This window comes from Carassius auratus, chromosome 9 (genome assembly GCF_003368295.1).
Source record: "Carassius auratus strain Wakin chromosome 9, ASM336829v1, whole genome shotgun sequence".
Taxonomy (NCBI): Eukaryota; Metazoa; Chordata; class Actinopteri; order Cypriniformes; family Cyprinidae; genus Carassius; species Carassius auratus.
In genome coordinates this window covers 9,313,430-9,601,787 of record NC_039251.1, presented here as the reverse complement: position 1 = coordinate 9,601,787, position 288,358 = coordinate 9,313,430, and the positions used below count along the sequence as shown (strand labels likewise).

The following is a 288,358-nucleotide window of genomic DNA, read 5'->3' as shown; positions in this document are numbered from 1 at the left end:
TTTAACCGGTTCTTCTTAGTGAACCGGTTGAACCAGTTCACCAAATCGAACTGAATCGTTTGAAACGGTTCACGTCTCCAATAAGCATAAATCCACAAATTACTTAAGCTGTTAACTTTTTTAACGTGACTGACACTCCCTCTGAGTCAGAATAAACCAATATCCCGGGGTAATCCATTTACTCAAACAGTACACTGACTGGACTGCTGTGAAGACCGAACTGAAGATGAACACCGAGCCGAGCCAGATAATGAACGAACACGCCCACTGCTGGAGCAGTTCTCGTTCTCGAGTCAAGAACCGGTTGCTTCGGTTTTCGGATCACCAGTACACTCAACCGAGAATCGTTTCTGTCGGACGCGTCCGAATTGAGAACCGATGAACTGATGATACTAAGTATTTTGTTAAACATCAGAAAGTGTGATTAAAATAACTATTTTTTATTTTGATTTTTTTAATTATTATTTTTTTTAGATTAATGTTTCCAATCTGTATATTGTATATAATGTATAGGCCAAATGGGTTTTCAGGGAAGTTGGACAATAATTAAGACTCTAAAGACTCTTATGTTTAATAGGAATAATGGATGATTTATGAGATATCTGTACTGTATTTATAGTTAATGATGACACATTCACAAATTGAGTTTGTAGTAAACAGAACATGAACACAAGTAGAGCAGCTGATCTGCAGCACGTGCCGGTTAGAGCGATTCTCGTTCTCGAGTCAAGAACCGGTTGCATCGGTTTTCGAATCACCAGTACACTCAACCGAGAATCGTTTCTGTTGAACGCGTCCGAATTGAGAACCGATGAACTGATGATATTGCGCATGCGCGATTCAGCGTGAAGCCAACTGACTCACAGTATGTCTGAACCGAAGGGATTCTTTTGGTGATTGATTCTGACTCTGTACTAGTAATGTTATGAGCGCGGGTATTTCGAGGGCTTGGATGAAGGGCAATCTGGCGAAACGTAAGTTCATTTAATAACAAATACATAATGGATTATGTTTAGTAAGTGGATCATGGTTTCTGCGCTGATGACACCTAATTTATTTACTTTATATCTTCGAGACTTCCTCATATGCACATTATTGCTGTTACTGTATTTAGGTGTTGTTGCAAAACTCAAATGTAAACTTGTCATGATTATGAGGTTTTAACTGACTAAAGTTATGATTACTGACTTTATATATTTGAATGTTTGATAGACGTGACGCCATTACGTCATCGCTAATGACGTCATTACGTTGAGCGTGAAAGAACCGATGAACCGGTTTTTTCAACCGGTTTATTGAATCGAACCGTCCGAAAGAACCGGTTCGCGGAAAAGAATCGAACTTCCCATCACTACTCAGCAGCCTCGGGTTCTCAGGTTAAGTGAAGCGCTGTCTTCTTCTTTTGAACTGAATTAGGAGAGCTGTAATACAGTCTGCGCTACAGCACCAAACTGGTCAAACCACATTATTGCAGGCTCTCACATTCGGTAGATAGCGAGATCAAACATACAGAAGTTCTAAGCGGCCATGCATTATAATTTTTTTCCTTCTTGTTTTCTCGTTATAACGACGTAATTTTCTCTAAGAAGTTACAAAACTGCGCCAGCAGGTGGCACTATAGACCTGAATATGACTGATGGGGTGTTGTACATCCACTTTACTGTACGCGGACCTTCCTCGTGATCGCTATAATGTGTGCAGTCTGTTGTGTTCTTGTATTACTGATTCACCAGAAGAGGGCACTATGGGTTACTAGTTGGTACCTATAAAAGGTGTAGAAGAACAATTCCATGTGAGCAACCATGTGGCATGCAGGCTGTGTTTGTTCTTGGCCTAATAAATCTTTTAATATCTAACTTTTGAAATCTGACTCTTCATGCTTACCTGAACTTGAAACACTATAAAATTGACGATGAGGATTTTACCTTTATGAATGAAAGATGGCTGCAGTTGCTTCATTTCCTACGCCATTTCTGCCATGTCCTGGTGAGCCTTCAATATCCTTTGATGTTTGGCCAAAGATGTTCCGGAATTGTTTATTGGTCGTTAATGCATCTTGAGATGAATGGCCCGTTGCGCGAAAAAAAGCTCTATTTCTTCATTGTTTTTGGCACAGAAGGTCTGAGATTATTTTATGCTTTGCCATATCAAGGAAAGACAATGGAGGAAACTATTGAGGTTTTACAAGTATACTTTGTTCCTCAACGGAATGTAATTGCAGAACGGCATGCTTTTAGAAAACGAGCTCAAGTACCTGGCGAAACAGTCCTACAATACGTAACCTCACTTTCCGAGATTTAGCAGCCACATGTGAGTTTGGATCAAATCTTGATGAAATGTCAAAATCTGTGTACGAGACCTACTTTAAGAAAGATGCCTTGCTGCCCCCTTCTGTTAAATTGGTGACTTATTCCCGTGATCCAATACCAGTGCTTGGATGCTTACCTGTTACTGTTACCAAGAATGATGTTAACTGTGAGACTTCAATTTTTATAGTTGAGTCCGGCACTGCTCTTCTCGGAATGGATTTAATTAATGGTCTGTATCTTCACTTTGGAGGATTTTCTGCTCCGATAAAATCTGCTCAACCTCCAGCACATGTGATGGGCCTTTCTGCTTCAGTGCCTGTGGATAAATTGGGATGTGCAAAAGGTTTCCTGCATAAGGTAAAGATCTTTGCTTTGGCATTATTTGATCCTAATTTGCCAGTTGTGGTTTCAACTGATGCATCAAACTATGGACTAGGTGCTGTACTGGCTCAAATTCATGAAGATAGAACTGAACGCATTGTTGCATTTGCTTCAAGAACTTTGTCAACTGCTGAACTCAAGTATTCAACAATTGAAAAAGAAGCTTTAGCATGTGTCTGGGCTGTTGAAAAATGCAGAATCTATCTTTGGGGTCAGAAATTTTTCTTGTGTACCGATCTTCAAGCTTTAACAGTGCTGCTTTCTCCCAAAGGTACAGATCATGCTGGAATGAGAATTACATGTTGGGCAGCTATGAAGTAGTTTACCGTTCTGTTTCTCAAAATCGTACTGCTGACTGTCTGTCTCGATTGCCTCTGCAAGCTTCTGAAGAGGATTTTTTTTGATGCAGAACCTGAATTTGTTGCATTTTTGTCTTTTGAGATGTCTGCTATAACCTCAACTGAGTTTGCTTCTGCATCATGTCCAGAATTGACTTTGTTACATGCACAAATTGATTGCAGATGGCCTTCTTCATCAATGACTGTTAATAAAGATCTACGCCCCTATTTCCAAATAAGTGTGTTCAATAAGAGTGTTCAAAATATCTATGTATTCAGAGGAGCACGTCCTCTTGTTCCTGTTTCACTACGACACATCTTGGTGAATTTGGCACAAAATGGCCATCAAGGAATTGTGCGTACAAAGCAGCGTCTTTGGGAACTCTTTTGGTGGCCAGGTATTGATTCTTTGGTAGAGGAAAAGGTCAAGAACTATCAAGTTTGTGTCTCTTCTGACAAAACCGCTATTGTTTCTGCTGCACTTTTGCAACCTGTACCTTATCCATCTGGCCCATGGGAAAAAGTAGTTTTTGACACAGTGGGCCCGTTTGAAACTGCTACTTGGGATTATTGTTATGATAACTCCGATTGAATACCATAGTAAGTGGCCTGAAGTGGCATTTACTTCTTCGATTACAACTCAAAATGGTATTAAGTTTTTGACATCTGTTTTTGGTCAATTTGGAAATCCACAGTACCTTGTGTCTGACAATGGAGGTCAATTCCGTTCAGTGGATTTTGCACTTTCTGAAGAGGAGAGATATTCAGCATACATGTACATCAGTCTATCATCCAGCTGCAAATGGTGCCACTGAGAGATTTCATTGTGTGCTCAAGAGCTGTATTCAATCTGCTATTGTGTCTGGCAAGCAATGGAATCCAATAGTAACACAATTTCTTCAGGTTTACCGTGCTACTCCGTATTCTGTTACTGGACTATCTTCATTTGAGTTATTCTGTGGCAGGAGAATGCGTACTTGTTTGAATATCCTTCCTCCTCCTGTAACTGGCAATTGTGTTGTGAGTCAGAAAGTATCCCTATCACAAAAGAAAATGAAAGCATATACAGAATCCAGACAAAGAGCTCATACTCCTTACTTCAAACAAGGAGATTGGGTGCATATACAGAGTCCAGTTCATGTTCCAAAAGGGCATCCAAAATTCTCAAAACCTTGCAAATTACTTGTCAGATTGGTTCATGTACTTAACAGTTGTCAGATGGGAAAAAGTGGCATGTGTCTCAATTATCTCCTACCCTAGCACCTATAGAATGTTCCAGTAAAAATGAACTTGTGGCCCTGCCCCTTCATTCAGGTTCCTCATCTACCTCTGGAGTGTTGGTTAAAAATGAACTGTCCAACTCACCCATTCAAGTTCCTCTTCCTGCAGATCCTTCAACTGCTCCTGAAAGAGTTCCAGCACGTGTAAGGCGACCTCCACGTTGGCTGAAGGATTATGTTACTTAGTTTTAAAGTAACTAGTATAAGTGGCGCATCCATCAGCCTTTATTTATGTACAGTATACAGACATTATTACCTAGGCAAAGCAAAATTTGCTTAAATATAGGCTACAGTAAGAGTGCCTCCTTACTGTAAAATTGTCATGTTATAACGAGAAAATTAATTTCATTATGTCGAGATAATGAGAAAATTAAGTTGTTATAATGAGAAAACAAGAAGGAAAAAAATTATAATGCATGGCCGCTTAGAACTTCCATACAAACCACTACCCAAAAACATTTGCCAACAACTTGTTTTATCATCGACGTTGTCGAAAATATCGACTAATTGTAGCCCAAGTATGTATATGTATATGTGTATATTTCTATGTATATGTATGTGTGTATATATATATATATATATATATATATATATATATATATATATGTGTGTGTGTGTGTGTATATGTATGTATATACATGTATGTATATATATATATATGTATATATATACCACAGTCAATACGTTACAGAGAGTAATGCGCTTTCACATCTCCCAACTGCTCAAAATCACCTATTAACGGCACAATAAACCGATTACACAATACTAGAATGCAAAACAAAAGCACCCCAAAACTCAAAGAAACTCAAAGAGAAATTAAATACTTTAACTTAACACAAGGAAAACTTTAGATTTTCTTACCTGACTGGTACTTCTTGCTCTGACTGATGCCATTATGTGGCATATATATGCATATATGCAACATTACCATATATGTGCATATATGCTGCATATATGTAGCATATATGTGCATATAAACTGCATATAGGTTTCATATATCCTCACATAGGTTTTTTCCATGTGGGCAAGGGTTGCTATTCGGTGGAAAACCAAGTCTATTACAGCCTTGGAAACCAGCAAACAAACTGGGTTGGTGATTGCAGATTCTACCGACCCTAAAACACCTGGGCTTTCGGCCAAAAGGCTCTATGACAAGAGGATAATTAAAATAGATCAACTCACAGTGTAAGGACTGTTGCCTTCCATTGTCAGCTGTGTTTGAGTCTGGGATGGAGGGGGAAGGAAAAATAAATGCATGCACAACCTTTCCACTGCCCTGTTATTTTGGAATCGTTAGATTTTTCAGACATGCTCGCTTTGCGTGTCATGCTTCAATTGATTTGCTTGATCCCCTAATTGCTGCTTGAACCTATATTATGGTTAGGAAGTATATTATATTGTCAGTTCAATTACTGAATTCCTAGGAGACCATTTAAAATTAACATTCAGTTTCTTCATAAGCGGTACTCAAGCTCAGTGCACATTTGCAATTAAAGTGGACAAACACAACACAGTCCACTACCTCCACTGAGAATATTGTGTTCATTTAAACATGGCCTTTAAATATTAGTTTGTCTAGTTTATCTTGGGTTTGTGTGGCTTGTGTAGATTTGTTTGCAGTTTTAGCCAATACACAGATTTAAATCCATCAGATTTATCTATTTAACCACCTTCAAATCTCAATCCACTTCATGTACATGTATAGCCTTACTGTTTCTTTCACTATTGCAGTCTAAGATTCATTTCAGTCGCATAGTCGCATAAAAAAGACAAATTGACCCATTTCTTACTGTAGGATAAGCAGCCTGCCACTAGGCGCAACAGTGTGGAAAGCTGTTTGAATTCTACTCATAATATAGACCATGTGTTTTTGTTTTCATGTTCTGCTTTCTAATCTGAGGATCAGATATAGCTTTGTATCTGTCACAGTTCTCTTGTTTTTGATTACAGAGATCCTTTTTCCATCTCCTCTAATTTGATCCATGTCTTAGCAGATATTAGCTCACCATAGTGTTCCACACCAGTGTTGTTATTGTTAACTAAAACTGCTAAAATATATTTCCTATACCATTATTTGAAATAAAGGTACAGCAAAATATTCATATTTAATGAAAAACCTCAACTTAAAAACTAAGAATTAGAAATAAGTCTAAATTGAAGTACTAAAATAACTAAAACTGAAATAAATCTAAATATATTAACTAAATTTAAAAAAAGTTAAATATATTTAATAAAAAAATATGTATTTATAATTTTAAAAAATGACAATCACAGCAAATTCACTAAAAAAAATGTAATTAAAAAAGGCTTGTTTGTGCTGGAAACAGGGTACTACTGTACTACTCTCATGATTTCTGTGAAATATAGTAAAAGTAGAATATAAGAATTATAGACTCTAGCTTATGGAACTGTTGTAAGCAATTCAGATCAAATCATTTTCTTGCTCTGTAGTTATAAGAATGAACTTTTCCTTAATAACATTCTCATTATCTTCTCTTGACTCCAGGACTCTCATTTTATGCAAGGCCGTCCTGCTTGTACTTATGACAGACAGTTTTTGAAGAGAGGAAAATTGACAGGGAAAATGACAAGTGGCTTCAAGCTAGAGGATGCAGGTCTGTAAATAGAGAACTATCATTTTTCGCAGCATGCCGTGGGACAGACGCTCAGTGAGCGGAGGAAACATGATCAAGGCGAACACCGGCCCACCTGCGATCTGGATTGGGTTCTGTGCTCTCCACTGGTATGATAACAGCTTCCTCCTGATCGCTATCACTCCTGCTCTCCTCTGTAATGGTGGTACAACAGATTTGTTGTCTGTGCTGCGGTGTTATAGATAACAAACGGATGCAGTCTGCTTGTTGGTGGTCCAGGTGTTTCTTAACTGGTCAATTGGTGCATGCCTCTCTCCGCCGTCCTGATAGTGGCAGAAAAATCAACCTACATTTAGATAAAAAAATCGAAAAAGCATGTAGTAGCCTGAAATTACATGACTAAAATATGGCACATGGTCAGTGTCGATGTTATATTTGAGCCTGGACTATAGTGTTTTCTTTGTCCTTTTAGTAGACTGGCAATAAAAATGCCATCCCCAGTTGAAAAAAGCTACTCAAGTTCTTCATTCTCCTCTTGGCAAATAATATGGGATCGGAACAATATGGGGATAAGTAAATGTCACAAACTTTCTTTTCGGTTAAACTATTCCTTTAAAAACTATTTGGAGAAATATTTTTACATGATTTCTATTCAGCAAAGACTTTTGAGAAAATGCATCGCTGTTTTCACATATTAAGCAACACAACCAATTAACATTCATAACATTAATCACACAAAAAAAGAAGCATAATTTAGTTCAAGGATCAAGTTATTTTGCACAATATTTACACCCTGTGATGCCTTCTTTGCAGACTAACTATGATTCCACAGACTGCTTCTAAACCTGGCATGATGTGCACTATAAAAATGCAGAAATTTGATTTGATAAAAATTTGACTTGCTTATTGAATCCAAAGCAATGTGAATTACTTAGACAAACCAACACTAAGACAAAACACATTCCCTACCATGTATCCCAAAGTAGTCGCCTGGACTATTGAGCAATTCAGAGGATTTGTTAAGAGTCTTAGAGCCCCCGACATACATTGCAGCATGAATCAATTATGCTGTTTCTGTTATAAGATTATTATTTAGATTGTTAGTTTGCAGTTGTATAATCAAAAGCTAACTTTTTTACTACTACAATGTTCACTTTTTCAAGTTGTGGTCACTTCATGTGTTGCTAATTGATGATTTATTCTGATTTGATCTTTAATCTACTGGCTAAATTAGACTTTTTGCCTTTAGTAAATAATCAGCCTAGAGTTCCTGAGGACAGTTATTGAAAAATCTCCTCAACTGGTTTTTTACAAAATAATTAATGTTTTGATGCAGAAGTGAGCCGAAAGTCTTTATGAAGCTGCTATAAAGCACAGCAAAGGTTATTTATCAAACTGATGAACTTGTGTTCACAAATAGCACATAGTCCAAGAGTCCTCCGATGCTCTCCATGACATTTACATGTTTTCTTAGCTGGAGTCCCATCTGGGCTCTGACTTGCACCTGTCTGCAGAGGCGGCAGCTTGACAAGGTCACAGCTAAGAAGAGGCCTAACGGAGCTCTGCTCCATGTCCAAACACTGTCTGCCCCTGCACATTCATTATTCAGGAGCCTCAGCCACGCTCCGACAGCTCAACTAGACTGATTGCCCCGGCTCCTCAACTGGACTATTAATTTGAAAAACCTCCATGAGGAATTCCTGTTAGCTTTATTGAAATCTGTCAGCACAGCTACTTCCTTGCAATCTCCGCTGTTAACCGTTAGCCTCTCCCTCCGGGGCAGTAAGTGGCTCTCTAGACCCATATTGGATTCTTATTCCAGGTCGACGGAGTATGAACCCAACGTATTTTATTCCCAGTGAATTTAAAAGTGTTATCCGTGAGCATGATCATCTTTAATATGCATGATGAGATCAAATTTCCTTTTCACAGCATGATGCTTATTTGTTAATATTGTCTTTTGCTTTAGCATCAGTTCAGTTTCTCTAGGGTTGTATTTTTCCTGTAAACAGTGTCTAAAAGCCTCTAGGTGCATGTGTTTCAGTTTATTTGTCACTTAAAAAAAGAATCATTACCACAATTTCATAACACTGCATGGGAGCGCCGCTCAGAAAATATTGCTAAATGCAGTCTCTCTTGTACCAATAATAAAAGCAAAGTGCATTTTTATAAATTGCAAAACATAAATACAAAAATAAAATATACATGAAAAAACTCATAGGTGAATCTCATAAAATGTCACATTTCATCCCTAAATCTAAGGATTATGATAAAAATACTAAAAAGTTTTTGTAGGACTATTTTGCATTTTGAAATTAATGTGGCCTGGACATGTTCTTGACATGAAGAAAAATGTAATTAGCTCTCTCTTTTTTTCTGTTAAACCCATGTATCCCTCTCTTTTTATCCCCAGTGTTAAAACAGGCCCACAGAACAAGCTATTGATTGAAATGACCTCTAAACATAATGAGAGCTCATATGCTAATGGTGCTTATCATTTCTGTCAGTACCCTGCAGACAGTTACAATTAAGTACACAGTCAATGCTGTTTCCATTACAGAGAATGTTTCTGCTCCGCATAGTTATATAAACATTATGTAAAACCACATATCGTCATACAGTTTGTCTTCCTTGCATGAATTTCAGTCTGGGCTTCCATAATTGCTGTGTTTATTTTGAAGATATAAGCAACTGATGTTGAGTTTATTTTACAAAATAAAATGAATTTCTGGACAATTTCAAATGTAAAGCTACTTGAGGAATCAACATTAGTTATTAACCCCTCTTAAGCACCCAAAATGAAATGCCTGCAGCTCCTTTGGTCTTCAGGGACAATTCTGATCTCTTTTGATTTTGTTGTAATTACTAAAAAAAACATCTAATAACAGACAATAACTGATATGGTACCAATATGTTGTGAATACCTAAGCATTATCATTGCATTCAATCATTTCAATGCCTTTTTGCTTTAATCTCACGTTTCATTCAGGATAAAATTGGGGTTGTTATATGTCCAGTAGGTTTGACCCATAAGTTGAAAGACCCCTTTGATGCCTGGTCCTCCTCCCTTCCTCTTCACTGTGTTTATCTTTATGCTCTTGTCTTTTCCACACTCTTTATCTGTTATTTAATATGTTTTCTAATCAGTCCTTGAGGATGTAATATTCTGTTCTGTGCCTCAGTGTGAAGATTGAATTGCATTATGATTTGATTGTTTTTTCTTCTAAGTAGACAGGATTTTGTTATTTAATAACCCTTATGCCAGCATATCAGTGGAACGGAGAAAGATTATACTGAAATTGTGTTATTTCACACTCTACCTCTGACTGTTTATATCTCTCTATTTGTTCCATCTATTTTAGTGTGCATGGGCTTTCCCCAAAAGGATAACTTGGAAACTTTGAGGTCCATTGAGCGGCCAGTGTTAGATAATCAGTCAATGCAATCCGCGTCCCCCAAATGAGTGCTCTGATGTCACTGATGTGGAACGACATGGACTGAATTCACCATTGAGATTTCAGGGAGAAATTAGGTCATCTTCACTGGTGCTCTTGCATTCGAGAACACAGCAATCCATAATCACACCAGGATATTTTGCTTAATACATAACAACCGGATATTAACCAGACTCATACAACTCCCTTAAAGCGATAAAGATTCCCATAAAGGGATGCGGTTATGCACCACTTATATTATGCCCAGACGTAATCTGCTGACTTTTATCACATGTATCACACTGATTTTAGGGGGAAATGTTAAAACTTGTCAAACAGAGCTGAGAGTGCTATAGGCTTACTGAGAGCTGAAACCATTATCAAAGTATTGAATAATACTTCATAAACACAACGGATGTGAAGTGAAAATCCACAGGGCAAGTTTCATCTCAATATCAATGTATTTGTTAATTTACACTTGTGGATTGAAAATAAGATCCAGATATCTATATTATTTCTTGTACACAAGTACAGCAGCATAGGCTTTCAGGAGAATCGCTTTGTTTCTGGTTTGAATGTTTTCTTTCCCCATCCTGGCTTTTGAATATTTGTCTGTGCAAGACAGCTGGTCGTTCGGCTGGTGTCAATTACTGTCTGAGTATCAGTGAAAATGGTATTTGTATTGACTGCAAAAGAGAATATGGTGACTCAGTGTGTGTGTGTGTGTGTGGTGGTGGTGGGGGGGGGGGTTTGATGAAAATCATTTGACGAACCGAGTACATGTTCCTCTTGCTTTAGAGTTTCATTGTAGTTGAAATGCATGCTGAGTAAACAATAATTTTCAGGTTAATTTATCTTACATCCCAGTGTTTTGAAATATTCAGCTGTGCACATAACAGACAGGAAACCACAATCCACATTTGTTTCATAACAGATTCAGACAGATTTTAGTCAGTGTTGCCATGTCCTCTTATTATAAGCTACTTTAAGTTTGTTTTCTCACAGAGTTGATTATATCTTATATCTTATGTCTTATATCTTCCCAGCTTTGCACAATGAAGTGAGCTAAATACATCTGTCAAATCTTCCCTCTTGATATATTATGTTATAATTAATAGCTTTTCCTTCCACATTTCTACCAAGAACACACAATGCACTTTCCTTATAGATGTGTGCACATATTTACTCTTACAGGGATAGTTAACACACACACACACACACACAAAGAAAATTCTGTTGTCGTTTACTCTTTTTTTTTTTTTTTTTTTTTTTTATCAGCTGTTTGGACTCTCATTCTGACGGCACCCATTCACTGCAGAGGATCCATTGGTGAGCAAGTGATGTAATGTTTCATTTCTCCAAATATGTTTCCATTACCCTAAAGTTGTCCAAAACCTGTATGAATTTCTTTCTAAGAATATAGGTAACCAAACAATTGATGGCTCCCATTGACTTACACAGTATTTTTTCTTAAACTTTGAATTCTCATTTTTGGATGAACTATCCATTTAGGATGTATTAACTGATTTCACGAGTTCACACTTACATATAATTAGCTGAAGTATTATAGTGCATATTTGGCGTGCTGTCCGGGGAAGGGCTCCAAGCACAGGAATAGCCCGAACCTAGAGTAACCTCTCCCCCCATATATAAAAGTGTAAAATAAACTCTAAGTGGAATAGATGGGGTGGAGGGGGGATGCTGATAAACCGTCCATGGAGACAGGTAAGTCAGCTGTACTTATACCCTAGTGTTGATTATCTTGAGTGTGCTCCACCTGTGCTAATTAGACTAAGTATCTGACGTGCTCCTCCCGAATCTTGTTAATGAAACTTCATTTAGATAGCAGGACTTACAGTATACATGCAACATTAAATTTGTAAAAGGATATCATTATTTCTTTTAAAATTGTTAGCAATTTAGAATGAGTTGCTTTAGTTTTTAGTTGCTTTTTAAAATTATATTTCAAAAGGGAGTTTTTGCAGCGATGCCAGAACCTTTTTAAAAGAACAATTATCTTCTCAGTGTTAAAACATATTATTAAAAAGGAATAGAACAGTAAAGGTCAGAGGTCGACCGATATATCGGTCCGGCTGATATTTGTCTTTTTTTTTTAGTTGCACCAATTTAAAGTCAGGCATGTCGGCGGGCAGCCCCGTGCTATTGGTGCAGTGGAAAGTGCTGCTGTGAAGGACCCCAATTCTAAAAAAATTTGAAGATTCAACAACAGTCCTGGGAGATAAAGGTATTCAGAGAATTCCACTCTGTAAATGGGGTGGAGAAGTGGGCAGCTCTCAAAAACACTGCAGTGGGATTGAGGGCTACATATATATTTTACCTGTTTTATATATTTAATACTTGGTCAGTTTATTGATTTGTTTGGTTAACTTTGGATACATTTTTTATTTTAATACCGTGCAGTGCACAAAATTAAGATTCGAGAGATGGTTCAAGTCAGTGCTCAATAAATGATAAGTTTAGAAATGTTGTGCATCCACTTATTATTAGTGTGACATTTTAACATGCAAATGAAAGGGAAAACCTCAAGATATCGGCCCTAAAAATACGCAGGACATATCGGCCATCGACTGACCCTGACCTCTAATCATCGGCATCGGCTATAGAAAAACCCATATCGGTCGATCTCTAGTAAAGGTTCTTAATGGAACCATAGATGCCAATAAAGAACCTTTATTTTTAAGCGTTTAGACCTTTTTAATGCATATTTATATCACAAATACATTTAATGCCTTTTATTTTTTTTATGAGTGAATCAGAATTAATAAAATCAAATTTTCAATAATTCAACACCTAACAGACTTATTTAAAACTTTTTTTTTTTTTTTTGGACCAGGTTGTTCATTTTTCTTTCAAGATCTGGCAGTTTTAGAGGCTGTGAAGGAGAGACAATGCAGAAGTCGTGTCCTGTCCCCGCGAGGGACATGTTTATGCTGCCTCTGCATCCCATAAGAGTTCCCTGCTCTGAATTATTGAGAGGAAGACCTAGGCAATCCATCACAAGAGAGGAGACATGCAGACGCCCGTCATAGCCGGTGGAAGGGGGTGGGGGATGTGTGAAGAGTCACCTCATGGCTCATCAACACGTTATTGAGAAACATCTTCATTCCCTTCTTTCGGCAGGGCCAGGAACCATCAAAATCGACCCCTTCTGATTGAAATGACTCGATCTATTCATAGACTCTCTATTGCTGGACTTTTTCACTAAGCTTAGAAAGCGACATAAATTAGAGTACTCCAGTGCTTCTTTTGAGAAGTAATTAGCCACACTACAAGCTACTAACAAAAAGTATTCAATGACAATGAAGCTATTTAAAAAGGACAATTCATAATTAGCGTGTTGTGCTGGCTAGAAAAAAAGGTGCTTTTGAATAAATGAATCTTGGTTTGGGTGACAGCAATGTTTTTGAATAAGTATTGTAGTGTGAAAATAAATTTGCACAGGGGCCACCCAAACATACTCACTCTCAGGACTTCCAAGATGTAGATGAGTTTGTTTCTTAATCCAAACAGATTTTGGAGAAATTTAGCATCATGGCTCAACAATGGATCCATTGCAGTGAATGGGTGCCATCAGAATGAGAGTCCAAACAGCAGATAAAAACATCACAATAATCTGAGCTGTTTTGTTTTTTTAATTTCATAACATTGCTTCTGACTGAAATACAAGTATTTCTCTATCCATAATATTCACTACAGAGGATCCAGTGGTGAGCAAGTGATGCTAAATTTTTCCAAATCTGTTTCCATTAAAAAACAAACTCATCTACATCTTGGATGGTCTGAGGGTGAGTACATTTCCACCAAATTTTCATTATAAACCATCCCTTGCAGGCACAAAATTTAGTGTTTTTGTCACACCACACTGCTACTTGTTTGAAAAAAACAGATTGCAGATGGAAATAGTTTAGCTTTAATGGCAAAATCTGAACTATTTTTACAATACTGGAAACTGTACCTAAAATGATTTGCTGCTTTTGAGTTTTTCTCCAGCACTGGGCAGCTCATTGTTTGCAAGCATTTGCATAACTGAAGGTTGTGTTTGATTTTTATTTTAAGGCAGATGAATCTGTAAACTCAAATCAGACTTTCCATGGAAAAGATGTACTCACCCTTTCTGAAATTCTTGTTTTCATACTTCCTAATCTTTTCCAGATGATATTTTCTGGGAATTGAGGATGAAGATTAACCTCAGCGTTTTGTTTATTTGTGGATTGCATGCATCATTCGATTGCACTCATCCGTCTTGGCAGAGCCAGCTCTGGACACACTAATGGAAAAGGTGCCTTATGGAAGAGTACATTTTTGGCACAGCTTTGTAAAATCATGGACAGTACATAAAATTAACGTATATCATAAATAATCTGCCCATTTATTAATTTGTAGTCTTTCCATGTCTGCTTCTTCCATAAGCTTTCAATATAAAATAAAATGGGATGCAGGATCTAGAGCCATCAGTGTTACATTATGGCACCAACCAGTCCATCATCCCATTATTGGTCCATTATGCCATCAAACAGTATAATAAATAATAAAAATCTGCATACACATTACTTCTGCTGGTGTATGGTGGACAGATACCACAGTGTTGAACACAGTTAAATACAAACTCTTGTTTTGCTACTTTCTGCATATGCAGCTTCCTTCTAAAGTGATTAAGAACATTTTGAATATAGAAAACAGCATCCTACTTCATATAAAATATGGCTCTGAATGTGAAATGCAATTACCATTTATGTAATAGAGATTAGTGTTTACATAAATATATAGACACGACATGCAAATATTTGTTTAATTTTTTAGATCTAGCTAGATTTAATTCACACATTTGAAAGAAGTCTCTTCTGCTCAGCAAGGCTGCATTCATTTGATTAACATAGTAAAAAGAGTAATATTGTGTAATATTATTACAATGTAAAATAACTGCTTTCTATATTAATATATTTAAAAAATTTATTTATTCTTGTGATGCTATGCTGGATTTTCAGTATTATTGCTCCAATCTTCATTGTCATGTGATTTTTCTAAAATTATTCTAATATGCTGATTTGCTGCTCAAGAAGCATTTCTTAGCATTATCTATGTTAAAACCAGTTGTGCTGCTTCATATTTTTGTGGAAACCTTTTTATTTCAAGATTCTTTGATGAATCAAAAGTATTTATTAATTTTTCTTTTTTATTAAAAGGGTCTATAAATGTCTATATATATATATATATATATATATATATATATATATATATATATATATATATATATATATATATATATATATATATTTCACTTTTTATCAATTTCATGCATCCTTGCTGTATAATAGAATTAAAGTAAAAATCTTTCAGAATTTTGACCACAACATTTTTTAAACAATGAATATTTTAAAGTCTCTCTTGCTTCTTATGCTATTTTACTGATCTTTTATCAATGCCGTCTACAGCTGTCTTTTCCGCAAAAGACACATGCCTACACAATATTCTCACCATTGATGTTTTTTTTTTTTCTTCTCAATCTTTTGTCCTGCTGCAAATGAACTATGCAGACATAATGGGAGTAGTTGAAATGTGCAAATCAGTATGACACTGCACCTTGGCCTTATTTGTCCCAATTACCCTAGGCTAATTCACAGTGTCTTGCTTTAAATGGTTTCCAAATGAAGTCCTGGAGGAATTTTGTGGCGCTAACAATATGCTGGAGATAGAGGGTCCATGGTGAATTACCTCACTGCCTGCTGCTTCAGATTGCTGCTGTGAGATAAAACTGCTCCTTAATTGCTGGTTTAGGATCAGCTTCTTGTACACAAACTCAAATCTAATATGTGCTTTAAGTGGCTATCTAAACTACTTAATTAGACAGTATTTCCTTCCAAAAATATGTTAGCTGGTTCTGTCAAAAATTAAGGCTGCCGAAGGTTTTTATTTTTTATTTTTTGGCAGCAACAGAAGAACAATTTTTGATTACCAAAGTAAACTTCTCAAAAGAACCTCTTTTTTTCTAAGAGTGACGAATATTATAATAATCTAAGGAACCATTTGCCACTATAAAAACCTTTTGTGCAACTGAAACACATTCTATAGATGTTAAAGCTTCATGGAACCATTGATACAAAAAATTACCTTTATTTTTAAGATTGTTGAAAAGATAGGATTAGAGGTTCCACACTTAAAAATAAAGGTTCATTGTTGGCATTAATGGTTCTATGAAGAACCTTTAACATCCATGGAACCTTTCCATTGCACAAACGGTTCTTTATAATGGAAAAGTTTATTTAGATCACTCAATGTTCTTCACAATAAGAACATTTTTCTTTTATTCACTGAAGGGGTCTTTGAGAAACAAAAAAATGGTTCTTCTACTGCATTATTTTAAAAAAAGAAAAAAAATGTTTTGGAACATTTTAAGATGGTAAAGATTGTTCATCGAACAGTAGATGGCAATAAAGAATATGTATTTTTTAGCAAACAATGTTATCTTTATATTTCAATGTCAATCGAACAAACCCAACAGGGTGTTTTTGAAAAGCAGAAAATCCAACAAGTACACTTTTTGCCCTCCAGTAGATCATCATCTGATTCAGCTCTGCATCATCGTCAGCCTTGTTGCTAACTGCACAGATTAACATCTGCTCATATGTGAGCCAGTGCTGGTGTAATGTATAAGAGATGTTGCTGGCAATGCCATTGAAAGCTAATGACTAGCCAAGAGTATCTTCTCATTTTGAAGTCATAATTAGGCTTTGAATGTGAAGGAGGCTGAGCCCACTTGGAGGTGCTGGCATGCTAGTGTCCACACAGCTTGCTTTCTCTACAGCACACGGAGCCAGACGTCCTGCTTTGCCCTCGCTACGCCAAAGGACAGATTGTGGCAAGTGACGACAGATGCCTCTCAGTATGTGTGTGATAGAGTTAGAGCGCTTACACAAGAGGAAGACTATGTTATACTTGTGTAAATGGTCAGGGAAAACAAAGTCATTTTATGTAATGTTCAGACTGGAAAACTACTATTTGCTGAATGAGTTGGAGCACCTAAGGGGAAAAAATATGAAATGGAAGGACAAATGATATTTGAATGCTTTTGAATTCTCTCGCAAAAGTATTGCATTCCCCAAGAAACTTAACATTCTCTCTGAAAACATTAGTATACTCTCGCAAAAGTATTGCATTTCCCGAGAGACATTGTGTTCACTTGCAAACTTGCACTGAGATATAGCCCCCACCCCCGCCCCCACCCCCCCTTCACTCAGCTCATATTATTTCACATATCACTAAAGTTTACTGGTTAAAGAAAGTTGCTTGTTGAAAATTATTCAGTTTTTTTAAAAAAACTTTTGAGTTACAGACCATTAAATGAGATTAACTGGAAAAAAAAGAAAGCATAACTGAAAATACATGATTTTAAACACTCTATATAATTAAATAACAAGGTGGCTTAGCAGAATAATAAAAATTCACATTTCAAAGCTGATCGAGGGTTCAGCACAAGTGAATGCTGGTGAGATTCAGTCTAGTACAGACAATAAAACATGTCCACTCACATATAGCTTAAAAGGGTTCCAAGCTTTATTGAACCATTTGGAAGAGCCCCTTAAAGCCTATTTTCTGAAATCTACTGTGTAATAGTTAGACACCTAGGATCCCTCCACCTCAAAATCAATGGTTTGGCTAAGGTAATAATAAAATCAATACAGTTTAAAAAATGAATTATAGTTATATGAATCATGAATGACTCAAAATATAGCCATCAACACAGTGGGAATGTGGAAAATAGCTTATAGCCCATAATCGGTGATTTACATATGAAAAGGACAATGAAAAAAAACAAAAAACTTTTAATATTCAGATCACATTGTGTCAGACAGAACAGCAATGATGTCATATCCTCAGATGTTGGGTCCCTTTTCATCACATGGCATTAGTATTCCTGCAGCAGCGAGCTGTGATTGTGATCTCTGTCGGGGTATTTCTGTTCGTCTCAATAAGAGAGTAGCACAGCGAAAGTGACTTCACCGAATGAGAGCAGAGAAGGATGAAAATGCCATAAGAAACCTTGAGCGTGACTCTCAGCCACCCACACTGCCAGGCGTGGGAGGCAGAGGTAATTCTCCTGTGCCAGACACACGCAGAGAGCCGTGCTGATGGCAGTAATGCTGCAGAACACCAAATACCACTGCTTTCATTGTTTGGATGTTCGCTGTATTTATTATTGCATTTTTGGAGATAATATGCCCCTTGATGCGAGTATTCTCTGGTTTCTTTTTGCTTGTGTTTCCGCTACCTGCCAGCTTTGTGTTTTCATAATGCAGCTCTTGACTAAAGCGTTAAACCTTTAGAGAAAACTATAATGGTTTAGTAAAACTTACACTCATTTCCTGAGGGAAATAATGATGTTTAATCACAGCCTTATGCGATTTGTTTTCCAAGAATCTATTATATTGTTAAATAAACAGGTCACTCAGGTGCTTCGCTTTACGAAATGTTGAATTAATTGAACCAATTGCTTCACAAAATTATTCCGTTTGAAGGCTAGTGATGTCAGAATGGTGTAAATGCAATTAAAACTCATTCTGTATAAATACGTGATATTTGTAATTCAATTGTAGGATGGGCTTTGTTTGTTTATGGAGACCTTAATCAGGCAAATAATAGATAATTAACTTCAAAACTTTTGTCCTAGAAATGTGTCATAACATTTTTGGCAAATGCACAATAATGACGTAAAAAGAAACTGGACTGGTTAAAAAGACACCTAACCATTGAATTTTCAGTGCTGACATTAGACATAACAATGAGAAAACGGTGTAAACTGTAACCTGGCAAGGTTAGGCAAATATATCCAACTAGTTTAGATATCGGCGCTGCAAATGTGATGCAGTGCAAACTATGTTGATTCGTGTTTTATTACAGTTATTGTCACTTTCCTTTTGCTCTCAAACTCTTTTTGGTTCAAGGTTCAGTTATACTTTTATTGCATGTGGTGGTGGCCTGACCATCTTTCCTTTATTTACGGATATAACGTAAACATGCACTAATGACAGATTAACGTATACATATCTTCTGGAATAACTCTAAACTAAGAATAATTTGAGGCTTACTGCTTTTTGGAATGAAAAATATGACATGAAAAGACATGAGACGGAGTGGGTCTCATTCACTAACAGTGCGTTCAAATGCATTCATATTTGTAACAATTTTAAACATAAATCATCAATATGTGCTATTATTCCAAATGATTTATAGATTGAGCTAATATATATATATATATATATATATATATATATATATATATATATATATATATATATATATATATATATATATATATATATTATATATGTTGTAAGTATATGGTAACCCATATTCGGAATTGGTGCTCTGCATTTAACCCATGCAAGTGCACACACACAGCAGTGAGTAGGAAACACACACACCTGGAGCAGTGGGCAGCTATTTTTTTCCAGCACACGGGGAGCAATTGGGCATTCAGTCCCTTGCTCAAGAGCACTTCAGCCATGGGTACTGAGGGTGGAACAGAGCCATGTTCATATATATAAAAGCATTGGGTGGAGAGAGGGGAACAGGACCACAAGATGGGAATCGGACTCGAGGCTATCGCGTCGACAATATTATTGAATTGTTAACACGATAAAGCATATAATATTTCTGTAACTCAATCTAGGATTGTTTCAGCATAGAAAATGCAACCCATCATGAGTAATCTATGGCTATGTAAAATTTTTGTTTTGTGAATGGCACATTTAGCTTTAATCCAAAATCTTGTCCCTCATTTTAAGAGAGCATACTTTTGAATAGTGACTATTGCTGCGTTTTAGTCTGAGGGGCTCATCCCTATGTTCTAATCCCTTTGAAGGGTTTACCCTCCAGAAGGAGAGCTTCGAAGGGATGAAGGGAGTAGGGGACCAGAACACACATCTGTGTCATCTTCTCCAGCCAATTAAGGAGGTGCCGTCTTTGCACAATTAAACCTGCACAAAAAAATCATAGGAGCTACATGTCCATCTGTTGTACCCTTCAGATTCCGAAGGGCCCTTTGAAGTGCCCAGCTTTGAGCACTTAAGTTTGAAACGACCCTTTAGTATGGCCACCACAATTGTTCTCTCTCTGAAAAGCTCTTTTCGAGGTGGATTAATCCCATCTAGCATAGTATAACTTTATTAGACAGGCCCTTATATGGAGAGGGTTTGGGTGTGTTTCATGCTAATTATTAACGGCAGGCTAATTTATGTACAGACACACCTGTTGTGAATCAGGTGGAAGTTTTGCATGAGTGGTAAAGAGGAACGTGTGTAGCTCTGTGCAGAAAGTAATTGTTGTTTAGATTGTCTTGTTCCATTAACAAGCCAATGAATATCAACATGATGGCTGAATACTCTTTTTCCCCTTATTATGTGTCATTGTTTAATACTCCACTGACTTTCACATGACACAAACATAAATCACTATAATCATTCCTGGATATAGCTCATAGTTAATCTAAAAAGGCAATTTGGTAATTTATTCAGGCGTATCACTCTGTCAGACCAGCCTCAGCATTAGGTCAATATTCACATGACAAATATCATCTTCATTATGCAGCCTTAATTTACGCCTTCTTTCACTTTGTATGAACATTTTCTTTGGTGTTCTGCTGGTCTGTTGAGGAGAACAAATTCTGGCCCTACCGATGCTGGATGGGACGCGGGATAGATATTACCGTGTGTGTCACAATCTGTAATTACTCGTGGACAGGATCTGAATTGATCCGCTGGTTTAATTCCCGAGGGCTGTGACCGCTGTGTCGCTCAGATGGGGTTCAATTCTATCTCTCAGAAATTCACTGGCTTTTGTCTAGATGTGAGTGTTCCAGTGAGAATGAAAAGGGCAGAGGATGAGTAAAAGAAAATCTGATTCACTCGTTTATTAAACCGTTTTCTACAAATCCACAGGGGAAAATGAGGAAAGAAGAGGAAGTGAAAAACATGGGGAGGGGCTAATCTGAGTACACTAAAAGAGCAGACAGATGCTCTAATCCCATTCACGTGGAAAGATGACTTTGATAAACTCTTATAGTCTGTGGTGATCCTTTGAAATGAGGAGGCAAATCTCGTTTGGGTTTGGCTTTTATTTATTCCAGTGTTTCAATTTCATTGGTGGTTTTTGGGATTAAAAGCATTTGAAATACCATTTTACCTTATAATATGTGGTCTGTTTCATAATTTCATAATGTTTTTTCATAATGTTTTTATTTCATGCACTAATACAAAAAGCATAATCTTTCTGATTATTATGTTTCTAATTAAGACAGTTGCTGAGATATTACCATTTCAGTGGGCTATAAGACTTTTCTTTTCACCTTCGTGCAAAAGAGTCAAAGTGACTCGAAATCATGGAGCAAGTCACATCTATCAATAAGTACTATTTCATTTGGTCGCCTACTACTGGCTAAATGTTTCAACCTACTGGACAGATTATAAATCTTCCTTTCCCACATTCTTTGGTTGACATCAAACTGTGTTTGCTAGTTTAGACCAGAGGAGAACTGGTTTCTTTCAAGGTTTTTTTGCTTTATATGTGTCACTTGATGTAGTTTGGGTTTCCTGCCACTGTCATCGGGATTGCTTCGCTGGGGTTTAAAAGACACTTAATGTTCAGTAATGTCATCGACTGCACCGACACCATCATCTGAGAACAAAATTTGAACTGAATTAAGCTGAATAATGCTACTGTTGTCTTCTGTTGAGCATGCAGCTTTATAGCTGAATCACATCTTGTGGCATCAACAGATATCCAACTGAACTGAATCAACATTGAACTGACTCAAGCTGAATTATGACATTGCTGTCTTCTGTAAAACTGCTTATGAGCTGAACTTGTTCTAAAGAAGATGAACTTCTTTTGGAGCTGCTTTACGGCAGAATCTGAATTGTCTCAATAGTTCAATTTGCATAATTGATTTTGCTGTTTTCATGTTTAGTACTGTGAAGCAGTGATTAAAACAATGCTTAAAAGCATTAACGAGCATATTTTGTGCATCTTATACACTTTCTCACTAAATTAATCTTAATAATTTGCATTCAAACTATCCTGAAATGAAATATTTATCCTAAGCACCATCTGTATATGGAGGTTTTTCAGTCTGCAGCACTCTACTGTGTCTTCAAACTTAAACCTACCAATCTCATAGCACTTTTCAGGCCTAATATCTTTGATATCAGTCACTTGGAATACCTTCTCTTCCTTGATGTTATGTTCTTTGCTACCTTGTCTGTTAAAAATAGCATTTGCATCAATTATACATTGTGTAGGCTAGCATCTCTCCATTACATCCATCAGTTTGTTGCTTTCCAGCTTTTATCTGTGGCATCTTCTGATAAAAACACTTTTCGTTTTATCTTCTGGTGCACCCCTTTGAAAGCCCCATGTGGTGCTATTTTTGAGGGATTTGGGAAAAGTAGAGTGTGGGTTTAAGTGCTTTCTTCTTTGCAAATGCAAAATCTGTTGTTATACAACATGTTCTCAAACAGCTAGTGAAAAGTAATATCCAGAGACATCCTGACTCTATTTATAACCACTTTCGCTGTGTCATCATGGACAGAATGTGTGTATCATGGCATTTTGCAGCACTGATTGAATTCACATAGGCTCCATTACAAAATCAAGAAAAGCTTTTGATCAATTCTTCCTCTAAAAGAGCTCATTGTGGCAGTAGGGAATATTGTAAAAAGAAAAGAAAACAAAACAAAAAAACTTTGTTTCCAGACAGACAAGTAACCCTTTGGCCTGTGATGAAGTGTGTCTGACATTGAATATTTCCTTGTTTGTTTGAAACAGCTGTTGTTGTTGTTATTTAATCGCTCACCCATGGAGTCAGTCTAGGTCTGTTAATTGTAATAATTACAGCCACTGTTCATTTGTCTGTGTGATTACATGTGCTATGGGGTTTCTGGTCCTTTAGTCCTGTAATTTGTGAATCAGTTGTAGCCTTCAATGGAGCAGGATTTCAGCATTTTTATACTTAAGTGAATTTCATTAGAATATATGTCACATTTTAACTTAGGTTTGTAAAATGTAATAAATAAAATACCACTGTATAATAGTAATGATAATAATAGTAATAATATCTTCACAAATGTATTTAAATATGTGTTTTTTTTGGCACAAATATGTGGATTTGTATTTTTTTTATTTTTCCCAATTTCATTTTCAAAAGCAAAAAAAAAAAAAAAAAAAAAAAGACATTTGCATAAAGGAAATCATTTGGAACATTTGATTTATTTATCAAATCCTCATTACTGTAATGCAATCAGTTGTTTTTGTTTTAGTCTTTATGAGTGCACTCATTCTATCAATGGATTCATTTAAAAACACTGATTCATTCAGTATTCACTCAGTACAGTGATCAAATGAGTCATTGAATCATTCACTCATCCGATTCATTCAAAAACACAGATTCTGAAAAAAAAAACATCTGAGTTACTGTCTTAATATGGAAGAAATAGTAAGAGTAGTATATGCTATTTCGAATTCATGGGTATTTAGACAACACCATTTTTAACTAAATGGAAGAAATAAATATGCGTTTTGGCCGTTCATTTATACGACAACTGTATTTTTGTTGCCAATGCAAACTATTGACAGGTTTCAAAATGCAATTTTTTGAAAGTGATAATGTTATCATCTCAGTTTAAACTATGAAAATGCAAATGTGTAAAAACGGTGATGTAATGCACATATGTATTACATGTTAATTCTATAGGAATGTGTATAATTGCGCAGTCAAAATGACATTGCCAACCACTGGCCTGGCATGCATAATGCACTGTTTTTTTTTTTTTTTTTTTTTGCTAATCTGTGTAAATGGAGATTGTTTTGACAATGTTAAAAAAGCAAATCATTTTTTTTTTCATTTCTTTACTTTGAAAATCCTGCCTATTTAGTTTTTCAGTGATTCACTCAACCAATTCAATCAATCTGTTGATTAGAGATGCAACAGATGCTGTCAATTTTAAACCAGTTATCAATGATAATCTCATTCTCATCCTCCCTGAAAGATCACTTCTAGCCCAAAAATCTGCTTTAATATCATTATGGTCATCCCCACCTGAAAGGAAAGGGCAGACACTTTCAGAAATTACACGAAGATTAATAACTTAGCTTCATTATTAATTATTTTTTTCAGTCTTTCAGTAAGTTATAATGCTAACGAGATTCCATTATCATTTCATAATTTAGCCAGAGGTCTTGAAGACTCTGAAGTAGGCAGTTCCACTTTAAACTACTTCTTAATTACCGACAGTGTTTTCCCCGGTAAATGCCTGAACGCTCAAACACTGCCGATAGCAGGTTCTTCACAACGACTCTAAATAGAATTTTCACACCGATGTGTGGAAATTGCATTAACACGTTACAGAAGATGGTATGTTAGTATATTTAGAGAGTGTGATAGTATGGTTCATGGGGAGGATGTGTGCACAGGGACTAGAGTTTCCAAAGCTGTGAGTATGACTTTGACACATTCTGTGAATCTCATTAAACAGGCTGGTTAGGGTTTAAGGGGCATGTTACTCCATCCTGTAATGCAGCTGAGCTTCCTCTACCTCACTGTTTCCCAGCACAGATGCCTACCTGGGGCTAAGGGCGCTATTACAGCCCATTACATAAATCAAAGTTGCCTGGATTATGGCATGTAATTAAAGCTGCTCGTTCGAGTCAACCCTTCCTCTGCCTCTCCAGATCTCTTTGATTTCTGGGTCCGAAGCACAGTATGTTTTTGCATCATTAATGCAGAACTACCATGCACACTACGTACTACATAAAGAAACATAAAGAAAAAAGTTTGAAAAAGTTTCAATGTCTTATTCAGGCATTTATACTTAACATTTTTATATTCACAGATGGTGAACTAGCCAATCTAAGCAGCTCGTAATTACAGTATTAAATAATTTCACTACATAAAAATAACCTAAAATGTTGTGCAGTTAGCTGTGGGAAATTAATTGAGTTATGCAATGGGAGGTAATTATGGCTTTTTAGCTCACAATTCAGTCTTTTTTTCTCATGATTCTGAGTGTATATTCTACAATTCAGACTTTTTTTTTTTTTACAAAATCACAAAAATCACATTTAATTAAACATGAAATTTAGAATTTTGAAAAATAAATTATAATAAGTTATAATATTGTTGGGAAGTACATTCAGATTTATTAGCAATAGACAGACAGACAGACAGACAGACAGATACCGCCTCAGTTGACTTACTAGTGCACATTAGTTTTCACACCAAATAACTGAACTGAACAGACCAAAAGCCCTAGTGTGATGGCTGCAGACCGAAGCAGCTGGTAGGCATACTTTACTAAAAAACTGATGCCATGAGCACAGGGAAAGATGTGTTGAATTAAAAAAAAAAAATTCAAAATAAAAATAAAAAAGGTCTTCACAGTCCCTGAGGATGAGCAGAGTGCAGTAATTAAAAAAAGAAGAATTAAGGGAGTGCAGTTGCTGTTCTAATTGCTTCACTGTTTTATCCATGACAGGAGGAGAGTTGGCACCAAACGACCAGTCAGTATTCATTACTTCAGTGGTTTGATAGTTTGCCCACCATCTTAGTGGACCCCAGGGGCTTGCATAAGACCTGCACCTGGTCTACTTGATCTCATTAAAAGGATTTACTCTAATATCTCATTTCATGCTGGTAAACTGATTGTGGTAAAGCTAATTTCATCCCAATAGTTCCATGGCTTACCACATCTAGACTTGCATATGATTTCTTCATATGGTTTATCTTTTAGATTACCATCACCTCTATAATGGCAATATGCCTTCATGTCTAATTGCTGAAATTTCACGATACTTCCCAGTTTGAGCTCCACCATGCCACCACTTCCAGAGTCCGGCTTGTTTTTGTTTGGTATGGGTTTGTTGTGCTTGGTTTCTGTCCAGCTCACTGGTGGCATCTGCCCAGCCCATCCGCTGCGTTGCACAGAGCCAGATGGTACACCCATCTGGTGTCCTCGCTCAGCCCTTCTTTCACGGGTCATCCAACCGTGACCTAGGAAATACAGTAGAAAACTTAACCATAATGGCCTTCCTGCGTTGCACACAATGCTTTTAGAGAGGATTGTGTAGCTTTGTTGTATTTATTATAATGTTATGTTTTAATATGATTCATATATTTATATATATATATATATATATATATATATATATATATATATATATATATGTGTGTGTGTGTGTGTGTGTGTGGGTGGGTGTGTTTCTTTTTATGAATGTTGGTTTATACAGTAGGCTGTTATTGAATGAATGAATTGAATACATTAATATTATAATATAATAAATCACAATCCTATGATATTTTTAGTGAACATATCTAGTATAATGTTTGTTAATTTAGCCATACTGATGGGGCACAGCAAAAGGTTTTGAAAATCCTGCTCCAAGGTCTTCACAGTTGAGCTTGTCAACATGAAAGAGGTTTACAAGTCTTTGGCCATGATGTTGAACCAACAAACTTTTTTTCCAATTGCATTTCAGTGAATTTCACTTATTCAGCTTCTGAATTGAAGAGGCACCCATTCTTTTTCTGAATTCCCCCCAACCCCATTCTTAGCACAGTCTAGAAAAGCGCCAACAGGGAAAACAGACCTGTTCCTCTAAATGAAAGATTTCCCCACCTGGAAAACAGACAGAAAATCTTCCCAGCGTGAAGCTGCTTCCATGTGTGTTGCTGTACTCCTGCAGCGCAGAGTGTGTGTGTTTGACTAGTATACCTCCCATAACCTCACACTTCCCTGTTTGCCCTCAGGTTTAACAGCTCAATGAGAAAGCAATGAGCAGCAAAACATGCCTGGAGGAAATACCGCAGTATATGCAGTCAAACCAGGCCGTTATGCTGAATACAGGACCATGGAGTAGTAGGAGAAGTGACCAGAGAAGGTCAGTGTTTTTTTTTTTTTTTTTTTGTAATTAGTTGGAGCATGACCTCAGAGTAAACCTCATGAGCTGAAGGCTTTAATGAACACTATTCATCACTGGCATCCATGCTTCATGGTACAGGTGGCAGCAGGTGGCAGGACTGAGATGAGTCTCATCCTTCATATGTTTTGTGGGAGGAACAGTGGACTATTTCTGTGTCAACTGACATTCTGTTACATAACACTTATAAAGTGACTACCACCCCAAAAGCAGACAATATTTACATGCTGCTGTCTGAGTTGTTGAAAGACTGTCATTTCAGACTGAGCGTTTCCTGGCGGCTTCATTATAATGAGTTGCGTTCATCTGAAGCCTCAGAAATGATGACTGAATTATCAACAAGCACATCTGAATTTACACATAAGTCCGTCTAAATAAACACTGTCCATCATGTTGACCGGCATTTATGTATTATTAAGCATATTTAGCACACATATTATCAGACATGGAACTTAACATCATTTTCTTAAACCTGCATAATTAGTGTGTGCCCTATTCATTGTATTAAGGTCATACTACAGATCAGACATGTTTTTTTAAGAGCCGTTTACACATTATGTAAAAATGTTTTTAATAAATACCAATAGACAGAGCAAACTGGAACATTATAAAAGCAGTTTTAAAAATAGAGTGAAACTAATACATTTAAAAAAAAAAGATTTTAAAATGTACTTAAATATTGACTTAGAGTAAAACTTTTGTGTTTAAAATATTAAAGGTTAAATTGACTTGATCTTCAAAAAAAAAAAAAAAAAACATTTTAAGAATTTGCTGTTTCATGGATCAATGTTGTTTCAATTTAATTTTCTGAAAATGTTTAAATAAATTATCATTTTTGTTGGTTTTTAGAGATCTCTTATGTTCATCAAGGCTCCATTTTTTATTAAAAATTTAGATAAATGGTAATACTGTAAAATACCCTTTGAATGTATATAAAATGAATTTTATTAGCTGAATTTTTAGCAGCCATTTTTCCAATCTTCATTGTCAATCTTCAAATTGTCAGAAATCATTGTATGGTATTATTTTTCTTCCATCCTTTCTTTCTTTCTTTCTTTCTTTCTTTCTTTCTTTCTTTCTTTCTTTCTTTCTTTTTTCTTATTAATCAAATAATATCAGATTTGGAAAGCATAAGAGACTTCCTTCAAAAAAAAAATCTGTTTTTTAACAAATGTGCAATGTTTATACTTTTCATAAAACAAAATGAACACAAACACAACTAGAAGCAAATCAAGTGCACAACTAAACTCAAATGTTCTTTGGAGTCTTTACACTTGGCATCAGATCCATGCTCTGGCCTTTCTGGTGTGACTTCCACTGTCCCCATCTGCGTATCCCATGAAAGATGTCCTGGAGGTGCCACTGAATTCAGCAGCACACTCCTCAGGACACTGTGTATGAGACCAGACCCTTCAGATGCAGCAGGCTGCCGGTAAGTAGAGAGCAGATTGCTAACCAGTGGGATGACATTTAGATCAGCTCTCTGAGTCTCATTAGTGGAGGTGGAGGGAGGGTTGTCTTCTATCTGCATACCAAAGACATTTATTATAACCAGTTTGCAGACCGCAAGTATAGTATATGATGTAATGCCATGAATGGAAAGTCATTTGCTGATCAATACTCCATAGTACTTTAATGTATTTCATTATTTATCACTAAGTCACTGTTAGTTACTAGTTATGTAGCTGCACCAGTAGGTGGCTGTCTTTATGAGTGAGAAATTCGAATCATCACTCAACTGATTTGTCCACAGGAATGGAAGTCACTGAATCATTTGCTCAACCATTTTGTTCAACAATTATTTGTGCAAAATCTCTCAATATGAACTTTTTGTTTATTGATCATGTATAAAAGTAATATAATACTTTTAATGTGATTCATCACAGAATGTGCAAAGCACATATCCCTTGTTTAACTTTTTATATAGTTTAAATATTGTACAATACAGGTCAAAAGTTTGAAATAATTACATAAAAAAAATGTCTTGTGGTCACCAAGGCTCCATTGACTTGATCCAAAATGCAGTAAGAACAGAAATATTGTGAATATTATTACAATTTAAAAGGGTGTTTTCTATTTTAATATACTTTAAAATTATTTTCATTACTTTTATTTTTCAAAAAATGTATTCCTGTGATGCAAAGCTGAATTTTTTAGTCTTCAGTGTCGCATGATCTTTCAGAAATCAAAATATTCTGATTCTGAAGAAACATTTCTTATAATTCTCAATATTGAAAAAAAAAAAAACATGTGGAAATCGTAATGCATCATTCCAAGCTTTGTGGTAAGAGTTTAAAAAAAGAAGGAAAAACTAAACTTTTTTTCAGCAATTAACTTGATCTAGACATTTCTCTGTTCATCAAAGAATGCTGAAATAACTTAATTTATTCATTTATTTAATTTTGAATCAAACATGTTTTTTTTTGTTTTTTTTAAGTTTGCAAAATTAGAAGTTTTTCTAAATGTTATTTCGACTGGTTTGGTCCTCCACTGACGAATCAGGGAAAGCCTGTGAGCGGCACACACCCTCTGTGGCTTCAAGCTGAGCCCCAAGAAATGTTTCGGACCGAAATAGTCCCATTCTGCCTGACTGTAATGATATGCTTCAAAAACCAGCACACTACAGCCATCCAAAACCCCAAATAAACACCAGACTTCCCCAAACTCGGGCCAAGACGCATAAAAGGATTCTTATTAGACTCAATATTTTATATTAGTTTAGGAAAATAACCGGAGGCCATGGCATTTTCTGAGGTTCACCGTGAAGATACGACCAGTAATTACCATCAGGTGGTAAACTTATCTGTCATATTATCTGTAATATACTGCATTTTCCAGACATTCCTGGATATGTGGGTAGATTGTGTGGAACCTTGATCCCATTTGGTGCTTGCACCACATCAACAAACCGATTCACATATCCAGTCTTTTCTTTCCAACTTACAAACTGGAAATACTAAAAGCTTTTCTGGATTTTCAATGGCTCCTTCGGTTTCTTCTTCTCAGGTTGTATTTTTATTTTAAAGTGAAGTGAGTGGCTGAAAATTTAAATAAAGTCTGTATGATTTGATTTATGTGATGCTGTCCGATATTGACTGCAGTAATACAGTCATAATATAATATTATGATCATGCTAACTAGCCAAACTTTGATTTGACGAGCCTGACTGGGTCAATCTTTGGCTCATCCAACGTCATTAATTTTAGTGGTACACTAAAAAGTACACACTTCATATTAACCATTATCACCATTTATATTATTTTTTAGATGAATGCACTGAATGCAATCTAAATCTTGTTTTTTTGTGTGTGTTTTAGCAGCCTATTTTTTTTAACATGATTTACTAAGAAACAGTATATGGATAAGCAAGTAACCTAAGTTGATTCCTAAGCTTTTTTCTAGTAAATGTTGGTCTTAAAATATTATTTACATATTACTAAATATTACTAAACATCAATAAAGATTTCATAGGAAAAAGACACACCTGAAGGTGGATACTTAGCCGTATACAAAAAAAAGTTGATAATTTAGAGACAATATCTAATATATATGATGCTGTATGCTTTATGGGGTTAAATACATACATTATTTAAAACAAAACTATCATGTTGAGATACTGATGTCTTAAATGTAAAAAGGTAAACGTAATAAATAATATTGTGCATATATTTAACAATGTAAAATGATTTTACAGATGCATTTTTTTCTGCATAGACTGCATTACTTTTCTATTTATTTCTGTATTTATTTTACAAATTCTAATTATATGTCTTTTTTTCATCATCATTTGAAACAGAAGATCCATTTGTTGCAAAATCGCTCAATCTGCTTTGAGGTTGAAAACCAAACTCTGCTGGAAACATTTTGTGGTGGTAAAACTGTGATTGTTGTTGATGTATTAAAATTCACAGCGCTGAGCATTTTAGATGCTGGTGCATAATCAGAATTCCTGCTGTGCGAATGGGAAAACATTCTTCCGAGTTTGTTTTTCAGATGATTCTTTCTACTTTCTTCTGTGGGTCTTCTGGCTCTCCTCCACTTCAGTGTGACCTCAGGCCTAAAATCACACTTAAGCTGAAGCACATTGTCATGCATCACATACAGAATACCATGCCTGCATCAACAGAAAAACACACTGAAAACATCACACAAGGTGGTCCTCCATAAAACACCTCATGAAACATCTTTAGATTTGATCTAAACCTTATGTCAGAGCAGGGAGATCATGCCGAGAGAGGCTTGTTAAATCGCAAGCATTAAGACATATCTTTTGTAGCTGTGTTGATCCCTGCTCAAGCCTGAACAGTTGCAAAGAGGAAGTATCACTTCATCTCTCAGTCATTTGAGACCTGAGGATTTTTGGCTAGACAGATGTGTGGAGGAGACTTGGACTAATTGAAGGGGTAGAATGCAGGGCAGAGGATTCGGCGTCTGATCTGTCAGTTAAGCACAGTGAAACAGACAGCGATTTGAGAATCTAGCATGAAGCTTCTGGTATTTCCTACTTCGCAAAGGGAGATTTCAGCTCCGTCAGATCATTTGTTGACATCTGGAGCAATTTTGGCCAGAAATATAAATGTAAGAGTGTGCTTGGTTAGGGCACTGCAAGTCTGTATTTCTTTTGAACATGCACTTAAATGCATTCTTGAATTACTGCAACAGTAACAGACCTCAGTACTCAAATGGGCAATAGAGTTACCCTCACTTTTCTGTTATTTAGCCAGATATGTTGTTGTTCATGTAGCTTGTTTAGTTAAATTACTCTCCTCGGTCTGTTGCTTCACCATCATTGTTCTCTAATGAACAAGAGAATGCTCTGAGATATTTCAATACATCTCTAAATAACACATTTTTATAGTGCTTTTTGTAGGAAGATTTGAATAATTAACTTGCAAAATAACTTTGCAAGTTAAAGCGTTAGATCACCCAAAAATTTTAATTCTGTCATCAATTACTCACCCAAATTTTGTTCCAAACCCATAAGACCCACATTAATCTTCAAAACACAAATGAATATATTTTTGATGAAATCCGAGAGCTTTCTGGCCCTGCATAGACAGCAATGCTACTACAACATTCAGAAACATAGTAATGACATGTATTATAAAATAACCTAAAAAAAAAACTTTCAAATGAAAATGTAATACTTTTGCAATAGAAAGCAAACGTTTTGTGACAGATCTCTATTATTTTGTGAATTTAATGTTTCAAAAGCAGAATTTCAAACTTTTATGCATGCATTAAACTATTACAAATCCATTGCTCCAAGACAGCAGGTTTAAGTTATGAAGCTTGTTAATACTAGCATTGAAATGTTACCATGTTATTATTCAGCACAATGTGCTCAAAAAAGCATCCGCCTCTACAATATGTGCAGATAACCTTTCTCTTTAATTATATCTGCATGCACCGGACTAGATGTATAAGAATGATATGTTCCAACCTTGGAGGGAGCATTCACAAATTTATTGTTTTTAATCTTTTTTGCACACAACCATGAGTGAAAATGAGTCCCCCACTGAAGCCATCAATCAATGTAATGGATACGAGGCAGGACACCTCTAGAGATGCGGCAGTGAAACTCTGCCCCTTATTCCATCACCGTCGCTCTGAACAGCAGCCTAGGGAGACCAGGAGTAGGACAAAACCAGCCTTTCACTTGAGCAAGGTGAATACTAACAGACCTTTTGGTAAAACAGGCTTTTGATAAAACGAAGAGTTGACTGCTCTTAGCTGCTTGTTTTTTCAACAGAGAAGAGACATGGGGGAACAGGGTTTCGTCCTTCAGCTGATGAATACCCAGACGTAGATGTCAAGGACACTGGCATTGCTAATTACAAAAGCTATCCCGTCAACGTCCCAAAATAGGCTCACTGGAGCCCTGACACTTCATTTTGCAAAGTCATGGAAATGCTGAACTATTGATTCCAGTTGTCTTCCTCAAGCCAAACGCGGACAGGCCAATGATAGCTCCGGTAGGATTCTCTAAATCAGTCACTTTTAGCACATTTTTATTATTAATTTACTGTTTTCAGGTTGAAAATGATTGAGCATGTAGTGAATACTTTATAAAAATGATTTTTCACAAAACTATGTTGCATGCGTGAGCAGAGAGCTGACAAGACGTTTGACAACAATAGTGTTTTACTTAAAATAGTGCTAAACTTTTTTTACTTTATTTATGCTGCGAGCAATTATTTTGAAATAGAACCCATAAAATGTCCACAGCACCTGAAAGATGTCACTTCAGCATGTGTCCTGGGAAGTCACATCAGTCTCTGACAGCCCTAGGCTCTGTAAAACAGCAAAAAAAAAAAAAAAAAAAAAAAACTCTTTATTTGCACGACTTGTGGTTGAAATTAGCAAAATTGCAGAAGTTAGCAAACCTTTTTAGAACCGTCTTTCATTTCATACATGACTGAAATACTGGTTATATTATACAGGTGAAAACAAATGGGTATAGTTTATGCTGTAAGGCCTCCAGCTCACAAAAAAAATGGAGGAAAATTTAAATAACTAATAAAAAATTGATGACACTAATTATCGGAAAACATTATACAAGTTTATATGATGCATGTCAGGAGACTGTTGAACATGAATTAATAACATGCTTCACATATGAATGGAAAAACTAGAATTACAGGCTTTAGAATGTATACTGTATATTTCACAAAACCCACCATATAAATATTTGACCAGGAGCACGTAAGTTTATAAAAGCAAAATGTGTTTTCTAAGATATTTTATTTTGTTTATGCAACCTGTAAACAAAATAAAGATATGCATATTCATAACATTGATAGATATAGACATTGATTTTGTTGCTTGTATCTGTAATGCATGTTTCTGAGGTAGAAATAGTGAGAGGTGTAATTAGTTCTAATTAGCTGAATTCAGAAAAGCATACTTCTCTTACTATTTTTATCATATCTTTATAATTACATTTTAAATTCAAATAGAAAAGACTTTTTAGGTTTGTAGGTTTTTTCGCCACACTCCTCCTTACTTCCGAGATGCTATACAAACGAAATGAGGATCTGATATTCATATTTCCAGGACAGTCTATAATCTTGTATATGCTGAAGATGTCCCAATATGTTTTCAACAACTACAAATGATTGATGAGCTGTAAAGAAATGAATCTGAATGAGAGATATAAGATACATACCATTGGGAATGGGAATATCCTACTGAACTTTGATCAAGGGTAACGCCACTTTTCTTCTCTGCTTTCCTGTGTGAGAGGTGTCATCCTGCCTAGAATCAAGATCAATAAAAGGATCAAGATCAAGAGCTGTAGATTGGGGTTTCTGGCTTTAGAGAGAGTGCGCACAGTGTAACAGGAATGAAACCTTTAGTCCCAGCCCGGTCCTGGTCATGTGTGACTCAGTCCGTGTTCACACTGTGAATGAGTCATGCATAACCTTTGTGTCAGACGGTTGGTTATGAATTTTTCAGGTCTTAATCATAGTGTTAAAGCAGCATTTCATCTTTTACTTATCCTCATGCCATTCCATACCTGTATGCATTTGCATTTTTTCTTCAGATGAAGACAGAAGGTTTTTTTATTAATCAGAAATGTTGTTTTGGATAAAAGTGAAAATTGTCTGTGCCACTATGAATATTTCACTTTGAAAGTATTTTGAAATGTTCTTGAAAAAAAATGCAATCTAATTTAGCAGAAATGCCATCACTTGCATATACTTATAATGAGCCTGGATTGCAAATAAAACGTTTTTTCACTGCTGTGCCTGTGAAACTCTCCCTTTGCACATGAGCAATGAGCAACAGCATTGAATGTTTTCTCCAATTTTACTCACACGTGTTTGCTGTGGTGTCGGATATAGTTAGTTAACCGAGCCATTCTTCAAAATCAGTCTCTTTGTATACCTTGTATTGTGACAGATTCACAAAACAATCTGGGGCACACTGTGGAACATGATAAAGTCTTCCTGTTGCTCTGGGCAAGAAGTTTTGAGTTCTGTAAGTTACACTGTGTTTTCATGGCACATAAAGCTCTTTTATCTTGAAAGATCAAGGGCAATTTGTCATGATATGACCCTCTGTAACTAGCCAATCCGTCAATAACATGCTTTTTTTTTTAAAGCCTATATTACATTGTGATGGGATCACATCGGGATCTGTGCTGAAATGTGCCACCCAGACTGCGAAGGTCAGCCTGAAACGATCAGGGCCCTTGTTAAAATAAAGGATAACTGCCTAGCTAAATGTATAACTTTCCTCTGACAAGATCTTCCCACAGAGTCTGGGGATAGAAACACAGATTGCAGATGTTTTTTTGTTGTTGTTGTTTTTTTTGTATACTTCAAAATATATGGCAAAAGTTAGCAAGTCAACAGTTTCATATGTTAATATTACTTCAACTGCAGGCACTTCAAATACTAGTGGGTTGAGTTTTAAAATGTAAAAAAAGTCTTGGAAACTACTTTTGATTTTTTTTGAAATGCTTTTAAATCTTAATAAGGATTTTTGTTTTGTTTATTTATTAATTTATTCTAATTATGTAAACAAAGACTGAAATAATCATGCACCATTTAAATGTCCAGTATTGAATATTAATAATAGTCCTTATGAGCATTATATGCTAAAGTGCCTATAGCTATAGAAACACCAGTATAGGCTTTTTCTCAAAAGTATGTTGCTTAAATAGTAAGATCAATATTTGTGAGTTTTGTTTCGTTAAACATATGTTTTTTTTCTCTCTCTAAAAATGCTTGGGAAATATATTGGCTGAAATACAGCATTCATACACGCTGTTTGATCATAAACTGTGAGAGACTAGCATGTGGCCCTGATAACTGTATACTATCTATCATATGAATGGATTCTACATTCCTAAACATACCGCTCTCACACTGGCATCTCATGTTCCCAGCTGTGTCTGTGCTCCTCTTTTCAACAGATTTTTCTGCCCGAGGAATTATCTAAAATAAAAGTATTAAATAAATAAACATAGCGATGGGGGATGCACTTTCTCTCAGGGTTAAATCTGCTTGTTTGCCTGTGAAAGTGCTGTTCTCAAGACACACTGGCTTCTCTGTGGCAGTGTAGTTAATAAGGAACTTGAATCAAGATCCTATATGTTTTTTATTGGTTTATTCATTTATGGTAAAAGCACTCTGATTCTTTTCATAATATTTGTAATGCCATTCATGTATAATTCAGTAGTGCTTTATTTCTTTGAAAATCCTTCTCCACTTATGACCTCCTGGCACCCAGGAAAAAAGTACTTTTCGGAATTTAGTTTTTCTTTGTGTGAGCTTATTAAGTTTGATATGTTCATATGTTGATATGTGTTGATATGTATGTATATTTTTGTATATTTTATCATATATTGTAATGCATTTGTTTAATGTTTTCTTGTATTTATTAGCTGTTTCTAATGTTTAAAAAAATGGTATGTAAAACATGTAATATATAAAAATGTATTATTCAATAATAATAGTTAAAAAATAAATGATCAGTGCTTTACATGTATATTTTCTATATTTTAGAATATATATTGCTATATATATTTATAGTCTTCCAATATATTTACAGATTTTTATTTTTGCTTTTCTTAAACACGTTTTTTTTTTATTATTAAGAAAATTTACATTGTGGAAAAAAACTATAAGAACATGTATAAAATACAATATTATATTTTTATAAATTATATATTATTTATTTATTTATTTTTGTATTACAATAATAATAGTGTGGGGGATGTGCTTATTTGTCTTATAATAACGTACTGTATATATGTATGTAATAAACAAATCTCCATATTCATCGGGAAGAAGGAGGCGGGAACCAGCGCACAATCAAAAAGCACTTTAATATCCAAAATAAATACAAAACGGCGCACCAGCCCCTCACGGCCGACTGGTGCGCATAAATAAAAAGCACACACATTAAAATAATGTCCCAGGCCTGGTCCTCTCTCGTCCTTCACGGTCGTCACTCCACTTTTATATCCTTCCATCCCCTACGTGGGACTCGATACTAGCGGTGGGGCTCAGGTGTAGCTCATCTCCAATCACTACACCTGGCCTCACTCCTCGTTCCCACGCCTCTCGGCCCCGCCCCACTCGCCACATACCCCCATCGCCCCTCGCAGGCCGGGGGGTACCCTCGAGACTGCGCTCTACTCCCCCCCCCCCCTTCCCTCCGGGGGGGACCGCTCACGGGGACCTGCAGGAACCTGGGGGTAGGACAGACGAGGCGAGAGAAAAGGAGATGGAAGGAGGAGCGACAGGGACGAGAGAGGGGAGAGAGGAAAAAAAAAAAAAAAAAAAAAATCCGGTTCCCAGACGCACTGCTGCTCGGCCCTCCACCGGCTGGGTGATCTCCTCCGCGGTGCCCGGCGGTGGCACTGGACGGCCCTCGGCGGACGGCACGACACTCCTCCGCCGCCCGGTGGACGGCGACGGCTCCTCCGATTTTGGGCAGCGGCAGGAGTCCCCCGTTCCCTGCCCCTCCGGATTCCGTCACGGAGGCGGCAGGCTCCGGCCCCCTGGCGAACGGCGCCGACTCCTCCGCTCCCTCACGGACGGCAGCCGCCCCTCCTTGTCGTGGGCGGTCGGCAGCGACCTCGCCCGTCCCCGGCAACTCGCTCCAGCCCACCGCCTCGAGCGTCAATGGCGGCACGTACCTCGCCAGCTCGAGGGCACCGCGGATTCACCACAGCGGCGAGGGATCTTCAGCAGCGCGTCCCTCCTTCTCCCGGGCTTCGGCACCACTGTAATAAACAAATCTCCATATTCATCGGGAAGAAGGAGGCGGGAACCGGCGCACAATCAAAAAGCACTTTAATATCCAAAATAAATACAAAACGGCGCACCAGCCCCTCACGGCCGACTGGTGCGCATAAATAAAAAGCGCACACACATTAAAATAATGTCCCAGGCCTGGTCCTCTCTCGTCCTTCACGGTCGTCACTCCACTTTTATATCCTTCCATCCCCTACGTGGGACTCGATACTAGCGGTGGGGCTCAGGTGTAGCTCATCTCCAATCACTACACCTGGCCTCACTCCTCGTTCCCACGCCTCTCGGCCCCGCCCCACTCGCCACAATGTAATATAATAAATAATAATAATAATAATAATAATAATATTATATATATATATATATATATATATATATATATATATATATATATGTTTCTTGATTTGCTATATATTCCTATATATGTTATATATGTTTTCTTATGCTTAAAATATAATGATATATTGTATGAAAAACCGTGTAAAGGAAGGTTGTTCGTGACTCTTTTCTGTGGTTGTGTGCTTTTTTCAGCTCTTCATTTTCATGTCAGACATTCAAAACAAAACATTTGAAGTTATCCTTGCCAAACCTTTTCCAACTACACCAGGACTCTGGCAAATGTGTGAAAAAAAAAAAAGCCTTCTACTAGAAGACAAAATTGAATTGCTGTCCCAAGAGGTTATCAAATGTCATAACAAGATGATCTACATGACATTAATATATAGCCATACTGCCGTTTCTCCATCCCCAACCTCATATTGAACATGTAAAGTTTTATGAGTCTCATTTGCACCTGTTATAAGGCTGCGTTTCTATTCAACCAGCATCTGGTTTGAATATTTCTTTCTGGCTTTGATCACTGCATTTATTCAAAGCCTTGATTTAAAGCCCAGCTCAACTTCTTGAAGCCTGCAGCAGTTAATAACCATGTGTTGACAACTGAGTGGCTGTAGTTTAAACTTGTTAGACGGAATTGCTATTCTTCAGGAAAAGAATGTAATCAAAGACAAACTTGAGGGCTCTAATGGTCTCCGAAGCTACACCAGCAAGCTGTAGCTGTCTCGTTCAGTTACCAACAGGTGCATTCAAACTCAAAGCAGATATGAAACAGACGATATTAGACAGGGCTCTCCACCACAGCAGGACAAATTAACTACTAATATTTCATTATGTTGTAGTAGATGTTTTAACAGTGCCCTCTTAAAAGTGTAGAATGGACTTTGATGCAGGATAGCTGCTCGACAGGACTGTTTATGTTCTTGTGGTTCCATTCACCAATCAGCAATGTCAACAGCAGGTCCAGAGATTAGTCACAGGACATTTACGACCGCCCATGATGCAACAACCAGGTCCAGGTGCTGGCCGAGTAACTGCCATTGAGATGAATAGGAATGGTAATGGTTGTTTTCTCCTGCCATTAGACCTACTCAAAACAAAATGATTTGCATGCAGAGAATTTTTCTCATAGTTACCGAGTGACTAAAGTGCTCAGGTTGACTTAGCTGTCTATATAGTTAGGTCTATTCCAAAAATAGTTACTTAATGCTGGATGAATTCTAAAGCAGCATTGCATGCACTCTTTTGTGAGAATGTAATCCCATAATGCATTGTAAAAAAAAAAAAAAAAAAAAAACTTGATTAAAAACTCCATATAAGATGTCTGGCAGCAAGAAATTCTAAATTAATAACAAAACAAATATAAAAGTTTTATCATAGTAATTGTATATATATATATATATATATATATATATATATATATATATATATATATATATATATGTATGTATGTATGTATGTATGTATGTATGTATGTGTGTATGTGTGTGTATATATCTGTGTATATTTACTAATATTTTATCACAATTTATTTTTATATTTTATTTTAATTATTAGTTATTTATAGATACATATTTAATAATCTACTATTTCTGTTTCTATTTTCTATTAAGTTTATTTTGTTATATGTATTTTTCATTTGTATTAGTTTTTTAACATCTATATTTAACTTTAATAAAACAATTGATTTCTTTTCTTTTTTATTAATTTTAGCACATATATATACTTTTATATATACTTTTAGCACTTATATATTTTAGCATATATATATAAACTTTTTTCAGTTTTTAATGATTTTAGTCTTAGTTAATAACAACTGAATATGTCATATATTACATCCAATTTATTTATTTTTATGCTCATTGGAGTATTGCATCATTAGCTTAGCAATATACCTGTATATGTAGATTTCCAAATCGCCCACTTAGGAAGTGAATTATTATGCTGAGCATGCAGGAAGGTGGCTCACTAGGTTTTGGGACAAATCCAGAGCGCCAGGACAGGTGTGATTTCCTCAGGACAATTATTTCAGTGATAGGTCAAATTTAATTTCATACCAGCGCTAGTGGAAAGAAAAAAAGCAGCAAGCATAAATCACTCAGGGACCTGTCATCATCCTCTTCTCCTGAATATCAGCTGAAAACAGAAGGTCGTGCCATAGAGGGATTTAAGCGAAACCATCTGTCTTCCGCTGTATTCATACTCGTTTGTTGCCATGCTCATTAAGAGTATCTTTTGTCACAATGTTTGTTTTGTATAAAATGAATGCAGATTTGTTAGAAAGGATGCATCTTTTGTCCGTCCTTCTCTGGAACCTTCTCCTGCATGCTGTAGTCCTTGGCGCTTGACATGTTTTTTCTCCTTACTGCAGCTGAAGTGTTGCAGGAACAACTGGAGCAGTCAACTGTGGGTGCCGCCGAGGATTCTGGGCCCTGAATTAGTGACTGTATTTACATTTGGCCTGTGTACGCTGTTAGCATTCTCATGTTCTTGGGAGCTCTGGGATCTAATAATTCTTTCCCGGTAAACTTTTCACGGTGGCTGAAAGAACGGCACACAATATTTCAAATCCGCAGGCCCTTTTCGGCTGCCAAGGAAACTCTCCACGGAATGCATCGTTCTCTCGCGTCAATTTTAAAGAGGTGCAAATAAATTGCGAATATTTGCTAGCGAGACTTGAAGTTTTAATAAAGGCGAACTGCATTTACAGATGTAGATCATGTGTTTCTTTCACAAGAGCAAGCCTCGCTCTATTTCTAGCATGCGTTTGGTCCCTGCGAGTCAACTTAGCGTAGCCTGACAGATGTACCAGCTGCACTTTTAATTATGATGCAGGCCCGAACCCAAACTCATTAAAACATCTTGAATAACAAAGGCTGGATTGTCTGAGATCATTTGTCCCGCAGACAACAAAATGCTGTATTCCAGATGAGCCGATAATTCGGTGTAATAAATGGAAAGCTGGCTGCCTCACGCGTGGTAGATTTATCTGTGTTCAGTTCGGTGGTCATTGTTCTTACTCATCGGCTGTAAATTGATCGGTCGTTGCAGAGTTGTAAGAGCCAGATTTTCTGCCCTAGGTCCCATTGAACAGAGCAGATAGAGCACACTAGCCACATAGCTTTTACTCCGGTGGTGCTCATAATGAATTTCACACATTCTCTGCTTCAGACCATTAATGAGCTTTAAAGGTGATGTGTGCAATGCTAAAATACTTCTTCCTATCATCTTAACATGCAGAGGCATCAATTAGTAATGTTGCTGTGTCATCCTCACCACACTAAAACTGATCTGAGTTGTAATTGAACCAAGATTATTGTAGCACGTTTTACAAGGGAAAAGTCTTTCTATTTCAGAATTTCACAACATTAGCTCAGCCCGTGGAATAAGTTTGAGCCAAAATGTGTCTTATTTTTGCAATTCAGTTTTATGATGAAACCTCTAAAAAATACATTAGGCTACTTGAGCATGCAACAGGTTTTGTGTGCTCTTATCAGTGTAGCTCGACATAACATTAGCTCATGATTTTTTTTTACGTATGTCATCTCTAAAAATTGTTTTTTTGTTTTTTTTTTAAGCATGCAACAGGTTTTGTGTGCTCAATTAACTTTCATTGTCAGTTTTTGTTTGTATGATTTTGTCTTTAAATGCCTCTTGGGTTGTGTTTGGAATAGTATACTATACTGTGCTCACAATTTCTGCATTATGCAGTGTGCATACTGTGCAATTTCGTTCAGCAAGGGCACATTAAATTGTTCAAAAGTGAAAGTAAAGAGAGTACAAATTTGTATTTTTCATTTAAATAAATGCTGTTCTTGTTCTGTTCGTCAAAGTAACCTGAAAAAAAAGAAGCATAATGGTTTGCACAATAATATTAGGCAGTACAACTGTTGTCAATGTTGATAACATTAAGAAATGTTTCTTGAGCAGCAAATCAGCATATTCGAATGATTTCTGAAAGATCATGTGACACTGAAGACTGGAGTAATGATGGGCTGCGTTCAGCCCCGACAAAACATTGCACAACGTTTTTTAAACATCAACGGTGATGCGTTGAACACACTGTTCTGATGACGCAAGAGTTGCAACTTTGGAAGCTGAGAAGGCCATTCTTTGTGTTCTTTGTGAAGAATTTTCAGAGACATCTAATTAGCATTACATACTGACTTTATTTGTAGTTCATACGGTTTTATTACCCTGTATTTTCTTTCTCCTTTTTAGGAAAAGCACTTAATTACCATTGTTTATTTCTATACCAAATGTCATACACTTGCAATGAAGCTAAAAATATAAACAACTACATCATTATGTTGATTTCCTATATTTTTACAATAAAACTAATATCCTCAGTTGTTGCGTATACCGAGCTGCAACGAACACATTTGTACATTATTTTCCTTGAAGCCATTGTGAGAGTTCACTTTAATACTGCGTGCTTTATATACATGTTGCTGCTGATTGGACTGCAGTTCTGACACACCCACCAAACAAGAGAAAACGCATCTCAAACCCTGTTGCACACCGGTGCACGCCGTTTCCAGGAAACATGACGTTCAATCCGCAAACCGTAGCAAAACGTTGCACACCGTTTTGAACTTGAACATGCCCATGCTCAAAATGCAGCAATGCATCATGGGTATAAGTTCAATTTTAAAATATATTCAAATAGAAAACAGTTATTTTAAATGTTAATAACATTTTACAGTATTACTGTTTTGATAACAAAAAATGCAGTCTCGTTGAGAATAACAGACTCACAGTGTTTCAGAAACATTATTTGAGAATCTATCCATACATCCATCCATCCTTTTCCCCAGTGTCCTTTACAGTTGTATTTATAATTTGTTTCCATTTAATTAATTGTAGCATGCTTTTCTCAAGAGGATGCACAGTTTGCAATCACTGCATTAAACAAAAGTGTTCGGCCTCAGCACCCTTAAATTCCCAGACAAACCTTTTCCCATGAGCTTCCCCATATGTTAGCTGTCTGACTTACTGTGTTTACCATGTCTTGGTTGGGCTCACATATCAGGGTGTCATGAGTCACTATGGTCGGTTGAATTTTTTATTGGCTTGTGCATGTCTGTGAATGTTTATTAAAAGGGCCGAGTAGAATAGCTCTGTGCTTCTATAATTCATTATGCTGGAGTCCTCAGTGAGCTGGTCCAGATGAAACAAGTGCGTGGAGGGAAGGACTAGATCTCTGCTCATGTGTCCTATTCCTCTCGCTCTCATGCAATCACATAAGCCATGCTTTTACAAGCAGTTGTACAGAATACCCACAGATCCCTGTGCTCAGGATATCCGTGATAAGAGGTATGACAGGAAGGATAATGAGGAGGGAGCGATGGAACTGACAAGCAGATGATAGGAGATGGTAAAGGGAAAAGCGCATAGAGAACAAGGATGGAAGATTATACGTTTTCTCTTCTCTCTCGGCTCTCTTTCAGTGCATGATGTGAATCAAATCATCTGTGGACTGTAGGATGTTGAGACAGGATTTCAGTTCATGAATCAGTTCAACATGATCACAACTGATAACGTTTATGGAAATGGTCACAGTAAGGATAACACGTTTATGAAAATTACTTAAATATACTATTAGTATATAAGTAAACATTTAACAAAATGTATAGAAATTATATTAAAAGCTGCACTTATACATTTCTTTGAGCAATGTGATTGTTTGTTTTTGTTGGTTTATTTAGTGATTTCCAGATCTGGAGTCATGCAAATGAATAAAATCCCAGAAATCATTGAAATTTCACTGCTGAATACATTTTTCTAAAGGCATTATTGTTTTATGTACATTTTTACAAACTGGCCTGAATAACTCACTTGCAAACTGTTTTGATATGTATTTATTAATTTACTGAAATGTATCTTCCACCTTTGTTAACAATAACATATTTATGAAAGATTCATACTTAAAATAGCTAACACTTTGGGAGCAATTCTCCCTTTTAACTAGCTCCATATTCTCATTCATATTACTAGCATATTTGCTGTTTGTAAGTGCTTGTAAAGAACATAATTTATGCCTTATTCGACATGACCACATTTTAGATCTCTTAAACCTACCCATTCCTAAACTTAACAACCAGATTACTTACTATTAATTAATAGCAAATTAGGAGTTTAACACTGAGAATTGGTCTCCAAACAGATGTGCGAGCTAAAAATATATATTAATATAATGTCAAATGTATTTCAAAACTCAATTTTCAGCAGCACTCAAGCATTCAATCTTAATTCTGCTTTGCTATTCTGCATCCTGTTTGCTGCTTCAGTTGAAATCCATTCCACCGAAGAAAGAAAGTCATATGGATTTGGAACGGCGTGAGGGTGAGTAAATCTTACCAGAATTTGCTCAGAACTATCCCTTTAATTCTCAGGTAATTTACTCTTGATCCCAGCTGCAGAAAGCCTCTGTAATTGAATGCCTAAACGCCCAGGCATATCTCACTTACCAAGCCATGACTCATGCTGTATAAACGGCACGCTGTCCCAGCATCCTCCTCTAATTTTCTATATCTAAACTTTCAGCGACTGAACAAACTAACTTTGCTAACAAACTGTCCACAGTTAGTGATTAGATTTCTGGAAACTTCTGAGACCGCCAACAGCAATAATCCATCAAATCAGTGTGGAAGTTCTGGGACAGCTGCCTTCTGAGTGCTGTTTGCATTTTCTTACATCATTACCTGTCTGTGACACACACACACACACACACACAAGCAGTCATGACTGACTGTGTCCCTCTTTCATCTTTATTTCTGGAAAATATTTTATCTGGCATTTAAGCAGTAGTTCACCCAAAAAATGAAAATTCTGTCATCATTTACTCGCCCTCATGTCGTGTGAAAACCTGTATGCCTTTTTTCTTCCTCAAAACACAAAAGGAAAAGGTTTAAATAATGCACTGGCCATTCTTTTTCCTTTTAATTATATTGTATGTGCACTGGAGATCTGACATTTCAAAAAGACTTAGTACTCTGTCCTCTAGTCATACACACACACACACACACGCACACACACAGACACACACATACATGTACAGTACATATATATTTACCCTATAAACATTTTTTTTTTACTGTAGCATTTTTACCATCTTTTACCATTAAAATTGTGATCATATTTACAGTGCAGAAATCATTGAGTCAAGTGACATGAATTGTACTGATTTGTGAACTGAATAGAAATATAATCGATGTCAAGTTTTTCAGTGAGTCACGACTTCAATTTTACATTAAGTTAAATATTTTATATATATATATGTAATGATACTTTTTGTACTGTACTTTTTTGTTGTCATTTTGTAGAGGCAGCTCCAGTCTTTATTTACTTTCGTTATGTTGAAAAGTGTGTCCAGGATCTTCTTGAAAAACGTTTGTTTCACCAAAGAAAGAAAGTCATACAAGTTTGAATCGACCTGATGGTAAATAAATGATGACATTTTTCATTATTCCCTCAGCTAATACACAGCCTCAAGTAAAGGAGGCGTAAAATAAAGAAATACGATGAGTGGGTGGCAAGAAGGTGTCTGTGTATGACTAAGTTGACATGCACTTATACACAATCATAACAGCATGCAGATTAATGCCACACAGCATCACATTGCCTTTCAGTCCTTTGCTGTAGCATCGTTGCGTGTGCCTAATTAAAAACAACATGGCAACATGGAACAGACTCAGCTTTGTAAAGAAAAGGGATCGTATTGTCAGAGTCTCTCAGGGAATAGCGAACAAATTAGCAGATGGCATGCAGAAATAGCTGTAGTGATGCGCCTGGGAGGACTGACAGAGAAGGTGGAGAGCCCGAAGACAAAACTGCCAGCATATGCCGTATATATAGAGCTCAGACACAGCGAGGCTGTCAAAACAGCGTGATGTGTGCGAGAAATGCCGATTCCTCGTGATGGTGAAGTACTGTTAGCTTACGAAAGACAAAAGGCTTTACATCTCATCTGAACCTGTAATGTACAGTTGCTGCGGGTGATCCCTCAAGAAAGATTTCATGTCAATGACAGTCAAATGCTTTAATCCAGAGTCAGAGTGAAGACAGAGTCCTGTGTTTTTAGACACAATATTCACTGTAAAAAAAAAAAAAAAAAAATCATATTTCTTTAAACAAAATTCGACTTTCATTTTAATGGTTCATTGAACGGAATGTAGAAAATAGGCCGTTAAGAAACAGATTGTGTTCAGTAGGTAATTGCTTTATAGACTTGCATAACCATTTACAAACTACACTGAAAAAATGATTGGTGTAGAAACCATTTTCTCTTAGAAAGTGCTAGTAAAGAAATGGCAAGTGACATTAAAATAAAGATGAAATTCTGAAGCAGAAAAACTAAAATAGTACTTTGTAAAACACAGTCCAATAATCTTTGCTTTATTTTCAGTTTTCAGTTTTTTTGCAGTGCATAGGAATATGATGGTTCAGCTCACAAAAGTTAGGTTAAAACCTCACCATATAGTGAACATTTATAAATGCTTTAAAATCACATGAAATGTAATTTTACTGTAAAATAGTGTCAAATTTATGATTTGGGGCTTTATAAATTATTATTGACTAGAATTATTTATAGTCAAAAACAATAAAATGACATCTTTTCTAAATGCATACAGTATCACTTTCACTTATGATTACATTTTATGTAAAATGGTTGTTTCTTCTCGTTTTTGTTATCAATAATGTGTTTATTTAATGTTTATTGCAATATTTTAGTGTCATTACTCTAATGTTTGGTATGAACCATAAGTATAGGCCACATTTTATGGACAGAAAATTTTCGATTAACTTCGATTTGTTACGTGTTGTATTATTATGAAGATTAACAGTACATTTGAGGTATAAAATGGATTTCGACCACAAATATATACTGTAATTTTAACCTAATTTGTTTTACAGTGAAATCCTTATGTCTACTGGTACTTAGTTAAATCAACCCATATTAATACTCCTTGAAGTTTAAAGCTGTTTCATAGTTTCATAGTTCAGTTAAATGGTTGAGTGTGTTAATTTTTAAGAGTAAATTATTAAGTTTAGTCACAAGGATTTGTGAGAACAGTTAACAATTGAGGATTTTCCGAGACAGCTCAAGTCATTTTGAAAAATAAAAATAAATGGTTACAAATGTTTTTGTTTGGACAATTTTCACAGATGAATCATGCACAATCAGCATGCATTGAAAAAGTAAGTTTAAGTCGATTTTTACAGTGTTTAGACGATGCTGGTATAGCTTCCATCATTTGTTAGGAGTCAAGTCACCTTTCTGTATATAGCGCTTTTAAAGATACAGATTGTGTCAAAGCAGCTTTACATTATTAAACAGGAAAATAGTGGGTCAATAATGCAAAAGATCAATGAGACGTGAAGCTCTGTAGTTTCTCATTCTGACATGTTTCTTGTTGAAAGTTGTTCATTTTGTTTGTGAATCTCCAGTGATGATCCCAGCCGCTGAAAAGAGTGGCATGTGAAGAATAGGTGATGACTGACACACACCGTTCTCTCTGTGTCTGGTTAAAGGCATGACCTGTCATCAGTAGGAGACAGAGAACTTCAAGCTCCTTAGGCTCTGACACTTCAACACGAAGCATTGAAAACTGGAATGTGTGATGGCTCTCACCTGCAAACATGCCTCTGCCGTCTTTGAAGGTAATTGAGTTTTGATCCATACGTCTGACTTTATTTGGCTCTGTTATACTGGCAGTATGTTTCAAAGAGCTGTCTGTTCCTCCTGGTGTACGCTCTCATCAGCACGATGGGCACACAGCAGGAGGGCTTGAGCAAATGCACTTTAGAAGATGTCTAAACCGACTCCACAAAGATATGCTTGAGTGTCAAATGAGAAGGCCGGCACATGCCGTCTCTATTTCCCATCGAATGTTCTGTCATGAGTGACTTTTTTTTTTTTGTATTGGTCCAAATCACAGTTTGATATCAGTGCTAATTAGAAAATAGTTTCTTTATTGTTACTTAAAAGTATTAGTATATGTTATTAAATCAAGTAATTTCATGCAAAACTTAAAAGAGAGAAACAATATATATATAATTTATTATATTACATATATACAGTACGTTGTTATTATTAAGACAAATAAGCACATCCCCCACACTATTATTATTGTAATACAAAAATAAGTTAATTAATTAATAATTATTTATTTTAATGTATGGGATTTATACATCGTAGTATTAGTTGTACAGCCTTTAATTTGGGCTGCTTTTAATTTTTTATTGTATGATTGTAATGACAATCACCATTGAGAATATTGGAAATATTACTAATCAGTTCATAAGCAAAACATCCAAATGTATTACAGTAACAAGAACATTTGGAAATCATCGTTGTGATAATTATATTACAATGAAAAAAAAAATGTTAATGTCCAAAAATAATCTTTATTTTCTTTGTACTAATCATAATGTCTTTTGTTGGACCTGGGCACGTTTTGTGTGATTCAATCTCATATGCAAAAAGGCATCTTTTATGAGTCACATTAGACTCTCAATGTGTTCCGCCCACTACGCCAGGAGAAGCCAGGATCTGATTTATCAACATATCAACACACTAATGCTATTAAATGTTATCAGAGCATGACAGTATACCCAGTGGCTCTGTCTGCTGTCATCCCGCAGTGCTTCCGGGGGGCCCCAAAATCAGACGTCTCTTATATAACATCTGAAGCACAATCAAGTACACTGCCTCTTGAAAGGCCTCCAAGAAACTTCAGTAAAGGACAACAGTGTGCTTCAAGGTCAGGTATTCTCAGTAGAGGAATCTGTTCCCTCACACTTTATAGAAATATTACACTGTTGCACCTCATTCTGCACTGATTGGAATGAATTTGTGCAACTCGTTCGGGAGATGTAGACCATTATTGTTCTCAAATCTAGAAAGGACTGATCATTCAACAGATGCCTTGTGATTTTTGTTTTTGGGAACTTATTTGCATTTAGTTTATTACATGAACAACAAATTCCCTGGTAATCCAAGAGTGTCAGACACTTTGATGAGGTTTGCAATACATATTTGTGTTTTGTAAAAGCAAAGCATTACTCATCTGAAGAAGAAATCCCTTTTATTCTAATGTCAGAAAGCAGTGAAGGGAACTATTATTATGTTATTAAATATTATATCTGGTCATGCATTGAGTAAACAACTTGCATGATTTATTCTTTCCAATTTTATTGGAATAGTTCACCCAAAAAAATAAACAATTCTGTTTTTTACTCACTTTCGTGCTGTTTTAAACCCATATGCTGTCCATGACACAATGGAGGAGCTGTTCACAGCATGTTTTGCATACAATGACTGTCCATAGTGACCACAGCTGTCAAGCTCCAAAAACATCATAAAAAATGAAATATATGATAGCTCTCTGTGAGAAACAAACTGAAATTCAAGTCATTTTGGTAATTTTTGGATGTATGGGATTTATTGTTGCCTAGCAACTAGGTTACATTTGCAATATTAAAAACGTCTAGAGTCTAGAAGCACACTCTTCATGGGGTTACAATTTGCCTCAATGGTTGCGGTCAGAATGAGAGTCCAAACAGCTGATAAAAATATCACAATAATCCAGAGCACTCCAGTCCATCAGTACATGTCTTGAGAAACAAAAGGCTACATGTTTGTACGAAACAAATCTATCATTAAGAATTTTTACTTTAAATGCCTACTCAATGTCTTCCATTAACAATGAGGTGGATGGAAAAAATAGGCATTTTGTAACCAGATGGTGCTGTTATGCCCACATCAGTCACATGAGATACTCAAGGTTTATCAGGTATTACATTATTTTATTAATTTGCTTTTTCCATACCTGATGAATTAGAGTCGAATTGCTGTGTTTTTTGGTGCATATTTTTATGCAAAATGTAGTTTTAGTTAATTACATATTCTAAGAGGCAAGCAAAATTGCTTCAGGCACTGCTTGATGACTAGATGTTTGACCTTGGTTTTACCTTGACCTTCATTTTGTCCTTTGCTTTTGTTGAGCAACTGTGCATTTAAAAATCCCTGCCTTAGCTGTCAGTGCAGTGGGATTCAGCACTATCTCAGGAGAACAGGGGTCATTTCTTTCTTGTTTCTTCTCTTTTTTCCCTCCTCGTTCTCTTTGGCTGTCTGGGAGGGCCCTCTATTATGGCTGTTTGTAGGGGCGGACAGCATTCGCCGGGGCAGTGTGTTGTTTGTTTAAAGGCTGAGGCAGAGGCTGACCCAGCAGAAAGGAGCTCTTGTATGCCAGAGATGCAGGATGCCAAGCTCACCTTCCTCTTTCTTGCTATTCCCCCTTAGGGGAATAGCAAGAAGCTAGCCCCAAGCCGAATGAATAAACTCGCAATAAATGACTTCAGTTCAGTCCATTTAGCTCTGTTCCAGAACCTAGTGAGTTGCTCTTGTCCTTTTAAGGCAACATGTTAACTGAAATGAAACCTCATAAGTGATGGATTTGGTACAATGAAATTTTAATGCAGACACTTGTTAGCTTAAAAATGTATTTGATTAAAAATACAGTGATAGGGTGAAATATGAATACAATTTAAAATAACTATTTTATACAGAATAGCAATTATTTGAAATTATATATATAATTTGAGGAATAAATTAATTAATTTATAAAAAATTATAATAATAATCTTACCAGATCAGTAGTTTATATCTGCAAGTATTTTATTTGTAGTATTGAAGGAGATATTTCTCTACAAATTTAATTGATGCAATTGTATTTTGTGTTTATAATAAAAAGTGTTGGTAACACTTTAGAATACTGTTTCTTACTTACTACATATAACTAATAAGGAATTATTGAAGAACTAACAGGTGATTATTAATTAACACTTAACTCACTACTGTTAACTACTAAGAAAGATGTGTTAACTAATCAGTATGTAATATAATTTTATGACTATGTTAAGTAACAGTTAGCTAATCAATAACTAATGTATTCTGTCATACCTCCTGAAGAACTAATATTAATTATCTACTAGTTAAGATTCAAGAAAAATAACTATGAAGTAACTACTAATGAACAGTTTTAAACAATTACATTGAATTGTGACCCTTTCATATAAATTTTATTAGCAATAGTAGTAGTAGTATAAAAATGCAATATTAATAAATGTAATACATTTTATAGAGGTTTTGCCTATATAGGGAATTGTTTTGTGAGTGTTTTGTAAGACATCAGCTTCCAATAGGAACCCTACCATGACCCCAGTACCTTGCGATAACTTACCTTAGTTTTTATATTTTATATAAATTATCATTCATTAAATTTCTTTATGTAAGGCAAAGCCTGCAGAAAAGTGATAATACAGGTATCCAATTTGTAATTAATAAAGAATTATAAAATAATTCTGCAGGACTTATTTTGAACCTGAAACATTAGGCCTATTCTAAAGTGAAAATATTGGGAACCCATTAGTAATTAATAAATCATTTTCAGATAATTCCTGAATAATTACTTAGAATCTGAAACAGTATTCTAAAGTGAAAACATGGGCAACCCATTAGTAATTAATAATTAATGAATAAATAATTCCGCAGGACTTATTTTGAACCTGAAACATTAGGCCTATTCTAAAGTGAAAATGTTGGGTTACCATTAGTAATTAATAAATCATTATCAGATAATTCCTGAAGAATTACTTAGAATCTGAAACAGTATTCTAAAGTGAAAACATAGGGAACCCATTAGTAATTAATAATTAATGAAAAAATAATTCTGCAGGACTTATTTTGAACCTGAAACATTAGGCCTATTCTAAAGTGAAAATGTTGAGAACCCAGTAGTAATTAATAAAGAACTATTAGCTAATTCTGCAGGAATTACTTAGAACCTGAAACAGTATTCTAAAGTGAAAACATAGGGAACCCAATAGTAACTAATAAAGAATTATCAGATAATTTTGCAGGATTTACTTAGAACCTGAAACAGAATTCTAAAGTGAACCTATTAGTAAATAATAATAAACTACATCATTTTGACTGAAATCTTGGTTATTTCAGATGAGAACATTTCTTAATACAGCATATTTTATTCCATTTTAACATGTATACTGCCCACATTCTAACTAATTTAACAAACATTTCATAATCAAAAGTTAAACATTTAGAAGCAAACAAAATCCATATTTCATTTCCATTATAAGCTAATAAGTGGGCTGTAACAAAGTTGCTACCGTAGTAGTACTTTGTACTTGTCCTTTTACTCGAGTAATTTTGAAAATGAATAGGCCTACTTTTTATTTTTACTGGAGTAATATTTAATTGGGGTATCTGTACTTTTACTCCAGTACTTGATTTGTGGGTTGGGGCCACAGCCTGATTATTATAGTGATTATTTGCGTAAAACTGTTCATTAGTAGTTACTTCATAGTTATTTTTCTTGAACCTTAACTAGTATATAATTAATAGTAGTTCTTCAGGAGGTTTCACAGAATATATTAATTACTGATTAGTTAACTGTTACTTAACACAATCATAAAATTATATTACATACTGATTAGTTAACACATCTTTCTTAGTAGTTAACAGTAGTGAGTTAAGTGTTAATGAATAATCACCTGTTAGTTCTTCAATAATTCCTTATTAGTTATGTAGTAAGTAAGAAATAGTATTCTAAAGTGTTACCAAAGTGTTAAACAATATTTATTAAATAATATTCATATTATTTATAAAATTATATTTTATTAGTTGTGCTAAGACTTCTATAAGCATTCAATATATATATATATATATATATATATATATATATATATATATATATATATATATATATATATATATATATATATATATATTTTTTTTTTTTTCTTTCTTTCTTTCTTTCTTTAATTAGACTGAATTGTTTTTAATTGTTGTATGTGATCAAGGATATTATAGTTAACTAAAACTACAATAACTGACCATTAAAAAACAATAATAAAAAAACATTACATTGCACTACTGAAGTTAAAATATAAATTTGCCAGAACAAACTTTTTTTTAGTTGCAATTTAGTTTAACTTGACTAAAATAAAACATAATATAAAAAGAGAGACAAAAACACACAATTCACAAATAAATAAAAACTATAATAGTATCTAAAAGATGCTAAAATGCATTCTTACATTGCTGTATTCATGGCTATGCACCTTTAGAATTGTGCAAAAATGAAGTGTCTCAGAATGCAGTGCAAGGCTGCTGCCTACCATTTGAAACCACCTTCAAGATCCCTTAAATATCCTCTTTAGGAGCTTACTAGGTTTCAGAACAGCTTCAGGTCTGCCCACAGATGGAAGGTCAAAACAACACATTTTCCACATCTTGAATGTCTGAATTTGCATTTTATTTTAACCTTGGCAAATCAATGCTGGATCTAGATGTAATATATGTGAGATCAATTACTTCCTTCTCTTGCTTTCTTGGTAGGACCCTGAGGTGTGTTCCCTGCCCAAGCGCAGAGAGTGTGCCGGAAAGGTTGATTGATAACCTCCCACTCACCGCAGCACTCATCACGCCTGCCCTGCGGTTTTCTCAGCTCCGTGGAGTGGACTTCCTCTGGGTAAGACAGAGATCATGGAGGCCCATTAGCAGGCCCCTCACACAGGTGTCGTCAGAGCCCCACGCTGTGCAGCCGACTGGATTCACCTTGCCTTTGGAGGAGAGCGCACTAGACAGAGAAACAACAAGGTTAGGAAAGATGCAGGGGAAGGTTGAACTGTAAATTAATTTTACACTGCAAGCACAAAATATTGCTGGGGTGCTTCAGTGTTTGCTACAGGATTAGAAATCATGTAAACAATGACAATACTATTTTTTCAGACATTCTCAAAATTATGTTTTTCCTATATCTTATACTATACTATTTTTTATTATTAATTGTATTTTATTCTGTATGACAGTTATATATGCAGTAGTCTAATAAATATACACTACTTGTGTGTGTGTGTGTGTATATATATATATATATATATATATATATATATATATATATATATATATATATATATATATAATGTTTCTGGAAGAAGTCTTTTATGTTCACTTAGGCTGCATTTATTTAATAAAAAATACAGTTTCAAATACAGCAAAATATAATAATAATAATAATACTGTAAAATATAATGAATTACAGTTTAATATATTTTAAATCGCTGTGATACCAAAGCTAAATTTTCAGCAGCCGTCATCACATTAAATCATTTTAATATGCTAATTAGGTGCTCGATATACACACATGCAATCATACATACATAAAATCAAATAAATATAGTATTAGATATAATAAAAAAAGAAGTTTGAAATGTAATTAGGAAAGTTTAAGAATTATAAAATATGGGTACTTTCAGAAAAAAAAAAAATTGTTTACCAAATTATTTGCAGGATTTCAGATTCTGTAGGAAACCCTGAAGCACCCCAGCAATATTTTGTGTTTGCAGGAAGCAAACCTCTCTCTCCATTGCTACAGAGTGTTGAGCTACTTCTCATTCACTGTGGCTAGCCATTGATTTGTGGCAGCACTGCTACAGTAATTAACACTATTTTAAAAGGATCTGGCTCAGTGTCGTGCAATTTTAGCCCTAAATTGGGTTTCTTATAATGTGATATAGTGCAATTAGGATTCCATTAAAATTTAATTGCACAAATAAAGTATTTCAGATCCGTACCCCGTGATATAAAAAAAAAACACAAGGAAAATGGGTAACACCATGTGGCCTGTGGCTCTTATTGAATCTCTGAACAGAAATAAAGTCTCATAGCAGGCAGATCTTCACTCCTGCTGCAATTAAGACCTGTATCGATCTCCTCCCTATTACATTAAAACCGTGCAGGGCTATAATTTAATCCATTTTAAGTTAATGTCTCTAAGAACACACTGTACATAATCATCAGCGTGACTGATTGTACTATGCATCACAAATAAAGCACAGAGGTCCCATTATTATCATCTGGGGTAGCTGATTACAGCAGGCTGATAGATACTGTACCCTGACATGTCAACTGACCTCGTGAAACAGAGATCTGTTTTACACTTAAATCTCTTGTTATTCGTTGTAAAGGGATGAAATTTCGAAGATCCCTGACACGCTCTTCTCTGAGTCAAAGCTCACGCTACATGGGTCTCAAAAAGGCTTATCAGAACAGAAGAGGTAAAAATGAAGAGGGGATTATGGGTGCTTCGTTCTTCAGGGATGGGAATTTTATGGAATTTAACTAACTCTGATTCCAATTCCTTTTAAAGACCACATGAAAGCTCTTAACGACTGTCCATTGACCAACATCAGTGTCATAATAAGTGTGTTTATTTTGGTTAAATGACAAATATTGTTTCTAATGATCAGTGTTTTATTATTTTTGTAGCAAAAAATTAATGGTATTTTAGTACTTTCGCAACAACCAACATTTTAAATTTTTTCTATTTTTCTATATTTTTCTATATTATTATTATTTTTTTAATTTAAGTATCTGATATGTTCTTTGTGATTTTTGGTTGTATTTTTGCATTAATCACAATTATTTAGTTTAAATAATTCTTGAAATTAATTATTTTATTAATCAAGGATGCACTCAGAGCGACCCCTTATACTTTCAGAAACATCTCTCACCTCTGCGTTCATTTATTTATTTATTTAATTATTTATCAGTTTATTTAATAGGGACCATGCATATTCATGTACATTGTTGTATGAAAATACACCATGTAAATATGCCAGAATTAGTAAAAAGATATTATTTTTCATCTGCAGTCCCTAGGCCTGTGACATAAAAACTAACAAAAAAATAAATAACCAACAATCATATAACATTCAATCACTATGACAACAATACACATAAATAAAAATATACATCAACAATACAAACAAACAAGACAAAAATTCATAATTTCATTTGCTGGGTTTATGTGACCAGAGCTTGATGGGGCGCAGGTGTGGCCGCTCAGCCCGTGACGAGCAGGTGCAGGTGTAGTAGTTGTAGTAGTATACTTTATTATCCTCGAGAGGAAAATTGTTTTGGACTAAAAAATTGCTCTGTATTTTCTACCAGAGGGAAGCAGTTCATATTGTGAGTTAAAAAAAATGACTCTGATCGCCAATGTTCCTTTCCACCTGGTTAAGAATACATTCCTCATATAAATCCTGGAGGTTACAATCTCTCTCATGCCCGACAATTTTAGATGCTGTCAATATCAGGTGCATCAACTTAGATTTAAGCTTCACTGAAAGATTACCAAACCATACTGTGATCCCATACCTAACAATACTTTCTAAAACAGCTTTATGAAACAGCCTCATGACATTTTTGTTCACACCATACAGACGTAATCTGCACAAGAAGTACAATCTTTGTTCTAGGTGAGTACAAACCTATTCAATATGTGTATTCCATGTAAGTGATCTCTCTATATACACACCCAGATACTTGTAGGTCTGCGACTGGGTAATATGATGGTTGTGTATAACCACTGGTTGATGGTCACCAATACATTTTGAATCAAATACAATTTCCTGTGTCTTTTTTGTGTTAATTACCAACTCTTTTTTTTTATCAAACCAGTCAACAAACATACTTATTTCTAATTGATAAATGGTGCTAACCTTATCATGCTAGTAAAGTAGACTTAAAATGGCTGTGTCATCTGAATATTTAAAAACATATTTCTGCGAATGCCGGTTTGTGAAAAGTGTAAAAAGAATAGGTGAACTGACACAGCCTTGAGGAACACCAGTACCAATACTCTTTAGCTGTGAAATGCAACCATTTATTTTTACACATTGGGTTCTGTCTGTTAAAAAAGAATAATACCATTTGGTAATAAGTGGGTCAACACAGCGGCTTAATTTTCTCCATTAACAGTTGAGGTTGGATAGTGTTAAAAGCAGAGTTAAAATCAATAAACAGTAGCCTGGCGTAAGCTTTAGGACTCTCTAAATGTTTCAAAATCAAGTGTATGATGCTATTAATAGCATCCTCAGTTCCTCTCCCTTGCCTATATGCAAACTGTAAGGGGTCTAATTTGTCTGCAACTCCTGCTTTTAACATAGACACAACACATTTTTCAAAACATTTCATAATCACAGATGTCAGGGCTACAGGCCTGAAATCATTATTGTCCAGTGGTCTAGCAATCTTGGGGACAGGTATAATTAGTGATATTTTCCACAAGCTGGGGATCCACAGGATCTTCTCCGGCTGCCCCTTTATGGTCAGGTCTGTCAGGGGAGAAGCTAAGGAGGAGAAGTTAGGGATGAAGCAGTGATAGTTCCCCGCCAACCCCCAAAAGGCCTGTACCTGAGTTTTGGAGGTAGGCCGCAGCGCGGCAAGGATAGCTGCCACCTTCTTCTCTTGCGGTCTTATGAGGCCGCGACCCATCTGGTACCCCAGGTACTTAGCTTCGGCGAGGGCCAGGTGACACCCCAGGGGGTTGGCGGCCAGGCCAGCCCTGCGTAGTTTCAACAGCTCCTTCCGCAGCCGCTCCAGATGGTCCTCCCAAGTCTCAGAGTGAATGACGACATCATCGAGGTAGGCCGCCGCGTATGCTTGGTGTGGCCATAGGAGGAGGTCCATCAGTCGTTGACTCGCTGGAAGGTGTCCAGGGCCCCATGTAGGCCAAAGGGAAGATCCCGGTACTGCCAGTGACTGCTTGGGGTCGAGAAGGCCGTCTTCAGTTTGGCCTGTTCCGTTAAGGGAATCTGCCAGTAGCCCTTGGTGAGGTCGAGGGTCGAGATGAACCGAGCCCTTCCCAAATGGTCCAACAACTCGTCGACACAGGACATTGGATAGCAGTCAAAGTTGGAGACTTCGTTAAGGTGGCAGAAGTCGTTACAGAAGCAGAGGGTGCCATCAGGCTTTGCAACCATTATGATGGGGCTGGACCATGGGCTGCATGATGATTCAATTATGACTCCTATTATGACTTCAATTATTCAATTATGACTTCTCCTGTACCTCTTCCTTGACGGCGTGTCGCAGAGCCTTCGGGACACGGAAGGGCCGCTGCTGGACGATGCTCCCCGGTGGTGTGCAGACGTCGTGCTCCAAGACTTGGGTCCACCCAGGCTGGGGGGAGAACATATCAGGAAACTGACTGACCAGGTGTTGCAGCTCCAACTTCTGGGCGGCCGAGAGTTGAGGATCCATATCAACAACCACGTGATTTGAGTTGGTGTAGGCAGAGAGCTGAGGCCCAGTTCTTACCCAGAGCCTCAGGAGATTGATGTGGTAGAGCTGGTCCTGTTTCCAATTCTTGGTGGCCAAGAATTTGCAGGCGGCTCCTCCCCCCTCTGCTGTGCGACACAGTAAAGCAGGCCATTTTTCACCATGAAGTGAAATGAGCCCGACGTCTATTGGCCAGGTGCCGGTTGGCACAGCGATAGTAACCCACCCCGCAGGTAATACTCGGGTGTCGCCGTGCACACGTGTAATGGGAGCTTTGTTTTGGCTTCGGCCTGGGGAGGTAGGACCGACGTTTTGACCAGGCTGATCACACTGCCGGAGTCCTGAAGGACGAGGAATGGGCAGCCATTTACTTTCACTTCCGCCCGCAGCGTGTTCTCTGTGTGCACGGCGCAGCCTGCCAGCCAAGGTCGTCCCGGAGAGCGGGGTGCTTCAGTGGGCATGGGCTCATCTTGATGGCCGGGAAGCGCCGGCCCGCTCACCAGTTGCTGGGTGCCTTATGGCGTGCGCCGCACCTGGACCGCCCTTCGGGGAAACGGTGGCCCTCTCCCCAACCTCCCAGTGTTGGGTGGCCTCCGCCAGCTCAATGGCTTCGACCAGCTCATCCACGTTGGTTGGGTTCTGCATACCGGCTGCCTGACGAAGCGGGCGGGGAAGGGCCCGCAGGAGATGGTCAACCACGACGCGCTCCGCTACCAGGTGTATGGTGGGACCACGTGTCACAGTAGTTCATGTGGTCGATTATTGTTTCTTATAAAAATATATTAATAATTGAGGAGTAGTCACAGTATGATTTAGGTTTTTATGTTTTCTCGCTCTCATTCCATCATATCAGTAGATGGAATCTTACAAAATTGGTTTCCTTGCAAACCTGTGTGGAGCCATAAAAAAGGGCTTTAAATGCATTAATGAAGCAAAACATAATAGGATTGATATTGAAATTCAAATCTTGTATCATGGAACGGATTAAGGAAAAAGGTCATTGCTTTGATAAGAAAGAATAAAAGCTATCAAAGTCACATTCATCTTACCAGAATCCAGGCAGGAAGGATCAACATTGAGGCCAAGTACTCCAACAGATAAAAACACTCTACACAGACATTAAAACACTTTTAACTGGAGCATTTCAAAGAGACATATAATCAAAAACTTTAATAAATAATATTTATGCAGAAAATAAGTTGTGCTTTTCTAATGCAAAATGACTACTGTCTATGCTTGCATGCACTTGCCATTTCTTTCTGACCCAAGTCGAGAAAAGTCCAGACCATATTCTGGTCTACGGTTCAGGTCCGTCCAGTTTATGTCACTTATTTTGTAGTCTGTCAGGCTAAAATCATTTCGCTTCGAAAAATAATCACAGCTCTCACCAACAAGCCCGGTTTAAGATGTCATTCTGTAGTACAAACTCTGCAGAATAAGAGCCTCAGCAAGTGAGATATATAACATAAAACCACAGATGCTTTTAGAATTCTCCAGATAGATCTGTCAGAGATTTACTGGGCTGTGAAAGCTTGGACGTTGGCTTAGCTGCATCAAAATATGATTTAAAATGATTCTAAGTACATGTTTTTAAGCTGCTGTGTTTGGTTTTTGGTACATACAGAGCCAAAACAAGAAATGGATCCTCATTTCAAGTCTGGACTGGAGAAGATAACCACAGCATCTCTGCATGAGCAGTAAGCTAGTGACACTTGAGTTTGTAAAAAGAACCTGCAATGTGTCTTAAATTAGTTTAATCGCTTTAACATATGGGGCATATTAGATCAATTGCATCCAATAACATGGCCAAATTAAAAAAGGAAATGAATTAAAAGTTTTACATTTGTCAAAATAAGAGAAGTAACTAAGGTGACACTCTCAAACAGCATGACGGTTTGGTAAAGGATGAATTAATGGGAAGAACTGTTATTCAAAACAGTCCATTAATAAAGCAAAAATGGCTTGAAATGGAAAGTCTATCTATCTATCTATCTATCTATCTATCTATCTATCTATCTATCTATCTATCTATCTATCTATCTATCTATCTATCTATGTATCGTTTTATCATTTATCATATTGTTCTATTGTTTATGTTTGTTCTGTCTTTCATTCTGTCTCTCAATTAATTGTTCTGTCTGCCTATATAGGCCCGTCTGTCATTCTATCTATCTCTGTAATTTGAACTGAGTGATAGTTTGATTGAGGATGATTCTCAACTATATTCTCATTTGAGTCTTTCAGGGAGTTGATAACTGATGAAACATCACTTTACTCACAGTCAGACTGAAGCTGCTCATTACTCAGTGAATATGCATTCTGTTAGTTAATTTCTCTCCCTACAGTTACTGACAAAGCCGGTGATATTTCAGACAGCCTCATGGTGGTCTCTTTAAAAGATCGGTCCAGGGGAGTTCACACGTACCTGTGGTTTCCTGTATGGATTGCTCTCAATACTGAGACTGATTGAGGCTGGCAACCGGCCCAATCAGAAAATGTGTCGCAGCAAAACCATCGACAGATTGCACTTTTTCAACAGAATTGAATTGAATGAGGGAAAGGCCAAATCTTTTTCGGCCCATCAAATCTTACAAATGACACATACGCTCCCTAATGGAGGTGTTGCTGAGAGACAGAAATGACCGTGAGTCCACTCTTCTAAAGAAATTCTGTGACTCATCTATACATTAGAAATCAAAGTCATGCTTTTGTATACAGTAGATGACTTCTTTATGCTTTGAAGGAGTTATCCTCTAATGCCAGTGTGTCTTGTTACTAATGAGCTTATAATAAAATAAGCATTAGGAGTGTCTCATAAGGAGCTTAAACATTAATCACAATGTACTCAAGAATGTAAAAGAAGAACTTTTAGTCTTTTGATAGGGCGGAGGTTTTGTAGACACCCTTCAAGTGATGAAACCCATCCTGTGTTTAAAGGTATAATTCTAAAATTAAAATTTGATTTGAAATTAAATGTATTTAATTTCAAATCAAATAGTAATATATACTTTAAATATATACTTTAAAATATGTGTAATTTATTTTATTCAAATAAAAAAATTAAATTATATTTTATTTATAAAATATTATTTAATTCTCTCATTATTAACTTATTTAAATGTTCAGAATTGTATTTTGTGTTGTGCAGACAGCATGCAAGTTTTGAAACAACATGAAGGTGAGTAAATAATAATAGTTTCATTTAACTTAGTTTGCTTTGTTTTTTAACTCCTTGTTTAAAAAAGGGCTCTCAAGCTCAAATTATCTAAGAACTAATGGCTTGTTGTTGTTAAGCAATTTCAGCAATTACAAGTTTTTATTTTTTTTTATCAACATGACTTTGGTACGAATCCAAAGTTCTGTCATGAACTCAATCTGATATAATGACATCATTATCAGATGGTGCAGCTGGTTCTTTTTGTATCAGCAGCCAATGAGCTTGCTGCTCAACTTCAAATACTTGCTCAATACTTCAGAAATCCTCCATTTAGATCCTCTCCACAACACAAAACTATTGTTTGACTTTAGAAGATTTGAAATATAGCATTAAATTAATATGAACTACTTTTATTACACTTCTGTGCTCTTTTTTTTTTTTTTTTTGAAGCTTGAAAGCTCATTCATGGGTAAATACAGGGTATAAAAGCATCTTCACTTTTTCCTTTTTCATTGACATTATTTTCAGTTTGAAGTGGTTAAAGGACATGTCACCAGATGATATAGACAAGTGTTAGAGTTGAGTGCTTGGATATCAGCACTCTTCACTGCAGTTCCTCAGCACAAGCATTGCCAGATGAAGATGATGTGTGTTCACACAGAGGCACTGGAGACAAATTGAGTACGTTGTGGAGACCGTTTTCCCTTTTGTGCTGAAAACTGAATTAATCTCTTGTCTCTAAATGAGCAGTGTTGCAGCTCAATACTCACAGTGCTTTGTCGTCACTATCTGGAGCAGCAGCCACCACACGCTTGGCTGCTTCACCCGCAGCCTCCTGCATGCCCCACTGTGACTCACACGGGACGAGGCGTTCAGCAGCAGAAGAATCTAAGTGTGTGTGAATGTGCCAGAGAAAAACAAATGTTGCACAATGTCTGTTTGTTACATAGGGGGAAAGAAACAGGCCAGACAAAAGGTGTGTGTGTTTTCGATGGTGTGTGTAAGACTGAGAGTGACTTTTATAGAAGAGTTTGACGTCTCAATAACAGGATGCAGCATTCGCTCACAGCGTTGTCGACAGATGATAGATCTTTAATGAGCTTGTTTTGCAGCATGCATCTTTGATTGCACAGAGAGTGAAGGTCATTCAGTCAGACATGCTGCTCAGATGGATTCGACTGGAATGTGCATTGCTTTTATCTGAGAGTTCTTCAAGTGCAATGATGGTACGGAAACTTCTTTATGAGGAACTCACAGCAATGAACCAGCTGCAGTGCACCTTTTTCTTAACAACACCTATAGTACCTATATAGGATTCTTATGTTGTTATATGGTTCTTTGGGGGTTAAAATGCAATGTAAATGCAAATAACTAAATCATATAATCTAATTTTGTATAAAATATGAACAGTTTTCACTGTATTGATTCACACATTATTTATTTATTTATTTATTTAATTATTTTGACGTATCTATTTTTTATTATTATCATTTCTTTATTTTTTATTTTTTTATTTTTTTGTTAAGCATTGGTGGAAATCATGGAGAAAAAACTGAACCAAATTCAAAAAGTCAACATATTTTGGGAATGACTCTTTTGGATTAAACACATATGTAACCCTGGAACACAAAACCAATCTTAAGTTGCACAGGGAAATCGGTAGCAATAGCCAAAAATACACTGTATTGGTTCAAATGATAGATTTTTCTTTTATGCCAAAAATCATTAGGATATTATGTAAAGATCATGTTGCATGGAGATATTTATTAAAGTTCCAACCGTAAATGTATACAAAAACTATTTTTTATTAGTAATATGCATTGCTAAAGACTTCATTTGGACAACTTTAAAGGCCATTTTCTCAATATTTAGATTTTTTTGCACGCTCAGATTTCAGAGATTCAAATAGCTCAATCTCAGCCAAATATTATCCTATCATTACAAACTAACTATACATCAATGGAAAGTTTATTTATATTTATAAGACTGGTTTTGTGGTCCAGGGTCACATATGCATCCCAGAGCTCCTACAACAGCTGTCTACTTCGAAAGTCCGTTGCCAGAGAGTTTATTAAACAGAAACCAGAGGAATCATGACACATAGCTCTGTAAGACTTCCACCTTACAGACTCAAAGGTTATGGACTTCTGTCAGGATTCAATGTCAGATCTGACTCAAAATGGACGTTGAACAAAATATACAATTTGTGATGCATTTCTCCATTGCATAAAGCATATTACAACCAGAATTTTGACCAGTCTTTTTTTTTTTCACTGAAGAAAAGTTGGTTCTAAAATGGATATTTTGAGAGAGGTTTATACATTTTCCGTCCAGAGTGCAGTTTGGCCAAAAGGGGTTTCTCTGCGCTGCGAAAAGGAGCTTCTTGCCTGACTGCGGGGTGCCAGACCTGGAGGGGGAGGGCCTGCTGTGAGAAGATTAGTGCCGTTCACTCTGGCCCTTATTTCAAAGCCCCGTCCCTCTCAGCAGCAGATTCACTGCCAGTTCAGCGCTGATCCACAAGTCCCAGGGATTTACAGCTGCAAGATTAATCAATACTGGGCTTCTGTGATTCTGAACTCTCCCTCTTCTACAGGATCACCTTTTCATCTAGAAGTAGAGAGCTCCTCTGGGAGTGCACTTTGGCACTTGTGGTTGAGCTTGGTGGTACAGTATGAGATACACAATGTCTTGTGCGGTTACACTCACTTCAGGTGCTGACACACATTTGTAGTGCACTGTAAATGCATACCATTACTGATGCATCCCATTCAAGCATCGCAATATTTATAAGCAAACCAATGCATTACAACAAGGTCAAAAAAGCATCTTAATATTTGGTATGCATTGACATGAATTGGATTAAATCATTACATTTGGTTTAGTACAGGAACTTGACTGAAATGACAAGGTACTTAGCTTGAAATATCAAACAAGTGTGCAATCAAATTGGCTATATTTGATAGCACTTTGATGATTTTTTGCACTTAATCAACAGCGATTCTGTAATGTTTTTCAAAATTTAGCTGGATGCAGGAGGAAACACCAAGATGCAAAAAAAAAAAAAAAAAAAAATTCATGTACTGCACTACTGTTAAAAGGTTTGTGGTCAGTGAATTTATAAAAGATTTTATTTAAAGTATTTATTTTATTGAGCAAGGATGCTTTCACCTGATCAAAAGTGAAAGTAAAGACATAATTTTGAAAAAGATTTCTATTTTAAATAATTGTTGTTCTATTCTTTCTGTTTGTCACAACAATAGATTTGCACACAAAAAAGAGTGTAACAAATGTTCTCAACACTGATAATAATAAGAAATGTTGCTTAAGCAGCAAATCAGCATATTAGAATGATTTCTGAGGGCCATGTGACACTGAAATTCAGCTTTATGTTACAGCAATAAAATTACATTTTAAAACATATTTAAATAGAAAATGGTTATTTTAAAATATTATTATATAATATTTCATAATATTTACTGTATTTCTTATAAAGGGTATTGTCTATATAAGGGTATTGTGTGTATTCATCACATAAACTTTGACAGATACACATTTATTTACGTCGTGTGACTGAATAATTCACAATTTGCACTAATTTCCCTTGAAGTGGAGAATTGTTTTTACAATATTCTGCTGCTTTTCTATATTCTTGGATGAATTAAGCCCTCCACTCTAATCATGAGTGGTCACAGGAGATGCATTTGAGTCACATTAATATCAAGTTTAAATAGTAATGTGTCTCAATAGACCACTTGTGATCAAATCACCCTAGACAGATGTAAACATCTAGAACCTCTCTGTCCCAGTGTGAATTTAGCAGATGAAAACATCCCTCAGACACATGCAATCCACAACCCCTAAATCAGGACTAACGTGCTGATTTGCCTTCTGGCATCTAGACTTTGGCATTCGAATCCAACGGTCTGGAAATTCAGCGAGGAGCTACACAAAGGATTGGGTTTTGTTGGGGTCTGAGGTGGTTGGTGCAGAGATTGCTGGTGCTTGCTCTGTTTGCTGCAGTGAGGTTGACACTGATAAAGTGGACTTTACTTTTGTCTCTCCAGGGAAACAGAAGGGCACAGAAAGAAATGCTGTCTGGGTAGCTAACACAGATCTCCGATGTGCTGAGATTACTACTTGTAAAACAAAGCGCTGTAAGATTAGCGCAGAAATGTGCTGCTGTTTGCATAGGCATAGAGGCATCGTGACTTTTAAAGGAATAGTTCATGAATGAATGAAAATGTACTTAAAATGTACTCACTCTCAGGCCATCCAAGATGTAGATGAGTTTTTTTCTTCTTCAGAACAAAACTGGAGAAATTTTGCATTGCTTCACTTGCCCACCTCTGCAGTGAATGGGTGCCGTCAGAATGAGAGTCCAAACAGATGATAAAAACATCACAATAATCCACACCACTCTAGTACATCAATTAACATCTTGTAAAGTAAAAAGCTGGATGTAAAAAAAATGTCAATCCCCTGTTGTCAACTCACATCACGATCAACCAACATATTTGTTTAGAAATATTTTGGACTGTTTTTGCTTGTAAACTGTGCTCGATATGTGGAAATTTCCATAATTTTTCACTGGAGAAACAATATTATGGATAGAGGACTCAGATTCAAGCTGGAAGGAACAGTTTGAAATAAAAGCACCTTAATGATGGAATTGTTTACCACACACACACAGCTTTCACAAGACATTAATTAATGGACTATAGTCGTGTGGATTACTTGTGGATTATTGTGAGATTTTTATCAGCTGTTTGGACTCTCATTCTGACGGCACCCATTCATTGCAGATGAGCTATTGGTGAGCAAGTGATCTAATTTCTCCAAATTTTGTTCAGAAACAAACAAATCTACATCTTGGTTGGTATTGTCATCAAATTGTATTTTTGGGTGACAGTAAGTTTAAATTTAAACTTTAAAAGTTCACTCAAAAATTAAGATTATGTGATTATTTAAGCAACCTCATGCTGTTCCAAACCTGGATGCTATTTTTTTTTTTCATAAATGCAAATACGAAAAAACGGACCACATAACTTTAATTTTGCTGAAAAAAAATAATAACTTGCTCTTTACACAATCTCATTGCTTTTATGCACTAGAAGGCTCAAATTTACTTTAAAAAAAAAGAAAAAAAACTCTGTGAACATTCTTCAGAGTTGCTCCTTTGGTGATCCACCGCAAAAATAACAGCTTGCAAAAATGGATTGACATGAGGGCGAGTAAATACTGACAGAATTTAAATTTTTGGGTGAAATGTTCTGATAAACAAGTCATTAGGCTGAATTATTGTACCTAATTGTCTGTGTATCTTGGGAAACTACTGAGAAATTATGCATTTGTGATATTTTGCTGTCACCTCTCCTTCCTGGTGATCCATAGAAGATGGCTTATGAGACAGGACTAGTTTAGATTCAGTTCCGCAGTGGCCACCTCACTGTGATTAATCAGTTAACATAAATACACTCTCAAGCTGGTTTGTGTCTGTCTCCAAGGATACAGCAGAAAACACTGTAACACAGACAGCACATTTTTGGATTTCTGGCAGAGATTGAGCACAGATGTTGAAAGCTTACTTCGTGATCTTTTTATAAGGACAGGTCATGAGGTGATTACATATTTCACATGGTTGACATATGGTTGTTCCATAAACCATTGTTTTTCGCAGAGAGATGAATGTTCAGCTTTGGGTAAAATGTAGCACTTATCACTGTCACTTTTGGTCACACTTTACCTTAAGGTCCAATTCTTGATATTAACAAACCATTATGACTTGTGCCTAAATAAATTCCTAATTTGCTAATAATCGTTAGTAAGGTAGCTGTTCAGTGTAGGTATTGGGTAGAATTAGGGATGTAGAATATGGCCATTCTGAACATGTGGAAATTAAAATTATCAACCTACAGAGGGTGAAATTCAAAGACGAAAATCAAAGTGAAAAGATTATGCAGCAGGCCAGTCCATTTTACTGAAATTTCATTGCAACAACTTAAAGTGAAGTGAAGTGACATTCAGCCAAGTATGGTGACCCATACTCAGAATTTGTGCTCTGCATTTAACCCATCCGGAATGCACACACACAGAGCAGTGAACACACACACACACACACACACACACTGTGAGCACACACCCGGAGCAGTGGGCAGCCATTTATGCTGCGGCGCCCGGGGAGCAGTTGGGGGTTCGATGCCTTGCTCAAGGACACCTAAGTCGTGGTATTGAAGGTGGAGAGAGAACTGTACATGCACTCCCCCCACCCACAATTCCGTCCGGCCCGAGACTAGAACTCACAACCCTTCGATTGGGAGTCCAACCCTCTAACCATTAGGCCACGACTTCCCCGTAACCAACTTAAAATGGTACTCATTTTGTATGGCCTCCACTTGCTTTAAATGAAAAGATAGATGGTGTCCTGGGGTATTTCCTTCCAGGTCTGGACTAGGGCATCACTGAGCTCCTGGACAGTCTGAGGTGCAACGGATGGACTGGCATTGGATGGACCAAAACAAAATGTCCCAGAGGTGTTCTATTGGATTTAGTTCAGGCGAGCATATGGGCCATTCAATGGTATCAATTCCTTCATCCTCTAAGATCTGACTGCATACTCTCGCCACATGAGACCAGGCATTTGTCATGCACCAGGAGGAACCCAGGTTCCACTGCACCAGCATAGGGTCTGAGAATGGGTTCAAGGATTTCATCCCGATACCTAGTAGCAGTTAGGGTGCCATTGTCCTGTAGAGGTCTGTGTGTCCCTCCATTGGTATGCCTCCCCAGACCATCACTGACCCACCTCCAAACTGGTTTTTACAGGCAGCATAATGTTCTCTACGGCTTCTCCAGACTCTTTCATGTCTATCACATGAGCTCAGGGTGAACCTGCTCTCATCTGCGAAAAGCACAGGGTGCCAGTGATGGACCTACCAATTCTGGTGTTCATTGGCAAATGCCAATCGAGCGCCACGGTGCTGGGCAGTAAGCCCCACTAGAGGACACTGAGCCCTCAGGCCACCCTCATGAAGTCTGTTTCTGAGTGTTTGGTCAGAGACGTTCACACCAGTGGCCTGCTGAGGGTCATTTTGTAGGGGTCATGCAGTGCTCATAATGTTCGTCCTTGCACAAATGAGCAGATATCGGTCCTGCGGATTGGTTAAGGACCTTCTACTGCCCTGTCCAGTTCTCCTAGAGTAACTGCATGTCACCTGGAATCTCTTCCATGGTCTTGAGACTGTCCGTCTGGCAATGGCACATATTGATGTGCCATCCTGGAGGAGTTGGGCTTCCTGTGCAATCTCTGTAGGGTCCAGGTATCACCTCATGATACCAGTAGTGACACTGACTCTAGAAAAATGCTAAACTATTTTAAAACAGACAGAAAAGATGAGTAGGGAAAACATTTCAATGGCTTCCACCTGTCAAACCATTCCTGTTTTGATGGTTTTTGCATTGTTCCCCATCTAGTGCACCTATTGTTAATTTCATTAACACCAAAGCAGCTGAAACTGATTAACTGTGTATGTATGTATGTGTGTGCACGCATTTCTTGATTTTTACCTGTTATGTGTGAAGACAGTGCAATATGGCTACATGTACATTATGGAAATTTAAGAAATGTTTTGTCGTTCGTTTGGAACCAATCTTGGTTCTGGATCTCGAATTGGTACTAGGTTGTGCAATATTTTTGTGCAACAAAAAATGGTGGGAATGTGGTATATGTTCACTGATGCAAAACTTCCCCTGTAATTAGTTTCCATTAAAAGAAAAGGGAAGTTCCTTCACTGGAATATTACAAACATCATAGTGATTTTTCTCATTCCTGAGGTTAGTCTGTCATGCAGATTGCCTTCCAAGAGCTAAATGTTATTCCTTTGTCTCAGATATGTCTCCTAAATTCCTTAGAAGGAATAAAAATAGACACAAATGAGACAGTTGTTGACTTGTGGTACAAGCTATAAAACAAATGTGGACGCCATAAGAATATTATAAGAAATACTTGAGATCTTTAGTATCTTGATAAATCTTAAAAGCACAGTTTTTTTCCCAGGTAAACCATATCCCTATAAGTCTCCGTTTGCTTTTTTTGCTTTTTAATTGTAATGCTAAGGAGAGCTCATTTGCAGTTCTTCTTTCCACTTTGAGCATCCATTCTGTACCTGAAACATCTTTGTTTGTGCAGAAAAGGTTCAGTTTGGGTCATGAAATTCACAGGCATGAATTTTCATGTTTTAACGATGGAAATAACGAGCACAGGAACACGCCGTGTCGATCAACCATCCTTGCTGAAGCGTCAGTCTTACTTTTCCAATGTTCTTTGCCACCTTATCCTAATAACATGTTTTATTGACAAGTGATGGAAGCGGCTTCTTTTTTTATTTATTTTTTATTATTATTTATTTTTTGCCAGTGAGCACAGAACCTATGGGAGTCATTGATAAACACTGGGTTTGACTGCCAAGATCTGCTTTCCGCAGCTAGATTGACTGCAAGCCTGATGAGGGATTGCATTTCCCCAGGTTAAGTAGGACGCGGACATTACAGATGTGTTGGAGTGGACTAAATAAATAAACTGGAAAATGTGGTATGTGGGGTATAAAGATATTATTTGCTTCTGGGAGCCATTACTGAAAAATCCAACATTTCTTGGCTTTTCTCTCATGAGGAAATCAGTGCCTTTGGTGGATTTGAAAGGAAGCTGAGGGGGCAAAGCAAATGTTTTGCTCTGGTTCTACAGGTCTGATGTGTTGCTTAAGCTATTAGATATTATGTTAAAGACCTTAAAAGGGAACAGAACAGGGCTTGCGGTGTTGCTAGAGAAGGTATTCATAATTCCTGTAATCGTGCACTTGGCCATCAGACAGAATGACCACAAAATAACCATGTGCGGAGATATTAAATGTATACATTTATACATGTATATGTGCAGTTTTCGAAGCTGCTAGCTCGCTGAAAGACTAGGTCACTTCCATAACAACGACCATAAAATGTTGTTGTTTTGCAGCGGTAGCTATGAATCGTGAAACTAACCTCAGAGACACGCTGCTGCAGCTCTTATCCAAATAAAGGCATTGTTGCATGACTGGTACGCCACCTGGCAAGAACATGCACACCCAATGTTCTGATTTCCTTATAAAAAACGCAAATAACAGCTCATTTAATGCGTCGACTCTCCGTTTGGGTTGTTTATGGCTGTACCCTCAAGCGGTTGGCATTCTGATTAAACAGTGTCGGATGGATATCAACTTCTACGATGTGTCAAGACAAGGTGGAACGTATTGACAGTGAGTTTTCCACAAAAGCGCTTGATATGATGACAAGCGGCACTGGATTTGCATTTCCTGAAGGAAACAGCTGTCCTTGCTTCTGTTATGATGAAATCTTTGCAATATAATGGCTAAAAATACTCTAGTAAACGTACTATAGTGTTGAATATAAACACTTCTAACTTTTAAAACTTGATTAGGCTATACTCTTGTCATTCCCTTCACAAAAGCGTGATGGGTTGCAATGCATAACATAAATTTTACATCCAAACATTGACGTCTGCTTCATAAAATATATTTTTTCTGCCTAATAATCCATTTACGTCATGTTTCAATTGAGGTATTGTAATTATATAAGGATTGTGAAGCCATTTGGATCAGTTCATGTTACCAGACACAGAGATTATTTGCTTCTATGGCAATACTCATAATCACAGATTTTACAGTAAAATATTTAAACAGCTTTAAACTGCATGTGAAGTTGTGACTTGTTCAGAGACTACATCTTGAATTGATTAATTGATTCATGCATTAATTAATTTATTTACTTTTTCAACTTTTTTTTTTTGCCCCATTGGCAAATAATTTCATAAGCATGAGTTTAACAAAATCTAATGAGGTTAATTCTTAAACCATTTAACAAGACTTTTTTTGTTAGGTGGTAAAATATTTAGTTATTCATTTCTCCCCTTTTAATTTATAAATGGTTATAAACAAAAAGTACATAAATAAAAATGAAAACAAGTAACAAAGGGACACAGAAATATTAGTCCAGTGGAAGCACATGCATAAAAACTAGACATAATATTTTCTGCATTACTCATTTTAAGGATGTTTAGGTAATATATGATTTTTTTTTTTTTTTTTTTTTTTTTTTTTGCAGTGTGGAATAAAGAAAGAAATATCAATAAATTGCTTTGCAGATGCTGTAATGATGTTTATATGTTTTGCCTTTATCAGAAGCTATGATCGGCTTATCATCTACTTTTCTTTTGTGCATCAAGCACTTTGAAATGAAAAATGTTCTACTGTAATATAAAAGTAATTTTCTCTGTGTCATTATGATTTAATGTATTCCCACATTTATTGTTGTGCATGAATGATTACTGTCCTTGTGGTTTGTATGGGACCATCTGAAAGCTCTTAAGAGACAATAGAAGGGTTTGGGGTTGTACGCTAGGGAATGTCTTTGTCTGAATCATCCCACTCTCTGTATTGGCATGTTTTCCACTTTTTGCAGTACATGGTATGGTATTCATTAGAAATCTACGCTGCGCTGAAGACAGACTCAATATGTTACAAAAATGATGGATGTCAAATGTGAAATGGATTATTTTTCATTCATGTAGTTATTGTTAGATGCTAATGAGGAAATTGGAGGAATTACACAACGGAGGGCATTACCTTGACGAGTGCTTCATGTTGAATTCTAATTTAGAAAAGACACAGGGGTTGGTCTCAACTGCAGGAATTAATTAAATACTCAAATGACATGATTACGGTCAGATGATTTTTACAAAATGTTGAGTCTGAGTCTGTGTTTAGTGTACGGCCAATTATGGCCTCATGCTGGATGGTTGTAATTTACTCAAACATTTTTCTCCAGTTATTTCAAGAAAATGTGTGTGCCATACAAAAAAAAAAAAAAGAAAGAAAAAAGATTAATCGCCTGATTTCGCCCTACAATCATATTTGGTGCCATTTAAGGTGTCTTTGAAGTTAGTGTATGGATATAAAAAGACATTTCATGATCAAAAATATATCAGATCACCTAAGAATGAAACACTTTGTCATGACCTCATCTAATTTTCTTTCATCTTTAAATTACAAAATGAGCTGCTCCTTTTCTGTCCAATAGAAAATAATGAAAAGAAAGTATTCCATGCAACTTGTGCATTATATATTCCAAGTTTTCCGCAGTCATAACACAAAAGATAATCTCTTGCCGGAGCTTTAAGATCTCATTTATGCTTTTAAGCTGACATTTTGTACAATTTTGTATTTAAAATGACTTTAAATGTGTTACTAAAAATAAAGTGTCACATAACCTGTCGTAACATGAAAAAAGCTGGGGGAAAAAACACGGGCAAAATTGAGATTTTAAAAATTGGGAAGCTTGTAAGTCAACTTAAACATGATCCTTTTGACTCTTAAAAAGCTATCATATTGGTGTTGTTTTTTTTTTTTTTTGTCACTCTGTATTCTCTGCCTCACTGCTTGTAAAGCAGCATTATTCATTGTTTAACAGTGTTTTCTATCCTTGGAAACACCTAGCCTGCAGCACCATGTTGAGAAAGTAGCTAATTAGTACGAGACCACGAGGGTGAGCAACTGCATTTTTACACAGCTTCAGGCTAGGCTAAATTGTTTGACATTTATATATATATATATTTGACAATTTATTTATTTTTTGCCCCGTAGGCAAAGTCCCAAAAGCTCCATCGTTCGTTTTCTTCACCAAGGGTTCTTCACAATACCCCTCTTCTCTTCTCTCTCTTTACATAGGCATTATGGCTGACAGACCACAGCCATACTTGCCAAAATGAGATGTTTTTGAATTGTTCCTTGCATTTAAGCCAGACGTTTCGGCAGCTTTGTTTGAAACGAGTGAAGAGAAGTGTTTATAAAGTGGCATATTGCCACTTTGAGTCTTGTTGCTTACCAGCTTTGTGACAGTTTGTAGTGTAACTGAAGTTGAAGGGAAGGCAAGTTTTGTGTTTATGTGCCTCCCCACGGTTATAGGCATGCCAGGAGGTTCAGTTCGCCAACCATGAGGAACGTCTAACTGCTTGGTCTTCTTTGCCACCTTGTTAAAACGCCAAATTCTGGCATCAATTACTCATCCTCATGTTGTTCTAAACCCACAGTACTCTCTTTTTTTTTTGTGATATAGAGATATGACCTGTGCAATATATTTAAAATCATCTGAAGCTATATTGTAGATTTGTGTGTGGAACAAACACCAAAACACTTTGCCTCCATTGATTTTCCTCACTGTTCTGCATTTTCTAACTAATAACTGGCTATAAGACAGAAAAAACAATAACATTTAATATCATTTTTGTCATAAACCGTGCAACTTGTCTTGAGGTGCCAAATTTGAATATTAGCAAGTGAGCTAAATTTGCAATGAATGGTGGCTTGATCATTTTTATCTGCTGTAACTGTCAAATCTCGTTTGTGTTTGCATTTTTCAACCCTTGTTTGAAAAATTGCATTTAAAAAATTTAGAATGCCTCTTTAAACAAGCTAATGCTAAAGCTAAAATGTAAGTAAAAATTATCAATTAATAAAGCCTTACATTTAAGACCAATCCTCACATAAAGCTATAATATGATGTCAGAAGGTTTAGTGCACAAGTCGTATGGACTACCATATTTATTTTTATTTAGCATTTTTTGGTCTGTGATATATGTTTGCACTTATGCATTTGGCAGGCACTTTTATCTTAAACAGTTTACACTGCATTCAAGATCTACATTTTAATCAGTTTATGAATTCCCTGGGAATCAAGCCCATAGCCTTATTGCTAGTGCAGTGCTCTTCTGTTCGAACTACAGGAATGCCTTGATATCCTTAAATTTAAAAAAGTCTTTTGGAGATGTTTCAAAACATCTTCATTTGTGTCATAAGAGTGAGTAAATGACATCATTTACATATTTGAGTGAACTATTGCTATAATGCATGTACGGTCACAAACATTACAAACTAGGCCACTAAACAACACTAACCCACTTTTCAAGTCATGCCGCAGATCTGTTTATCAATAGTAATTCAGGCTATCGAGCGGTTATTGAACATCCACCACATTAACAAAAGCACCCGCTGATGTTGTCACAGTCTGGCAATCTCTGTCCCTGCGTGATATTCAATGCTTCATGTGATCTCTACGTGCAGGACTAAACCAATTCACTAAACCACTTCGAATCTCCAGAATACATATCGTGTGTCTCAGCAGACAGCTGGGAGAGTGAGAGACACGGAAGAAGGCAGAAAGTGTCACTCGATCCCGCTGAGGTTTCACCTGCGCTCAAGGTGAATCGGTAAGGCAAAGCTCCATTGTTCGCCTGCTGAAAAGCAGAACCTGGAAAATGAGGATTCCAGCCTGAGAGAGCCCTTGATTGATTGAGCTGACATTGAGAAGCAGGGAGCGACAAAGGCGCATGAAAACAAGACAGAAACTCATCCCTTACAATTGCATAATTTATATTTTTCTCCTTAAATCAAATGTCAGAGACATCTAGGGGACTTTTTGCTCACGCTATGGTTGAATGAAGTAAAACAAGTAAAGGCTCAATAAACATTACCTGTTTTGCAAAACATTTTCAAATAGATTATTAATGCTGAGAGCCCAAAACAGGCTTTTCAAAGCATCCTGAATTGCACAGCAGTTTTTCTACACAACAGCTGATCTTGTATGTGAGGAGACACTAATGTTGATATAAAGAGACTTACTATGCCCTTACAAGACCTTTGAAATTTTAACATTTAATTTGAAAAAATAGTTCAGCATCATGTAGCCTGGATGTCCCTACTTAAATGCCATTTCTGTCAGCAGCCCCTTGTGTTAAACATCAAATCTGTGTTGCAAGAGTTTCAAAGTTTTATACAAAAATAAAACAATAGTAAAAAAAAAATATGAAAATTTAAAGTAAAATTGTATTAAGTAGATGCATTTTCACTAAGTACAACAGTCTCATATTTTTTACCCCCATATGTTTTAGAATAGCATAACAGCATTGTTGTCTCATATAAATGTATCTAAATTAGTCCCAATCAAGGACCTCGACCCAAAAAGATCAAATATCAATAACAAAATTCAGCTGTGAAAAATTCATTGTGAAATGTTAAGATGACAAAACAGAGTTTTGAAAGGGTTCAGAAAATGCTTTCCATCCTGTTGTTGTTTACATCAAAATCATCTAAACAAATAGAGTATTTTGACAAAAACATCTTTTATTTTGTAAGAGTCAAAAACAGCATAATGTATTTAGGCTTAAACCATTTTCAAAAGACATCTAGACATCTATATTTCATATCAAACATATTTTAACTTTTCAAGTTAAAGTAATAGTTCACCCCAAAATTAAAATTTTCTGAAAATGTATTCCTCTTTAGGCCATCCAAAATGCTGATTTGAAAAACAAACGAACAAAAACATTTACAAACGTACATTTGCGTGGATTATTGTGATGTTTTTATCAGTTATTTGGACTCTCGTTCTGACGGCACCCATTCACTGTAGAGGATCCACTGGTGAGCAAGTCTGTTATAATGAAGAATCAAACTCATCCTGGATGGTCTGTGAGTGAGTACATTTTAACATAACACAGTTGGTGCGGTTTTTGGTTGCCACTTGATGTCTATAGTCTTGAAGCAAAGTAATTCTAGAAGCATCACTCAAGGCAACACTTGAGTATCCACAGAGCAGTAGTCATTCTAATAGCATTTACAGACCATCAAATGTGTGATTGTAGCATCTTGCAGTGGCATTACCCACTGGCCTCTGCACGTCTACCCTACAGAGGACTCACCACACTTGTTAAATCCCATCTCTCAGCTTTTCCCAGTCAATCCCACCTCCCTCCCTAGTCCTTGCCTCTGTAGTCTCGTTAATCCATTATGAATTAATTATCCATGCTGCTGGGCCCAGTGTTCTTTAATCTTTCTCTTTCATCCAATTGCAGTGCCTGACAGTCTTGCATCCTAAGTGGAGTCGTCTCATGCTTTCATCTGTAAACACAATGTCTGAGCACTAGAGCAGAGATGGGAACCCTGACCCTTAAACAAAGACACATACTAGTGCCACTATATTCTCATAAAGATTTTGCAGTGTTACATCCATCCATCCATCCATCCTAAAAAAGTAATCCAGGAGGCCTTCTGAAGCAAAGTGAAGAGTTTGTGTCAGAAAAATATCCATATTTATAACTTTATGAACTGTAATCTATAGCTTCTGCTAAACGTTATAAGTGTGTTCACGAGAGAGTGAGAAGTAACGAACGCAGAAGTGCAGAGGAGAGAGCAAAACAAAACAAAGTACACAACAAGGATTTGTACAGAAAAATGTTGGAGGGATTTCGATATAAGCCAAGAGGAGACTGGTTTTCCTTTGCTGTAAACAAAACTTGGTTCTCGCAAGACTATAATAACATATTCTCACTGGAGCTTACTCTACACCTATGTCCTCATCATCATAGGTTTAAAGTAAGATCTGGATTTTTTTTTAATATAACTCTGATGCTTTTTGTCTGAAAGTAGACAGTCATGTACAAATTTTGTTTTGGATGAACTATCCATTTATGTATGTTCTTGGAAAAGAACATCAGGCCTTATTCATGAAACATGCTAAATGGATTTCTGCTTAAATCATTCATAAATCCATTCTTATGCAATTTCTTGCATTGATTTGAATGCAACAATTTATTTACGAAGCAAATTGTGAACGATTTACAAAGATTTATTCTGCTCTTGTTTCATGAATAAGGCCCATTGATCATATAATCTGATCATCCAAGACAAAGGCAAAAGAAGGAAAATAGTTATTTCTGATCCCAATCTAATGCAGAGACCTGCCATAATACAGTAGAAGGGTAAAGCTTTCGAGTTCAGACATGTCAGGATGTGTTTTTCCTGTCTCTGCTCTCTATCAATGATGCAGAAGGCTGCCAATCTCCAGAGATGCTCGGCATGTTCATATGTCCACACTCACCTTGTTCATCCTTCCTGCAAAGCTCACAGAGATGTATATTTAGCAGCTGAGTGCTATACCATGACACGATGGTGTTGTTTGTACTGAGAGGAAGTGATTTGACACAAATCAGAGGTTGCTCAATTATAGCTCATACTGTTCTTGGTTATGTTTTATCAACATGTTTTAGATCCATCCATCCATCCTTTACAGCAAGGTAATGCCCCAGAGACAGCTTTTGTACTTTTATTTCTGAGAGTTATAGCCCTTGGCCTTTCCTGTAGGATGACTCGAAGGACACATACAAAATGAATAAGAAGCATTTTGTAAAACATAAACATATAAGCTGCGCTCAAGCAGCTTAAAATCTCAGATCTGAAGATTTCAGATCTTTGCAGTTGTACTATACCTGCTTTTTATGGGTGTTTAGATTGTCTGCTCTCTGTAGTCTCTGACTCAGAGAGAGAGAGAGAGAAGGGTCAGATCACAGGGCAGCTTTAAACGTCCCCTGGAACAGACAGGGGTAAAGAGCCTCCATAGGAGAAATAACAACAGGGACTGATGTGCGCTGAGGGCTAGATTTGAAATTCCTTTCATGCTCTTGTCTACATTGACTGAAGAATTCCTGTGTGGTGTGAAACAATCAAAGTTGATCAGAAAAGACTTGATGTTTCATATACAATTTATATATATATATATGTGATACAAGTTGCATCGAGGTTAATGAAGGTTTGGATGTTCACTGTGAATGAACAACATGGGTTAGATTTGATGAGGATTTTGAGCACAGGTCTCTAAACGATATTGGTGGTCCAATTGTTCTTGATTTTCACAAAATCAGTGACCTTAAAGTCTTCCTGTCCAAACTCTCACTGATGCAATCTTGTGCAATATTTTAAATTCCTTCCGATGTCTTTTTGTTTGTCGGACAGAGAGGACAGAGTATGGAAATGTATTCAAACAGGCTTTGATAAGGTGAGTTGAGGGGTGGACAGGGTTGTGTCTATTATTCACTGATAGGGGAAATCAAATACATTTACAAAATTAACTACATATTGTGCATTTAATAAAAACTCTCCTTCAACTGTACAATTTCTTAAAGGAACATTGAATAATCATTATTTAGCCCATTCCAAAACTATATGACCTTCTCTTTTACATGGAGACAAAAGTGTCCATGTAATGAAAGTGAATGACAACTGAGCCTGTCAAGCTCTAAATTATATAATATATTTGGCACCAATGATGTCTGTTTATCATACAGTGCTATCATATGATTGTGATGACTTAAAATAGCACACAAGTTAAATGGAGAAGCTGTATGATACTTTTATAGAGCTTTTTAAAAGCTTGAATGCTGATATTTTAGGACAAGGTCCATAATCCACAGTTCTGTATAGCATCAAAGGACTGGATGAGTCAGAGAAAAACTGAAAAACATTACCATTTCTGACATACTTCAAACCCCTAATTCTTCCCTTCAATATCTAATGATGGGGAAATCAATAAACAGTGCACTCGTAAAAAACATTTGCTCTATTGATTTCTCCCCATTTGTTCTTCCAATTTGGTCTGGACTCAGAGCACAATGAACTACCTAGTTGCATATCAGATGTTTTGTGCCTTACTTAAATTAGCAAATTAGTAAAGAGGAGGATAAACAAACACAGATGTAATGCACAGTCTGTGTTGATTAAAAGCAATATTTTTCATTGCATTTCACTTTTTCTTTTGTGTGTGTGTGTGAGTTTCCCTCAGCTTTCGTACAGACTATAAACAGGGTTCCCATATACTTACAGAAAACCTGGAAAAATCCGGAAATTTATGGAACTTGAAAATCGTACAATGTCGTGGTGCGAAAGTCATGATTTAAAATATTTACATATTTATTGCCAGTTCTAGTGTAGAGTGTTTATGCATCACAACATTATTTGGATTAATGTAACATGTTCAGAGATATTCACATATGGTGCAAGCTTCTGCTGCTCTCATTTTCTCTCAAAAATCACTACATACTCCTAAACACAGTCAGATACTAACATAATATTTATGAATTTAGCATGAATGAGTAGATGAATTAAGAGTATGTGATGTTGTGGGTGAAATACTGTATAGAAAGATGAATGAAGACTTTTGCCTCATTTAATAAATATCTGACAGCACTGACAAAAGTAAAACTAATATATCTTTTTTTTTTTTTTACTTCTAAGTTCTGTCAGGACAGAGTAGTACAGTTTATTAAAAACACATACTGTGTCTATTTTTCTATTGTTCCTTTATGTTCCATCGCGGAAGTAAGCCATTTTCTTTGAACGTGCGAAAAACAGAACCAAGAATAACAAAGTGCAGTACACATTATTAGAAAACTATTTGTGTGCAACAAACCATTGTGATTATGTGATTATAATGAATATGATAATAAAATAACAGTTTGCAATATAGAGCAACATAATGGACAGTTTCTGTAAACTTAAAATAACTGAAAACAAATAGGCTAAATTGTCATAATTTGCAAAAAAAATAAAGACTAAATCAAACGAATTTTGTGTAAAGAACAATATTAGGATTATGTCTGGTTAATATTAAACTGAAACTGTTAAATTAATGTCAAGTAAAGATATGGAATAGACTAGCCTATGTTTTTTGCATGTCTCAAGAATCAGAGCACTGGTCACAAAGTGTGGGAACTCAGTATTAAACTAACATAAATATTTTAGTAGACTGCAACCCTGTAATAGCCGCGGCCAAGCGCCAACTGATCATCATCACTCTGTCGTTTACACATATAATTAATTAAACACAACAAATTAGCATTTTTATCTTACAAATGTAATCATCCGTTTTTGTTTACAGCCAATCTGTTTCGCGTTGGTGTCCTCCGCCAATCAAAATCGTCGCTTGGGTTCAGCCTCCTGCCATGACGACGGATAGTGGGCGGTCCCTGCAGTGCTTCAGCCAATCACGACGTGCTTCTTTAACCACGTTGCGCGCTGCAGACTGGCGACCCCGCGAGAGTATTCTAGGCCGCTCGTGTGATCAAACAGAGCCACTCCGTTCCTGGGAACAACATCGAGATTAGAGCTGGGCTCCCAACTTTATTCCAATGGTGGATGGGGTGCTTTGAATCTGTATTGAGGTGCCGATAGCCTCATTCGCGCCCGTGAGTATTGACGTATCTCCACTCTTGTGTTATTTTTAGAAGCGGGATATTTTGCGCGTGTTCCCGCTGTGTTTATGTAACGCAAACAGATTTCCTTTTTTCTATATGTAAGCTTCTCAGAGCCTGACGCAAGTTGTTCGTCTGGTTATTTGACAGGGGTAAAAGCAGAACTGTTCTACAGTAGATGTTAACCCGCCCCCGCTGTTGGAAGGTGCGTTATAACGCGCTTGTAGTGTGAAACTGTAATAATGAACGCGACGCATCGCTGCAGCTCTGATCGGAAGCGGGGCACGCGAGCATGTCATAATGCAGCTCCACAGTCCACAATGGAAACGCGCACTATGGATAGAGAAATAACCGCGTTTAACCAGGCTGTGCGGACTGGAATTGGATGTTTTCAGCCAAATACATTTTTGACTGCAACTTCCAAATATTTCTGTCGTGAAGTGTTCGTGTGAAGGGCTAAGTCAGAAAGCACCTATTCATTCACGTGTCTAAATTTGGTCAAGTAAAATTGCACCTTGCACCGTATGCATATCCTTTGCATTACAATAATTATGTCATCATCTACCTAGTCATTGTTTGACTTCTTGTTTCTCCAAGGCAACACATGAGTTATCAAAACGTCAAAGCGGCTCTGTGCATTCATTAAAGATGTAAAGGCTTCTACAACATGGTTACACTAATATATTGTGTTATCATATAATGTTGTTTGGCTGTTGTTATTAATATTCAACTTCTTTTCAGTCCATTAGTCATCAAAACGTCAAAGTTGCTCTATGACATTTTTTTTTGAAGATACAAGGTGACAGCTGTCAAACATGCAAATATTTTAATTAACCACTCTATAAAATATTATTACTAAATAAACAGTTAGCGGTGTTATTTTAATATTAAATATTATGATATTTCACCAACATTATAATACTGTATAATTCGAGTTTTATTCGATCAATGGATTTATTTACTATATTTATGAACACACTTTTTATTCCCATCAAGACACTTCAGAGTCCCATTAGGTAGATATTTATTTATTCAAAATTACAACAAAAATAACATTTTGTATAGCTTAATATTACCACATAGTGTTGTTTGGCTGCTATTATAATCAACTTTTTGGACGATTAGTCATCAAATTCTTGGTAAACACCACAAGTGTATATCAGTGGTGATGGGAGGTGCAGCTTTAGTGTATGAAAACCAGCTCACACGCAGATCTTTTTGTCTTTTAAGTCATTTCAATTTGAATGTGACCACAAGTTATGATTTTTGAGTGGGTGATTTGTTGACTTTGTAATTAATCTGTCCATTTTTACCAGTTCAGTGCATTCAGGCTGACAGTGAGTGCACCTGATATCATAGGTGTGCATTGCTCTATTTTACAGCATGATCAGCCAATCACGTAGATGCTTTGCCTTCTCTTCTGTGACAATTTGCCTGTTTTATGTACTTGCCTAACCTGAAATGTTTATTGTATTTTTTTCCAACTTTGTTCATGTCTTTTCACTAAGGGCACTAAGTGAATCGCCAAAGACAATATATCTCATTTATATCAGTAGTGCTTGTAAAGTTCAGAGATCGCAGGAGCCGTTTGTAATTTAAATTGGAACATAAAGTCTACATTAGCTGAACTACTAGTTAGTTTGTAACTAACTTTCCTTTTTTTGGTTGCATGATTTGTTCTTGAGGCAGAATGTATTGGTAGGTCATAAACTCACCATAAAATAATAAATAGTTGCATAATATTATGCTTCCCTTCAATTATCCAATACATCATGAGTATTAGCTGTGTTCTGAAGTGCAGCGAATTTAAGTTTATTATAACTTTTGCTAACTAAAGTGAAATGGAATTATTCATACAAATGCAAAAGTTGAAAGGCAATACTACAAAATCGTGAATAACATTCAGAAACCGTATTGGACATTTAATAAGAATCAATAAATACTTTTGAAGAAATTCTATTATGATTGATTTGATATGATTGAAAATGGAGTGATGCACACGGAGGCCGTGTTTTTATGTCAGATTTGTGTTGAGTAATTAATTTACCTAATGTTCTCTCTCTTAAAATGTAAACTAGTGTAAATGTCAACATCGTCATATATATCTAAAGAATTGAAGTCTATCAAGTAAAACAAGAACCTATTGATGCAATTCAGTTAATCTGTATTTTTTTTTCCAGCTGATACTCTGAAGACTCAAAGCTCCTAATAATGACTCCGAATATCATGCAATGTATTCTAATATATTCGAATATTAAACGGTCTGATCATAGACTGTAAAAAATGCACTACACATGGCATTTTAAAAACCAGATATTTTATTTAGAATTCGATTACTGATATTTCACGTCATGTTCGAATGCATATTTGAATATCGAATAAAAAGTGACAGCCCTAATATATATAAGTAGAGAATACAGCTATTTATATCTTAAACAACTTTTTACATAACATATAAATTACCGCAATAGATAAATAACCGGTGTAGGCTAACTTGCACTGTGGCTACACCAGATGTGAGTGGCACGACAAACTACTATAGAACCCATTACAATAAGTACTAGATTCAAGCGGCATGGCATGGCAAAATAGCCTACTATAGAACTCATTTTAATCAGTGATGCGGATGCAGGATGCAGCGTGGCACGACACGACAAATCCCTGACAGTAAACTGCTGCCACATTCTATTTATGGTGTGCTGACACAAAGTTCACATTATTTTTTATGGTCGCTTTGTTGTGTCCAGTGTAGACAGCTGTTGAGGTGCGGTGCAACAGTATGGAAGGACCAAACTCCACCACTGAGGCGCTGTCATCAGAAGCATGTGTTGCCAGATGTTGAGGGGGTTCTTTTGCATTACAGATTTCATGCCCTCATGGACTGTAACATAGTGCTCGATGGCTTAAAAGGAGGGCACGTGCCTGTTTAGAGTGTCTGTAATGAACCAATTTCATGTAGAAGTATAGAAGCCCTATGATTACAATGAGCATTATTAGAAAATTCTGAAATTATCAGACATTATGGGATTTTTTTTTAAACATTATTCCTCGTACATCTTACACAGAGGTCAAAATGATCGTACAAATACTATAATTATTGTACATTTGGCAACACTGTTACTCACTCAAAAAATATCACATGCAGAAACTAAGAAATGTATTTTTCTGTCAAGATATTTATTTTATTAAGGAAAAAAAATGGTCTGGTTTCTACAACTTTCACTTTGGAGAAAAAAATCTGGCTTTAAGCTTGAAAGAAATAAAGATTTGGCACTTATCCTGATAATTATCGATATCGACAGATATTAAAGAAATTTGTGATGATTTTTTTTGGCCGTATCACCCAGCCCTAGGGTCATGGCATTGTCTACTTGAGCAGTGCATCAGTTAATACGGTTTCGACCAGCTCATTTACGGTTATGTGGAGAGATTCCTGTGCTGCGTATGTATTAGTCAGACTGAGATGAGTTTGTCCACAGGGCACACAAAAAGTGCCAATGAGTATTGGGTGTCTCATTTGATGTCAATTTCAGAGTTGAAGGTTAGGCTTAGCTGCATGTTTGTTCTTCTCTGTGGCACTTTGTAACGGCAGATGTGTCAGATTAAATTCCATCTCGAGTCAATTGACTTCAATTTGTTCATTGGGCTAAATAAATATGGAGTATACACACACATGCTATATATATATATTTTTTTTTTTTGTATCCTTCACTTCGATCTTTTGGTTTATTTATTTTAGTTCTCAATTTTAAACCAATAATTCATCATTCAATCAAACATATTTTGAGTAAATTGAAAATGTTTAATGACTGAACTAAAAATTAATTATCTTCAATCTAGTCGAAAATATAAATCAATATTTGTTAAAAAATACTTACATTTTATTATGTGCATATCATAAAATGATTTAAATATTTATATAATTTTTAGTTCTTAGTTGTTTTTTTTTTTTTAATTCTGTTATTTGTTTCATTATTTTGAATAAAGTATTAATATTTTCATACATCCAAAATGAAATGTGGAAAATTCTCGAACTGTAGCACTTCATTTGCATAAAATCGGATCAATTGATCAAGCCGTAGGGCCGGACACACATTTATGTCCAGAACACCAGGTAAAAGTGGATTGTGCATAAGTTTCCTTTAAGTCTCTGTGATATTCATGATGTTGCTTATTCATCACCAATATTTATTTATTTATTTATTTATGTTTATGTCTCCCAGCCATGTGTGCAAGTACCCTATATTCTGGACTATTCCTGTTGTATATCTTGGACAGTTAGTCAGTTGGAAACTAACAGCACTAATTTCTAGTTCGTCCAGAGGGAAGACTGAATAATGAGCATCAGCAGCAGGAAAAACAGTAAGTTATTGTATGGTTTGATGCACATAAATAATGGGGCTTTGTGTGTCACAGTATGAAAACCGCAGCCCTATTCATGTCCTTACTCTAACCTAGTCTTGAGCCATGTGTTCATAATATCTGCATAATTAATACTCCAAATAAATAAGGATATTTCAAGTGGTGAATCTGGAGGAGGAATCAAACCACAATGGAGTTTAGCTGAAATCTGAAGAAAAGGGCTACACTGATTTAAGCCTGTGTTTGTGATATATTATTAATATAACTTAACTGCATCTGGACTTGTTAAATTTCTGAAATGGATCTCGAAATATACTGATAAAGATATCTTTTGTGGTTCTGTTTGTTGTGATTTCCATATTGAGGTGTGCAAGAAGTTGATCTGTTGACATGGATATTGCTTCTAAGATATTGACATAAGATATGGTTTTATGAATTTGATTTGGTCAAACATCAGCAATTAGTGGTACCAACTTAGCAATTAGTGTGAATTGATTAGTTTATCTAAGCTTTTGAAAAATATTTACTTTTTCATATTTTGAGAGGTTGTGCTTTAAATCTCCCTTGTTAAGAATCCAATGGCATTTTTTAAAACTAGTTTGACAAAAGGAAAAAGAAAACAAATTGGACAATTATAATTTTTTCTTAAAGTTTGTATTTTTTTATTACACTTAACTAACATATTTAACCCTTTTATTTTCATTTATGGACATTTACATAAGTCTTTGTAAGTTATGAAAGTCAGTTATTGACAGTTTTTTTTTTTTTCTTTTTGCAGTGGCACTGCTGTTCTCCATAACAAATTACCAAAATTTCCATCCCTATTATTTATATTTAATACTACTTAATACAATTTCACATTCTTAAATAGTAAAACCTTTTTGTTTCTCTTTGGGTTGATTTTGACTGAACACCAAAGCCTTTAAATGACCAAACAGGTCTTAAAATCAGCCTAACTTGGTGTTTTCTTTTCCTTTTTTCTCTCTTCTTTTGCTTTGTTCCGTGTTAATATTTGGAAAGTGTGACTCAAAGATGTGTTAAAGCTGTGAGTAAAGTTTTAAGAGTAGATTTATTGGACTGGAAGTATTGGCCCTTCGGTCAGAGGCGGGGGGGTTGGGTGCTTCTTTAGAATGACTAATTGGGCAGCAGCATGGTCAATGGAAATGGAGGAGCAGGATGTAGGGTTTTGGTCATGGGCCTGGTGATAAAACCGAGGATAACATGGCTGGGACATCCTGAAAGCTTTCCAGAGGGCACATCATTGCTGCCTCATCTCCTCGTCACAAAGCCTGAGTGGTGCAGAACCTGCAGGTTTGCAGCGATTACTCGTGCTGAATAAGTTTGTATGCTCGAACCATGGTTGCATAATTCCTTTTTAGAGCAAGAACAAGGCCTTAAGAAAGTACACCAATCGCATCAGCTGCACATAGAAGGGCTGGGGACGGCCAGCATGCATTTTATAACCCATTTCATAACTTCTTACACAAAAGGAGTCAACCATCAGTGAAGAGGGGGAAATGGCATCACACATAGTGTATAACAATGTCTGAATCTCTGAAGCACGTCAGATGATGTCTCAGAGCCCTGTTGCGGGACGTTACCAGTGCTCAAAGGTCACCCTTGTACTGCACAGATGTTTGACCACAAGCACAACACACACCTTAAAGGAGGCATTTTCCAGCATGGTTGTGCATCATCCAGATTTATGATGCAGAGTCACTGAAAGTCTAAATGCGTGCTCCAGCTGGTTCCAAACGCTTTCCACCAGTGCTGCAGCTTCCAGCCAGCCTACATGAATAGATAAAAGTTAAAGTGATGGAATAATTTTGGATTTTAGATGACTGATATTGTTTTTTTCCTTTTTTCACCATCTATCTATCGATCTATTGATTGATCTCTTTTTGATCTATCCTGTTATTATTTCTTTTTTTATTATTTTAAATTTCTGCAAAATATCTGCATTTATTTATTATTATTATGTCTAGCTGTTATGACCCAATATTGCATTATTATTCATGTTATAATATTATTAGTATACTTAAAATATTTGTTAATTTTTTTATTATTATGGAAAAACTTTGTATTATTATTAATGCTTTTTTAGCTGCTTAACAATTAGGCTTAAAATGCTAAAATTAAATACAAATATTATTTATTGCTTGTATTGTGCAAAATAACTGTATTAAAATTAATAATATTACTATTATTATTATCATTATTAATGCTTTTGTTTTAATGCAGTGTTTTTAGTTGTCTAACCATTAGACTTTAAATGCAAAAATGAAATACAAATATTATTTTTTGCTTGTATTATGCAAAATAACTGTTAATATTAGTAGTAGTATTAAAATTAGTATATGTATCCAAATTTATGCTATCAATTTTAGTTAATATAATATATAAATTAAATAATAATTATATAAATTATTATTATTATTATTAAATGTATCCAAAGTTGTTTTGCAGTCTTTTATTGCATGGTACTGTAATGTTGTTGGCTGCGGTTGCAATATAATGAGTAGATCATTAGCCATTTTTGCCATCCATCATAAGCACAGTCATGTGTCTTGGCTTTCACTTTAATTTGCCCAACATTTATTTCTAAGTTCTCATTCATCTTTTCACCTTTGTTTATAGCATGTGATTTGGTTTTTCTCATTGCATCATGTGCTTTTGTATTGTTCTCAGTTTTTTCATTTGTTGTAAGAAAAGTAAAGGAGTTTGCTTGAATTTAATGGTGCATTTTCCTGCAAAACTGAATCATGTAAGTGCAATGCCCCCAAACGGCATTTTTAGATGTTTTTTTTTTTTTTTTTTTTTTTTCTTCTTCTGAATCTTTAAGGGAAGCAGTTAAATACAGCAAAACACAAAAATGAGGTCTTGCCCTACAATTAAATGACACAAGTAAGCAGTAAGCAGCAGTGATGAATGTACCTGGACATCAGGAGAACAGTCCGTTTGTATGGAGGCACCCAAGAGTGATTAAAGATACTCTCTTCAGCTTTGATATGGTTTCTCTGATCTTACACAAAGTGGTTTGTTTGATTGGTGTGTGTTCGAGGCAGAATTTAAGATCGGGGCCTCAGACACTATGAGTCATAGCCTAATGCTAAGATGCAATTGCCAGACCTTTAGCAGTTGAGCTTGATTATCATCACTTTGACTGCAGGTTTGATCTTCAGGATTTCTGAAACCTGGTTATTGCGTGATCGGTGGGCTTTTGAGAGAAGCTGTGTGAGTGCTTCCTCAACTATCGCTGGTGAAAGCTTCTGTCAGTGCCGTGCGATTCACAATAATTCAGCCCTTTTGTTTTCAGTGCAGTGAAATAACAACAGAGGACAAGCACATATCTGCAAGTCATATGTGTTCTGTTGCTTTCTCAAGAAGTCATGATCGAGAAAGACTTGTATCTTAGATGGAATGAAAGATCCATGAATAATACACATGGGTTTAAGTGCCTCTGGGAGAAACAACTGTCTTGTTTTTTTGGTAGCTTAGCACTGGTTTTCTGTGTAAATGGAGTGCCTTGGTGGATACACAGTGTTTACTGTGGACGAATAAAGTCTGTGTAATGTGGGGTTCCTTAAACTGCTAAAGAAAATAGTTTATTGTACATGTTATTTAGGCTAACGTCGTCAAGCTGATTACTGAAGAAAAAGTGTATTTTGCAGTTCAGATTTGCTGAATGGAAACAGCAGATAGGTCTGAATCCAGGTTTGTAGAAAGATGTTTTTTCCATGCTTGTAAGGTGGGAAATTCAAGCAGATTTTAAATCGTGAAAGATGCCCTGGACAGATGATGAAATCGAAACGGTCAAATACATACCAAATTATGTCAAAATGAGGATTCACGTAAACGCAGTCGATTTATGCTAAACATGGTCGGTATATAGGCCTAGGCTATTAAGTGAATGTAAACCACTGAGAAACAAATCTTATGTATAACAGTATATGTTAGATCCATGCATGAGGTCTTAAAGAGACAGCAACCTAAATAAACCTGCTGTTTATTTATACATTGAAGACTAACCGGTGTTATTGTTAAAGTTGAATAAATTATTCAGTTTCTGTGGTATTTTTGTACCTGAATATTACTGTTATGCCTACCTGAAAAACCTAATAACACAACTAAAATTAATGTGCTGCTTTTTTTTTTTTTTTTTTTTTGCGATTTGCTTTTTTTTTATTTGTGCTTAATGTATTCCTATTTATTTGTCTTTTTTAGTTAAAATAAATTTTACATTTGAGTTTAAAATCAAACTTCAAAGTATATTCCTCATAATATAAATATGAATCAGCATTATAAATTGTAAAACACATATACACTGCATGCCTAAATAATTTTAGATTAGATGATTGTTGTTTAAAAATAAACAAATTAAAAAATCCCCCCAGAAGAGTCACCAAAAGGGGGAATTCTCCCCCATTTAATCTAATATTGTGTTTTGCACCATTGTTTTGGCAAAGCATCTTTTAAAATGAATTAAAATCGAAAGCACAACACAACTGACTGCATTTATCAAATTGCAAAAGGTGGAGTTTTAATTTAATAAATATGTAGTCTATAGCACTGCGTGTTTCAAAGCAAAGTGCTTTTTTTTTTTTTTTTTCCTTATTCAATCAGCTCATGATCCAGTGTTTTTGGCATATCAGTTCACAGGAAACTCCTCCTCTGCATGTGTTGAGTTTAACATGCATTTGGGAACACAACGGGGGCCAGTTACACATTATATTCACATTTGCATAATTTCCAACATTTATTGTGGACAGATGTTTACAGTATTTCACTAACGTAGTGTAGTTTGAGATACTATATAACAACTGAAAAGAGGTTTGAGTCCACTATAGAATCTGGGTACACAACGTTTTAACTTCAGTTTTTACACTGACAGTGAGTTGGAGCTTTTAACTTTGTACTCTCAGAGTGTATCAGATTGGTGCATTTAAATGCACAAATTTTAATTTTAATATCCTAATGTATACCGTAGTTATAAAGAAGTCTCATATGCTTACCAAGGCTGAATTTATTTGATCAGAAATGCAGTGAAAACAATAATGCTATGAAATGTTGTTAGTTTAAAACTTTTTATTTTTTTTAACTAGAGATTAACTGATTGCAATTTTTTTGGCCGATTCCGATTTCCATATACAGTACAGACCAAAAGTTTGGAAACATTACCATTTTTAATGTTTTTGAAAGAAGTTTCTTCTGCTCATCAAGCATGCTTAATTTTTTATTTTTTATTGATGCAGCATTCTTTTGTGGCCTGATCTCGATTAGCCTTTCAAATGGTTTGTTTGCTTTGCTTCTTGTCACTAATTTATGAATAAAAGAGACCCTCATTCAACGCACCGGCACACCGATATTTACTTCCTTTCTCTATCCTGCCCTGCTTTTTCCGCTAGTGTTCTGTGGCACATGAGGCTAAACCGAGCATCGGGGTGTTTTTTTGCCACTCAATGATTGGCCGATGGTGGATTCCCTGGGAGCCATTGTTCCGTTGGAGGCAGCGAGGCCATCTGCTCTTTACTCGGCATCTTTGCACAATCTGCCTCGCTGTGTCTGTCCGTTGTCCGTCTCCCACCGCTGTATCAGATGCTCATGGAAACTTCACGTGCTCCTCTGGCTTGCAGTGAAGGTTGTGTCATAGCGTGCCTGACTGTTGTCGGCTTTTATTTGTCTTAGAAACTGCATGACGTAGTCACAGGGGATTATAGGGAGATGTACTGTACTTTCTTGCGCATATGCATAACTGCAGTAGTGATGCAGCTATTATTGCCTGTAGGTACATGATGGGGCGTTGCTTTGCTAAATGATGGGAGAAATTGTTTGTTTTATTCACAAACAATCCAGCGCAGCGTAACGCAGCACTTGCTCAGATATTCTTGGCTTTCGGCCTGTGTTGTGACTATGAAAGAGAGCGCTGTAGACATCACCCCAATTATGTGGGTCGGGGGATTGGCTTTCAGGAATTAATTTAATGAATAATTGATCACAGTCGCCTTCATGTGGATGCTGACGATCATGCTCACCTGAGGCTGTGGAACGTTTTGTTTTATGATGTTGCTGAACTGAAAAGACTGTTATACAACTTTAATTTTTAAACAAGAGGGTTATATGCAGGCGTAAATCATGAATATAGGCTCAGTCATTTAAGAGCAAGCTGGAATGTATGTGGAAACCGCAAATTGTGGTGAAATCTTAAAGGAATAGTTCACCCTAAAAAATATAAATGGTCATTTACTCAAGTGTGTCTTGCCAAATGTAATGTGCTCATTGTTGTTATTGTGAAGTCTTTTGAATCCAAACAGTATGTTTAGCTGAAAAACAGACTCCAATTTAAATGATTATTCACTAATGTAAAATCTAGTTCTCTGTCATTTTCCTGAGATAAATAATGTCTAATTCATGAAGGAGTTGTTTTTTTCAGGTCAATCTTTTCAATGAATCAGTCAATTCACTTGGTGGTCACTGTACAAAAATATTAACTGGTTTTAATATTTTATTTACAAATAAATATTGCAGCTTTTTTCGTGAACTCTCATGCCAAGTAGAGAGATATATATATATATATATATATATATATATATATATATATATATATATATATATATATATATATATATATATATATATATATATATATATATATATATATATATATATATATATATATATTAGGGGTGTAACGGTACACAAAAATCAGGGTTTGGTACGTACCTCGGTTTTAAAGTCACGGTTCATTTTCGGTACAGTAAGGGAAAGAAATGCAAACATTAAACTGCAGGTTGTTTATTACTATACACGTTAAAAAAATACTTTTTAATAAAATATATATAAAATAAAAAAAGAATAAGAAATAAAATACTGCTGCAAAGTTCTCCACTAAATAAAATACTCTGTCTCAAACCAATTTCATATAATAAAATATATTGAAAAATATAAATAAATAACTATGATTACAGTGCAGCATTACCAATCCCAGCCTGCTTCACCAGAACCGTACCGTGCCTGCTGCTGTAGGTGACAGGGAGACCGCCGACAGACCAGGCTCTTGTCTTCATGACAATAATATCTATACTTCATGTTGAGCATAAATATAAAGCCTACTGATAAAGGACACCGTCAACAGTATTGACGGCAAAATAGACTACGTATGTTTGACAGGTGCAATATTTGAAAATCGATAATTATTCATTTATTTTTTAAATTACATTTATATCTGAATTTGTCAACCTATAGACTTTCAAACATCAAAGTGTCATGAATTAATATGTATTTGTGTACAAAATGACATATAAACATTTTCCTATTCTATTTTGCCGGGAAACGCTTCCGACACGCTTGCGTGTCACCTGAAAAATAGGAGTCGGTTCTGTTTCTAGCATGCATTAGTTTTCTGCACGGCTCGAGCCACGCCTGAGATGCACGTCTCAATGCAGGCAGTCTGCAAGCTCTAACCTGTTAACATGGGAGCCGAATTAAAAACGGACACGACACGCAGCTGAGACGCTTGCGCCACGCATCCAGTGTGTCGCCGGCATTAGAATCAGTATTAAGTATTTAGTATACGTACTAACTGTATACTAAATGAAAGCAATATATTTGGTAACATTGATATGGAATATTTTTAATGACATTTAAGAGTTTTTTTTTTTTTTCACTTACCAGTAATAATGGAAAAAACACTTTTAAAAGTGTCTTTTTAGCTATGTTAACACATGAACAACCAGACAGCAATTATAAAACCTGTACACTTACAAATTTGGAAATTAATAATGAGGACTTTTGACCAATTTATTGAATTTATGGAAGTCATTATTGTATGAATCTGACTACACTGGTCGTGCTGTATGATTGTTGGCTTCACAATATAATAATATGCAGTTCACACAAAACGTTTTTTTTTTTTTAAGTTAAAAGCTGGATTTTTAGCATCATTACTCCAGTCTTCACATGATTACAAACTGTAAAATTTCACATGATCCTTCAGATATCATGATCAAAAAACATTTCTTAATATACATTTTGAAAAGAGAATTTTCAAGTTCAAAGGAACAGCATTTATTTGAAATATAATTATTTTGAAACATTCTAGATGTTCAACTGTCGCTCTTGAGCAGTTCAATGTGTCCTTGCTGAATAAAAGGATTCATTTCATACTAACCCCAAACTTTTAGTGTAGTCTCTTATTTTGCAGTGATCAGTTTCTCATCACATTTAATTGAGATTGTGAACTCTCTAAGCTCTCGATTCCCAGCCCTAGTTAGCAGAGTCCTCAAACGAACTGTCATCCTCTTACTCTTTATTTCTGTCATGACTGCTCACAGCTCTTTTGTGTGTGTGTGTGTTTGATGGATGAGTCAGTACCCCCACCGTTCCTCTCTCTGTTCCCCTTCCTCTGCTTGATCTCTACTTCAGGCCAGAGGTTGATGACGGCCTGAAATCATTTGAAACTGATTTTATTTTTTGAAGCGATCGTCTCAATTATAAAACTACAACAAGGAGTTGAGGTAAATTACAGTTATGTTTCCCTCGTCTCTGGATTGTGAGGATATATGGACTTCCATTCCTATATTGTTACCTCACTCCTTTATGCTGTAGAGAAGACGGGTGGACCTGGAATCGACTGATGGAAAAAAAAATAATGAAATGGCTGGAAAATATAGATTATTTACTGCCCTCCTGACAGGTTTTAGGGTGGCGGATTTTTGGTGGGGTGTTTTTAACACAACGTTCTCTTGCTGGGAACATTTTAATGTGACCCAGTTTTTCTCTGTATGACGCAGCGGTTGGTGCATATGAGGCAGTGTGAGGAGGAGATGGACCACTTGTTGGAAAATGAATAGGAAAAATCACAGTAATCAATATATGGTATCTGTAGGAATTAAAGCCCCACTTTTTAGTTAAACAGACAAAGGTGTTTTTGATGAGGGTGTAGTTTGTGTTTTTTACACTAAATGTGTGCAGTAGCTGGATTGGCCTGAACTGTAATTTGAGTGGTGATTGGAAAAATTATAAAATGTGATGTTGATCAAGGGATTACTTGCATCAATTAAATAATTGTATTGCTAATTTAAAATGTACATCTTGATAGCAGTGTATTTTAAAGTTATGGGTAATGAAAGGTTCATATTTTGGTTTTGGAAGTCCCCAACAACAGGTTGACATACATGCAAGGTAAAAAAAAACTAGGGATGCACGATCATGATTTTTCATGGCCGATACCGATTTTTTTTTTTACAAGCAAACTGGCCGATACCGATTTCCGATTTTTTTTTTACAATCTTTAAACAACAAACAAGAAAGAAGGAAAGTGTGTATAAACAAGATGTTTATTTGGTATTTAATAGGACAAACTGGCTTTTGGCCATTGAAAACAATAACTGTAACCATCTGAAATTAACGTCAGTATCTGCACAGTAGCCTACATTTAATACAAACATAGATGGTATAGACATCAGCATTTAGCTTTTGTATTTTAATTGAGTTGAAACTACATAGGCTGAAACTACAACAGGCTTAAATGAAAAAAATTAACTGTAACCATGTGAAAATAAAGGCAATAATTGCATAGTTCTATAATCCAAACAACACAATCAACACACATTCAATAAGGTTTCTTTATCAGCATTCAGTATTTTAGTTTTTAATATTTGGGTAAAAAAAAAAAAAAAAGGCAGTATTCCAGTGTGTCTTTACCATGTTCAACAAAAAAAAAATTATGCTATATAAATACATTATTCCAAATTGTTAAAATCAAATAATGTTGGTGCGAATAAAACGGATGCTAAGTGTTTCGTTCATCAAATAATAATAATAAACTTGGGTACAACATTCATCTAGACTTTATGATGATGACACCTATTGACAAAACTATAACGCACATTTCTATAGAAGAATAAAGCGTCATTCGTCAATGTTTATTCTTTTTTAAAAGTCTTTCGTTTTTTAGTCCTTTGTTTTAATACATAAAGTTAAGCTTAATAATGTTTTTATTTTAATTAACTATAATACAGGTTTGAAGATTTTGTGTTCTTGCTTTATAAAACAATGTACATTAAATAAATGGTAATTAGACTTTCTTTCAATAAAAAAAGCTAGTTATTGTTCTAGTTCTTTGGATAACAGCCATGTTAACTGTCAACTCTTAAAACAATTAAACCGTGTCAGCACACAAATATAGCACCTTAAATAATGCTGTAGAAGGGTTGAATCTTTGACAAATTGCTTCCCATGGGCAGTTTGAGTGTTTAGTTTTGCTCTCACACTCTGCTTGTGAGTGTTATCTGAAATATCACCTCCTCTTTGTCATATCTAAAAATACTCCTTAACCCTGGTAAAATGAGTATAATACATGGCCTTCAATGACTTACTGCTGCAAGACACAATTGCTACCATTTTTCCCACCCAAACAGCTTTGGATCCCATTGATTTTATAGTACGGACAAACAAATTTTTCATTTTTCAATATTCCATAAAAAGTTGTGTTTATTATATAATTGGAACAATTATTCTGCCATGCATTATTCATTAGCCTTGCATGACACCATTTATTATTGTAAAGACTTTGTTGTACATATAGGATGTCGTTAGTCGTGGCTTTTTGATCACATTTTGACTGAAGTAAAATCTGCAAAGGGGTAGTGCATATGATTGAATGAAAGTCTTATGTCTAACAAAAAAGAAAAACATCAGTCTGTGCTCAGTGTTGCAGTATGAACTAGTTTAACATCCAAGCAAATGAATTCCTTTTAAGGAAGTCTCTTTCCTCCTCCATGTATTCCGGAGTGACTCGAGGTGCAGAATATCTTCGATTACAGGTTGCATCATGTGTTTTGGGGGAAAGGAAACTAATTCCGCCTTTGCTTAGCTTGAAATGCCACTCTTTTGTGCTCAGCAAAGCTCTTGTGTTTTGACCGTCCTGTTTGTCATCAGGGTCACATTTCATTGAGTGCACTCAGATTTTGAACGCGGCTCGGTAATGAAACCGGAATATCAAAACAATGTCAAGTGCAATGAGGTGCACTGTGGACAAGCAGACGGTTCTTGTTTATTTTGCAGTCGTCATCTGCTTTGCTGAGATTGTTTATTTCTGGCATTTATTTTCCTTATCTCTTTGAGTTTTGTCAGCATGTTTTTGCTCTCTCCCTCTCTGAGTGTCTCTAGAGGTGCACTCAGCAGGGTGAGAGTGATGCAGCAGTGTTTTCTAGTTCATGTCAATCACTACCAAGTGTTCAGCTTTTTCTGTATATTTTTAATGCACTTGCGGCTTTAATAAAATAGTGATTCAAGAGAAGCTATCCGTTAGGGGTTTTCCAACAGACATGAGATATTCTGTTGCCTTTGACCATGGTGTAATCACTGTAGTGCATTACATTCTTTCTTGGATTACTGCTTTTATGCAATTGCAGTGCAAGTGGTTGCTTTTAATATGTGCAGTGCCGATTTTTTTTTTTTTTTTTTTTTTATAGCAAAATTCAGCCACTAGTATTCGAGTATACAATATTCCGTTTCTTGTGATAGTGATTTGTTCAAAAAATTCTTCCACATTTTTTTTAAAAAATACATAAAAGGGGAAAAAAAAGTTTAAACTCTCTCACTATATATATATATATATATATATATATATATATATATATATATATATATATATATATATATATATATATATATATTAGGTTGCTTCGTATATCTGTAAGTACATGCTACACTTCTTCTGCCTCTGTCTGTGTCTCTCTCCATCTCTTCCTGTCTGCTGTCTCACAGACTCTCAGTATCTGAGTGACAGCTTCCACCGGGAGCACTCCAGCCATGGAGACTTGTTTCCTCTCCTTTCTTAGCACTGCTGACAGGCTGTCCGTGACACATTGGGGATACAAGGACTTTGACAAAAATGTGGTATTTGTTGTCCCAGTCCTTTTGGATAGAGCTGTTGTGGCTAAAATAAGAAGGTCGTGACTCGTGTCGTCTGTTTGCACTTTCCACTGATCACTTACCCCTTCATTTGTTAATAATGGAGAGTTTTGTTTTCTGTTACACGGTTTCCATGGCACGTTTTACTTGAGCTCGTCAATGTAAGGACCATGTACAATGCTCTGAATTCATGTGGAATTGAGGTGAACCGCATTGAAACTAGAAAAAAAAATGCTAAGCTGCCTGTGTAGGCAGTATTACAAAGGGGTAGTTCATCCAAAATTGAAAAATCGCAGGATCCAGTCCAGACTTGAATTTCGACGCAGGATTTGCAGGTATTGCACACAATTCTACTCATTCCTGTAATTTCCACATTTGTAACACTCCTTGTAAAATTCCCGCAAATATTTCATTGTGAAAGACGCTCGAGACAGATCATAGATTGTATCATTTGCACATGGTTTTTAGTCTGTGCAAGATGTCTGTTAGACTCTTATCGGTGAGCTCACACCCAAAGCGCGCGCGCGCGCACACACACACACACACACACACACACACACACACACACACACACACACACACACAGAGCATCTGAAACCGTGTGTTACTATAGAATTAGGTTGTGTTGAGATCTGTTGTGTGTGTGTGTGTGTGTAAACTACCAAATACATACAAAATTATCAAAATGAGAATTAATGTAAGCAAAGTTAATTTATGTTAAACAAGGGATGTATGTAGGCTATAAAGTGAATGTAAACAGTTGAGAAACAAATCTTATGTGTAACAGTATATGTTAGATTCTTGCATGAGGTTTAAAGAGACAGGAACTTAAATAAACCTGCTTCTGCGATGTCTTCAAAATGAATGTGTATTTAAACATTGAAGACTAACTGGTGTTATTTTTTAAGTTGAATAGATTATTCAGTTTCTTTGGTATTTCTTTACCTGAATATTGCTGTTATTAGGGCCGGGACTTTAACGCGTTTATTGAGATTAATCAATTACACAAAAAATAACACGTTAACTAAGATTAATTAATTACAGAAAAAAAAATTCCCGCATTTTTAATAACTTATTTTTGCACCGCAAAACGTTTCTCACTGGATGAGTTTCGGAGGACCGATTATATTGGAGCACCAACTAGCGTTCGCATTTCACCGCAGCACATGACGAACCTCAAGTATCACCTCAACGCAAAACATATATCAGCTAGCATGGACTTTACACTTTATGTTGAACTATGTATTATTTTGTTGGTGCAACAGTTTATGTTGAACTCTTTATTGTTTTGGCCAAGGTTATTGAGAGTTGGACTTTGTATGTTATGGCCTCTGAAGCAACAGAGAGATGTTTTCTAATAGTCAGTGTTTCCAATGATCTGAATGTAATTGACAGTATTGTGTTTTACTTAAAAAAACACTTTACAGAAGGTTCCAGCACCTATAAGCTTCCTGAATTTCTGAAATGTACTATTTCTAAATTGTTTCTAAATATGCTATTGCTACACTTCATGGCAAAAATTGCACTGGTCTGCTAGACTTGGTGGAACAAAAATAAACAATATTGTTGCTTAAGCTTATGTATTCAGTCATTATTCAATGGTATACTATAAATCCATGTGAAAAAATTACTTCTCACTGTTCTCGGGTCAAATATTTATATGCGATTAATTTCGATTAATTAATTACAAAGCCTCTAATTAATTTAATTTTTTTAATCGAGTCCCGGCCCTAGCTGTTATACCTACCTGAAGAACGTAAAGCATGTTCATTTCAGTTGTATCTTGTTGTATTTATTTGTGCCATTGTTTGTAATTTTTGTTCTTATGTTATTAATGAATTTTTGTCTGAGTCTGTTATGTTTACTAGCTCTATTGCAGTAAATGTTCATGTGTATATGTTAGTATATTTGTTTAAGACCACTGTTACTGTGCCGCTGCTTCACAAATGCTCATGCATTTTTTTAACGTTTTTATGTAAAGGCATTTCTGTGCCTCTTTTATTTAGAGCACTTCAGCTAAACACTCTGCATTTGAGACAAAGGCCACTTAACTAGCACAATTATTATTTAATGAAGCGCCAATTATGTTCGTCGCTGCCCTATATTTACAGAACCAGATCTGAGAGTAAATGTGATTCATAAGGATCTGCATGTAAAAATAAATGTAAGTGTAAATAATTGCACTGCAGTTTTGTGGCCAGATAACGACATCCACCTCGTCGTGATCTAACTGTCTGTGTTTGTTTGTTGTTTATCCAGTCGTGTTTAGAAGGTGTTTGATTCTGGGTCTATCTGCGACGGATCGTCGTGGGCGTCTGGTGTTAATGCTTCTTTTTAACCTCAATAGGAAGTTGGAACAAAGCTTCCCAGTGTCCTGCTCTCAGCGGGTAGACAGGGATACTGCCTGTGTCTGTGCACTTTTATATACATTTTTATAGAAATGCGCACACACGCTGGGATCTCATTAAGTTGTTTTGTGAAAATGCTACAGCATCAATTATTCAAGAGTGGGTTTATTGTAAAGGTTTGGATTTCCTCCTTGGATTCCTGACGGTTGGGTTTCTCATGGTCTTTTATTCATGGGCAGGCCGAGCGAACAGACAGTCTCACTCAGACACTGAAATTTAGCTGAGCTGCTGCAATCATAGTGGTCTGAGGGCCGTAACAAAAAAAAAAAAACCTTCCCTCTCTGTCTGTCAGACAGCATATTACATGCTGAATTAGTCAAAAGCCTTGAGACCAAAAAGAATCGACTTTGCAAATGTACTGCCCTGAACTTCGTACATTGACATGGATCGGAGTAATGGTAGCTTAATATTTAAGCATCTTGGGATATATTTATATAAATGTTTAATTATTTTTGCAGTTTGGCCATATTCAGGCATGACTTTGGATACTTCCGCTTGGAACCTAGAGTCTAGCATCAAAAATAAATGTTTATTAACATTTTTCCCCACGGAAATTAAATTTATGAAGGCATACTTAAGCTAGATTTTTCATGAAACTGTTACCTATAAATTCAGAAATATTATATATATTATATTAATACTGCTACACTACTACTACTACTACTACTACTTCTACAACTACTAATAATAGTGATAATAATAAAAATTATTTTAAGAATACTATAATAATAATAATAATAATATACTAATAATATTGGCATTTATAATCTATATTTTCAGTGCAGTCTAATAGCTTTTGTTGATGTCTTATGAGTTGATTATTTGTTGTATACAGCAATAATGAAAATTTGTCATAACAACTGATTTGTACAAGATATCATATGGTTGGTTACATGTTAAATTGTAATAATAATTGTTATTATTGGCCATAATATTATTTTTTTAAGTTCAACATTAATAATAGTAATTTTTATATTTCTAGTAATAATAATAACAATAGTGAATGAGCAAAAGAATATTATATTATAATAAGATATTTTTCCGAATTCTTTGGTGATTTCAAATATAAACTTAGTAAATAGTTTTGGAGAATTTGATGTTTCCCCATTTAAAGAGATGGGGTTGCACTTGCATACCCGAGAGGCGTTTCAAAGATGGCTGACGAGTGATATGACTAGTCTTAAAAGGACTTTGATTATACACAGAAGACATCTCACATTCAACAGCCAGTTACATGACTCATATTTAGGAGTACATTAAATGTTCAGTTAAGTTATTGCAGTATTCATAACCAGAAAGTTTAAGCATGTAAACTGTTTGATCTCACTTTCAACAGAGTTGCACAACTCAGTCAATATTGCACATACTCTTTAGTTAAGTTATTGTAGTATTCCAAACAGATGGCTTAAGCATTGAAGACTGGTAATCTCACATATGACTGGATGGCACAGCTCATTCAATATTGCACATAATAAGTTATTGCAGTGTTTTAAATCGATATGGCATAGCATGTAAACTATTAATCTCACCTTTAACACTTCATATTTTTCACACACATACCAGTTTTTTGCAGTATTCAGACCAGAAATAGCTTTGACATAGAAACTATTCCTTAATCTGTTTGTTTGAGTTTTTAGAACGGTCTCCCCGAGGGTAGCAATTCAAAAAGAGAATGTCCTGGGTTTTTTTGAGTTTTCAAGAGGCAGCGGGAGCTGTGTAACTCTTCCATAGAGGGGAGGGGACTACCGATTACCTTCTGGGCTGTGGTGATGATCCTCTGGAGAGCCTTCCTTTCCGCCGCAGTGCAGCTAGAAAACCACACACCAAATGCAGTGTGTCAGAATGCTCTCAACAGAGCGATGGTAAAAGGACACCAACAGGTTTTGTGTGAGCTGGTGATTCCTGAGTATTCTCAGGAAATGCAGTCTCTGCTGTGCCTTCTTGATAATAAAAGTGGTGTCGACACTCGGTGGATGCCCAGAAACCGATAGTCTGAGACCCTCTCCAGTAGACTTGTGCCGGTTTTGGGTAATGCGATTTGTCACGGTAATAAATATGCACAAAATTGTTATCGTGGGCACCTCTAAATACCGTGATAATTATATATTACAAATTATTCAGATATGGAATGCATTTTAAGAATAATATTCCCATCAACTGGTCAAAATGCAAAACATCGCTGTATGCTGCTTGAAATAGCACGTGCGCTCTGATGTAAACAAGCACGCATGAGAAGCACACGAGGAACCCGGGAGAGTCACGCTGAATGAAAGCACATTCACTATCTGACAGCAGATGGCGCTAAAATGCAGCCCTTACCCTGTAAACACAGTAAATAAAGCAGCTGTTACTTTCTAAACTATATTTAATCATTTTAAATAGCCATTCAGATTGTGTATTTGCTATGATGTTCATCACAGTGCCAAATACTTAAGTATTACGTCTTAATAGGCTATTTTAATCTGGAGTACAACATGACATAGAAATAGTTTAAAAGTGTTTTCATTTTTATATTGTTTGCATTAGGGCTCCATTTTTAACATTAGTTAATTCATTAGTAAATATATACTGCCAATGAAAAATTCTTCTGTACATTCATCTTAGGTATTCCAATATTTAATAACACGTTGATAAAATCTAAAGTTGCAACTGTTATTTAATGAGCTAACATGAACTCCAACTTTTAATTTTTAACAAAGATTAATAACTTCTGTAGCAAATGTAGCTATTGTGAATGTTAATGGTGAACTAAAGAGATCTTATTGTAAAGTGATACCTATGGGTCTTTTATAGTTCTTTTGCACTTTAATCGGTGCAAAACGTTTAACATTATATATTTTTCTGTATTTTTTTATTGTATTTAAATGTTCAGTTATTTTTGTTACAAGAAAAACAGTTTTATAACCTGTTATACTGTATTATGTATTATACTTTTTTTTTAAACAAAATGTCAATCCCATGATAATACCGTTCACCGTGATAAAAGCATGAGCAATTAATCGCAACAGGAAAATTTGATACCGGCATATCCCTACTCTCCACACAGTCACTGCTGATGAAAAGAGGCTGAATGTTATAATAATCAATAATAATAATAATAATAATAGATATCATATGCTTGGTTATATTGAAATAGGATTTTTTTTTGTCCCCAATTCATATTATTTTTTAAATGTCGTTAATAATAATAGTAGTAATTATAATATTATAAATAACAATTACAACAACTAGGGTTCCACAATTAATACAATTTCTAATCGCGATTACAATTATTGATGCCACAGAGCATCCACAATCTTGAAAATTGTTCAAAGCGATAATTAATCGTTCGAAGTCCACTTATGTTATTCTTTGTGCTTAAGATGTTTTTTTTCTTTCTACGTGTTATCTAAAGGGTTTTTACATTGGTTTAAATTTAGTTTTAGTATAACACTATACCATTCATATGTTTAGGTTTTTTATATAATTTAAAGAAGAAACCAATGCGACGTATATTTGACATTTGAGGATTCAAACTTTAGAAAAGAACACATTTTTTTCCATATTTACCATGTTTGGAAATAGTGTGAAATCTGAAATTTTTAGGACATTTGTTTATCAGTTCCTGTGGCATTTTCTTCCTGTTGTTCATTTGTGACCCTGCTGTGGACAGTGATCAGTGTAAGTTTGGCAGTAGCTGTTATGGAGAAGTCTGTAGGGGAAGAGATCATATGAAGCCCACCAGAGACCCTGAGTTTAAACACTCTTTCGTCTCCTTCCTCTTGTGTTCCACACTTACCCCTCCCTTCATCTGACTTTGCCCTGACCTTGTGGTCTGGAGAAAAATGACCAATCTATGCGTGTCCTCTGACACATCATGCCTGCAAGGGTGTCGTTCTGCTGACAAAGACCTTGTCATAACCGTCTCTCTGCATCTGCAGTTTTTTGTCCTAGAAGTCGTGCATGTCTTTTTATCGACCCCTGGGTGACCTTTTGCATGTGTGCAGTGGAAATGTAGCTATCTTGAGCGTATGCGGTGTTGCCCGTGTTGACTTGCAGGATAAATTGTTGCACTGCTGACAGTGAATTACAGTTCCTGCTGGATTCCTCCTAATGATGCAGGAATGGCTCCGAGATGGAACTTCCTCCCTCTGAAAGGCCTAATTGTTTGGAGCTTGTTAGGCAGAAAGTGTCTGCATTAGTAATGTGTGAACCTGAATGAAGAATATAGTGTCCCTGTTTTACAGTTCCTGGTTTAGAAAGTGTCAGTTATGCAGAAATATGGGTTTCAGCGATTGTGCTTTAATTGCTTTATTGAGTTTGAGAGTCTGGGGAATCACAGTGGCTTTGTGATATATGATAAGCAGGCGTGTAAAGCATTAAAGGGTTACTCTACCCAAAAATGGAAATTTTGTCATTTAATAACTTACCCCCATGTCATTCCAAACCTGTAAAAGCTTTGTTCGTCTTTGAATAAAGTTGTTATTTTAGTTTTCTTCGAGTACAAAAAGTATTCTCTTGCATTTAATATGGAAATATTAGCTGGCACAATTAATGGTAATGATTGAATACTTATTTAACATATATATTACCAGTGTACAATTTATATGTGATATAATATGGGGTATATGTGAACCTAATTTTTATTGATATTATTTGTAAGTAAATTTTAATTAGGAATGCAACAACTAGAAAGTGTTGTCCAATATTAATGTAAAATTATCATTAACGTTTAATACTAATGATTTTTTTTTTTGTCACAGCACTATGTACAGTAGAAAAGACTATAAATTGTTTTAATGCTTTTGTGTACCTAGTTTAGAATTATAGTTTACTGTTTGAATCGTGGGGTGGTAAAAGGCTGAGACATGATGTGCTTAGAATATCTGAATGTCCAGTAGTATTAGTTGTAAGTTGATTTCAATTGATCTTTAAGGCTGTCAGATGTTATGATAAAAATATGGTTTCTCATTTCAGGAAATCAGGAAATGTTTTTGCAGCGAAAATATGTGAGTGGCCCTGGTACAAATGATGGGCTTCTTTGATCTAGATGACAGATGGTCAGTATTTATGCAGGACAGAAGTTCAGCTCTTTTGTTCTTTTCTCTACGGCCCCAAATACATCCTGCTCTTAGTAAAACCCCACATCTCCTCCGTTAAACAAAACCCCAGCGGACGAGCTACTTAATGTTGAGTTTAGCTGTAGTAATTCAAAGCTGATAAACCCAACGGATGTTTTCAGACTTGATGGGAAAGAGCCGCACAGGAGTTTACGAGCTCCAGGTCTCAGTGGTGGAGAATGTTCAGACCTCGCAGCGTTTTGCCCCCGTCTCTGTGAATCAGCCCCATCGCCAGAGACCCGGGCACATCTGGCTCCTTTTCCCCAGCCGAAGCCCTCGTGCAACATGCAACAGCACGGAAGACATTGCAAAAGCCCAAAGATGAGTCAAAATAATGCCGCCTTATCTCCTTAGAGCCGCAGCATAATGCTTGTTTGCTTTGCGTTTTTTAAAGCGTCCTTGAGGGACGTGTGCCTGGTGTGATGGCCGCCTGACCGCGCGTCTCTCGGTAGGAGGTTTGTGTCTGACTGTGGTCTGAGGGGATTTAGCTATTCTGAGCCTTCTCAACAATTGTGTTTCTGACATGAGCTTGCTTTAGTTTACAGGGACGGCAGAGAGCGTGGCTCTAATCCAGCTCGTCTTTTCTGCTGACGTCTCCAGTCTTGCAAGCAGCTGCGGACCCCGAGACCTCTTCTGCAGATTTTCTTCTTAGTGCACTGAGCTGTGCATAATTATTTCAAAGCAAGCCAGTTTATGGGCTGTTTTTCGGAGACGTTGGTGGATATTTTCAACCCTTCACGCTGGCTCTGGTCAGCCCGAGGGCCTGCACAAGAGTGATGCGGTTAGCGATTGGAGAAAATGGCAACACTGGCGGTTCAGATGCTGTCTGTTTGTTCAAGCTGCTGCCAAGAGTCTCTCTATCTTTGTCTCCCTGTAAAAAACAAATCACACTGCATCAACTGGGCAGCTGAGTGGACTCCTCCGATCCGCTTGCATACAGATCAATGGCGACTCGGGCTTCTGCAAAGATCTTACCACCCTATAATGGTGAAAAACATATTTCATAGTATTCTAAGCGGTGATAATGGCACTGCATTATAAATATACTTCATTTTAATATAAAATAATAAGATGAACTCCTATAAACCATATATTGTCATAGTTGTGTGTTTTTTAGTCACGCTGAATCAAGGAAACCGGCCTCCTGAGAAAACTAGGTTGCTGCTGGAAGTGGTGCTAGTGAGGCCAGCAGGGGGTGCTCACCCTGTGGTCTGTGTGGGTCCTAGCGCCCCAGTGTAGTAATGGGGACACTATACTGTCAACGAGCACCGTCCTTTCGATTAGATGTTAAACCGAGGTCCTGACTCTCTGTGGTCATTAAAAATCCCAGGATGTCTTTTAGAAAGAGTAGAGTTGTGACCTCGGCATACTGGCTAAATTCGCCCATTGGCCTCTGATCATCATGGCATCCCAACAATCCCTATATCTGCTGATTGGCTTCATCACTCTGTCTCCTCTCCACCAGTAAGCTGGTGTGTGGTGGGCATTCTGGCGCACTATGGCTGCCGTCGCATCATCCAGGTGGATAATGCACACTGGTGGTGGATGAGGAGATACCCCCTGACTATGTAAAGTGCTTTGAGTGCCCAGAAAAGCGCTATATAAATGTAATGAATCATTAATATTATTATTATTATTATTATCTTATGTTTTTTCAGATGCAGCGATTTCCGGGGTTTCTTCTTCGTGGCATATTTGTTTTTTTTAAGCGCAAGAGCACCCTCTGGCCTTCGGATGGAGATTTACTGATGATCACAGAACGCATGAAAATCACAACTTCTGTCGAATCACGATTTCGATTCCATTTCAATTCAATTAATTGTGCAGCCAAAGTTCAAAGTCAGTTTAATCACCATTCCATATTAATGCACTGCTTTAATTTATGCACACACATCAACACACACACACACAGAGAGCGAGAACGAGAGAGAGTCCGAGATTGCAGATTGCAAATTTACACGGTATGATAATCGTACATGTTTATATCCTGGTGTATGGTCATGCCGGTATATCGTTACAACCCTACTTTGCAGCAGCATTCATGCCTGTCACTGGTTACAGAGCTCAACCACTGCAAAAAGAAAGCCAGAATGGAATGCAGTAATGAAAACCTTTTAGCCATAGTCATAATCTCGATAATTTATTTGATTTAATTGTGCAGCCCTATAAACCATAAATATTCTGAATCACTCCCTAGTGATTCACCACAGTGGTGTCCAAAATACTTTTAATTGAACAACCTGCATGGAATTAAGATAATAAGTCAGTGTGACTCATGCAAAATAATAGGACTAATTCTGCAACCTCAAATTAAATGACAAAATATTTATTTGCCATATATGACTGTGTGCTTTATCATGCATTAGCCCTGCAGTTAACGCCATTGTTTACATTCGTCATGTGAGTGACCTATTTTTTTATGTATGTTCTGTATGAATTGAATTCATTTAATGTAGAAATGACACTGAGATGCTGTCAATTGCATGATGATTACTTTCAGAGAGTTTGTTTCGTTCTTGGACTGATTTTATTGCTTAGGTGTTATGGGAAACTGTGTTAAGCGGGAGATCAGGTCTGCGTCAGCACGCTTCTTGAAGGATCTCTGAAAGGGTCTGTCAGCTAAATATAGGTTGCCGTGGCACAGAATGCCACTGGGATTTTGTCTGCTCACAGATCCTAGAACATCTAAGACGAGGCATCATCATAGCACTTCTGCATATCTGGAGGTTGTCGTCGTTACCGCGGTTGAACCAAATCAGATGCATTCTTCTGTCATATGTTACGTCACTTGTGTGTGATCAGGAACATGGAGGCGTGAAACTGTCCATCAGATCCGCACAAGGATACCAACTGCGTGTCTGAACATTTCCAAGGGAGTCCTCACCCTAAAACGTGTGTTCAGTTTCTCAACCAAGCATGCAGCAACCATTAGCGGGGACTAGAGTGTTTCGTTTAGCTTGTTTTTAAAAAAAGCAAAGCAACACAAAAACACGAACCTTTTTTGGTGTTTGTAATTTTGATCTACAAGCTGTAAGAGCAACTCCAGCCATTATCAAGGTTTATGAAATATTTATCATTTAAAAAAACTATCTGTCTGTCACACTAAAGACTGGAGTAATGGCTGCTGTGCTTTTCACAAGAATAAATTATATAATATAAAGGAAAGAAGTTCTTTTAATTTGTTATTAATATTTTTATAGTTTTTTTTTCTGTATATTCGATCACGTAAATGCAGCTTTGATTAACAAAAGAGCATTCTTTCAAAAAAATACATAGAAAAACTTAATTATCCCTTACATTTGAGTGTGTCCGTGTTTGTAGTTATTCTCTAGCTGGATTAAATTATTGAAGTATCTTTTTTTGTAATATTTATATAGTATATCACTTTTTCTTACCTTCATTAAATATAAATGACTATTCTCAGAAGATTTATGATTTATAATATAATAAGTAAATATTTTTTTAGTTTATTTTTTTTTGTTTAATATAATAAACTGAATTATATTATATTATATTTATCTTTTACAGTCATTTAAAAAAACATTTAAATATTACAACAAAATTCTGAGTAAAATGACAACATAAAGGCCAAGCTACAGCTACTGAAAAATGGTTGCATTGGCTACAAGCAAGCAGTAAGTGACTGTAACCAGTGCTTTTATTTTTTTTTTTACCAAAGCCTGTCAGCGAGTCGTGCAGGACTTCTGGGTGAATTTCATTTCAAGTAATTAATATTCATGAGTCGGGCTGAGTAGTTTTATAACATGTTCCCAGCACTCCCACACTTCCAAGTACCCCCTTCAGTGCAAAAGAGGAATGTTCCAGTGACCCTGATGATATAAGGGTGGAAAAGATGTTATGCATTGCCCAAAGCATGAAACGTTTTGACACCATATTGAAGATGTCCTGAGACCTTCTGAAGTGGAACGCATTACATGTTGGCTGACATTCTTGAACCAAAAACACATTGGACTGTAGTGCAAAGCAGAATCTTTCCGACGTCCTCTGGCTCTTTTTCATTGACGACTGGAGGCCAGACGTTCTCAGGATGCCTTTTGTTTCATATCCAAACAAACCAGATTCAATTTCTGCCGTGTTTTTGATGTTTGGCTGCTGGAGAATCAGAATGAGCATCATCCAAATAGATGGCTGATTTGGGCCTGCCTCTTCCAAAAGCAATTAAAGAGTTGGCGTAATAACAGACCCCCACCCCATCCTGCCTGGAAGGCTGAGGCTGTCAGATCAAATCGCAATGAATGCATAATTGTGAATTTAAAAACCATTTGCAGAAGACGGCAAACTAAAATTATCCCATTTGTCCCATGGTTTTTTCCATTTATTCATTCTGTGCTCAAAGTATACAGCCTAGAGGTGTGGTGAAGCCCCGTCATGCATGCAGTATTGGTAAATTTGGGCTGACATCTGTGTTCGTCACTGTTCTTTCCGTGCATGGGGTTCAGTCAAACCCGGACCCTTTTTTGTCAAGGTTCTTTGTCTTTTTGCGATGCGTCACACCATGGGAGCTCAAGTCCTATGCTTGCTTCATACTTGTTGTGTGGCTGAGACCAAATCAAATCAACAAGATTGTTTGCTGCTTTGTTGTTGTTTGGCTGCATAGTGAATTCTGCACTGTGGATAATCAATGGAAAGAAGTTGCAGAGTTTATGATACTGAACAGTGGATTTTGTTTTGACTGGCAAACAGAAAGTCCCTGAACACAGTGTAGCCCAACACCACTGTATAGACTGGAAGCGCCTGTTCTGACGTGTTGAGACGGATGTTATGCAACAGGTTTCTTTTGTGATGTGCAGGATGTTGTTTGTTTTTCTTTTCTCCATAATAATCTTTTTCTTCACAATAGTACATCTCATACACACCTACCAGAGACTTTTCAGGTGTTTCTCTTTGACATGCTGCACTAGTCATTCCGTAGATGTATGAAATTAATTTATAACTTTTTTTAATTTTAATTTTTTTATTTATATAATAATGCTCTTCTTATCTTGCCTTCTTTAAATTTAATTGACTATTTTCTGACCATTTATGATTTATGTGTAATAACAAATGTATGTAAATAATAATAGTAATAATAATAATAAATAATAATAATAAATAATAATAATAATAATAATAATAATAATAATAATAATAATAATAATAATAATAATAATAATAATAAATAATTATAATAATGTTTATTTTAATCTAAAATATTTATATATTATCATATGTCTCTGGTCTTCTTTTTTTTTTGCTTTAGTTTATCATCTTATTCTTATCTGTTGATTTTGTTTTATGCAAAGTCATGCAGAGTCTGTTTTTGGTATGCAATTTTCTGTAGGTATTTATGTGTTTTTAACGACAAAGACATTTATAGGCACTTTTAGATTTCAGTGAAATATTGTGTTTGATTTCTGTGACGTTTTGCACTCATTACATTTTAAATGATGTATGGCATTGTAGTGATCCTGGTCTCCAGGTATCTGCACCTGTGTCAGTCTTTAAAATTGACTCTGGTGAACTTCGCTCTCAGTGTGAACACCCTGAAGCGATCTGTAGATCTCTTCCCGAGTGAAACATTGTCTCATGTGGAATCTGCTAGAAATGATAGCTCTTGTTCTTGACAGAGCTAAAGTGTGTTAGTTTTTATTCGTAGCATTGCTGAATTTCTGTTGCATACTCACTCCGTTCCTCACATTTATATAATATCAGTGTCACTTACCATTCTATTGGATTTGTGGCGTTCCATAAAGCCATCACTCAGTCTCAGAGCGGTGTGTGTGTGTGTGTACATGTGTGAGTATTAGGGAAGATGCAAGCAAGGTTCCTCTGCAGGTCTCGGCACTTTCTGTAATTCATGGCCCAGGTCCTGTGTTGAAGGAGAGACACTTGACAGAAAGGCTTTCCCTGCAACCCTAAATCACCAGCTAATATGAATAAAGGCTCTACGCATGCTAGGAGCCTCAGTCTGGGCCCTGGCCCTCACTAACAGGCATGGGATTATGGGTGTAAACGTACGACACTGGAGAAGCTGTAAAAGTCAGCTGTTGAAGGGGAGTGGGAGCCCTCTTCTAATTCCCTGTGCAGTTTTAGAGCTTGTAAAAGCCTGTTCTTCGCTGGCAGAGCACAGTCAGACCCACATCATACAAATCATACAGCTGATGCGGTTTCGTTTCATGAGTGTGGCTTCTCTACTTTATTAAACATGGCTCACTTACAGTCCTTTATATATTTAGGCCATCTGGGAAAGATTTAGTGATAAAATAAACATTTGCAATTAATTCTCTCAAAGCTCCAGTAGTGAAACGGTCTATTCAGTCTGGACGGTTTTCATAAAAAATGAAAGGTGCGGAATATAGGGCTGCATTTATTTGATGAGAAATGTATAAAAAAATTATATTTTTCAAATTGAATATGATATACTTACATTTAAATTAAATCTCATCTTATTATGAAATTTAAATAACTTCTGACAATTTATGATTTAAAAAAATAATTATTAGTATGTACATTTAAATATATAGGTGTGCGTGTATGTGTGTATATATATATATATATATGAACCTTTCAAAGGTGTTTTGAATGTACAAAAGTAGAATTTTACAAAGTATAATTTATGAATTTATGAAAGGGGAAAACAAAATAGGGGGTGAGTCATATCAAATTATGAATATTTTTTTCTTTGCATACGTTATGTAATCTATCACGTAATCATCCTTTTTGTAATTTCTGTAATCCAGATTATATATAATCGGTTACTACCAGCACTGTGTTGAAATATGTATTGTGTGACATAAAATGCTGCATTTATGTAATCAAAAATACAATCCATTGTTCAGTAATATTGTGAAGTATTTTAAAACAGTTTAAAAGAGCAGCATTAATTTAAAATTCAAATCTTTTACAATATCAAAAATATCTTTACTACAAGTTTTAATCAATTTAACGTGACCATGCTAAATAAAAGTATTTGATTTCTTTCAAACATAAAAAAAATGAATCAATAAAAAGTGATCTGTGTGCATAAATGTCTTTTTTACTGAACAAACATGTATTTTTGCTGATTAATAATGTTATTTGGCCGTTTTTATTTGTTGATAAATCTGCCCAAAGGATCACTATTTAATTTTTTAAACACCTTTTTTTTTTTTTGTTTTTTTTTTTAAATGCATTACAGATGTATCAATGCGTTGCAAGCAGATTTCGACATGTTGACTTTAAAGTCCTTGGAGTAGCATCACAAGTTACAAACAGCACACATTTTGTGTTTTGAAAGGCCACTTTCTCTTTTACTGCAGTTCCAGCACTGCAGACTCATTTAATCTTTCAACTGGCTCGGCTGATGTACAGCCAGCTCAAACCTAATATTTTCTTTGCTTAAGGTCATGGAGAGACTTTAATAATTAATGCGTGTGCTTCGTAAATATTTTTTTCACCCCCTCAAGACGTGGTGATGACTTTCAATTACGAGCAGCATTCTTCTTTCAAATGTCTCTGGGCTCGGACAGACTTTTTTGGAAACCCTTTGGAGTTGATGTGTCAGAGATGAAGTGGGTGTCGGTTAATTAGCCAGCCAATGAGCTGAAACGCTGGAGTGAGTGTCATTTTGAGAGGCAGCTCTTCCAGGGGACCGTGGCGGCTGTGAGCTGCTGTCAGTTGCTGATAGTTGTGATTGATAGTTTGGTTGGAGTTATTTGTCAGCCTCCATCCCTAGATGTGACATTTTGGTATTTGGTTCTGATGCTGTTGAAGCATGAAGATAAGTGGGCTTAAATCTTTGCCTCCTGTCGGGCTGATGCTCTTTTTAGTCAACAAATTAAAACTAAAATAATTGTGAATTGTACCCATTTAATTTTTTTTAATCTTATATATATTTTTGTTATCTTTTTTTAATATTTTGTTTTTATTTTTATATACATTTTCCTTTATTTTTTGTTTTATGTTATATTTTATTTCTGTTTAATATTTTTTCAATATATTTTTTCCTTTTTTTTATTATTATATATATATTTTTTATATTTTATTAATTTATGTTTTTTTGTATTTTCCCCCACATGCATATATGTTGTATTCCTGAATTGAATTACTTTTATTCAGCTGAGCAAGAGCATAATTAATTCATAGCTATCTTCCCCAAAATCTCTTTTCCCAGCCTGCATTGGAAAATCAATGCCCATGAATCTAAATGTCAAATATTTCTGTTAGCTGCGCAAAGCATGACTCACTAAAACTTTTCACCTCTAGTTCAGGACACTCCTGCCAGCCAGCTTCCAGTTCATTCCACACCTACGGTAGACGTGACCGTATTCAGAAATCACTGACCACTTTTAATGCACATCATTTTTCAGCTATGATCTGTATTCTAGTTATGTAATTTATTCTCAGAAGGAGATTTGCATGCTTCATAGCTGTTGCTTGTTAATACTTTCCATGAATAGTTTTTTTTTTAATGTTTCTTTGTAGTTATTGATCAAATTTGCACAATTTAAAGATTCATTCATTCATTGAACCTGAATGTAGTCATACATAATTTGTATTTTTATTTTGCTTTGTTACATGTAAACACGGTTATTGCTGATGTCTTGTTGGTTAGAATGAGGTTCCAGAGAGTTTATGTTCAGTCAGCTGAGTGTAGTCTTTATGATTTAATGCACTTGTTCTCAAACTCTCACGCAGGTTCATCTTTCTGTGGCATTAGACTGATGGATGTCCGCTGTCAATGCAAGTGCCAGTGATGCTCCTGGGCATGAGAGAGGGAGATCTCCTTAATTGAACAATTGGCTTTGTTCAGGGGGATTTGGACATAAAAACAGTGTTTCTGCATACTCAGTGAACCAGGATAATGCTGGGGTGTCTTCTCTCTCACTGAAGTTAATGCAGAATAGAAGTACACACACATTGTCTGGCTTAATAAATGTCTACAGGATTGTAATTTTATGTATTTTTTTTTATTGGATCAAAGTAGTATAGAATTTTACTGTTGTTTTAGTTTGAAGTGTTGTTATAAAAATAATTACTATTGAATGAATATGAATCATTAATAATTAGTGCAATTTTACTTTTTCACATCATTCATTATCCGATCATGCTCTGTGAAGCATGCATATATGCAATACTTTAATATCAAGGTATTTAGGTCTTAGGATGTGTGTTATCTTGAGATTCTGCTTACATAGACAGCTTGTAACTTAGCTATGGAGGTCAGTATAAGCAGGAGAGACTGAAAAATAAAGGTGTCTTGAAAGTTGTACTAGTTTTATTTAATGCAGTATTGATACCAATAATAAGAGTCGGGAATCGAAAACCGATTCCAATTCCAGAAACAAATACTTAAGGTCAGGAATTGGGTACTACTTGTAAAATTAAAGATTTCGATTCCGCCTATATTGATTACTGGTCAAATATATATATATATATATATATATATATATAATATTATAGATATATAATATTTAAAGATATAGTTTTTTTTTTTTTCGTCAGAATTGTGAGCGAACCACAGTCACCATAAAAAAGAAAACACACACACACACACACACACACACACAAACACTTTATCCAGAAACGTGCAGCTCTATTTTGCACACAAGCAGCTCTTAAACAAGTCCAGTTTTTATATAGATGGCTGATTCTTTGTTCATGGTATTCAGCTGCAACTAAATGTTTTGCAAAAAGAGACCGAATAAACAGTGCTGGGGGTAACGCATTACAAGTATCTCGAGTTACATAATCCGATTACTTTTTTCAAGTAACTAGTGAAGTACCACTACTTAAAAAAACTACTACTTATCGTTTACAAGAAAATATCTGAGTTACTTTTTCAAAAAAGTAATGCCAGTTGCGTTGCTTTTCCCATACTGACATCTCTCCTGTCCCCATATTGGGAGAAATCAGAATACGGGGGCATTGTGTACGGGTGTGAACATAATTCTAGCCTAAATGTGAATGTGCATTAATTCATTAATTCATCATATTAAAAAAAAAAAACTGATTTAGCATTCATCAAAAAAAAAAAATTATGAAATGCAAACTCAGAATATGATGCAAGCCTGCAATAATTATATTACTAATAAGCAAAAATGACTTTAGATAAACTAAGAATTGTGCTTTTTAGGGAGTAATGCAATATTTTAATGCATTACTTTTAAAAGTAACTTTCCCCAACACTGAGAATAAATATGTTTGATATCATTTGTGACCCTGAAGTCTTAAGTTGCACGGGGATATTTGTAGCAATAGCCAAAAATACATTATATGGGTCAAATTTATTAATTTTTCTTTTATGCCAAGAATCATTAGGATATTAAATACAGAGTTTTGGCATGAAACTCAATCTGACCTAATGACATAATTATCACATGGCACAATTGATTGGCTCTCCCCTGTATCGGTAGCCAAAGAGCTCGATGCTCAACATTCAAGTATACGACTAGAGCTTGCCGTAGCAGTGCAGCTTGCTTTAGAAACGCTCCAACTGTAAAGATCTGCTACGAAGTGATTCATGCATGATATATGAGGGTTCTTTCATGTGTTATATTTGCAGCAGCAGTATTTCTTACATGCTCACAGCAGCATGTTGAGGATGTATTGGCAGCAGCAAGTCTCGGTACTCGCTCTGCCGCAGCAGCAGCTTAGCAGATCTTTTCCGCCAAGATCAAATACATTAAAATTGTCATGTTCATTACCATGCCAATCCCTCTGAGAGTTGTCTTGACAGAAGTAAAGGTCATGTTCCATGAATATATTTTGTAAATTTCCTACCATAAATATATAAAAACGCAAATTTTGATTGGTAATATGCGATTGCTAATAACTTCAGCCTTTGCTTAAGTTTTCACAATATTAGATTTTTTTGCACCCTCAGATTCCAGATTTTCTGTTTTTCTGCTGTCAGATGTGAAAGATAAAAAAAGTCATGTACACTTGAGACTGAGTGTTTGTTTTCTCATATATTGATTAGTGTGTGTGTGTGTGTGTGTGTGTGTGTGAGCTGTGGAGAGAGGCATGTTTTCTGCATTATGCTGAATGTATGCTGATGTGCCTTGAGGGTAAACAAACCGTTGAGCGCAGACTGATTGCTCACCATATGCACATTTTTCTAATTGATATTTATTGATTTAATGATCTGTGCATATACACCCAGGGCTTTCCCTGTTCCACTTTTTATTTAGAATGTATTTGAATGTTTTTTATTTTCCTTCAGTCATTTGTGCAAATGGATTATTGCTTTGGAATTTTGAATCCCTTTTAAATGAACAGTTTGAACTGATGTGTTGGTGATTCTCAGCAGTTGTGTTGATCAAGCGGTGCACCTCTTTTTTTTTGACTTGTCATTGCTTCTCTCACACTTTCTGTCAGCATGTTTCTCAGTCTGTCTGTGTGTCTATTTTTGGGCTGTTTCTGTGTTTGCCAGTCTACTGGGAAGGTTTTGTTCTTTGGATTTGAAAAGCAGTGAATGGCCACTGTCAGTCCATCAGAGCGAAGGGCACCACCGGGGGAAATGAACAAAATCTTCTGTTCTTTGTTGGTCAGCAGATTGAAAGTGACATGAGGCTGTGTTGATTGCAGCAGTTTCAGAAATTTAGCTGAGGAATTGACCACTTAGACTTGAAATTGGTTGAGCTAGCGAGATGGGATAAGAGAGGTCTGTAGTGTTTACAATTTAATAATTTAAATAATCCTTTTTGAATAGAAACTGTATACTGTAGCTATGCAGTGAGATATTAGAATATCATATATATATTGTGTATAATTATTATAGTTTAATTATTTTGTGTGGTAATGAATATTATAGAGTACCACAGTTACTGTTGATAGAGCCTAACTTGCATTAACTTCTTTTAGTTTAATCATTTCTTTAACTTTAAATAAAATCATGAGTTGCATGAATAAACCGCAGTGTTTCCTCAAGGTCATGTCGGTCTCTCCATGAGGAATACGTCTTGAGGTAATGAAGGATGTGCGAGAGTATCAGGTCTGTCACTTGTCCTGTTGAACCAGTACTAAATTTCCAATACACCTTATTTGTTGTATTTCTATTCCTCTTAAACTCTTACATTTTAACTCTTGTTGCATATTGAACGTTATTGTTGCAAATTTTGAGATTTTGTGTGTCGTTTGATATGTGTAGGCCTGTGTAGCATCTGTTTTATGCATTCCATGCTTTTGTTTTCCAGGAAAAAAATATTAATAAATAATAATAAATATAATCTATATAATTTTATGGATGTAATGGAATTTCAATAATAGTATAAATTTCTATATAAATTCCAGTTGTTACAGATTTTTTTTTTTTTATATTTGGTAAAAATAACCTTCATTTCTGTATACAGATATATATATATATATAGATTTTTGGAAGCATATGTCATAATGAGTTGAAAATGACAAACAAAACAGGCTCTTTTTTTATTTTATTTTATTTTTTAAACTGTGTGGAATGTGTTATTAACTTGAGATTGCGGAATTCTTATTGCTAGTTGATTGCATTGTCAGTCTATATTTAATCTGTAAATGTGCAATATTCCAAGTGTGGATTATTATTTTTATTTTTTTTCAAATGACAAGTAAAAATGCTGACATGTTGGCAGAGCCAATAAAAATTAGGACAGAAAAATATCCTTACTGCCCTGTCATCTTCAACACTCTCGTCACTTTCTCATTCAGCGTTTTTTCCTCCTCTGCCCATATGAAGTGCATTTATCCTCTGGGATTGGGGGAGGGAAGCTGTCACAGGGTGAAATGCTTGGGCAAACGCAGCGTTCCATGTCAGGAAAGGCACAACTCCAGGGATAAGTGTGTGTGTGACGTGTGTCGCTTCTGAAGCCAATGATATGTCACCGACTTATGCCGCTTACGTCGTTTCAGTAGGTTAAAACGCTACTACTCTATAATTAATTCTGAATGAAATTCATATGTGTTTATTCTAGCGAAACAACTGGGCATGTGAATCCAGACATGCACTTTGAAGGTAAAATGTTTCCAAAAACACTCAGGCTTTTGTGTGCTTTGGCCTGAATTTTATCAGGACTTTGCTTTAGGTATTTCACTGGAACAGAGCAGTCAGTCAATATTTAATTTCATGTTTTATTGAGATCAATACAACATATTGACATCTCGGAGAGATTTTGTCTGTTGAATGGCTTGCAGGTGGAGGCTCAGTAGACGCTCTGTGCCGTTGAAGGAGAGCGCGATGGACTGGCCCAAAGTCGTTTAATGAAGAGTCTTTCATCTGGCTTTACTGGAGTATGACTGGGAATGGTTTTTACTCGGCTGAGTCGATAAAATGAAGTTCCATTGTGGACTGATAAAGAAAAGCAGTAAAAAGACCACAACGCATGGCACATTGCTGATGCTGCTTTCTTTTCTTTTTTTTAAGTCATTGATGTTCAGTTAATACTTATAAGAAATTAAATAATCTGATTATATGAAATATTTGTGTTTTTTGAAGACAAAGATTATGCTCACCAATTTATTTGATTCAAACTTCAAATGTAATTTGTTTTCTGTGATGCACAGCTGAATTTTCAGCATCATTCCTCCAGTCTTCAGTGTCACATGATCCTTCAGAAATCATTTTAACATGTTGATTGGGTTTTTAAAAATCAGTTCTGATTATTAGCAATGTTGTTGATAAACTTTTGTGCTGATACATATTTTTTAGAATCATATAATAGAGTAGAATATAATAAACATTTTTTTTGATTCCTTGAACAGAAAGTTCATATAGAAAGAATATATATTTGTTTTACTGTCACATTTGATCAAGTTAAAGCATCTTTGCTGAATAAATAACAATTTTCAGCAGTAGTAGGTTTCATTTATTTTTTAAACAAAAAAATGCATAAAAAAACATTGCAATTTTGTACTATTTAGTTTAAATAACTATGCATTACAAATATTATAGATAGATGGGTGGATGGATGGATAAAAAAAAAAGAGACTTCCTGTTCTCTGTCTGTTTGGCAGTTTGGCCTCTGTTCATTCTAGTCCACAGTGCTGGGAGAGGTTGTGTCTGCCTCTGTGAGCATCATGGCTGCCCGTCTCCGTTTGTGGGTCGTTATGGAAGATGTTGCATTTGATAATGGCGGTCCTGCCTGACACGTTATGGAGCGTTTCATATACGTAATACCTCATGGAGAATGGATGTGGATATAGTAACAGCCCGTGGTGCTCTACATTAAGGGTCTCTCTCCTTTGCATCCTGAAGGGGGATGGGACAAACGGAGAAACGGAGCACTGTCCTGGTTTTTAGCAGATTGCTGGCTGCCGGCAGCATTGACGTCTTTGGCTGTGGACTGTGGTGGGATGATGGACTGTTGGGCAAGAGGAGAGCAGGGCATGGGTGTATGAGTTACCCTGCGTCTTAGACATGGGAAAGATCATAGTGATATGACTGTGATGGATGCTTCTAACTTGGATTGAGCAATTATGTTAAATATTTGAAAAGTAAAAGCAATGTCACTATACTAGTTTGGAAGTCTTTGCTTGTTTTGTTGTTCTGAGAATGTTAACATTTTAAGATTTAAGCTATACTGTTTTTAAAATGGTGTTTCGAGTTGCTCATTCAATTCATATTGTTTCAGTGATTTGATTCAAGTGAGTCTTTCAGTGAATACTTTGCGATTTTAGAATCAAGTTAAACTGCAGTTGTATTTTTTAAATGGATGAAATGTTTTTGTACAATAATAACTATACTGCAGTTTACGAAATGGTAAATAGTGTCTTGGACCACTGGAACAAATCGTCTACACCAAAACATGTTTTGAGTTTAATGTAATTATTGTAGTTTATGAAGATGTAATAGTTTATTTCATTTAACTAAAATCAGAAGTGTGTGTGTGTGTGCGCGTGTATATAGCATATGTTAACTTATCTTATAATATATGTTCTCTTACTCTGACAGGATTGACATTTTTATTTGACTATAAGGACTTGGGTGAAATCTTTCTTATTAAAGAGAGTGTTGAGTCAACTTTTTTTTCACCCGTTTTTATGTTTATTGTAACAGAGCCACATTCCTGTCCTCACTTGTCTTGCCATGATTTTCCGGATCATCATTAAAGTGACAAATGAATGTGTGAATGGTGATTTATAGTGTTTTTTTTTTTTAGATTCACTCAGGCTGGTTGTCATGTAAACTTTGTAGAACTGTCAAAATAGATTGTTGGAATGTCTCTAGAACATTTTGCACTGCTTTCAGCTGCCAGCAAAGAGTTATTTACCCTTGGTCTCTTCTTCTCTGGTATTTTTACACGTACAACTGTCATAAAATATTGTCCGTGACTGATAAGCTGATAATTATTTTTATGTTATGGCCTTTTTTAAATTCCATACTAAACGGTCTAAAACAAACAAACAAAAAAAATTATACCTTTAAAGAAACTCAAGCATTTTAAATGCCACAACAATGCAATAAAATAAAAAGTAAATACCAGTATATAAGGTCAAATGTAAATGCAGTGTGTATTTCCAAATATCTGTCGGTAAATGGTTTTTGAAGTGGTATGTTTACACTTAGTTGTTGTTTAATAAAACATTTTTTTTTTTTTTTAATTTTTAATTATTAGTAGTAGTTGTAGCAAGAGCTTGCTTCTTTCTTTCTTGTCTACAAACTCTGTTCAACCTTCTCATAGTTTAAAGAGAAAGTTTAGAAGTGAAACAAAAGCTCAAAGAAGTGTAAGTTTCCTGAAAACCGTGGACCATCTGAAGGATTTTCTTTCTTTAAACATGACCTCCATCTGAACGCCTGTGTCCCTCACAGAGCTGAGCAATGTGCAGCACAGGTGTTTTGAGAAGATCCAGATCATCTCCAGAGTGAAGTCCGTTGCCTGAACTTCCAGTGCGAAGGCAGATCAGCACCAGATTACACCGATGCTTTTCATTTATTCAGAATGAGCCATGCTGGAATAGTGAGCATAGCTTCAGGCGGCCCAGGATGCTGCACAAGTGAATCAGTGTGTGAGAGGAGGGCCTCTTGTTTGCAGCACAGCACCGGACCCAATCGATCCCGCTTTAGCATCGGGTTGTAGTTGTTCAGTGGTGAAGGCTACTAGATTACACCCTGAATTCATTCATCTGCTGACGTGAGTGGATGGGAAAGCTGCCTGGACAGAGAGTCTGCAGTGATGTCCGTAAGCACACTATAAATGTATCATTGAAGTCGAGGCCGTGCCGGACAATCAATGGAGTTGAAGATTGCTAATGATGGCCTCTCAAGGGAAGAGATGTTCACGTGTAAAGATTCTGGTGTTTGTGTGAAAGGCCAAGAACTCATTTTTCTCTGTGAAAGGTGCGTTCACACTGACTAAATAGGTCTCATTAGTGTCTCACAGTCTGCACTCTCATTGGTAGTAGCTACTCATTTGCATAAAATTAAGCATCAAATTACTGGCTTCTGGCTGATTTGTCAGTGAGTCACAGTTTTATGGGGCATTTTTAGAAAAATAACTATGGGGCGTCTTAAGCACTCTTTAACTCATTTTTATGGGACACTGCATACTGAAGTGTTGGGCAATTTCAAATTATATTAATATCTTGTATTTATTTTATTTGTATTATCCATTTGTTTTTAAGCTGCACAAATATTAACTTTTTTAAGTGTATTGCAAATGTGGTGAAATAAAAATCTAACTATTTAGGTATTCATTGGCAGTACTATTAGTTAGCATTTATTTTCTTATTTAGTTTATAATTAGTTTTATTTATGGTCTATTTTCTAATAGTTTATTAATTAACTTTAGATATTTTGTTATAAATTTGCTATTTGTTATTGATCCAAACTAGGGATGTCAAATTTCGATTATTTCCATGATCGATCATCGTTTAAATTAACGATCAATTAATCGATTAATCGTTAACCATAATACTGCAAAATGCGTCTATTGCAGGCACGCAGTCAGCGGTATGACAGGATGTGCAAAAGCCACACACACACACAAAACGCTTTCTCACTTGAATTAAAGAGGTTTTAGTCTGAATAAAATGCTAGTAGCAGGATTATAAAATGAATAGATGCGATTATGATCATTTGATAAAATGAAGAGAGCGCGCCATACTTTTGAGGTCATTTTACTTTGTTGACAGTTTCCAATCCCGCACGGAGAACGCTGAACGCACATCTTTAAATGGTTTTGTGGTGCTCGTTGTTGTATTTTAAAGCACAATTGCAATGTTTTCAACTGACATTATTGTATAAAATTATCCGAAATGTGGAGTGCGTGTGACTGCGCTGCACATTAAGTGAACTACATCGGCGCTGCTGCACCAAAACACAGTTGCTCACATTATTTTGATCCTGCTGGATTCTGTCCTAGAAAATGTCAGATTTTTAAAAATCCGGCATACAGCGCATTAGATCGTGACAGTGCATGCGTGCAGACGAGGATGAGCGAAGCGCGGCTTTGGCTAGATTTATTTGGAGGTTATTGCTCATGTCTCATTCGGCACAAATCGAAATGTTTCCATATTCGCAATGTATTTGAATGTTAAACTATTATTTATAATGTAAACTAGGCTTGTACTTAACACGCATTCGCATATAGACGGAAAAGATGATCCTCTTCATATGAGCAAAAACGTCCTTGGCATAACAGCAGAGTGGACCGGTATACTACGGTCTATTTAAACTGACCAGTGTAACATTTTAATGTTTAGTTGACATTTTATTTTGATAATGAACAGACTGCGATGTAAGTTTGAATCGCTAGAATATACGTGTGCAGCAGGCTCCGGTGCGATCGAAACAGCTGAGACATTAAAAAAATATATATATTTTCCGCAAAAGTGTTTACTTTCATTTGTGCACACTCACAATAAAAACAGAAGATTTGTGCTCTTGTAAAATAAAGCAAACAAACAGAATGCGTTGTCATCCTTTTTTTTTTTTTTTTTTTTTTTTGTGAACTTATGGAGCGCCCACACTTCTGTTTTAAATCCGTTAATCTTAATTAGCCTATTTAAGTCGGATATATTTCGCATAGCCTATTTAAAAAACAAACAAAAAAAAAACATGAAAACAAATTGTTATTTTTATGTTGGGCCTATTACTTAGTAGGCTATAAATTTTCCTTAAAGCATCCCATTTTGTCCCAGGGCTTAGAACCTGTGCCCTAGTCAGGTCCATGCAGAAACTTGTGAACGATGCTCGGCGTCACCGTTTAGTGACAGCAGTGAATGCTCCAGGAATGTGTCGGTCACAGCGCCTATTAATCGCTGTTTTGAATCCAGCAATTATTTACTTAGAAATGATAAGATCTGATTATGACAAGTGTGGTATAAAAGCTTTGTTTATTAGAGGAATAATAGGTTAACTGGAAAATGTTAGATCGCGACCATGCTTTTGGACCCCATAGTCTTCATTTACGCGGCTTTGTTCTGGTTTGCCGGTTGGTCACGAATTTGCACAAATTCTGTATATTTAGGCATTGTTTCTTTTCCTAAATCTTCATAGTCTAACCCTCTAATTTCCCAGGTTTATTTTATTATCTTTCGCTTTTAATAACTGTTTTCGCATCTCTTACTGTGGTAAACATGGGAAGGGAAATTAAAGATTTCATGAATTAAGAATTCGTTCGATTTATTAATTTGTTCCCTTATTTCACTTAAATCATGGGTTATTTAGGGAACAAAATTAATGAAACATGGACAATTGCCACATTAATAATTCGTAGGAATGAATTAACAAGTTGTAGGAATGAATAGACTACCTGTCCTGTCACTGTGTCCCGCAGCCCTGCAAAGCGCACGATATAAAACAGTTATCTGATGAAATGATTAGTAACTACATTTCTATTGCATTTAATGTTGAAGAACTTTTGTTGTTTCTATTTTAATGTACTTTAAAGTTTAAATCACATTAAAAGCTTAATTTGTACATTGTGAATGAATGATGATGCTTTTATATATCGTCACCGTCACTCACAGCCGCTTGCACGTGTTGAGTGCGCATGAGCCGCACGCAGCCCAACATTGAATCGGTTAACCGACCATCGATAGCCTTAATCGATTGTATCTCTTATCGACAATTAATCGATCATCGATTAATCGTTGACATCCCTAATAAATAGATATTATTAAAAAGTATTTAGATACTGTACATTGAAGTAAATTGAAAATATTTGTTAATATTATTATTATTATTATTATTATTAGTTTTCTTTTTTTGTTTTTTGTTGTTGTTATTGTTTATCAATAGCTTAAACTATTTAGCAGTAGATTAATAATAATATAAAATTACACTAATTTGATAATTTTATTTAACAATATTAAGACGACTATTTTCGGGTAACACTTAAGTTTAGGGACCAGTTCTCACTATTAATTAGTTGTTTATTAGCATGCCTATTAATAACATATTTGCTTTTTATAAGTGCTTATAAAGCACATATTCTGCCTGACCATATTCAGCATCCCTAATCTTACCTAGTAAACTTTGATTACCTTGTTAACTATCAATAAGCAGCAAATTAGGCATTTGAGGCAATAGTCATAGTAAAAGGTTTGTTTATAGCGAAAATTGGATCTTAAAATAAAGTGTGACTTATTTTTGTTTAGTTCTTTTAGAACTAGCATTAGAAGTTACTTTTGCTGCTACAGCAGTTATGTAGAACGTCAGTTTCACTTTCACTTTTTTCACTATTTTCACTATTTTACAACATGCTTTTATTGTTTGATGGGTGCCTTTGTTATTGTTTGACGTTTCCATAGGCTCCTTGGAAGCATACTTTATTGTGGTCATTATAGATAATTTGTTAGAATTGCTTGTAATATTTTCATAATGTAACTGATCCTTAGCAATATGTAATTTGCAGCCACTATGAAAGGGGGGATTAAGACTGACTGTCAGTCTTGGTAGGGTTCATTCTGAGTGCCATGCTTAACGTAATTGCACGTTATCATGCACAAGAAGCTTAGAGGAACCACCTCTGTTCCTCTGCCACCTTTTTTTTTCGTAAAGGGAGTAATCCATCACATTCAAACAAAACGCTGGTGTTTCTTTTCAGTCGTCTCTATTTCACAGTTGGGCGCTTGCTGGCCTGTTGTCTACAGATGGGGAGCCTTTCAGAACGAGACACTGGCTAATAACTTTTACAGTACATATGAATTTGAGAAACCAGGGCAGGAAGCTGACTGATTTATTGTACCTCAATTTGATGGCTTGATGCATGTATGGGTTTGTTTGTTTGTTTATTTGTTGTTTGTTTTTATTTTTAAATGTATTAACTTTTTGATTAATTTCATTCGTTTTTATTTAATTGTTGTTTTTGATGTGTTTATTATGTTTGTTTATTTGTCTTATTTGTTTATGATTTATTGTGTGTGTGTGTGTGTGTGTGTGTGTATATATATATATATATATATATATATATATATATATATATATATATATATATATATATATATATATATATATATATATATATATATGCACGCACACACGATAGATGTATAGTTAGATTTGTTTATTTGCCATTTTGTCTTATTTCAGTTATTTTATAAATTCCTTTGAAATAATAATTATTCATTATACATTGTTTACTGTTTATTGCTGTTTTTATTAATTGTTGTTTAATAATTTATATTTAGGTTTTTATAGTATTAGTATTTCATACCCCATTTTTTTCAGCCTTTGTAAATGATTTTATTTTATTTGTATTTTCTTTGCGATGGGGCATCAGGGGTTTCATTTAGTTGCAAAACATGGGCGGAGCTTAAGTGTCTTTCGGCTGAAACACATGCGCTAATGGCCTTCCATATGTATGATTTTCTGTATTCAGAAATAAACTTCTCCTTTTCTGTAATACCACCTTGTTCCCCTCAATGTGCCAAACTGATCCAAATCGCTCCCATTCTGGGTGAATTACTCAATCCCACACCTCTTTTTAATAAATCCCCTCAGGTTCCTTTAATGACATTGTCTTGTTAAATCAGATTGATGTTTATTTCAATGTGGAGCTTGTCATATCTTTTTTAAGACCCCCATTCCCGGTGGTACATTACCGCTCCCCCTTGCTGATTAACAGGTTCGAACTTTTCACAAGAGCCAATTTGGGTGACAGAGCTGTTACTTGAACCTCCCCAAAATAGAGATCCCATGGAGTGAGATGAATTTTAATCAAGCCTATGCTCAATTAGACGCCACAATCGGCCGCCTCGGCATGAATATGAAATTTCCCTCAGCCTCATAGATCATCAGCTGCAACAATCAAAATTTATCTTCCTCATTACCAAAGGTTCAGGCACAGATCAAGGTTTGATACTTCTCAAACAGTCATCAACGCTCATTGAATCTGGAGCCTTTGTCCCTGGAGCTATGATGTCATCAATTCCCCATTCCGTCAGTGAAACAAAAAAATAAAAAAGAGCAATCCATTAGTGGCTTGCAGAGGGGCTGTCTCCATCTGACTGAAATGTAATTTTGACAGCGAGATCCTGTCAGATTTCCTCTTGCCATTGTGGTGGCCCCGCTGAAACTGGCCCCTGGCCCCGGGCCTGCGGCTCAGGGAGAATTGAGTGCACTCCTGCAGAATTCAATATGACATGCTGGAAATAATGGGCTCCTGTCGCACAGATATCCATCAGACAGCCCCGGACCCTTGTAGACATTCAGGTACAATAAATAATAAATCATGTTTGGACGATATTAATCAGGTCGCTTGAGAGATGACCATTGATTTGGTGACTGCACGGTTTTCTAGCGGTGTGTAAAAATATCAGATTTCCTTACAGGTCTTAGGTGCTGTGAAACAGATGACAGTTTGTTACCTTTAAAGGGTTTGTTTACTAAAAATGAAAATGGACTATTTACTCATCCTCATATTGTTTCAAAACTATATGAATTCTATTTAAATTGAAATCCCCACTCCCAATTGCTATGAATGATATATGAAAAAAATAGCACACAAATAAATAAAAGATCCAAATAAAGCATCATTAATTTAATAATATCACTGTACTTATATGTATTCTAAACTCGACCAATAACGTTTTGTTGCAAACAAAGTAAGCCTTTATTGGCTTAAATGATACGAATTTGTTCAGAAGTTGGATGTATTTAACTTCGTCGTCTTTTCCATGAAAGAAAGTCATTTTGGTTTTGAACAACTTGAGGCTGAGTGACTTTTTGGATTTTCTGAAATATGTTTAAATATGCAATGGTGCATTTATCATATTAAATATGTGCTAATTGGCATGGCTTTCCAGAACGGAAATCTGAGCGTTGGATGAAGTCAGGGATCAAAACACTTGCATATATATATATTTTTTTAAGTTTATTCATTTATTTATTATAAAGAAGAATGCTCAATATTTCCCCATGAACTAAAATACTCTCATCAACCATATACAAAAAATGAATAAACAAATGAATGACTATGAACTACATTTTAAAATATTTATGAAATACTTTACTATTTAGGAAAAATATAAATCATGCAAATGATAGATGAACAACCCCCTCTGTAAAAGCCTTCAGAAACAGATATTAATGTAACTGTTGAGTGTGGTTTATGTAAGTGCTGCTGAATTTTGATTTCTGACTCAAGTGCAGGAGGAAAAAACATCATTTTGAGTAAACATTGAGATCTACAGATTCTGCTAAAGTACAGTTAAAACGAAGCAGTTAAAAGTGCATTTCAGATGTTATTCCTCCGCTAGTCTAAAGAGTTGCCAAATATATATCGCAAAATCTCAAAATTGACCAGTGCATAAAAAGCACTGGTTTTTAAAAGGATAATTAGCAGATAAAGGCATTAGTTTAAATGCAAATGATCAACAGTGTTTATGTTAATGAGGCTGAGGATGATGCTGATCTTTTCACAGTGCCACATGAGAGCGAGCTAATTGTGTGAGCTGTGTTTGTATGCAGAGGCAGAGACGCCGTTTGTTTTTACCCGGGCGACTGCAGTCTGTGTTTCTGCTGAGTCGGCTGCTCTTCTTTGGTGGTTTAGGACTCATTAGGCCTGTAATGTCTTAATTCTGTCCTCTCTACAAAGCCGAACTGACATCCACCATATTTTACCTCCTGAAATGCATCACACAATTGATGCCTGTTGGGTTAAGAAGCTAATTGACTGACATCGATCCTTTTTTTCATTGGTGGAGTTGGTCGAGTTTGAAGCAGTTTGCTGTGGCTTTAACGATAAGGGACTGGAAAACACACAAGCACACTCAAAGGACCTTTTGGTAGCACTTAGTTCATTTTTATTTCTGGGAAAACTGCATTTTAATGCCTTTGCAGTGCTCAGAGCGCATTTGACTGCAGGGGTATTTATATTATCGGATATTTATTCGGTCAGCCAGGAACTAAATGACACAATCTCATGCATTCCTGTGTAACTGCGGAAAATCTGGTAATTAGCAATTTATTTTTATATAAAATGACTCTGTATGTTTCCATAAAATGTGTGTTTATTTTTGTTATGAAACATGCAGAGTATTTCAGGACAAACCCACATTCTGCTGAGCTGATGTGAATGGCAGACGCTGTGGTTTTTATCGCAGACTGACCACACAGTGAACACCGTGTCAGTGCTGACCACAGTCAGTGATCACTGTTACTGCGCTACGTTGTCTGAAAAGGGATGTTAATGGTAGAATTGCCACAAGTTACCTTAAGTGGAGTTGAGTAGGTCTGGGGAATTTACTATATCAAATTTAAAGGCATACCGTAGATCACTCAGAAATCATTTATTCAACCTCAAGTTGTTCCCAACCTGTATGAATTTCTTTCTTGTGCTGAACACAACAGAAGGGCTTTTAAACAAGGTGTGTAACCAAACAGTTCATGGAACTATTATAACTAAAACAACTGATACGCTGTCACTTTTGTGAGTTCAAGTCATAAATAATATTTTGTCATGCTTGTGATTCTGAAATTAGTCTGATAGTATGGTCTTGAGGACAATTTGGCCTCAAAATATTGCTTTATTTAGCTGTTTTATTTTGGTTCTTTTATCAAGTAACTTTTCCAAGAGTCATACACATGAACCAATAATACCATAATGGTAACACAATAATGCAAAAAATATTAATTTAACAACATTAAATATAATGATAAGAAAATAAAGATAAGAAGAAACATAATTTTTGAAATGAAAACCAAAAGCACACAGGGAATTCTGGGAAACACAGTAGTTTTTTTTTTTTTTTTTTTTGTGAAAATTATAAGATGACTTGTTTTCAATAAAAGCTGTACATTTAACAGTAATTTGCTGCGTTATTACATGTCCCATTTGATTTATTTCAGTTTTTGACTGCATATAGTTAGGGGGACCTACTGTTAACAAATTAACAGGGTAACACTTTAGGGATCAATTCTTTATTTGCTTATTAGCATGCATACTACTGGCATATTGGCTGTTAGTTGGTACTTATAAAGCAGATCCCTTAATCCTACCTCATACCCAAATTAAACAACTGCCTTACTAACTGTTACTAAGCTGCAAATTAATTCATCTATTGTGAGAAATGGTTCCTAAACTAAAGTGTGGCCATTAATGGTACCGGAGCATTTTTACAGTCTTTTACTGTTAAAATTATGATCTTTTTTTTTTGTCGTTGTATTAATTCTGTAAGACACCTACGTGAAGAAACTGTACCACAAATCTTAAATATAGTGAAGGGTTGGTTGTTTTTCTTACTGTAGCTCAGCTCTAGTTGTGCAAAATCTTGTCTATCTTTCTCCTTTTGGCACTCTATCTCTTATTCTTTTTTTCCATCTGTACTGTAACTGTTCCCTGAGGAATAACCTCTAACCTGATTCCCATGTGCAACCTTATCCAGATCCTGACTGAACTCTTGGCCTCGTGCCCACACATTGTTCCCTGGCTCCACCTGAACACCCTAGAACAGGTACTGCCCATAACCTGATCCAGCCTTTGTTTTCTGCTCCCTGATTCTCAGAACACATCTATTATTTGCTTGCTGACAAGTGTTTGGGCAGTAATCCATGCCAGCTGCTATACCGATTCTTTCCTTCTCTCGGTTTCAATCATTGTCTGTGTCACAAAAAGTTTTCTATGTGGAAAACCAAGCCATTAAGTTTAGCTTTGCTGTGTTGCATTGAGGCAGAAAATAAGGCTGTCATGCTTCCTTTTTTTCTTTTTCTTTTTCTTTTTTCACCAATCACTTCAACACCTTTTTTTGGACTCAGTAGTGCAATGTGATATATTGAATATTACATTTATTCAATAATTATTTTGGTGATTTTTGAAAAAAAAAAAAATAGTAGGATTGTAAATATTACAGTTTTTATATAATATTACAGTAATTTCATTTAAAGTTTCATAATGACATGCATAATTTACATGCTATTTTGACCCAGCTTATAATGTTAATTTATAGTATATTAATGCAGTATATTTGAATTTAATTCAGTTTATATAGCCATTTAGTATCTATTTTAAATATGTATTTTTAATATGAAGGTAAAAATCAAGGACATTTTATTATTATTATTTTTTTTTTATAATGGTGTTCTTTTTCTAAACAAATTAATATTAAATGTATCGTTTGTTACATTGCAAATATGACTTTTGGATAAAATAAAACATTAATGTGTATATGTATGTGTGTGTGTATATATAAATATCCTAATTGAAGTATTACACTGCCACACAATTGGTCAATGAATAAATCTTATGTCGAGAAAACACATCCACCAGTGAAAAAGAGCAAGTTATTATGTTTGTGAAAGGAGGTTTATTTACTGTCTCCATACACCTTTCTTTCTCTTTCCTGAGCCGCCTAATTGAAGTATGTTGTCACTCTCCTTTGGCGGGATATGCTTTCTATTTTTAGAGCTTCATTTCAGGGCGGCAGTGATGTCATCTGTTCTCAAACCTCTACTATTGAGTTTTCTTTCCTTAGCTCTCAGGGCTGTATTTACGATAACAAAGAGGGGCAGTCACTCTTTTGACAGCCTTACTTTACGCCACAGATGAACTCTGAATACAGTCTGAGGCCTTCATAGATTGCAGTCTGCTTTGTAAAACACCATCTCATGCCAACAAGTCGACTGCCAAGAAGAGCTCAACCTTGATGCTTATGCAATGACATCAGTGAGATAAAATTTTCAAAACATGCCCTAGTTAGTGCCACTTGAAAGATACCACCCGCCGTTTGTTAGTCTGCTTGATTTAAAAAAATACAATATTTATCAAGATTAATGTTATAAGATAATCTAGGAACCATTTCGTCAGCCACTTATTATTATTTTCTTTTAAATCTTATTTTGCCTAAACTTCAGAATAGTAGTTTATCAAGGTTTCCATAGAGACGTTTCTTGAGCAGCAAATCAGCATTTGAGAATTGAGTCATGATGCTGAAAAATTCAGCTTTACATCACCGGAATAAACTACCTTTGATAAAGATATTCCAATAGAAAATAGTTATTTGGATTTTAATAATATTTCACAATATTGCTCTTTTTTTTATCAAATACATGCCGTTTTTATTATTAAACGCTTTCAAAAACTTGACAAATTTGTAGTTGTTCTTGTGTATGTGTCTGTGTGTGTCTATAATGTAAGGAAACCGAAACTTCCCGGGTGTATGTGGAAGCAGAGAGGAGGTGTTTAAACAGTGATTAAGTGTAGATGAAGTATAAAACGTGTGACAGCTGGGTTTGGGGGAATTCTCCATTTATGGTGCTCATTTCTCTCACAGATTCCCCTCTGTTTAGATTTGCTCTTAGTATCAGGATCGGTAGAGAGAACTGCTTTAGTTGTGGCCTGATGTTTTATTCCTCTTTGTGTTTCAGGAAGAAGTGGGCACTCGCAGCAGGAAGATCTTGTTCAAGGCTGTAAGAGTTTGGAGCAACATCCGCTGCTTTATAATAGCAGGTAAGTGACTCTGCAGTGAAACGCACTCAAACACAGAGGCTGTGCATGCCGTGAAAACAAAAGAAAGGTAGAAGACGGATGGTAAGGTGCAGCAAATGAAATCCTGCGCAAAACAAACTGTTGCTGATGTGTAGGGTTTCTCCGAGGCCTTCATCAGAACTGTAGCGATGCATGGAGTTGTGACCATTGCAGTGTGTTTTTCTCCATTTTCATGATCTGTCCGTTCAACAGTGAGACTGTCAAGGCAGATCTTTTAGTGTCTGCTGACATCAGCAGCAAATATGTGTTCATATATTTGTGTGAATCGCTTCAGAATATCTGTTTTGCTGAAAGTCATTCATGGATCGTTGACATTATGGTTCAGTTGTTTGCAGAAATCCTTATGTTCCTTTTTGGCAAGATTTTTTAGTTTCTTTTGCTCACCAAGGCTGCATAAAAAAAACAGCTAAAACTGTAATATTGTGAAATATTATAAAAAAAAATAAGGGTTTTCTACTTTAATATTTTATTGGTGACATTTTAGTATGGTGACCAATTCTCACTATTAACTTAGTTGCTTATTAGCATGCCGATTATATTTGCTGTTTATCAGTGCTTATAAAGCACATATTCTGCGTGACCATAATCCAACATTCACTTAAAAACTACCTTACTAGCTAATAATAAGCATCAAATTATTTTATTGAAGCAAAATAGTTAATTGTTTGTTAATAGCAAGAATTGGACCTAAAAATGAAGTTTGACCATTTTATTAAATGTAATTTTTATGTAAGTTTTTTTTTTTTTTTTAGATTCACGTATCTTTGTTGAACAGTATTAATTTCTTAAATGAAAAAAAAATAAAAAAACTATGCCTTGATTTCTCTTTTATGGACAGAACCATTGCTAAATTTCCTTTTTTTTTTTTTTTTTTTTTAATACATCACCCAGTAGGTCCTCGGATTCAAACTGTTGAGGAGCAATGGAAAATTGCGTATATTTCTCTTGGTAATATGACCCAGCTTTTTAAGAATTTAAGAGTTGCATTAATTTATTTAACAAAGGAGATATGAATATAGCCTTTGTGATAGGTTTCCATGACTTTGCCAGAAGAGACATACGGCAGCCTCGGAGATGAAATTACACAGGCCTGGATTCATTTACCTCTCACTTTTCAACTCTGATGAAGTGCGTCAAGTTCTGTCATTGACGCCAAGTTACCATGCAGACACTATTCACCTAAAGGCTGGATAATGACACTGATTTACTATTTATTTCAGTTTGAAAAAATGCCTTGTGTTATATAATCACTTTTCCTCTCACATCTGCATAAACCTTTGGCTGTTACAGGTTACTGCACAAAGCTAATTCAATGACACCCATGACAGAATACAGTACTTTCAGATTAGGAGTAAGTAGCATATTGAAAAGCTGCCTGAAAAAAAAATTACCCACTAGGACACAATTTTATTTTCAGTGAGATTGTCATGATGATATTTCTAGTGGGCGTAATTTTGCAAAACTGGAAGACACATGCTACGAATATTTAGCAGATATTTTAATTTGCCCTAAAAGGCTTGGATTAACCGATCAATCTTGGGAAGTCAAGAATCAATTCCAGATAAGTCAAAGAAAGAAATCGTAATACACTTTCATTAACTGCGCTCTTAAAAGCGGTTCAGCATTTACTGTGTCCTCTCAGGTCTTACATCATTTTGTTGCTATTTTAAGGCGATTAATAGAGCAGGGTCTTTTGGTTCCTTCTGTCAAAGTCAAAACCGGAGCTGATTTTATTATGATCCGCTCTGCATCTCACCACGGAGCCTGTCAGATTTGAGGGAGTTCACCGTGTTCGTTCAGGCGGATGGGAATGGCTGTTCAAAGCTGCCATTGTTTGAGAGCTGTTTCTACACTCTCGGTGCTTGTTGCAGAAGCTTAACAAAACCTTGGGGCTTTGCACGTCCCTGGTGAAAAGCGCCTCTTGTTTTTAGAAGTAAGCCATCTAAAGACATGGGTGCCTGGGGTCTGGAGCCTCCTGTGATTCTGGGCCCTTCGAGGTTTCTTTCATTTGCTTTGAGGAATTAAGTGTCTTACAGAACGACAGTCTTAAGACAGCGGCGCGGGCTCGTGGGAGCAGCGGGGCGGAGAGAGCCGCTCTGCAGGTGATGCCTGAGACGAGCTGAGATCTCTAATCAAGGGCATTCACTCTTCACCGCTAAATAAGATTAATGAAAGCGTCTAATCTCTCTCTTCTTCTGTCTCATTCTCAGCGTCCCACACAGAGGTGGGTGCTGTTACTAAACTTACATGTATATCATGGTATGAGTAATTTTATATCACAGCAGCAGTATTTATCACAATATAGTTTTTCCTCCAAAAATTGTTTATTTATTGAATAATCTTATAGCAGTGCCTGCCAATATTTCATCTTATTTTGTTAGTTTGTATGTATGCATTGCACAATATGTTGGTGCCATACTGGGTATTAGCCAATAGTGTTTTTTATTTATTTATATATATTCAAAAATACAATTATTTTGTTTAAATTCAATTATTTGTGTTTATACAGCAATATACGTTTGCTAATATTGAATGTTTTGTTTTAAATGTAATTTATATATATATATATAAAATATTATAATTTCCTATAATGTTACATTTTCATTTGTTTTTCATTATCTAGTACACAAAGTTAATATTTAACACAAAACACAAAATTATTGTCGCTCTTTTATACTGTACATTTTTTTTTTTTTTTTTTTGCATCACTAATTGTAATTACTTATGTGGAACACGCTGGATGCAAACCATGGGATCATTTTTATTTATTCACTTTTTTTAATCTTGGTCTAACTAGTATTAGTTTTAACTCTAAATTAGTGATAATTTAGTAAATAGCAAGTAACCAAGCATACATTCTCATACTCTCAAACATACATCTCATATTCTACATCAGTATACAGCGATTATGCAGACATTTTGTCTTACAAACACCACTTACAAAGTTTTCTGTCTTCTTTACTCATTTAGGATGCACCCTGCTCTTTATTTAAGCCATGTTTTTGAATAGTCCCTCAATAGAAGTTAAACATTTGATGTTTCTCCATGTGATCTTCAGTCTTCTCTTTATCTGCTTTCTCCAGGTTGCTCCTTTACTTACTATATTTCGCACAGATTACATCCATTCTCCTTGTTTCATGCATTACAGAACACATGGGAAGGAATGGAAACCTGAAGGCAGAGATGCTTTTTCAGGTCTGATCTTTATTTCTGTCATCCATTGTTTCAGAGGGGGAGGATCTGCAATGACCTTTTAGAATAACTGTCCCATGATGATGAATAAATGTGTAGAAACATGGATTTCGATCTGGCTCATGCTGTGGCCCGATCCTGTTCTAGATCGGATAAAGAACATTTTTGCTCAAGTCTGAGATTTATACAACTTATTTAGTTGGGCTGTGACTGATCAGAGATAAATATATTGTCGCTCCCTGTAGACCTTATTATAAATCTACACACTGCTTTCCAAAATTCTCATCTGAGAGCTTTTGGAAGAAGTTCTGCACAGATTTCTAATGATCCGATACCTGGATCAGAGCCACAACAGCCCAATCACTAAAGAAAGCAACCGTGTGGTTCAGGGTTTTCATATCCTATCTGCTTTCTTCAGACAGTAAGTCAGCCCTGCTACACTCTCTAACAGTGTATAGATTTGCAGAGCTCAGTGTTTTGTAGTTCACTTTAAATATATTGTGTATTGACCCGAATTTTGCTATTTTATTGTGAAATAGTAAATGGAAGACAATATATATATTTATTTTTTAATAAATTATAAATAAATAATTAATTTAAACAAATCAGTCAGTCATTTTATGTTAATAAATTTAGGCATCACAACATTTAGTTATTTTTTTTTAAATGCATTATTTATTTATTTATTGTAATATAGAGTAAAGAAATATACATTTGCCGATATTAAATATTTAACTTTAAATTATTATAACTTTTTTTTTTAATTGAACTTCCCATAATTGTACTTTGTTTAAATTAATATTGTTAAAATTAATAATCTCCTTGCAAAATGAATATCTATCAACGATTCTGACTTTTTTTTTAAAAAATATGTATTTTATTTCATTACATTTCACTATAAATCCGAAATTGGCGAAAGTTTTTGTGCATTCCTAACTGTAATTAAACACAACCCATGGATATATATATATTATATAAGTCCTGACTTTGTAATACTAGTTTTCAATGGGTCCAACTCTATATTGGCTGATGAGTCACATTAGTTGCCAAAATCAAGTATCGAAATGCAAGTTTATGATGATAATGATATGTATCCAGTAAGAGCTGATGCATTTATTATTCACTGATACTGATCTAACAAAAATAAAAAATAAATTGGCTAATATGGTATCAATATACCATGCATCCTCCTGTTACAGTTAGATGCATTATGTAAGTCCTGATTTGATTATATAATTCACTCTGAGCTTCACAGTTCATTCAAACACAAGTTCACTTCTTTCTTTTTTTATTGCAAGTACTTTTTGGCTGCGAATCAGGATTTTATATGATTCATCTCTGTGCTGGTTGGTTCAAAGAGGTTTTTTTTTAATGCATAAAGAGGAAATGAATGGGGAAAATGCTTTGGGAACCAAGACTGTTTGGCTCTCATTGATGTGTGCCCTACCAGTCGCTGACATCAATATTGTTTCTGCCGCCCCGTTCGCTGGCCTCCCGCTCCTCCTCACTATTGATGGATGACCCCGTGCATAAAGAGATGCAGGACCGCAGTGCAGTGTCATGCGTTTTGCCGTTTCAAATGCAGATCTGGGACTTCTGCAGCAGCTAACCGAATCGAAGAGAGATAAATCTCCTTGTGCATGTGTCTTACATGTAAAACAGCAATACATCTTTTCACAGCGATATTAAAATCTCTCTTTTATTTCATATGTGGGTAGTGAGGCATTAAATTCTATAATGGTTCAGTACTTTATATATGTCAAAACTGGCAATGTGGAATAAAGCGTTCATTGATCATTTTCATGGGGAACGGCTTCTCGCTGCGCAACAGAGGGTTGCAAATCTTCACAGTTTGAGGTCTACATGTTCTTAACTCAATCGGAGCAAGGTTTTTTAAATAATTTTTTTATCTGCTTTGTGCACAAACTTTATTTATTTTAATACAGTCATGTTAAAATATTTCTGAACTGCACACATTTTTTTTTTTACAGGATGCGTACATGCTGTTTTTCTGTTAAAAGAAAACAACAGCAATGGAAATTTAAAGTTAAGCTTTTCAGAAAGAAAGCATTGACTGAATTTGACTAAAATACTACTTATATACTATTCATTAATATAATTTTACTAATCACTTTATAAAAAAAATTAATACATGTATATTTATTTATTAACGAACAATCTGTATATCATTTTCTGTCTGTGTGTCTGTTTATATATTAGTAAGTAAATATAATATAAATCTAAGCGTATATTAGTTATTAAATAGCTATTTATTTACTAACTGATATTCTGGATATCAGTTTATTTTATATATATACAATACATTTTTAATTAATATTATTATTAGGGCCGGGACTTTAACGCGTTAATTGAGATTAATTAATTACACAAAAAATAAAGCGTTAATTAAGATTAATTAATTACAGAAAAAAATTCCCGCATTTTTAAAAACTTATTTTTGCACCGCGGAACGTTTCTCACTGGATGAGTTTCGGCGGACCGATTATACTGGAGCACCAACTAGCGTCCGCATATCACCGCAGCACATGATCGAACCTCAATTATCACCTCAACACAAAACATATAGCAGCTAGCGTGGACTTTACACTTCATGTTGAACTATATATTATTTTGTTGGTGCAACAGTTTATGTTGAACTCTTTATTGTTTTGGCCAAGGTTATTGAGAGTTGGACTTAGTATGTTATGGCCTCTGTAAGGTTAGTAAGTAGTAATTAGTAAGGTTTTCCAATGTTCTGAATGTAATTGACAGTATTGTGTTTTACTTAAAAAAACACTTTACAGAAGGTTCCAGCACCTATAAGCTTCCTGAATTTCTGAAATGTACTATTTCTAAATTGTTCCTAAATATATTATTGCTACACTTAATGGCACTGGTCTGCTAGACTTGGCTGAACAAAAATAAACAATATTTTGTTGCTTAAGCTTATGTATTCAGTCATTATTCAATGGTATACTATAAATCCATGTGAAAAAAAAAATACTTCTCACTGTTTTCAGGTCAAATATTTATATGCGATTAAAATGCGATTAATTTCGATTAATTAATTACAAAGCCTCTAATTAATTAGAGTCCCGGCCCTAATTATTATTATATATTTCAGAAATTTAATTAAAAAAGTAACTGTTTTATTAATAGAAGTGCTAGTGAAATGTTATTATTTTCCACTATTTTGAATAATAGTAAAGCGAAAATTACAAAATAAAACAAATGAAAATATTCTAAATAAATAGTGAACAAAATAAACATAAATACATTTTTATATTAGTTAGTAAATATTTATTAATTTACTAATTAACTAATGTTCTGGATATTAATGTGTTTTATATATACCAAACTTTTTTTTAATTTAATATTTTATTCATTATATTTTTATTTTAATAAATAAATATAGATTTCATAAATAATTTAATCCAAAAAACAGTTTTATTAATAGAAGTAGCAGTGCAATGTTTACATTTTTTACTTTTTTTGAAGAACAGTAAAGTGACCAAATCTAGGAAATAGCACAAATGAAAATATTGTAAATATGTGGTGAATAAGAGAAATAAATAAAAACATCAAAACAATCTTTGCACTAACAGTTTTCAAGACTTTATTTGTTAGAGAAATATACAGCAGTGGGTGAGCAAGCTTTGAACTTGATTCTCTGTTGTTCTCAAACTATCTTTATTGGCATAGATGGATATATACAAACTGGGTGGCCAATATCTGAAGTGCAAATGACTCCATATTTAATTGTCTGAATTGTAGCCACGCTGACATTCTGCTGCAAAAATGAGTGGTGTGATGATGGAATTTAATTATGTATTTTTTTTTTTCTTTAGCATCATTTATTTTCATCATGGGCGTGACATATGGGAGGTCTCTGGGTTCAGTGTGTTGACGTGGAGTGTGAGTTCATTATTGAATTTGCTGTCAATGTAAATAAGTGCAGTGTCGTCTTCTGGTTTCCCATAACACAGATCAGAGCTGAAGCCCTGGAGGTTCGGATCTGTCCTGATAACGCTCCACCTCTGCAGACTCGTCAATAGTGCCAATTATGTAGACGTGTGTGATTTTTGTCATGTGGCTCGGGTAGTCAAAGTAAACCCAATACATGTCCTGTCTGGCACGTTAACCATCCGAGGGCCTCTGTTTTAATCAAAAGTTTACCAGATAGTCCTCCGTTTGTTATTTAAGGCCTTTGACAGAGTTTTAATAAAGCTCTAAATGTATCTCATATCAATAAAGTGTGGATTTTGGGAAAGAGGCTTGTTGAATCAGTTGCTGTAATAACACTTTTTTTCTTTTTTCTGTTTGGCTGAGAAGTCGCATGCTGTCAGTGATATTGCAGATCTTTACCCGGGGACCCAGCTTCTACGGAGCGTGGTCTTATCTGGAATATTCAGTGCAGATGTGTTAGACGACATGAACGCTATGGTTTTCTGAAGCGGCGGTGGTACAGTATCTGATCTGTGCTGGAGCAGAGTGCTTGATTGGGATTCAGAGCTCTGTGTTTCCATGCACATTTAATTTGTGCAAAATTCTAATATCACAAAAACAATATGCCAGTAAATAGCAGAGTGGAAGTTGTATCCACTGGGGAAGTCACTCTGGCTCTATTATTAAATATTATGAATGACTTGCAGTTTAGAATTTTTCAGTGGCATAACTTTAAAATGATTTTTTGGAATTTGTTCAGTGTATTTATCATTTTTATTGTTCTTTTTTTTTTTAGAAAGTAATTACTTTATTCAGCAAGCATGCATTTAATAGATCAGAAGTGAAAATAAAGGTTTCTGTTTCAAATAGATCTGAAAATGCTGAAAATTCAGCTTTGCATCTCAAGAATAAATTACATTTAAAAATATATTCAAATAGAAAACCTTTTTTTATTTTTATTAAACTGTTCCACAGTTTTTTTTTTCACTATATGTTATATCAAATAAACTTTGCCTTTGAAAATAAAAATAAATGAAAAAATTTTAACAGTAGTGTGTATTTCTTTTCGGACGCTTAATTTTTTCTACCCATTTTAAACTTGAGATCAAACTTGCTATTATCTATTACCTAGTATCTCTTATCTAGTAAAAAGTGCTTTCCCTTTAAGGGTATTTTATACCACAAACATAAAAAGTCCCTCCTGTACCTGTATTGAAGTTAGGATGCTTAAAGTAATTTAGTAGCATTTAAACCATTTCTATTTGTTTTTAGTGTGCTCTTTTATTTACTTTTTTAAACAATATACCATGATTTATTATATCAGTCATTTATTGGTTTTCAGGATTAACTTAAAAGGAATGGTCGGCTTCTCAGTACTGGCCAAACTTTAAGTGTTGGTATTTTGTATGTGTCATGGCAATTTTCCATTTTAATAAAGGTGTTGAATATGTATTTTCCTGCAGGAAAAAGTCTACATTCATACAGTCATTCAGGGTTGGCTGTAAATTGCAACAACGAGGAAACACCCAAACGTAACATTTATACCTTCATCTAATGCGGATGCTTTGATCTCTTTCAGTCATAATGCATATTCAACATATATGTCCATTTAAGGTGCCTAAATATGTCCTCCAGATGTGTTTCTAAGAATTTAATGAAATCATTTTCTAAGTAGCCAAGACGTCTATAAGAAGCTAAAATAACTCTTTCACATTTGTTATATTCACTCACACAAATAGATTCCAGTTATCTCTCAGCTCATCAAAAACTCAGACAATCTTTAATACAGTGAACCAAATAATATAAATATTTCAGATAGAAATAAAATTTCCTCCACAGTATGCCTTCTTTGTTTTTCCCTTTTTTATTATAAATTTGTAAAACATTTGGAAGTAGGCTACTAGCTATTAATGCTATCATTGTCATTCTAACTTTGATTTTGCCATTTATTCTTAGGAAAGAAGCTCAGGTGCAGCATGCTGGTTTCACATCTGTGCACTAAATGAAATCACCATGTCTGGTTTGTGAGGGTTATGGGGCACATATGTGTGTGATGGTATGGGGCTGGAGATGACCCAGAGCTGTTTAGACTGCCCTCTGACCCACAATGCCGTCAGCCTCTGAATCAGCCCTTTCCTGGTCGGTGGGCAGACTGTACGTGGCATTAAACATCAAAGCCGCATGTCGGCAGAAGTCATGTCCTCTAAGCTGAGAAGAGATCCCGGCTGTGTCTCACGAGGGCCTGAAGACGTTCACTCAAGAGGGTAAAGGGGTTCGGTTCTGGATTAAGTAAATCATAACCCTTCCTCTTCCAAACCGACTTTGATTCAAACCATATTTTATCTTGGCGACTTATAAATATGTTTGGCAAAACATTAATTTAAGGCCCTGTTTGTAAAGTCAGGCTTTATCTTAATCCTTTTATGCTTCTGAACTGTCTAACTGACTGAAAATGTGATTTGTCCAAAACGTTCATTTATCGCTGCCGTCTTATTGTCAGTGGGATTTTCCGGTACTTTTTTTTGTTCTAAAGGTCATTTTTGTCCTTAACACAGCAATAATTGCATGAGGCCACCCTCTCCCTGAAGGCCAGAAATGTATTGGCCTCTTTTTTTTGGGGGGGGATGACTTGAATTGAAGTGATTTGGCACAATTGTATGTGTTGAGGATGAGCAAAAATGGGATCAGCAATAAAGAATACATTTTTTTTATGAGATAAATGACTTCTGTCAGAACCAACAAAACAAATAAAGCGTTTATGTTGCTTTAAAAAGGTTTTCATAGCTCCAGGATTCAGCACAGCATCATTTATGTTTTCCTTTGGGTGCTAATTATGTCTGTGTTCGTCTCGGAACCTTTTATTTTATGTAATTATTTAACAATAATAATAAAATTTTAGAAATCAGAGAATTAATTAATAATAATAATAATAATAATAATAATAAAAATAATAATAATAAACCAACAATAAAACATGTTATTGTATTTTGATTTTATTTTTTATTTAGTTTTTTTTTTTTACCCTCCACATCAGCCAATTTTTAATGTTTTGTTTTATTTTGCGTTGTTATTATTATTAGTATTAATTAACTAGTACTAATAGTACTAATATTATTAATCCTTGTTTATTTACCCTCCACATCATTCTGTCAGACGTTCATGCGTACAGACAGTTTTTATGAAGTTAGATATCTCACAGTAGCTCTAAATTAACTTCTCCTCCCTTAAATCGGCCGTGCAAATGAACAGCTGTTTCGTTCACACCATTGCTGTACAGAAACGCATCAGATTGTGAATGCCCACGCTTGCTTGTTTGTAATCAGTAACGCCTCTATATAAGCTGAATAGCAATGCATTCTGCCGCAGTGATTTGATCAGGCCGTTCACAGTGAGATGCTGGATGGAGGAAACGTAAATACAGGCTGAGCAGATGAATGTGTCGGTGTCTGCGCAGTCAGTGTCCTCTCTGCACCTGCAGCCTGGAGGGATTCAGCATCAGCATGCTCTCTAACTTAGCTCTGCCTGTTGTGGGGTTTTCAAAGCAGTGTAACAACCCGTAGGAGTTAGTTGGAAAATTAAGAACTTTGGAAAAGCTGTGTGTATCTCTTATGTTTCCGACACACTGATGTTATTATCTGGGGGGGCAGGTATGTTTAAGATGTGTTTGTTAAGGATTTCTTGTCTTATTCGAACATTGAGTTTGATTGGGAGATATCGGGATTCTCCCAGTAGGCTTTAATTTGACTACAATTGACAGAAATCAGTGAAGACAGTTTTGTGAGAGAGAATTTAAGTATGAGCATTAGCACAAACAAAAACTCCCTGACAAACAGATTTCTCACAGATTAAACTGTTTTCTTGTCAATATTTATTTAATTACTTGCTCGTAAATATTTATTTTTATTTACATATTTATTTACTTGACGTTTTTACTTGTATAAAGATTTATTTACTTATTTAAATTATATTATTCTTTACATAATTACTTACTGACTTATTTACTTAAATATTTTATTTCCCCTATAACATAAGTAAACAAATGTCTATTTGTGTTCAATTGTATATAATAAAAAATACCATTTAATTTAAGACTTACTTTAGACACTTTACCCTAAAAAAAAAAACTTAATGCACAGTTTGTTTCTTTTGTATCTTTGTTTCCTTTGTGTTTGTCCTTTGCTTTTTTATTGAGGATTGTGAAATTTCGCTTATTTACAGAAAATGTGTATTTGATAAATCACTAAGTTTAAATGAATCAGTCATAAATTCTTGGTCATATGGCCCACTCATAATTGTGATCACAATATTGACCAAAATAATCATGTTTCTGATTTTGGGCGTAATAGAGCAGCACTAATAGATGGATATATGGATGGATAGATAGACATATGATAGATCATTTACTTTCATTTCACAATAATTAATTTACTTGATGCGCTACACTTGTTTAAAAGGATTGTTGGTTTAATCTCTGTTGATAATTGTTGCTTAATTTACTGTCCTATATTGTTTATCGAAGAATTAGTTTGAGGGATTTTTGATACTGTAGTTTTAAGTCCAGCACATGTTGGTCTTAGCAGGGGCTCTGGTCCTGATTGTGTTTTTGGGTTGGACTCATCTCTTGTCTCGATGGCCTGATTCCATCATAGCTGTGGGCCATATGGCTCAGTCATGTTTTCCGTCTGTGCGGCGGGCGATAGTTTCCACTGCCATTTCTGCATCACCCCGTCCAACATATATTGATCAGAGTGCAATTAATGAGTCTGCGAAACCCAGACGGATCACATGCGACGCGGCGGACGGGGAAATTAGAGTGTCATCTTGCATAATAATAGCATTATCTTACCTTGTGTGCTGTACATTTAGACTTCTGTCCATCTCTCAGCTGCTTGTGTGAAGATAAAAAGCACGATTCTAGCTCGTAGTGGTAGCCAACTGAATTTTATGGTGAACTATCCCTTTAAGAGTTGCGGTGCAGTATTAATCAGCGTGTCTTACTCACTGAATTAGGGGAACAGCATGCAGATGTTTTGGAGGCAGAGAGGATCAGGGCCGATCCGAGCGTGACCCAGTCAGGTGTATCTCTTACAACACAAAATCAGCTCACTCGCTCTCTTAGTGGCCTTATTCGTGTGTAACTGCTTTTTCCTGAGGAGATTAGCTAAATTTGAGTTGCATGGATATACTTGCATGGATATCCAAATCAAGCACTTCTGTGTTTCCCAGCACAACTTCAGTAAAAATTACAGTAAAATGACCCACTGTTTTTCAACTAACTCTCTGGGGTTCTGTGAGAAATCTCATTATTTTGCACCCTATTTCTCGTTTATTTAGATTTTGCTCGAGCACCATAACTAAAGAAGGATTTCTTGTTTTGTGGCCTGGCTGTTGCATCTTCATTATAGATGTGGACCAACTTTTGCCAACTTTATCGGTAAAATAACTACATAAATGCAATTATATAATAAATAATATAATAATTAGAAACTAAGAATACATGATGAATACAGTTTTTACTTAATATATATTAAAATATATTGCAAAATATTTATAACTTAATGAGTAAATAATTATTTTTTATTTAATGGTAAAAAACTAAACTAACATGTATAAATGATGCTGCATTTGGCGTACTGAACTTAACTCTAAGATATAATTATTAAAAAGAAAAATAATAAATTTTTACTTATTCACTATTAAATGGTGTTAATAAATATTTATTATAATATTTATATAGTTACCTTTTTTTATTCTTTTTTTTTTCATCAAATTGTTATGCTAAACATGCAAGTTGTTTAAAAGGATAATTGGTTTATTGTTTATTTCACTATTTATTTCTACTATTTACTATAAGCATCATAAATGGCTGCCTGGTCCACCTTTTGTTATACAGTAGATTTAGACCAACTTTCTGAGTAAAATAACTTGATTTTCAGGTTCTGCATCAGATATGACCCAATCATAATTCTTTCCTTTAATTATATACATAGTTATTTGCATGCATCCAGAGCGCGCGACCTTTCCACAACCTCATCATCTATTATAATAACCACAGATCCCAATCCCATCTAAATCAGTACATGAAATCACAGACGTCCAGTGTTAATAATAATTGTAGCTCAGACGTCATTTAGCAAACTAATCCTGTTTGAATAGTTCTATTCTCTCTCTAATAGTATTCCTTTAAGCTGATTTTACTTTGGCGTTTTATCTTATCTCCCTCAGAGAGCCAGAGAAGATCATCCCAGAGGGGGCTGAGATCTGGAAATGTAGAGACAGGTTGATTTAATGTGTCTCATGCTGCCTTACAGAGACTGGGAATGGAAGACACTGTCACTGTAGCTGAACATCATCATTTCTGTCTCAGTCGATCCGTCTTACCCTCCTCCTCTTTGCAGTGACTTTGGTTGGAGGTCTGAATGTTAGTGCGGAGAGCACATTAATACAACATTACCCTCTATGGATTAAAGGCTGCATGGTTGGAAAGACATTTATTTCCCCCCCGACTCCCCCTTTTTGGATCAATGCAGCCAATTTTGAAAGTCTGCCACACGTCGCTGTAGAAAGCCAGCCAGTGTGCTGTTCTGCTTGATATGTTTTGTAGTTGTCCTCTTGTGGCAATTTCTCTGAACATAGAGTCGGTGCCGAATGAGTCCCGAGGCGTCCGCTGTTGCTCGCTCATTCGCAAGTAACAAGATGTCCTGTTTTGGAAACGAATAACCGTACGGATACTTTTGGTAGCCGCAGTAAGGCAAACCATCTGAATCTGTATATGTAACGAAGTATTAAACCACATTTTTGCACTGTAATTCAGTGCTCAGTAACAATGATAGCAACTGTGGAAGAGTTCGATAGGGATAAGGCTTTGTGAATTATCAAAAATGTACTTTAACAGTAAAAATGTGTGCAATATTCCATGTTTTCAAAATGAAAAACTGTGAAGATGATGTAACTTTAAACGAATACATTTATTATTACTATTTTAAGTGTCATATGCATGCTTGTTGCATGTTTTCTTTTTGAAAAAAGTATTTTTCACTATTTAGTATTTTCAATAAGAAAAAAATAGCAAAGAAACTTTATTTCGAATCTTACAATATTCTAGCAGACAATTTATTAGCAAAATTAATGTACAGTACTTGTTGCATCTTATTTATGAAAAATGACAAATGGAAAAATGGAAACAAAAAATATTCGATAGAAATAAACTTTGTCGATATTTTTCAATATTCATACTTAATTCAGTAATATATTTCTAGTAATTATTTGAAAAATGTAATATGGGAAAAATATTTATTTTGTATATTTAAATGTTCATTTTTTGGTCAGTATTTTCCAAAATAAACATGGCAAAGAAATGTTTACCTTTGTAGAAAGTAATTAAATATAATTAAATAAAATGTGTATGTGATGCATGCTTGTTGCATATTTTGTTTTTAAAAATACAAATGAATTAAAAAAAAACTTTATTTTTTTTTACTACAATTTTATTAACATTTTTGTTTTAATTTGTCAAGTATTTTTCTGTATTCAGCGTTTTTTTAAAGACAACTGCAGAGAAGTTCATAAATACATTTATATATCATATGCATGCTTGTTACATATTTTCATTTCATTTTTAAATCATAAGAAAGGTTTAGAACTTAAATCCTCTATAGTTGTCAATCTTAAGCTTGGGGAAACACTCTTGTCTCATTTATTGGCAGATACCACTTGATTTAACGGTTTATTTCCAATGCAATTGAAACCATACATTTTAAAAATGTCTGAAAATGACCAAATACACCTTGGGGTCGCTTTATGTAGCAATCCAAGCATTTGACATCTGAGCTGCTTCAAACAGGGGCCCTCTGATGCAAAGGAAGTTGTTCATATCAGCACAACAAATCATACGCCTCAAAAGAACCTCACTGGAAAGGAAATGGCTGCTTCCCATTGGTGCATGAATGGCTTACTATGAAGGTTTAAAGAAGTGGAGGTGAAAGAAGCCTTTCATGTCTCAGAGCAGCAGTCCGGCCGCGAGGTGGGTGTCCTCCTCAAGAGGATGAGCGTCCTATAGAGACCCATCATGCTCTGCTCTTCAGTACACCACTTCATTTTCTGAATAAGGGCAGAAAGCAAGGACGAGCAAGGATAGTTCAGCCAAGCGCCGAGTTATTTGACAGAATGCAGTCCTCAGCAGGAAAGCCAAGGCAATCTGTTTCTCAGGGACCTCTGTCAGCCCAATATAGCACAGAGCCAGATTTTCACATCTCTATATGCTGGACGCGCAGTCTATTCTTGATTTTTATTTTTGAGACTAATGCAGTATTTATAATGTAGTTTTCACTTAATGATATGGTCTGTTGCAATTCTGCCTGTGGGATCTAATCCATGTGCATTTATCTCCTGTGTTTCTATTTTTATGCCGAAATCTTTGAGGCAGTACACCAATTTTAAAGTGTGCTGCTGTTTAGTGTGTGAAGGCCAGTGTTTTCCTTAATGTTTCATGTGCATGACTAAGTTGTACCAGATGTGTGCTGTTTTCTTATAAAAAATCTTTATAAAGGTTTTATAGCAGAAATCTCTTACTTTGAAGAGTCCAGGGTTCTTGTAAACCAGAACGTTAGCACACAAGTGTCTGTTTTTGGTAAAAGTATAAAGTTCAGCCAAAAATATTTATATTATATTATATTATATACTTAAGCCCCAAAATGAAATAATTTTATCATATACTCTTGTCATTTCAAAACCTTTCCAAAAGAGATGCAAAGCACCATATATGTAGTCCACATTTTATGTTATATTCCAAATTCTCTGAAAACTTTAAAAGCTGAAAGATTGAATTTAAAATCTTTAAAAAAAAAACATGATTTTCAGTTTTCACATGTATTGAACATTTTCTTTAGGAACAAGATTCAAGTAAAAACAAAAACAAAAAAAGTTTCAGATGGTTTCTCTGCCAAAGCTATCATATGACTAAAGAAAATGTAGAATATAGCGTTATTATACTGCTTTTTTTGGCATCTTGAAATTCAACTGCTTTTGAATTTTATTATATAGAAAAGGCTGGCCATTCCTCAGCATTTTATTTTGTGCTCCATAGAGAAAAACTACACAGGTTAAGAATGAATGAAGTAGAAGACACTTCTCACAAGTCTCTTTAATTCTGCATTTGCATGATTAAGTTGTGCCAGATGTGTGCTGTTGTCTTGCACAAAAACTCCATGAAGATTTTATAGCAGAAATCTCTTACTTTGAAGAGCCCAGTGTTCTCATATTAAGGCAGAATGTTAGCACAAAATTCTGTTTTTGTCAAAGAAATAGGATTTCTTCCTTGAAAACAACCACATTTTAAGGCATAGGGAAGTTATCATTCTTTCACTCTCATGTCCTTTCACTAACTTTCAGGTGTCTAATTCCAAGTCCTCTGAAAACTGTCTGATGAGCATCAAAGTTGAATTCTAAATCTTGACAATTTTGCTATCCATCTTTCATATGCATGAACAATATAATGTGTTTAAGAAGACTAAAGACTGTAGGTGAATGTGTTTCACACTGTTTCTATGACAAAGTTATCATACGACTTCAGAAAACCTTGACTATAGTGAACAAGTCAAATTATACATTGCATATAGTGCACTTTTTTTCTTGTGCTTGTTTTAGCACTTTGGAACTCAACAGATTTTGTTTCACAGAAGAAAGTCATGCAGATTTGTAAAGACATGAAGATGAGTAAATGATGACCGAATTTTATTTTCTGGTTCAAGTTTCTCTAAAAAATACGTCGTAGATTCATGGTTTCTCGAAGTGTTCTGGTGTCCATGATGGATTTGTGGAAATGTGTCTGGTTCCTCTGCTGACTGTCTGAAAGCAGGTGCACTTTTATTCCTGTGTCAGCGAGTCGCTCAGTCCTGCTGAATCTCCGCAGACGTCCTTGCGTGTAATAAAGGATTAATAGTTTGAGTCATGGCCCCATCTGCCGCTCTGCAGCGCTCAAGACTGTTTATCCAGCACAGCGTGACCTCGTGCTCTTTCACTGCAAGTACACACATTCTGAGATGTCAGGGTCTACACGCTGTGTTCAAGTCGCTCAATAATGGACTTCACTGAGTATTTGGCCATCAAAAGTGTGATTCCAAGTCATAGTTCATGCCCAGTCCAAAGGGCACTGCAAACGGCGTAGAGAACAGTATGACACCTCACAGGAAATGGGAGAGGGAAAGCTACCTCTGTAGTACACAATTTGGCTAAAATAAATGCTGAACCTCAGATGTGATTTTTCATGCAGCTATTCACAGGTATAAATGGCAATATAATAACCATTAGTCACACAACAGTTAAATAATAAACCAAATGAATCAAACCACATTTATTTTCATGTTAAACACTGCATCAGTTACTTATCACTAAACTGAAGTTTTTCTAAATTTGAGGATGTTGTAGTATTCTAATTTAATAATGATGATGATTAAATGAAATGTTATATTGTAGTTATGGTATTTAATAATATTTACAAAAAAAATTTTTTTTGGCATGTATTATAGAAATTGAATATTTAAATTATTTATATTTTACCATATGTTATATATCATGTCATATATATATATATATATATATATATATATATATATAATAGACAAATGTATAATATATAATAAAGACAAATATTATAAAAATGTTCATATTAAACATTGCAGGAGTCACTCATCACTAAATTATAATGTATAATTAATTAATTTATATGTTAAATTATATTATTGTTGTATAATAATTAGAATACAATTTTAATTAACCAAATCTAAACAAAAATCTAATTACTTACATTTTGTCAGAATTTCATCTTTAACGAAATGATCCACTGCTCAGTGTGCAGGGACCCTGTGATTCATCCAGTGAGTGTTTCTCGCTGTCATCTGGATCTGTGTCTCATGGGGAGGATTCGATATCGTCCTGAAGCCTGCGGTGCATGTGCTGGTCATGCTATACCTCATGTAGGTCAGTCATAAGCTGTGAGAGGTGAGCGATGACTGCTGGTGGACCACTTGCACCATACGGTGCTTTGTTCAGATGAGCTATTTAATATGATCTGTGATTATGTATAAGATCTGCTCGGGAACAGTTGGTGGATTAAGCTTTGAGCGTTTTGTTGCATAGGGTCTGAAACATGAAGATTCAGCACCAGAGAGCAGGACCACAGTGAACGTAACAAGTCCTGCATTTATCAGAAGACCTTGCATGATTAAATTCATTATCTCAGTTTCATCATGCATTAGCTTTTCTTTATTTAATTTTTTTTTAAATACATCCATATTTATTTTGATTTTTATGAAAAAAAAAAGGTAAATTGACTTAAAATTGACTTTAAATCTGAGTCTATATCTCGCAATTTAGTTTATTCCGATTTATTTTTTCAGTGAGATATACACTTACAATTTTGAAAGATATAAAAATGCAGTTCTAAGGAGTGTCCACATTGTGAGAGATATGAAAAAAGTTGCAATTCTATTTTTTATTTTATTTATGGCAGAAACGAACAAAAAACATAACTGCGAGATGTAAACCGAATTAGGGGTGAAATCCCAAAATTGTGAGAAAAGCCATAATTACTTTTTTAATTCAGTGGTAGAAAATAAAAACAGAATTGCAAAATGTAAGCTTGGAATTATTATTATTATTATTATTATTATTTTATTATTACAATGTAATTGCAAAATTAAACTAAAAGGTCAGGATTGTGAGATTTTTTTTTTTTTAATACTTTGTATTCCGAGGTGGAAACAAAGTTAGAATTGCAAGAAGTAATTTAAAGAAGCATTGCACATGCACAAAGAGATTCAGAATTGTAAGGTAAACAAGTGAGAATTACGAACGTAACCTTGCAATTACGAGTTTATAACTCGACATTGTGAGATAAACGCAGTTCTGAGGACAAAAGTCAGAATTATGAGAAACTCAGTTGTAAGGGAAACAAAGTCAGAATTGTGCGATGAATAAAGACTCAATTCTCTTTTTTATTTTTATTCTGTGGTGGAAACTATCTTCCATGGATTTCACTTTGTCCTGCGCACCAATACAGACTACTGTAAGAATGCTAGTAGAGGGCTGAGGACTTTGCCTCATTAATAGGTTAATCCGTTGTGATTATTGTTTGTTGATTAATCCGTTTGAGCACAAATGCATTACATGATGATGTGAAGATGTGCTTGAACAGTTGAAGCTGTAGTGTGCACTGCATGTCACATCTCCACAGCACTTGCTTGTAGAAGTGAAGCAGGCATGATGTAATCAGTGTTGATGTGTTTCTCTATAAATTAAGATTACTTTCACTGCCAACGCAGCAATTGTGTGTTAATGTACATGACAACAAGCACTGTTCTTCCATCTGTCTCTCTCTGTATCATCCCAATCGACAAGAGTGTGTGTGTTTGCTGAACACGCGGAGCTGAAATCTCCTATGTCAGGATGCAGTGGAAACCTATGCATTGGATTGAAATTTATGAATTAAGAAATGTCTGCAATGTATTTTCTATTCAGTTCAAATCATTTAAATATAATAGTGAAATTTCATAGACTCCATAGGGGACAAGTGTTGTTTTAGTATCACTGAGATACAATACAATAGTTTTTATTAATATTTAGAATGTTATTTATTTTCCAATTAATGTTTTATTAATTTTGTAGTGTTTTGTAATTTATATGAATATACTTTTTAATATTTGTATGTATTTTAATTTTTATTTTGTATATATTATTTTTATTAAATCAAGTTAAACTAAATTAAAATAAGAAATGTTGCATTGACAACTAGATTAGATTTAATTAATTACTTAACCTTAGATTTATTTTTAGGAAAATACCCCTACCCCACTTGCTTTTTGGAGTATTAATGTTGAATGAACACTGTTAATAACTAATTTTGAATCCTGTTGATTTTAAAAACTCTCTACTTTCAGGCAATATGCAGAAAACCTTCCACCTATGAGTATTTTATTAATATTGATATTAAATTCTATTTTTATTATATTTTGTTTATTATATTGTGTTGTACTATCAGCTCTCCTAATTAGCAGTCCACATTTACATTACTCAGTCCATGACAAAGTCTTCCCTAAATAAGTTTTATATATTCTCCATCTTGGCAAGTCTTTTTTATTAAAATTCATTTAAATTGATGTTAATTGTATTCATAAACCATTGCACTCAGAAGCTCTTTTGAGGAATAAATTAAAATGTCAGTCATTGTTCACTGAAAATCATCCCCTCTGTTGCTCTTCTCAAAACTTTTTTGCAGTTGACGGTAGCCATTGACTTCCATAGTATAGGAAAAATACTACGGAAGTCAGTGGCTACCATCAGCTGTTTGCTTACCAACATTGTTCAAAATATCTCCTTTTGTGTTCAGCTAAAGAAAGAAACTCGTGAGAATGAGTAAATGTCGGAATGTTTTCAGTCTCTTCAAGTATAAGTGAGATTAAGAGTGAACTATTATCAATTAACTAAATGGTATGAAAACTACATTGGCTTTCCTTAAATGGAATACAGAAGCTCTGAATTCTGCTTTATGGTGTCCTTTGGGGTTTCATGGAAGACAGAAAATATTGGGGTCAGTAGAAGGTGACTATTATGATTGTTGAGTCTAGAGCAAAGTTACTGGGTGGTTTTTCTCCACAAGGAGAGAGATGCCAAGCAAGGTCCTGTGAGGCGTACAAAAACTGCACTTTAGTTGCCAGCAGGATAAAATAAAGGTTTACCAAACTTGTGTTTATCCCAGTAATTTAGGGCAGAGAAGGCTTTGCAAGACCTGTGGCGTCTTCCTCACTGTGCAGTTCTTCAGTGCTCAGCTCCACAAGGGTTTATCCCTGATCAACCTCATTCTGCAGGAACTCTGTTAACTGGACTGACCCTCCAACTTTCAACATTCTCTCTTCATATCCGCTACTCAACACAATAACTGTCAAATGGCGAACTTACCCATGTAAGTTCTGCCGTTCTCCAGACTTGAGACAAACACAGTCCATATAATTGGCCCTTTTAATCTAGACCACAAAAAAGACATAAAAGAGTTTGAACGGAAGAACAAGCATGTCAAATCATTTTAATAGAAGATTATTTTCCTCAAGCCCATTTGCAAATGGTCTAAGTGTAGAGCGATAGCAAATTGCTCATATTATTCTCCTGATTATCTCCAACAGTGATTTCCTTTGTTCTAGCTTCTTTTAATCTTGCCCGTTTTGTGCCGATAAAAGTCCGATCCGACGAGCATGGAGAGTGCCAACTCGACACGGGTGACCGAGAGAAAACGCAAGCGTAGTTATGGATCATATTTCAGCATTAGTTTTCCAGAACTGCTGTTGTGGTTTTAAAAATATGATTTATTACAGACAGGCTGAGCACAAGTAGTAATTCATTATGAGGATGGAGGTGATGAAGGGGGCAGGAAGTAGCCACTGCTTTGAAGTGCTACATTGCTTTTTCCTGGCAATGTGCTCTGTATTCTATTATATGAATGCTATCTAGAGAAAATGCACCGGGGGTGTGCAAAACAGCAGAATTTTGAAAGTGACTTGGTTGCCTGAACAACTAGTCAACTAAGCATCTTAAGGGGATATTTCACTCAAAAAATATATATATATATATACTTATATATACACACAAAAGTTTTTGTAAAAAAAAGCGTTTAGATTGACATTAGGGTAATTGAAAATATATATAATATAATTATATATATATAATTTTTTTTTTTTTTTTGGAAAAAATATTAAAAAAAAAAAGTTATTGATATTTAAACTGTTTTTTTTTGTTTTGTTTTGTTTGAGTGCCAGGTTTGCTTGTTTGTTTTATTGGCCAAAATATCAATAAAAAAAGGACATTTAACTAAATAAAAATTTTTGTAATAATAATAATTAGTATGAGTATTGTTAAATACAAATTTTAAACAAAACCGTAAATATATGGCTATTGTAATAATACTATTTCTTTGTAAAATAAATTTTTAACAAAAATGGTACGTTTTTATGTCATTTTAATGTAAACCGTACAATTATAATGCTTATTATTAATATATCTTAATTTCTTCAAAATAAAACATTATAACAGTTAATTATAACAGGAAAAATAAATCATGATTTGTGTTCCATAAAAACAGGATTGAAAAGATAATGATGAAAAATATATTTTTTGGTTGACTGCCCTTTAAAGAAGGCCTTTGTAATTAGTTTGAATTCGACTCGTTTCTTAAGGGGGCCTTACATGTTACTTGTGTTTTTATTTATTTAATTGCTTATGCTTTCAGAGAAAGTTACATGAACTGTGATGGAATTAAATACTTTTTAAAAGTGTTTGCTTTTAGAAGTGAAGCTTGTTTTTGATTTGGCAAGCATACTAATTAAAGCATGCTAATTGAAGTGCCACTTCTAAGAATATCACAACAACAACAAACTTAGAACTAATTTAAAGTTTGGGTGACATCACTAATCAGCTAGTTGCTTGTGGAATCACTAGTTTTGATCCTGACTCATCCCAAACATGTAGCAAACACTCCCATTGCCCAGAGTGTGGAAATTTGTCCTTGTACTAACCTGTTGGGCATTATCTATTAATATGCTGCCTGTGGTTCCACGCTAGTTTTCATTCAGGACCCTGTGACATAGTGAAAACACCCTACAGATGCCCTGTCCTCAAGTGTCCTTCCATTCACTTCCTCCCGTTTATACAACCTGGACATACAAGCAGCATTCCTGACCTCGAGAAATGATTAGAGTGGTAATATACTCAAGATCACATTTAGGCAGATCCTGTCTTAGAAGGCCACGATGAGCATCTGCGGCACACAAGATGATTTAAGCACTATTCAGTCTGGATTAGTTGTCCAAATAGCAATCGAGTTGAAATTAAAAATACATACGTGATCTCCTTAATTCAGATGCGATTGAGTTATATGTAGTGGATGGGAATTCAGCAGTATTGAAAACTGCTAATAAAACTGGAATAGAATATTGAAGTGCAAATAGAGAGATTTCCGTATTGCGCAATTCCGCAATTCCGTATTCATCTTACGAAGTTATGTTGCAGCCCTATGTAAAAGTGCTTTAAATTACTTTTTTTCCCAACATCAATCTACACTCCTTACTCCATAATGACAAAGTAATTAACAGGTTTTTTATATTCTTGCTAATTTTTTAAAGATAAAAAAAATCTTAAATGATTCCATTGCATAAGTATTCATAGCCTTACCATTGACAGTTGAAATTTTGCTCAAGAGCTCTCATTTTGCTTGTAAATGTTACCACACTTTGAGTAAATGATTTGGAAAGGCACATGTCTTAATATTAGGTCTAACAGCTGAAAATGCATATTAGAGAATTGACCAAGCCCTAAAGTAAAAAAAAAACTGAAAGGATTGAATCAAACCACACATCTTGGGAATAGTTCAGAGAACATTCTGCTGCATTAAAGGTTCACAGAAGAATGTAACCTCCTTTATCCATAATGGAAGACATTTGAAACAACCAGGTGGTGACCAAGAACCTGATGGTCCTTGGAATCCCAAAAGTAAAGTGTGCTGGTAGCAGCCTCATGGTGTTGGGGCTGTTTTTCAATGGCAGAGACTGAGGGACTCATCAGAATAGAAGAAAAGCTCAATGCACCAAAATAAAAAGATAGTCTTAAGGAAAACCCAGTCCAGAGCATCCAGAACCTCAGACTGGGCAGAAGGTTCACATTACAACAGGACAATCGCCCGTAGCACACAAAAAGAGTGGCTTATAGACAACTCTGTGAATATGTCCTTGAGTGGCCCAGCCGGAGCTTGGGCTTGAACCCAATAAAATATTTCTGGAGAAACCTACACAATGCGTGTCTGCCCACATTCAACATGAACAGATGAGGAGAAGAATGGCAGATAATTGCCAAATGCTGATGTGCAAAGCCTTTTGCATCATTCCCCAAAATACTTGAGGCTGCTTCAGCTAAATACTGAATTAAAGGTTTGAATACTTACACAATGAACTTATTTCAATTATTATTATTTTTTTACAAAGTTGTGACATTTTCTGTTTTTTCTTTGCCATTATGGTGTATGGATTGTAGATTGATGTGGGGGAAAAGTAATTTAATGAAATTTAACATAAGGCTGCAATAGCATCAGGTTGCAAAACAAAACATAAAAAATTAAGGGGTTTACACACACATATACTGTATATATCTGCATTATGACATTATATATGATATGTGCTGGTAGTCAGTAATGCAATATATCACAATAATTAACATGCACAATATTGTTAACATGGGTACTTCAGAATACAGTAAATAATTTATTACAATTCTTTTCAGATTTTTGGAATGCATTTAGAAAATATTTTCCACATCAACTGGTCACAATGCACAACACCGCTGTATGTATGCTGTGTGAAAGATGCATGTGCACTCTCACGTAAACAAACATGGATGAGAAGCGCATGGCAGGACATTGAAGGAGATGCACTGAATGAAAGCACATTCACTCTATGACAGCAGATGGTGATAAATTGCAGAAATGCAGCCTTTACCCCTGAAACCCCATAAACAAAGCAGCTGCACTACTTCATAAAAACGTATTTAAAGTTTTGCCTCTTCGTCACCATCTCTGTTAGAAAACCTGCAATTGCAGTTACTTGCGGAATATTTATTACGTGGGTTGTAATAAACCCGGCATGGCTCCAGCGCGGATGAATCAAATGTTTTGAATTGTAAGTATGGCTGTCAGTCACCGCACCGGTGTGGATACTGTACTTAGAAATCACAGATTCTAGCCTAAGTCTTGGAATATATAACTGAAATAAGAATTTTCACCGGAAAATGTAATGTGAACAAGTAACAAGTCTGCCACATTTGTTCTGACCAACAGAGGGAAAAAAAGCGTTACAATAAATCACGGTACCAATGGTGATTAAATCTAAGGATGGTTAATTATTGCAGTTATACTTTGTTCTCAAATTGTTAATGTTTACAACATCAGCACTGCATGATTACATGTATGAAGTGTATTAGACTTCAATTACTGTACAGTTTAATCTTGTCATACCATTCAAATTTCATGTATATGAATTGTTCTCTGTAACCATAAAAGCAAAACTATTCTTCCTTACAACTGGTTCTCTTTAAAACACAAATCATGTTTAATCCCAGGCTATCCGTAATCAGATACACATTTAAAACTGGAATATAATTTATCAATGCTGTCAAAATTATTATTATTATTATTTTTAAGGCTGCACAATAAATCTCATCGCAATTTGTCATGCGCATCTCGTCAGTAAATCCGGTTCTGTGATAAGTAGTAAATCTCCATCACATACTTTCAGATGGAGCACCATTTAATACACAGAGCCTTAGATCACTGACAAGCTACGCAATATTGTGTTCATAATCGAAGGTGATTCATCTGTGATTATGAACATGGTATTGCGTAGCTTGTCAGTTACTATTTACAGTGCATGGAATGGTGCGCTGTGATTGGTTGAGCAGATGTATCGCATTCTGCAGAGAAGAGAGAATGGCTTTTGTCGCGGTTTGGAAAGATAGGGAGAAAACATGGCAGAATAACATGTCGGATATCACATTTTGCATTTTTTCAATGCCGACCAGATAATACTGATTTTGGCTGGAACTCACTTTAAAAAAATATATATAGTTTATCATGTTTTGGAACCAACCTCTTCATATATATATAGATTTACCACATACTTCAATGCATTCATAAACAAAAAAAATCCTTTAGCCTGCTTGTGTGCTCATGTATAATGGTATCATTTTAGTTTTTAATAAACGTCACCTCCTACACGCAGAGCTAATAACAGAACAACAACAGCTCATTAAAACCGCCGTGCCATTTACACTCCCTCTACTTGCTGTACCATATGCTAATATTTTAGTCAATTCTCATTCTGGAAGCACTAAACATAAACACACTATATCAGTGTGAGATGGAGTCATAATAGCCAAACGCTGTCTTGCAGGTGCAGTGAGACAGCTGAATTTCTCCATAGGACCTGAGGGAAACCACCCCTCTGACAGCATGAGTGTGCTTTGCTTGTGTTTGTCTGTGGTGTGTTTGGATGCTTGATGAAATAAGAGGAGGTCTGGGAGGTCATTTCTCAGCTCTTTGTGTGGACTGTGCTGAGTGAGTCTGCCTCAGCATCCAAACTTGATGATTTCTTCATTCTGCAGGATGCAGGAGTTTTTGTGGCTCAGTGTTTCTCTCATCTCTGTTCCTCATGTTTTGGTGCACTGCTGCATCTTGTTTCAATGAGCTCATGGACTGTTTACTTTTGTAAAACCTCTTCAGATGCACAGCTTGTGATATGTATTTGTTTGCTTGCTTCTTGTTCCCTTTCCTCTCACCTCTCCTTTTACATTTCCTTATTAATGTATCTCTTCCTATTTTGCTTTGCGTTTCCGCATTTCATTTCCTTAACATTTTCATTTTTACTTCCATTTCTTTTTACCTTCCTTTTGCCATTCATTTCATTATACCTTTACTTTTACATTTCCTCTTTCATTTTCTTACCCTTTGTCTTTTGCCTTTTCTTTCCATTTTAATTTATCTTTAAATTTATCACCATTTTTAATTTCCTTTTTCCCTTTCCTTTTACTTCCCCTTTCCTCTTTCATTTCCTCTTTCATTTCTTTTTTCCGTACGTCTTTTCTTTTTCTTTTCCTTCTCTTTTGTCATTTAGACCATTTCTTTTTACATGTTATCTTCTTTCTTTTTTCTTTTTCTGTTCTCAATTACTTCTTGTTAAAAAAAATGTCATACCTTTTTCTTGGACCGATCCTTTCAAATTTCTTTTCTTTTTTTTTTTTTTTAACTTTTTTCCCTCTTTTATTTCTCTGTCATTTTCTTCCTATTTTTTGTTTTATAATTTCATTCACATTTTCTTTTCCACTATTCCACTGTTTTTGTATTCATAGTTTTTTTCTCAGTTTTTTTCCTCTCTTATCTTTCTATTTTCATTTCCATATCCCATTCTTTACGCTTTGCTATCTGTAATTACCTTTCATAATTTCTTTTTGTTTTCCATTTCTTCTCATATTTTCCTTTTTTTTCCCTTTTCTATTCTGTTAATAACCAGTTTATATAATTTTTTTGGTTCATTTTTCCCCCTCTCTTCTCCACGTCCTGCAGAAATGCTCAGTATTCTCCTGCACGCTTGTGTATGAGTTTTGCTCCTGCAGGAGTAAATTGCAGTGTGGTTGTGGAGCGCAGGTGAGCAGAGAGCAGTGCTTGAGGCTTTGGCCTCTGAGCTCCCCATTAAAAAGAATCAGACAGTTCTGCACTACACCACACTTCTCAACCTACCACGGCTCGTGCAGGCCAAAGGCACCGGTGACCAGTACACAAGAGGAATATGACCTCAGCATCTATTCATGTCAAATAATGGCTTTAACAAGCTATTTTTATCTCTCTCCCTCTCTCTTTTTCTGTTCCGTTGTTTGTGTCCTCACCATTCTCTTTTGCTCCTAGCCATCCACTATACTATGATGAAAGGAGAAGTGCCAAGAATATTATATTACGTTGATAACAGGGCTTCCTACCTGTGTTTTCGTGACTTCAGAGAGCTGTGTGATGCCTCAAAAGCCTGTTTTTCCCCTAAAAGAGGGAGTATTTCAAAAGTACACATCACCTAGCTCCTTTTAACAATTGATATGCTCGTATTGATAACTCAGAGGTCTGGGTTTGCTGAGATGAACCCCTCAGAGGTTATATCTACAGCTTTCTGCTCGCTTGTTTTGGTTTCTCATACAGATCACATAATTTATCAGTCAAATTCAGATGTTTTCCCATTTGTTTTCACATTGCTTGTAAAATAATGTACAGACCATCATGTAAGTTATTCACTGAGATCTGAATCAGTCAATCAAATCTTAACCCCACATAATAATAATAAAAAGAAAAAAATATATATATGTATATATAAATATCGGGATAATTTGCTTTATTGTCTGCAATTAATCGCATTGTTATGCACAAAACTAATAATGCATTAAAAAGCAGTGTATTGTTCACTTTTTTCATTTAAAAGTAGGCCTACTGCTATATGAACAAGAGTGTGATAACATTTGGTTTGCAAACACTTTAAACATTTAAGTGCTTTTAAGTGTTCCTTTTTAAGGTTAAAATATTTATTGTAGCCTAAATCTCAACTTATAACATTAATGTATATTAAACATAAAACAGACATTAAAGTTTTCATAGAAAATATTTTATAGTTTGATATAGAAGAACAAGCTGTGCTCAGAGTCCATAGACACAATCATAACATTATAACAGTCCTATGTTCTGGAAGCCCACATGTTTGAGGCATGTGCACTAACCACAAGGCCACTAGGCTCTGACTCTTCATTTGTTTTTAAACAGTGTCCTCTTGTAATGTTCAGCTTTTCCGGAGTTTAAACGATACAAAAAGACATTTCCATGCCTTACGTTTGTCCTCTCAAGCCTGTCATTTTCAGTTCTCGAGTGACTTTCCAGTAGATCGCTCATTGATCCTGGCCTGCTTGAGGATGTGGAGGCTTTTTGCAAGTTCAGCAGAGTGGGAATTTCACAGCAGTGCTTGAGGAAAAGAAAAAAGAAAACCCTGGTAGATGAATGAGTTCCCTGAGGGAAAATACCCATATGTATTAATGAGTGTGAGTGTGTCTCTCAGGTAGGAGGTACTAATGACCTGTCTCAGCTGATCGTCAGGACCAAAGTCTTGTCTTCATCTTCATCGGAATTCAACACGTAACAAAAATCTTTTCTTCGTAACCCTGTGCAAAAAATCCATTTCAACACAGTCTTTGTTTTATAATCAAGCTTGGTGTCCTTTAGAGGGCAAATTGAATGTAATGAAATGTCAGGGTGGTCACAGGCAAAATCCCCATGGTGCTGTAGTACGGCCGAGACCTGGCATTTGGGTAAATACTACCTTCCTGTGTATTAGGACCACAGATGTACAAAGGCATTTCAGTATCCTATAATTCAGTTTATAAACAGGCTTGATTTGAAATGGATCCAAGGGGAGGAGGAGGTGTTTATGATGCACAAAAGCAGAATGGCAGATTTGTTCTCAAACTCCTCCTCCAAGGGACAACTGGTGCTTCTGCTGTGAGGAATGTGTCTGCGTGTGATTTATGGTGTGATATTTGACATCATAGCCCACAAATCGGCCCTGTTGAACATCGTCTGGAAGATGGTTCAGCGCTATCTGATCAGAGTAGTAGTGTCAGATATTGTTTTTCAGTTTTGTTTTTCCGCTGAGGAAAAGGCCTCAGCCGTTGGTTTGCTGCAAAGACAGAATCTATATGCTTTGATTAAGGGTCGTGTGTCATATTATCCAATAATACTTGAGTAAAGGAATTTTGAAAACTGTGCTGATCTTTCTTTTCCAGTAATTGGGGGAATTAAAGCCTTCAGACATCAATAAAGATGCAAGACCACCATGGAAGTAGTTCATGTGATTCATTCAATATATTTAAAGTCATATGATAGCTTTTTGCGTGAGGAACTGCTATAATAGTTATTCACTGAAAATCTGTAGTGAGACTGTTAGTGAGTTTTATCGTTTTGTGAACCGTTTAAATTAATTCATTAAAGGGATTAAAAGCAAAATAATTAATTCCTTCACAAATCAGTTTCTTTCATTTCAACACCGTTGCGCTATATGTCACTGAACATTTTTATTATACTTTTATGGTTCTTTTAATTCTTTTCATGCTTAAACACTTTTGTACACTCTAAGGGTGCTCCGATTGATCGGCTACTGATCACAATCGGCCGATAATATCTTTGGGATGATTGATCAGTTGTCTCATAAAATCGATGTCAAGCTGATGACGTGCCTGCTGTGAGAGGTTTGGCATGTAATGCAGCGGCTCCGTCTCTGTCCTGCGCGGGTGAAATATTATAATGCTTTAGTTTCTCTGAGATCAATATCGATTCTCAAAAGCCACTAATCAAGCTTTTTCTGTAATTATTTCCGCACACATTTAAAGCAAGATCTGATTAATGTGAATCTTATCATTACTCTTCTACACTAGATGTCATCCTTATTTACCTTGCGTGATGTTTCAATGGAAAGCCTGTCATTCATTCAGTGCTTATCATGGCAGAGAGATACTATTGATGAGAACCAAGAACAAAGACGTACGCTTGATTCACAATGTTTAGGTGAAATGCTGTAGGATTGGTATAAATCTGCAGAAGCATTTGATATCATGCATAAGGTGGAATGATGTCCACAATTGATCAATGAATGAATGAATGAATGGCGGATGGCATGGCAGTTCTGTTTCCGACGATTGCTGTGTTTTCAGCTTCTGCGGTCTCACTACAATGATATCAATACACAAATATCATCTCCAGCTGCTCTGAGATTCACTTCATTAGCATTTTACAGTTTAATTTGAGAAAACTAGCATCACATACACAGTTCCTCACCGCAACCCGTCAAAATAAAAGTAACGTTATAGTTTAACGTTTAGAAACGTCAGAATATATTTTTATTTAGCAGTCTTAAAACTTAATGCTACTACTGCTAATACATATTAAGAAATATTTATTTTTAAAGGAATAATCACATTAGCTTTTTTTTTTTTATTTTAACAGTAAACCTCTGTTGTGCAGCACTTTGTTTGTCCAAAAATAAAAGGGTTAAATTCTCATTTGATTAGGATAAATTAAATGTTTTGTCTTCATGAGATTACCGGAAAAAATAAGAACATCATATTATAGGACCCTATTGTTGTTCAAAAAAGGACCCTATACAAAAAAAACAAAAAATGTTTTAAAACACAGGCCTGTGGTTCTTTTTTTTTTTTTTGCATTATTATTATTAATTCACCATTTGTAAAACAATGTTTACATTTTTTTGAAATATCATGGTATATAAATGGTGTTCACTGAATGTAATTTAAAAAAAAATATCGAGAGCTTGAGAATCGAAATCTAATCGAATCGGGACATCAGAGTTGCTACCATGCCCTATACAAAACTCATGCTAATTGAAAGAAAATTAATAAAAAAGGTTAATAAAAAGGTTGAATCCAAGATTTGGTGATTAATATAACATAATGATAGATTTACAAGCAGTTTTTAAAAGGGCAGTCATTTTTGACCCAGGATAACGAAATTAGGCAAAAGCGCATGGGTAAAAAACGATATTATTTCTCTGGTGTTGGGACCTGACTTACCTCGTCAGTTGTCATAAGAGCACATTACACTTAGCGTACCTTGTCTTTTAACACAAGCAGAGTAACCTCTCATAATAGTCTATCATTATTTTTCTTACTGAGGTGAAACCAGAACGTGTTTCCATTTCACAGGAGCTCCGTTTGTCATTGAGGGCCATTGAGAATGTACCATGGCCCATCAGTGGGTGCCGCTAGGGCTCCAAATTACCTCATCACAGCTGCTGCTGTTCTGCATGGCTGACCCCACGGAAAGGCTCTGACTGAATTGATTAGAGCCTCAAGCTGAAGTGATGATGTGTTTAAAGAGAGATGATAGAAAATGTCATTGTAATGGATTATGCTGCCAATCCATTGGTGATGCCTTGAATGTAAAATATGAACACTGAATATTGATTTTCAGGAGTAGCAAAGCACATCGTTTGTTTCTGTGAATTTGGGTTACATGACTAAATCACTTTGTGAAGTTCACTTTGAGTATTTTAGGCTTAGATCGACTTATTACATTTTCTTTGGATCTTTGGTTTGCAGATTCCAAGAGAATGCATTTGTAATACTGCTAATATCCTAGTTGTTTTGATCTTCAGATATTTGTAATGTACTTTGAATACTTTGACTGTTTCAATTGAGGTAGCATGCAAGTTGCAGAATTGCAATTTAAATATGAATGTAATGAAGAATTAGCTAATTGACATTGACCTAGAAATGCAAAGCTTGAAAAGACTTGTTTGAAAGTTTTGAAAAGTCTAAGAGCCTGGCAGATGGATAGATAGATTGATTTCCATTCCCAGAATGCATTACCCTAGTTATTGCAATTTAACTTCCTGTGGGTGTAGCCAAATCGAATTGCGTTCCGAATTTCAGTGTAGCTTCCTGTTGGTCTGCTCAAAGTCCAAATGGTGAATGAAATTGTTCCAATTCTTAAATCCTGAACTGGGTTTAAGAATCCTGAATCCTTAAATCACTCAAAAAGAAACAACCCTGTAGAAAATAAATGTTTGCACAGTGCAAACAAAAACGGGCCTTCTCTTTTGTGCGCTTTTGTATGATCACCTGCTCCCTCAAAAGATCATCTGAAGGTTGCGTTTGATTGGGACGATGGTTGCTGTATGCTAATGATTGATCTGATTTAGACGGGTCCTCTGAAGCAATTTACCACCTCCAGCTCTTTTTTTTATTTTCCTTCCTCAGGGCTTTTTGTGTCACTGAATTGCAGGTTGGGTTAATGAGGTTTTCTCTGAACATAATTCCTGTGAAATGATATACAGCAGATTGGATGAACCCTTTGTGGTTATCAGTCTTTCTGTCAGGCAAACAGTTGCCTGGGTTTGGCTGGTGTGTGCCTGGCTCGCTGCGTCTGGGGGTGTTGTAGATGGCCAGATGTTGTAAAGTGTTGGGATAGAAACAGATAAGGGCCCAGCCTGATGTTGATGTTGGATGGAGGAAAGCTTGTCTTATTGTTCTGAGCTTAAGATTGAATCAGACGGGATGGAGAACACAATCTCATATCATAGGCGCATACTTGTCCCTTCCCCCATGAGGTTATTCAGGAATTACAAGCAGCCATGTTCAATGGAAATGGATGTGTTTGCTTTGGAGTAAGCCCACTGATTGGAGAGATGGATGTTGGGTAGACCGGCGGCCAACTTTAAACTCTACGCCCTCCTCTACAGACTGCAGTCATCACCATTCAGAGGTTTCCTTCCTGTTTCTCTTTACCTCATGCTGTAGCCTTGTTATACACAATACTGAGAGATCTTACTTTACTTTGATCTATAGGTTTAACATCAGGATTTAGTAGTTTTAAAGTTAGGGGTGTCGAAATTAGCACGTTAACACAGGTGTAGTGTTGTCACGGTACCAAAATTTCAGTATTCGGTACCGATACGAGTGAAAATTCACGGTTCTCAGACCGATTCCGTTACCAAAGCAAAACACAAAAATATGCTAAAAAAAAACAACACATCACTACAAATAAAACCAATGCCATTCTTTATACTTATTTATAATTGTTTCAAGTTTTCTACAAGTAATATAATTATGAAAAACAGTAAACAAGTTTCACCCAAATTTAATTTGTCTTTTAATTAATGAAATGTAAACATTTTATTTTTTGGTAAATAAAGGGGATTTGCTTTTAAAATTAAAACATGGAAGAAATGTTGTGTGATTTATTTCTTTAAAAAATAGTTTAATACATTTTTTCAACAGTAGTAGCAGTATCACATACATTTTGCTAAATAATAGTAATATTTCTAGCACAATGTCTTTATGTAAAAATTAACTTTTATTTTGACGGGTTGCCGGGAATACCTTTAAATTGACTGGTTTTACTCAGATGAAATGGTAAAATGCTTGTGAAGTGACTCAGAACAGTTCTGGTTTATGTATTTATGTCCTCATTGAGACGGCAGATGCAAACCCGCACGTCTCTGCCATTCATTCAATCAAACAGAACATGCAGGATTCATATTTCGAAGTTTACAGGAAATTTTTTTACATTTTTGCAACCCTAAAATTAATTATTCAACCCTAAAGATTAATGACTGTTTAGAAGAGTATTTCATTGGCAGTTTATGGTAACTAATGAATTAACTAATTTGTTTACTAATGTGTAACTAACTCATAGAGTGAATGTGCTTTCTTTCAATGCATCTCCTTCACGTGTTCCACCATGCGCTTCTCTTCCGTGCTTATTTACTGTTCATCAGAGTGTGCATGCGTCTTCCACGCGGCATAATTTAAAGTTAATTTCAGAAAAATGTGTGATTTTAAAACTTTTTTTTTTAAATATATATATGACAGCACTAATTAAAAAACTTTTGATCAATCAGTCTTAGCCGGTTAGATACTGATTGGAAGAAATGTTGATCCTGGAGTACCTTCAACACTGCACACTTTGTCTTCATAATCAAACACCTGATTTAACTGATAGTAGAGACTCCAGGACCTGGAATGGGTCTGTCCGGTAAAGAGAGACATCCATTATGCATATTCTTGGTTGTACTCCAAGACCTCTGCTTTGGGAAAACTGATCTAGAGTCCCGATCAGAGCCCAAGAAAATGCAGTGCAGTGAAATGTCTGTTTTTTCAGATGATTTTGTGTAAAGTTTAATTTTAAAGTCACGGATTTTCGGTGCAGATTTTTTTATTTCTACAAAAAGTTTTCTCTTTTACTTACCCTGATATTATTTCAAACCTCTATGACATCTTTCTTCTGGAGAACATAAAAGATGACATTTGTTTGTCCATATTATAAAAGTCATCCGAGTGTGAAATGAATAGTACTGTGAAACGAATTAATACAATTCAACAGATTTATGAAATCTGAAATTAATAACTTTATTCACTCAAATCAATCCAAAACATCTCTACACAGACTAAATCCTTCACATCACATGAAGAGAATCATGACATTTGAGGTTTGTGACACCTGTGTGTGCCCTGACTTTTTTTATTTGAGAGTGGATATAGATCTCAATTTCGATCTTTTCATCATACAAAGCATCATCTTGCTTCAGACGACTTTCATGTCCTTTTTATAATGTTGAACTCTGTCGACTCTCATAATACGGACCAAATCTGCTGAAACTTTGCTCTGCATGTCGTCTTTTGTGTTCCGCAGAAGAAAGAGAATCATACAGGTTAGCAATGACAATAGGGTGAATAAATGATGACAGTTTTCATTTTTGGCTGATTCAACTGTCCTCCGTGCCCCCTCAAGCACAGTGTGAGATCCCTCAACTCTTTCAATCTCTTTTGGATACTCCTGGCCTACTTAAACACAACTGCTGTAACACAAGCTGGAGCACCTCAGTTAATCCTGCATGGGAAAAAACTCAGAGGCATTGTTCCACTGCTCCGACAAGAGCGGTCAAGAGTGTTGTGAAAGATCTTATCCTCAGAGGTGTAACTGGTCTGGATTGTCACAGGTTGGTGCTGGACCTCGGTAATCACTGGGTTTTGGTTTCTGCCAAAGAGCAAAACTCTTAGCTCAATAGAAACCGGTTTAGTCTTATTGATGAATTTACAGAGCAGGCTTTGTTGGGGCTGATTGTTTGTGTGTGGGGGCAGGGGGGGTTATGGTACTTCCCTCATTTGTCCTGGCCTGGGAGGTACAATCTGCACTGTGTCACCGTAGTTTTTCACATTACAAGGCCACCCTCCAAGGCTTAGGAAAAGTCTACACCACAGAAGTATATTTGACAGATCGCCCTCTCGGTTTTAAGGGTCTTCTCCTGAGTTTGCTCACTCCCTGAAGGCCTAATCAGTGCCCAGGTGGCAAAGTTGGGTACCCGCCCTTGGCCTCAGAACTGCAGATGTCAGCCGGTAGGTTCCGTGAGCTCCAGCTGTGCCAGCCAGCTGGTTTCTGCACACTATCCATGCTTCTCCCTGGAGAGTTGACCCAAATAGCAAGCCCCAGGGAATACTAAAACGCACCGCAAACAAACAACCAACCCCAATCTGTCAAGTGCAAGTAAAGAGTTGGAGGCGCAAGATTTGGATTTTTAAGTTCTCGGGAAGGAGATTCGCTCTGGTTGTCGCAACCTTTGTTCTGCAGGCCTTGTGGGTGTTGACAGTGTTGATTCAGGCCATGCGGTCAGCGTTTGAGATCGTCTCCACGACTTGGTAGAAACCAGAGGATGTTGTTTTTCCAAGAGAGAAACAGTGGCGCATTATTCTCGTGCCCAATGTACAGTCGGACGTGGACTATTGCGACAACTTGCCAAGAACTCACACAGTGACCAGCAATGGTACTCAAGCCAAAACAGTTTTTTTCTTTCCCTGTCTTGTTTTAATAGGACTAGAACATCTTCTCCTACTCTGGAGCTGGTGAGTCTGCAACAGAGCTGTTGTTGTGTTTGACCACTTGCACTTAAACTTGTGTTAATGACATATGCTAATGAGCCGAAGCTTTCGATCCCTAGTTGTGTAACTGGAGAATAAGAGAAGATCATATGTCTGTAAATGGTATTGGTTTCCTCCTCCACTTATTAGCACACACCGAGCAATATCCTACAAGTTTACTACATCCCTCGATACCTGCACTTTCACCACGGGAGCGGATGTTGTTCATATTACAGAGGAGCTAGTTTACAAGGTACACTTTGCCTAAATCTCTGACGCACGTTTGCAATGTTTTGTGACTTGCTTGTATATGCTGCGTTGACTTAAGGTAGCTATACAAGCCCCAGGATATTAGCCAGGCATCTTAAAATAAATTCAATATCCTACTGACTCTGCTGTCGGAAGTTCACACTTGGGGCTGCAGCGGTAATTTTCCCTCATGTCTTTTTCACTGTCTGATGGCTCTATATTTCCTGCCCTGCTCTTCCAGCGGAGCTGTTGTGAGGAGGGGAGGGGGTGGGTGAAACAGCCTGGCGGTACACTGCAGCAAAGATGGGCACACAAGCCTCTGCCCTCTACGTCATGTTCATGAGGATCTACAGTCTTGATTCCCTGTGGGAAAATAGCCTGTCTGCATCTCCCGCCCTCTCATTCTCTATCACTCTCTCTGGCCGTGCTTCATCCTAGCAGGTTCTGTCGCCCCGAGGAAGGCCTCCGAGTCTGGGGATGACTGACAGCGAGAATGCCTCTGTTCTTCTCTGCATTCCATGTGCACTCTACTGTAGCATCTTCTTGGCAGCCTTCACCTCCATCTAATCTCTAGTACATACAGTGGAAGTTACCTTCTGTACTGTACGTTTCAGTGATGCTGAATGCTTGCGCCCCCTTTAGGAAGAAGGTGGTAAGTGCATCTGGGGTCATCATAACCACAATAATAATTACGGTATATTGGTAGATTATATTATTTCTTTATACATTGTATGTTTTAATTTTATTTCATTTTATTTTACATTTTGAATTTTTGCTATTTACTATTATTTGGATAGAACAGCATACTAGGGCCTATTGATTTCCGAGATGCACAAAATGCAGAATCACAGAATCCAGTCATAAAAATTTAATTTTACTGTATAATGCAGAATTTCATGGAATTTGCCATAAATCAAAAGTCAGTACACTTAAATCAAAACATAATATAGACTAGTGTCTGAATATTAAGCCACAAAAATGAATCCTGCATGTTCTGCATGTCTGTGTGTGAATTAATGGTTTATATGTGCAGTTTCATTTACAATTACATTAGCACAGTGTTTAACTCACATTTGCTCTGAGTGTGAGCCACATTAGCATTTTACAATTTCTTTTGAGAAAAGGCTATAGTCATATCACATACAAACAGAAACTTAAAGGTCTTCACATCAACCCATCAAAATAAAAGTTTGGTTTAACTTGAAGAAACTGTGACAGAAATATATTACTTTATGTAATGATAGTACTACTATTACTAATAAAAGCATCAGCTTATCATTTAAGAAATATTTTATATATACCAGAAAAATGTAAATGCACAACACAGTGTTTCTGAAAAATAAATAAATGTATAAATTAATAATTAAATCATTACCTTGTGCTTTTTTCATTGTTTTAACCAAATTTCTCTCCCAAATTTTTACCTCAGCAGTAGAGAAAATAACTGTAATTAGTTTTAAAACTAGACACCTTTTATTACTTAAAGGAAGCATTATTAAACATTAGATGAACTCAAGTACTAACATGTATCAAACGGTGGGTTGCAAACCGTATGGTTCTTGTTTTATGGGAACGGTTTCAACCCCGACTGATTTCTCACCTTAGCTGTCTGTTGTTGGCAGGGACTCCTCATTCCTTTATCTGTATTTTTTCCCTGTCTTAGAGAACTCTCTGTTCTGTCTGGAGGTGTGATTTATGTATTCTTTTATTGAATTCCTCCGCTTTGTTTGAACTGAATATGGCAGCGCTGTGTAGCGTTTCTCTCGGTTTCATTGGCAGCATTAAAACCGGTCTCATCTGGTATGCTTTGATCTTGAGACAGTCAAACACTGTAGAAGGCATGGCAAAGGAATGAGATTTATGAAACCACTTAACATGTGCGATACTCGGAAATGAGAAGGCTTGTGATTGGCTGGTGTTTTTTTTTTACCTGCCAAAAGTGCATGTGCCTAAAATGTAACAGAGCTTTGTTAAACGGGAATTTTCTTCTTTGTGTGAACTATTCCTGCAAAGCTTCACAAGAAGAAACGCGAGCACACAAGACAGTTAGAGCTCGTTATCGCCTCTTTTCTTAGACCACTGTTAAATGCGGAGGAGGCGAGGGTTGACGGGGGAGTAATTTTATCGTTGTAATGAAGAGCGTATCTGCAATTAGCCTTTGTCCTCTACAGCTGAAGTTCAGGCCCTCGGATCCAAACATGCGTGACTCCCACATCCCATTTAGTCTGACTGAGGAGCCCGTCGTCTGACTGTCTGTGCTGCTTAAAGATCTCCCTCTCAACATTTTAGCTGTGGTCACACAATGCTCTTAAATGCAGATTGCGGTGCGTTACATGGCTGCTCTCTGGATTATTTGCTCTGCTCTTGAAACTTCTCATCTCAGTTGATTCTGTGGCCCCCTAATTGTGCGGTACCCTACAGAATTTCCAGCCCTAAAGCTGTTGTTCAACCATCAAATTGTATTTAGTATAATGGAAATAAATCTTCCCCTGAGGAAACTGAGTGAGGAGACACTTAGAAAGTTGAGCACTTTACTCCATTGTTTTAGGCATTGTTGCCTGATGCTCTCAGTCTCTCACTAGTCACATTAGTTTACAGTATATATACAGTTTCAGGGTTGATTTTAACAGCATGATGAGTTTGATTTTGAAATTCTCTGTAATATGTCATATTTTCATTTTTATGTGTAGAAACGGGTTGACAAACACCCTTTAGAAAAGGGCAACAGCGCCCCCCTGTGACCTAAACACTGTTCTCTCTGTTTGGTCTATCATTTCTGATATCTAGTGGTTTTAGGATCAACCTAAACTTTGTATGGATTAAGATATTGTTTGTGGTTGTAAATGTTTAATTTAGCACTTACTTCTGTGGTCACACTTTATTTTAAGTTCTGATTCTCACTATTAACAAACCATGTAACCTACAACCTTTGGCACAATAAACTCCAAATTTGCTGCTTATTAATAGTTAGTAAGGTAGATTTTTTTTTTTTTTTTTTTTTTTTTTTTAAGTTTTGGGTAGGGTAAGGGATGCTGAATAGTGAATATGGTCATGCAGAATAAGTTCTAATAAAAGCCAATATGTTAAAACTTGCTAATAATCAGCAAGTTAATTGTGAGAACTGGTCCCTGTATTAAAGTGTTATTGCCAGTGGAGCCACATGAATTATAATTTATCTAACAACTTTCTTTTAGATTATTTTGAGTGTTTTTGTGTCTTTTAAGATGTACAATAGATGTGCAATAAATAGAAAAGACACTAAAACAATCTAATGGTTTTCAGTCCAGGTATTAGTGACAGATTCCTTCTTATTTCTTGATAACTAATTATTATTTTTTTTTTACTTGAATACTGCTTCTTAAAGAAGACATAAAATGGCAGTATTTTTAATACATCTCAGACATGTTGAAATGAAAGAGCGGACAGCAGCTGACCCTTACAAATTTAAGGCTCACTTTTCGCCTGTACTTTCTCGCTCGTTTCCCAGTGGGCTGACCTGCTCACTTTAGTCTTTTGACGATAGCTTTCGGAAAGATGCTGCGCGCTTCTCTGCTTCTCTTCAGTCTGTGCTGAACTCAGCTGGCTGGAAGTGAAAGATCTGATTTATATGCTTCACAGTTCGCTTGCTAAATCTGAGGTCTGAAAAAAAGATTTTTTGCAGTGTTTACTGCAGAAAATAACCCCATGTCATTCCAAATCTATATCTGTGGTTTACAAATGGAACCATTTTGGAAGTAAATGTTCACCAGGGATTATAAAGATTTAAAAATGACAAACATACTGTGTATTTCTAGTCTTGCCAAGCCACGTGAAAGCAATGCTGCAAACTGTATAATGTTCACAAGATGTGTTTCTTTTATACTACCATTATGTTTTGTTTATTTTTTTCTGTCCTTTTTGAAGACCTCAGTTCTTCTTCACCTTCATTGAATGCTCATGTCAGATATATCTGGTATTCATTTTCATTTTGACAAATTCATTGAGTAATTTGTTAGACTGATTCAGTCCGTTAAATGTGATAGTTCATCAGCCTGAAAGTTTGTGCATTTTTGACTGATTATTTACAAGAACCAGTTTAGTGTTATTTGCATGTGAATATAGTGTTTCCACAGTTTAAAGAGATAATTATCCCGAAAAGGAACATTCTGGCTTCATAACACTGCCTTGTCTGCAAAATTCTTATGCATAACACAAGAAAATTATATTTTGAAGACATTTGGAATCAAAACAACATCGGACCCCATTAACTTACATTGTTTTTTGGCAAAAAGAGACATTTTCAGAATATCTTCTCTCGTTTTCCACAGCCCAGAGAAAGTCAGACAGATTTGGAATGACATGGGGGGGGATTAAATGATGACAGATTTTTCATTTGGGGGTGAAATATCTCTTTAAACTGTGGGAACGGTTACTCTAGCTGTTCCTTGAGATGAATCGGTCAAAAAAAAAAGCATAAACTTTCAAGTAGATGAACTATCACTTTCATTTGCATGCAGTCTTGAAGAAAGGTGAAATTGAAACTCAGACTAATATTTATTGTTGTTATTTTTTTCCTCATTGCATTCGGTTCACACTGCAAACACACAACGGTGTGATACTGAAGAATCAGCACAGATGTTAATTAAACAGTGGTTTTAGAAAACAAGACAATGTATCCTCAGTGAACACAAGGAGGCTATGAGGGTTAAAGAAGCGTGCTGCATGGAGATGCATGGTTTGGCTGGCCACTGTTTTTAATTTGCTGCTTTTTCATTTTTCCTCCATAAAGCATTTGCAGATCTTCCTATTGATCCAAAGTGTGATTTAAGGAACTCAAAGGAGGGAATATCTTTACTTTTTGCATCTCCTGCTATGATTGTGAAACTAACTCCCATCTTTCTTTTTCTCAATTTCCATCTTCTTCACTCCTGTCTGATTTCGGGTTATTCCTGTCTGTGTCCGGCCAGGCCTTTGGACCGAGAGACTCTTATTTGTCCTCTTCCACTTTTATGAGGGACATTTCTAGCTGAGATCATGTTGTTCTCATGCAGTGGACACGTCACCTGATGCGTTTAGCACAGCCGTTAGGTCATGTTTTTGTGGCGTTCACGGGCAGGTGAAAGCTTGGAGACTCTTGGAAAGTTGGTGACGTGACGGGGGATTGAAACTAAATCTGCAGTAGCTGGAGATCATATCTAAACGTTACTGGCAGTATGCGAGTGGATAATGTGTCTGTGAAGTGATGTTGTGGAAGATCGCTTTACTCAAAGGTAGAAACATACCGTTGTGGTTGATCTGAAGATGTGTCGTGTTCTGCTGATATTTGGCGTTAAATTCTTTTTTTCTGTTTTCTTTCTTGTGTCTGTGCAGGCTTGGTGATCAAGTGTTAGAGCTGTTCTGAGGGCCAGTGGAAACCCAGGTGTGTATCTTCTGATTTCTGATTTTATGTCTCATGTGGGGTTTTGCAATATTTACATTGATGCATTTAGCAGACACTTAAATTGCATTCAAGGTACATATTTTATCAGTTCTTGCTTTCCCGGGAATCAAATCCATGCTACTGAGAAATACTTTTTTTAGTACAATTTAAAATAACTGTTTTCTATTTTAATGTTTTTTTCAAATGTAACTTATTCCTGTGATCAAAACTGATTTTTCAGAATCGTTTCTCCAGTGTCACATGATCCTTAAAATCATTCTAATATGTTGATTTGGTGCTCATCTATTTGTGACCCTGCAGTCTTAAGTCGCTGGGATATATATGTAGCAATCGCCAAAAATGCATTTTGTGTGTGTCAAAATGATTCATTTTTCTTTTATGCCAAAAGTCATCAGGATATTAAGTAAAGATCATGTTCCATGAAGATATGTAATAAAGTACCTGCTGTAAACATTTACAAATGTAATTTTTGATTAGTAATATGCATCGCTAAGAACTTCATTAAGACAACTTTAAAGGAGATTTCCTCAATATTTAGATTTTTTGGCACCCTCAGATTTCAGATTTTCAAATAGTTGTATCCTAACAAACCATACATCAACCGAAAGCTCATTTTTTTCAGCTTTCAGATGATGTATAAATCTCATTTTTGAACAAATGTATGCTTATGACTGGTTTTGTGGTCCAGGGTCACATTTCTTTTATAATGTTATTATTATGTAATTGTAATGTTATTATAACTGTTAAAAACAATTGTGCTGCTTACTGTTTGTTTGGAAATTGATTTTTTTAGGGCTCTTTGGTGAATAGAACTTCAGCGATATAAATGTCTTTACTGTCACTTTTCATAAATTCAATACATCCTTAATTAAATAAAAAAAAAAAGTCATGCTGACCCATTAATGTTCAGTATTGAGCGATTAAATGTCTTCAGTCGTTTCAGTGTAGTTCAGGTGCTTTTTGCTTGTGTGTTAGTAATCACAGCCACTGAATGCTTGATAGTCTTTGATGTAAAGCTGTAGTTCCACTGTGTTCCATTAGAGGCTGCTGGAGAGCTAAATGTGCACATATCCTGCTCTGACCCCAGTGACATGACATCTTTGATTCATTCACACATTTACTGGACAAATTGTACTGTCAACAGAGTAGCTACCATGTTGCTTTTAATGCATAACATTTTTAGCTTTGCATTGAATCAGCCATTATTTTACTGCATACAAGGTTTGCAAACTTGGCAAATGGTACCAAAATTGTGCACCAAAACTTCTGAAAATCATATTTGTGTGCTTTTCCTTCCTTCCTTCCTTCCCTCCCTCCCTCCCCTCCCTGTCCTGTCCTGTCCAGTCCAAAACACCACTTTTTTGGGGTTTATTTTTTGTTTGTTTGTTTGTTTATTACTGTTGGAGGATTATTTATTATAGGGCTTTTAATATTATTCTGATTGGAAATTATAGTATTTTATAGATGTTTCCCCTAATTTATATAATTTCCCGATTAATAATAATAATAATAAAAGTGATTATTATTATTATTTTTATTTTAGTGATGCTGAAGGACATTAAACATTTTTTTTTTGGCCAAGTTTCTAAGCTCTTGAGAATCTTGAGCCTGGACTGTTTATAGATGTATTCTGAAATATCATTGTACATGTTTGTGGACTCAAATCTGGATGATTGCTGTTCTTTAGTCATTGTATACAGCTGTGAGTGAATGTGTGTGGATCACTGGTGGTTTTCTGCTCAGTAACTGTACTGGATGAGGTGCAATGGTTAGCGTTGGGCTCATGATGGCGTTAGAGTTTCAGACTGAACCCGAACATGAGCTGATACAGAGCCAGAAGATCCAGAGCACTTCATGATGAAATATTTGATGAATTGCACTAAACAGCGGTTGCATTTCATAATCTAGTGATCATGCATAGTCACTAGCTTTGGAAATATCTGATTTATTTATTTATTATTATTTTTTTTTTAATAGATCTTCCTAAAGCCCAACATCAAATATTGGCTCTGAGCTTCTTCAGAAGTTGCATGGATGAGTGTTTTCTGTGTAGCTGTTAAATGCAGCTGAAAGTGAGCGGGAATATATTAAGTCGCTGATGTTTTCATTTCCCATCTTAGCTACTTATATACTTAAATTTGTATCAAAAATAAGAACACTTCTTGTGTGAACAGACTTTTGGCTGTACTTTTTACATCTACATACTTTCTATGTAATATTCTAGTTTGTATTAATGTTATTTAATAGTTTTACTAGTTTCATTTATTTATTTATTTTTAGTTTATATAGTTTTTATTCTCTTTTTCTTTTAGCTGAATTCAATTGTTTTAGTACAGCAAGTTAAACTGAATGAAATACTGCCCTGGCAACAAGCTGAAAAAAAGTAAGTTAAAGGATTTTTTAAATGTGTTATTATTATTTATTTTTTTTTTTTTTGTTATTTCAAGTATGGATTTTTTTGTGGTTTAGTATCTTACACGCATTGCATTGCAGGGTTTGCTGAAGCAGAACAAGAATTGAAATATGAAACACAAGCAGTTTTTCTGGTAAAGAAAGTAGTCTTGTTGAAAGGATGTGAGGGGAGTAACCCAGGCTTTCGATTGGCTGAGGGTGCTGTGATGTCATCAGCTGGACTGGCTAGAGCAGACTGCCTCAGGTAAAATAGCAGGATATGTGATAGAGAAGGGAAGTGAGAAATCTCCAGCGGTCTGGGTTTACTCTGTCGAACCTTGTAAAGCTCTACTAGTGTCCTCTCCTCTGAGCTTCCTGCTTCTCTCTCTCCTCTCACCAAGTAGCGAAACGCAGAGGAGGGGGAGGAGACCACGCATGTGTTTTTGTGTGTGTGGTGGAGCGAGGGAAGGGGGCTGGTGAGTTCCTCAGAAACACAGAGCAGGGCAGTGCTGTCAGGTAGGCTCCCAGCGTCGAGGTCAGTCAGCCATGGCCCTGGTTGTGGACGCCGCACACTGCATGGGGGCCTACTACTGCCTCGTCAGGACCCGATTCAAGCGGCGACGCAAGAAGCGCTCCGAGCGGAAAGGTCAGAACGCTTTCTTTAACAGGCCTGCCGGATATCTGTGATCGGATTCGACTTGTAAAACTTGATCGGATGCAGCGTTTTCTTCAGTGCATGTGATTTGCATTTCTAGACTGATTAGTTGACATGAACTCTTTAGGGAAGTTCATCTGTACTGAGGTGTGTGGCATCTTAACTGTTAATCCTTTATTACTCAACAGATTAGAGAGAATATATGTAATATTTATCAGCTTTATGCATCAGCTTTATATTTGTAGCTTATTTGGCTTTATGAATCATCGTCTTTTTATCATTTGAAATGAACGTAAATGCACTTCTAATGGTTCTCCCTGCTTCTGGTTAAAATAACTTAGAAAGATTTGGTAAATCAGTTTACATACACAGTTTACATTTTATTTATATATATATATATATATATATATATATATATATATATATATATATATATATATAAAATCGAGGAATGTCTTATGTCCGTAAGTGTCTTAAATTCACTTTCCAATAATCTTACAGAAAAAACAAAAACTTAGTTAGTTTATTTATTTAAATTTAAATGTATTTATTTATAGGATGTCAAAATTGGGCAAAATTATAATTCCTCTGTGAAAATAATCCTTTTTAAGCCAATTTAGAACACTGAATTTCATTAAAAAAAAATAATAATAATAATAAAGATATTTACCTATTATATAATTAACACTATCATTGAATGACTTGATGAGGGTCTTTAAGTCCTTTAATGTATATTTCATTTCTTGTAAGTCTGAAAAGGAATTAAGCATGCAGATACCCTGATGATTATGATTATTAAATAGGATCATGCAGTATTGCATTGAGACAAAAAATTCAAAAGGCAGTGTTTTCTTTAAAGTAAGTGGTTTGGTTCAGCTCTCATTGATCGCTGCATTGTTTTGTGAATGATGGACGTTTCTGTGGTTAGTTTTGGGGATGCTGTTCTTTAACTGGGATTGTTGTGGAATGATGGATCGCCATGGTGATGAGCCACAAACAGGAAGAACAAAGCATGCTGGAATTCTACGGAGTTATTAATAGATTTCTCATGCATTGGTGTTATGTTTATATTCCGTTACTAAAGCACTGAAGATCATTTTTATTTTGTATGCAGTGTTCTGCAGACGTGGTCCCTGCTCTCTGAATCCTGAGATGTCACGCTTGTCTCTTTGACAGCTGTCCAGAGCAGAAAGGAATCTGACTGTGGGCTGCTATCGAAGGCACTCTCTCGCTGTCAGTCATGTGACTTGATGGTGGTGTTTTGGAGAGGACTGAACTTATTCAGAGTCTCCTGGAAGTTAGGAAATGTCCCTTTCAGCAACTTTTACTTTGTACTTTCCTAACTCCTGTACTTTTAAAATGTTCTGATTAACTCATTTCCATTTAGGTAGGTGTGAAATCCTATTTAAAATGGGAATATTATTTTAAAGGCTATTTTTTTTCTTTTGCACAGTCATCTGATTTTTATATGAAGAAGTGTGTAGGAAAGTTAATTAGCTGCTTTTTGCGGCAGGTAATGGAATTAAAGTTTGTGAATGTCGGTTATATTTTAGTTTATTTGCCTGAATCTGCCTTAAAGGCCTTTTTGAAAGTTTTCATCTTTCTTAGTTAATGTGTGTAATAATTTTTGTCCTACTTTGGAATATTTCAGTACTTGGTGTAAGTGTTTAGTATCTAGGAAGTATTTCGCTTCTGATGTTAATGCTTTCCTCCTTAAATGCACCCTGATCATGTGGTTAAATCACATTGGTTGTAATGTACTGTATGCGCTGTGAGCATGTGGTGTGTCAATGGAAATCACAAATATGACATGGTTGTTAAAATTAGGTTTAAATAGTAGAAGAGTCAAACCAAAATGTATTCAGACACCTTCAACATTTCTCACATTATCACAGTTTATTCGCTATAATTTATAAAATGGTAATAAAATAGGACAAGAACTCAGTTAAACTGTGTCAGAACAAATTCATCTTGATAGTGTCACATAAACTGATAGAAAGAAATGTAATGAATTAGGCTGAATAGCTGTCAGCTGTTAAATTTAAGTACACAATTAGATAATACCCATTTAGTTCAATCAATTGCCAAGCAATGCTTTTTGTTCAGTCTGTGGTATAAAAAGATTGCATTAGCAATTAAAGAAAAACACTTAAGCAAAACATGATCAGGTCATTTTTCAGGTCAAATTTTCCTGCTAGTCCACTGAAGAATTTTTGGATATAAAATGTCACAGTTTACTCTGTTGCGATCCTCGCACAAATGAACTATAGTGTCCTGTACTAGTAAAAAAAAAAAAAAAAAAAAGTCTTAATAATTGTTAATAAATATGGTACACCATTCTCAAGATTTTTATTTAATATTAGATTTTATATATATATATATATATATATATATATATATATATATATATATATATATATATATATATATATATATATATATATATATATATATATTTTTTTTTTATTATTTATTTTATTTATTTATATATATTTTTTTATTTTATTTTTCATTAAATTTTGTTTCATTTTATATTTTTATTTATTTAATTTTTTGTTTTTTATATTTTATTCTTATTTTATTTTTATTAACACATCTATTTTTATTTTATTTTCTATATTTGTTATTTTTTTGTTTTATTGTTATTGTTTATTTAATTTTAAATTTTTCATTTATTTATATTTTATTTTATATTTTATTTTTCATTCAGTTTTACTGCATTTTATTTTGTATTTTTATTTGTATTGTTTATTACTTATTTATTCAATTTTTTATATTATTTAATATTTTAATTTTTAAATTATATATATATTTTTTTTATAGTTTTATTGTTGATTGAAATACAAGTTTTGTTGTTGTTGCCTTTTCAGTCACTGTGGATGTATTTTTTTCATTGCATTCTTGGATTGGCTTTTCCGTAAAGAATATTTGCAATTCTGCTTTAGAATTTGGCTAAAACGATGTATCTTAGACAGCAGCATAGTCGTGCATAATTATATGGCCTTTGCATCAGGAGTGCGAATTAAACTGCTAAGTAGGCGGCTCACTAAGTTTTGGAGCACAGCTCATGTGTTTGTCCGGGGTGAGGTATTGGGTGTCACACTCGGGCGGTCTGCGGATGAGCCCATGAGGTGTGGAGGCAGCCGCTGAGGTGTGCGTTTAGAGGCTTTATCCCAGCATCCGCTGTTTGCCTTTACATTTTGAGACCTGATCACTGAGACCTGTCATCCAAGAAAATCCTGCGCTGCTGAAGTGGCGTTTTCCGCGTGCCTCACACCCCTAATGCGGCCTGGCAACTTAAGGCGGCTTTGTCAAACCCGTGAGTTTGTCGTCTCTTATCTGAGGCCGGATGCCGAAAGGAGCAGGAACACGGAGGCGTGATTCTTTTTAAGAAGTCTTTTCTTCTAATGTAATTCCCTGATTGGGTCGTACTGTGTCGGCGGTGTCTCTCTGTGCGGTTGATGTCTGACGTTGAGCTGGATCGGAGTTATCTTTGGAACTTTAGGCGCTTTGCATTGGTGGTAGTAATGAATGTCCCGTGAGGATGTCGTGTGGCTTTGAAAAACACAAACATGTGACACATTGTGCTTGTGTTGAAGTAGTTGGTTTAAAATCAGGTGTGAATAGTAGTCCAAGCATTAAATCTGAATACATTTCTGCTCATAAGTTTGCATACCATTTTATTTTATTTATTTTATCATTTTATTATATTATTCTTTTATTTTTCTTGAAGAGATTTTTTTGTTTTGTTTAATGTTCTTCCTGAAGATGCTGCATCAATATAACTACAGTTGATTTTGTGGAGGAAACGCTTTATAGTAAGAAACAAGCAAATGTCATTTCTTTCAATCATTAAATAAACATAAAACTGCAAAATGTCATTTTTATTAATTCAAATAAAGGTGAGATAAAATAAAATATAAATATTAGAGTAAAAGCTTAAAACTCTTTAATACGTTAAATCTTAAAGTACTGAAATGGAAAATTAGATGAAAGCTAAATAGAACGATTTAAAAAAACACAAAAATAATAAAAAATGACAAAAGCAAAGTTACTCAAACTTAAGCTAAAATAAAAAATATATATTATTATTATTTTTTTTTTTTTTTTGTATCTCATAAAAAATATATATAAATATCTTATATGCAGAATTCTCTGTGCAGGACTGAAATAATACAATTCTGTTTTCAATGCTTAATATCTTGCAGATTTTACAAAGGCTATGAATGCATTAGGGATGTAGTGTAGGTTCATGTAAAGGCTCTCCTCGTGTGGAGGAGAGGTTTTCTGCCCAGCCAGCAGACTGGAGGAAATGAAGCTTCTCTGATGGAGTGAAGGGAGCATGTGCGCTCTGATAATGGTGTATCTGGGGACCATCCCCATTGCTCTGCTCACTTTATTATGTCGTATGAACACACACAGCAATGTTCATACATCACTCTTTAGAGTCGGTGACATTTAATTAATTTATTTTTTATCTATGAACACGTTGATCATTTAATAAATAAACTAAATTGCTTTGTATGCACTAATATGAGCAGATTAAATACAGAAATAGTTACAGCTAATGTAATGTAATAAGTTTAGCTAGTAACCCAGTTGGTCAGTTAATTCATAATCAAAAGCAATTCAAAGAAGAGGTCTTATTCCCCTAAAGTGATACCATTAACTCTTTCTTTGCACTTTGATTGAATGAGCTCTTGCCACTGGAAAACACAGACGATCCACGGCTCTCTGAAAGAGTCACAGCAGCACATGGTGGAGACGACATTATTAGCCTGGATCAGTGAGGAAGAGTCGTCTGGTGTGTGTGTGTGTGTATGTGTGTGAGAGATGCTGTTGTCATCCCTCCATCGGTTCGTTTCTCAGGCTCATTACCTGCAGGTTGAAGTCTAAATAACTGCTAATGTTTCTGAAATAATTCTTAAACAAGCTGACCGCCCACATCTCATGACCTCTCTCTCTCTCTCTCTCTCTCTCTCTCTTGAATGGTGATTGCGCTCACATTCGTCACATGTCCTTTACTTGTTACCGTTGTCTTTTGTTCATTCATTCACATTCTGTTTTATTTGTCTGTTTTTTTCATTCTTTCCTTATTTCTCTTAAATTTAATTGCTCTCTTCAGTTTGTTCTATTTCTTTTGTTTGTATGTTCATTCTATCTTTTGTCTGTTTATCCATTCTTTTTTTTTTTTGTTGCTGGTTCTTTTATTCATTCTGTAGGATTTTAATTCTTTCATGCATTTCTTTCTTTGTTTTTTAATACGTAATTATCTTATATTTGTTTTTTATTTGTTTCTTTTGTTTGCATTTTGTTCTCATACTTTTGGTCTTTAATTCTTTAGTTTTTTATGCTTGTTCTTCCCTTGATTTGTGCTTTTTTTCATTAGTTTTCATTAGTTCAAATTGTTTCTTCGAACTCGTACGACAGCAAAAATCGCACCGTGTACGCCTGCCTTAAGGTATAACAAGGGCGCCATTTACACAGAACTCATTTTTGCGTTCGAACGCGCTACTTTTCCATTGTTTTTTCTATGTAAAATCGCTCTAGACATGTAGTATAAGCATTTGGCCGATGTCTTCCATCTTGTGCACCGTCTCGCACATGACCTCTTGTTATTTAGAGATGCCGTGTCAAGTTATTACAAAAAAAAAAAATAAAATAAAATAAATTAAAAATAATTTAAAATTTTACATGCAGTGCTGTTCATGAATGTCAGCACCTTTAGAAAGTGATGCAAAGAATTGGCAAAGAATATTTTAATGCATTTACAGTTATTTATGAAAGGGTATAATGCATTACAATGGACATTATGAATGCATTGTACATGGAGGCTTCAAGTAAAGTGTTAACTCAATGTTTCTTTTTCTTTTGTTTGTTTCATGCTTTTGTTCATTCCTTCATTTGTCTTTTGTTTCAGTAATTCCATTTGTTCTCATTCACGTTTTTATTTTATTTTTATTTTGTCTTTTTTTTTCTGTCTGTATGTCATTAATTATTGGGGAAGTAGTTGAGACTGTGTTGACAGTATTAGCACATGTGTCTGTTTCCACTGAGTTCTGTCTGTTTTATTTCCCTGTGATGTTTGAGATGCTCAGCTCTCTTGTCTGTCCATCACCGTTCCCTTCAGAGCTGTTAATAACCCAGCCACCGGCTGTAAAATTCACCGGCTAATCCACCCAGGCATGTACACGCACCCAGCGCTGCCTTCCTCCACGTGGATCTTAGCGTAACTGACCTGGCCTTGAATTAGGAGTACAGCGATAGTCATCTGTTGTGAGCAGCAGGGCCACTGAAGCGAGGAAAATAGGCAGGGAAGGAGACGAGTCCAGAAAGAGAGAGAGCCAAAGACGAGGAAAGACAGGATGATGCATAGCGCTGAGGCCAGCAAACTTCCTGTCTGTCCAGTGTAGGTTAGGAAAGCTGAGGATTAAACACACACACACAGAGCTGGATATAAGCTCCAGGGACTCATCTGTGCTCATAACCAAGATTCTGAAGCAATTTGTCATGCTTCAAGATGCCACATCCTTCCTACAGTCCCACACAAGGACTTACGCTTCTGAGGGAAAAACACATCTTTTTCCAATTTAAAAAAAGTTATGTGTATTCTAACAATTTATTATTTTATTTAATATATATTTTTATTATTTTTTTTATAAATTCATGTTAAGGTGCTTTGGAAGTGACTGTTTAAGGTTCAATACATTAATGTTTGTTAATTTAATAGGTATCATGATTATGTTTAATTAAACATTTTTGCAATGTTCATATTACATTTTTACATTATTTGTTATGTTTATTCATAATTCATTAACAAAAATTGTTTTAGAATCATACATCGTTACAGTGTATTAAAATTAAATCAATCTAATATGCTGATTAACTGCTCAAAAAACATTTCTTATTATTATCAATGCTGAAAACAGGTGTTCTGCTTAATATTTTTGTGGAAACGTCAAAGAAAATATTCGGCATTATTTTGAAATCTAAATCTTTTGTAACACTAATCAGTATGTGTATAATATATGGTATGTAATATATTAATATATGATACACGTTTGAACTGTACTATATACTGTGTATAGTATTTCCAGAAGATGCTATTTCTTTTAGACATAAGGCTTCTGCCACAGATCACTAGCAAACAATTCATCAGAGCATTTGTCCACAAAGTAATTCAATAATTGTAATTATTTTTTAATAAATGAAGTATTTCATTAAATGAAAGAGCTATAATAGCTTTTCTAGTGGATGCAACTTCCATTTCACACGTAGGATGCACGTTTCTTTATTCCAAAATGCTTTAGCAAAATTCATTTTTTTGTGATATATTTGCATAAATGATGTCTTCAATGACCCAGAATACAACAGCAATGCTCTAAAAAGCACTCAGAACACTGCTTGTCATGATGGCCATGAGTTTTGCACTGAAGAGCACCACTAGTTTCCTTCAGAAAATGTGTAAATGTTCTAAAATCTGTAAAAAGTCACAGCTATAAAAGTGTAGGGTTGTAATAGGGTCTTGTTCTGGCCGTCCTGGTGGTCTTCTGGCGTGAGGTTTGCAGGTACACGTCTGGCAGCTGCTGTTCTCGCTTTGACAGCAGCTTCATTTATCAAGCCCCAGATATTAAGAGCCACTTTATCAAAGTGTCTCGTCGCAGGCTTTTGTGCAGGAACTACTAAATGTGTCTGCGGTCTAAAAACCCCGTAATTTGCTGCGAGGTAAAAATGAGTGTTGGCAGACTAATTCCAATCTGTTATTGGTCATTAAAGAGCTGAAATTCAATAATGGAGCTGGATGTTCTCTGCAGCGCGTGGTTGCCATGGTGCCAGTCAGTCGGGGCGGTCTGCTGCTCGTGGGCCGGTCTGAGGTGGCTGCGCTCGTCTTCCCAGCATGCCCAGCCCATCAGTTCTAATCAGGTGGAGCGACAGCCTGCCCCATCCGCAGGGACCCCTCTCCATTAGGTGCTCGGCCGGCCAGGGTCCGCCGCACGTGTAGTTCATTAAGCATCGTTACGCGGGTGCAGAACCGGGCGAGAAGAAACTCTGGAGCCACGTTTCAGGAAAGACTGGACCGCGTGTATTAGGAGGACGAAAAGATTCTAGGATCTTTTGTCACATCATTTGTCATAAACTGGAAGAATCTTTTAAAAATCGTATCCAGGTCAAATTTCAACCCACATTTTTAAATATAGAATTATATATTCTGTTATATATATTATATTTATATTATTATTTAGCTTTTTTTTTCTTCAATTTATTTGTGCCCTTTTTACTTTCACTTACTGTAATAATAACAACAGTAAGAAATCGTGCAATGACATGCAACTAAACCTAAACTCTAAACTCTATCTCTAACCCTGTCGTAAATACATGTTGTTAATTAATATTACTTTTGTAATTATTACTTAATTATTAGTACTTAAATATAGAATTACTGAAAAAAGGACATATTAAAATAGTGTAACCTAATTTTATTAAATTTTTCCCTTAAAATCTACTGTACTGCAAAAAAACCTACCTAAACTAAAAAAGTTAAATATGTATACATTGCATGTATATAGCATTATGCTTATTTCAATTAAATACTTTATTACAGTAAGAATTTAGTAAATTAATAAAAAACTATTGAAGTCATTACTGTAATGAGAAAATTAGTAAAACAAAATGCTTAATTATCATGAAAATATCACAATGCATAAATATTTACAGTTCTGAAAATAGAAAGATTTACGGAGTTATAGCTTAAAGAGGCTAAACTGCACAATTAATTAAAATATTACTTATAAATAAGGAGTACAAATTGGGTCAGTGTCACAGATCTACAGTATATATGCTCTATATTATAGATCAGTGGTCCTTGTACTTTTGTGTCCATTTGTTTCTTAACTTTAATGGTTCAGACACTGGTGAATAGAACAAGAAACTAATTAATTTTCATTATTCAAAATTCATATTTCATTAAATATTAAATGTTTTTGTTTGTTTTTTAATGTATATAAATCCTAAATTTAATTTCTACCTTTTTTAGCATCTTGCTAGCGCCCTCTCACTACTGGCGTGGCTACCATAACTGCTTCATTAAAACCTTTAGATTTGATCTTTTTATGATCTTAATTATTTGTCATGCCTAAAAACATGTAGCCTATGAAATACTTGTTACATATTTCATTGCAAATCGCTGTATCCTGGGCAAGTTTTATACGGAAGTGCTAGAGGGAATAGAATGAAACGAAAGCAAAGCAAAGTTAAAGTGAAGACAAGGGACTGGATAAAGCTAGAAATAGGATACTGGCAAAACATTTTCCAAATACCCCAGTGTGTATTTGTGTTTGAACCCTGGAGGTTTCTATTTATTAAACTGTGTGTAGTTCTCTAACACAATGTATAGCCTACTGTTGCCTACATGCTTGGAGTGACCATTCATGGTCCTCTCCCATACTGTACCCAGAATATATAGAATTATATGCCAATATATCATTTAATGACGATAAATTTCCCAGCATTCTGCAGTCTATTTTAAAAAATCTTATTTGTTTTAAGTCTCTGCATTGTTTCAACTAGTTCTCTAGTTCTCAACTGAATGTGCAGGAGAAGCATTACTAAATTTGGCCAAAGAAAAGTTGAATTAATTTGTGCATTTTTCAAATGTTTATTAAAAGTACAAAAATCTGAAAATAAGTCAATATTTCACTTTTTCGGGCAGCATTTTGTGTCTGGTTCTAAATTAAATTTTTGGTTTTCAGCATAGCATTTAAAAATACAACAACTGTTTTTATTTTTTTTGTTTGTTTTTTTTTCCCGTCATGGTTAAAAAGCTAAAAACATATGGACGCAAAAGTACACAGACCAAATTGTATGAGGAATTAAGAATTTATTATTATTATTTCATGTAATATAAATGCATTTATGTAGTTTCAGAGTTTTTATTTTTATTTTTTTATATATATTCTGAAATGTTACTAAAGATAACTTCAAAATTAGCCAAATTGAACAAGAATCTAAAAAAATAGTTAAACTATATGTAGCTGCTTTATATCCATCTTTATATATTTCTCCTTTTGCAGATAACAAAAGTGATAAATGCCATGATGGAGAAAATATTGACTTTTTGTGAAATGCAGGTCTGGGGCTGTAATGGAAGCAGATGCTCCTTTATTCTGGGAAGGGCTCTTATTTGTTGGTGGCTGTTTGAGGCAGTGGAGCGATCCATCTGTGTTAGGCCACACACAGGGGCCACTGTGATGGTTTGGGCTCTGTGCTGAACTTTTGCACGTCTCATATCCCTCTCCATTTGCACAGCCCATCCATCTATGTCCACTCTTCCTCTCTCTTCTTGTCCTCTACTCACTCGTTCCCTCACTCACACATGATTACTTTTCCTGCAGAGAGCCCTTTGACCTGCGGTAGAGACACCTCACAGGCTGGCTTAAGGGGCACATGTGCAGAACATACTCCAGTAGTCTGTTTTATCTGCAACTTTATCTGCAACTTCTGAAAATCTTTTTCAAAAATGTGTGTCTGCATGCATGGCCTTCTTTCTTGCAGCTATTTGCATAAAGATTTGTGATTTGGTATTGTCTTTTTCGCATATGCATGTATCATTTCAAGCCCCCTATAAAGTGTGCAGCTTGTTCTAAGATGTATCCGGAAATAATCCAAACCTAAACTTGGCAAAATCTATAATACTGTTTTGTATTGGTTTTGTATTTCCTTTAGGAAATGCACATCTAGTTTATTTTCAATCCCAAGCATACGCTGTGTCATATTTGAGTTTGTATATTCAGATTTCATTGCAGCATGAAAGAAAGAAAATGTTAAGCACAGAGGACCTTGGCATAACTATTTTCTTTGTCCCACTGTGTTTATTGCAAGCAATATAAGGTCGTATGGTATCAAGGCCACTGGATACAATTAGCAAAATACAAGCTCAAGGCTGCTGGAGTCCTCTCTTTTTTAGAAATGTTCATAAGCAGGCACTTTTCTGTCGGTTTCCTCTCAATTCTTTTCCTCAAAATCAACATTTGCAGCTTCCCTTTTCTAGCCGTGTTTACATGCACTTCAAGAGTTCTTTTTTTAAAGTCATGTAAGCAATCTGTACCAGTCAGATTTTTTTGCACATAAAGTACCTTATAAAAAATTTCAGGTCGAAAATGGCAAAAAAAAAAAATAACAAATTTTTTTGCATTGTTAGAAAGGATTTCCATTTCAAATAAAAGCTAGACTGACCCTTGGTCATTTGCTGAAGGGTGAAGAAATGACAGTACAAAATTTCAATATTGTAGCACCAAGTTTTCCATAAATATGTTTTTGGTCTTCCCAATTTTTAATGTTATGATGAGAAAATAATTTTGTATCAGGACAGATTTTAAGGACTTATTTTGTGAGATGGACTCTTTTAATCAAAATTTAAAGAATTTAAATTAAAAGAATCTTTTATAGAATTGTACATATGGAATCTATTTGAATATTTGACATTTTATAAAATGTTCTGAAATCAGCACATTAGACTGATTTCTGAAGGATCGAATGCCGCTGTAGACTGGAGTAATGATGCTAAAAATTCTGCTTTGCGTCAGAGGAATACATTTAATTGTAAAATATAATGGAATAGAAAATAGTTAATTGAAATTGTAGTGATATTTCACAATATTACTGTATTTGTGTTAAAACAAATATAAATACAGCACTAAAGACAAAATCTGTGTTTTTTTGTTCAGGCCCGTTTGCAGATGTGCTTCATATGTTGCATACTAATTCCATAAGCAATATTGTGCAGCATTTAGCCAGTGTGCTCAGGATCTCTCAGCTTTCCCTGTGCTGTCCCCTATAATCCCATTAAAACCGTGGTGTTGAGCTCTTCTGTTTTTCCCTGGGAGTTTTCTGTCTCTATTGTAAGCCGCACCTTTGGAAGAATCCGGTGTAATCTTCCTGAAATCCTCAATAGCACGAGTTGCATTTTATTGCATCACATTTATGTAGACAAGTGTTCATACATGGGAAATTTCTTTATTATTTGTGTTTTCTTTCTTGAGACATTAAGATTCAAACTTGCTAGCACAGACATGCCAAGGTTTTGTGACGTGTGGATAAAAGTCTTACCATTTTTGTTTATTTGTTTATTTATCATTTCTGCCCGAGTGTTGAAGTGAAAGTCTTGTAAGTTTGGTTGTTATGAAGCTACTAAAGCAATGGAGCATAAATCTGTCTGAGGCAGCATTCAGTGGCATCGGGCTGTATTTCTCAGCCTAAATGGAGCGGAGGTCACAAATGAAGGGGGATTTGAGAGGAAAAGGATCCTGGAGCATCTGTTAAAGCCTGTGAGGTGGATTGATGGGGAGGTGGGCTGTCATCTGCCCCGGTGTGGCGGTCACTCGACCTTGGAATGATGGACTCTGGGAGAGCAGCCATTTATTGGCCCTCCCCCAGCGCCTGATCTTTCATAGCTACACATGCGGGTGATTTATACCTGAGCGCACATGCAGGGTGGGTGGGTGTAATGTATAAGTGTGTGTGTTTGTAGAGCTTTCCCACACTAGATACAGTATGTGCTTTTGCTTTATTGTTTAAACTGCAGTACTTCATAAGTTACATTTTATTTATTTAATAAACACAAAGAAACAAAACAAAAGTTGACCACTATATATATATATATATATATATATATATATATATATATATATAATTGCTTTACAAAGCTTTTTTTACTGCATAAATGTATAAAAAAAGTGTTTATTATTTTTGTATTATGTAGCATCCATTGAGGGATCATATTTTTGTATGTTTTTGCATGCTTTTGAGTACACATGGAGGGATTGAAGATGATCTTCACCGTCTCCTACTCCTTCAGCTTTTCACATCTCCTCCACAGAAAGCAATCTCACATAAAACTATCATATAAAAAATTCATCCCGCGCTCTTTCTTGCTGGCCATTCTTTCAATTCTAGTGCAGTGAGATGAACAGCCAGCTGTCCGTTATTAAATCCACTAATACAGTAAAAGAGAGTTTCTCCTCTCTGCTCTAGATCCAGCCTTCTCAAAAAAACCTCACATCCCTTGGAAAAACTTGATGTTGCTGGAACAGTGAAATTCAAAAGCTGGAGAGTATTCATAACCATCGTCTGAAACAAGTCAGTGAGTTAGATGTTTTTGTATGAAGGAAGCTAGTTTCCGCTTGCTAGGCACAATAGTGTCATGTCTAGTGTTCAAGAATAGATTAAACCGAGCTTTAGACATAACCAAGATCATATTTAATAAACACCATACTTAATTCTCAGTAGAAATTGAATCTTAAGGTGAAAAGAAAGGATATTATGATATAAAATGATTTTCACTTTTTCTAAATTATTCAAACCCCCTTCATTTTTTTCACATTTTTTTATGAAGCACCCTTATGTTAAACTGCTGAAAATTACTTTTTTTCCCACATCAATCTCCACTCCATACACCATAATGATAAAGAAAAAACAGAACTTTGTAAATTTATAAAAAATACAAAAAGTGAAATGAGTATTCAGTACTAAGCTGAAGCACCTTTGCAGCTTGAAGTATTTTTGGGTAATATGCAACAAGCTTTGCACATCAGCATCTGGCAATTATCTTCCACTCTTCTCCTCACCTGTTCAGGTTGAATGGGGGCAGACACACATTTTCAGGTTTCTCCAGAAATATTTGATTGGGTTCAAGCGCAGGTTCTGGCTGGGCCACTCAAGGACATTCACAGCAGTGTTAATTTTGACAGACACTTTTGATTCAGTCTTAGTCTTTATCTTGAGATGAAAATGCTTAAAGGGATAGTTCACCCAAAAATGAAAATTGTCATCATTTATGGCCAACAATTTACAGCAGCATGAGGCTGCTACCAGCACGCTTTACTGTTGGGATGGTACTCTGCAGGTAATGAGCAGTGCCTGGTTTCCTTCAAACATGATGCTTGGAATTGAGGTTCATCAGACCAGAGAATCTTGTTTATAGTCTGAGGTTCCTTTAGGTGCTTTTTTGCAAATTCCAAGTGTGTTTTCATGTGGATTGAGAGGATTGAGTCTGGCCACACCAACATAAAGGACTGGTGGAGTGTTCACAATTTTTTTATTTATTTTCCAAATATAATTAATTAGTCCAACGAACCATTCGAACGGTTCAATACGAATACGCGTATCGTTACACCCCTAATATATATATATATATATATATATATATATATATATATATATATATATATTAGTGCTGGACAGCAATTACAAATTTTAATCGTGCAATTTTCTGAGATTAATCACATTATGGACAAAATTCAATAAGTTCAAAAGTAGTGTATTGTGCACCTTATTAATTTAAAAGTACTGCTGTATGAACAAACGTGCAATTACTTAAAACAAATAAGGTTGTTTTCTACAACAGTATTCCTTTTTTTAGTAGTAGTTAAAATATTTCTTGTAAATATCAACTTAAAATATTAATCAAATTTAAAGTAAAACCAAAACTATTGGCCAATGCCAGGTCATTAGCATTTTTATAGAAAATATTTTATAGTTTGTTATAGAATAACAAGTTATGCTCAGAGTCCAGAGCCTCCATCATAACATTATAACAGGCACCTTCCATAGAGATTACATTATTCTGAGTCAAGTGTGTCTTTTAGAGGAAGTGAGGTCATTTGTCGTGGTTGTGCAGTCTCTTTTGTCTCCCTGGCTGAAGCCCTGTCCGTGGTGCTGAAGTCTCTGGTCTGGTGGTAGCAGTGCGTTCCCCCCGGCGCTCTATTAGAGCACAGTAATTGGCATTTAGGCAGACGGAGAGCAGGAACTCATATCAGCAGCAGTATTATTACATTTATTTGGAGAGCTGAATTTATTTGTCCTGAGGCCTTGTGTTTTACTCACGCTGAACGAGGACCATACACTTTCATACATGCAGAAAATATGTGCGGTGCATGCTGAAGAGTAACTAATGTGGTTAAGATTTAGAGATTTAGAAGATACTTAGCATTCTTTTTTTTTATTTTATTTTTTATACAAAATCCTTAATTCCTTGAGTATTCTGTATGCATAAATTAGCATGTCAAGTAAAATGTTAAATTTCCTAGTTGGCCTTTTTTCATAAAGCTAATGTGGAAAGGTAATTGCAAAGGTAATTTGTACCGTTAAGCACCAAAATACATTAAAAAAAATCCATAAAAGTAGTTCATAGAATGCCCTGTTTTATATTAACATCCATAGTATATATTAGTGCTGTCAAATGATTAATAGCATCCGAAATAAGTTTTTGTGTACATAATATAAGTGTGTAGTCTTCTTGTTACTTGACTGACTTCTCAAAGTCTGGAAATCACCCGGTACTCGTGAATTAGTCACGACCTGAGTTTGAACTTTAGTGGAAATGGATGTGATTTAATGTGCAAGCCGGGACCATCTCTCTTTTATTTTTGCCTCTCTGTAACAGCATTACTCATGACAGCCGCAGTTAAAGTTAAAGACATGATAGAATGTTCTCAGGTGTTCAGGCCAAAGTGCCCTGGGCGTGTTACCTTTCATCTGTCTGTCAATACCAGCCACAGGCCACTTTGCTGAAATTACATAGTGGGCTCTGAAGTGGCAGATCACGGTGAATGCCCTCAGCCTCCTCTCGCTGTGATGTTGACACTGCGGATGGATGTCTGTGTCCTGTAAGCCACTCACACAGAGATCTGAACTCTTGCAGATCCGTCTTTATTTGAATGTGAGCTCGCTGATGGCATTAAAGACTCTCAGGGTGAATAGCCCCCTCTTTCTTCTCGTCCTCTTTCATTAAGAGCCGCCCATGGCTCGTCAAACATGCTTTCATTCTGAAATGCACATCAGTCTGCTCTAAATCACATCTTTGAAAGATAAGACCTGAGAGCGGGAAATGCTTTTTGCATTTACAATGCCAAACATGCCGCTAAATCACCTCTTTATGCGAGTTTCCACTGAAGCCATGTGGAAACCAGAAAATATCACCTGTGTGAGTTTGATTTCACCTCTTCCCTCAGGCTTGTGTGGTGAAAATTTATGTTTGATGCTTATATACACAATGTTACTGCATTCATACTGCATGTGTAAGCAGTGTGGCAATGTATAGCAGAAGTGCATGTGCATTCAGGGTTTACAAAAATCCTTTTAAACTTATCTTTTACTAAATGTTTTAATGAAGAAATTATGTGAAATGTAATCATAAAATAACTATGCAAATTATTCACCAATTGTATGAAAAGTAAGTGACAGACAGGTACACAAACAGCAGTTTCTATAAGTAAATCTGACTGACTCCAGATAATTTGAAGGGGCAGTTTCTAAAAAATGATCATTATTTACTCACTCTCATTCAAAAGTGTTATTTTTCTGTTTTGTTTGTGGAATGGACTGTAATTTTGAAATAAATATTCACTGAAAATGTTACCTTTCATAATGCCATTGGTTCTTTCTCACAAAAAAAAAAAAAAGTCATATATTTTTATGCATTTACAATTGCTTTTATCCAGTTTATGCATTCCCTGCATGGAAATCAAACCCATGGAATGTATAAACTGATCAAATGTGTACTTTGAATGAAATGCAAGTCACTTGTTTTATCTTTTAAATGAAGACAATTAGAGCTTTATTTTTCAAGTTTTTAAGTCTTATAGCCAGACACCGAGAGAGATGTACTGAACATCTCCTCCACAAAGCCATGCGAGATGAATGAAAAACAAATCAGAGAGTGCATGTACATCTCCCAGATAACTGTATTTCACAGCCCTGCACTTTTGCATCAGCCAGATGAGCAGAGGTTTGTTATTTTTTGCTTTCATTTTGGATTGCTGTTTCTCTGTTATTGCAGAAGCACTTGCTCCCTGCGTCCTGATATGATACACACATACTGTGAGTTTAAAAACCCTAAACTGGCTTCGGGATCCTCTGAAACAGCAGATGCTGATTGTGTGTTTGACTAGTAACATTAATGAACTGTTGTGTGTCCAGCTGCTAGTTAAACTGTCTCTGGACTGTCTGTACGCAGAGATGGAGGAACATGACACAGCTGTGCAAACAGAAAATCCTGTAATCTCTTTCCGCTGCCCCAAACCCAGAGAAACCAGCCAAATGTGACATGGCTTGAGTTCCAGTGTCAACACTTTTCTAGTGGTTACCCTGGAGCTTATGACTCTGGTTCAACACCTAGTGAACTGTCTTCTATGGTACCATCCCTACAGAAATGGATGTGGCACAAATGACTGATTTAGCTTCTTCCATTATGTATTTTTGGTCACACTTTAGTTTGTGGACCAGTTCTCACTACTAACAACAACTTTTACCTCAATAAATGCATACTTCCTGCTAATTAATATTTAGTGAGGTAGTTGTTAAGTTCAGTACATCCTACAGTTTGTGTAGGATTAAAGGATCTTAAATACCGTCATGCACATTAATGCATTATTATATGTACTTGTAATATGCCAGTATTATAAGTGCTTGTAATATGCATGTGAATAAGCAACTACTGTAGTTAATAGTGAGAATTAGGCCTTGTTCCTAAACTAAAGTGTTACCGCAATTTTTATTCAGAAATGTTTATTTTTTATGTATTGTGTTATATTTTTATATAAATTTAAAAATAATCATAAATATAAACTATACATAAAATATGTAAAACTAAATATATTATAGTTTTAGACAAACAACTATGGAAGCTTGTTTTCGTTATGTGATAAAATAATAAATGGAAAAATAAAGTTCATAATTTTCACAATTCCCATTTTTCTTGCAGTTCTGTGAGTTAAAAATTGTATTGCAAAATTAAAATAGAGAATTGTGAGAAAAAAGTCTGAATTGTGAAATAGAAAGTCACGATTAAATTTTTTATTTCTTTCATTTTTATATACATTTTCAAATTATTATTATTTATATCAGGTTTTCTTTTCATGCTTTTTTTAAGGTTAGCTTCAAATGTACAGTTTTTGGTCTGTGATCAGTCACAGCTTCAGTTGCTTCCACTATAGGCATGAAGTGAAGCTGAGGCATTGACCTTCATGCCCTCCAGTCACCTGTGCTTTATGCAGATGACACATCCAGCCGCCTCACAAAGCGCCATCACCATATCCTTACGCACTTTTGTATCTACCACTTGTAGATTGAAGCTGATCTCAATGCTGTTTATGGATTCATGGGCAAAATGAGAACGGCAGAGGAAGCTAAATCAAAAGCGACAGCCACAAAACGAGCTCGAGTCTCGGAGCCGCTCATTACACCGTAGACCATTAGCAGACCAGCAAGAGCAGAAAAGAGCAGAGAGATGAAAATCAAGGAGCCGTTTGACACCCGCTGAAATTTCAGCTCCGCTCAGACAAATACTCCCACAACACCACTCCCCTGACTCTTTTCTATTTTCTTATGGAATATTAATCTTTAATAGGATAATAATTGTGGTAGCATATTTGATGTCACCCACCATTAGACCAGATTAATTAGGCCATTTAGTTTAGCTTAAGAAAGTGTCGCCCATGAAGAATGGACCCGAGCGAAAGCAGAGAGCTGTGATTGGCTGCTTTATGTGCTTTGTAATGGCTTTCATTGGATTTCATGGCTTCCCATCTCACATAGAGCATCTGTGCTTTATACTGATAGGTGAAGGTGTTGCTCACTGCTTTTGTCAATGACATCATACTTTTTTATACGTTGAATTTTTATGACCCTGATGTATTATGAAGTAATTTCAGACAGTGACTTTTTCGATTTCTAAACTAATTATTGTTTAAATTTAAGGGTACAAAAAATGTCTAGATGTAAAACTGCACAGAGATTGTAAAACTGAAAACAGATATCTTGCAAAACTGGAAGAAAAAAAAAAATATTTTTTAAAGATTACAATGACATGTCAGTTCAGGTTTTCAAATGCAATAAATAAATAAATAATGGTAGGGGTGTGCAGTATTAATTTAGGCATCCTTATTCGTCATAAAACTTGTATAAGGGTGAAGAATCCATCACGGTAAATTTACCTTTTGTGTTTCATGAAAGATGAAAGTCATACAGGTTTAGAACAACATGAGTAAATAATGACAAAATATAAATTTTTCATGTGAACGAACCCTTTAAAATGTGTCTATAAAGAAAAAGCAGTAATATTGACATTATTTCCTGGACATCATATAGTCTTTCAGTTAATCTATAAGCTCTCAGTATCGGCTTTGTGTCCCATCACTAGTGGTTGACCGATATATCGGCAAGGTCGATATATCTGCTAAAATTTGGCATTTTTCAAATATCTGCATCGGCCAATACGTTTTTCTGTTTGGCCGATGCATTGAGACGTGACTTTTAATTTGAGGGCGATGATAACGTTAAAGTCTGTGTAATAATCTAAGGGTGTACTCAGACTAGCCAGTTTGAACCGTGCCCGAGTGCGTTTGACCACCAAAGCGCGGTTTGTTTGACTCGTTTGCTCCGAGCCGTGCCTGGGCGCGGCTTGATTGGCCGGCCCTGGCCCGCTTTGAAGAGGTAGGCCAGAGCACGGTTCAGTTGGACTCGGGCGCGGTTCGCATGCAGTGTGAGCGCTAACCGTGCCGGAGCACGGAAAAGGACGCGTTGCGTCACGGTTTTGCGACGCTCCAAAACCAACATGGCAGGGAAAGGGTCGCTTTGGTCTACGGCAGAGGTGCAAAACGCATAAAAAACTAAAAACTGCAAAGTCCTTGCTGCACTTCAGCTGGTACCTTGCAAACACCCTCATACGAGCAGCACGATTACGTGAAAATTTTCACGCCACTAAGGCGACACATCTGTTTAACAACAGGCTGTGGACCAAACAACACAAAATTATCCACAAAGAAAACAGAGCGATGCACTCCATTGTGTTCATAGAGCGCCGCTCTTCCTGTTTATCCCGAAACCGTCGCACCATAATGACGTAAGCGTGCTCCGGCACGAATGCTGAAACCCTATATGTGAGTGCAGGCCAGAGGGGGAGGGGGGGCAATCGTACTCGGGCCCGGTTCATGGCAACCGTGCCTAGTGTGAGTACACCCTAATAGAATGGTTAAGCAAGAATTAATTTATACAAAATGTATTATAACGATTGCTTTTATATTTTTAGTAATAGAAAAGGCAAACATTATAATACTTTCTCGTTTGCCATCAGTATTAAACAAATACACATGAAAATAATTTAAACAAATATTTGAATGACTAATTAAGCTTTTATTTCACAAACCTAGCAAACTTTGTTGAATCCAGCTGTGAGATCTTGTGAAGTGTGCATTTTTATCCAGCATGATCACGTATTCTCTGCGTGATGGTCGCTCTGTGTGAATTGAATGCTAAACTAGAATACTGAATACTGAATTCCCAGAATACTGAGTGCCCTGTTGGTTACAGTGTTCACTTCCTTTTTAAATATTTTTTTTTATAATATAAATTTTTGTCATCTGAAGTAGAAGTATGTTCATTTTACACATGTATTTTGTTTTAATCCATTGTCAAATTATTTCCAATTTCTTAAATATTAATAATAATAACACTAAAAAACATGTATATCGGCTATTGGCCCCCCTGTGTTTTAAGATATCGGCATCGGCTGTCAAAAAACACATATCGGTCGACCACTACACATCACCATATAAAAGCCGCCTCACTATAGCCCTGCTCTATCATGAGCTCTTTTTTAATTAAATGTTGAGTTTTTCCTCATGTGTTTGTGTTGTATTTTTCACTTGAGCTCAAGCGGCATCTGTGTCAAGGGGACTAAAAGCCCGTTGATGTCAATAACCGTATTTTTCCTCCGAGGCAGCTGAAGATGAGGTCTAATCGAATGGATATTAAAGTCACAATAGACTGCTCCTGCTATTACGGCCTGTCAAGCACGGCCCTTTCTCTCAAAGATTAGTTTCTCCTGCTGAATATTTATACACTTACTGTAGGCTTAACCTCCCAGTCAATGGTGTTTCATTCCTCTTCTATCCTATTCTCTGCTCTCGTCTTTCATTTCTGTCCTCTTCTCACCTCTCTTGTCCTCTTTTCCTCTTGTTCGCCCTGCTCCACTCGCCTGTCTAATTAAAGCAGCTCAGGATGCATGATGCCATTATTTAGAGACATTATTTGACTGCCAATACTCTCTCTTTGATACTACACCAGCTCTTTTGGGAAAGTGTAATTTTCAGTAAGACTAATGATTGGAGGGGAGTGTGTTTGTTTCCTTGAATTTGCTAATGATGATCTGTCTGTGTTTCCGTCAGGTGTGGCCAGGGCTCAGCAAGCGCAGGGCCAATCAAGGCGTTTCACAACCATGGATGTTGATGAGGAGGAGAACATGAGTGAGTGCTTGAGTCTGAACCCCAAACCCTGCACACTCCCCTTAACTAATGTGTCACTTACTGAACGGTTCATGTGCCTACCCATCCCTCTCTACGCCCCTCACACCGATCGATCCCACTGACACACACATACAAGAGATGTCCGAGGTCACTTCCTGTTGAGTCCAGTGTTTAAACATGGACACACATTTTAAATATTGGGATTTTCTACTCCTTTTTTCTTTTATTTGATTTTAATACAATTGATACAATCAACTTTTTAATCAAGTTAATCCAAATTTAGTTGAGGGATTAAATGTCTTATTAACATATGGATTCAATTTAAAAATTTTATAATGAGAGAATATTTTTTTCTTCTATGAAAGTTGACAATAGATTCTGGTATTGCATTAAAAAACAAACAGATAGTCCATTCAGGCCACAATTTAGCCTTTTTAAAAATAACTTTTTGTTCTGATTAATGTAGTTTGTTTTCATCTAAATAAAACGGCATTTAATAGTTAATGAAATGGAATTTGGTTGGCAATAATGTCTTAGATTCATATAAATATTTAAATATTTGTTCATTTAAACATGTATCAGACATACTGTATGCCAGATGTATCCACATACAGCACAACATGCTCCTGAAAAAATAACATATGACCAGAAAACATAATAATTGCTTTTGGTTTTTACCTTAGTACACCCAAAAAATAAAACCGTCATCATTTATTATATTATATTAAGATATTTTGAAGAAAGTTGGGGTTCAAACTGCATAAGATTCTATTAACTCTATTAATTCTATTAATCTGAATAATGAACAAATATATAAATATAAATGAGGTGATAGTGAGTAAATGATGACAATTTTCTTTTTCTTTTGCCTTGAAGTGCTTATTTTTATTTCATTGCAAATGTAGAAAAAAATAGTATTTTAATAATTGAAAACATATTAGAGATAATACAATTTTATTTTAATTTGTTTTAAAACACTAAAACATTACCTTTTTTTTTTTTTTTTTTTTTAAGTATTTTTTTTTTTTTTATATAAAGTGGATCCATCAAACTAAGAGTATTGATGCTCAATAACCCGTTAACCTAGAAAACATTCCCCATTTCTTTGGGCTTTACTTGAATGTGATCAAAGAAGACTGATTTGATTTAAGGCTGATGAAGTACACGTCGTTCTTTCCCTGTCTCGGAGTCCCAATCGTCTTCATTCAGCAGTGCTTTGAATAGAAGGTTCTGGGAAGAGTTGTTAACCCAGAGGAAATCTAACCCTCTATTGTCCCGTCACTCAGCCACTTCTGTTCAGAGCCACTGACAATGGAGGGTCCCATCATTTATTACGGATCTGTAGTGAAGCGGACACTTTCTTATTTAGATTTTCTTCTGATAAGCATAGTTGATATCCAGAAGCTTTCTTCATGTGACATTGCGTATTTCTCTATCAGGAGCAGGAAAGTAAAGGATTATGCACAGCGATTCAATGCTTGGTATGAGCGACAGTTATCATTCAGCACCAGATTTTCCACCCCTATGACTAATAATAAAAAAAATATTATTTTTTGCCCTCTTTCTTTCTTTTTTTCTTTTTTAAGCAGCCAGTATTTTTCCATTGATTTTCTCTATAGGAATTTCAGAACGCTTTGACCATTTTGACCAAGAAGTGCATTCGACTGCATTTCCATCCACCAATTGAGAATCAACATGGTGGCCTTTTTGACTCTACTAGACTTCTGTGTACTTCCTGTGTGTAGGGGAAAGATCCTGTAATGTGTGCTTTTACATCTACTGAAAAAAAAATTGCATTAGAAATTATTTCAACTGATAAATTGCTGGTAAATTTCAGAAATAGTTACAAAGAATCATCAAGTAACACACTGAATTAAACATGAATATTTTGAAGTACAAAGACTAAAGTTGGATTCCCTTGTAAAACATACTCTAATATTCTGTTTTATTTAGAACTAAAAATCATTTTATGGCATGTTGCAGCAAGGCAATGTTTTTAACTGCCGACTGTAAGAACTGCTAGTTTTATGTTTTTTCAGCATGTGCGATTGATTTGACTTTCAGCTGATGGTGGGCAGCTCTCTAAACTGACAGCTTGAACATCTCTAGAAAACAAAAAAAAAAGCCGTTTTTGTTTTTCCAGGGCTGTTAAAGTTAAGTTGCATTGCATAAATCTTTTAGGGTTTATTTCTGTTCGGTGTAACATTGGCTGTAACAGGGACTCGCAGCATGCTTCTTAATTGAAATTTAACCTCACTTTTTGTAAGATTCTAGAAAGGGAGCATCATACAGTTAATCGATCCTAACACAAAGCACAGATTTGACTAAAAAGATTTGAGATTAATCTTATAAGCATAAAAATGCATAGCAAACACAAATACTATGCAAGTAAGGCAATTTGTTGTTACATTGCATGTTTTTAACACCATCTGATGTAGATCAATTATTGTAGAGTTTTGGATGAAGTTTGTCACAATGAATGAGATTGAATATGCAACAAGTACCCTTTGGGGGGCATATGATGCTTTAAATTTCCCCCTAATTAGGCAGCTCACTAGGTTTTGGAAAAAAGCTTGGTTTTAGCAAGAGTGCTTTCCATTATTTAGAACAGAATTAATCACATGAGGTCAAATTGATTACACAAGATGAAAAGTATGTGAGTGTGTGTGTTTGTAACAAAGAATATGTGCGTTCACCCACATAAGAAGGGTTTTTATTTTTCAGATTCTGCTCCAGACTGTTTTGTATATTTCTCTCCTCTTTGTATGTGTTTTTCGTTCTTTCTCCTCCACGTTCTCTCTCTTGCTCCCCAGGTGTCTTTTTCTCACATGGCTTTCTCTCTTCTCAGATATCTTCATTTTATTTCTCCTCCTGCCTTGCACCCACTCCCTTATCCACCCTGTTGTTCCTACTGTTTGCAGAGAGCTCTTACTCTGTTCCCCTACTGTTCACGGATGCTATTCTCTCTCTACCAGAGCACTGAAAGCAGTAACCTAGCGAGCTTTTGCTGAAGGATGTTATAAATGAAAATTTAGCCAAAGTTCCATCCGCTTTGTCAACAGGACATGATGATGTGTGTTTCGTCTGCTTATAAATGCAAAACAATTGTGATCTGTAAAAGGACACACATGAGACAAGTCTAATGGAAAACTGTCAAGGTTTTGTTTCACCCCAATTTTTTTTTTTTTTGAGGCATTTAATTAATTTATTTATTATTTCTAAAACCTTATTGAGACCTTTAGGAGTGAAAAAGAGTTTTACATATATATAAAATGTCATCCAGACAAAGTGCCAAGCCTAATAATTTCATGTAGACTTGTTTGTTTGTTTTAGTTTTTAAGTATTTTATTTGTATTTTAAAGTAACTGACTACAGTATTTTTTCTTTTCTTTTTTTTATATATATATATATTCTATCTTTCGATTTTTTTTCAGGTTGAAATATGATGCTTGATTGGTTGATAAAGAAATAGTCACAAAACACCACACTAAACACATTAATAATATTTAATCTTTTATTTTTTAGTGTTCACCCAGTTTTATTGGTATTTTCATAGCCACTTATAAAAAGAAAATTTGTCATTCCTCGTTTTTAGTCTTTTTAAAGCTTTGCTTTTGTTCTCCATTAATACATATTTTATCTCCAACAAGATGATTGATTGACTCTGCATGGGCCATTGCCTGCAAAACTGAAACTGTACTTTAAATTAAACTGATGATTATGATCATTTAGATTTTATACCTCATGGTCTTCCTTAATTATTCTAATTAATCCTTTTTTTTTTTCTTGAAATGTTTTTTTTTTTTTTTTTTTTGGTCAGTGTCATCTCAGAAATTTCTCTCATAATGATTTTTCACAAGATTAGTCAAAAAGTGTCATGCTAGAATCCCTTGGCACACACAACAAAAGGAACACACATCACTTGTTCGGTTACAAAGAAAGATAAAGGAATCTATAAATTTTACATTTACAAGATCCTGCAACGAAGGCGTTGTAAGTTACTCTTTCTGGGCACCGCAGGTTCATGCAGCACCGACGTAAAGGAAAACCGCAACCTGGACAACGTCTCTTCTAAGGAGGGAGCTGGCCTGGTGGAGCAGCTCCCCAATGGTAGTGGAGGAGGGGGTCGCAAGCGGCCCCTGGAGGAGGGCAACAATGGCCACGCGCACTCCAAATTCAGAGCCAAGAAACGTAAGAAAACGCCAGGGCCGGTTCTGCCCAAGAACGCTCTGATGCAGCTGAACGAGATCAAACCGGGTCTGCAGTACAAGCTGCTCTCGCAGACCGGCCCAGTCCACGCGCCAGTCTTCGTCATGACTGTTGAAGTAAACGGTCAGTTGTTCGAGGGCTCGGGGCCTACAAAGAAAAAGGCCAAGCTGAATGCCGCCGAGAAGGCACTGCGCTCCTTTGTGCAGTTCCCAAATGCATCTGAGGCGCACCTGGCCATGGGCCGTACTCTCACCGTCAACACGGATTTCACCTCCGACCAGGCTGACTTCCCTGACATGCTTTTCAACGGGTTTGAGACGCCGGCACCGTCTGAGGAAACGTTTTTTCTGGGCTCCAACGGCAACGGCTCCTTAAAACCGCTGGGAGAGTATCCTGTGCCCCAGGTGCCAGGTACCAACAGCCTCGTGCAGGCGCCGCTGCCACCACCCTCCTCCTCGACCAGCGGCAAAAACCCTGTCATGATTCTCAACGAGCTGCGGCCGGGCCTCAAATACGAGTTCGTGTCAGAGAGCGGGGAGAGCCACGCTAAGAACTTTGTGATGTCGGTGACCGTGGACCTGCAGACCTTTGAGGGCTCAGGCCGAAATAAGAAACTTGCTAAAGCCAGGGCTGCCCAAGCGGCTCTGTCGGCGCTCTTCAACATGCAACTGGACCAGACCCCGTCCCGCCAACCCATACCAAGAGAAGGGCTACAGCTGCACCTGCCGCAGGTAAGAGATCTCTACAAGTCTTTCAAACTGACCAGAAAACGTAATGACTGATGTATAGTTCACCCAAAACTGAAACTTCTGTGGTCATTTACGATTCCTTCATTGAAAGTCCAAGTAATCAAATCTCCCAAATAGTTTAATAAAGGAATAGTTCACCCAAAATGAAAATGTACTCTCCCTCTGGCTATCCAAGATGTAGATTAGTTTTTCTTCATAGTAACAGAACAGGAGAAATGTAGCATTACATCACTTGCTCACCAATGGATCTTCTGCAGTGAATGGATGCCATCAGAATGAGAGTCCAAACAACTGGTAAAAACATCACAATAATCCAAGTAATCCACACCACCCCAGTCCATCAATTAACATCTTGTGAACTGAAAGCTGTATGCTTATAAACAAACACATCATTAAAACATTTTTAACTTACAACAGTTGCTGTCTCCATAATAATGCTTTCTCCAGTGAAAAAGTCATCTAATCTGAATCAGGAGAGAAATATTCAAAGAACAAGTACGCTTATGTGAGCAGATAACATAAGATGGACATTTTCACTGGAGGAAGTGTTGTTATGGATTTAGGCAATGGTGTATCCAAGAGTTATGAAACTTTATATGAATTATTTAGGCTTTTGTTTAAATAAAAACAATGAATCAATGAGGTTTGTTCTAGGGATGCAACAATACATTTTTTTTCAGAACCAATCCAATACAGAAAATTCGGAGTATCGGCAGATACCGATCCTGATCCGATACCAGTGCAGGTGTTTTTCTTTTTTCATTAATTTTGAATTTCTATACATCTGTGTGTTGACCTGATAGTCAATCTTTTGTGTGTTCAACTCAATCTTCTAAATATGGACAACTTCTTTTAATTTCAAAAAATATATATAATCATAATCTATGACAAAAATACTTTTAACTAGGTTGGTGGATAATTCAGCAGCAAATGTTATTCTACAAAATCACGAGTGCACAATAACTTTATAAAATCTATATATTTAATGAAATAACTATTATTTAGTGGGGAACAAATCAAAGAAAGTGTAGGACTAAATCTGGTAAAATGTTACACATTGCTCTTTGTATTGTTGTTAAATGCATTCACGTAAAACAAGTAAATATATTAATCTACCATAAAATTAAAAGACAATCTTCTAAATGTTTAGCACAGTAATGAAAGCAGCTGCATGTCTTCAAAAGACTTGGCTTAAACAGCTCGATTCATATGGATTTGTTGAATGACGCCTTTGTGAACCTTTTGGATCTTTTCAGTTTTGGTTATCTGGACTTTCAGTGGAGGTGCAGAAATCTTTCATTAAAAATATCTTGATTTGTGTTTGGAAGATTAACCAATTTCCAGTGGGTTTACAACATGGGTTTGAGTAAATGATGACAGAATTGTCATTTTTAGGTGAATTATGCCTTTAAGCGTTCATTCACACAGAGCATGTTCCAAAACCACGAGATGAACTATGAAGTTAACCGTTGAGACACAATGCAACAGCCAAATAGATGTGGGTTGGCGTCTAGCATTAAAACATCTAGATGTAACACAACATAGACAAATCAATTCCCATGCATCTTAAATGGCCTTTAACCTTTTGGTTCATTCACCAAGTTCCTGGATTATAAACCAAGTTTATTAACAGCTATGCAGCAGTAAATAGTGATGGTTTATTAATACCCTAGAGATAAGCTGGCCGCAATTGGTAAAGACATGTTGTAGAAGACTGCATTACAGTAATAGTTAATAAAAGTATTCACAAATTTAAACTTTACCATTGAACATCATTTAAACCTTTAAAAACTCGTACTGCGGGTTCTTTAGCACACACACCAGATTTGCTGATAAAGTCTGATTGTATCTGATCTGTAACAATCTGATGAATATAAAAAAATCGATCCTTCACATCTCTTAGTGTTTCATTGAAGTTTCTGATCTGTTTGAGTTTATCAGAGAACATCATTAAAGCCTTATAACGTGCTGCGCTAAACCAGCACAAACGGCCGTCTGCATTAGGAACAAAGCCTAATGGAAATGAAGATGAGCTCTGTTAAAATATTGGGATGGATTGAGTGATATAGCTTAAAAACATTTCTTGATATGTTTTATTACATTTGATGGTATTCTTCTTTCATACATTTCATTTATTAGCTATTTTGCTCAATTTTCTTTTTGTTTGTTTTACTATTACATTGTGTATGCATATGTTATATACGTTATGTCTTCTATGCATTTATGCATATACAATTATTATTATATTGTTTATTATTATTATATTATGCCAAAAGAGGACTTAACCTTTTTCACCAACATATCTGCACATAGTAGCTCATTTATCTAAATGTTTTTTATGTACATAATAAAAAATTTCATGTTGAGACTCATCATTTTTGACTGATTTTTAGAAATTCTAAATTGATTTACTTAATTGTCCTGAACTTACATTTTTGTACATGCAAATGTTTAGACAAATTAGGACCTTAGAATTGGTCTTCAAGAAATGTGGCTAAATAAAAATGTTAAAATCATTAATCAACTTGGTGAATCCCATAATGTCATTTCACAAGCAAAGCATTGGATATATGTCATGCATATTCAATATATTGCTCACTCCTGTCAGTGAAACAACAGTGAGTCTGAAATGACCAACGATTGGCGTTTATGTGAGAAGACGTCTATTTACACATTTCTAAAATCCTCTGTTAATCCTGCTTTTGAGATAAGGCCAGGCCTGGAAGCGACCCAATCTTAATTAACATCTTCCTCTGAACCGTGTCAAAACAAGAACATTTTGTTTCAGCCTGCCCACTACCTGTCCACTAAAGAGCAGTCCCGTCAGCGGCATGTTTAGTCTCTGATGCTGAAGGCTCTTGGGCTGTCTTGTCTGCGTGACAGATACAGCGCCATGAATGCAGACCCCCATTATCCATCCCTACTCTGACTGCCGCATATTTAACATGCTGTCAATACGAGACCCAAGGTGGAGAGGTGCATTTGTATTAACCAGATGGCGAGAGGTTAAATAGACTCTGATCGTTTCAGGCATGTTTTTTCCTGCTCTTGTGTGGCGATACAGACTGACCTTACATCCACAATGAAAGGTTGAATGATATACAGTAGGAGGAGTGACAGTGGGCCATATGTCAAATATATAATATATAGAGTATATAATGTATCGAGTAATGCATATGTCAAAGTAATGTGTTATGACAGTGTTCATTTTTGCTGTAAAAGTATCAGATAATGCCACATTTTGGTAATGGTAATTGTAATGCCCATTATTTAAAACATTCTATTATATAATACAGATATAGTTTTCATATATATATGTGTGTGTATGTATGTATATATATTAGGGGTGTAACGATACGCGTATTCGTATTGAACCGTTCGGTACGACGCTTTCGGTTCGGTACGCGGTACGCATTATGTATACCGAACGGTTCGTTGGAGTATTTAATTATATTTGAAAAAAAAAAAAAAAAAGAGAGAGAGAGAAATATAATGATATGCGTTCAACAAGGTAGCCCAATAACCCAAACAACGTAACAGGCAACGCCCCTGACACTCCCGAAGAAGAAAAAAACACCATCTTATATGTTTATGTTAGGCTACTCAGCAGGCGCTCGCTCACTCAGTACGCGCTGAAGGCTCGTTGCAAAATAGCCAATGCGTTTAACAGACTAGAAATGAGAAGATCCTCCAATAACCAACAGGTCTGGTGTTTGGGTGCACTTTGGATTCCCTTTAAGCTATAATGGTGATGGCAAGAGAGTGGTTTCCTTTCCAAAGCGCTCGGGCAGAAGCGCTCATGAGGCGTCTGTCTTTGCTAAGCAACAATGACGTGCTCTCTCCATGAGACGCGGAAATTTCAGCGAAGGATAAATGGATTTGCAGCTCTAAAAATCGCTTGCAGTAGCTCTGCTACTAAATTTATTTCAAAATTGCAATCCATATACAACTATGATCAGCTGTTCCTTCATCTTGGCTGAGCTCTCAACGTTGTTACGGGAAAGGATGAAGCTGATTGGTTGGTTCTTGTCACATGACCCGCGGTGCGCTTGCGGCATTCTGAAAAGTTGAGATGTTTTTACATTTTGCTGTATCTAAAACGTATCGAACCGAACCGAACCGAACCGTGACATCAGTGTATCGTATCGAACCGAACCGTGAATTTTGTGAACCGTTACACCCCTAATATATATATATATATGTGTATATATATGTATGTATATATATATGTATGTATATGTGTGTGTGTATATATATATATATATATATATATATATATATATATATATTATTTTTTGTAAATACTTATTTTATTTTATTAGTGTAATGTTACTTACATAAATGTTTAAACATTGGAATATATAGAGATTAAATTTTAATATATAAAAATAATTGTTTGTGTGTGTGTGTGTGTAATAATAATTATATTCTATGGCACATATTAGCTAATAATCTGATATTTATAATTTTTTTATATATACATTTACTCACAATAATTTACACGGTAATTGCCACTTAAAATGATAAATTATATATGCAATTTCTTAAGTCTTAGTTTTTTGTTTTTTTTGTTTGTTTGTTTTTTTAGCATGCTGCGTTAGCCTCCTTTTTCCAGTTTCTTGGTTTTCTAGGCTCCTCTCATGTGAAATCTGTCAGCGTCTAGTTGGCCAGTGAATTTCTGTCATCTGTCCCCAGGCGCTAGTGGGAAATGAAAGCAAATAAAGATGATGGTGGAAACTAGTGTGTTTTATCATGAGAGTAAAATGCAGCCTTCTGTTCGGTGGGAGATTTCACTGTCTCCTGATAATATATCGAGTGTACGCTCCACTTAAATCTCCCATTAGCCGTCTCCGAGCGAGTGACTCCGAAGTATTTGGGAAGTAATGTTAGACTAATGTCTCTAATTCTTGCCCATTTGGCCATTGATTTTTCCCTGGCATAATCATTTTCCAGCATATTAGCAGGGAGCTTAAGGAATGTGAAGTGGAGGGCACTGTTAGCGGAAAGGAATCACAGAGGTGCCTGAAGGGTTTCGATGAAATATTGATATTTTATTGCAGCAGCAGAAGGTGAATCTGAGGTCTGCGGTAAATTTTGCTTTATAGTCATCCACAGAGGAACAGGTTCAATGAAATATTCAGTTGAGTTTCATTTGTGTTCTGTCCATTACAAAACTCAGTATTACATTTTACTTTTAAGTTCAATTTTTTATTCGTAGATTGCGTATTCAAAAAGAATGTCGAACCATGACTCGATTTTATCCGTCAGTAACCGATTGGATTATGAGAAGTGGATATTACATACTGAAGCAAGTTTATTGAAAGCGATAGGGGATAAAAACAGGATAAAAAGTGATAATTGTATTATATTTGAAAAATATGCACCCATATATGGTAGCTTGTTTCTGCAACAGGGTGGAAAAAATAAAAACTGGATTTGTGCGATTGCAAAATGTATATCTCAGTTTTTATATTTTAATTGTATGTTTTAATTACATGGCATAAGCAATAAAAAAACAAACTGTGATATGTAAACTAAAGAAATAATTCAGAATTCTGATTTTATAACTTATTTATAACTTTATTTGATGCAATTGCAGGTAAATTCTGATTTATTTTCTATGCAATGCGAGACAAAGGCAGAATTATGAAAGAAACATCATAATTACCTTTGTAATGTTTGGTCCGTGACAGAAATGGCCTTCTGTACCCATGAGTCATGTACTGTTCTGAATATAGCATGCCTGCCTATAGCATGTGTTATTGATGTTAGCATTGCAGTCTGTGTGAAGCCTGACATCTGTATGCTCTTTACCCAGGTCCTTGCCGATGCCGTTTCTCGTCTGGTAGTGGACAAATTCAGCGAGCTCACTGACAACTTCACATCTCCACATGCACGACGGAAAGTTCTGGCTGGTGTGGTCATGACAACAGGTAGAGTTCCGTGTACGATTTTTATTCAAAAAGGGTTCCATTTCAAATTTTAAGAATGTTTAAAAAAGAAAAAAAAAAAAAGACTCTGTAGTAATCCATTTGAATCACTCACCGACTGAACTGACTTATTTTCTGTACTTTTAAATGAAGGATGCTTAAGTTACTAAAGGATCACTAATGAAATCAGAACCTGAATGTTGACTCTAGATATTCCTCGACTTCAGTGCAGCAGGTTTCATGTCTTGTGTTTTTTGTTGGTGGGATTCCTCTTGCTTTTATTTCAGGCACCGATGTCAAGGACGCTCAGGTCATCTGCGTCTCCACGGGAACCAAGTGTATAAACGGGGAGTATATGAGCGACCGTGGCCTGGCGCTCAACGACTGTCACGCTGAAATCATCGCTCGCCGCTCTCTGATCAGGTATCTCTACATGCAGCTGGAGCACTTCTTAAGGTGAGACGCTGGGTTTACTCTCCTGCATGTCTGTGGATGTCTCATACATCACCACAGCATGATGAAGGGAAATTAAACTCATAAACAGTTTTTCATTTAATGTTTTGTGTTATAGTATACCATTTTAAATACAGATGCACTTTTAATAGAGATGAATTTACGATTTAAATTTATTAAACCTTCAATTTGATTGAATTTCATTTGTATGGAAATATATTTCAAATGGTAATCTAGAAAAGGTCATGATAAAAAACAAAATGCAATAAAATATATACACGCACACGAACAACAGTATATACAGTGGGTAAAATAATTATTGAACACGTTGCCATTTTTCTCAGTAAATATATTTCTACAGATGCTATTCACATGAAATTTTCACCAGATGTCGGTAATCCATATATAAAAAGAAAACAAACCAAATAAGTTCTGTGTAATAAAATGGAATGACCCAGGGGAAAAAATACTAAATATACACCCTACTCACACATATATTATTTAAACAAAAACTTATTTTGGATGTGATTAATCACGATTAATCATTTGGCAGCACTAATATGTATTTATATCATAGCTATATGTTATTCAAATGAACCAAAACAAACAGTGTACTTATGTGCTATATAATATTTCTTCTCTGCTTTAATACGTGATATAGATTAATCATGAGCTAGCCTTTTGCAACTTATTAAACTGCCAAATACTGTGATCTATTGAAATATTTATGAAATTTAAAATAAAATAAATTGTATAATCTATAAAAGTGATAATTATAATTAGTACTGTCAAATTGATTAAGCCTGTACTAAAGTATGTGTATTAAAAGTTTATTAATATATAAATATACACCTTCCACAGATAGTACATTTATTATATAAACACAAACTTTTAAACAAAATATTATAATGGTGATTTTATTGTGGTTTCATATTACATTTTTATATGCAATTCAGGTTTTTCAGTTTCAAAAATCAGTGTATGAGATATTTATTAAATACACACCTTTAAATGTTTGTCTTGAAGTTCAGTGTGTCAAAATAATTATGGTCATGCGGTTTTGTATCTGTACATGAGTAGAATTGAGAAGAATTTTTCTGCCGTTTGTCTCTAATTTTAGTAACAATAAAGAGGAGCACCAAAAGTCCATATTCACGCAGTGTGACAAGCGTGGCTTCCGGCTGAAAGACAACGTCCAGTTTCATCTTTATATCAGCACATCGCCCTGCGGAGACGCCCGGATCTTCTCTCCTCACGAGGCGGGTGTCGAGGGTGAGACCGAGGCTTCAATAAAAGCAAACTATTCCGTGCTATACGCAGGATCTGGCAGGAGGTGGATGAGGATGTTGTTTTACTCAAACACTTGTTTGAAATGAATGATCGAAACTGATTCGTTATATTCAATTAAGATAAGGATGGGTCCTCTTATGATCAGGTCGCATTTCATTATAATTTCACTCGAGTGTCTGACTGCATGCCGAAAACAAATTTCATCAGTGTTTTTAATTAGCAGGCTTTGTTGACTCCCCTTGTGGCCTGATTGATTCCGCTCTTGAGCGATGCATTTAAATCATTTTGCTTGGCTTTATATGTCACACAATTATTAAGCAGTTGAAGTAACTAAACATTGGCTAGTGTTATTGGTTGATTAAATCAGTTACTGGTTTGTTGAAGTAGATCAAACATTTCAGAGCCGCCCATTCTTTTTAAATGTTTATTTCTCTGTCTAATTCAGACCAGGGAGACAGGCACCCGAACAGGAAGGCAAGGGGCCAGCTGAGGACCAAGATCGAGTCTGGAGAGGGAACCATCCCAGTGCGCTCTAGCAACACCATCCAGACGTGGGACGGAGTCCTGCAGGGCGAGCGGCTCCTTACGATGTCCTGCAGTGACAAAATCGCAAGGTAGATTGGTAGCATGCATACACGCATACATATCTACATAGACATCTTAACTGATGAAGTACTGATCAAGTATAAATGTGAACAGATATATAAACGTGAATCTTGAATAATGCTGTGGAAGTGCAGAAATATAAATGTATCTGATTGCTCTGTGTCAGCAACAACACTAAAAGGATCACAGCTGCAGGGCTCAGTTTTACAGATGTTTCTATCCAATGTACATTTTTTTGAGGTTTATAGCTGTTAGTAGCTATTAAATTATAGCCGATTATTAAAAGATATTAGTTATACTGCATTAGTTTGTTGTAAATTTTATATAGATAAAAAATTTACATAGTGTTATAAAATTTCAATTAAAAAAATGCATGCATTATTAATTATGCATAATTTATCTTGATTCCTGAACTGAATTCCATAAGCATGTTATTTAAAGACATTGTTTGCTAATATGCATATAAAAATAACAAAATGTTTATTTTTTGTATTTTTTTTATCAAATTTAGTTTTTAAAATGCTACTTCCTGCTATTTAAAGAAATACAAATATATTCAATTTGTCTTAGCCGAACTTGTCACACTGGGGTTGTAATGCTACTTTTACAGTTTGAGCATAATGTTCTTTCTACCTTTACTTCTAAAAATGCTGTCTAGTTAGGGAGCTCCCTTACTTCTGGAGCGACGCTATTGTCAGCCCTCTCCATTAGAATAGCAGACAGCTCAGCAAAAGCAATAGTCCAGAACCTTCTGGTTAATCTTTCTGCACTAGGTACACGCTGTACCTGTCACCGCTGGGAAGAGAACAAGGGCTTTGTGAATTTAATTGCCTATTGGCTCTTATAATTGACAGGGGAAGAAGTGCATGGTTCAACATTACTGTAACCTTAGTTAAATAAAGAAGAGTGTATTAACAGTGTAGGAGGGAGTGTTCATTTCTCCTGTGGGGTCAGGGTTGTGATGTGTCTTCTTCAGACAGATGAGGACGTGTCAGCGACAGCTGTGACCAAAGGCTCAATACTTTAAATGTGACCCTGGACCACAAAACCAGTCTTAAGTGTCAATTTTTCTGAATAGAAATCATCTAAAAGCTGGATAAATAAGCTTTCCATTGATATATGGTTTATTAGGATCTGACAATATTTGGCCGAGATGCAGCTATTTGTAAATCTATAATCTGAGCAATGCATATTACTAATAAAAAATAAAGTTTTTATATATTTACGGTAGGAAGTTTATAAAATATCTTCATGGAACATGATCTTTAATTAATATTCTAATGATTTTTGGCATAAAGGAATCTATAAGTTGACCCATACAATGATTTTTTTGGCTATTGCTAAAAATATACAACAGCAACTTGAGAGGTTTTGTGCTCCGGGGTCACATATATCATCCTCATCCCACAGTATCTATTTATCATATATTTATGTTTTGATAAATTATGTTTATTTATTTGTTTGTTTGGGGGCCAGCATTGAAAATACAGAACTACTTTTTCTCATGTTGTTTTGTTTTATTTGTAATCCAAAAATAAAAGAGCTAAATTTCTTTGCAAAAGCAATATGAAAGAAATGATCCCACCTAAAATACAGCGTGGCCGTTTCTCTTTCCATATTGCTCTGATTTCATTTTTGTTTTGTTTCGTTTTTTCTTTGCAATTCTAAAGGAGATGGATGAGAGCTGAGAGGATGGGGATTGTGATTGTCAAGACTGTTTAGTCTCAATACATGACGAAAGACTACGATAAAAGAATATATACATATGACTCTTCTTAGTCTTCAGCAGTCATAAAATAGCTTTGAGGAACAGATTGAAATGTAGGTTACTATTCACTGAAAATCATGCTTCAGTGTCTTAAAGAAATTATTTTTAAATATTAGGGTTAACCTTCTTAATACCAAGGATAATTGAAACTTAAACTGAAACATATTTCATTACTTGAAACAAAATTTTTTTTAACTGAAAATGTTATATATGTGTGTGTGTGTAATTTTTTATTAATATATATACATTTTAGCTAAATAAAAATTGATTCAAAATAATACTTTCTCTAAAAAAATGTCTCTATCAAACTAAGATAACAAACAATAAATACTGCATTTTTCACACCCTCAAATCATGAGTAAATGTATGAGTTTCTGTCTTCTGATGAACACAGATGATGATATTTTCAGTTATTTTGGTTAAAAAAAAAATACAGTTGACGGTACGCATTGACTTCCGTTGTATGAAAAAAAAAAATTGGGGGGTGAACTGTCCATTTAATAAATATATATACTGTATGTGTTGGCATCTAAAATGAGAAGTAGACAGTGAGCGTTTCATGTTTTCAGTATCTGTTTTCTATCAGTGTATTAAGTTTATTGCTCTGGTTTTCCTAGGAAAGCAGTGTTTAGTCAGGGCTGGGCTGGTTTATGTGTTGCTCAGGGACACTCACACACAGCAGAAGTGATGTTCACAGCTCACTCTCAAGGAAAAGCAGCCCATCTGCTGAGATGTATGAGCATGTGTGTTGATAGGACTGTGTCTCATCCATCAGGACCTGTATCTGCTCTGCTAGTAACATGGTCTCAAACCGGGACACAGCGGCTGGAGGGGGTTCCTGTGAATTTTTCACAGGAGGTGCTGAGCCTATGTCTGAAATAATGCTAAGAATATAAGAAGCTCCAATGCATGTTGTTTATTTCAGTGAAACAGTAAAATCTGTCTGGGGTTAAAGCCTCTTTGTGGTCACTACTCTCCTGTTTTATTATTTTGCATAAACTTACAACAGAGTCAAATGCAAATAAATAATAATTAAATATAGTATTTATATTTTCATATGCTTAATATATAATTTTGATTTATTTATTTATGTGATGGCTTTTCATCAGCCATTATTTCAGTCTTCAGTGTCACATGATTCTTCAGAAATGATCAAGAAAAATCTAATGGCACATTTGCTGATATATATCTATATATCATAAGTCTGAATTATTAACTGTTGCCCTGGGTTTTTAACTTCTGATCTGTAATGTGTGGCTTTTTATTTCCCTCTTACTGCCAGGGTCAAGTGTTGTTGTCCAAGGCTAGTCTCAGACGACCACCCGAAGTCCATTCACTGGCTGTATATTGCACTCAAAAACTCACAAACACTCCCTATTTGATTTGCTGGCTTCTGCGAAACACAATGCAATGAATGCTTTTAAGGATGAAATAATCACTGGATTTGTGGGGTTACCGTCAACAAAACTGTAAAAAGCTGTCTAGTTAAGCAAGTAGACTTGATAAACGCCAGCAGAAACTTAAAATTAGCTGCAGAGTGTTCTGGCTACAGGAGGGAAGTGCTTAGCAAAGTGGTATTACTAGCGGTAGGAGAAGTTGGACTGTGTCTCTTTGGCATCGGAGGCTGTTGATTGGTCGGACGAGAACGACTCCAATCACTTGAGTCTGGGTTCTTCTCAGCTGCATACAGCAGGTGTTGTTTTGGGGAGCAGATCTGGGCCTGATTAGGCCTTTTGATTGTGTACGGCTGAGGAGGGAGACCCAGTGGGTGAGTAAATGAGTAAAACACGTAAACGAGGTGCTTTGGAAGAACTGCACTAATTGAACAATTCTTCCACTGTTGCTTTTTTTATATATAATTTGAAAATCATTCACATCTGGGCTTCTGGCCAGATTGCTTTTTTAGCTTTTGTGTTTTGGATTCTTGTAGCTCGAGGTTGTCTTATGTTCCATCTACCTGAACGTGGTAATTTTTGCAGTGTTTTAGATGGAATGAGATTAGGAACCCCAACGGTGTTTCATTATGTTAAACTGCTGGAAATGCTTCAAGCTAGTAACAAATGAAATCCAAAATAGATGGACTCTTGTAATGACGAGTTAATGCAATAACAGTGTAGTCGGTGTGTCTAGCGGTGGGCCGGGACCCAAAAATGGGTTGCAAGTCAAAAAAGAAAGAAAAGAAGAAAAAAAGTTTTGGTGGGGTTGTGTAAGAAGTGTAAATTCTATTTGAATTTAATATTAATTATAAACATAATCATTATTTAATTAAAATTGGGTGGCAAATAAAGTGATGTGAAAAAAACAATGCAAAATGTCAATGATAAAACTGTAATATTGCATTATAACTGAATGTAGTAATAATTGTATTTAATTATGATAATGGTCCTCTATTGTGTTTACGTACAGAATGGAGAGAAATAATGTGAAATGGCAATTCATAAAAGTTATAAAATATTTTTTTTAATTATTAATTACGATAATAAACGGTCACAGGTCTGTTTTCATGGGACTGCATTCAACAAGTGGAGAGAAACAATGCAAAATGGTGATAATAAAATTATGAAATAATTATAAATACATGTAATAATAATTGAAGTATTATTATAATAAAAATGGGCAACTGGCGTATTCTGGCAGGGCTGCGTTCAGCAGGGGGAAATCATTGCACAATGACAATAAAAAAAATATATAAAATAATTAAATAAATAAAAAAGTAAGAATAATTAAATTAATTATAATGAATTATGATAGAAATGGGATGCAGGACTTGATGGGGTTGCGTACAGCAAGGGGAAAACAACACATAATGCCAGTAATTAAAATTATATTATAATTAATGTAATAATAATTAAATTAATTATAACTTTAATATAAAAAAAAATGGGCCGCAGGTCTGTTTTGATGGGGTTGTGTACAGGAAAATAAATGCATATAAAAAAAATATATACAATATTTATATTATGATTGAATTCAATAATAAGTAAATAAATTCTAATTAAATATAATGAAAATAAAAACTTTGCTCAGTAAATAGGCTTGTCAATGTTTCTTCTCATACCTTTTATTGTTGCGTGTCCAATCTAACTCCTTTTCGCATCTTCCATTATTTTTCTAACTTTATCTGCATACAGTACTGTTGGGTCTGTGCAGTTTATAGCAATATTAATAAATGACAGTGCTGATTATTGTTAGTCTTTTTAACAGTCTGTGTAAGGTTTCTGCTTTGGTGCCCAATATCAAATCTGGACATGCGTGTGTGTGTGTGTTTTCCTGCAGGTGGAACGTGGTGGGCATCCAGGGCTCTCTAATGAGCTACTTCACTGAGCCAATCTACTTCTCCAGCATCATCCTGGGCAGCCTGTATCACGCTGATCATCTCTCTCGAGCCATGTACCAGCGGATCGCTGACATCGAAGACCTGCCCCAACAATTCGCCCTCAACCGCCCCCTGCTCAGCGGTAAGACAACATCACACCGGCGCGCATTTCCACTCGCAAATCATTGAAAATGGCACCCGTGTCAAATTGTATTACCATTTACTAGACGGACAGTTTGCCCCACTCGCCTTCAATTTCCTCATGGTTTGATGAATTACTGGAATTTAGATGGGCCTGCTCTCCACCGCCGGCCTGTTTCAGTAATTCATACCGTGCCTCAAATCCAAGATTCCCCTGCTGATTTCTCTCATTTTCTCTCAATTTTTCTTTTTTGTATAAAGAGGAAGCTGGAAAATAATCCCACACAGCCTATAGCAGGATTAGGAAACGCCAGTTTGATGAATGATCAGTAATAAAAAATAAGTTTTAAAAAATCCCATAATATACAATAATTTCTGAATCTTAGGACAATTCAAATGATGGTAGTTGTAGTCATAAGGTCAAGTAGTCAAGTCAAGTAAGCTTTATTATATAGCACTTTATACTCTACAGTACTTTTTGTTTTAAATCATCAAATATGATACAAAGACAAATACTGTAATCATTCAGTTAAAAACAATGTTGATTCAGTTCATTCAATAATGGTCAATGTAGCAAAATTTATCAGTCACACAGTCAGATTAATGATTCTATTGAGTAATAAGTGTATTTTAAAGTTGCTACGTATAGAAGCTTGCCTAAAAGAATTTAACTCGAATAAAACAAACCAAAAGATGCTCAGAGGCAGAATTTTTTAAATGCATAAAGATCATATTTAATAGTTTTGCATTTAATACATAGATATATGTGTATGTGTATTGTGACCAGTCAGCTGCCTCCTCCCTGATTGTCATCGGCACCCCGTCCTAAATCGCCGCCCTCCACCAGGCTCCTGACTTTTTCATATATATATATATATATTTTAGGGGTGTAACGGTACGCAAAAATCACGGTTCGGTACGTACCTCGGTTTTAAAGTCACGGTTCGGTTCATTTTCGGTACAGTAAGGGAAAGAAATGCAAACATTAAACTGCAGGTTGTTTATTACTATACACTTTTTTTTATATACTTTTTAATAAAATATATTTAAAATAAAAAAAAGAATAAGAAATAAAATACTGTGCAAAGTTCTCCATTAATTAAAATACTCTCAGTCTCAAACCAATATCATATAATAAAATATAATGAAAAATATAAATAAATAACTATGATTACAGTGCAGCATTACCAATCCCAGCTTGTAGGCCTGCTTCACCAGAACCATGCTGTGCCTGCTGCTGTAGGTGACAGGGAGACCGCCGACAGACCAGGCTCATGTCTTCATGACAGCAATATCTATACTTCATGTTGAGCATAAATATAAAGCCTACTGATAAAGGACACGGTCATCAGTATTGACAGCAAAATAGACTAAGTATGTTTGACAGGTGCAATATTTGAAAATCGATAATTATTCATTTACTTTTTAAATTACATTTATATCTGAATTTATGTCAACCTATAGACTTTCAAACATCAAAGTGTCATGAATTAATATGTATCTGTGTACAAAATGACATATAAACATATTTTCCTATTCTATTTTGCCGGGAAACGCTTCCAACACGCTTGCGTGTCCCGTGAAAAATAGGCGTCAGTTCTATTTCTAGCATTCAGGCGTTTTCCGCGCGGCTCAAGCCGTACCTGAGATGCGCGTCTCAACGCAGGCAGCCTGCAAGCTCTAACGCCCGTTTCATACATACTCCGTCTGCGTTGCGTATGCGTATTTTTTTACGCACCCATGTTAACTAGGGGTGTGCACGGATAGTCGAAGATTCGAATATTCGCTCTGCTCTAAATTATTCGATAAATAAAAATGATATTCAAATTCCGCAAAAAAAAAAAAAAAATTAACAATAAAACCTAATTCGGTCACTTTCTGTGATTCTCCACAGAATATTTGAAGATGTATGCAAGCAAATAATAATTAATGAATGAATAAGGTGCCGTTCACATATCGCGCCTAAAACGCATGGAAAACGCTAGGCGCTCCCCTTTCTCCTTCTTCAAAGCGCTCGGGCAGATGCACTCCTGAGGCATCTGTCGTTGCTAAGCAACAATGATGCGCTCTCTCCATGAAGATGCGGAAATTTCAGCAAAGGATAAATGGATCTGCAGCACAAAAAAATTGCTTTCAGTAGCTCTGCTATTAAATTAATTTCAAAATGGCAATCCATATATAGCTATGATCAGCTGTTCCTTCATCTTAGCTGAGCTTTCAACATTGTTAAGGGAAAGGATGCAGCTGAATGTTTAGTTCTTGTCACATGACCTGCGGTGCGCTTACGGCATTCTGAAAAGTTGATGTTTTTAACTTGATGTGGTGCGGACGTGCCTGGAAAAAACGGGCGCGTCGCACCGCGTGCCCATCGTGACCACGTCGCTTCCATTATGAGCGCTCATACCGCGCGCCTACATTGGAAATAACTAACTTGAGCGTGCAAAATACACGTTTATGTGTACTGCCCCTAAGAACTGCGGTCTTCTACAGTACTTCAAATATGCTGTGGAGAATCACAGAAATTGACCAAATTCAAGAACATTGTTGCGGCATCTCTCAAGCAGCAAATAAACACCACTCGCTTGGAGAATGCAGGGAAAAGGCTGAGCCAGTTCTCCAGCAATGATTACAGAGAGTCCAGCCGAGATAAGTGGGAACAGTTCTTGCTGGAGCCATGTATTCCACCAGATGAAGATCCCATTCAGTGGTGAAACGAAAACACGAAGCGCTTCACAAAACTTAGGTCTCTTAGCACACCGTCATTTGTTAGTCACGCCAACGTCTGTGCCGTCAGAGCGCGTTTTCTCCACGGCCGGCCTTATTGTTAACAGACTAAGGAGCCGACTTTCCCCCGATCATGTTTACATGCCCATATTTCTTAACAAGAACATAAACAATAGAAAAAAAGCAAAAAAGATTTGCTGACAGTTTAAAAGTTAAGTGTAGGCTACGTTCTACAATAGCCTAATTGCTGCAGGCTGCTTTACGTTTTTTTCTTTGTTCACTTTTTTTTTTTTTTTTTTTTTTTTTTGCTTTTAATCTGTACTTTTGTTCGTTTGCACGCATTGTTAATGTTTTCAGCTACAAAACACGATGTGTAATGTTCAAGCTTGTTCAAAATGATGGAAACAAAAATGAACATGTATTGACACGGAAATGCAGTCATTTCACAATAAATGTATACTAATTAAAGCCTACTGTGTTTCACACGCAACACAAGAGTTTTGGCTTGATTTAAAACCAGAAAAAGAGCAACTTTAGAGAAACAAGGTAACATTATATATGCACTTTTATAGAGTCAGAAAAACAAAGTTATTTAAGACCCGTTGGTTTGTGTGTAATAAAGATTTAAATGCAAAAGGCACGAGAGTCGACTGTTTCTGTCAGTGGTGAGTTTTAAATTTAAATGTTTGTGATATCCTAACAAGAAAAGTAGGCTAATGTTGTTTAAATGTGTTGCAGCTTGTTTCAGCAACTTATTACAAAAACCTAGCAGTCAAATGCATGAGTAATACGTTGTTTATATTTGAATTTAAATATGTCTATGAAAGATTGTTACTGTACTGTGATGAAAGAGTATCACAATGCTTGTGATTTGTTTGAACAATGATTTGTTTATTTTTTACATGCTTTGTTATCAAAATAATGGACAAATGTTGTTTTTTTGTGGCTTAAACTGACGCGGATCAGTAGCGGACTGCAAACGCGTCCTGTGTGAAAGTAAAATGAGTCCGTGCTGCTTCAGCACCACATACATGACGCACACGGACTGCATACGCACTGCAGACGGATTATATGTGAAATAGGCGTAACCTGTTAACATGGGAGCCGCACGCAGCTGAGACGCTTGTGCCACGCATCCAGTGTGTCGCCGCCTCACCGGCCTTAGAATCAGCTGCAGGGCGGGATTTGCGCTGAACGCGGAGACTTCCGCCACTTAATATGTTCGTTTGGAAACATGAAAATGTACTTATTTTCAGCGCACAAAATATTGCATTCCGTCATTCGGTACACACGTGCACCGAACCGAAAGCCCTATACCGGAACGGTCCGGTACGAATACACGTACCGTTAAACCCCTAATATATATATATATATATATATATATATATATATATATATATATATATATATATATGTATATGTATATATATATATGTATATGTATATATGTATATATGTGTGTGTGTGTGGATACACACAGTATATACACACAAAAGCATACTACAAAAAATGAGAACTACTGTATTTTCCGGACTATAAGTCCCACTTTTTTTCATAGTTTGGCTGGTCCTGCGACTTATAGTCAGGTGCGACTTATTTATCAAAATTAATTTGACATGAACCGAGAGACCTGAACCAATAGAAAACATTACCCTCTACAGCTGCGAGAGGGCGCTCTATACTGCTCAGTGCTCCTGTAGTCTACACTGAAGACATAGAGCGCCCTCTCGCGGCTGTAGACGGTAATGTTTTCTCTTGGTTCTTGGTTCTAAATAAATGTGACTTATAGTCCAGTGCGACTTAAGTTTTTTTCCTCATCATGACGTATTTTTGGACTGATGCCACTTATAGTCCAAAAAATATGGTACCTACATTTTTGTGCTCTAAATAAATCAGATTTTCCCACTTTAATTTTGAAAGTTTTAACTTTTTTCTTTCCAATAAATGTGCAAACAGTTGTTCTTACTGGAAAACGACACTATAAGAGCTTCTTTACAGCAAAATTTGAATTTGTCTCCTATTTGATGATTGTTTTTTTCCCTGTTCATCATTTTATAGCTGCTTTGGAACAATCTGTATTGTATATAGATGTAGCAATATATATAAAGATGCCTTAACTGTTTTTCCAAAAAGCTAAACTAGTAGCATTTCTACTTTTATGTAGTTTATACTCCATAAAACCTTTATATAGGTTTAAGTGGACACTGGTTCCTGATTAAAGACCCGCTTGAGTTTCAAAATGTCTTTAGGGAGATGTTGGATGCTTTTGGAGAAGTACATATGATGAATTGAGTACATATCCTTTCATACTTTGTTCCTCAAGAGAAACACCCAACTGCTTTTGCATTGGGTTACATCAGATTCCCAGTAGAACTAGCTTTTAATGGCTCACTGCTGAAAATCTTCATTTGATGATGTGAAATCTTTTTTTTTCTTGTGCGTCTTGGTCTGCAGGTAAAGATGTAATGCATAGTTCAGTGAGCCATTTATGCTTAACGTAAATATTCTTGAATTATTACATAATAATATATTATTTAATAGATTTTAAGCTTTAAGAATATAAATATGAATGAATAATTGCATGCAGCCTTCAAGTTTTTTTCAATTGATTTCTGTTGCTTCATTTAGTCAATGTAAATTGTTTCCGGTTTGGTCTGTTCTGTAACATTTTTCTATTTTTTTGAGTTCACAAGACTTGTAAAGTAGCATTTAGCATCAGTTTTGACTGAAGGTCTTATACTGAATACACAAACTTCAGCACATTGTTTTATCTTTGTCCTTTCATTAAAAACAGAAGCCTTGAAACAAATGTTGTCTTATTTAAGAAATATCTTGATATCAAGTCATCTGCTTAAAAAGGGCCACCATGGATTTTTTATTCATGCAGAAAAGAAAATGCACCAAGGTTGTTTCTAGGCATGATTTTCTACTATGGTTAGTGTGTTTGTGTGTTTGCAGGAATCAGTAATGCTGAGGCCCGGCAGCCAGGAAAGGCTCCCAACTTCAGTGTGAACTGGACGGTGGGAGATCAGGCTCTAGAAGTTATTAACGCCACCACAGGCAAGGATGACATGGGCAGAGCCTCACGTCTCTGTAAGCACGCCCTATACAGCCGCTGGGTGCGACTACACTCTAAGGTACCACTGATTCACTTTCAACATTATTGCTGGACTTGGCTTAAGAAAAGTCAAGTAAAGATATTATTTGTATTTGTGTGTGTGTATATGTATATATATATATATATATATATATATATATATATATATATATGTGTGTGTGTGTGTGTGTGTGTGTGTGTGTGTGTGTGTGTGTGTACAGGTGCTTCTCAATTAATTAGAATGTCGTGAAAAAGTTAATTTATTTCAGCAATTCAACTCAAATTGTGAAACTTGTGTATTAAAACAAATTCAGTGCACACAGACCGAAGTAGTTTTAGTCTTTGGTTCTTTTCATTATGATGATTTAGGCTCACATCTAACAAAGACCCACCAAATCACAATCTCAACAAATTCTAATACTTCATCAGACCAATAAAAATAAAATAAAAACATTTTTAGTGAATTGTTGGCCTTCTGGAAGTATGTTCATTTACTGTACATGTATTCAATTCTTGGTAGGGGCTCCTTTTGCTTTAGTTACAGCCTCAGTTCAGTGTGGCATGGAGGTGATCAGTTTGTGTCACTGTTGAGGTGGCATGGAAGCCCAGGTTTCTTTGACAGTGGCCTCTTGACAATACTGCATAGATTACAGGGTCCATCTGGGGTCCAGGTCTGGTGAGTTAGCTGGCCAGTCAAGCACACCAACACCATGGCCATTTAACCAACTTTTGGTGCTTTTGGCAGTGTGGGCAGGTGCCAAATCCTGCTTGAAAAGTAAATCAGCATCTACAAAAAGCTGCTCAGCAGAAGGAAGCATGAAGTGCTCCAAGATTTCTTGGTAAACGTGTGCATTGACTTTGGTTTCCAAATAACACAAGGGACCAACACCAGCAGATGGCATTGCTCCCCAAATCATCACAGACTGTGGAAACTTAACACTGGACTTGAGCTTCTCCACCCTTCCTCCAGACTATAGGACCTTGGTTTCCAAATGAAATAAAAAACTTGAATCAATTTCGCTTGACATTCCTCATGAGGCTGCAGTTCTCTTGGTTGGTTGTGCATCTTTTTTCTTTTTTCACACTTTTTCCTTCCGCTCAACTTTCTGTTAACATGCTTGGATACAGCACTCTGTGAACAGCCAGCTTCTTTGGCAATTAATGTTTGTGGCTCCTTGTGAAGGGTATCAAAGATTTTCTTCTGGAACTGTCAGATCAGCAGTGTTCCCCATGATTGTGTAGTCTAGTGAAACAAACTGAGAGACCTTTTTGAAGGCTCAGGAAACCTTCGCAGGTGTTTTGAGTTGATTAGCTGACTGGCATGTCACCATCTTCTAATTTATTGAGATAGTGAATTGGTGAGTTTTTGTTAAATGTGAGCCAAATCATCAAAATTAAAAGAACCAAAGACTTAAACTACTTTTGTCTGTGCAGGGGTGGTAAAAGTACTCAAAAGTTATACTTATTATGTCACACTTCACACTTCTCTAGTAGGTTTCATCTGTGTGTGAAGACAGTAGCGCAGATCTGTGAATGAATGTTTCAAAGTAAAATAAACTTCAACAGAATGAAGTTGAATGGAATTGAATTGAATTAACATGAATAATCCTCAATTTCACTGATGACAGACCCATATTGGATAATAACATTTATTGTTAAATTGTTAAATGCCCTGCCTCCATTACTCTGTCACATCATTACAAAAGTTTGATCACCATATTTAAGTTATCATTGCAAAAAATGTGTTTGTTTGTATATTCTGTTTATGTATATACTGTATTCTATATATATTACCAGTCAAATGTTTCGACACACAAATGGGAGTGTCCAAACTTTTGACTGGTACTGTACCGTAATATACACATAGAATATCAGCCGATTTATTTATATCTTGCTTTTTTTTTTACTCCGTAATATCTTTTTTTTTTACTCCCAAACATATTGGTCGGGCTGTATATATATATATTATTATTCATGCCACAACATTCATGCCACATTTATTCATTGCAGGTTTGCCCTGTATTATATTACAAAATAATGCAAAAACAAATTATATATATATATATATATATTATTTTTTTATTATTATTTATTTATTTATTTATTTATTTTATTTTTTTGTATCTGCAGCTTTCGTCGACTCTCCGAATCAAAGTGCCCAAGCCCAGCTCGTATCACGAAGCCAAACAAGCAGCAGTGGAGTACCATACGGCCAAACAAACCCTCATCAAGGCCTTTCACAAAGCGGGTCTGGGCGCCTGGGTGAAAAAACCCATAGAACAGGACCAGTTCTCACTGAACTCTTGAAGAGGGAACATAAAAACACCAGGACATGACAACGACCAGCTGTTAATACTTCACTTGATGTGTGGGGATGTGTGTATGTGTGTGTGATGCTGTTTGTTCTCAGACAAACCAAGAGCCCTTTAGTGTCTGTCATTTTGCTCTCTTTGTGTGAATCATGACTCTGCCTTTTTAATTTGTAATGTAGAATCCGATTTTCATTTAATGTATGTTTGTTTTAAAGTTAGCGGCATTAGCCTTTAGCAGATAATAGGACGTAATGTCATTTGTAACTGGAAAATTTTTTTGTTTTTTTAGTTTTTTGTGAGAGGGTTATTCTGAAAAAACCTAGATGCCGTAAACATGCATGTTACGTGGCTTCAGGTCGACCACACCGCTGTGCGCACGGGTCTGATGGTTTCCTGGTCCAGCCTTCCCAAATGCTGGCTCACCTTTTTTAGCATGGTTCTCCTTGATATGCAAAACATAAGCATCTTTATATTTTTATTCCATACCCTCCGGATTTTAGAAGGGGAAGAAATTCTATCACATAGAACGATACGGCATGGTCCCTTTAGATTGACAAACTTATTTTGTCAGGACTTTAGTGTAGAAATAGCGTATGCCGTCTTTTTAGTAAAATAGATTTCAGATTTTAATTTGACCTCGGAGGGAAACTTGAATTTTTGCATATGGTTCGTACATAAGCTGTATTCCCAAACAGTGATAGAATTGGAGTAGTCTTATGGATGCAACCAAAGTGCATTGATGTTATTAAACAATGTGTCGTGGATGTTAAAATTTCTCAGAGGTCTTAAATGCATGTGCAAATTAACATAAGGCTCAAAGAAAGCCCTTTATTCTGGGTTTAATACTTTACTGGCCTATAATGGGACCATTAGAAGCCCTACTTTTAGGTGTCTACACTGTACTGACTTTGAGCTCCATGGAGTCCATCGAATCACTCAAACCAAACCGCAGATTTCCCAGTGAACCTGATCTGCTAATGTAAATGAGTTACACATATGTTAAAGGAATAGTTCATCCAAATATGAAAATGAATATCAAGATTTCCAAATTGTCTGAAGCTTCGCATAAAGAATAGACCAAACCTGGAATCATGATCCATTTGAAACATGTAGGTGAGTCTATTTCTGGATGAGCTCTTCCTTCAACATTCATGCCACATTTAGTCATTGCAGGTTTGAGAGCAGGGCATTGTGGGAGTTTTTCAAGATGGCAGAATGGTCAGTAATATGCACGTTTATTATTGACAAAGCCATCTCTGCATGCGGAAGCGAGGGTTTGCACAGGCGACTCTGACTTTCACTTTATCCTTGTGTCTTGTTTGATAATTTGTTTTATTTCCTGCATAGACCTGAATGCCTACACACTTCAAGACTGAATTCAGTTGTGTCCTTGAGGATAAGGTTTCCCCTCTGCAGACTTGTGCTGTAGGAAGGTCTGAGCCAGGAGCTCAGGTGCTCTTTGATTTATGACTTATCCAGTGTAGCATGTTTGACTGGTAAGGTTTTTCTATACCGATCATTCATTTTTAAAGTTTGGCTTTGGTGGTTTTCGGATTCCAGGAGTGTTGCTGTATAATATAAACTCCTGTTGGGATTTATATAGCATTTCAGTCATAATTTTACACTTAAAAAGAAAAGATACAAGGCTGCATTAGTATTTAAAGGAGTAGTTGACCCAGAAATGAAAATTATGTGATGCACTCACCCTCTAACTCTCATTTATGCTGTAAGTTGAGCTCAAAAAAGACAAAACATCACCATAAAACCAGCATAACGTTACTCTATATGTTTATTTTTCACTTTCTCTATATGACCAGAGCATTTTATGTTAGATTTTGGGAAACTTTTTGTATGAGAAATTGATTGAAATGTGTAAGGAATTATTCAGTAGAATCACAGTGTTGAATATGCAGTACAGTTTTGTTCAAAGTTTTGCACTGTGGATCAAAAAAAAAAAAAGGAACAATTGTGAAATATTATTACAATTTAAAATAACTGATATATATTTTCATATATCTTAAAATGTAATCTATTCTTGTGATGTCAAAGCTGAATTTTCAGCATCATTCCTCCAGTCTTCAGTGCCATGCAATCCTTCAGATCCTAATATGCTCATTTGGTGCTCAAAAAAAAAAAAAATGGAATTATCAATGTGGACAACGTGCAGTTTAACATTTCATTGAAATATAAATCTTTTTTTAACAATGCAAATGTCTTTAATGTCACTTTTGAGCAATTCAGTGCATACTTAATGAATGAATGTATTCATTTTTTATTAATATTATTTACTGACCCCAAACTTTTGACATCTGAGAGCTGCAGCAGAAGGAAAGATTTACAATCAATAAAGTCTTGAATATCGAATATTGACTACTATAAATGTTATTTAGTAGGTCAGTGGTCTTTATTTGGGGGTACAGCTGCATTAAGATTGTTTAAAAGCATGGCGCCGATAGCCTCGTGGGCAGCGCGTCCCGAGTTCAAATCCCAGCTCAAGGACCTTTCCCAATCCCACTTCACTTCCTGTCAGATCTAAACGGTCCTATCATAATAAAGGCAACAACGCCAAAAATAAATCTTACAAAAAAAAAAAAAAAGAGAAAGATTGCATACTGACTTGGAATGGTGATTTTAGAAAGGTCAACTATTTCTTTAAATCTTCAAATAATTCAAAGTACTGATAGTCACAGAGCCTGAGACTTCCATGAAACCAGACCTCCGTCATTCCCCTCGATGGCATCAGGTTTCTCCAGCAGGTTTCTTTTTGATTTTAAACCTTTCAAATAAACCAGCAGTATGCGTGTTTGTCCTTTCATTGGTTCGAGTGTGTTCGTTTGTGCAACTGCTGCTGAGCCCAGTTGGCATTCTGCAGAGACATCATGGCAACAAGACTGAGAGATTGCTGTGGAATCTTCACCAAAGATGTCAGTTTCTTTTCCCTTTGAAGCATTTAAACCAACGGAGACTATTTTTTAAAAGACACGAAGGTTATTGGTGCAAAGATTGTTCAGCATTTTACAGTTCTGCCTTGTCTGAATTTTGTTCGTTCACTCTAATGTATTTTTGGTTTTTAATGTGCACGTTCGAGTTGGGTCAGTCAGGACTGGCTTTGGGACGCGCTCTTCATTATTCTCAGTATTCTGGTACACGGTGGATGCACTGCTGTAAATATATTGTGACCCTCTCTGATGCTGTTACAGTAGACTCCTTGCATATGTATTACTAATTTTCATTTTCCACTCAAAAAGCAACATGCATTTTGGTTTTAGGGACTTTAAATGCAAGAACGGCGATGTCCTTACAGAGTGCTGTAATGTATTTCTGACAGACCTGTATGAGCGTATGGGGATCTGCAGTACTGTAATGATTAATGACTGTAGACTTTGACTGCTTTTGCTCTAATGGAAACGATTACAGACTGAAATTAATGAGCACAGTCGGTTCTACATAAATGTGGCTCAGCAAAAAGTAGCTCTTTTTGCTGGTGACACTTTTCAAGGACGGGAGACTTTGGAGATTTTTCTTTTGCATCATCCTAATTTCGTCTTCACCTTCTCTTCGGCTTTCATCTTCTGTCACGGGGGATTTTTATGGCGTGAGATGCCAGCTGATGATGTCACGATTTTTTCCTGTTTATGATTTCTACCTTTTGGGAATCTGAGCCGTGTCTTAGCGAGGAGTCCTCCTGGTCCTGGTCAGCCCGTTTCTAACCGTCTTGTGATTTGGTGCCTGTACAGTGGAGTCCGGCGGTGGGCCAGCTCGGTCTCAACTCGATCTCGGTCCACCCCGTCTTTTGCCTGTCCTTCGTAATATCCACATGGGTCACCTGCATGAGCTACTTCACCGAAGCTGCACCCAGCATGACGACATAAGGACTTGTATGTAGAAAAAGGAACAAAAAATAGATCTATATATACATAAGTCAAAAGAAAAAAAATTTAAAAGAGCGAGAAAGGAATAAAAAAGATCTTAGTTTACCTTTGCATATTGGTGTCGTTTATTTTTCTCCTTACTTTTCAAAGTGTGTGTACTTCACAGAAAACTAGCTGAATTTTTATATTATAAAGTATGTGACCTATGGGAGCTAAGTGACAAAAGGTATTGTCTGTATAGGGTGCTCGACTACACCACCTGGGGCCTTTCACACCAAGATGTACCTTAAGCCTCCAACACCTAGATTTAGACAAGAGGGCTCTCACACACAGATACTAACGTAATGACAGAGACGTGATTTCAATAAAAATACAACTATTTATCAACTGGTTATTCAATACGACAACCGTCTAGGTTGCCTGTCCTAGAAGAGGAATGGGACCAACACACCACCCGTGCTGCTGATTCTGTTGCCTTTTCACACAGACATACTCACACATAGGCACAGACACTACACGAGCAATCACTGCAAATAGTGAGGTGCACGTTACCACTGCAAATACTGTGTGCAACACAATATAAAAAGAGGACTCAAATCCGGCAGCCTGCTCTACAAAATAGCTTCAACACTACTTTTTTCCAAAAAAAATCTCCAGCAGGTGATAAATAATGTATATGAACAATGCAGTGCTAATTGCAGTGTAATAGCATTTATAACAGTATAGAAACTATTCTGCCTTATTATGTGATAAAAATGTGTTTGTAGATTATAAACAAATCCTTATTATTTGTTATTGTCCAGCAGTTACAGATTTCTAAGCCAATTAAAAGCTAGAAATTAGAGAAAAATTAAAGTTGCCTATAGTATCCACTACCAGTCAAAAGTTTTTGAACAGTAAGCTTGTTTTTTTAAAGAAGTCGCTTCTGTTCACCAAGTCTGCATTTCTTTGATCCAAAGTACTGCAAATCAATGAAATTTTGAAATATATTTCAAAATGTAATTTATTGAGAATTCAAAGCTGAATTTTTTTGCATCATTACTCCAGTCACACAATCCTTCAGAAATAATTTTGATATACTGATTTGCTGCAAAAAAATAAAAAAATAAGATGAAAAAAAAGAAAAACTCATATTACGATAATGTTGAAAACAGCGGAGTAGAATTTTTTCAGGTTTCTTTGGTGAATAGAAAGTGCAGGAGAACAGCATTTATCTGAAATATAAATCTCTTGTAAAATGATGTATTTTGATCAATTTAATGAATCCTTTGCAACAAAAAAACATACATACATACTGACTAAGCTTTTGAATGATATAGTGTAATGTTGCAAAAGCTTTTTATTTCACATTAATGCTGATCTGTGGATCCTTCTGTTCATCAAAGAATGCTGAAAATGTTCTCATCTATTTAAAATATTGATAATCAGCAAATCAGCATATTAAGAATGATTTCTGAATAATGTGACACTGAAGAATGGAGGAATGATGCTGAAAATTCACCTATGATCACAGGAATACATTACATTTAAAATATATTCAGACAGAAAACAGTTATTTTAAATAGTATAAATATTTCACAATATTACTGCTTTTGCTGTACTTTGGATCAAATAAAGGCAGGCTTGGTGAGCAGAAGAGACTTCTTTCAAAACATAAAAAATCTTCCTGTTAAAAAACTGGACTAGTAGGCTATATATTACAGAAATGTTATATCGTAATATATATATATACAGTGGGGATCGAAAGTTTGGGCACCCCTTGCAGAATCTGTGAAAATATGAGTAATTTTCAAAAAATAAGAGAGATCATACTAAATGCATGTTATTTTTTATTTAGTACTGTCCTGAGTAAGATATTGTACATAAAAGATATTAACATTTAGTCCACAAGACAAAAAAATTGCTGAAATTATTAAAATAACCCCACTCAAAAGTTTGGGAACCCTTGGTTCTTAATACTGTGTTCTGTTACCTGATGATCCTCGACTGTCTTTCTGTTTTGTGATGGTTGTGCATGAGTCCCTTGTTTGTTCTGAACAGTTAAACTGAGCAGCGTTCTTCAGAAAAATCTTTAAGGTCCTGCAGATTCTTCAGTTTTCCAGCATCTTTGTATATTTGAACCCTTTCCAGCAGTGACTTTTTGATTCTGAGATACATCTTTTCACACTGAGGACATTTGAGGGACTCAAACACAACTATTAAAAAAGATTCAAACATTCACTGATGCTCCAGAAGGAAACAAGATGCATTAAAGAGCTGGGGGGTGAAAACTTTCGGTGTCCAAAGGGTGTCCAAACTTTCTATCCCCACTGTATATATATATATATATATATATATATATATATATATATATATATATATATATATATATATATATATATATATATATATATGTGTGTATGTGTGTGTGTGTGTGTGTGTGTGTGTGTGTGTGTGTGTGTGTGTGTTCTGAAAGGATGGTTTCTTTTTTGAGAGGAGCCCAAATTCAGACCCAGAACAATAAAACCCACAGAAGAGGTGGGAGTTCAAAGGAGGAATCTTTATATTACCAAACTGCAGGGGGAGGAAGAGTAGATATAAATCATGATCTGCAAAATTTACCACAATCTGATGTGATCCGACCACCTCAGAGAAAACCAGTGTTGAGCTGCTGCAAGAGCTTTAGGCTACATTCACACTGCAGGCTGAAACGACCCCTCCTGTATCTGATCTTTTCATGACAGTCTGAACGACACAGATCCGATCTTTTCAAATGTGACCCAGGCCACTTTGGAATGTGGTCCTACATCATATACTTATCCAATCTTTTGAAATGCGACCTCCGTCTGAACGGCCAGGCCACATGTATCTGACCTGTACGTCATTGATACTCTACAAACGTCATAATTCTGCATTGAAGTAGGCGGGAACGAGAAGGGCCACTCACATCAGTATCCCACCACTCCTGGCTGCGAGTCGACTCCGCACCCACACGTTTCTCTGTACCGACGTTGCTAACACTGCTCCACAAAACGCCATGACCAAAAACCTTGCTCTCCTCCTCCTTTTTAATTTTCTTCTTAAAACGAGAAGATTGTAATTGTGCTGGCTCCGTTGGGAAAATAACTTTAATATTGCAAAAAGAGCTCCGCTGTTGACTACACTGTTGTTGACATCCATGTTTAACATTAGCTACTTTCGCAAACAACGAGTGACGTCGTTCACCGTTGAGTACTCTTCTGCGCATGCGGGTCACTTCTGAGTCATTTCACGTTCATACAGGAGATCACAAAAGGTCGCATTTAATTGGAAATGTGAACGGCCTTGCAAAAAAATCAATTTTTTTCAAAAAATCGGAATTGAGCATTAAGCCCTGCAGTGTGAACATAGCCTTAGAAGCACAGCAGCTGTGGTCAAAGAGTTCTCGTGTGTTCTGATTGGTGGATGATGATGATGAGTGGATAAAGACTATAGAGCAATCAAATAGTGAGTGATCTGCTCACCTGGTTATGTTCGTGGATGTTTCGACGTGGAAAGCAGTTCGGAATAGAAATATTGATATTTTATTTGTTAACAACATACTTTTCGTACCTTAAAATCAGTAAATGTTATGAAATTAGAGAACTAAGCCAATAGTAGCGCTGGCGGTGTCATTTGATTTGGATGGGAACTTCAGATTGTGAATCATTTGAGTCAGTTCGGGAGTTCAGAGCGTGATTCATTTGAGTCCGTTAGGGAGTTCTGACCAGGTTAGTGGATCATTTGAGTCAGTTCGGGAGTTCGGAGTAGAATTAATCATTTGAACCAGTTTGGAGTTCGGAGTGGGATCGCAAATCATTTGAGTCAGTTGGGGAGTTCGGAGCAGGTTAGCGAATCATTTTAGTCAGTTCAGGAGTTCGAAGCGGGTTCGCGAATCATTTGAGTCAGATCGGGAGTTCGGAGCGGGTTCGCGAATCATTTGAGTCAGTTTGAGAGTTTGTAGTGGGATCGCAAATCATTTTAGTCAGTTTGGAGATCACGAATCATTTGAGTCAGTTTGGGAGTTCGGAGCGGGATCGCGAATCATTTGAGTCAGTTCGTGAGTTCACAGCGGGTTTGCGAATCATTTTAATGAGTTCGGGGGTTCGTAGCGGGTTCGCGAATCATTTGAGTCATTTCGGGGATCGCGAATCATTTGAGTCAGTTTGGGAGTTCGATACGGTATCACGAATCATTTGAGTCATTTCGGAAGTTTTCGGAGTGGGTTCGCGAATCATTTGAGTCAGTTTGAGGATCGTAAATCATTTGAATCGGTTCGGGAGTTCGTAGCGGGATCGCGAATCGTTTGGGGATCGCGAATCATTTGAGTCAGTTCCCCAGCAAACAGGGGACGTACCGGACGTTCTGAGCGTCCGCTTAGGTCCGCAGTACGTCTGCTTTATAACTTTCGCTGGGTCCGGATTTGGTCCGCTCTTTGACGTTCGCTGGCGGACGTTCGGACGACATTCGTCTGAGACAGTTTGTGAACGTCCCTGTTTCGTCCCTCATTTCCATTCCAACACTTGAAAAATTCAGTCCTTTATCTTTTATCATCAGACCTGATCAGTGTTGGGCAGTAACTAGTTAAATAAATAAATGTAGCTGTAATCTGTTAATGTAACGTAAACTGTAACTAAATTACAGTTAATTATGATATTGTTAATGATTACAAAGGGAGTTACATTTGAATATTTTCACACATATACATATTTAAAATATGAGACACCAATGTTTCTGGAGAGTTGAAGACACAGAATATGACACATGCTTATTCCATATCAGTTTTATTTCCTATTTCGGTTTATGTAAATAATTATTTATTTATTTTATTTTATTTTACTTTTTAGATTAACTACCTTTTTTCCAAGGCATTGTTAGATGCCAATGATTCCTGTCATAGCTATGCAAAGATTTAATTTAAAAAACAGTATCATAGCTATTAAACTATATCTTATGATTTTAAATCTGTATTTAACCTAAAAAAGATTGCAAAGTAAAAAGAGCTGCTAAATATCCTATTTTGAGGTGGTTGTACTTTACAATCTTAATTCAAGTGAAGAAGGATTCTGAAATCTGAGAGTAATCAGTGTTGAGTACCACTGTATCATTAACCCTGCCTGCTTTAGATGATTCAAAATAATCAAAATTTGAAAACAATAGAAATTTAGAAGAGTAATCAAAAAGTCATCAAATGTAACCAGACGTCAAGCGGACCCTACACACTGGCGTCCGGGGGACGTTCGCATTGGCCATTTAGGGGACATCCTGGGGACCTATTTTGTTCGGAGCATGTTAATCATTTGAATCAATTCGAGAGTTCGGTGCGGGTTTGCGAATCATTTGAATCAATTCGAGAGTTCGGAGCGGCTTCGCGGATCATTTGAATCAATTCGAGAGTTCGGAGCAGGTTCGCGGATCATTTGAATCAATTCGAGAGTTCGGAGCGAGTTCGCGGATCATATGAATCAATTTCGAGAGTTCGGAGCGGCTTCGCGGATCATTTGAATCAATTCGAGAGTTCGGAGCAGCTTCGCGGATAATTTGAATCAGTTCGAGAGTTTGGATCTGGTTCGCGAATCATTTGAGTCAGTTCGGGAGTTTGGAGCGGGATCGCGAGTCATTTGAATCAGTTCGGGAGTTTGGAGCGGGATCGCGAATCATTTGTGTCAGTTCGGGAGTTTGGGTGATTTATAAAAAAAAAAAAATTATAAAAATTTTACTCAATTATAGGTAAATATTTTATATATATATACAATATACATATATAATATGAAATATATATATATAAACACACACACACACACACACACAATGTATTGGTGTTTAATATAAATTATGATTTGGTACGTAAATTGGACAGATCACTATTATTCAGTGAAGAAAAAAGAAAAAACTCTGTAAACTCTTCCAAATGAACACTTTTTTTTTTTTTTTATATATATATAATTCAATTTTTAAGTTTACAAATAATTACAAAGAAATTGCAAGTAGGCTAACACACTGAATTAAATGTAAAATGATTCGGTCACAAAAGCTTATGTGATTTGTCTTTAAATGTTTTCTAGGAAAGTAGAAAGACAGAAGTAGTATTTTCTTGCAAAAAACATTCTATAACCATCTTTGTTTTATTTACATTTTTACAAATTTAGTGCGTTCTTTTTGGAAAATGACTGAGGTGACTTTTCTCTCTTTGAAGTGCCCTTTGAAGGCACCATTTATGCTATCTGGAGCACAGTGGAAGTTTTGAGGCATTGAGATGTCCCTGTACACTGTAAAACAACAACTGGTAATTTTCCTGTGATCAGTGCCGTTGACACTCACTCTTGTTACAGATCTAGGCGCTGCCATGCACGATGTCTGTTTGCTTTTTATTTCTTGCACAGGCAGAAACTGAGCATGCTCTGCTGCTGCTGCTGCTGTCAGGTTTAGCAGTCCTCCACAGTCACTCCCACAAGCCCCTGTGAAGTTTGGTGAGGTATTTTCAGGACAGCAGTGCTGGAGAACTTCTCCCAAAACTTCTTCCTCAGCCGGTGTACTAACTGGGAATTCAACTTCAATCATTAAAAATTACTTGCATGCTTGAACCAACAAATACTATTTCCCTTTAATTACTACTTCTGCTACAGATACATATAAAAAAACATAGTGCTCTTATTAATACTGAATCAGTAACCAGTAGCACAGACACACTCAAAAACGCTGGGATTTGCTTATGATGTTCGGCAGGGAGTCGTTTCCCTCTCATGTCGTAGTAGTCCAGGGAAGCCCTGAAGTCTTCTGTGCTCACTGAGATCTTAAGCACATCGAGATTCATGCCTCAGTCCCATGTGTGCTGGGTCTTTCTCCTTTATCTGGATTAATAGAGGGAATTATTCAGCAGCTGATATGGGCTGAGAAACAGGAGGTAAATTTACTGCAATAGAGGTTCCCACACTCATGAAATGCCAGGAAACTTTCAAATGTACATCATTGCAAAGCTTGAAAATTTTATTAGCTAAATATTTCTCTTTGTGAGTGTGTTAGAGGAGTTTGCAACAATACGTCAGGGAAGTAAATGATGACAAAGATTTTGTAAATCCTCTAGTTAAGAAGACACGAGATTTACAACTAAATTATATGTCAGGATATAAAAATGTCTATAACACATAGATAGAAATATTTTTTTTTATCAAAAAGTAGTCCAGTGTCAACTCGGCCATATTGCAGTGCTTTATAAGAATTTTTTTTATTTAAAATAAAAATAAAACGACATCTAACACTAGCTTGCTCTATTATTTTTCTATTCTATCTGTTTTCTTTTTATTTATTATATAAGTTTAAAGCCCTTGCTATGTGTACTGCATTTAAGCTAACTGAGACTTGTTATAAAACTTGTATATCATTGCTCTTTTGTTGTTTTGATTGCTTCCATTGTCCTCATTTGTAAATCGCTTTGAATAAAACCATCTGCTAAATAACTAAATGTAAAATATGTACTTGGAGCGTAATCTTAAACAATGGTTACTTTAAGTTACTTTAATATTAACTTAATATTTTTAGCTTGAATAAATACTTCATTTATATGTTACCTATTTGTCTCAGTGCATGCCTTAAAGTTAACGATTCTCCACATTTGGTTTTTCAATGTTGAAAAAAAAAGAAGGTTGCAAAGAAATATGAAACTTTATTCCTTCCCTGCAGTTCACATACCTTTTGTGAAGCTGTGGTATCTCCAATGCATAACTTAATGGGATAAAAGCATTGATCATTTTCTTCGAATGGTTGGTTTCTCTTTGCTAGCACTTCTGATTCTTCAAAGAAATATGGCCACACGCTTATGTGACCTTGAGCTTTGACTCCCCACATCTTCAGAGAAAACACTTCATTGAATCATTCATGGTTAATAAATAATTGACATGGATTTATTTACTGATAATTCTTCAGAACCAATGATATATATTTTTAGATCTGAATACTTGACCTCACTCAGTCACAAAAAGCTATGCATGACTCATCTTTAAATGCATGCTCTCATGATGAAAATCATGCTTAGTTTGCTATTTAAGACCGCAATCTCAAAATGATTTCTAGGAAGTCTTTTTCCATGATGCTTCCAGTCGTTTATGATAACTGAATCTGTCATTAAAGAGTGGGAACCCAGAATAATTTCCAGAAACGACATTAATCATATTCTCGTCTGCAGACACATGCAACAGTATGCCGTGTTATTGACATAATGGGCAGATATTGGTTTTAAAGGTTTGATGTATTTTTATGGTGATTAAACTACATCCGGATTCAAGATAATTCCACTTCTCTGAAGAGAACCACAGAATTTGTCATGCATAATGAAGTTACCTTGGCCATTAGTTTGCTTCTCCCTGTGGTAGTTGGTTGATTTTCTTCAGTGATCTGCTTAATGGAGCTGGAGCTGCTGGTTCAGATACCGTGTTCCTCAACAGATGGAGTTATTCCATTAACACCTCCACCTGCTATCACTGCTGCAGCAGTCCTGTCTGTGTTGAAAAACTACAGGTACCCATTTTGGAAATCTCAAGGAAATCTGTTAAGATCCCGTTTCATCACAATATAAAGAATAAAATATATTTTGCATTCATGTAATTTTTTTTTTAAATGCAATATATTATGTATTATGTATAATTATTTTACAATTTAAATATATTGTGTTGCTGACTCAGTTTTGTTAAATCTTTTCAAGCAAGGAGTTTTCACCTGCCCTTGTGTTTGTTTCTTAGTCATACAGTGCGATCATTAAAGTCCGATTCCAGAACGAATGACTCTTCTGAACCAAGAGCCGGTTCTTTTTAGTGAATCAAAAACTACAGCGCAACCGACGTTCATTGCTCAAGTGAAATATATTTTGTATCGATTTAATAACAGGTTTAAGAATCTTTGTTTGGAATTCAGACCACATTGTTGTGCTTTGTTTTATGATCACCAAAATGAATTTGAATCAATACTATTTTTTTTTCAGGAATCATGTTAGACTTGTTCGAGATGAGATGCGTCGGCCGATTGGTGTTTTAACATCAAAGTCGCCTACCGCGAGAGCTTTAAAAATAAAAGAGCAGTATGATTTCTAATCGCTCTCACATTACTCTGATGTCAGATATGATAGGGCCTACTACCGATCGGATTGCGCTTTGCCGAATGCCGACGCATCTCATCTCGCACAAGCCTGTAGTGTGATCGCGCTTTGGTTTGTGATTCATTAAAAAGAACCTAAGCCTACCATTACAGTATTGCAAATACATTAGGCTAATTTCGCGATTGTAGCAAGGGATATAGCCAGTGCTTTAAGTGGGTACCGCCACTTCCACATAGCTCTTGAGCGTACCGCCACCTCTCCGTGCGCCCAGAACGTGCTTTTAGCATAGACAGTAAAAGAAATGGACACAGCGACCCCATTGGAACTCAATTGAGACAAATGAAGCCCAGTTTTAGCGTTTTTTAGCACTTCCGTTTCTGACGCGCAGACTCAAACGAAGCTTGACGACATCAGCAACCTGTCTGACAGATGTAAATCTTCTAAGTGGCTGTGCATGCAAACTGCCATCGTTAATCTTGCAGAGATGGCGAGTTTGAGCGGGGAATTCTTTGTCGTGAGTGAGCAGGAGTAAGTATTCTGATTAATTATTTTGTATAGTATTTTAAACTGTAACGCCAGTACGCCATATTAAGTTAATTGCCTGCGAGCTTCTCCTCCTGTCTGTACGGTAATGCGACAGAGAGCCGAGTGGTTATGACGCAATCGTTAGCCTATTTTTTACAAAAACTGTTTATACGGGGCCATAATGTAACATAGAAGGTAATGGAGCCCTTTATACATTGTATGTCCATTATTTATTTCTAAAGATACACGACAGAGTCTTTAAACACCTCAGATGTAAAGTTATTCGCTGTCAAAGTGACGCCAAAATGAATGGGAGTCAATGGGAATGCTAACGCAAGTGAAGTTCTGCTAAAAGATGGCAGCCCCCACCCGACTTCAACTTCCGGGCGAGTTCCTTGCCCCTTGGCTTTTAGTGTACCGCAGGGGCGTAGTTTACACGGGGGACGTCCCACTTTTATCATCATGGAAATTCGTCTCCCGCACTTTTTCGGGCAAGGGTGTTTGTATAGAGGTTTTCAAGAGCTGGTGTGAATAAATATATTTAAACTTAAAGAGACAGGATAGTCTGCGCATGACATGATGTTTTATTCGGACTAAAAGGCGAAATGAACACGGAGTGCTAAACTCTCCTGCAGTGTGTGTTTCATTCATACTTGAAGCCGAGGGCGCTCTCGCGCAGAAAGTCAATTCAGTTCTAATTGCAGTCCAATAGCATTCATAACTGTATAGAAACTATTATTCTGCCTTATTATGTGATTATTATTTGTTATTGTCCAGCAGTTACAGATTTCTAAGCCAATTAAAAGCTAAAAATTAGAGAAAAATTAAAGTTGCCTATAGTATCCACTACCAATCAAAAGTTTTTGAACACTAAGCTTGTTAAAGTTTTTTAAAGAAGTCACTTCTGTTCAACAAGCCTGCATTTATCTGATCCAAAGTACTGCAAATCAGTGAAATTTTGAAATATGTTTACTAGCCTATTTAAAATAGCTGTTTTCTATTTGTATATATTTCAAAATGTAATTTATTGAGAATTCAAAGCTGATTTTTTTGCATCATTACTCCTGTCACACAATCCTTCAGAAATAATTTTGATATACTGATTTGCTGCTAAAAAAAAGAAAGAAAAAGAAGATGAAAAAAGAAAAACTCATATTATGATAATGTTGAAAACAGCTGAGTAGAATTTTTTCAGGTTTTTTTGATGAATAGAAAGTTAGAACAGCATTTATCTGAAATATAAATCTCTTTTAAAATTATGTCTTTTGATCAATTTAATGAATCCTTTGCAACAAAAATACATACATACATACTGACTAAGCTTTTGAATTATATAGTGTAATGTTGCAAAAGCTTTTTATTTCACATAAATGCTGATCTGTGGATCCTTCTGTTCATCAAAGAATGCTGAAAAAATGTTCGCATCTATTTTAAATATTGATAATCAGCAAATCAGAATCAGAATCAGAATCAGTACTGCAGAGCTTCTGTCACGAAAACAAATTCCTCGTATGTGTAAACATACCTGGCAATAAAGCTCATTCTGATTCTGATTCTGATTCTGATATATCAATCACTCGACAATGACAACAACCAATAACAATGATAACCACAAAAAAACAACTATGCTTCATCTCATCATGTAACCATCTATACATTCAGGATTCAGAAAAGCGCACTGACATTTCTTCATCCACCGCTGCATTCTTCTCCAGGGGAGAGTGAAAGTAAAGTTTAACCAACAACTTGAAATGGGGCCCAGATGCAGGGTGCAGACTCATACCAAATTGAAGTGTGCTGGATTCAGATAAGTGTAATGTCCTGGGGTTTGCGGCTCGGCGCTTCGCTCTGCTCTCAGTGACAGCAGGTGTGGCGTCAGCGCGAGCGGGGAGACAAGGTCACCGGGATTCTAGGCTAATAAATGGTGTGAAGATGGAACGGGCCGGTGGAGAGCGAGGCTGTGGAGCGATTCGCCACATACATCAACTCCACTGAGCAGAAAATTGAAATGGAAATCTAGGCCTTGAATGAGTGCAGATCCCATTGTCCCCAGAATGCAATCTGATGATGTATGATATCTTTTAAGGAGGCCGGTCCCGCTCGCCGCTTCATTTTGAACCACAACTGGACAGGTGAGCTCATGTGAAACTTTGCAGGCACGTCTGAATGAGGTTCCCCTGACAGAGTTTGATGACTCCTCAGTGAAAAGTGAGTAGCCTATAGGCTATATAAGTGCATTATGGATTCTTGAAGATCAAGATGGATGTCGGGTAAACTAATTGCTGTAAATAAGCTAAGAAATGTGATAAACACTTGAGTAAAGCAATTAAAGCACATACGTAAATCACAATCTCAACTACAGCAAATTTCCACACAAGATTTAACATGTAAGTATAAACCAATAGCTTACAAATTCGGCATCACAGGAAAATACAGTAGGCTAAATCATATCGGACTTGTGAATATGAAAGCAAATCTTTCTGTTGAACTGTCAATGTGAGTTGCGCATAAAACGAACACACAACACGGCCAATGTAGAAGGATTCCCAAACAAAGGATTCTCAGGAACCAGTTCTATTTAAATAAATCAACATCACATAGCTAGCTAATGCGACCAGTATAATCCGATTCCAGAATGAACGACTCTTCTGAGCAGTATGCTCAAGAGCTATATGTGGAAGTGGCGGTACTGAGTACTGGTGCGTACTTGCCCACTTAAAGCACTGACTCAAATGATTCGCGAACCTGCTCCAAACTTCCAAACTGACTCAAATGATTCGCAAACCAGATCCGAACTGCTGAACTGAATCAAATGATTCACACTCCGACCTCCCAAACCCGCTACGAACTCCCAAACTGATTCAAATGATTCGGGATCCCCAAACTGACTCAAATGATTCGCGAACCCGCTTTGAACTCTCGAACTGACTCAAATGATTCGCGAACCTGCTCCGAACTCTCGAATTGATTCAAATGATTCGCGAACCTGCTCTGAACTCTCGAATTGATTCAAATTATTTGCGAACCCGCTCCGAACAAAAAAAGGTCCCCAGGGCGTCCCCTAAATGGCCTCTGCGAACGTTACCCAGACATCAGTGTGTAGGGTCCGCTTGACGTCGAGCAGACGTTCGCGAAGACGTTCACCGGACATTTACAGTGACGTTCACAGGACGTGCAGCGGCCATTCGAGACGTTTAGGGGACTTACGCTTTAAATCCTCTAAATGTCATTTTATTGTACTTTTAAGCTAACCAAAGACAACAGACACGCAGTTGCAGGGCTATTTTCGTGTGTGTGTGTGTGTGTTTTGGTGGATGGTGTGAATTTGATCAACAGCTGCTTGGATCCTATCTCCAGTGTGGCTATATTACTTTTTTATTAGAGCTCCATGTAGTATAGCAGTCTTAAATGCAATAAGTAAAATAATTTATTTCCTAAATAACTTTTCTTGTCGACTTACCAACATCTTATACAATACAAGTTTATTTATATAGCACAAATAAACAGTTTAATATGCAAATGAAAATAATTAATGTATTTGTCTTACCTGTGTTATTTTTCACTTTCTTTTCTTCATGTTTTCCTTGGCATTCACTCTATAACATTCTAGAGCTCCTGGGATGCAAACATATTTTCTTCATTCATGCATAAACCTAATTGTAACTATGTTCAATTATATTATTGAAAGGCATCATGATTTTGATGTTTAAATGCTGAAAACAGACTCCTGATTTAATGACATTTTTCATTACAGAAGTTAATCTTATTTTCTTTCTCCAGAAATGAAAATTATTAATTTAACATTAACTTTATTTTACAATGTATTCATATAGTAAAAAACTTTTTTTTTATTATTATTTTGGAATCTGTTATTATTACAGTTTTTTTTTTTATTATTATTATTTTTTTTAGGATTTTGTTTTAGGCAAAAATACCCTTTAAAATCCAATATGAGTTTATATTAGTTTGATTTTGCCAACTATCTTTGTCTGAGTTGCAAGGTGTCAGGTCCAGTGTTGGGAAGGTTACTTTGGAAATGTTATAGGTTACAGATTACAAATTACCTTATTTAAAATGTAATATGTAGCGTCACTGTTTCAAGTGACTTTTAGTAATGTAACTGATTACATTTGATTACTGTTTGATCACTTTTCTAAATTACTATTGTTTTCAAATTTTGATTATTTTGAATCATTTAAAGCAGGCAGGGTTAATGATACAGTGGTACTCAACACTGATTACTCTCAGATTTCAGAATCCTTCTTCACTTGAATTAAGATTGTAAAATACAACCACCTCAAAATAGGACTTTAGCAGCTCTTTTCCAATCCAAACGTCCGCCAACGAACGTCAAAAAGCGGACCAAATCTGAACGTCCGCCAGGGAACGTTATAAAGAGGACGTGGACCTAAACGGATGTTCGGAACGTCCGGGGTACGTCCCCTGTTTGCTGGGGAACTGACTCAAATGATTCGCAATCCCGCTCCGAACTCCCAAACTGACTCAAATGATTCGCGATCCCGCTACGAACTCCCGAACTGATTCAAATGATTCGCGATCCCCAAACTGACTCAGATGATTCGCGAACCCGCTACGAACTCCCGAACTGATTAAAATGATTTGCGATCCCCAAACTGACTCAAATGATTCGCGAACCCGCTACGAACTCCCGCACTGATTCAAATGATTCGCAAACCCGCTTTGAACTCATGAACTGACTCATTAATGTCACATTAATCAGAAATCATATGCTGATTTGCTGATTATCAATATTTAAAATATTATCAATATCAAAATTTAAAATATTTAAAATATATATATATTAAATATTTAAATTAAAATAAATAAAAATGTGAATAAAACAAATCCATAAAAAATGAATAATAACTTAATAAATAATAAATAAATAAATACAAATAATGATTAAAATAAGTACATAAAGCTTAAGTTAAAATAAATGTAAAAAAGGGATTTAAAAAAGTACATAAACAAGTGTAAAAAAATTAATGCATGAAAAATTAATTTTTTTTTTTTATAAATAATAGAAATAAGATTAAAATAAATAAATAATTGACAAAAGTAAATTAAATTAATAAAAAAATATATGGAATACAAATTAAAGATGAAAATAAGTAAATAAAACTAACATTAAATACAAAGTATATTAAAAATAAATAAGTTAAACTATAAAGTACAGTATTGATGTAACTTTATAGAAACTCAATATTTTCCAAATAATAATAATTTAGACATTTATAATATTCATTGTTCTATAGTATATACATTGGGGGATGCATTTACATTTTAGAATGGGATTGAAAACCCTAAAGCCTATGTGGCTCATAATTTACATGAAGGTTATTGTTTTGAACAAATATTTTATGTATTATTGTTATTTGTTTATGTTGTAGATGTGGATAAGACTTCAAATTATGCAGCTTGTTAAGCATAAGTGTTCATTCCTTTTTTTAAGTTAGCAAGATATTAGCCTGGCAGATAATAACATAGACCAAAAAATTACATTGATGAAGGGACAGACTTCTGGGCTTTTTTATTAATTTTTTTTACTCTTTTGGCTATTATCTAACAATCATGTCATAGCAACAAGTTAAAACTACTCAGAACACCTTATCAACCATATAGCAGTGGCCTGTAGCATTAGTAGTGAGTTTAGCATGGACAAACATCACTCACATTTTCTTCAGAAATTGTAATAATATAACGTGGTGTATTTACATGCAAATTCTGATCTTTTGGAAATCTTTCTCATGTTAACTATTGCAGACTTTTGTGTTGCCACCAACAGTTTTTCTTTACACTGCTGAGAACAGAGCCCTCACATCACAAGAGAGATTGGTTGGTGTTTGTGCATGCTAGATTGAGTCGGCCTGTGATTACATTGTTTCCCGATGTCAAATAAATCACTACACGCACGTTCACTTCATACAAGCATTTAGATAATGTCCCGAGAGTTAATTGGCCCTATTCCCTCTGCCAACCCTAAGCATATTGATCTATAGTAATTACTCTTGAGGTACGACCTGAGAGCCCGCGAAGAGACGACGTCACAGGAATGGATAACATTTATCTGAGAGCTCAGGCCTTCGCGAGCGCCGGGAAATTCTGACAAGGAATTCTTTGAAGCTGACAGAATAATTAAAAACATCGACCCGGCCTCTATTGATGGGTGAGGGAGATGTGGAGGAAGAATGAGAGTGAATTAGCATTTTGACCTTCCTGTTTCAATGGCACGGATGCCCCTTTCTTTCCAGGGCACACCGTGGACTCAAAGAGACATTATAGACCTCACTCTGGGAAAGGTGCGTTATGGGACAAATACAGAGAGAGAGAGAGAGATTAATGTCATATTACCTATTCAGCTTCTCATTGCAAACAGTTTCTGCAAAGCGAGGGCATATTTGAATATCTAAATTGTCTGTGCTGAGCTGGAATGGCAGCTAATGGGTCTTTGTCCTTGTCAGATTTCGGCAAGTCAAAAAGAAAAGCAGAATTTCACTGTTGAATGTGTAGGCCTAACTATTGCAGCTTCCTCACATGCTTGCCTTATATTGCAATTCTCAAAAGTTCACATATTTTATGAGGCTGGGTCTAGGCCTGGATGCCAAATTTTGGGGTGGGTTTATGTTTTAAATTTAATCTATGTATAGATAAAAGCTTTGATAGCTACAAAAATTGGCTGTTGAATAATTACACCATTATTGTAGGGGGAAAAAAAACATTCAACACACATGATCATTTGTGACAACATGCCCCAGTGTCAGTAGTGTGAAATAACATGCACAAGAGAAACACTTTCACAGAAACATAGATTTGCATGACTGGAAACACAGAATTTATTTAATAATATACACTTTAAGCAAACAAACAAACAAACAAATAAAAAAAAAATCTGAAATTGTAAATAAAACAAAGATTATTGTTGCAAGTTTTACAAGAATATTATTGAATATTATGTTGCTGGACAAAATGTTACCATGACGTTTATTTTAACTATTCACATATTTGCTTAATGTAAAATAAATAAATAAATAAATATATATATATATATATATATATATATATATATATATAATATATATATATATATATATATATATATATATATATATATATATATATATGTATGTATATATATATATATATATATGTATATATATATGTATGTATATATATATGTATATATATATATGTATATATATATGTATATATATATATATATGTATATATATATGTATATATATATATATGTATATATATATATGTATATATATATATATGTATATATATATATATGTATATATATATATATATATATATATATATATATATATATATATATATATATATATATATATATATATATACGTTAATTTATTTGATTATTTTATTTATATTATTTTCTTTTTTATTTAGTGTTTATACTGGGCGCAAATAGCATTTTCCCCGCTATTTTTTTTTTATATACCAAAACGATTTTCATCATTAGCCTGAATTATGTTATTATTAGCTTTAATTTATTGTTATTGATTTATACATTTTATTATAGACATTTTATTTTTTAGTATTTATATTTTTTAATTCTTCCATTAATTTTTTTTTTTTCACCATGCCATAATTTTTGAATTACAATCAAAGTCAACCTTGAGTAATTGTAAAGCTCTCGAAACACTCAGGCTTTGAAATGTTTAGTTGGCCTTCAGATTGTCTCACATCTGTCCTTGAGGAACAGCAGCGCTCTCTAAAACATCCTCCGGAATCCACGACCATCTCTGCATTCGCCCAGTAAAATTACTTAATATAGACAACCGAGTGGTATTGATTCTTCTCAGAGCAAATACTAGTCTCTCACCGTGAAATGAATAGTTCACAGCAGATAACTGATGATTTGATATGGCCTTCAGGAAGAATACACTTTCTACAGTAGATACAACAGTTTTTGTACTCAATATCACAGCAGAGCCGAGCTGCCAGTGAATATGACTAATGGGATTCGTCTTGAACTGTTGTGGAGATGTGCTGTTGTTTGAGAAATTCAGTTTTGAAGAGTGGCTTGCTGTTGTAATGCATACAGCAGGTCACAAGAGCCTGTGTGTTTTTTTATCATGCACTGAGGACATGAATCATTTTTCCGTGATGATGTACTTTAAGACAGGCAGACTTGCTGAATGTGGTTTTTCTCTGATTGTTTCACTTGTTATCATGCAATTTATTTATTGTAATTTAATTATTCTCTTGCTCATTCAGGATGCTCTAAATAACACATTTTGGGGAAAGAAAACCTATAAATATCAGGGAATATTAAATAACTCTTGAAATAATCGAAATGAAGTTTTAAGGCTGTAAGTATGTCTTTCCGCATTGAAGTTTGCTAAATTAACACATTTAACATGTGCAGTCTTCTGGAATACTCCTGACTTACCCACATTTTTGTCTAACAAGGAAATTTGCCCATTAAGCCAATTTTCTAAACTTTTGGGGCCTTAAATGTTTTTGAATTAAGTCTCTTGAGTTTAAAATGGCTTTTTTTTTTTTTTTTTTTTTACATTTAGAATTAAGTTACACACAGCAATACTGTGAAATATTATTTCAATTTAAAATAACTCTTGTCTATTTTAATATATTTAAATGTTTGTAAATGTAAATATAAATCTTTAGTAATATTACAAATGTCTTTAATGTCACTTTTTGAGAAATGAAATGTGTCCCTCCTAAATAAAAGTCATTATTTATTTCTTCCCAAAAAACAAGAAAAACAAACAACAACAACAACAACAACAAAAATTAAATACCCCCAGACTTTTGAGAGGTTGTGTATATAAAAAGGGGAGTTAAGTTGAAATATGTGAACAAAGGAAATAAAATAGCAATTTTCATGTCTGGAAATGCCATAAAAATTCATAAAATATTTATTATTGACTACACTGCTCAGCTCTACAATATTATGCATATTATATACGTGAGCACTAAACACATTTATTATTTGTGCATATTTCTTTGTTTTGACTGTGACCATCCTTGCGGTCCCTTGTCGAGGGCTTACTCTTGTGTATGTGTGTGTGAATTGACAGCGGCTCTAAAGCTGGCAGTCTTATTGGTGAGGTGAGAGGGTGTGCTCATCTGTGGCGTTAATAAGACTGTTCCTGTGTGTCTGTGTGTGACCAGCGTGTGGCTGTCAGTCAGAGCCGTAACCAGCTGTACAGCATTAATTCACTCTGTCTGCAGAGGAATGACCATCCTGCTCCGCTCCATTACTCTCCGTGACCCTGGGAGGATGGCCGCAGGATTAAAGTCTGTCACCTCCCCTCCCCTTCATTCAGCACACTCAGCACACTCAGCAACTCCTGACTCATAGTCATAAAGCAGCTTTTTCAAATCCTGTTGAAATTTTTCCAGCGTTGTCTGAGCTTCAAGCCCACCTTTTTAGCAAAACCTCATGCAGACAAACTGCAATGCATTAATGCCTTTTGCAGATCTTGGTGTTTTTAACACCATGCTCTTCTGTTTAAGGTAGTTAAGGTAGTCCAAAATAGTTATATTTACATGCATATTCTAACCTTAGTCTAACATTTCAAGATATTTGACTTTTGAAGCATCTATTTAGACACCATGAACCATGCGCTGTAACTGACTAGTTTGTTTGTGCAGTGTTATTTTAAAGAATAGACAGCAACAGTACTGAAAGAAAAGCACAGCACTTGCAATTTTGTGCGACAAGTTTGCAATTAGATTTTTTAAAAATAGTTCCAGAAATAAGACCGCTGAAATCACAGCAATTTCAGTTTTGTGCATCACTTTTGCAGTTCAGTTTGGTCCATCCAAAAGCAATTTTATAACTCAGAATTGGAAATTAAATTATAATGTTTGGCAGTCATTTGAATATTTATCTGCTGATATCTACCTTTTAATTAATGTGTTAATATTAATGAATAAATTAGATAATATATTTATATAGTATACTTGTAATTTACTTGGAGCTTCTAAGCACATTTAGAGCATCAAATTGATGGTTATGAAATTGGCTTCTGTACACAGTGTGTTCTACCATCTAGTGTTTACTCTGTGTCACTGCATAATGGAAAATCTTTGCAGTCTTCATCATTGCGAATCACACACTGAGTCTTATTTTGCTTCCTTGAGCCTTTTTACAAATCACAGTCATGCCTCTTAATCCTTGTATGATGGAGGATAGATTTGGACTGCATACTAGTTAATGGTTTTAGTAATTCAAGAAACTGTTTATTGCTGCTGATCTTAGTCAAGTAGATCACTTAGTTTTACCTGATGTTGTCTAAAGGTCAAGTAAAGCCAGAGACAAAATAAACCCTGACTTTTTTTTTTTTTTTTTTTGCACAGCCTAGTTTCCCTCTTCCTTCATACCTTTGGACAATGTCTTGCTGTTAAAGGAACGCACAAAGAAACATTACTAAAACTAACAGACTTTATTCAAAGTTAAATATTGTTAGTTGCACAAAGAAAACCCTGTATATTGTGTACAAGTCTGGAAAGAGGGTAAGCTGTCATCGGTCCATCACAGATCATCATGATCCTCGTGTTCATCCTTGAGCAGGATCTTGGCTTTCATCATGTTCTCTGCCACTGTGCACAAAGAAAGATATAGAAAAGGGACATGACTAACTAATGACTGTAGTAAATCAAATATTAATTATCAACATTAACACACTGCCATGCATATGAAGTAGAAGAGAATGTGTTGAGTGTGAATAAACAAATGAACAGCTCGGTTCTGCTGTTGGGAGTCAGAAAGAGCTTGACAATAAAGATCTGGAGCCTCTCAGTGGAGCTCATTAGACAGAGACACTCACAGAAGTCCACGTCGCTCGGCTCGTACGTGTACATTCGGTTGGCATATTTTCCAGCAATGTCAGCTCGCACAGTCAGCGACGGATCTGGGTGAAAGAGGAGAGAAGAGGGAGAAGAGTGAATCTCACGAAAACACAAAAATAATTCAAATTATATTTTACATAGAGAATATAAAACCAGGGCTACCAGATTTTAAAGGCAGTAAAACAAAGAGGTCTACTAATATATGTCAGTACTTAAAAATGTAAAAACTGGATAATATAATATAATATAATATAATATAATATAATATAATATAATATAATTTTATTGTTTTTGAAAGAAGTATCTTATGCACACCAAGGCTGCATTTATTTGATCAAAAATAGTAAAAACAGTAAAATATTGTGAAATATTATAAATACATATATAATTATAAATATATATAAATAAACTGTTTTGAATATGTTTTGAAATATAGTTTATTCCTGTGATGCAAAGCTGAATTTTCAGCAGACATTTCTGTCACATGATCCTTCAGAAATCATTCTAACCCATGCTGAATCATTAATATTTTTTATTCAGCTCATGATGCTTTTTTTTCAGGATTCTGAAACTTTATTTATTTTAAACTTTATTATGAATATAAATAAGTAGCACTTAACAATTATGTTTTATTTGTTAACATTAGTTCACTACATTGTCACGCTGTCTGGTCTCTGTTTCCCTGGGTGTCCACTAGTGATCTCACTTCCCCATAGGCACCTCACCGCAGGCACTACAATTCCCACAAAGCCTTGTCCCTCCATCACAGTAATTGCACACCTGTTAATTGCACTCAGGTGTCTTCACTTTCATCCCTATATTAACCAGTCCTTTTCTGTTTGTCTGCATGGAGTCCTTACTTTCCGCCACCTAGTTTCCTCGCGTTTCCTAGTTTTTGAGTTCCTGTTCCTGTTCTTGATCTTGTTTGTTTGTTTGTTTGTTTGTGTTTGGATTGATGTTCTGTTTCGACTCTTTCGATATTTTTGACTCTGATTTGGATTACCCCAATAAATCTCACACTGCACTTAGATCTTCCATCTCCTGTGTTCCCGTACGTGACATACATTCATTAACATTAACTAACAATGAAAGAAAACTTCTATTACTCTTAGTTAATGTAGATTCCAACATTTACTAATACATATTTAATTCTATTTAAGCATTGTATCTAATAATGATGTAACACAAGCTAACAAGGACTGACAATGAACAGTTATATATTTTTTTACTAACGTTAAACAAATATGAATAAATACTCCTGTAACAATGTATTGCTCATTGTTAGTTGATGTTAGGGAATGCTTTAAATATACTGAAGTTGGTCCCACTTTATATTAGGTGGCCTTAACTACTATGTACTTACATAAAAAAAATAAGTACAATGTACTTATTGTGTTCATACTGTATTGTAAAACACTTTTACTGCTATTGAGGTGGGATAGGGGTAAGGTTAGGGAGAGGGTTGGAGGTATGGGTAAGTTTAGTGGTGGGTTAAGGTGTAAAGTCTGGGTCAACAGTGTAATTATAAATGTAATTACAGAAATTAAATACAGATGTAATTACATGTCGTTTGTTTTAAATATAAGTACAATGTAAAAACATGTATGTACACAATAAGTACATTGTACTATATTATTAATTAAAATTTAAGTACATAGTAGTTAAGGCCACTTAATATAAAGTGGGTCCCTGAAGTAATGGAATCTAATTATAAAATGTAACAACATTATAAATGTCTTTTTAATGAAACTTGTAGTTAATTAAAAATGACACTGAAGACTGGAGTAAGGGTTGAAAATTCAATTTCGCCATCATAGAAAGAAATATACATTTGAAAATGATGCAGCTTTGGTAATCTTCCTTTAAAATCAATACAAAAACAAAACCCATTAATTACAGAGTTACAATTATAGAATATTATCTGTTCATCCCAATTTGAACTGTTTAACAGGAATGTTGTGAAAACTCACCAACAAACAAGATCCTGGGGACATAGAAGCCATCAGGGGCCAAGTTAGTATCGGTGGTCTCATGCTGAAAATCACAATCACAGCGATCATTAGATGGTTCTTGCAGTTTCAGATGCATTTCTCACTTCAGTGTCTGCTGAATATTTGACCATATTTGTATGTTTATATAATAATAACAATAATAATTATAATAATAGTTACTGTACCACTAAGTTGAGCATGATGAAATCTGATTTGGCCAGCCTTTGAATAGTTTGATGTTCGGCAAAAGCCTTTTTCAGACCTAAAAGAAAGAGTAGAGAAAGAGATTAATACAGTGACATGCAAAAGCATTTTATGCAAACATGCGATTCAGATCAAACACTGTAACTTTGGGATAGTGATTTAAAACAGGGGTTTGAAAAAAAAAGTACAAATAAAAAAAAATTATAAATTGATAAGATAAAAAAAAAATCTTTAAACCCCTGATTTAAAGGAACAGTGCACCTGTTACTTTACTATACAGGTTTGAACCTGTTACTTCTGGGTGAACTATTTATTTAAACACTCTAACATCAATCAATGACACAAAGAATTAATATTTTTTATTTCATTACAGATTGTGATGCACAACGCAAAATATGCAAACCTTTACTGTGTGGACAATCCTCCAAATGATGGATGATCATCAGGGGCTTCTTACTATGATAAAACAGATATTGAAAATCTGTTCATATAACACACAAGTGAGAATGGCACTGATTGCATCTTAAGGTACCTTTCAACTGCTTTAGACAGTCCTTCCTCATATGTCTGAACCCAAGTGATGTCATCACCCCAACCTGAATGAAATTTTGACACTTTTTTTTTTCTTTCTGTGATCAATTTTCCATAGCATAAGATTAAAACTGACATATCTGGGTCTGTTTATGTGCATGCAATTCACTGATACCTCTTGAGAGAGTTTGGACAGTTTTTTTCTTCCTTTGAGCAGAGACATCACAGAACACAAGAAACAAAAGTAATGCGCAGATCATCCAGTGCTGCATAATTATAGTGTTATGTTTCCTGAGGATAAAAGAGGAAGTCAGATGTGACTACTGCTCTGTTTTATTCGACTGTTTTTAAGGTTGGGTCCACCTACAAACATTGCATGACATTCTGTTAAATAGATGACAGGAGCTGTTCAACTGGACAAACGTGCTTGTGAAACTTTGTTCTGACAGCAAAGAGTGACAAATGTTCACTTAACTATTACAAGGCATTTTAATTTAATTAACTATCAGTTTTAGAATTTAACTTGCATAACTTAACTTATGTAACTTGTGATATTATTAACAACTTTGATCAGTAATTTCACATACAAATAATGTCCTGAATAAAATCCAATTACAAACTGAAAGTAAAGTTTTCATTTGAAATTCTAATAAACTACAGTTATTTTGCAGTCTCTAAAACAACGTACTTTTCATGTTGGCAAGTTTGGAATGAAATGCAAAAGAAACTCAAGCATGTGAAACGAAGTTCTCAGTGCTCCAACAAACAAAGCAAACCAGCCTTTTTAAATGGATAATATATTCAGGTTCAGATCAATTCTTAAATAATTCTAAGATGTGAAGAAAAAAGCAAGTAAAAGAGAGCCTACCGGGAGTGAAACAGGTGAAGTAGATTCACTGTCCCTCTCTCTAAGTCGAAAGCAACTGCTACATTGTAGGCTATGTTAGGCATTTTTTATAGTCACACTATAAACCTCCCAAACAGGTTTTGCATGCTATACAGAATTCCTTTCACGTTTATTTAATCACAGAACCTCAGTGGACATCTATAGTATAAACTGATTTTTTCATCTGAAGATTTCTGTGGACTCTTAAGCCATTTCATTACAGAAAATATCCAATATCACAAAATATCCACATGCTGTTTTATTCTTCCAGAAGTGAGCTTTGAAAGCACATATGCACACGGTTATGCAACAACCACAGCAACTTGTCAGTTTTAGGTGGAGCCTCCTGTACACTCTTTCGTTAACCTCTATCTGTATTTTTGTGATATGAGTATATTAATAATGGAGGCCCAGTGCTATCAGTTTTAAAAGTATTGATCTCTCTATCTAATGACTTGCCAGCTGAGATGAGTAGCTTTGTTTTTTTAATATGTTTGATTTAGTTATCTATCTATTTTAATTTAGTTTACTTTAGTTTTTCTCTAAACTTTTGGCTATCAGTTTGAAAACCACTACCCTTTTTGAGCAAATCAAAATTACTAATTAGAAAAGTGTTTGATTTGACTGATTTATTTATACAATTTGTTTTATTATTATTATTATTATTGTGATTATTATTATTATTATTATTATTATTATTATTATTATCTTTTCATATTGTTATATTAACTAATGTATTAATTAACAATTATTTAAAAATAATATGATACATTTTTAATCTAATATGTATATATTTTATATTTAAATTATTTGTTATATCATGCATTTGTTGTTTAATTAATTAAAATCTTATTTAAATCGCTTTTTAATTATTTATTTATTTTTACAAAGTGTTTCATTAATTAATTCATTTATTTATTCATTTTTGTTTTGGTTAATTTTTTTTACATTTACTATTAAAATTATAACCTTTCTATATTGTTAATATTAACTAGTGCATAAATAAACAAATATTTATGAATACATTAGTCAAAAATAATAGCTGGATTATGTAATCTAATCTGTATTTCTTTTTATATTTTAATTATTTGTTATATTGTGTATTTGTGTCTTATTAAATTAATTTAAATAAAAAATAATTAATGTAAATCTTGGTTTTAAGTGTTTATTTTTAAAATGATAAAATTATATATTTTTTCATTTACTTTTTGTTTTGATGAAAACCTTTTTATATTGTTATTATCAACTAATGCATAGATGACAAATATTTTTTAATTCTTTAGTCAAAAATAATATCAGGATTCTGTAATCTAAACTGTATTTCTTTTTATATTTTAGTTATTTGTTATATTGTGTATTTGTACTTATTAAATTAATAAAAAATACATTTAAATCTTTTAAAAATTGAATTTAAATCTTTAAAAAATCTTTAAAAAAATTTATTTGAATTTATTTTATTTTTCTAATTATATAATTATATATTTTTTAAATTAATTTTCGTTTTGATGATAACCTTTTATATTGTTATTCTGAACTTATGCATAAATAAACAAATATTTATGAATACAGTCAAAAATTTATGAATTTACTCAAAAATAATATCTGGAACATGAAGGTCTGACGTAAGTTTGGACGGCTACTGTTGTTTGTTGTTGTCATGGACAACTGTAGCCCTTGACGAGCGTTTAGGTTCCGCGCAAGCGCAGAATCCACACAGCGGAGGATTGTGGGACAGAAAGCTATCGCCAGGGCAACAAGCAGAGTTTAGCGAGCGGAAATCTGCTGCTAGCAGAACAGTAACGGCAATTAATTATTAAACAAACAAATTTTACACCAAATACCGTTTTATTTTGTTGCCATGAACGAATCTGTAGCCAAAAAGACCCAGGAGACTCTGGGAAAAGTGATCAAGAAGCCTCCTCTGACAGAAAAGCTGCTCAGCAAACCGCCGTTTCGATACCTGCACGACATCTTCAGCGAGGTCAGTTATTCCAAACATTGTTTCTATGACACAAGTCTTGTTTTATTTCGTTCGCCGTCTACATAGTTACCTTTATACGCTTTAAATCCAGTTTTTAGATCTCGAAAAGCTAGCCTGCTAATGTAGCCTGCGCATAGTCGTCAAACTATTACAGATAAATCTCAATATATGTTTGTCTGATGGGTAATGTTACAAATCTCATATTAAGTGTAGTGTTTGGATGGCTGGAGCTTTAGTTTCAGTGCTTAGATGTTGGTGTTTTGATGGTGGCTAGTAAGCTAATATATTTACTAATACAATAACTGTTCAGTAATATCTTTCTCCTATCTGGGTTTAACATTACTGTCAGTACTTGTTGAGCTGTTGAACCTGGTTAACGTTACTAGGCATAGCTCCACATAGTTATGCAAACAAAACTCAAGGTTTTGCAATCTACATGATCTTGACATTCATGTTGGGATATACAGTAGGCTACATCTCAAATCTAAATCTAAATATTCTAAATCTAAATCTAAATCTGGGTAATAAACAATAGTTTTTTCTTTTATGCCAAAAATCTTTAGGGTATTAAGTAAAGATCATGTTCCATGAAGATATTTAGCAAATTTCCTATTAGAGATTTATTAAAACAGTTCATAAAAAAAGTTAAATACTACACACTGAACAAATTAAAATAGAAAAGCAGAAATGCATTGATAATAATAATAATTATTATTAATAATAATAATAATAATTTCATTTCATTTATTATTTTTATTTGTTTGTCCACAATCATTTATATGCCATTAATACATTAATGCATTAATGTGTCAATTTAAATTTCTAGTATTTTATCAAAAGCCAAGGTGTTAAGATCATCAGAAACATCAGTTCTGTCAGGTGTTTCCAAAGCTTTGGTCGTACAGGTGAGTTGGTAATAGACAGTATTAGGTAAAGGAAGAGGACAGTTAAGGATGTTTGTGTGTTTGTGTCCAGGGATAGGCCCAAGGTTTGTAAGCTCAGCTAAGATTAGCTGTACCGTCTGTCCACTGTATGCATACTCTATACACCTCTTGAGTTATGCTCGTAATAGTGTAATGTTGTGTTAAATCACATTATGTTTTGTATCCTAAATATTTTATAAATCTTTTCTCCATTATATGTTGTCATTAATGTAAACTGTTTACAGACGTGATGATCGAGTGTTCCAGATCGATCACTTATGAGGTTCTATTTCAGGTTGAATGCTCTTAGAAGGCCATTGACAACAAGGCAGTATTTATATTTTTGATTAAAAAAATTTGGTTGTAAAATCTTGTTTTCCCATTTTTTAGGTAATACGTTCTACAGGATTTATGAAAGGACTTTACGGAGAAGCAGAGATGAAGTCAGATAATGTGAAGGTAAGCTACCAATAAAAAACTGTCAACTTTTAGAGGAATGTTCAGGTGCACAGATTTTGTAAGTTATGTTTGGCCGGCTCTTCTTCATCCCAGTGGTCATGTTTGTTATACACTACCGTTCAAAAGGATGGGGTGAGTAAGATATTTTTTAAAGAAACGAATATGCTTTTATTCATCAAGGATTCATTTAATTGATCAGAAGACAGTCAAGATGTTTATACTGTAATTTTACAAAAGATTTCTATTTCAAATTAATGCTGTTTTGTTTTGTTGTTGTTTTTTTCCACCAACGAACACACAGAAACATGTCATGGTTAATTAAACAAGCTACTTTTAACATTAATAATAAGGAATAAATTACATTTTAAAATAAATTAATCATTTCACAGTAGGGGTGTAACGATACGCGTATTCGTATTGAACCGTTCGGTACGACGCTTTCGGTTCGGTACGCGGTACGCATTACGTATACCGAACGGTTCGTTGGAGTAATTAATTATATTTGAAAAAAAAAAAAAAAGAGAGAGAAAGAAATATAATGATATGCGTTCAACAAGGTAGCCCAATAACCCAAACAACGTAACAGGCAACGCCCCTGACACTCCCGAAGAAGAAAAAAACACCATCTTATATGTTTATGTTAGGCTACTCAGCAGGCGCTCGCTCACTCAGTACGCGCTGAAGGCTCGTTGCAAAATAGCCAATGCGTTTAACAGACTAGAAATGAGAAGATCCTCCAATAACCAACAGGTCTGGTGTTTGGGTGCACTTTGGATTCCCTTTAAGCTATAATGGTGATGGCAAGAGAGTGGTGGATAAAAAAACAACGGTATGTCGCATCTGCAACATGACAGGGTACACCAGCGGGATTACAAAAAAAAAAAAAAAAAAAAAAAAAACAGCGGGAATATCTGGGATATATGCGTCAGTACTATCTGGGAAAAGACGAAAAAAAGGAGAAACATGCACGCAGCAAACTATCCCTGCAGCATTTAGACACTATAGCTTACAGGGAATCCAACCCAAACACCAGACCTGTTGGTTATTTTAGGATCTTATATTTCTGGTCTGTTAAAGGCATTCGACATTTTGCAACGAGCCTTCAGCGCGTGCTGAGTGAGCGAGCGCCTTAGGGGCCGTTCACATATCGTGCCTAAAAACGCATGGAAAACGCTAAGCGCGTCTTTCTCCTCCTTTCCAAAGCGCTCGGGCAGAAGCGCTCATGAGGCGTCTGTCTTTGCTAAGCAACAATGACGTGCTCTCTCCATGAGACGCGGAAATTTCAGCAAAGGATAAATGGATTTGCAGCTCTAAAAATCGCTTGCAGTAGCTCTGCTACTGAATTTATTTCAAAATTGCAATCCATATACAACTATGATCAGCTGTTCCTTCATCTTGGCTGAGCTCTCAACGTTGTTACGGGAAAGGATGAAGCTGATTGGTTGGTTCTTGTCACATGACCCGCGGTGCGCTTGCGGCATTCTGAAAAGTTGAGATGTTTTTACATTTTGCTGTATCTAAAACGTATCGAACCGAACCGAACCGTGACATCAGTGTATCGTATCGAACCGAACCGTGAATTTTGTGAACCGTTACACCCCTATTTCACAGTAATACTGTTTTTTGCTGTATTTTCGATCAAGTAAATGAAGATACTCCATGCATTACAAAATCTTACAAGCCTAAACGATTTAACAGTAGAATCATATTTTGTCTAAGTTTGAATCATATTTGTCATCATATTTGTTATTTTAACAAGGGGAAAAATGAATGAGTGCACCTTTAAGGCTATATATGTGAGCATATATAAATGTGCTAACTAGACACTTATTTCTTGATAATTTCAATACTACCTTACAATCATATGTGACCCTGGAGCACAAAACCAGTCTTAAGTCGCTGGGGTATATTTGTAGCAATAGCCAAATAAACATTGTATGGTTCAAAATTATAGATTTTTCTTTTATGTCAAAAATCATTAGGATATTAAGTAAAGATCATGTTCCATGAAGATAATTTGCAAATTTCCTACCGGAAATATATTGAAACTTAATTTTTGATTAGTAATATGCATTGCGAAGAATTCATTTGGACAACTTTAAAGGTGATTTTCTCAGTAGTTAGATTTTTTTTCACCCTCAGATTCCAGATTTTTAAATGGTTCTATCTCGGCCAAATATTGTCTGATCCATACATCAATGGAAAGTGTATTTATTCACGTTACAGCTGATGTATTAATCTCAATTTCGAAAAATTGACACTTAAGACTGGTTTTGTGGTCATGGGACACATATGACAGTTTTATGTTCCTTGCCAATCAATCCACCTTCTTGGCAGTGAAACATCATGTTACAGTTGTCCTCTCGTATCTACCTGATCTTCTGCCTCATTAAATGTTCTTGGATTCTATAGCCACCGTATCCCAGACTTCCACTCTGCTGTTTTTTTGCTGTTAAGGTGTTGACATTGATCAGATAACAAAGTGTAACTCGACTCGACATTTAATTAGCTTGCCAAAGTCTCACATCTTGGTGAGTCATGAGGTGTGATAAATTTCCCTGTTTAAAGCTTTGTGCCTTTTACTAGCTTTAGTATCAGTATCAGTGACCCTGTAAGAGATGCCGGTTACTAGCTAGCCAGAGCACTCTGTGTGCAAAGTGAGAAGTTCATGTCTGATCCTTCTCCAAATGTGGAGCAGTGCTGAAAGCATGTATAATAAATGACCTCCCCACACCTGTGCGAAGCAGGATGGCCTGACAGTAGACCATGACATTCTAATGTTTTGATAGCGCCACAGTTTGAACACTTTTCAGGGGAATCTCTCTACAGATAGCTTGCTTATAGATGTATAGATGCATGACATCTGGGGCATTAGCATTTTGTTACCAAGAACTACATAGGAAATACATCTATTTTGTAACAATCATAATAATTATATTATAAGGGCCGGGACTCTATTAAAAAAATTAATCTAATTAATTAGAGGCTTTGTAATTAATTAATCGAAATTAATCGCATTTTAATCGCATATAAATATTTGACCTGAGAACAGTGAGAAGTATTTTTTTTTTCACATGGATTTATAGTATACCATTGAATAATGACTGAATACATAAGCTTAAGCAACAAAATATTGTTTATTTTTGTTCAACCAAGTCTAGCAGACCAGTGCAATTTTTGCCATGAAGTGTAGCAATAGCATATTTAGAAACAATTTAGAAATAGCACATTTCAGAAATTCAGGAAGCTTATAGGTGCTGGAACCTTCTGTAAAGTGTTTTTTAAGTAAAACACAATACTGTCAATTACATTCTGAACATTGGAAACACTGACTATAAGAAAACATCTCTCTGTTGCTTCAGAGGCCATAATATACTAAGTCCAACTCTCAATAACCTTGGCCAAAACAATAAAGAGTTCAACATAAACTGTTGCACCAACAAAATAATACATAGTTCAACATAAAGTGTAAAGTCCACGCTAGCTGCTATATGTTTTGCGTTGAGGTGATACTTGAGGCTGGATGTGCTGCAGTGATATGTGAACGCTAGTTGGTGCTCCAGTATAATCGGTCCGCCGAAACTCATCCAGTGAGAAACGTTCCGCGGTGCAAAAATAAGTTATTAAAAATGCGGGAATTTTTTTCTGTAATTAATTAATCTTAGTTAACGTGTTATTTTTTTGTGTAATTAATTAATCTCAATTAACGCGTTAAAGTCCCGGCCCTATATATTATATAATTGTATATAAATGTATAGTATTTGCAGTTTTGTATTGCTTTTCTGATTCTGATTTATGCTGATTTAAAATAAAAAAGAACTACAGTTACATTGTATAGCATTAAAGGGACACTGAGTAGGAATTACTCCCATCTAGTGGTGAAATTGTATTTTGCATTCAGACTAATTTTGCTCTCCAGCGCCTCACTTTTTCAAATGCGCATTGCATCTACGGTAGGCGATATGTACCAAAAAGCTTTGACAGGATGTATTCTAATAGCACTTCGTCGAGTTTTCCTTCAGGTGAATAGGTGTGTTATTTCAAACAAACAGCAACATGACAACTAACAAACGAATGTTACAGTATGAATTACTGACTGTGGAAAACATGAAATATTGTAATTAGTAGTTATGTCTAATTTATTCGTTATATTTTCTGAATTATATGCATTGTTAGATATAAAAAAAATATTATAATATAGACTGTAACACTGACTTACCTGTCGAGAAGAAAACTGGCCACTTCAGCGTCTCTTTTGAAATCTTTATCCAGCATTAGCTCTTTCCACCTAGAAAAAGCTTCCCCGACATTAACTCTTGTTTTCTGTAATCTACGGTCACGTTTCCTTTTACGTTCTATTTTTGACTGTTTTGGCGACGATGTTTTCTTCTCCTGTGGCGCGGCATATGTATGGTCCATAATAAGAATGCAATCCAGACTTTTAAACTTGCCGGTGCAGTTTCAAGCGCCTCTCACTGCTCTGCACCTGCGTTTCTGGCTCTGACCGAAAACGCGCTGTGGAAACGCGTTGGCTTAGTACTTTTTGTCCCTCTCTGCTATTATAGTTTTGCAAGATGGCGGAACTGCATGGAAGCCTCCGTCAACCTACCCGTCCCATGTATATAAAGATAATAAATTCTTCATTTACAAGGATTAGTTTAAACATTGGCATAGGTATTTGTACACCATTGAGGGCTTATTTATGAATAAAAATATTGATTTTAGATAATAAAATACCTAAAAAGTTACTTATTGTCCCTTTAAGGAATTTCACCACTGAGATTAAAGGAAATTAAATGCTCAAAATATTCAGTGTTTGGACCCATTAGTCTAAGAAAGTATAGAGGGAAAACTTGCTTTAATGTCATAATTCATACAATCTTAATGGTCCTAAAATGTGCTCCATTTTATGATTTTTTTCTTCTTTTTTTGTGTTGAAATGCTTGTGACATGAATATGTTTTCATCAAATTTGCATATTAGAATGATTTCTGAAGGATCATGAGACACTGAAGACTAAAGAAATGATGCAGATAATTGAATTCTGCTGTCAAGAATATATACAATACATTGCCGCAATATATATGTATAGAACTGTATAATAAATTGTAATAATATTTCACAAAATTATTGTTTTTACTGTCAAATGTGCTTAATTTTCATATTATCATAATGCATGAAGTCATGAATCTTAATCATTCTAAAATGAGCTTTATTTAATGCAAAATAAACAAAATTACATTTATTTTGTGTTGCATTGTATGTGACGTTTTCTTAAATTCGCCTGATTTTAGTGATTCGCTTTATGATACATTCCTATCTGGATATTTGGGGAAGCATATAGTTGAATATTAAACACTGCTGAGTGTGTAAACTCATAACAGATAAAGGTTGTTCTGCCGCTGGGACCTCATTAGGAACCTCATGAAGCACGAAAGCATTAAATGACAATATGGACACTTGCACTTCATCATAAGTAGCAAAGCAGAAATACAGAAAAAGAGGGTTTAATGAAGTGGACGCATCATCAAGCTGCTGGTTATGATGTATGTACTGTTGTCTTCAAAGCATCAGGATAACTTTAGGTTATTTGTGTGGAGTGCAATTAAGCCTAAACCTAAAATAACTTGGCTATACCAAAAAAAAAACATTTGGTGGTGACTAAAATTATGAAACTTCTTCTGTTCTTTTAGTTTAATTCTTATAAGAAAAATATTATTTTCTTGACGTAACATTGTTTGTGCAACATTTAGTCAGGGTATCTGATACTGATATTCTGTTCGGAAGGTTCTAAACATGTCCACGTGCCACATGTTTTATAAAGTACTTACAGAATGAGACAGACACCACAAATTATTTACTTAAGATAAAGTTACAGATCATCTGGATTTTTCAGTTGTTACTAAAGTGTGTAATTGTTAAATTCTACAAATTTTTCATCGGACGATGTCTACAGTGAAACATGTTGACCGACGTCGAGATTGGCAGGGCGGGGTTGTGTTGGGTTAGGGGGTGTGCCCGAAGTGTGAATCCTTATCAGGGATAACAACTAATGATTCCTAACACAGTGTTTACACCAGATGTGAACAGCACAGCACGATAAAATACTATAGAACCACAGATTTATAATAGAAATTCATTATATATAGATGAGTCAATAGAACTCATTATAATCAGTGATGCTGTCTACATGGATGCGGCACGGTGTGACACCACAAATCCGTGATAGTAAACTGCTGCCGCATTCTATTTATTAAAGACAGTCTTTAGCTGATGCGTCGCGTCCGGTGTAGACACGGTGATTTGCAGATCCTCACACACTGACAAACATATAAACGTGTAAAATGTGTGGTAAGTACTGCTGCTCCATAGTATAAACAGAGTACATGTGATCACGAATCTCGAAAGGGATAGTGAAAGCGGATGTGCATTCGAAGGGGGGGGGGGGGTCACGATGCCAGCGCAACATCGTGATGTCTATCAGCCATCAGTGATGGACGATGGCCCAACCCTAATTGGAGCCTCAAAAACAAAACTAAAAGCTTGGTACAGAAGGTCTCTTTTACTGTCACTTTATTGTTCTGTTTTATGTTCTGATTTAATGGTCAGTTTAATACATTCATGCTGCATAAAAGTATTTATTTAAAAAATAATAATAAATAATAAAAAATAAATAAAATCTTACTGACCTTAAAGATTTTCTTTTAGGAATGAATGTATTTCCAGTATCTTTTAAAATGTGTAGAATTCTTAATATTTAAGATTATTTTAAGATTATAAGGCCCAATAATGCTCCATTTTGTAGAAGTTAAAAATATTTTTATCACATTCATGAAAGTAAATTGCAGTTTCAACAACTCTTTTCTCTTAATGTTCCCTTCAGGACAAAGACTCAAAAATAGTGTTCCTTCAGAAGGCCATCGATGTGGTGATGCTGGTTAGTGGAGAGCCCTTGGCTGCTAAACCTGCTCGAATCGTAGCCGGATACGAACCTGAGAAGACCAACGAGCTGCTGCAGATCATTGCTAAGTGTTGTCTCAACAAGGTCAGTTCTGCGATTAAAGACCACTCCGCTACTCTACTTCTAGATTCTAGATTTGCTCAAAGCCATTTAACTAGTGAATGAATCAAGACTAATGATGTCCAAGCAGGGGGTAATTTATAGACATATTCATTTAATTGTACCCTTGAGCTTTTCTGAAAGTTAAGGAGCGATGAAACATCACCAACAGCATTATCAGGGGAGCCCACTGATGCCTGCAGGACAAAGAGCAGAGGTGAAACATAGAGCTGAATGACAGCTCAGCTGCCGTTCTACAGACCATTGGGATATTTTATAGGTTGCAAGAGAAAAAGACATGAGATGGCCATATTGGTCAAAGTTGCTGGAAAGTGAAAGATTATAGGGGTGACCCAGGTACAGGAAAATCAACAATCCTGCTCTGTCACCTTAAGTCTTCAGAAGTCAAATGATAGCTTTCTGTAAAGAACAGACAGAAAATCATTATTCACTGACAATCTTTCCATGTGCCCAGCTCTCAAATCACGTATACATTTGTGAACTGCATATTGAACGATTTTTTGCATTGGAATCAATATTAAAATAAATAAATAAATAAAAATATATTAACCCTTACAGTTAATTTGTGTAGCAATAACTGTAGCAAATATAGCTATTGTTCATTGTGAATGTCTATGCATTAACTAAGGTTAACTGATGAGATCTTATTGTGTCATTTCCTTTTCACTTTAATCTGTGTAAAATTTTTAACTATATGTTTTTTTTTTGTATATTGCTTTTTTGTATTTAATACTAGGGATGCACCGGTTGACCGGCCATAAATCGGAACCGGCCGGTTTTTGCTTAAAATACGTGATCGGCAATCGGCCGGTTTTTGGTCTTCTTTAGGCCGATTTTTCGGGGCAGCCATTCAGCACTGGAAATGCAGAGCTACATGTCTGAGGCACAGATAGCAGCCAGGAAGCGATCAGCCGTTGGTGTACTGGCGCACAAATAAGAGTCCCGCGAGCTTACTGTTACTGAACACGGGTAGACCGTGAAGTGATGCTCAGATCAACTTCTCACGTGTTGGATGAGAAACGAAACGGACTAAACTGTGACAAAACTTTTTTTTTTTTTTGTAAAGTGGAACTTGCATACACGTTTGAAAAGCCAGAAGTCAATGACAGTTGATTATTTTTATTTTACCTTAAAATTACATCGACTTAATTTGATTTAAAAATCACATGCTGTAGCACACTGAGAAAAAGTGTTTCATTCATCCAATAAAAAAAATGTAGGGTAATGATTCACATCTATATTTTTTTACTTCAGAGAAAAAGTTATTTATTTTTCATTGGCTCAAGTGAAAAAAATATAGATGTGAAAACACTTTGCATCTTTGTTTTATTCACACCAACATTATTTGATTTTAAAATTTTGGAATAATCTATTTATATAGCATACTTTTATTTAGTCTGTAAATAAAGACACTGGTAAAGACCTTTTTTTTATTTAAAACCAAATTTAAAAACTAAAATACTGAATGCTGATCAAGAAACATCTTATTGAATGTGTGTTGTTTGGATTGTAGAACTATGCAGTTATTGCCTTTAATTTTACATGGTTACAGTTCATCTTTAAATTTAAGGCCTGTTCTCTGTAGTTTCAACCCAATTCAAAAACAAAAGCTCAATGCTGATGTCTGTAATGTAGCTGTTAATTTCAGATGGTTGCAGTTATTGTTTTCAATAGCTAAAAGCCAGCTTGACCTATTAAATACCAAATAAACATCTTGTTTATGCACACTTTCCTTTCTTGTTTGTTGCTTAAAGATAAAAAAATCGGTATCGGAATCGGCCAGTTTGTTTGTAAAAAAATCGGTATCGGAATCGGCTATGAAAAATCATGATCGGTGCATCCCTATTTAATACAATACAAATGTTGTTAAACCTTTTATACTGTATTATGACAAAACTTTTTTTGAAAACTAATTTTCAATATCATGATAATGCCATATACCATGATAAAAGCATTAGCAATGAATCGCAACATGAAAATTTGATACCGGCATATCCCCAGTTAAATGTAAATATTCTAAAAACATAACAAAATGATTAAAACTTGAACTAAAATGAAAACTAAAAATATGAAAATGAAAGCTGATTAAAATATTAATACTACAATAGTGAAGTACTAAAATAACACTTTACAACATACAGATCACCCGCAATACTCTTTTGGAAACAGTGAATTTTGTTTCAAGCACCACCACACTTTTTCTTCAGAAAATGTAACAACTTTGTTAGTGATTTGTCAAATTTATTTGTATTTTGCTCTTCACCATACACATTGTTTCAAAGCGGCTTTATAGAATGCGATACTCTGTGCACACATATTTAACAGATTTTGTTATCCAGAGTGACTAATAGTCCATTTATTCCAGGGAGAATCCCCATGAATTGTATTATTAACCAACATTTTTCTTCACCAGCCCAGATCATTAACCACCATGCTGCCCCATCTGTTTCCGAATCCTGAATTTGGTGCGAGATCCTACTGAGGGTTGCTTGGGTCTTGTGTTTATTATATTAAACTGTTGTTTAACAGGGTGTTCTCTCCTTGTTCCAGCTCTCCAGTGACGAGGCTGTTAGACGGGTGTTAGCTGGAGACAAGGTGGATCTGAAGGGGAAGCCCAGCACCTCTAGGTCCCAGGACAAGGAGAACAGAGAGGGCAGGGAGCGCCACCGAGACCGTGAGGTGAGACCTGCTTGAGGCTTTGACATTTTCATCTGAACCAGAATTCTGTTGTCTTGTATCAATATTCATTTCCTCTGCTTGTCTCCCTTGGGCTTTTTAAAATTTTATTAATGACATCTGTAATTAAGACTTTTGTTATGAAAGTTATAATTTAATGTAGACTCTGGCTGTTGTCCAGGAGACGAAGGGCATCAAGGAGAGCAGCGGGAGCCGAGAGCAGAAAGATCCAGATCAACCAAAAGATCAAGAGAGCAAGAGAGATGACAAGGACCGCCGGCGAGATGCTGAGAGGTCAGACAAGGCACGCGAAAGAGACCGGACAAAAGACAGAGACAAGGACAAGAGCCGGGATCGGGAGAAAGACAAGACCAGAGAGAATGAGCGGGAAAAGGAAAAGGAGAAGGACCGCAACAGGGACAAGGAGAGAGAACGAGAGAAAGAAAGGGATAAGAAAAGGGAACGAGAATCTCACAAAGACAGGGATCGAGACAAGGAGAGAGAGCGCGAGAAAAGACGGGAGAGAGAAAGAGAAAGAGAAAAAGAACGACACAAAGAGACTGACCAGAAGCTAAAGGACAGAGGCGATAGAAAGGTTTGCTCATCTGATTTTATGATTCTGTAGCTTTACGCACCAGCCACAGTGACAGATGAATGACAATTTTACCAGTGTTTTTCCAAACTCTCTTAAAATCCCATTAAAACCCAGAAATAACATTTTAAAATAGTGAAAATGTAACAAGAATATTTTGCATTCTGCGCTATTTCTAGACCTTACAGCACATTCCTGTAACATTTAAACTCTGAAGGCTATTAAAAAAAAATAGTCCAAAAATTTTTGTATAAACTTTTTGTATATTAAAAAAAATATATATGACCTCGTATTTCTCCAAAAAAATTCGGATCACATTCGATTTTCTGTGTTTTCACATCCATAGCAAGCATTTTGATAGGACAGGATGACGAATCCGAAAAAAGTTTTTTTTAAATGCATATGAAAATTTCTGTGTGCACGGACCTTAATTCTCAGCTTTCAATACTTAATATCAGCTTGTCTTCGTCCACAGATCAAAGCAGCAGAGGAGATCAGCAAGCCAAAGCCTCACCCAGAGGTTGTGAGTAAAACACTTGAAGCCGAAGCAGACGAGGTAAGAGTGATTTTTCTCATAACCTCTGTTTACGCCCTTTACGTTTGTTCTGTAGGAATGGGCCATCATCAAGGCTTGTTGACGTAACATTCCCAATAGTTTATTGTTCTTGTCTTTGTTCCTCTGAATTGGAGGCCGAGGGTGGTGAACTGGAGGTACCAGTCTTGTAGTGACGTCAGTGCTTGCTTTGCTTGGCTGTAGAATAATGGGTGTTTTGTATATTTGGCATTGTGCATAGACAGTCTAGATGGGGGAGGATTTCTTATCAGGCTTCAGCAGTTAGGAATACTTTTTGATGCCCAGGTTCAGACTTAGTTAAGAATTTTACCTGCCATGGTAACATTTTCTCTGGTCCTGAATAAAAATATTATTATTATTATTATTTTAAGATTTTAAAGGTGTCAATATACATTACTGCTACAAATTTTTTGTGTTGACAACTTGAGTTTTAAGTTTTCTTTGATGACTAGAAAGTTTAGTAATAGTAAAAAAATAAAAATAATAATTTACTGTCACTTTTGAAAAGTGTAATACATCCTTGTTGAATAGAAATATTAATACTTTTACTGACCCCATACATTTGAATGGTAGTGTGTATGAGAAGTACATTTTCAATAAACATTGGCATTTCTTTTGAAGACAAATATCATTTTTTATTTTTTTATAGACAAAATAAAGTGTCAGTATAGCTATTTGAAGGACCATTCTAAAACATAAATTCACAAAAACTTCTGGACCTTAAGGATTTTGTAAACAGAAGCTACATTTGATGTGTATAAAGGGAAAAATTACTCAAAATAAAATATATATACGGAAAAGGAGACTTTGGACAGATAGTTTTTATGTGACAAGAGAAACTGTGTGAAATTGTAGCTTCTAGTATTATTTCCTGACTAGTTTTGTCGCTTCATGTCCATGTGTCTTTGCAGCTTCAGTAGTTTTTTTTTCATTTAAAGTAGTAAGCTTTTTTTATTAGGCTAGTTGCTGATAGTTGCGTTGAGTTTATTATTGAGTTTATAAGTGTACTATATAAATGTTGACGTCTTAAGGCCCTTGTTGCGTTTTGTTTTGTCATTATTCAGCCTACAGATCTCTTTGAAATCCAGGTAATTTTTGTTTGTCCCAAGAAGTAAAAAAGGTTTTTCCTGCATTTTCTTATTGCCCGAATCGGTGATTTATATTTAATGTGTGCACCAAGAAAAGATTGTATCAGAAGATTGTTTGTCTTAGATGGTTTGTAAAGAAAGAGAACTCGTGTGTTTATTGGCTAATGTTAATCTAAGTGATCCCCAGGAGAGGAACTCCTAGTGGAAATGCATGGAAACTAATGTCTTTCCTCATTCCTTTCAGGCTGAGAGTCCTTCCCGAATCCCAAGGCCCTCATCGGCTAAAGGACAGCGGCGGCGGCCCAAAACAGGAGGTCAAGGTACTAAATGTTTTTCTTAACAGATTCTATTAATTATTGACGTACAGTGCATTAATGCGTTGCTGCATGTCCAGCTGGATCTGTTTAGTTGCGTCTAGCAGCACAGCAGCACGTCAGATATTGTTTAATGCGATTAGTCTTAAATAATGACATGGATTGTGTATCTCTGTTTCAGATGAGACTGACAGTGAAGGAGGTGAGTGTTGTTTTCTTTAGTGAGCACCTCGTACCAGGATCCAAATCTGATCTTTTTGCTATACCTGCCAGTGGCTGGCCACTATCATTTTTACTAAGTATTATATACTAAGTATTTTTACCAGCAAGGAAACTGTATTGAACTTTATTTTGTATTTGTTTCATTTTTTTTTTTGGTCAAAATATAGTAAATAAAATCTCTCTCCTTTTTAGTTAGTATATTTTTTTATTTTTCTTTCTTCCAGAAAGGGAAGCCCCTTCAGCAGAGAAACCAGTCCCCATTGAGAATGGAGACATTACGGATTCTGTGCCACCTCAAACAACGCACAGGTTTGTTCTTTCTTTCTTTTTTTTCTTTTTTAATTAGTGGTAATGATCCCATAAGTGTGTTGATTTAAAGATAAAAATGGCTACATTTCCATCCAATGATAACAAAGTAAGCCAGTGTGATAATGTGCTGAGGTGTTTGTGGGTGGATGGAGTGGATCATATATGCCCCCGTGAGAGATTGTCTGGCAGTGGAAGCCACTGATGCAAATCCCTCGCTTTCACTGCACTGTACCGCAAGATCTAACCACAAGATATCACTCTCATCCAGATCATTACTCTTGGTTCTTGAGACTGTTTTTGTAAGCATTTAGCCATATATTTCTGTTACTTAAACTCCCCACGCATTAAGTTGCATGCATACTTTACAAAAAGTGCTTGTGTATTTCCCGTGTGAACGTATTTGTTCTTCTTTGATTTGAATGTTTATGTGAGTAGACGGTTACCTCGGCCTAGCAGTGCACGACCGGCAGCCCCCCGCGTCAAACGACAGGAGAGCTACACTGATCATGTGACCCCAGCAGAGAGGTAAGAGATCTCTCAGTTTCTCACTTTATACTAAAGTAAGCCACAAGTAGGCCTGTCATAACAACTTTTTGTTGTGCGATATATCGGTTCAGAAATAATTGGGCTAAGCTATATTATTGACATTTTAAAGAACATTTTATGCCACTGAATATATAATCATAATGTAACAACATAATAATGCAAGAAGGCTTACACACTTCCAAATGACAACTAATTTTTTTATTTTTAAGAATATTTAGATAGTTGAAATTAAGTATCAAAATATTAGATACCTTAAAAGACCTGAATAAATAGTAAAGAAACATTTTCAAAGAAAAAATGCAAAGTAACAAGTCCAAAAAGAGAAAAATGCACAAAGAACTTTTATGGAGATGTTTCTCTGTGCAGATTTTTCCCAGACCTTCTTTTCTCTGTGAATTAAGGGTGCAGCATGCTATTGCTGAAAAACACAGTCACTACTTAGCAGTCAGATGTCCATATGCACAAAGGCACAGATCTCTAAACAAGATCATATATGCAGATTTTTTTTGTAAAAGATTTTTTTTTATTTGAACTAGCACCTCATGACAACACGCTATGTACAAAAAGCTGCAAAAGACACAGGTGCAAGTGGAATGTACAAAACAGGGTGGCATTCATTTTTAAGTGAATATAATGGGTGATATATTGCATCACTAAAAATTATTGGAGTCATGTTCATATATTGCACGATAAGTCGATATATTGTGACAGGCCTAGCCATAAACGGGCTGCATTACAGTGATTTTACTTCAGGTAGGGGTTTCTTACCTGTTATTCCGCTTTAACATTCTGTAATAGGGACATACTTTACCATTCAAAATTTGGGCATGGTAAAAATGTTTTATGTTTTTTATAAAAGTCTTATACCAAGACTGTATTTATTTGATCAAAATACAGTAAAACCGTTTTATTGTGAAATGTCATTGCAATTTAAAATAATTATTTTTGTTTTAATTTATTATTATAAAATATAATTTATTCCGTAATGACAAAAATGATTTTTCAGTGCCTTACTGAATTTTTTTAACAATTATTAATTCAGTTTTATATTTTCAATGTTGAAAATAGCTGTGATGATTAATATTTTTTGTGAACCATGATACATTTAATTTCAGGAATCTTTAATGAACAGACAGTTAAAAAAAAGTCTTTGCTGTTACTTTGGTGCATTCTTGCTACATTAAAAGTATTGCTTTATTTCTTATAAGAGTTATACTCTCTCCAAACTTTTTTGTTATGATAAAATATATTATTGCTCAAGTAATTGTAATTAAGCATGACTGGGTTGTTCTCAGGCTGGGCAGCGGCAAGACACCCACGACTGTCATTTTGGATGGCAAGAGGCTCTCTGAAGATGAGGATGATGAAGAAGGGCAGTTTGTGGTGGAGGAGGCAGCTGCACCTCCTCCTGACGTAGCTGAAGTTGAGGCAATATAGATGCTCTATATGTGTATGTAGTATCCCAATAAAAAATGTCATGATTTGGACTCATTGGCTTATGTTTCATTGCAGCGTAATTCACTTGAACTGCAAGGGGACGACAAACACGGTGAGTCATGCACAATAATAACTCATCCTGAAATTAAAATGTTACCATAAATGTTGAATTATGTGAACAAACCTTTTAAAAGCACACTTCAGATCAGAAATCATTTAATGGTTTTCATTTGATCATAGGTGGACTTGTGAAAAAAATTCTGGAGACAAAGAAAGACTATGAATCATCTCCAGCCACAAAGTCAAAAGAACAGGTATGATGTTATATTTTAATTGCATTATCTCCACTAGGTGGCAGTGCTATTACATTTTATGTGGTCCAAGTTTTGTTTTTTTCACAACAAAATTCCAGTACCCTGAGTAAATGCATTTCGAAATCTCTTCATCAAGCGAATCAGCATTTTTGTGCTGTACCTCAGGGATGCCTGACCCAGTGTGCCGTTAGTTTACTAAAGCAAGCAACTTTGCAAATGGAGTGGAGAAATGTAATTCTGGTCCCTCAAGTGTTATTTTCTTCAGCGGAGCTTAAATAATTAGGGCAAAACAAGCATGATGGCACCATTCATGCTGTTTAGTTATTTAACATGGTTAACTATTGTGGCCTGTTTATTTGTGAATTTTGTTGGTTTTGGTAACTGAATTGCAAATTGAAAAGCAGAATGTTCTGGTGGCTTGGATCTGGAGCTTGCTTTTGAATTTCGTTTAGGTCTGATTTGTTAGGGGATTTTATCTGAAGTGTCCTTTGGCCCGTGAGAGTATAACGATTCATCAATGGAATATAGATTATTATTAAGATAGTATTTCATTTCCAAAGAGCAATAAAACCGATTTCACTCTTCGGGCACAGTTTCAGTGTGGTTCAGCTATGTACTTTTCTTCTCTGGCCAGAAGATTTCTGGAATGATTTTTCAGGATGGCTGGAGTATGATTGTCCATCCAAAGTGGCACTTTATCAATGTCTTCCCATATTTTATCTTGAATTTGGCTGTTTGTGAGCCAGTGGAAACGAGAACAATGTGATTTGAGTTTTGAAGCCATCCCGTCCATGCCCTGGTGGAAAGGGCCATGTGCACTGGGTGGTCCGCCCGAGCCGGAACGGATGCTCCGGTCTATCTGTCCGTCACTGGCTGTAGGTCTGATGGATGCAGTGTTTGGTGGTGGCCTTCATGCAGAACCTCCGCTCTTTCACCTCTGCTTCCCACCTTAGTCACATGCTCAGAGAGTGAGTTGGCAGAGGGGACAAATAGCGATGGGAATTGTAAGGAATTTCATGTAACAAATCTAGTTTAATGATTCTTTTTTTTTTCCAATTCTGAGGCAGTAAGAACAATTTTATTTCAGATTTTCTCAGCTAGACACCATCTTGTACTTCAAAAGAACTTTAATAATATTAATACTATTATTAATAATGAAAGGTTATTACCATTTTGCATATATTCCACTCTTTATCACAGATTCATGAAAGAAGATGCTTTCCTCAAAATTAAGCAGCACAACTGTTTTCCGCATTAATAAATAAATGATTCTTGAGCAGCAAATCCACATATTAGAATGATTTCTGAAGTATCATCTGATACTGAAGACTGGGGGAATGATGCTGAAAATTCAGCTTTGCATCACAGTAAAACAATACATTTTAAAATAAAATAGATAACAATTTTATTTTATTTTAAATGGGTCAAATAAATGCAGCCTTGGTGAGCATAAGAGACGTACTGATTCTGAACTTTCTATCAGTAGTGTATAGGATACAAAGTTTTTCTTTTTTTAATTCATTAATTCAAAAGCTTAAATATAAGAATTAGAAGTTCTTATAATTAAAACTTCATTTGTCGTTTTTTTGTATAATGAAAGTAAATGTGCAATGTCTAGTAGGGTTGATAAACTAAACTGAAGTGGCACATCTTTTTTGATCTTGATTGAGTCCTCATTACATTGCTTTATATAGAAAAGTGTGGTTAAAAAGTTAACTTTTCTCCAAAATGTTCCAGATTTGGAATGACATGACAGTGAGTAAATGTTCACAAAGGTTTTATTTAGTTCATTCAGCTGCAGTATTTTGTTCACAGAAGACATGAGCTCTGTGTGGTTTTCCACTGGCGTGATCCCGTTTGGTGTTGAAGCTCAGCCGCACACAGAGAGCTGCTCCCAGCTGGCCCTTACAGCCAGTGCTTCTCCCTCCTGTGTTCTTGATTTCAAAACAATCAGACTGGATTTCCTTTCAGTCCCAAATAATCAAATTAGATTTCCCCCATCAAACGCAAGCCAACTCCAGGCAGGAATCTGAGCGCTGCTGGCCGCGCTTTCCTAATTGACTTAATTTAGCCTCATCAACTCTCTAAATTCTCCTTCTTAATTGCGGTGGATGAAATGGACGTGTGTTTTCGGGGCTGTAGATGTAAACCGGCACACGCAACTCTCCTGTCTAGTCAGCTGTATTGAAAAAAATCTGTAATGACTTCCTTCCTGCATTGAAAGGGGGGTGAAGGTCACCGCAATAAAGCGGCTGCTCTCCTGTAATCACGGTGTAACATCCAGGGTTAAAAATGTAAATATTGAGCTTCCTTATCCTCCCCGACAGGTTTGAAGTTACAGCGCTCATAACTCATTCTACAAATATGAGCTTTCGCTCTCAGATCTCTGCAGGATTTTGAGTTTATGGAGATCGCCACATCAAGTACGTATGACTTAATCTCTTCGGAACAACCACAGAATTTAGAGTTTTGACTGTATAATAATTCCAAAGGTGAAACTGAGCCAATGACTCATTCTGTGGCTTTATTAGCTTGAGCTTTCCGTTCCGCTTCGTAAGTGAAGATTTACCTCGCCAGGGTCGACAGAGCTTCATTTATTAATATCAGCTAGGCCGTTATTTTTTCAGTTGACTGAAATAACAGGACAGATGCAATATTGCGAAAGGCCGTTTCACCATCATTTTGCCGTACGTTTTGCTGTGACCCTCCAGATCATGTGTATATTATTCTAAGATACTTTTTGTAGGGCGTCTTTTTTGTTTTGAGAGTATTGGCCCCTGACAGCAGCTGCGTTTTCATAAGTTTTTTTTCCTCCTCCTTCCTTTTCCCTCTTTTGCGCCATCAAATTAGCCTGATGAAGGTTTGCAATGTATAAATAAACCCCATGGCACACAAATGGATGGCTGTTGAGTGAACGCCACGCCAGCTCACTCTCTGCAGAACAGGCAGGAAAATAAATAGTCATCCCTTCAGGCCCGTGTCTTTGTAAACATCTACCTTCTTGTTGGAAATGTTAAGGAAATGACTCTTGTTGCATTCCTCAACATTTTTCCCCTCACAGAGAGAGACGATTGACATCTCTGTGGAAGGACCCCGGAGGTTATGGTGAAATACCACGGTACAGGTCTCTGAAGTCTGATAATGTAATTGGTTGCATTTTAACCTATTATTTCAGTCCTACAGCTGTCTGGTTCTCATAAGCTAAACTGTCATGTATTGTGGTTCTGTGGTGATCCTCTTGACATGCAAGTGCAGGACGGTGATCTCAGCGGTGACCCCCACGGGGCCAAACTGTGACCCTTCCATCCTGTGTACATCAGTCTGCCTCTCTGCACTTCACTTCATCCCAGCTATTTTTTTATGATGTTGCTGGACGGGGCCCATGTTTTCCCCAAGGAGGAAACCCCTAAACATTGCTAAACAATTAATCTCTACCCTTTGAGTCAGTGTTGGACACAAAGACCCACCATGGTGCTTTTTTATACCAGTAGCGGCAGTCCAAAAAGGATCACTGCCCATGTTTAATTATTTAACCGTGTAGTTTAAACAAGGTTTTCTGGATATTTTTTTTTATTTGTGGACATTTTAACTGCTTTCTGTGTGATTCATAGCTTGTGAAGTTAAAATAGTTTTGATACATATGTGGAATATATTTTTTTTTTTACATTTAATCAAATAGTGCCAATGTAGAAAATCAAAATAGGCTACAACCCAATATGCTGTTGTAACCAGTCAAAAAGTTTTTTTTTTTGTTTTTTTTTAGCGATCATCAAAGTCAATTTCAAGTGTCAAGGTAGTAATTCTCTTTCCGTCTGAAGACTAATCAAAAAAGGTTTATGAAGGCAAGCTAGGGGTGATGTTATATCAGTTAAAATGATAAACTGTTTATTGATAAATTGAATATGGTTTCTGTCTGCTGAGTTGTCCTGTCCTCAGGAGCTGCAGGCAAACACAAAACACAGCCCTAGTCTGAAATCATTAACGAAGCAAAAAAACACGGAATCTCAAAATCCAGTCATGAAAATGAAACTTACATTTTAATATGGACAGACACGGAATTTGTCAAAGTTAGCATCAGTTAATCAAATCAAATCTCCATATGGAGCAGTATCTGTAAATGTTAAGCCACAAAAGTTGGTTGAAATATGAATCCTGCATGTTCTGGGCGCCTCTGTGTGAATGAAATTTTGGTACCGTGACAACACTAGTAGGAACTTTTTGATAGCCATCTCTTTGGAATAAAAATGTATATGTTGTGATTATATATAATTAATGGACAAATATTGTGGTATACATATTTGAATATACTGTATCACTCACCCCTGCATTGTTTTTTTAAACAGTGAGTTTAGCGACAAAAAACTACCCGTCTGTCCAAACAGTGATCGGTAACGAAAATATGTTTGATATTATTGCCAGTGGTGAATAAGTGACTAATTCATTTTTAAAGTTTGTCTTAGTTGTCCTAACCACAAATTTGTTCTTGTTTTTATTCACTTAAGCCCAGTTCATCTCATGAATCATGTTTGAACTGAACATTTCAGATCCACAGAACCGTGACACGGCACCACAGCGGCAAAGTGGATGCTTCTGAAGTTTATCATTCTCAGGAGGACTGCATGACTCTAATTTTCCTTGCCAGAGCTCTAATTTGAACAGTGCTGTTCTGCTTCTTTTCATAGTTCTTTATTAGCACTCTATAAATCAGGCATTTTGCATGCATTACTTCATTAAGCAAATTGGGCTTGCAGCTGAAGGCTCAGATCCACATAGCGAGGTAATGAGGCGTCCTGGTGCAAGAGGCTTCGGCCAGTGCATCATCATCTCTGGAAGCCACCTGCCCCAGGCACACCGACTCCACGTCCCGCTTGTGTCACTGTCTGAGATAATGGGAAAACCTGTCCTCAGCTGCCTCGTGCAAAACAAATATTTTTCTTGGGTCGAGTGAAGAGAGGGAAAAATGAGAGCCCATATAAACGATTGATTTATGTCCTCTGAGACAGAAAGCTGGAGTTGTTCTTTTCTTTTCGACTAAGGGGTGAGCTGCAGGAGGATGGCAAACAGAGCGAATCTGGCCTGGCCTTCGCGCTCCACGAACAGTGGTCTGAATGTGCTGGCCGGTGTTTGTGTAGAGGGGGTGTTTAGGGGCCAGGGAAACCACCCACATTGCAGACAACTATTAGACATTTCAATCCGAACACACTTGTAAACCACAAAGAGAGGGGGAAAAATTAAGATAGTCTTTCTTCTCACAAATTTGTTAGAGTTCTAGAGCAAAGTGGCATAGTTAACCTTTGAAGTGTTTGTAATATAGTTACCGAACTCTGTAAAGTTATAACAATAAACTTTAGAGACTGGCTCTTTATGAAAATATTTTCGGATTTCAAATATTAATAGCGTTTGACTAACTGACTCTATGTCTGGGTAGGACAAGGAATGTAAGTTTTACATATATTTTATAAATAAAGTAATATTAATAAGTATTAAAGTTTATATATATATATCTAATTACAAATACTTTATTTTTGGAATCTGATTGCGTACTCTAAATTAGATGTAATCAGTTACTAGCAACTTTCCAAGCCCAATTTCCAAAGATTTTAGGATTAATTTGTTTCATAATACACCATTGTAACTATGCATGCAAAAAAAAAAAATTCTATATTTTACCTATTTATATTTTCACATATTTATTTTTCTCTTCTATATATTGATTAGTGTGCTTTTATAGTGTGTGAAGATCTATGGACTGAAATTGATTGAGAACCGGGTTATGAATCGATTAATAGAAGTGAAGAATTTGAATCACATAAAATGAATCAAACCTTACAACTCCGCCGCGATATCTCCGAAGCAATCTAAAATAGTCCGAATATAAACACTTATTATAGGTGTACCCTAGTGATTCAGGACAAGCTAAAAACACGGTTTGGAAAATGGATTCATGGTGTACTCGCTTATTATATACATTTTTCTACATTTTGAACACAAATAAAGTTACGGACTGCAGCTCTGATTGGTTGATTTCTTACCGGGAGCGGTCCGTAACTGCAAATGGCAATAGGACCACTGGGAGGAGCCAGAGGAGCTTGATTTTTTTCACAGATTATCTGTCTCATATTCTACTGTCAGGACATAATGACAGGTTTAATAAATATGAAAAAAATATTTTTTTTTACAAAAGTTCCCTACTGCAACCGTAACGCTCTCATACTTGCTAGTTGAGGGATTGCAATACAAGTCTAATGATACTTAATCGCAAAATCATTAAAAATCAAGATATTTGCAATGGTGTTCAGATATGTATAGGCAGAAAAACATTACAAATATATTGTAAACATGTCAATTACATTTAACACAATGATTTTTTGGAGTTCATGTAATGCTCAGCCTATTTTGATAAGGAAGTTTCTGGTTATTGTATTGTCATTTAGCTCAGGTTTGACATGTCCCACCTAAGAAAGGAAGTTGTCTGTGTTTATAGCCACAATAACATGAATTGCTTGAGGAGTTCAGCTTGAAACGAGGTAAATGTGAAGTAGTTGTTACTGAACACTGTTGTAAAATAACTTCACTGCCATAGCCTGTTACTAAAATAAACAAAGTCACGTCTTGCACGAGGGTGTGTGTGTGTGTGTCTGAGAGGGACTGAGGCAGTAAGAGTAAAGCCTGTTTGGCCTAGTGCCACACACAGCCTGTGGCCCCAGCTAAATAAATAGACACAGGCCCTGTGTGCCGGGGGGCCTTCTTGCGCTCGGCTGAAGGGTGACTGGGGCAGACCAGGACCCCCCAACCACACCACATACAGTGGAGGCCTTCACTAACCACTCACTCACATTATGGATCCCATGTCTCTTTCGTTTTGATCTTTATATACATTGCAAGGATTGTATAATTCCTGCCTTGAAATTCTAAACATTTGTAGCCTTGACATTGAAAACCACTAAATGCAGACTTCTCCCTTCTGCTTTTTTCCCCTAAAGTATATTGTTGGTAGGTATAGATTTCCTCTAACCTCATTTAAAGCATTCATCTGAAGTGTTCCCCTATGGGAGTGACTTCCCATTAGTCATTTTTCAGTTGTAAGCTTCATTACTTAGTCGTTTGAGAATCAGAGGACACGATTGGCCAATACCAGCCCTTGAGATTAAAATCAACTTGTGGCCTTGATATACTTCAAGGGAAATTGGAGAACGAGTTTGCGTGGTGCAGTTTTGAACAATATCAGTTTCTCCAAATCTCCTAAATGAAGTTTGTTTGGGGAGTTCAAGACAGATTGCCAAAGCAAACTTTCCAGAAATGTTTTCACACTGGTAAGCACTTTCTATCTATCACTGGTCCATGTGCCCCGGGTCTTCACCCTCTTTGACGTGGAAATCTTCTCTTGTTCCGTTAGTTTGTTGTTTCCTTTCGAGGACAGACATGAGTAAAAACATGAACACACTAAAGAGCTGCTTTATAGTAGAAGTTATGTTGTAATTCTAATTGAAAGTGACATTGACACAGGTATTTCAAATAACTTTTGCCCATAAGCAAAGAGTAAAAAAGTACATCCACAAATGACAATTTTGACATTTACTAACCCTCATGTCATTCCAAACATGTATTTGTCATGAGACACGCAAAATATATTTTGACAAACATTTAAATACTTTTATTCACAGAAGAATATTTACAAATATGCTTGTTTTTCTTTTTTTTCATACAATGAGTCAGTGGGTTCCAGTGTTGTTGTTTTTTGGACCCCATTAACTTTAAAAACAGGCATATTTTTAAATATTCTTCTGTGTTCTACAAAAGAAAATAGGTCATACAGGTTTGAAATGAGGGCGATTATAAGATGCTCATCCAAGTGCAAAGCCATGTATACAAAGGCTAATTGTCGTATATATACTAAACACTTTTTTTTTTTTTTTTTACAAAAGCTGTCACTGGGGCTTTACCCTTTCAAAAGGTGCTAATTTGCAAACTTGAGGTACTAAATTATTCCCTTTAGGGAAATAAGGTACACAGTTACAGCTTCTGCACTTATTTTCCCCCAGTGTCCAGACAAAAATTTACATTTGTTTACTTGTAATTGCACTTTAGATTTTGTACCTTTTTTTTTTTTTTTTTAACTAAGAGTGTATGATAAATGGGTTATCGTACAAATCATACCTTCATGTTGAAAATCTGCCAAAATGATAATATGAATGACAATTGAAGAAAAATTAGGTAGTCGTGTAGCATCCTGTTTATAAGAAAAGAGTGTGAGATTTGAGAAAATGCAGTCAGGAGGAGTGACATTGTTTCGAGACTAGTTTTGATCTGTTTCCTGTGGTTCTGTCTTTCTGCAGGATCGGTCACTGGTGTCAGAGTCGTCTCGTAAGAAAGAACGTGAATTGGTGGCAAAGGAGATAGAGCGACTGCGTTCGTCCATACAGACAGTGTGTCGCAGTGCTCTGCCTCTGGGCAAGATCATGGACTACATTCAGGAGGATATGGACTCCATGCAGAACGAACTGCAGACCTGGCGCAAAGAGAACAAGGAGAACGCACAGGCTCTGCTACAGGAGCAAAGGTGCACATGCATATTAGCTCTGTCCCTAACCCTAGTAAAGACAGCATCCTAACTGAAGTGAAAGCTCTTAAGTGATTGATTTGGAACTAAGAAATCATACAAATAATGGTCCTCATGCAAAGTGCACAGGAGCAGACCTTAAAATTGATTTAAGTCGAGCATTAGCAAGTTGCTAGGTTAACACGCAAAGTTGCAATATATTTTAATAATTTAGTAAAAATGCATTTTAGGTAGTCCATTTTTATTTTGATTTGTTTATTAAACTATTTTTGTGCCATAACTTTTATGTAGTAACTGAATTATAAGTTAAATGATATGTAGGATATGTAAGCAGCTCATGAAGTTCTATTTTCTCTGCCATGTTTTTTATTTGCATGCAAGCAAATTAAAAACACTTTTATTTGGGATTTACAGTATGCCAGTGACAGTGACCATACTTTTATCCAAATATATATATATTCTATATTCTATATATATTCTTTTTTTTTTTTTACTTGTTGGTTGGTTTAGCCAGTTTTGGTATCTAGTAGTATTAGGAAATTGATATCCTTTTACTGTAGTTGTAATGTAGAAAATAAATTAAAAAATACTAATACTAATAATGTCAAATACCAGTAAATAAAATTGATAAATCTTTACAAACACTATAAACATGTATTTTCGTTCTCTTCAGTCAACAGTAAATATTTTAAATGTAACACTATTCGGAACAGAAGAAAAATGAAAAATAGAAGTATAAAGCAAACATAGCTTATAAATTATAAACAACATTTAAACAAATTTAAATTGAAACCGAAGCTACCTGCATGTGGGAAATACGCTATACAAATAAACTTTGCACATGTTCTGTATGCTTGATGTTAATTGCATTACATAATTTGCTTTGGAATATAAATAACAGCATTATTTTGCATTTAAAAAAAAAGCGTGACTTATATTCTTGAAAATCCTATATGTATTTACAATTTACATTTTTTATGTATTATTGTCAACAACAGCCATGATAATGCTCTGTGGATGCATCCCAGTATTTATCACGATTGAGATATCCAGCTACTTTTGAGTACTCTTGTTCTTGTGCATTAAGCCGTTTCTCTGTCTATGTCTCAGAATCACAGACAGCGTTGTGGAACCTCTGAAGACTGAACTCGCTGAACTGGAGCGGTTAATCAAAGACCAGCAGGACAAGACCTGCGCAGTCAAGTCCAACATCCTGAAGAACGAGGAGAAGATCCAGAAGATGGTATCCAGCATCAGCTTCTCCTCACAAACGTGAATCTCAGCACATCCCAAAAGGAACCTGAAGCACTGAGCAGCAGCGAGTGCTCCTGTTTATAGACCCCCATGTGTTTGAGCCGCACCGGACAGAGTTCAGAAGGTGCAGGTACAGTCTGGAGTCAGTCTCCTCAAACCCCCTTCATGTAAGGTGCCTTCTGTTAGACCCAGGATCTGTTTGCGCTGGTCCATTGGGATTCTCAAACACACTCGCACATCTGCAGTAGATTTGCACTCGTCACTTGCTTGAAAGATAAATGTGTGTGGTCACCATACTGATGTGTCCTGTATTTTTTAAGTAGGACTTTAAGTGCTTTCCATGTTCTCTTAGAAAAACAGACTGACTGGTTTATATTAAAATAAATAAAAAAATAGCTTTTTTTCCATTCAGACTGACAAGTGTTTTTGTCTCGCAGGAGAACATTGGCAATATATCATCTAGAATTATTTATATTTGTTTATGTGTGCATAAAAAAACCATGGAAGCTTGTTTCTGAAAGTTTTTTTTATGTCTGGGATTAAATAATAAAATAGTTAATTACAGCTTTTTATCTCAGTTTGTAGTTTTTCATGACATATAAACTTGCAATTGCAAGAAAAAAGTCAGAATTGTGAGAAAGTTACGTTTTTTTATTTAACGCAAAAAAAAAAAAAACTGTTGCGAATTCAGATAAAAAGTTAGAGAAAGTAAGTCCGATTTCTAAGTTTATATCTCGCAATTCTCAAAATTGTGAGCTAAAAAGTCACTTATATATTTGTATTTATTTATGCTGTGACTGAAACAAGCTTTCATGGAAATATGACGTGTATATATATATATATATATATAGATATATATTTAATGTAACTTTCTAAAGCTGCTAGTAAGCAATAGAATTTTACAGATGAGCATTAGAATTGCCAAAAATTGGAGACACACTACACGCGCACCTCTGCACTTTGAAGAATGAATCTGTAATGCAGCGCATCATTTCCCTGTACACATCCAGAACCGCTCAGATAGCTTAACATATATTCAAAGAAACGAGCTGAGATTGCATAAATGTTTTTTAAGTCAATTTATCATCTAAATCAAGAAATGTACCTTGATCAACTGTATATGTGAATTTCCAATTCATATCAATAATGATATTTCATTTGAGAATACATGACAGAGAAACTTTTTTAGAGGGCTGTTGAGAGCGTTTTCTACTGCAAACTGAGATCCATGAAGCAATTAATAAATGTATTATATCTATTTTGATAAGTTTATGAGAAAAAAACTGTGTTAGATGAAGCAATAGTTGAATCGGCTGCTCAAGCACAACATTTAGAAAATCTTCAGCATGTATATCCAGTCAGACTTGGATACTGTGGTACTGTACCAGTGTCTAGATGAATTTGATATCTAAACCACACAGCATGAATGTCAGTAGAATCAGACTTCAATACACAGATCATATACTACATCAGTATTATCAGCTGTGACACAAAATACACTTTGCTATTTAAGTAAAATCAACTTCTTAATGTCGATAAAATATATTTGCGTTTCCATTTACTTTGTAAAAGAGCCGACCATTTACACTGTATACGATTTTTACCATTTGCTGTACATTTTGTGTATATGTTGTTTGTATCATAGTCCACAAATGAAATATTAATTTTGTAGTGAAGTCTAATAAACGGTTACATTTCTGTTAAAAGTGTCAGTTGTGACCATTTTACAGCGCACGCGGTTCAGAGAATATACTCATTATTTTCCCAATTCTGTTTGGTGGTGCCAGTGACACAAAAATTACACACGTCACCGCTAAGTAAACATTGCGACATTTTAATGACTGTTTTGAATTGCATTTCAGAGCAGCGGTAAACATGCCAAGTGAATGTTTCTGATGAGTTCACAAGAAGGCCTGGACGTCTTTAATGTGTCACACACCACGCTCTAGAAAGCTGACCCGGTGGGACGCAGCGAAAACATTGAATAACATTTTAAAAGTCTTTATCAGCACATCAGTTTTGATTTTTATCCTGGCAGAGCTTGAAACAGCTGCACCGCAGGCTCACACGCACATACTGTAGGAGCACTCCTATTGAACGCCTGTTGAGTAACAGATCAGGATTTGGAGGCCCTTGAAAACCTGGGCACCTGTCTGAGATCCCTGAGCGAACGTTTGGATTAGGTCAGAGTGAACAGGCCATGCGCGTGCCCTCCGGGGCTCTTTAGTCTGAGCGTTCTCCTGCTGTGGGCCCTGGAGAAAACCCCAGCCAGAGAAGACTGTCAAAAATCATTGTGCTGCTTTAGCAAGAAGAACAGTGAACAGGTGGAACTTGTGTTTTCCTTCATTGAAATAAATCCTTTTATTATTTTATGCCTTATTAATGGGACTTATGGTCAAAAGGAACTCAATGCACCATAACCAACAAGGAAAACGCTTTAGTGTGTGACCTCCAAGAAGAGCCAGTCCGTCATTAAAATGCTATTAACAAAGCAAAACTCTACTCGTTTTTGCAATTGCTCATATTTAGGGTTAGGGGTTTAAACAAACCACGAACCATAAGTATTAAACTTAGGCATGTATTTCAGCATGTTCTCAAATTGCACGACATGTTCAAAAGAGCTGTTCGAGTTTTTGACTTGGCAGACCATAAAGTAGAGTCTGATCTAGAAACCACCTAGTAACTACTCAAGAACACTGTAGCAGTGCACAAGCTACTGCATAACTATCCTAAAAAAGAAGCATTTAGAACACCTCAGCCATGTTAAAAATCAAAACCAAAACCAAAATCCCCTTGCAACTTGTTCAAATCACTCCGAACGCTTTTTAGAGAGTTGAGTGTTGTATCTCCCTGCGGTCCAGCTCTCTTCAGAGACACATGAGGCTGTCAGGCTGGCTGTTTATTTTTCAGGCCTGTAGGCCAGTGTTCATGGTTCAGCTGTCGTCAGGCAGCAATACGGCATGCGTCTGCGGCTCTTCAGTATAAACTTCCAACAATGACCAACTCGAGTCACCTACCACAGTTAAAGACATTCAAGCTTTGTCTTCGACCTCAAGAGACTGAGATCTACACTCACCTCTTCTGCTCTGGGTCTCATCACGTCTCTGAATGAATGAGCAGAAGGTCTGAGAGTATATGGATGCATCCCAAGAAAACTGACAAAAATGTTGATGTTAAGGACAACATTTAAAAAAAAAAAAAAAAAGAATAATTGAAATGCAATTTTTTTTTTGAATTTGTTATTGAAGTGGTATTTGTAATAACTAATAAATACTATATATGTGTGTGTGTGTGTGTGTGAATAAATACTATAAACAAAATTAAAAAGAAAACATTTTAATTATTAGGATTCTAGAGCAAAGTTTTTGTGAGCAGTTTCTCACTGAACGCCAGATGAAGTTGGAATTTCACACATTATAACCAGAAACACTTATGTGCAGCTGTATGCTTTATGTACAAAAAGTTAAAAATGAGCAAACATTATTTATTATTTTCATAACACATTTTTTTGCTTAAAAATTAACCTTGGTTTTACTACAAATGAAAAAAACAAAAACAAAAAAAAAACATTGTTACTATAGTTAAACCATGATAGCCACAAATTAAGCATGGTTTTGCTACACTGACCGTAGTTTAACCATGGTTTTTGTAGTAAAACTGTTTATATAACTGGTAAAAGTACGCCAAAAAACATGCTTACTACACTTTTACGATAATAAAAACATGGTTAATTTTCAGAAGGGTGAATCTGTATGATAGTTTGTGTGGTCGCTGAAAAGCTTCTTAGAAACACTTCTGAAATTGTACTGAAACAAAATTCAAACACCTTAAAAAAATAAATCAATATTTTCCTTCTCCAATTAATATTATTCCTTTTCCATTTTATATTTTTAAATGTTTTAAATTCATTTTAAATAAGTATTTTTTTAAATAATTTTCACAATTTTTATATTGCTTGTTTTATTTTTGAAATTATTTTTCTTCATGATTTTTACTTTCTTTTATATAAAGCATTCTGAATTACCATTGTGTACGAAATGTGCTATATAAATAAACTTGCCTTGTCTTGCCTTATACAGAGACATAACAATGATCATAGATGAAGTAAACAAATTAACAATGGTTTTATTATAGTAAAAGTGTAGTAACCATTTTTTTTAGCAAATTTATTAGCCTACCATTTGTATGTATGTAAGTAACCATGGTTAAACTAAGGTTAGTGTACGTAAAACCTTTTTGAGCACCCCAATATATCACACTGCACACGTGGGCCGAGTGGACATTCTGTTAGAGCTGATCAGGTGGGGATACATCTTGCAAATTCTATAATTATTAGATTGACAAAAAGAGTTCAGTTGCAACTCTACACTGGGCGGCCAAAAGTTTGGAATAATGCTCACCATGCTGCATTCATTTGATCAAGAAAAAAACTGTATTAGATTGTGAAATATAATTGCAATTTCAAGGAACGTTTTTCTGTTTAAATATATTTTGAAATTTAATTTATTTCTGTGATGTCAAAACTGAATTTTTAGCATCATTCCTCCAGTCTTCAGTATCACATGATCCTTCAGAAATCATTCTAGCATGTTGATTTGGTGCTCAGTTATTATTGGTGATTATTGATTGTTATCAATGTTAAAAATGTCTTTGCTACCTAATATTTTTGTGGAAACAGTATATATTTTGGAAAGTTAATTGAACAGAATTTATTTGAAATAATTTTATCGTAACATGATAAATGTCTTTACTGTCACGTTTGATCTATTTAAGTTGTGTCCCTGTTGGATAGACGTATTAATTTCTCTCTTTTGTTTTCATAGCCCAAACGTTTGAATAGTATCACAGTTTCCATAGAAATATATTAAGCAGCATAACTTTTTGCAACATTGATAAGCAATCTTGAGCACTAAATCAGCATATTAGAATGATTTCTGAAGGATCACGTGACCCTGGATTGATGCTGAAAATTCAGCAATACATTTTTTAATATATTCAAATAGAAAACAGTTTAAAATTTAAAATTCTAATATTCTAAATTCTAAATTTCTTTTTTACTGTGTTTTGATCAAATAAATTCAGCTTTGGTGAGCAAAACAGACTTCTCTCAAAACATTAAAAAAACATTGTTATTATTCCAGACTTTTGGCTTAAAAAAAAATTTAATAAGAATAATAAATCAAAGCTATATAAAAACTAACAAAATGGCCAAAGCACATTAAATTAGTAAAGTTAAAAATTTTAATGAAAACTGGAAATGTAATTATATTTCAAAATGTCAACACTGGTTTTAAATGATAATTATTTTCTTTGGAAATGTTGTTTTTAGCTGTTGTGGATTTGTATTTTTTCCATGTGTCTTAAATCTCATTTTTCATCTTTTTAGTCTTCCTTAAGTGACATCATTTTGGAGGGAAAACAACAGCTCAAACATTAGTGAGTATTATCAATGGATTTAATGAATTCTGCACTGCACTGAACATTTTGTTGAGGGTATGTTTTTAACAGGAGAATATTCTGAAAAAAACATTAAACTTAAAAAAAAAAAAGCAGTGCAGGAAATTTAGGAGATTAAAAATTACTTGTTTTATTTAAGGGTATAGCTTCAAACATGATTGTTTCCATGACTGTCAAGTTGATTTCAAACGGTCTTTGAAGCCTGACCTGTACTCGCTAATATTGCTTTCCAACACAGGAAACCTGAGGAGAGTGATGAACCTGTGCCGCATTACTGTCCAGGAGATCATGGGCAAGAAATGTCTATTTTGTATCTCTTCCCTTCCGCTGCCTGAAACCATCATAAAATGTGTTTCACTAGGACTGACCATGTAGACGGTCGATGAACTCAAGGGTCCAAGTGACATCTGGCTCTCGAACGCTACGTACACCAGTGACTGGCTGCTGTGATGGCGATGGTAATGACATTTTTCTGTTGATTTTGGGGGGAAATCTGTGGAATGTATTCTTGGTAAAAATGTGTTAAATGGAGCTGTGATTACTGTACTCTTACTGTAAGATCAATGCATAAGCATATTATCAAAAATGTTTAATATATCCACTGCTTCTGCCATTTGAAGAGAGTTTTACATACTCTTCTTTGCACTTTCCCAAAGAACACTATTACAGAACACTATTACCTGTGGTAAAATCACTGTAACACACTGCCTTTTGTGGTTCATTGCTTTTTTTAACGGAGGACAATATTGAACACCATTGATAAGAGGAAATTATATCGAGATTAGTCTTATTTTAGCCTGTGCTAACAGTGTACTTCTGAACTTTTTTGAAGTACTTTTCTTGAATATTTCATTTTGTTTTCCTTCACTACAAATGTTTACCAGATAAATATGTTTTACTTTAAAAGATTCTGATCGTCTCATTTTGCATTACCCTGATTAAAATCTTTGTTTCATTATTTGTTTCATTATTTAAAAGAGCGGAGTGGAAAAATATAAATATTTTGAAACATTACAAACATCACTTTTATGCGTCCTTGCTGAATAAAAGAGTTAATTTCTTGAAATAAATCACTCCAGTCTTTTAGACAGTAATGTATATTTTATTTAATGTAATTTTAATTATTTTTTAAATAACTTTTTCATTTAATTGTGTAAAAATTGTATTGTTATTATTATTTAATTGTCTTATTAGGTTTTATTTAAGTAAAAGTCATGCATTAAAATATAACTTAGTAATCTATTGATGTGGAATCTTTTATTTAGAACACTGCTATGCACACATTGGCTTTTTTATTGTTTGTATATAGTTGTATGCTTTTTCTTTAGCCTAAGGGCTCATTATTATTCTTTACTCTCAATGTTTAAATTATTGGTAAATTAAAAACGTAATTATCATTCAGCGCAGGAAGTGATCTATACTTCCTGTAAGACTGAGCCAGAGGCCCTGCCCACAGGTTTCTCAGGGATCTTAGTAGATATCATGTTAAGCTATCACATCTCACCATCATATAATAGCCCCTGATGTGCACCGATTCCACTGAGGTTTTCAAACATATCACAGATTTCCCAGGCTTCATCCATCAGGATCACTCTCTGGGTACAACTGCCTTTTTTCCTCGTCAGACTATAACTTTAGTGTGCTGTGACATTAAAACCACATCTTGTTGAAAACCACAAACTGTGGAAAAAGCAAAGCCTGGGAAAGGCCGGACCCTGCCAACGAATCACCAGTGGGCTCGTAGAGAACTGCAGTCCCTCGATCTGCATCTGGGGGAAAGGTGGGTTCACACACTACTAAGTGCACTCTTGTATGTGGGTACTCTATAATAATCTCCCCTCTGTGCATTTTAGCTGTTACGCTGCCATCGAAATCTTGATCAAAGCTCCCTATGTTTGATGTCAGTATGTCAGCAGCGGATCGTGACTGTCATCTTTTTCCGATTGTTTTCAACAGCGGATCTGGAAGGAGGCCACTTAGCAACCCCAAAACTCCAATAGTAGGATGTGGGTCCAGATAGGTGGGCACTAAATCCGTAAAGTTCGATTGGCTAGTCCAGGTGTCATCGCAACATTCTAACCTGTGATTGGCCATCTCCCAAGGCAGAGGCGGGATCCTCTTTAAAACCCAGTATGACCTCCCTGGTTTGAACTGGAGTGGGAAACCATGTCAAGAAATGACAGACTCATTTGGATATTTCCCATCCAAAATAAATATGTAAGTACACTTTATGATACAAATACAAATATCCTGATATACTGATACAAATATCAGTTTACTTTGTCCCTAGTGCAGTTT

The 288,358-nt window shown here is 35.7% G+C and overlaps 3 protein-coding genes and 1 long non-coding RNA gene across 7 annotated transcripts; 2 read left to right on the top strand and 2 right to left on the bottom strand.

The window, feature by feature from the left end:
- Positions 1–25,469: 25,469 nt before the first annotated feature.
- Positions 25,470–34,668, bottom strand: LOC113108303 (uncharacterized). Of its 2 annotated transcripts, none has more exons than XR_003292773.1 (3): positions 34,491–34,668; positions 33,554–33,616; positions 25,470–26,396 (listed from the first exon to the last, which is right to left on the bottom strand). It is a non-coding gene; the product is annotated as an uncharacterized LOC113108303 (long non-coding RNA). The 2 variants fall into 2 exon arrangements; XR_003292772.1 differs by lacking the exon at positions 25,470–26,396 and adding an exon at positions 28,526–28,847.
- A 46,013-nt stretch (positions 34,669–80,681) lies between these two features.
- Positions 80,682–228,299, top strand: LOC113108302 (double-stranded RNA-specific editase 1-like). 3 transcript variants are annotated; one of them, XM_026271257.1, is made up of 12 exons: positions 80,682–80,856; positions 131,409–131,490; positions 173,305–173,353; positions 197,642–197,719; positions 201,740–202,659; positions 208,496–208,610; positions 208,895–209,063; positions 210,181–210,332; positions 210,796–210,964; positions 216,001–216,182; positions 221,864–222,042; positions 224,133–228,299. In XM_026271257.1, exons 4-12 carry the CDS (start codon positions 197,692–197,694, stop codon positions 224,307–224,309), a joined length of 2,091 nt encoding a protein of 696 aa, XP_026127042.1. In that variant the 5' UTR covers positions 80,682–80,856; positions 131,409–131,490; positions 173,305–173,353; positions 197,642–197,691; the 3' UTR covers positions 224,310–228,299. The 3 variants fall into 3 exon arrangements, with proteins under 3 accessions (XP_026127042.1, XP_026127043.1, XP_026127041.1); XM_026271258.1 differs by lacking the exon at positions 173,305–173,353; XM_026271256.1 differs by lacking the exons at positions 80,682–80,856; positions 131,409–131,490; positions 173,305–173,353 and adding an exon at positions 175,932–176,411.
- Positions 228,300–248,237: 19,938 nt separating this feature from the next.
- Positions 248,238–252,340, bottom strand: LOC113108301 (anterior gradient protein 3). Its single transcript, XM_026271255.1, has 8 exons — positions 252,257–252,340; positions 251,564–251,679; positions 251,390–251,453; positions 251,261–251,313; positions 250,839–250,915; positions 250,633–250,696; positions 248,641–248,724; positions 248,238–248,413 (listed from the first exon to the last, which is right to left on the bottom strand). Exons 1-8 carry the CDS (start codon positions 252,337–252,339, stop codon positions 248,346–248,348), a joined length of 609 nt encoding a protein of 202 aa, XP_026127040.1. The 5' UTR covers position 252,340; the 3' UTR covers positions 248,238–248,345.
- Positions 252,341–253,976: 1,636 nt separating this feature from the next.
- On the top strand, positions 253,977–282,309 carry traf3ip1 (TNF receptor-associated factor 3 interacting protein 1). The gene is made up of 15 exons (XM_026271254.1): positions 253,977–254,255; positions 255,569–255,637; positions 262,520–262,681; positions 265,268–265,396; positions 265,575–265,988; positions 266,461–266,541; positions 267,892–267,967; positions 268,143–268,163; positions 268,408–268,492; positions 268,928–269,017; positions 270,334–270,466; positions 270,551–270,587; positions 270,716–270,789; positions 279,126–279,349; positions 280,460–282,309. Exons 1-15 carry the CDS (start codon positions 254,133–254,135, stop codon positions 280,623–280,625), a joined length of 1,884 nt encoding a protein of 627 aa, XP_026127039.1. The 5' UTR covers positions 253,977–254,132; the 3' UTR covers positions 280,626–282,309.
- Positions 282,310–288,358: the final 6,049 nt, after the last annotated feature.

Bases quoted from the DNA above. Each gene is read 5' to 3' on its own strand.
- LOC113108302 (XM_026271256.1), top strand. From the start codon at position 176,312: ATGGCCCTGGTTGTGGACGCCGCACACTGCATGGGGGCCTACTACTGC. The intron at 202,660-208,495 runs GTAAGAGATCTC...CTCTTTACCCAG, and splicing joins TACAGCTGCACCTGCCGCAG to GTCCTTGCCGATGCCGTTTC. The intron at 210,965-216,000 runs GTAGATTGGTAG...GTTTTCCTGCAG, and splicing joins TGCAGTGACAAAATCGCAAG to GTGGAACGTGGTGGGCATCC.
- traf3ip1 (XM_026271254.1), top strand. From the start codon at position 254,133: ATGAACGAATCTGTAGCCAAAAAGACCCAGGAGACTCTGGGAAAAGTG. The intron at 262,682-265,267 runs GTCAGTTCTGCG...TCCTTGTTCCAG, and splicing joins CTAAGTGTTGTCTCAACAAG to CTCTCCAGTGACGAGGCTGT. The intron at 270,588-270,715 runs GTGAGTCATGCA...ATTTGATCATAG, and splicing joins GCAAGGGGACGACAAACACG to GTGGACTTGTGAAAAAAATT.
- LOC113108301 (XM_026271255.1), bottom strand. From the start codon at position 252,339: ATGCCTAACATAGCCTACAATGTAGCAGTTGCTTTCGACTTAGAGAGA. The intron at 251,680-252,256 runs GTAGGCTCTCTT...TTTTATCCTCAG, and splicing joins CTTCACCTGTTTCACTCCCG to GAAACATAACACTATAATTA. The intron at 251,314-251,389 runs GTACCTTAAGAT...GTTTTATCATAG, and splicing joins CTGTCTAAAGCAGTTGAAAG to TAAGAAGCCCCTGATGATCA.